Below are 288,358 nucleotides of genomic sequence, written 5' to 3'. Positions count from 1 at the left end.
AGGTACTCTAATCTAGAAATATTTTTAAAGAGCTTCGAGTGGTTGGGAGACTAGAGAGGTGCTTTACAAGTACAAGTCCATTACATCCATCCATTTAATAAGCTTTAGGTTAGAAGTTCAACCTTTCTGATAAATCTAGAAAAGTAGAAAACTTAACTGTGGGAAAACAGGCTCTCTGCCCCAAACAGAGTATTAATTTCCTTATTGGCAAAATATGAAATAAAATCTAAAAATGTAATTTAATCAGGAGGAGGACTGTTGTAGCACTGACAATCACACTATTGAGTATTTTTTGCATTGTACTACTTAAATACAGCCTGATTGTGCTGCTACAAAGGGAGCACTGAACAAGTATATGCTAAATAATCCACTAGAATTATAGAATTATAGCAAATATCGAAAATGAAAAATAAATGAAAGGAAAATAAGGTGTTTGCCTGAGAGTGACAGACCAGGTTCTGTTTTCCATTTGTAACAAATGTGAATCTGCAATCCCAATGAAAAGCACAAGTGTGTGTGTGTGTGTGTGTGTGTGTGTGTGTGTGTGTGTGTGTGTGTGTGTGTGTGTGTGTGTGTGTGTGTGTGTGTGTGTGTGTGTATGGGGTGTGTGCGCGCTGCAGGCATACTAACAGTGTAGCTGCATATACTGATTGCAGCCTGCATGTATGTAAAAATGTGATGCACCAAAAAAAGGAGATACAGCGTAAGAAGGTCGGTTTGATGTGATGAAGAGGAATTGCGGTTTTTTTAGATGCGTTGGGGGTGGGGGGGGCTCCTCCTGCTCCCTACATCCCTCCCACATGTCTTGTATGCTCTCCCTTTATTCTAAAGAGATCGCCAAATAGCAAACCCGGTGTAGGTAGGGGGGGGTGGCAATGAAACTGATCAGGTTCAAGTTCAGCGCTGGATTTTCTGATCGCGGTCTGCCTCCTAGCGACGGCACACGGACACTGTGACTGCGCTGTCACCCAGCCAGGGCCACACACACACACACACACACACACACACACACACACACACACACACATACATACACATACATACATACACTCTCTCTCTCTCTCTCTCTCTCGATCTCTAAACCGAACAACACAGGCGACAGCTATAGTCAACATACCGAAACACAACCAGGCACCGATGCGTAAAGATGCCCAAATATCTTCTTGTTTTATGTTTGCGGGCCACTTAGAGAGGCACTAAACGCCGCGAGGTGGCACACAGTGCGGCACATGGCACCGCGATGAGCCCTGCTTTGCCAATTGCTCCGCAGTTTCGAAACACCTCGGCACATATCACACGTCCAATAAAACTAGAAGAAATAAAGCTTCGGTGATGAAGAAACGCCGTGCGTAAAGACATACTCCAGACTCAACTCAACATTGTTGGCATTTCGTTCGCTTTGCCACACACGCTGAAGCTGCAACACATCAATGAGCTGATATTTATGCCTTACCTTAACTGTACGTGGAGGTTAAGAATCCTAAATTGCCTTTTTTTTTTTTTGTTGGTTCAAATGCAATTTCATAAGAAAAAAAAAAAAATAACCCCGATACGACTAAATAGGCTGTTGTCCTGTTGCTGTTTTTCTTGTCTCTAACTCTATCTGCAACGGCTCTGCTGTTGTTTTTATAAAAGAAAGAAATCTTCTCCTATTGACTAAACGTGGATAAACATTTATATAAGAGGCATAATGTTTTTTTAGAAGTGTGTAAAAAAATATTAAATCGAGCTGCTGAGAGAGGGGAGGCAGACACGAGATTTTTGCCCCCCCTCGATCCAAAAATCCACCTCCAAGTTGTTGTATTTTTTTTCTTTTCATGAAAATAATCCCAAAATAGTACAAGAGAGCAGATGAAAAAATGCTGCCCGCAGAGCTACCGGACAGCGGTATTCCGTGAGGGGATTCATCCACGAAGCTCCGCGGAGGAGACGCGCTCTGCTCCCCGGGAGCCCTGCGCGTCTCCACTGACCGGAGCGACTTTGGGGGGCAACGCTGCCACAAGCGAGTGCACGTTCTCCCCGCGTAACAGAGAAGCAGTAACGGGTGTTTACCGACACACAAGCAAAACTTTTTTCTCTCTTTCGGGTTTTTTTTGTTTTGTGGATCTCCGAGCGGCTTTTTTTTTTTTTTTACGCACACAGGTCTCGCACGTTGTCTCCACGCTGTTAAGTCCAGTTGACCGCTCGGATCCGAGCGGCACGGTCCGGTGTCCACACAGGCTCCTGTTTAGCTGCCCCCATCCCCCCCCCCCCCCCCACCTCCCCTCCCCATCTCTGCTGAATGAAATGAAAGTCAGAAGTGACATTTGTCTTTCTTTTTTCTCTCTCTCATTTCTACTTACGCGAAAAATCCCGTTTGCTTAAGTGCTGGGGTTTGCCTTGCTTGCGGCGAGACATGGTGGCTGGCGGCGGCGTTCAGCGCGGATCACATCGGGGAGAGCCGGGGTTAGAGAGGAGACTCCAGCGGGGCAAAAAATATCTTCATCCAACGCCTTGACATCCACAAGGAGGGGGAGAAAAAAAAAAGAAAATAAATTAGAAATTATACAAAGATGGCGCGGAGGCGAAGATGGATCGCAGGATCGCCGTCATGGCTTTTTTGAGAAAGGAGAGCAGAGGAAAAAAGAGAGAGAGTGAGAGAGAGGTAGATGGAGAGAGAGAGAGAGAGGGGAGAGAGATGGAAAAAATGGCAAAAGCCCCCCCCCCCCCCCCCACCCCCACCCCTCGAACCCCCCCCCCCCCCCCCCCACCCCACCCCCCTCTGAGCCGTGCAAGTTCAAGTGCACGGACGTGACGTTCCCGGCGAACTTGAACGTCAGGCGATGGACGGACACCCGACATACAAAAACATGGGCAGGGCCGACGCACCCGGGTGGGAGTGGGAGTGGGAGGAGGGACGGACGGGACGCGCAATAACAACACCAATGGTCGGTCATTAGAGAGCGAGGGAGAGAGAGAGAGAGAGAGAGAGGGGGACGGAGGAGTGGAGGAGGAAGGGGGAGGGAGGGAGGGAGGGGGGGCAGGACATGAGAAATAGACCCATTGGAAGCCAATGGACACAGAGATCAGGGGGCCGGACAAGAGGCTCTCTCGGATGGAGGGAGGAGTGTGTGTGTGTGTGTGTGTGTGTGTGTGTGTGTGTGTGTGTGTGTGTGTGTGTGTGTGTGTGTGTGTGTGTGTGAGAAAGAGAGAGAGAGAGAGAGAGAGAGATGCAGAGATGTCTAATGAAAGCAATATGCAGAGCGAAGGAGAGAGAGAGAGAGAGAGAGAGAGAGAGAGAGAGAGCGAAAGAGTGGGAGGTGGACGCAAAACAGGGCAAGGGAAGCCGCGGACAGGAGCTCACTGGAGGGGGGCGGATGTGATGCCGCTGCGTCTGTACAGCCCGACCGGAGGAGTGAGAGTGTGCGCGCGTGTTAACAAAAGTCTGTAGCGCGTGGTGGACAGAGAGAAAAGAAGCGCGCGAGGCATGCTTGGCCAAAAGCTCACCTGGACGCACGTCGATTAAAGCGCGTGAACATAAAGGCAGATAGAGAGAGAGAGAGAGAGAGAGAGAGAGAGAGAGAGAGAGAGAGAGATAGAAGGAAAGAGAGAGAAACTATCCAGTTGCGGCGAACGGGACGAACAGGTTGAACAAGCACAGAGAAATACAGACACAGGCTATAACCTGGGTGACTTGCTTTAGATAGAGTCGCTGTTCTATATACACAGATGATAATCACATCCTAGCTCTGTAAAAGAAAGAAAGAATCCTATTCTTAAGTGGCATACACCTGGATCTGCACTACCGCCTCCCTTTAAAATAGAAAGTGTTGAATCTAATGTAAGTGTTAACAATGTTTATTATGATTTATTTGCTCCGATCTGGAGCTACACTATATACATAACAATAGTGCATTTTATTGGCTGGATTATAACCTTTACCTTGGCAGAAACACATTTGCACCATACGCCTCATAAGCACATACATTTTTTTACAAGCAAAAGCAAAAAAAACATATTTTTGAGTTTATTATATTTATTTGAAGTCACTAGAGGAATTCATATCACTTCGTATCACTTATACATATATGTGTGTGTGTCACTCGTTCCATTGTGAAACTGTGTGTGCCAACGGAGTTGTACAGTGTGAGTTGTGGGGGAAGGGGGGGGTCTGCCTGTATGTCTGTCTCTGTCTCTGTCTCTGTCTCTGTATCTGTGCAGACCGTGGGAGTGCGAGCGGGCCAGCTGAGCGGGCACATAAGCGCCCCGTGTAATAACTTTCAGATGTGCCTCAGGTTCGAGCTGCATACGGTACATGGGAGGGGTGTGTGGTGGTGTGTGTGTGTGTGTGTGTGTGTGTGTGTGTGTGTGTGTGTGTGTGTGTGTGTGTGAGGGAAGGGGGGTAAGAGGAGAAGAAGGAGGAGGAAGAAGAAGAAGAGGAGGGGGAGAGAGATTGTAAATACTCTAGTAATAAAGGGGATTTGGTAATATTAGACGCGGGGCTTTAAACGGCAAAAGGCGCAGCGCAGCCCCGACGCGGATCCAGGTTTTTTGGAACACGAATGGAGAGGAGAGGAGACACGGAGCGCAAAATTGGAAAAGAAGAGAGCCGATGGTGTTGTGTGTGGACGAGAGGGACGAGAGGGAAAGGGATGGTACAAGGAGAAGGAGAGGACGGAGAGATTCAGCCGCCCGGGAAAGCGGCACCGGCGGAGGCAGCGGCGGCTCCAGAGTAGAAGCCCGGAACGGGAGCTCCAGCGGCGGCGGCGGCGACTCTAGTGGTGCTTCGAAGACCCGGAGCTCCGCTCACTGACCGAAGAGGACGCGCACTTAATACCGAGGGGGTGTGGGGGGGTGGAGGTGGTGTTGGGAGCCAAGACAGAAAGAGGAGGAGGAGGAGTGAGGTGATGGGAGAGTGACAGAGAAGGAAAGAGAGAGAGAGAGCCGGAGGAGTTGAGAAGGAGGAGGAGGAGGAGGAGGAGGAGGAGGTTCAACGTCAATGGGGAAAAATGCATGACCAGTGAGTGAAAATATTTTGCAGGTTGCAGCTCGCTGCGTGGTTTATTAAAACAGAAAGACCGGTTTGTGTGTGTGTGTGTGTGTGTGTGTGTGTGTGTGTGTGTGTGTGTGTGTGTGTGTGTGTGTGTGTGTGTGTGTGTGTGTGTGTATCCCCAACAGGGTAATCTTCGTTTGAGTCCGTGTGACAAAGTCCAGACAGGTTTTAACATGGCAGAAGAGTTTTGTATTATTTATTTATTTATAATTGCATTTAATGATAATAACAATTCTATTTTAATAAAAAATAATCTAATCTAATGCAAAGGTTGGTTACAGATATCAGCCTATGAATTGTTAGATTGAATACTTTAGTCATTCGTTGTATATTCAGTCCTAAAGCAAATTCTAAATAATAATTCCAATATATTTGTGGATTATTTCTCCTCATCAGTAGATTCTAACGGTTATGTTTTCTTTAGATTTACTTTTGTTATTATTATTATTAAAGCTTTGTCGTTTTCTTTTCAAAGTGGATTGAAACAGGCAAAGACGGTGAACGTTAAGTGGAAGGTTGTTCATTTCCGTCTCTGTATTTGACTCATTTTGTGCACTTCAGAGGTGGGGGAAGAAGTTATGGGGGCAGATTTCAAGAGTTTACAATTTTTTTTTATCAAGTTAAATGTTAACCATCAGTCTCCTGGTTTTACCCTAATTTTACATGAACAGATTGAATAAGCATATACTGCTCCGTCACTGCTGGAGAAGCTACGCGTTAAAGATGCCCATAAACATTACAATAATAACCCGCAGAGAGTAGGCTACAAGGACAAAAGCTACAGTTCCTAATTGTTTTTCTTTGAATAATGAAGCGTCCTTTTAAGGAGTGTAATCGGGGGGATAAATGGGTTGATCCCGGGCGTCGGGTGTCCTGGGTGGCCTGTTGCTCTTGTCTGGACGGCGACAGGCGGCCATCGCACCCATGTGAACCTGACCCGGTAACACGAGGAGCCTTTTACAGGCTGGGCGACACGGCGGAGTGTTACAGAGCCATCCAGGAGGGAGAATAGTGATGATGAACATACGGGCCACGGGAAGCTCATCTATCACGCAAAAACTGGTTCTGCTGTTTTTAATAAGAGTCCCTGCCATTCCCAATTTGTTGTCTCTCCCCACCCCAACACAGACACACACACACACACACACACACACACACACACACACACACACACACACACACACACACACAAACACATCCGAGAGGACTAACCTTGACTCTTCCCTATACTGCGCTCCATCTGTTGGCAACAAATAGTGTTTTTTCTCTCTCTTCCTCCCATCTCCTCCTCTCCTCTCCATCCTCCTCTGACACATACACCACACAACAAAAAACGGACGCACATGCACTGTAAGTCAAGGCTGGACATTGATCAAAGCCAGTATAGAGATATACTCGGACTCAGGGAGCGCGCTGGGGGAAGGGGGGGGGGGGGTATATATATATATATATATATATATATATATATATATATATATATATAAATGGGGAGCGCGTCGCCGCGGTTCCGTCATCCATCAGTCAGGCTGCATGCTTAATGCTGTGGAAGTGCCGCGGCACTATGCGTGCATGCATGCATGGAAGATGAAGCAGGGCCTGGATGAATGTCTGTCTGTACGTGTGCATGGATGTATCTCATCGACTCTTCCTTAATTAAAAAAAAAAGAAAAAAAAGACTGAGGAGGTGCAAGAATCACATGAAATTCATTTGGAAACCAAAGGCCGCATCCAGGTGTGTGTTTGGATCAAACAAAAGTGTTATAGTGGTGTATTTGCTGCACTCTCTTTAACTTAATTTCTCACATTAAGCCCTTTAATTCGCTTGTTAAGGCGGCTGCAACTTTCATCAGCTTTCTCTTTCTCTCTCAGCTTCTCTCTCTCTCTCTCTCTCTATCTATCTATATATATATATATATATATATATATATATAAATGTCGGTATGAGCACTGAGTGAGTGGACAGGGGGTTAGGGTGATGCTGCTTCATAAACCGTGGAGAGGGGGAAGAATTTGGGCTGAGTGATGAGCATGACACCAGCAGAGACTGCGTGGCATCAGACCGGCGGTGGTCATATGCGCGCCTTTCCCTGCACGCTCGCCGGCTCCGGGGGAGATTGAGTGAGTGACGGGGGCGCGCATTCCAACATAAGGAGCTGCGTTAAAGTCAGAATTAAAAGGCAACATCAAATAAAATAGATACAAACTTGAAGACGTGGCGTTTTAAATTTGTTCCAGGTGTTTTTTTACACCGCCGAACCTTCTTGAACCAAAACTTAATTCTTTTTTTTTTGTTACAATTAGCAAATTCTCAGAGGGCTCCACTTGTTTCATTTCCTTTGTGCTCAGTTGATGAGCACCTGTTTATTCTGTTATTTGACATAAACTATGGCTAAGCCAATAGTTTATGTTTTACGATTTAAAAAAAACAAAATAAAGCTACAAAAATACATTTGTGACTCTGGCAGAAAACATGCCCAGTGCCGTGAAAACAACAAAAAAAAAAGTATTTGGCTCTCATGTGTTTATTTCCTGTGGGGGAATTAGCTCCAAATCCCTGTCAAATCTTCTCCCTTGATTCTTTTTGCGGTTGGATTTCCAGTCCAGCTCCCATCCCGAAGGCTTTACAATAATAAAAAACGCCGTTGCGTCGGGCCGGTGGTATATTATGAGGCGGGATTTCGTGGGTGTAGATGAAATAATCAGACCCCTTATCCCCCTAAAATTCTTCCCCCTACCCAACCCCCAACCCCTCCCTATAATGTATGGCACCTTAGTCAAATTAAGTATAAATGAGGGGCATCCAAACTTTGTGCAACCAGATGCACGATCATTTAAAAACACTGTGTGTGTGTGTCTCATCTGGAGATACCACTTTACTGAGCCGCACAGTGCATCACATTGTTTCCTTTAGTGACTGACACAACTGTAAAATATCTCATTCAACCCTTCAAAGGACCCCCCGGAGGGTTTCTAGACCACAACACCCGCCCGCGCAGACCAAACCGGGTCCGGTGTCTTCAGAGAGCCGCGTGCACCGTGCGCGTCTAACGCTCCTCCATCACCACACACTCCACATCTGCCCGTAACTGCACTGACTTGTTTATATGGCCGCCGTAGTTAAGTCGTTGTTAATTTTACACTAAATGGGTTGTTAGAAGATGAATGAGGGAGGCTAAATGGTACATTAGGGACAGCGGGACGGTGTTTTCTGCCCTGAGAGGAGCCTATAGATCCATAAAGGCTGCATATGAGAGAGCAGTGCGGTGGTCGGAAGGGCCTATTTGTGTGTTGCTGATGTTGAGATGCTCTCAAAAACATTATGGTTATATGTTGCTGTGGTTCAAGGTTTGATGCTGAAAGCTGCTGTTTTTGAATCTGTGTTGACCAAAACAAATCTAAAAATAATTGCAACTATGAGGGTTTCTATTTGTTCTTTTAATCAAGATTAAAGGGAAGGTTTTACTGAACATAATGCAACACCAACACTACAATAACGTGTATGGGTGGTGGTCAGTTAACTGTATTTTTAATTATACAATCCACTTGAGTTGTACTCTAAACAGCTGAGATTAGACATGTTTCTCTGGCACTCTCCTTTTCCTTGCTCAAGGGCACATCAGCAGTTGGTGGACTGTGTGTGTGTTTTAAATGAACTCATCTGATAGCCCTGAGGTCTAGTTTGGAATAAAAGATAAAGATCCACCGTCAAAATCTATACGTCCGCTGGCTCCAAGTCGAGGGAACTTTGATGGTTCATATCATCTCACAAAACGTGGACTCTAGCTCCCCCTAGTCTCCAAATGTTAGCAGTGGAAGAGCGCAGAGAAATGTGGCGGTGGGAGGGGGGGGGGGGGCACATGCTTAATCTGCCGCGGAGGGCCTCGGAGCTTCCAAAACTGAGCTTCAGGGTGTATGTAGATGATTTGATTTTTTTTAAATGAATTGAAATCTTATACATTTGGAAATATCCATTACGATTCACCAAATAAGAACTATTAATGTTTTTGTTTTTTTTTGTTAAATGCAGAGAGAAGATGACACGCAGACACTGAAGCCAAATTGGGGTTACATTTCATAAAACAATAATGATAAAGCAGAAAATCTTATAGATATATATTTGAATATATTTGTTTTCGTCAGGATGTATGGTTCGGATTATAGATAACTAATTCTCAAATTCAAAACCTATTGATTGAGTGTTTAAGGTTCAAAATGAAAGCATAACGCGTGTAATCCTGATATGACCAAACAGTCAATGATAGAATAATTTCATGTCCCCCCCCCCAAAAAATATCAAAAGGTTAAAAAAAAATGTGTTTTGAGATGCTTAAAGGTAAAACTTTAAATAAATACACATCATGTTGGAGAATGATGTAAAAACATTTTTGAGCTGATTTTCCACTTCTAATAATTCCTTACAATATTTCACGTCTAATTGTTTTTACTATTATTATCAGTGCTTTTGAATAAAAAATCCCCAATAATGCCAATAAGGGACAGAAACAAATTCCCTATCCCCGATAGCCTGTAATTGGTACGATATTAAATCTCGTCCCGACTGATTGAGGATAGGATTATTAATCCAGTCCCATAATTCCGCGACAGATATCAGCGGCTCTGAATGAAGTTGGATCCGGTAAATCTCTCGGTGTTATTCCTGCAGCGGGCCGCGGTGTGAGCGGGCCGCACCTCACACAGCTTATGTGATAAATCATGTATTTTTAATGAATATCAATAGAAGAACTCCCCCCCCCCCCACCAAAACCAGGAGCCGCCCCGACTATCTAATTAGATTAAGCGGCGGCGAGGGGCGGTGCGTGCCGGACGGGGAATACTGCCGGTAATGACGGCAGCGACTTTCTAATGGGCTCTGCCACACAGCCAAACTGTGTGTGTGTGTGTGTGTGTGTGTGTGTGTGTGTGTGTGTGTGTGTGTGTGTGTGTGTGTGTGTGTGTGTGTGTGTGTGTGTCTAATCTGTTTCACTACACCTTCAAATATAGTTGGCGAAGTCTAACATCATCTGGTTCCGGAACTTCGACCGTGTTTCTGTGGAAAAAACAAAGTGGATCTATGGCTGATATTAGGTATAATATTATTATGATAACAAGTGATCAATAACACGATGAATAAGACTCACGCAGCTTCATCTTTCTCTTCATACAAGACGCTATGATACAGAAACTACACACAGCTGAGATTTCTCATCATATGTTTGCAGCAAAAATATATATGCAGGTTCAGAGTAAAGCACCTATAGGTATACATTCTGACTCTTTTGAAAAAAAAATCATTTTACCGAGTGCTTTACAGGAGAAATATAACAGTAATTGTTTGGGCAAAATAAAGCAGAGAAAAGAAGACAGGTCACAGAAATACACCTTTACCTGAACGATAAAAGGAGAGTATTCCAGCAGGAACTGAGGTGGAGGTCTGTAAAGGAACAAAAGCTCACAAATGTACGATGGCGCCAGACCATGGAGAGCACTGAGTAAAACATTAAAATCAATTAAAAAAAATGCGAGATGCTATATTAAATGATTCCCCTCTTTTTTTTGTAGGAGTTTGTCAGTGAAGACACATTTTCTGTATTTTGTTGATTTTGCTAAAAAAAAAAAGAAGGCCAACAATCATAACTTATTATGGAGCAGGCTACTATGAACCCGCCTAAGGACACTGAAGTGACACATACAATAATATAATAGTAAATAAAAATAACCATGATGTTGAAAACATAGCAGTAAGGCTACATGCAGCCAAGGAAATGTGTATTTAATAAAAAAAGAAACTATGTGGGCATCAGTTCAAATCAACACAATATCCCTTTATTAAATCTAGATGAGATAATACAGGAATTCTGATACTCTCAGTCACTCAGTCCTCCTCTGATCTGTTAACACACCATACATTCTGGAGAAGAGATGATCTCGGTTTGTTGGTGATACATATATATGCATCGCTGAAAATCACAGCTAAGTTTTGAAGAGTTTGTCAGCCATGATAAGGAACTTGTAATGAACCTAAAATGCATCAAAGGAGCCAGCAGGTGTGAACATTTCAACCCTCCCACAGATACAAACCTTGATCTGATATGAGAACGGGGTGCTTTGACAGGAAAAGTATTAATATGTTGGTGGTATATATTTTTGTTATTGTTGATAATAGTTTCTGAGGATCACTTACACCAGCAAATTAACTTCCACATGAAGGAAAAAGGGTTCTGCTATGTTCAGCTATATCATGACATAATGTCTCTGTTAGATGGAAGAAGTGACATTTAGCTTCCTGCATTCTGTGGAGATACCTACAACACAATCATAACATGCATGTAGTGACAAAGCTAGCTGCTTTTTATTAAAAATAATACATTTTACTTCCTATCATGAATCGTTTTAATAGAAAATAACACATGGTGTCCTTTATTGTCTAGGCTTTGCTCTCTTTGAGCTGCTATGTGGTTCATCCTTGAGCCGATGTGCAGTTGTTAAGATTGTTTTTGCCCCCTCATGCCCTGTACGGACCTCACTTACTTCTGAACTTGGAACACATAAAGCCATGCTCCCATTTTTGCTTGTGCGTCAAGCAGTCAAGTGGTGAAGAAGTAAAGAAGATGAAGATGTGTCCGTCCGTCCGTGCATCAGCTGCTGGACTGGCCACATCCTCCCAACAGACTTTTCATCCCGGCTGTTTAAATGCCTCGGTGCTGTCCACCCATCCATCCTTCTCCCCTAAGGCCACTTTCTTCAGCAGTTTTTAACCCATGCCCAACGGAAACACAACGGCCCTTTTCAGAGGCCACCTTAAATCTGCTTATGCTCCCATAAGCATTTTTCCACTTAAAAAAAAAAAGGGTTTGCCATTCCAAACACAAGTCACAGGGCAGCGGGCACAGCACGGACAACTCTTCACACTTTAACGAGTAAATAAATCTTTGTTTAAAGGGTGCATTACTGACCTTAAAGAATTATCAACCAGCTCCCGCCCATTGGGGCAAGTTAGTGGTTATATCGCTGCATGACCGGTGTTAGACTTTTGGACACCTGGCCCTTTGGAGGCATCCATCCCATGGGCTGTAGGGAAGTTGGTTCTGCCGAGTGAAGCCAATGTTGGGCTTACTGTGATTGACAGGTCTCTGCCACTACAAGAGCTGTACACGGCGTCTCTACATACCTCCTCCACATTCCAAATATTGTTTCTTCCATGACGGCAAAAAGCTCATAACGTGGAGTTCCTCATGGCACTACACAAACTAATGGGTGGCGTCATGATGACTACGTCCACTTCTTATAGTCCGTGGTCAGGACAGACAACATGACAGTGTGCACTTGGCCCTTCTGCTGGAAATAGCCAGGAGCCTTCTGCTGTGGTCACAAAGGCACCTATTGTGTACATCCCCGAGGTATAGAACCGGCCCGCAGGCTTGATGTCTCGCGTATGTCCATCCAACAACGAGTTCTGAACCACTAATGTGGCAAAGGTTTGGGAAGGCGAAATGTGGATCTGAATGCTCCCGGTGGTTCTCCATGAACACACAAGATCATCCTCCAAGAGGAGTAGATGCCCGTGTCCCTGAGCTCTCCTTTAAGCATTTCCACCAGTTCATCTGATTCCACGCCTTCTATCTGTCATTCAGGAAGAGTCTCTACCGGTCATTCCGGCTTTGTCAAAAAAGCACGTGAGGTCACCACGCCAGCCTCCACTGCAGCAGGTGTGGAGCCTCGGCAGAGGAAAGACACTGGCAGACATCTGCACAGCTGCATCCTGGGCTTCTCTGGCCCTTTCATCAGTTTTTTTAATCTCCGTCCTTAACCGAATAGCAACAGCTTTTAGTTATGTATTGTAACCTCAGATACTACGGTCACACAGCTGTTACATGTCAAAAGTGCGGATGTAATTGCAGCGTACTGTACATAATCACATAATCTGCATACAATGCCGCATTGAAGGCCAATTTGTTTTGCACAATCTGAACTTTCATAATTCAATGTTCAGATTTTAGACTTTATTGTCTCATTCTCCATTATTTATCTCTATATTTATCATTTCACTCTCTCAAAAAAACGTTGTGTCAACTCAATGTTTTTCTGTCATGCCGATAAAGTAAGCTGAAACTGAGAGGGCTGATGAAAATGATATTAAATGCATTGGTTTTTCCAAATATTTCAGTTCATACAACCAACCACACGGTGGCACTAAAGGGCTTAAAATGTCTCTCACTTGGAGCTTCTCTCCTCTCAACGAACCACGGAGCTGCTGTCACTAATGTACATTAGATTTAATATGAGTGTTTGTGGTGGCTTTTAACATATGGTTTAACAAAAATGTTCATATGTATGTAGTATTTGTATTATCGTGGTTTATGTACCTGATGTTCAAGTCAGGATGATTAGGGACAATAAAGTTAGATAAGATAAGATAAGATAAGATAATCCTTTATTAGTCCCACAGCGGGGAAATTTGCAGGATTACAGCAGCATAGGGTAAAGTGCACACAAGAGACATAGTAGAAGAAAGACAAGATAAAAATAAAAATACAATAAAAAACAACTATTATAAATAAGCAATAAAAAACAGTAAAATCCACAATAATTGAAATATTATATGTACAGACAGAATAACTATTATAACTATAATTGCACATTGAATTTGTATTGCAAAGTGTTAAAGTTAAAGTTAAGAGTTTCGTTTCCACATTTCAATAGTAATAGCCATCTCCCTAAGGAAAATATGCTTTCAAGACTTTCTCACCAAAAACACGTTCTGTCTTTTATTAAATTGAAAATGTTAGACCTGTTAATGTCTTAAAACATTGAGATTCCCTGGATGGCTTAAACATATGCACTTTATTGTCAGTATATATTAATCTGAGTATGATGATGATTAGGTCAGAATTGAAACCTGACTTTCTGAGCTGATAAAGCATAAATGATAAGCTTATCAGCATGATACCAGAAATTGTTATGCCTCACTTGATTGTAATGTAACCCTTCAGTGACTTGTGTGTTGTTTGATTCACATTTATACATCACCCAAACCAACTATCTCCATAAAAAATGCAGAACAATTGAATCCATCACTTTTCCATTCCTGCTTCAGCTTCTGTGAAGCAGTATAGGAGTTGGGAGTATGAAATGAAATATCTATTAACTCTGTTGCCATTCGGGAGCCAGAGGAGTCCTGTTTCATGAATGATATATTGCCCGTTGTATCAGGCTGCATGGGGGGTGTAGTGAACAGCACTGTTCACAGGAGCGAGCCCCCGGGGCCATCCCAGGCTGGCCAGCCCTTCTGGGGAGAGATTGCATGTTAGTGGGTTTTCTCCGGGTTCTCAGGCTTGTCATTGTAACTGTTTTATGGTATACGTATAAAAAATTGAAATTTAAACATATTGGGCTTCTTGGGTTTAGAAGTACCGGTATTTAGTTTGAAATAAACACTATGACAGAAACCATTATAAAGAATGATAGTCAGATAGTCAGAAAATGTGAGCTGATCAAAATAGTATGTGTACTGAACCGTCTGCACTGTCCAGCCGGTATATATTACTTTGTTAAGCACTCTATATACATATTAAATATATTTCAATGTCAGAAAAGAGTGAAAAAATGTCCAATACAATTCCCAAAAGCCCAAGTTGAATCTTGTCTTTGTCAGACAAACAGTCCAAAATATACACATTTGTTCCCTCAGGAGCACTTTACTGTTATCCTTTATTTAGATACAGTGGGACAAGGAAGTAACTATTGGGAATTTTAGAGGAAACAACAAATAAGTAATACAGTCAATTTTAAGTAAGTAATAGATACCTAATGGGTATTTTAGAGGAAGTTACTTATAATGCAAGTATTTTGTAAGTGCTGGGTACTTAACAAGGTACAGTACTGATAAAAGCAAAACGTGAGATCCTGGACTACCTCACTAGTCACATTTGCTTATGGCAGTTGAGACATTTATTTCTTACTGTGTGCATTTGGCACACTGGTATTATAAGGTATACACTGTTTCTTCTTCTTACACTGAAGAATTGTGGGCAGGGGCTGTATTATAGAGCATCCACCATTTCTTCTTTTTATCCTCCGCTGATGAAGATTGTGATGAAGAGGACAAAGAAGAAGCGTCTTTTCTGCTATTGTCCTTAAGAAAAAAAAACAATGCATACATTTTTTCTCAAACACTTCTTCATAGAAAAATGTTTTGCTGCTTCTCAAATAACATTCATTTTTTATAAGGCACAAAAAATTGATCCATGCAATTGGAAATTGCTGATATTTATAACTCGCAAGGTTTGCAGTAAATAATAATTGTCTTTTTCCAGTAACGTTTTCTAAATCTTTAAATGTCCGTTGACAGCTCCTCAACACTTTCCACTGGGCCTAGTAACTGCGGTGCCTCAATTGCTGGTGTGAGGAGGAAAATGAGAGGTAAACAACAACGCCTCCTACGAAATGACCCCCCAGGACATATGGACTTAACAGCCTTTAGATATTGTTTTAAGAATCGATAAGGCACTCAGATTAGTTACTGATAGGATACAAAGACGTGTTATGTCAAATGAACCGACATTTTTATTTAAGGAATAAAAAATAATCAAATATGCAGGGACTGAAGCTTCTGGGGAGGAAAGCATATGAACATTACTGAAACCAATACAGGATTAAATTGAATTCTTTATTACAAGCTAAACTAAAAAGGCCTTACTAACAACTCTAAAACTACATCACAATTTATAATATTCTAAAATGTCCTTTCTAACATAAACTAAGCAGAACTGTGGAGTTTAAGTTGAGGCCACTGGTGGGGAGGCAGACTACTCTGAGGAGAGACCAGGGGTGCTGCAGGTTTACTTGACTCAGGTGCAACCGCGCAATCCTAACAACAGCAAAATGGAAGCTGTAGTTCAAAAAGGTTGGTATGCTTACTGATCATTTCAACTACATATCTGTAACACAGAAAATTACAAGCCACCACAGAGACAAAGTCCAAAAAGATATGTGGCCCTGGTAGTGAATTGGTTGGTGGAGGAGACAGCCTAAGGGCTGTGTTCACCAACACTACACCCTATGCTGCATTCATTACTGGCTAAGCCAAACAAACATGTGCCTAACCTTTTTTAGGGGAGTTTTTCCTGTGCCGATGTGAGGGAAGGACAGAGGATGTCGCATGTGCACAGATTGTAAAGCCCTCTGAGGCAAATTTGTAATTTGTGATTCTGGGCTATACAAAATAAACTGAATTGAATTGAATTGAATTAACCTTTGTATCATGAACACAGGCTGCTTTGTTGTCCAGTCTTTATATTCCATGTTACCCATTGAAATTAGATTGTTTTGGACTATTCTTTAATAAAATGACTGTTAATATCTTTCAGCTCCCCTAGTCTGTCTGCCTTTAGGTGTAATATCTTTGTATGCATAACCACTAGCTGAGTCCCTGTCAAGCCACGGGGTGAAATGGACCAATCACCGACCTCCATGCATTTGACCTTGCAATATTCAACATTATATGCAGACATGGAAGTCAAGCACTCTACTACAGACATCAATCCAGCTTTAAAGCATCATTCCAGCCAAACAAGCCAGCCTGAAGAAGGTTCCTTTCAGAACCTAAACATCACAATGCTACAGCTTGTTCCAACAGAGGTTTGCAAAAAAGCCCAGTGACAGTTTTTACGCATTAATTCTTTGGAACTGTCTAACTAAGGCCAAGTGCTAAAAATGTGTGCGGCTGTTAATAAAGCACCATTTAAGGACATCTTCTTACACTCCAGCTCTTACCGGACTATCTGTGGTGAATGAAAATTACGTCAAGCAACTACCTCTAGGGATTCCTCATTCAATAGGACGTCTTAAGCTTGAGTTTACGTAACAACACCTTCTCTATCACACAACTGTCTAACTAAGGCCGGGTGCTGAAAAGGCTTATCAGCTTCCACCAAGGGACCTAACCCTACAGAAACCACTCTGAGCCATAAGCCAGAATTTTTGGAACACCGGACCCGCTATGGACCAGTAGAGCACCGTATCCTAGAGCCTCAATGTGAGATAAGAGCGCCATATTGTGGAGTGGTGATGGAAAGTGCAGGACTTCTGTCACTGGTTCCCAGCGCCAGAGTCAAAGTCCCCCAATCCCCTAACCCCTAACACTAAACCAAACCATTTACCATTTCCCTAAAGAGGCAACGAAATTAGTTGCAGGATCAAGAAAACAATGATTTTTAGGGAACAATCACTTCGGAGACCCAAGTCCAAAAAACTGTATCTATCCAATTAGATTCTAAACAATGTGTTTTACATTATGTGGGTGAAACCGGCAACACCATACAAGTTAGATTCACTCCGCAAAGGTTTAATATCTTGAAAAGGAGAAATACTCATACTCCATTAGCACAACTTAAAGGTGGATGGAACTCAGTCCAAGCTACAGTTGTACAGACCAATCCAAAATGGAAAATGTCTCAAAGGAAAAAGAGCTGAGAGAAATTGAATATCAAAACTTGATACCATACATCCCAAGGGTATCAATGAGAGATAAGAAGTCTGTGTGGAGTTTGTGGTGTGTGCAGCAGTGATGGACACTGAATCACAGTGCCAATTCAAAGACGATAATACAATAAGACAATTACAATTAGGTGAGTTTAACTGCACACCAGATGTTATTATCTCTCTTACAGCTCTACCAGTCAAGCGGTAAGTGACAGTTGCAGTCTTTGGGTGGAGCTGCTGATATTGTTCCAGTTTCAGTTGTATTTGTGGTTTTCATAAGATTATCTGTCCCAGCAGTCTGTAGTCAAAGGAAGTGGCATAAGAAATGATCAATAAATACTACCTCTGCATTTCATAGTTTGAGGAGAATGTGTCATGGCAGAGCAAGCTGAAAGTAACACTCAACTCTTCATGCAGTTGTGACACCTTCATTTTGTCAATCACACAAACTGTATTTATATGTTACATTTCATCACAGTTTGTGCAGTTCATTTCCTTTGACTGACAAACTAATACAACTGAAAGATGAAAAGCAATGAAACAATATGAGATCGATGCATACAGGGTTTGAGGTAAAAGACTGAATACCGTTAAAAGAACACAGATATTGGAGTTGAGCAAACGTCAGAAAAGTGCAAAAATAACTGAAAACTGAAAGCACGGGGAAACTGCTACCATCAAAAGAGAAAAGAAAACCACTTAACTAATTTACATGTTTCCACCAGTCCATCATGTAGTGAGCTGGGTTAAGTTATCGAACTTTTAAAAAAGCTAGGGTGGTATAGCGCTAGGGTGGTATAGCGCAAGCTTTTATTCTCCTTTAATTGAGCTAGGCTAGCAGGTAAACTCCTGCTTCCACTCCTTGTTTGAGGCTAAGTTTAGGCTAAACATGTCCTATCTCTGCACTGGACGCCCACAGATGAAACTGATAGCCGTCTCATCTGATTCTGGGGACAGAGAACAAGAAGACAGTGTCTCTCCTGTCTCCTCAGGTGTCTTATGTGTGTCATATACTGTATGTGTGGTGTACAAACACTGTGTGTGTGTGTGTGTGTGTGTGTGTGTGTGTGTGTGTGTGTGTGTGTGTGTGTGTGTGTGTGTGTGTGTGTGTGTGTGTGTGTTTCTGTGTGTGTGTGTGCGTGTCTCTTTAAGCAGTTCAAACAGCAGAGCTGTCAGTGTTTGTTCAGTCTGTCAATGAGTAATCCTGCAGAAGGAGCAACTCCTCACATACGCTATCTGAACCTGAACTCACAGCTGTCTGCACCGTGGACACAGGTAGGCTTTATATTCTCTATTTCTACTTTGACGAGTTCAGAACAAGCTCTACTGCAAGGCAACACGGATGTATTTTATAATATTTCTGTTAGATTTACACTCAACTCTCTAACGGTCATAGGTTCAGTAACGCTGTCCCGTACTGAAGTTGCATGCAGCTATTTATACAATGTTAGAATGTTAAGGCTATCAGAGATACCAAAAAAAGAGTTGAGATTAATTGTTATCATGAGCCTTTAGAAAAAACACAATTTATATGTATATGTTAATTATTAAATCATAACATAGGCCAAACATTATATTATGTCGGAGAACACCAGGAATACAATACATAAACAGACATATCAGATAAGGGTCAAATACTGACACGCTGGATTGGGTACAGATGACAACTGGCCAATCTGGTATCGGATACTATTATTTCAATAAATAACAATTCAGATAATTTAAAGGTATGTATTTATTTGTTACATTTTGTTCTACATTGTTTGGAATATAATGTTAAAGTCAAGCCTGATGTTTCCTTAAATATTAAACAATGATCAATGATAGACAGATAGTTAGATAGATATGATATCACACAAGAGAAAATCATACTGCATGTGTTTGGATGTCAAATGTGAATTGTAAGATATAATACAAGAAAAAAGTATGACTGACAAGGTCTTCAGTGTTCTTTAAAGAGTCATTTTATTTGATGGATTTTAACATCATTCTATATTTAGCATCTTAAAGGAATACTTCACCCACCAAAATTACCATTTGTATATCCATTACTCCCTTTGTGTTACACTGAATAAGTAAATGTTGTTTTCCAAGCATGCCTTCTCATGAACTAAGAACCAAAAAACACCTTGTTAATGAATTGAAAAAGAATCTACAGAGTTTAACTGAAAACTACATAAAAACACCCGTTTACAAATTCTCATGAGTCTAAAAGTCTAATTTATCCAGTTGTATGCTCTCTACTTCCAACACATGTGAAAGTATGCAAGATTCGTGCTATTTTTAACACTTCCGCATAAACAGTACTCGCATGGGCGAGTAGCACGCATGAACAAGTGCCAAATATGTCCCCATTTACTTCAATCCATCAAGACTTTTCTCAGTTTTTGGATGCTACATTCACTTAGGAGGCGTGAGATAACAAAAAAGCTATAGCATTTCATTTCAAGTGTAAATCATGTATATATACAGTGGGTACGGAAAGTATTCAGACCCCTTTAAATTTTTCACCCTTTGTTTCATTGCAGCCATTTGCTAAAATCGAAAAAGTTCATTTCATCACTGTATATGTAAGCATTCAAGGATTTAATGAGCAGTTATTGTCATTATATAACACAGCACAATGAAATTCAGTTGTAACCCATTTGTAACACAACAAACAACAAACAAAACAAAAAACAGTAGTAGTTTATTGCATTTATTGAATTTGCATCATAATGAATGGAAACAGCAGCAACCAAAACAATTCTCTGGGCAGATAATATGGCTGACATCTTCACATTAAGAAATCCAACATGAGGTAAACATTGTCCATCATCTTTGACTGTGTTTGAGCACCAAGCATCATGATGTAAACACAGAGTCCATCTCATCTCCAACTGGAGTCCTGCTCTCTGTCCTGCTGTCCGCCCGTCAACTGCAGCTTGATCCAGGATGAATGATGGATCCAGGTCTATGTGAAGATGTGGGCTCAACAGTCATCGACCTCCCGCTGCTTTCATTCTTTTTTTTTTCTGTGTCCAGGCATCAGACATCCAGGAGCATTCTGGGTAGTTGTGTAGCCTCAGGTCCCATAGCTGGGTTAGCTTAGCTTCTATCTCCGCTCTCCTCCCTGGGGCAGTTTAGTGGCTTTCGGTCCGGCAGGTCCGGCTGGTTGGTCAGCTGGTTGGTCGGCCGTGGGCGGTGATTGTCTTAAAGTCCACTGCACTTTATCCCCACACTTGTTTTTCAGATGTTGATGGGTGTATTCTGTCATATAAATAAATAAATGTACTCTAGACTTATCATTATATTTATTTGTGTTTGTTTTTAAACCTTTCCAAGCTTGTTGGTGGTGGTAGGTTTGCTTTTGGTCAGAGTCAGGCTTGCTTTTCTCCCTAGCTGTTTCCAGTCATTATGCTAAGCTAAGCTAACCAGCGGTTATAGAAAAGTGAGATTGATATCAGTCTTGTCATCTAACTCTCTGCCATAAAAGTGAATAGGCTAACTACTCCTTTAAATAATATTTTCATAAATAAATCTGATTTCTGGGAACGTTAGAGTAATATCACACACCTCTCAATGTGAGTCTCAGCATCGGGGTGAGGTAGTTATAAAAGGCCCCAGTCCACGCTTTTATGACGAGCTCTAGTGCACAGTAATTATGAGTTGTGAAGCACACTCACACACACACACCTTTAGGCCTGAATATATTTTACAAACAATATTTGGGATTTTACCATCAGATAGGCCCCCCCACCCACCCATCCTCTTAGGCCCCTGTGATACAGCACTGCCTGCACTGTGTATATTTAAGCCCCTGAGACACAGTGTGATGAGCTTCAGCTGTTTGTTTGCTTTGATAGTCTTGTGTTTGTTTGACAGGAGTCAGTCGGGATGATTAAAGAGCTGCTGCTTCCATTCTCGGTGAGCTGGAACTGAGAGAACAAGGTAAACATCTTCATGTTCTTCATCTAAACAGGGGGTGACATCACACAACACACAAAGCGTATGTTTCCTCATGTTCCTCAAGGCCATCGCATACATGGGCTGTTATTTCTATGGAGTTCAATAGTAAATATGACCTCATATTTAGTCGGTAATGTTAACACCAAAACAGCCATCTGTCATATATATATTTTTTGTTGTTGTTTTATATTTCTAAGTGATCACAGAACCTTTGATCATTGATCAGCTTAATGATCACAGAAACTGTAACTGATTTACATGTAGGGGCCAATAGGCTTCTGCATAAAACACTAAAATGCAAATGTAGTGTGTTGTTATTTCTTGAAATAACACTTAGGTAATAAAAGCTGCTTGCTGTTTAAATATCGTACAGGTCGCACTTCCTCCTGTAGCTGCTCTTCCTCCTCGCTGCCTGAAAGCTCTTTTTGATTTGAGTTGGCATGTTGACATGAAACCAAACAGCCTGCAGTCTGATGATTCTGTACAAATTTGGACTGTTACATTATTCCCTAAGTCCTTCAAATGAAATGGGACAAAAAATATTGTTTTCCTGCCCCTCTAACAACGATACTGTATAGCTGTAGCTGTTATATTATATATATATGTTTTATTATTTGACAACACTACGGTTCAGGTTTGGTTAGGTTTTAGTTCAAAATGTCTTTGTTATAGTTTGGTAAGCTTCAATGACTACAGTAATGCACAGATGGTTAAGGTAAGCGAGTGGTGGTGGTCATGGTTTAAAGAAACCAACTACTGTCTGTAGGAAACAGGAAGTGAACGGCTGCCTCCATTAAGTCAGATGTTACGTTCACAAAGCCGATAGAGTGCTGCTGTCACTTCAAAGTAAGAAAATGTCCTGTTGAAGTTCTGAAACATCTGATTCTGAAGTTTTTTTGGGTCAACCATTAATCCTTATTGAAATTCAATTAAATTTAAATCCGATTTTATATGACTAGCCCAATATCACAAATTTGCCTCAGGTTAAAACATATTCTTAATTTTCTAAATAACACATACAAAGCACAAAGCAGCGGGAACTACGTCGGTCACAGAGAGAAGACACTAGACTATAACTAGCAAACACCTGCCTCACTATGTTAGCAAGAGAAAACTAACCCATGCATCCACCCTGTGATTTAATGGTTTCTTCCTAGGCCCATGCTACACCCTACCACCAAGTTTCATGAAAATTTGAAGTTTTTCCTTAAACTTGCTGACCAAAAGAAACAGCTGAAACAAAAATCATAACAACCTTCTTGGCAGTGGTAATAAAGTTAACATTATTATACAATGACAAAAAAAAGTTGATTACTGCAGACATGAAAACAACACTGACAGTCTAATGCTAGCCGCTCTGTGAAAGTATTGTAAACATTTAAAAGTTGCCCTGATGATTGCACTAGATGAACAGAGGATCGATTCATCTTGGTAAACAACATTTCATCACAATCCTGTCTCTAGTTGTTGAGATAATTGGGCTGACTGATTGAGTTCTGATGGCTATTTTCAGTGTCTATTTAGGAATATGTCTAATGTTGTTCACAATTTCATATTTTTTGTGTACACATTCTGTACACATGACATATATTGCTCTTCTGTCCATCCTGGGAGAGGGATCCCTCCTCTGGTGCTCTGCCTGATGTTTTTTCCATATTTTTCCCTGTTAAAAGTTTTTCCTATTCAGATGCGAGGGTCCTGGGACAGAGTATGCCGTATCAATCGCACAGATTGCAAAGCCCTCTGAGGCAAATATGGGATTTGTGATATTGAGCTGTATAAAAGAAATTGAAATTGAAATGCAATACATTTAATATAGGCTTTTCTATCCATGTAGCTAATTCGTGGCTCTGCGGATGATGATGTAGGTCCACCAGTTTGGTCCAGACTGGAATATATGAAGCTCCTGAGAGACTTCAGAGACTTCACCTCCCTGTGTGTTGTCTGATATATATTCAGTATAAACCCACCAACAGGATGTGTAAAATTAACAAATCAATCAGTTACCTAAAAAATGTAGACGTTTTCCTACAAATCCCTGCAGTCTGTGTAGGTCTAAGGTGTGTTAAATTGAATAAAGTCTGAGCTGTTTGTTTGCAGTCGAGGGAGTAGCCGCGCCATCTGTAAATCTTTAAACAATCGCACATTCCAGGCACAAGGAGGTTTCACTTCTTGTTCTCAGCACACCTTGACACCTCTCTTTCTCTCCCACTCTCTTTCTTTCTCTCTCTCTCTCTTTCTCTCTCTCTCTCTCTCTTTCAGCAGCATCTTCCTTCACATCCATCTCTCTCTGTGGTCATGGCGGCATTCGGCGTGGGAGTCGCCGGGTCGTGGGTCCCGATATCGGGAGTCGTTGGTTTCTTCATCGTCCTCCTCCTCCTCTCCATCTTCCTCACAGCTCTCTGCAGCGAGTGCAGCAGGTCAGCTGGTTCTGTCTACTATATCTCTATTTCCATCAACAAATGCATGTTCAGACCCAAAGTAACAATCCTAAACTAAAAAGCCCTTTAAGGTCAGAAGAAGGTGAGAGCTTTTGTCAGCGGCAAAGTGTTAGGCTATGTCTATTTCCTGGAAACAGTACCTACTACTGCAGAGTATACCGAACTCAATGTAGTCACAGTAGAACAGATATGTTTGTTAATTCTGTTATACCTGCTGTTGAGTGTTAAGGACTCTATATGGTTTTATTAGATCCACTTACTTTGGATGTAAAATGTTCATCTGCAACAAACAACAAGAACTTGTTTGGATGGAGGAGGATCATCAGATATCCCAAAGGTTCATTTGACTGGACATATTTGCACATGTAGATTCGATTCAACTTTTATTATTTAAGTAAAGAACCGAGACAATGTAATGCAGTTTCGCATCTTAGTGCAAACGGCTGTAAAGTGCAAAGTAATGTGCATATGGGTCATTCTCCAAAAACGGTGGAAGTGCTGTCACTTACTTTTGCAGATACCAAGATCGTTTCATTTTGGCAATGTATTTAAAAATATTATTTCTAGGAATTGTCTTGTCACTTTGATCATACATGGAAATGGATCCTTTATTTTTCATTTAAAATCTGTTTTTTGGGATTAATTAAATCTCATTCACATTTACATTCAACATTACATAATATTAAGAGAACAGTGAAATGGTTAAAAAAAAAGTAAAATAGCTAATTATTATTTACAATATCAGATAGCTCAGAGGCGGAGCGGTTGTTGCTTTAAGTGGTTGGAAGACTACAAATGAATCCAATTTACCATCGGTATAGAATAATTAGTAAGGTATACGCTAACATATATAAAGCATGAACAAAAATATATACGGTCCAGGTATAAGTCCAAGTTATGTCAATAGTGAGGCAAAGACATGATAAACAGCTGGAGGTATAGGTTGCTGCTGTCATATAGTGATGATGATTTACAAAGCTGTAAGGGTATTATGAAAGTATAATTAACTATAATGCTGTTTTACAGGTTAAATTACAAACAAATTAAACATACAGAACAAGGACGAAAAATCTAATGCCAGTTCCAGAAGTCTCTGGCTGGACTGCCTGCGTTTTTTTGCACGGTGGTGTGGTGGATAGCACTGTCGCCTCACAGCAAGAGGGGCCGCGGTTCAATTCCCAGGCTAGACGGCCTTCTGTGTGGAGTTTGTATGTTCTCCCCGTGTCGGCGTGGGTTCTCTCCGGGTTCTCCTGTTCTAGGTTGATTAATGACTCTACATTGCCCGTAGGTGTGGATGTGAGTGTGAATGGCTGTCTGTCTCTATATGTCAGCCCTGTGATAGACTGGCAACCTGTCAAGGGTGTACCCTGCCTCCGCCCAATGACAACTGAGATCGGCTCCATCCAACCGCAACCCTTAACTGGATAGGCGGTTACAGAAGATGAATGAATGAATTTATGTCAAAGTAAACCTGATTTGTCTCTTTTTATTTCCTAGACGTTCGTTCGCTGAGAGACTCTGGGGCGGGCAAAGATCCCTCAGCTCTCATCAAAGTGGTAAGAGATCTTGACCTTTCAACTCCATCCTGAGTTTTTCCATCTGTTCATTTCAAACAACGAAACGTTGGATAGGACGGAAAAATACCTTTTCGTGTCATGTTGATTGACAGGCGAAGCTGGAAGAAACCATGGTGGTGACAGATAATCCCATGATCGACGAGAACCTGAAAGATGAAACAGGTGAGTAAAGTTCTGAACGGCAAAAGATGACCAGCATTTTTGTGTCTTTTATTTATCTTTTCCTTGGTTCTGTGTATCTCTCTGTGTGTGTGTGTGTGTGTGTGTGTGTGTGTGTGTGTGTGTGTGTGTGTGTGTGTGTGTGTGTGTGTGTGTGTGTGTGTGCATGCGTGTGTGTTCAGACTTCAATTCCAGTAAAGCAAACACTGTGTCCTTCACTCCATGGAGGAGCCACCTGGGGCCGCCACAGAACCACCACGGTCAGTCTGCCCGATCAGTAAATGTTCAACGGGCATGTCAGATATGAAATGCCTTTATGGTGATCTCACAACATATGGATTGCGGCCGCTGATAGCGCCACTAATTGCACACCGTTCGCAACCACCATTGTGATTATCTTTTTATTGTGTCACAGCTTAAACACCATACAGTATAAAAGCTCTTAAGGCGAATGCAGCGGTTGTGAGAGGGGAGAGTCGGTCCCGTTAGGACCCGGGGTCTTTTTCTCATTTATTTTATTTTATTGATCATCATTTTTTATCAAATTAAAAAAACGGACGCCCCTATATGTACTGTGGTAACTGTGGTTACAACCAACTCTCTAAAGCAGTGGTTCTCAACCATTTTTCAGTGATGTACCCCCTGTGAAATATTTTTTCAGCCAAGTACCCCTTGTACCTGAATACTGACGGAATTTTGCCGGCTCTGGTTTCGCCTTCTTTGGCACTTGTCCCTCCGTGTTTTCAGCAGCATTGCTGCTACGTTTCAACCACGACTCCATTGTTTGAGTTTTTTAGGATAATGAAATTTAATAGCCTACTGAAAATAAAATTCAATTTATGAACTTACACTTATATTTTATTGAATATTTATTAAATAACTATTTTTAAAGGATTTTTGAATGGATGCTAGTTTTAAATATATATTTTTTAAATCTCACGTACCCCCTGGAGTACCTTCACGTACCCCCAGGGCCCATTTGAGAACCACTGCTCTAAAGACCCTAATAATTTAATAATGATATGAGTTGGACGGTTTTAGCAATAATGCCCAATTACCAAAACAACATGTCAGCTGGGTAAAAACCCTCCTCCAAGTGTGTTTTTTTTTACTCTCATTTAACTCTGTTGTTATTATATGTACCAGTAAACAGCTTTAAAAATGTGATGTTAATCTCCTATAAATTGAGAAAAGCTCTTGTGTGTGTGTGTGTGTGTGTGTGTGTGTGTGTGTGTGTGTGTGTGTGTGTGTGTGTGTGTGTGTGTGTGTGTGTGTGTGTGTGTGTGTGTATCCTCAGATGGTCAGACCAATGGCATAGCAGAAGTGAAGAACACAGCAAGTAATGCTGAAGCTGCAGAAGGTACTTTTTTTTTTTTTTTTTTATCATGTTGATACAACTTAACTTAGTTTGTTTGGACTTTTTACGACATATCCCATGATGCTCGATTCCCACTGCTCTGTGTGTGTTCAGAGTGGAATCCTGAAGAGGAAAACCCGGTCCCCATCACTCTGTGGAGGAGCCACCTGAACCAAGGTCTATACTTCATTTTTTTGTGACATAATAACTTCAAACAATCATCAAAGCAACACATTCTCACACCAACGCGTCAAATAATGCAGCTATGTTAGCGTGAGCCTCCACAGCCAAGAGTGACATTAAACGCCTCTATATTCCCACGATGTATGTAAGAATGCTGCTTTTTGCTGTGTTTTTGACCAACAAAACGCAGCTTTTTATGCCGCTCTACTTCAGAACATTACAACAGCGCTTTTGATGCATTGCTTTTACTCTATGCCGATTGGTTACAGAAACTTTGACCTTAGTGGCCAGGCAAAACAGACGGAGGGGCAGAGTGAATGTGGACATTCACCTTTCTCCTTAAAGGGCCCTCAACTCTGGGCCGAACAATTGTGATATATGACAATAATCGTTGATGTAGCCCAACATTTAATTGGTGAGAGCAGAAAGCTTTTGCTTTATATGGAGGAAAAGAAGAGCAGCTTAGGGAGAGGGATTGGTACTTTAATAGAAAACAGTTGGGACACAGGAAAAAGAAAAGGGGAACTGGGAAGAAACCATTGCAAAATAAAAATAGAGTGAAAGAAAGAGAGAGAGAAAACAGACAGAAGAGAAAGAAGAAAGAGTAAATGACATCATGTAAGAAAAATATTTAGCAAAAATATGTTCGTCTTACAGATCTGAACAACTCCACCGCTGATGACCACATCTACCACTCCATCGGGGGAGGAAGGAGCAGCAACGCGGCTGACCTGTCATCACCACTGAGCACTCACGAGCCAGGGGAGGAGCCTGGCGGTCACTCCGCAGCATTGGGGGATTCTGTCGACGTGAATTCGGTGTACGCACGAGTCAGCAAAAAGGAGAGACCGGCCGCGTTCCCCGTTCGTACTCCTGTGGAGGTGCTGGTGGAGGAGGAGGAGGTGTCTTCTCCTCCACTGCCCGACAGGAAGACACAGCTGGAGGCATGATGACGATGATGGAACTTAGGAAAGGACAGGGGATAGTGGATGAAGGATGGCAGCTAAAGGAAGAAACATGAAAGACTTCAGATGAAAAACGATAAAGAATGAACCATGACAAAGTATAGATGTAGGAGAAAAAGAAACAAAAGACAAAATATGATTCAATGTGTAGTTCACATCTCAAGGATTCAAGGATCATTTATTGTCAATATGCAACACAGGGATGCACAACAAAAATTCACTTGTAGTCCATTTGTAACACAACAAACACATGGCAAACATACAAAACAAAAACAGTAGTACGTTCCTGTATTGTATTTTTTGAATTTGCATCATAAGGAATTCAATTCAATTCAATTCAGTTTATTTTGTATAGCCCAGAATCACAAATTACAAATTTGCCTCAGAGGGCTTTACAATCTGTACACATGCGACATCCTCTGTCCCAGAACCCTCACATCGGCACAGGAAAAACTCCCCTAAAAACCCCTTTAACAGAGAGAAAAAAGGAAGAAACCTATGGGAGAACGACAGAGGAGGGATCCTTCTCCCAGGATGGACAGAATGCAATAGATGTCATGAATGTAAACAGCAGCAACATAAACAATTCTCTGGGAGGATAATATGGCCGAATGTGGAGGAGTGACGTATGACACCGTATATGGCTCTGATAGGGGTAGTGACCTGTCCATCACAGTAGCCCCGCCCTAAAGCATACCCTGCTTTATGGTCTATTTGACTTTAAATGGACAAACATCATGCTGTTTCCTTTCTGAGTGAATGTTGTTCGAGTGTTGTGGTCCAACAAGCTTATTTTGAGACATGCATGAAGTGTACTGGTGGTTTGAGGGAGTTTGGAGGTGATTAACTGGTTGGCTCAGATGTATGTTGGTATTGCAGACTGTATGTAGACTTTTGAAAAAGTGTCTCCAGTATTGATCGATGCTTATAAGCAAAAATCAGTTGAGCTAAAAAGGAAACATGTACTCCAAGATGTCAAGGACAGATTTGATGAAGGAAGAGGACTGTCAATTGATTTTGATTCAGAAACTACTTTCTAGCATATACACCTCCACCTTATTGTCTTACCAAAAAGGTCCCAACCCAGAGGAAGATCTGCTAAAGAACCTTGAAAGCTAAGTAGAAGTGGTTTAAAATCTTTGAATAGTATATCAGTGAATGTTAAAATAGGCATAGCATTGGATAATATAGTATGTCAAAAAGTGATAAAGGTCATAGTAGAGTATGTCTAAAAAAGTCATAATATATTAAGTTAAAATGGTGAAAAAAGTCTTAGTATAGTATGTAGTAAAAAGTCTTGGTATAGTATATTTAGAAAAGTGAAACAAAGTTATAATTTGGTATGTCAAAAAAAGTTTAAAAAAAAGGCATGGTATAGTATGTCGACAAAAGTCATAATGTAATGTCGAAAATTATGAAAAAAGTTATAAAAACTTGCAAGAGATGTCAAGTGTACAGGATGAACAACATGATCAAATTACAACACATGTGATGCATATAAGATAATTATTGGTATAATGAGAGTATTGTAAGCAGAATAATGAATTACTAATAATAATTATAGTAGCAGTGGATATATTAGAATGATAATGATCATAAAAGCAGTAATGGTATCAGTAATAGTAATAGTAATAGAAATATGACTAATAATGATAATAATAACAGCAGCAGTGGATGTGAAGCAGGACAACGTCCAGAGGCACGACATTGGTCCAGATAAAACCATGATTCATGGAAACCTGCGAGGATAGAAATAACAAAGACTCCAGGTAGAAGAAGCAAAGTCAGTAATGTGCATAAATGTCATACATTTTTGTCATACAATTTTTTTAACATATGGAACTATGATTGTTTAACTAAGAGGAACAAGTCACTTGATTTCCAAATGCTTTTTTAACATAATCTTTTTAACGTTTTTATTTAAGTCTAATGGTCAACTATTTAATTATGAACCTTTAAAGTTAAAAAAAATACAGCTTTGTGATCAAATCCATACCTCATGGTATATTGAAATTAATGAAAAGCTATGAAAAACAAGGTCCGTTTATCTGTATGAACTATTCTTTTAAATGGTATTGATATTATGAGCAACAGATAGACGTATTAGTAAATGTCCACATGCAATCTTTATGGAACTCTTATTTTAGAGACATTATCTGGTTCAATGCATGACCATGACCTGGTTCAAAACATTGACAGTGTTTGATCATCAAATAGTCTTTAGTCCTCTCGTTTCCTTTTTGAAGATGTGTTTTGATGAACAAATGATGCTTTCAGATTTGCTGCTCTCCCCTCTGATCATGTTAATAATTATGTATTGGTAATAATGTTGAGATTTGGACTGTCGGTTGCACATATAAACCTGGTGAAGGTGCCACTTTGGGCTTTGAGTAATTGTGACGTCATTTCTCACCATTTTCACTATTTTAACTAACCAAACAATCAATCGATTAATGGAGAAAAATAAACCGCAGATTAATCGATAGTGAAAATTGTCATTATACGTTAAAAATACTCCTAAATTTAAAAAGTTGCTTCAGTCAACGTATCGGTAACAGATTATTTTACAGTGTAATTACTCATAGATGTAAATGGTAAAGAAAATGGGAATTCAGAATATCTTTGACAGAAAAAATTAAAACTCTTTACAATATCCGATCAGAAAATTTATTACAAACATCATTTGTGACTCAAACCGTCTCAACCGCAGCATTGCTGCTCTCAACAGTCTTCAATACTTAGCCAACATTTAAAATAAAACTGAAAAGAAATGCAACTTCAACACATGCATTACCTATTGCTGGTAAAAATGTTTTTTTTTGGTTCACTTTACACTTGAGCATGTCTGAAGTTTAGGTTGGCCTTCAAAAGCTGGGAGCGAACACAGGCATGCTTAACAGTTTGTGATATTAAATATAAAACGTTAGAACTGAAACTGTTGGTGATTCTTGCTCTGAAATGTTTGTGTTTCGACAGCAGCAGAGTAACGCAGTCTATTGTACCTCCCAACATCCCATAATGATCAGATAAGCAACAAAAGGTGCTCCAGAGCTAAAATAAGGTAAAAACAAATAACCGTCAGCAGGACAATTTAAACAATTCAAAATATGTCTCCCTCTTAAAACAGGTGAGGCCTCTTCAACAAACACACAAACAGCAGAATCAAACATTCAGTGAACAAATCAGCCTTCTGTCAATCAGACACATTTTCAAGGGATCAATACTTTGTGATCACTCCAGCAGATCTGAATTTTTTTATGTAAAACATGTCCTTAAAATTAAAACAGGGACATAAGACATGATAATACCCCAGGAAAAAAAACAACAACCGCAAAAAACATTATTAATAAAATATTACAGTATCTGTGTGGAGACTGTTGGCCCTCAGTGACGGCTCAGTCTTCACCTCTCACATTCAGTAACAGCGTGTGAACAGTGATCAGTAGCAGGTTCACCTCTCTATGGAAGACCATGACAGTCAGGACGGCAAGCACCCAGGGACAAAATACAAACACTCATGGTAATTCAAAATAATGAAATATTGCGTAAAAATTATGACAGTAATTAGCATAATTAAAGTAATTTGGACTTATCTTGTAGTTACAATTTGTTATCTCATAAATTTGACTTTCACTTAAAAGAAGCAGTACACAACATTCAGAGTATTCATATAATATTAATACAAACAACTATTTAATACCTGAACAGAGATTGAGGTCTCTCTACCTCTGTGTATTTGTTGTAACTCTTTTAGTGCATGTTAGTGCATGTTGGTGCATGTGAGCGTGCATTACCGACAATCTCGTATTATGCACCTAAAAAAAACCAAAACATAGTTTCATTTAAACCTACTGAAGTATTTGAATCTGTCAGAAATGGCCTTCCATACCTTTCACCTGTCATTCTTCTGATGAAAGCAATAATTATCATACACACTCACAGTATCAATTCAAAGCGAGATGAATAAGGCAGGGTGTATTATCTACATTACCTTTTTTAAAACGCGTAATGCAGACGAGAATATTTTACAGTAAGGACTTCAGGGTGAGACGCCAATTTCACAACACAGAGAGGGGACTTACTGGGTAAATAAGTAGGAGAAGTTCCTCTAAGCTCAGGAGTTACTAGCAGTGTCCTGTCCTTCCCCTCACCACAGCAGGTCATTACAAGCCCTCGTATTGACAGAAAATAGAACCGTTTTATGATTGAATCTACTTTCAGCCGCTAACTTAAGTGCAGTCAAGTTTTCTTCAAGTAAAAATCCGCCCTTAGATGTGCTGTTGTTTAGTTCATACATTTCCCCAAATTCCTATTAAATACCCCCAAAGAAGAGATGAAAGTTGTTGTTTTTTTTAACACAGAGGTTGATGATGATCCAGACATCTGGTCAGCTCTGTCGAGGCTACAGCCAGTGAAGAAAAAAAGCATCTCAGAACACCAGACATTTATCCTGGATGTTTTAACATAAACGTTTCTTCTTCTAGCTGTTCTGTAATATCTCAACACGTCATCGCATCTCTACATTAGGCCAGTATTCTTGTCATTCTAAAAAACTGACGGGACATAAAACAATATGGTCCCAAAAAATGCAAAGTCTGGACAGAAGTGGCCGTCTCAACGGTTTGACAGAGTTTTAGGGTACATTGTTCCTGATAGGCTAAGCTAAATGATTCTTCTATCTGTAAAAGGAATCAACCAATCAGCAGGCGGATGTGACTAACGGACTGAAGTTTTGAAACAAAGTAAAAAGATCAGCTTAAAACACAAAAAAACAGGATATACTGGATGCGACAGTAAGCCTCCTCCTCCTGCTCCTCCTCCTCTTACTCCTCTTCCTCCTCTTCGTCGTCGTCCTCATCGTGGCAGTGGGTGATCTCCTGTGGAGCCTGGGGGAAGAAGTGGGGGGGCTGGATCTCGCTGACGGACCGGGTCAGTTGGTGCCGTTTGCACTCCATCTCCTTGAGGTCGAGGTCGTGGCGGTTCCGCGTGGCCAGCGGCGACTCGATGTCGATGACACTGACGTGGGCGTGTTCCACCGTTGACTCGTGGGGCATCTGAGAATTTTTGAATATAAAACCATCAATAAAATCTCATTAAGTGCAGTGACACAAACGTTGGCTCAAAAGGGAACTTTAGAGTGAAGCTCACCTGCACATGTGCCGCTCTGAACAAATAGCTGAAGGGGTAGTACAGCAGGTTGATGAAGGAGGCGGCGTACAGGTCAGCATAGCGCATCACCTGGGAGGCAAACAGCGTCTGTCGGGATCCACTGCGGAACAGACTTCCCATCATGCCGTAGCACATGTCCATGTCGTGTGTCACTTTCTGGAAAAGGACAAGCAGACTTGAGCCTGATATTTTCTCCTCAATCCTGAGGATTTTGGCAGCCGTGATTTGTCTTTATGGCAGCAGACAAAAAAATTCTGTACAGGGGGGAAAATCTATTCTTTTTAACGGGAGTGGAACCTCTTTGAGTGTTGTGCATGGGCATACCGTTGCTCTTGCAGTGATGAAGACAGTTGTATTGAACTGTGGTCACTTACTTCAACCGCTACAGTTAGGCTGAGTATATTTACTGGTTTCTGTTTGACTGTGCACTGTCTGCTGTGTTGGTTAATAAATCATTTAGTCCAAAGGTGTGCCGTTCTTTTAAATTCAGCTGACTGTTATCTGCTTTATTCTCCTTCTCCAGCACATAAAACATACATATATAAACAAAATATATACAAATAAAAACACATATGTGTATACATGTGTACACATATATGTATACAGTACCAGTCAAAAGTTTGGACACACCTTCTCATTCAACTACTTTGAAGAATCTAAAATATTAAACATATTCTGGTTTGTTGAGCATTTGTTTGTTTACCACATAATTCCATATGTGTTCCTTCATAGTTTGGATGTCTTCAATATTAATCTACAATGTAGAAAAAAATAAAAATAAAAATAAAGAAAAACCATTGAATGAGAAGGTGTGTCCAAACTTTTGACTGGTACTGTATATACACATGGCGGCGCAGAAGTGTCTTGAAACTTGCATCGTCTCTACTGACCAGCAGGGGGACATGCAGCTCTCTAAATTGTCCGTAGGTGTGAATGTGAGCGTGAGTGGTTGTCTGTCTAAAATAAAATCAGACTGTATAGAAGTCTATGAGAAAATGATACTACTTCTCTCTTGATTTATTACTAAGGGTGTAACAAAGCATGTATTTGTATCGAAACATTTGGTACGAGGCTTTCAGGTCGGTGTGCATGACAAACCGATCAATTCGTTGTAATAAAACTATTGCATTTAGAAAATAAATATAGCTTAAATTGTGTCAAATAGAATGTTTTTGCTGGAGCCACTGTAGCATGTCGTGGAAATGCAGCAAAAGACATGCGTCTCTTTTTAGTGGGAGGACAAGTGAGATGACAGGTAACTATCTTCTTTTCACTGTGATTATACACCTGCTTTTCGTTACCTGATATATGTACACTTCCCATTCCTGTTTCACTCTTCTTATAGATACTACAGGCAACTCACCTCCATTCATCATCACTGTAACCTCTGGTCTTATCTATCCAAACCCACTCTACACACACATCTATCACCTCCTCACAGAGGGCCTGTGGAACAGCATTTCAGCTTCCTCTAAGATTAGCCTCTTTGTGACTTCTGGACTTTGCTTGGATCACACCAGATAACACTTCTAATGGGCTCTACTTTAGTGGAGCTCTTTTTAAGTGACACACAGGAAGAATAAATGATTGTTAAGGAGAACGTTGTACCTTAATCCGTCTCTGCAGTGAGCTGATGTCCGGCCTCTCATTGCTACTGCTGTCCAGATGCCTGAGGACAAGACACAAGTGGACTGTCACTGGCAGATTAACATTAATTTGATGTTCATCGTCTGTTAATTATTAACTGAAATGCTTTGGATATAGATCGAGTTCCATCTCATTTATGAAGAATTTTCTTTCATGCAGAACCCAAAGGGTGTATTACAACGGCAGCATGTCCACTGCTGTAATACATCTTTACAAATGACTTGTTATCGGTTTACACAGACGTACGCCGATGATTCAACAATGTATTTTGCAGCAAACGCTAGCGGAGACGACAAATTGTGTAATCTTCAGAGTAACGGTCTTTGATTGGATAAAACAAAATAATTTGGTACTAAACCAAATCCATTATTCTAGGATCTAGTCATAAATGGTCATGCATTTGGCCGATAAACCTAGACAACAGATAATGTCAAATTTGATGGCCTTAAGCGCAGTTCTTTAGCAGTAACATTTATTCCACTAAACCTGAGTTTTTTAAAGTCAAACTACCAAATGTTGTGACTATCACAGTCATTTCACTAGAACAACAGGTTATGGCCAAATCATATGACCTCTTCCAAAAGAAGACAGTTATTTATTGTGCCATCCATCATTGAAATAACCGTCCCCGTCACACACTTCAATCCTATAGCAAAGCCATATTCAAATACCATTTAAGAATTGATGGTAGGGTGTTGGTTATGTACAATGTTATAATTCTTGTTCCCTGCTGATGGCCCCTTAAGCTAATTCATAGATGAATTAATGAAGATGTTGTAAGCGAATGTACGAGGAATGACTGATGAACAACTGCTTTGTTGATTAAACGCTATCAACTGTGATGTTGTATATGATGAATATGACGTACTGGACAAAGGACCACAGCAAGTTTTAAAGAAGTGAATAAAACTGTGAATTTAGTTCTATTTCAAATGTCAAAACGCCAGAGCCCGTGCAAACAAAAAGAAATGTGAAGAATCAAAAAGACAACCAGTAGACATGCCGGAGATATGCCCGAGCAACGACATCGTCAGGCTGCGAAGGCCCTAGCCAAGTTAATTGCCTTTTTGAGGGCTTTATCATGCTCAAAGTTTCACCAAATTTGCCATGCATATCAGGACTGGTGAAAATTTTGATATTTTATGGGTCCCAGGCTCAGGCATGAAAAGATTGCTCGCTGGCGCCCCTTAGAAGTTTGAAAAGCAAGCCCCCTAGGCCCGAATGTCCAATCGACTTTTTTTTTTTTTTTTTTTTTTTTTTTTTTTTACACACACATGCAACTCAATGAGCGCCACAAACCAAAATTTCTGCCATTTTGATTTTTTGGAAAAAACGTTTTTGCAAACTCAGTCCGATTTCCACCAAATTTTATATGGATCCTCATCTGATCAATTTCATCAAAATCTATCAAAAGCTTGTTCATATCTCGTTACATTTAGAATATATGGACCAATGAACTTAATAGGGGCGTGGCTTCCTACATCAATACACATAACGTAAATACCATTTGACCTATAACCACGGAATTTGCAGCGTATGTCCACACAGCATCCTGTTACATACTCTTAAATTTCCATTCCATTCTACCACTAGGGGGCAATACAGTAAATGGTAAATTTTCTGCATTTCGCGTTGTTTTTAGGGTGTTGTACTTTAACGACTTCCTCCTACAGAATTTATGCAATCGACTTCAAATTTGGTCAGGATGATCTTGAGACCTTTATGATCAAAAGTTATCAAAATGGTGAGTTTTGATCCAAGGACCTTGACGTGGCGACAATTTTATGGCGATTTGTGCCGGTCGCCATGAAAAAGGAAGTTGTTGTAACTCCAAGGTACATTGTCCAATCTGGCCCAAATCTCTAATGCATGATGCTGGTTCAGGTCTGAACACATTCCCATGCAAAAATGTTCACAAAGTCATAGCGCCACCTACTGGCAAAAGGAAATGACAAGCTTTATACTTTATACTCTTAGCCAGTGAACCAACTCGACTTCAAATCTGGTAAGGAAAGCCTTAAGACCTTTATGCATTTTCTGTGGCTTAGGATACTCAAAAACTCTTGGATCTTCTCACACATGTAAAAGGTGATGTAAATAAATATTTCGTATCAGATTCGTGCTTTGCCGTTTGAAATTGCCTCGGTAGCGGCCCCTACAAATGTTTTAAATAAGTTGCCCCAGCGCTACGTTTGACCTAGATCAGGGGTGGGCAATTATTTTTCCCAGGGGGCCAAATGAGCAACTGAAAATATTTTGGAGGGCCGGGCCAAAATGCCGAACTCAATTATGCATAATATACATTTTATTTCTATATAAAAAGCAGTAAATGGCATTGTTTTGACCGCTGGTAAGAGTGTATGTTATTATTTGGCAATTAAAAGGTGAGGTTAGCTTTCAAAAATATCATTTATTCAAATAGAATTTCCAAAATGATAAACAAAATGTGAAACATTTGACTCATTTTCAGTCACATTAATAACAAAGGGCATTTTGAGTTTCATATACTATTGAAACAAGGATTTTCTTAGCTTTCTAAAGACATCACATCATCTTTGTAGCCAAAATAAACAAGACATGTCACTGAACTGTGTAACTGTGTAAAGAAAAGTGTCCCAGTTTTGTAGCCTCTTTGACTTTACATGCCTATATTAAACATTTAATGTTTTCAGAACATAGTCCATATTTGTTTGAAAGTTCTGCTTTCGGCACCACTTTACTCTTTTTGGCATGAGCCGACATTTTCGCATTTTTCAGGGGGTGACAAGGAAGGTAGACAGGTTGTCAATCACACGCATTTCACGTGCACAGTTGACGTGCACGATTGCGTGCACTGTGAGAATAAATGGGCTTCAAAATAAAAGCAATGCGGTTTTAGTCCACCCATAAGATAATTAGAAAATATGTTTTATTTTCTAATTATCATGTAATCTTTCGCGGGCCGGTCAGAATCATCCCGCGGGCCGTGCAATGCCCAGGTCTGACCTAGATGCATGAAATTTGTTAAGCACATGTATCTCACGTGGAAAAAGTCTAGTGGGACCATGATCCAAACCCAATCGGAAGTCAGCCATTTGATTTTTTTGGCCATTTACAGGCGCTATACTTTAACAAACTCCTCCAAGGGAATTCATCCGATCCACTTCAAATTTGACCAGTACAATCTAAAGACCTTAGTGATTAAAAGTTAGCAAAATCTTTATTTTTTAATGGAATGGCGTAGCTGTGGCGGGGCGGCCATTTAGGTGATTCTCCATTAAATTAGCTGATGTAACTCCACAGGACTTGCTTGAATCTGCCCCAAACTTTACATGCTTGATATAAGGTATAGTCTGAGGATGTCAACAAGCCTATTTTCACTTACTGTCAAAGCGCCACCTTCTGCCGAAAGGAAAACAGCATTATGTGACCAACAGCATCTGATATACATGACATTAACATGATGTTCTACACTTGATATAGAACAGTATTATGCTTCTTTGTGTGGGTTATCTAGCACCACATAGTGAATACAGGAAGTGTATGAATATTTGCAATCCGTGATTTCCAGCATCACACAGCCCAGGCTGGGGAAAAAACCTATAACTCGTGGTTGCGTTGCAACGGTAGCAGACATTCGCGGGCGCGTCGGCCCGCGTCCCGCCGGTAACGCTGTCGTGCGCAGAGTGCGAGGGCCCGACCATCGCTGCTTGCAGCTTTAATTATTATCTGTAACCTATACTTGTCTTTGTACAAGCCCTGTAAGGAGACAGGTCAAGTATTACATATCCTATAAAGAAACAAAGGTTGAATATCATGTAAACTATTTGATTTGGCTGCAAAATATTTACTCAAATGAGGATGTTTATGACCTCCGGTTTCTTAAATATTTACAAGTGAATTGTCCTTCTCTGTATGATCCCTAGACGTAATAGTGTTATAAATGAAATGGTGCTTTTATCAGTGTACCATTTGTGATCATGCGCCGCGCAGTAAGTTACTAAAGTTCAGAGTTGCACAACCAAGTGCCTCTTGCGGATCCATTTTGTGGTGTGCCTGCCTCCTGCGGCTTCACTATGCCGAGTATAAACTTAGCTTTAGACTGGTGTAGATGAAAGAATTGGTGCATGGGTGAGAGCGTCATTCAAATGAGGCAGTGCACAGAGAGTAGTTGTTAATCTTTGTGAAAGTATTAATTACAATGTTTCCCAACCACATCTGTGTTTTGCAAAGTTATTCTGCTGGTTATATGGTCATTGTGTCAGTAGGGGCAAATACTTCATACCTGAAGCAAGAAATGATGCAATAATGCCAAAAAGCATAAATAAAGCAATGAAATACTCTCTAATCAGTAGGTGAATTTAAATCTGCATAAAACATGACAGTTTGTAACAAGAACATTGACAAAGCAGAAATCAATGAAGATGAATTCCCTTTGTGCACCGAACAGACAATCAAAAACAGGTATGCCATAAACATGTATGTGAATAAAACCAGCCATACATTATTTCAACCCACATCTCTCTATAACAGCTTGGACGCAATAAATAACCACTGGAAAAAAACACTGGTAATCCTACCACACTGGTTGACTTATTAACCGAATAAAAATGCAAAGCACAACAGATTCAGTGTTGACCCCAATGAGTATTTACAGGAACCAATTTCTATAAATACTTTATGTACATATATGTATCAGTTGTTTCCCCAGCAGAATGGGAAAAAAGTGTGAGAATAATTGCAAGACACACCGAGCAGCTGACGAAACAAAGAGGAACTCACTTGTAAAGCTCTGCAAGGAAGCACTCCAGAGACTGAAGTTCCTCAAATATGGCTGAAAAACATATTGCATTAGTACATTTATATTGGCTTCAATCTTGAATAACCAGACAGTCCCAAAGTATGACAACCCTTTTCTTTAACTTTTTAACAGACTATCATTTGTGTGCTGAGATCTAATCTGAGCTGCAGTGAAATATTCTATGGTCACAGAGGTTACACCTTGTGAAATAATAAACCTCATGAAAATACATCTACTGTCATACATAGTGATGTTTGTGTATTTTTACTAACACCCTAATGAAATCCATTTTGTACATTGATGATTAAGTAACAGTGAACTACCGCTGATGCTGTTAATGCTACTACTAAAAGTTGATTAACTGGATTTCAAATAAAGCCCAATCATAACAGCTCTCAAGGTTTGTTGCTGCTACAAATCAAAGATTTAAATGTTACTAAAAACAGCAGTTAGAAAACCATATGTGTCTGTATGCATGAGTGAGTATGGGTCTAGTCTCACAGCTCTTGTCGGTCCACACGTGCAACTCCTGGGCCAGCTCCGGTATCACCAGGAACGTCCTCCAGCCCTGACGCTTCTTGGATTTGAGGATGTCACCAAAAATGTGGTCTCCGATGTAGATGATGTCCTTCCCTTTGGCTCCCAGCAAGTCACACACCATGTCTGAAGAACCTGGGATTAAACAAAAATGATTTTAACCATAAAAGATATACAGATACATTGATTAACAATTGATCATTGATTCATTCTCATCTGATAAGATGTTTGGAGTTCAATCAAAAATGTACTGCAATGTACTGCAATGAACCTGTATAAATGACAATCTGCTACTGTGAAGTGAGAAATTATCAGATTCAAGAGCAGATATCCCCTCAAGACACATTAAGTCACACTAAGATGGGTGTTTGTGTGAATATTTAAAATCGTAAAGAAACAAAGGGAGGAAAAAAAACCTGTGTTGAGAAGGTTCCTTATTTACCTCCAGAGTAGACGATACCATGCTGCAGAGGTCCGGTGTACGTGCCAATCTTCAACCGACCTGTGATCTGAAAGAAAACCAGGGCTGTGGTTACGCTTTCTCATCTGATCTTTGTGCCACGGACACATTAACTGTCAAGTCCGTACACTTCGAGATCAGATCTTGACGCCGCTGCTTTGCACACAAAATATATCCGATCATTTTATCAGGCAGGTCGCACTCGGGTGCCAATTTGGACACACACATATGCCGACACAGCTGAGTTTCAATCTGACGCATGCGATCACAAAGGTCACATTAAAAAGTGTAACCACGGCCCAAGACTGAGTCACACAAATTATAAATGTGGTTGGCCCAACTCTTTCTAAATGACTTATTATATTTTAGTAATAGTATGGTATTTTGTCCATGCAGGCTTCTGTAGTACACACTCACAGTGTCCACTTGCCGCAGCACTGTTCCCTCTCCAAAGAACACCGGCTTTCGAGCGTCCACCAAGATCAGGTCAAAGTAGGACTTCCAGGGCCGGTGGGGCATACCCGGCTGCAATAAATAAACACAACCCAGAAGTTCTAAGCAAGGCGGTCGACTATTAAGACCATCTATTAAGATTGCTGACAATTCAAATGTTACAAGTGTTACCTTCGGGCCGTGAGGAAAGTCAAACAGGTATGTCATGATTTTCTGGGAAAAAAACAGGAGAGGTTTTCATTTTATTTTTTTAACATTCTAGCCCAGAACAACACAGAAAAAGAGATACTCTATTCCATCATTAACATCCCCTGCCATTAGTACTTCATAACCATTCATGCAAGTGTAAAAATGAATGGGTACATTATGACAGTGTAAGGCAGCCTTCATAATATATCTTACTGTAGACTCACCTCTGTGTATTTGTAATCACTGTTGGTGGCCAGAAACACTTTGGCTACTTCGTTCATGCGACTGAGGAGGAGAGGAAGCTTTGGCTGGTGGAGGAAAAACAGAACCAACATCAACAACGCAATAAAAACTGAACAAGCTAAAATACATTGTTTTACCACTACAGAGTATTATATTACTTGTTGGCTATAAAGACCAAGCTGGTATATAGTGGGTGTGTATGTGTAAGCAGACCTTCTAATGCTGGTTTACTTACATCCTTTACCACATACTTCTCCAGGTTTTCAACAGTTTTTTCTTTTAAGGACCCCTGTGAAAAGAAATGACAACAGTGGACTGACGGCTGCGACTGGATCTGACTGCAGGAGACAGGTTTCATGTGGAAAAGTAAATGATTGTACCTTGAAATGAACCCAGTCCACGCCGTCTCTGACATCCTGGAACATGCTCTTATAGGACATGAAAAGGTCGCCGTCTTTGAAGCCGGTCTCACAACTACAGAGACAGTTAAATTGTTTCACCATTAGATCCTTCTAACATGGAATTCTGAGAGTCAAAAATGATAAGGGCTGTGGTTACGCTTGTCTTTTCAACGCAACTTTTGAGACCTGCCGTATGAGCACAACATTTCCTTATTTTGAATAAATAAAAGCATTTATTGTGAAAGATTCATAGGAAATTCAATGTGTTCATCCACCATTTTAAAGCCGCTTCTAATATCCATCCGCTATTCAATCACGCAGGTCTCATTAGGTCTGGACTCACACAACAAAAGGTCACAAAAGACAACCACGGCAAAGCAATCTGTGTTTCTTCCAGAACTGTGTTCGAGCATTGACACCATCATGGGATACTGGAAATCCAATCCAATGCAACTCTGAACATGATTGTCATAAAACAGGTTCTTAATCAGAATGTCACACAATGTTTTCAACTGAGTTCACTTCTGACAGTCAGACTGCATTCTGTGTGTAGCCGTGTTTATGCAGTACCTTGAGTATCTGGAGCAGTTACTGAAGAAATCCACCAGGCAAGCAAACAGGTAGGTTTCTGAGGAAGAACAAATGAGACTACAATCATTGAGTCTGATTGTAGGATTGAATATGAACACGTTTTCAATATGAAAATTCAACTCCATTCAGAGTCCTGCCAGTGAAGTCCAGTTTAAGCACTTTTATTTTTCTTTCATTGGTGTACCTATGTTCTTCTACACGTATTCATTTTTATAATCTCCTTCCGTTTATGCACCTCCGCTCCTTCCACAAATCTTTTTAACTTGCTGTCTTTCCAACTCATCATTCATGAATTCAGGTCATAATATAGAGAAAGTTGTGCTCTTTCCTACGTTGTCGCTGTGGAAGCAAACAGGCGCCACCTTTTGGACACACAGTAGGAGCCTGAATGTGAGAATCTCTTCATCTTCATGGCCGTCTGAGTAAGCAAGCTTAGACTTGAACTGTACTGACACCTTACCATACCATACTTGTATGCTATATCCAATAATACTCTTTAAAATCATTTGATAAAACTGAATCATGAGTTTACTATTAACTACTTTTACTCTATTAAATAAATCCTCTGTTGTAGCCTAGAACACAGGTTTTCAACATGAAGATGCCATGTGAGCGGGCTGTCAATGTGGACACCAGGATATATATATGAAGAAACCTGATTTATAGGTACATTGTGAATGTTTACTTGACTATGTTCACTAAATGATTTGGGGTTCAATAACATTTCCTCAGTTTACCTCACAACGTAACGTGGTGAACATAATAACTGTCCACAAAGTGTTTGATTTCAGAGCAGTAAAGTGATGTGTCTCGATCTTAGCGTAGTACGCCAAGTATGGCAGTGGATATAGACATTAATAGTACTAACAATTCAGAAACTTGGTAATACAATTACTACATATTCACATAAACGCAGCATAAACGTTATATTGCTGAACTTTACCTGATGAAGCCGAAGGGACCAATCAAACTACAGAGTACGGACATCATCAGTCAATACCAACGACACCAACGTAGGTTGCACTACCACTGCAGAAAATAACTTGTTGATTTCGGATCTATTCTCTCATAGACTAAACTTTTAGTTGTAGAGTGTTTTATTAATGTATGAAAACATGATGTAGTGGAGCAGAGCACAATAAGGGCTGCCACCAGGCTGATGTGTTGAAGTATTTTCTTACCGGGCAGGTTGAACAGTGTGTTGAGGATGTAGAAGCGCTCTGTGTCTCCACGCTGAATGAACTTGTTGGGGTACATCTCTCTGATGTCGGGTCTATGCAGAGTGAGCAAAGATACAAACACACAGGAGGGTAACGAACCAGGAAACATGAGTTAGACCAGCTCATTATTCAAATTACATTGCATTTAGCTTCATCTGCAGTGGTCAGACATGACTTAACTTTCCACCCTTGTGCTTGTTCTGTAGAACATGATACCAACAACAACACAACACATGGATCTGCTCAAGAAGTCACTGCTCTACAGAGCAAACAGTGGTTAAAAGCTGCTGAATTTATGCATGCACTAAAAGTCATGTGCAGCCCAGCTGAGCAGTGTAAACAAAGCACAGAGAAGCTCTCATTACAACACACACACACACACACACACACACACACACACACACACACACACACACACACACACACACACACACACACACACACACACACACACACACACACACACACACACACACACACACACACAGAGAGAGAGAGAGAGGGAGAACGTCTTCATACTCTGCTCAGGTAAACGGTAGTACATAAAAAAATAGAGAGATGTCCCAGACCACCATGGGATATGATTCTGAAAAAAATATGCACGGTAGTCAATGGTGAGAAACAAATAACTTTTTGATTCCGTTTGAATTGTGACATGTGGTGTCAGTAAATTTAAAAGATAATTATTCACTTTAAAATTAAAATGTTGATGTCAAACTGTGAAAATATGTAAATAGAAAGACTACACCCCCAAGTCTCATAAGTGACGTCTCTCCCTGAAGCTACGACGCCTTTGTGTTGCATACCAGGATGTGCTCATACCAACAACGGGTTTAGCTCGTTCTTTAACGTCCCGGCCGGTAAAAAGAGTCCCTGAACAAAACACGTTATATTTGTGTGTGGAACATAGCTAAGTTAGCCAGCTAGCTAGCAAGCCAAGGTAACGGCCGTGCTGGTGACGCACATAGCGCGAGACGAGGGATGTCTCACTGAACTAAATTATACTACAATAGCACAAATCTATGACAAACTGCGACTTCTTAACATGAAAAATTATCTTTTAAATTGACAAACATCATATTTGTAAATCATGGCACTATTCAAACAGTATAAAAAAATTATTCTTCTTTGTCCGTTGACTGCTGCACAAATATTTTTTTCCTAAATAAGGTCCCATGGGGAAGGATTACGTGTCTCAATAGTTTTTTGCTGTTATATTAATGCTCTGAACATTGAATTTACCAACTTTAAAAACGTATTCAGTAAGTTTAATGAAGTCTATCAAATACTCTGCGGACACTGTGTGTGACCTTGATGTCTTAATGGCTGCTTATGAGCCAGATGTCTAGACAAATCAACAAAGCCACACTCATATGTAGGCCTAAGGGTAGAGAACTATGGCAAGGCAGGAACCAACACCTTTAGACCTACCCTTTAGTCAATTCATGGGATGTTTTGCCATGCTGGTGGCTAAGAATGAATACCTCAACCACTGTTGGGTGGATACCATGAAATCTTGTAAAGTCATTCACGGTGCTCAGAGAATGAATCCCATTGACGATAACGATTGTCTGACTCGTCTTCTAACGCCACCAGTAGGTGGACTATGTGGACAGCCAAGATGTGTTGGACCTCACCCCCTCACGAAGTTGAATCCGTGCACACACACCAGGATGTTCCCGTATGAATCCACTTTGAGCAGGTTTCCATACATTGCGTCGAACACCAGGCCTCTGAGGAGAATGGAGACAGGCGGGTGTCAGAGACAGAGAGCACACATGAGAGTGAGGCTTTGTTCATTGCTCGGGTATTCAAACAGATTAGCAGGGCTATGTGAACCAGCCTGGTGGGGAAGGAGGGGTCGTAGACAAAGTTGTGCAGCTCTTGAGGATATCCAATGGACACCAGGCGCTCCACCGTCAAGTCGAAGCCCAGCGACTCGTACTCAGGAGATTTATACACTGGACAGACAGAGAGGGAGAGATGAAGGCAGTGCACCAAAAACACTGATCGTACAATAACGTTACACAGAGGGTTAGTTTATGTGCATCGTGTAACTTTCAGGTCAGTTTGGAACTGCAGTTCCAACCCGAGGACGCATTAACTGAATATTTCCCTTCATTGACATGAAAAGTGACCGTCTATAATCTATAAGCTTGTTCTGTTTAATAATGATCAGAAAAAACACGACGCGTACTGTGTACGCCTGTGTGTTAGTCGAAAACTCCAATCATATTACAAGACAGATGTAATCATTTCCAAAATTCAAAACTAAAACTGGGCATGAACACAGGACCTCTTACCATGACTCATGCTGAACGGACAGCTAGCGGACCATGAGGAGAGGACTCCGCCTTTAAAAACATCTTTAGCCTCTGTCTAATTATAATAAAAATACTAAAGTGACAGTTAATAATTAATAAATTATGACGGAATTTTTCCAACCCTGACTGTCAAAATGACAGAGAACGAGTATGTTTAACGCAACTACTGCAGACTCTTTAAAGCCTGATGATGCATTCAAATACATTGTGGAGATTGTGGAGAAATTACTTGCTCTTCATTTCTTAGCTCATAAATGCAGCTGACTCTCATGTAACAGATGTGTTGAAGCTGTCCACAAGAACAGGAAACAAAAAAAAAAAAACATATGTGGAGTTACATGTCTTGAAGGCCTCCAGGCCAGGAATATATCCTCACACACGGTCAGACAGGAGCAGCTTGGGTTACAGTGGTGCTGCAGTGAGACTGTGGGGGCTGTGTCCTCGAGGACCCACTATATGTACACGTCTATCCTGCAGACTTGCAATTGTGCAGAAAAAAATACTTTCTAATTGCGCTTCATGGAGTGATCTATGCCATCCGGACAGAGTCAGACAAAGCTGATTTTTATGAGTAGTTGACAGAAATTCCCTCTCTGATCATTAAGACTAACATTTCAACCTAATGAAGGGAATTTATATGAACTTCTTCAAATTTTTATTCCTAATAAAGAGGGAATTGTAAAATGTAATATAATGCAAGTAAGTTAGTAATATTTCTGTTTTATGCTGTGAAAATGTGCTGCCATATTTTTATTGTATATTCTATGCTTATTGGGTTGGCTTCTTTTATATGTATTGGATACTTTTATGAACATCTTCTTGTTCTGTTTTCTCTTTGTCAATGATTCACTGTAGCTGTACATGAATTTCCAAAAGAAAAAACACAACGTAACAATAAATTCATAACAATTGGTAGGCCTTATGGAAATGTCTAAAGGGCTGGATCTGGCCTGAGGGACTGGTGGTTTAAGACCCCTGCTGCAAGGAGACCTTAGTGCTTCCCACAGTGTTGTGAGGGGCTGCTGGAAAACTTCACTACACCAAATGGATGGTAAAACTAACAGATGACAAACCGTTTGGTGTTGGGAACTTTACAAATGCTCATTTTGAGAAGCTTGGTTATATCAACACATAACTATGCATTTATCCAGGTCTACACCACACTGCTCAGAGAATGTTTTGCATTGTACTGACTCTTAACTAGTGCGATGGGGAGAGCTTCTTCCCAGGGTTTCATTGAAAAAGTGCTCCAGACATTTTATTTTATTTTTCTATTACTATATTTTGACAAAATAGTGCCACTCTAACCACAGCTGTATTATCCATCGCCCCTTTACTTTCTATCATCTATTTGGGCTACCATCTATTTGTTTTTTCACCATGAGCCCCGGTGGGGAGATGCTTGCCTTCATACTTGTCCGACAAGGACAACGCGTACCGCGATAAAAACACTCGCCAACAATAATTTGTCTGCCGAGCCGATCTGCTACCACAAATAACCTTTTTGGTCTTTGTTATGATACTGTGTGTCTGACATGAAGCTCAGGACACAAAGACACAGCGTAATATAAATGACATGAACACAAAACCCAGACTGCACTTACCTGCCAGAGTGTAATCCATATCAAAACCAAAACACTTGATCTTCTCCATGGCCAAGCTTCGGTTGACAAACACTCTGGAAAGGGGAGAACAATCAATGGTCAGTCTGTGCATGCCAGCTGGAAGGTCAAATTAAATGCGGCACTGCCACGGCTTCCTACAGGAAATCTTATTCATAATGAATCGGTGACTAATCAGTCCGGTGGAACATTTTAAAGTTACAGTGGGAAAAGAAACACTAAAGAGCAGCAATGATTGAGCAACACTTTCTTAAGGTCAGATTGTGATGGCAGACATAGTGAACTACCATGAGTCACTTAAAAAAAAAAAAACAACCACAACAGACATGCAATCCTACTGGTTATTTATAGTGGCCAATGCATTTGAAATAAAAACCTCTGAGCCCTGCCGATAGCCTTATGTTCCCCTTCAGATGGGGAGCTCGTGTTATTTCTGTTGACAGATTATATTTAAAACACTTTTCCTAAAAGTCTAAATTGTCGTCATTCTTAAGAGCCCAGGAAATGACAACGAACAAAATCCATGATGGTCCATATCTGAACTCAACATCAACTCATTGCCTGCTACACACACAGGCCCCCTTATATCATCCCTGATGTGCAGACTGTATGGGCAGCCCTGTATTCATTGCTATGTGTCAGTTCTTCTAGACAAGCGCTACAATCTTTCTCAAACGTTGCTACCAAAATGCTTTACACGTTATAAAAATCAAACATGATCACTTAAAAATAGAAATATACACTCAGCTGCCACTGTATTAGTTACAGCTAACCATCAGTGACTGGAAGGGCTACATATGAACATGTCTTGAAATCACATATGAGGACATTTATATTGACTTTGTAGTGTCTCTTGGTGGCTTGATGGCTCTGCTATGAGGAACTACAAAAGTACCGAAGCAGACCGGTTAGACCTGACATGTGCACGGTGTGCACACCTTCTCACTGCTACCGTTCCACTGCAAGTCATTTTGCAACAGGACATAAAACATTGGTGCCCGAAGATAACCTAGGTAACAGTCCCCACCTCGCTGGACGAGCAACAGACCGTTCTTGTGTTTCAGAACACACTTGGATCCTTAAAGTGAGAAGGATATCTTCTACGCCCCAACTGTTTGTTTTTAAGATTATTTTTACTGTTGTCACTGTGTACATTACGGGCCGTAACATCCCGTCCGTTGCCGTGTAACATAAATGTTGTGCTTGCTGCTGTTTGTAATAGTGTAGTCCTACACCGCCGGGCTTTGTTTGTGTTTAGATCATCCCACCGCGGGTTAAGTAAACTGTAAACCTTATTTTAGTAGTAAAACACCAGTGTCACGGCTGCTTAACCATAATTCACCAGTCTGGCTTTTTCGTGGTAAAGTTACAGTCACTGTACTTTAATGTGGCAGTTAGGATTCCTATTTGACACACACACACACACACACACACACACACACACACACACACACACACACACACACACACACACACACACACACACACACACACACACACACACACACACACACACACACACAGTTTGTTTATTTGTTGCTTTTAGGTTTACTACTGTAGCTGCTTTTGGTTATTGGTCTCTGATACCAGGTTGGGCCCTGTTATTATTAATCCATATTAATAATCCTATTGATAATAATAATTTATTCATAATTATAACTATTTTGTATACTTGTTAATAACCAAACATGCTCCAACCAGATCCCAACACTAGCTAGTAGCTAGCTATCAGTAAATTGGTGGTTCTTGATTTCATTAATTATCATTACTTTTGAATACCCCATGTTAACCATGCAGTGTGGACCTGTGTCCACTCCTTCTGGCGGCAAGTAGTTACAAAAACACTGTCGACATGTACTTTTTATACCAACTGGCTGATCTCACACAGCTAGAGGCTTCTCACAGCTCCATAAATTCCAAATAAACGTTAGAGTTAGGGTTTGATAAACTGATCAAATATAAAATTTTAACTTAATAACTTTTTAAGAGCTTCAAAACATTGTTATTGGCAAGTAAAATATGACAAAGCTGGAGAGGCTAAGCAAAGTCAGACTTCCACTCTAAAAACAGAAGTAAGATTACAAAATGATGCAAGCATATTAGGATACCTGCACACATGCTAAAATAACAGCTTATGTGCAATTGCTACTCAGCAGTAACTCACATCCACAGTAACACAAAAACCATCCTAGTACACTCCTTGCTCGTCTAACATTTCTGACTGCTTACACAGATATACAGAGTATACAAAATGTATGTGACTCTATTCAGACTGCACACTGTCCTTAAGTTTCCATTCAGATGGTGTGAGAGATGACATCAGGTTGACAGTAACAGATGAGGATTAAAAGGAAAGATGCAGGAGCGAGGGGAAAAGCAACAGAAGGAGCGAACACTGAAATCACAATGACCACCAGCTGCTGTCCCCACAGGGAGACACCGAGTCACGATCAGTGTCAGTATGGAAGGACTTCCATGAGAAGTGGATGAAGGATCAATTCACATCATGGACATCAAAACAGAAGGGTCATTTAGTCAGTAGTCGCTGTTTTTAAAGACACAAAAGGATGGCGTACCTCATTGCAGGATGGTTTTGAGCCAGATCCCTTGGAAAGCTTTGTAATAGAGAATACACGTAGTATTACCACTGATCTCATGCTACATGGCTCTGGTGTACTGTTTTTGTCAGTGAATTGTCTATATTCTATGGGGCCGTTCATATGTTGCGTCTAAGTAACCAAAATCTACGCACTATGATGACAATGATGATGATGGAGATGCATTTATTTAGCTGTAAGCCTCACTGGCTAGACTTAACAAAGATAAATGGATTTCCTGCACCATAAATCCCTCACAGTAGCTTTCATTGATTTGAAGCTCCAGGTAGTCCTGAACTAAAATGATGAACTTCTCCATTGATTTACCGTAGACTATTATTAACGGGAGAAAGAACAGACATCTGCCAGATCTGATTGGTTGTTCCTCGTCACAGGACATGCAGTTGGCGAAGCAGCGTTCCAAAAGTTGAATTATTTTTATCTCTGAAATAGTCGCCAGGAACACTTTCTCACCGTGACCGCGTTGCTCTTGCTTTTGAGCGTGCCTTCCACGCGTCTACATCAACAACAATGGATTTGAGGGCGCAAAAAACGCGACATGTGAACAGCCCCTATTGCAACTCAGTACGCTGTTATATCCCAACATCAGTCATAATATCTGCTTCCTGTACCTGCTATTGATATTATATTAAAATCTTACACATATAGAAAATCAAAGATCCCCCCCCCCCCCCACTCTGCTTTGCGGCAAACCAGCAAGAAATGGCAAAGAGCCAAGCAAACAAGTAGCTGGTGAGTAGTGGAGCATCAATTATGCAGGGCTGGGTATCATTCTAAAGGTTTTAAAACTAGAGTCAATGCAATACCAAAGTTTCACCAAATTGCCATAAAATACCAAATGTATATATTCTTTTTTCCTTTTTAACAAAACCCTTTCATTATTTGACAAAGAGGCCGAAGCTGTTACATGTTGTCAAGACACAAGAAGCTGTAAGAGAACTTTGCCTCAATGCAACACAGTCTAAACAGGCACATTTAGATTTAATCAAAACGTTAAAACCTTTGCAGTATTAGCACACAGCTGACTGTAGTGACTGCCTGAAGATAAAAACCCCTGAGAGCTGTGTATTGTCTTATCAAGCCCCTTCTTCACTATTGACCCTTCGCTAAGTCCTGCCTGCAAATGCACACCAGCCTATCATAGTGTAGCACTGACCAGCTTTAACCAGGGTCTGACAGCTGTCTGTTTCTGCTCATAGACTCTCATCAATAGTTTCAGATGTTCTTCATGATGTTCAGGCTGATTTAGTGGATTTGGAGCTAGTCATGGTTAAACGTTGTGTAATAGTGATACTTGTTAGACGGAGAGATTGGATGGAGATATGCGCTTCTAAATCATTATGTTTCTAAAACTTTATCTTTCCATGTAAAACTTGTGGAGCTAATATTAGTCTAGTACGTTTGCACATCATTACTAGCGTCAGCACATCTATGCTACACCAGCTACTGCTTAAATGTATCTGAATGTGTTCTTTAATCACACATCGTTAATGTGAAGCATTTCTAATGCTCTGTAAAGGCTACTAAAAGCTGAACAAAATACACACCGTAAACTGGTAAGTTGACCATCACACTGGTGTAGCCATAACCTGTGTGTCAGGAACATGCCTGGTCCTGGTTTAAGACTTTAGTAGTACCTTTTTTCTGCAGTCTAAACTAAAACGTACCTGTGGTGAGCTTCACGCCGATACTTCTTCATGGCCACGCCGTCCATGTTGGCTGGTATGTCTGCATATTTCTGCAGACGGTCACTCCACGAAGTGGTCATCTTTAACCGTTAGAAATGTTTCTGTGAAGAAATGAAGCTACTTATCAAACCCAGAACCACACACAGTCTTTTAGCTTGTGAGGCTCTAGTAAAATGGAAGATTATGTAAGTTTATTTAGTTAAACAGTGACACCTAAAATAGATTCATAGATCATTCTACCCAGTCTACTCAGAATATACTGACAAAAACAAACTGTGAAGATTAACACAGTCATGCTAAGAGAGTGATTTATAGGAACAGATGCAATCAGCATTATTTTACCTTTAACCCAATAATATACATTGAGTTATAATAGCGCTAACTAAAGTTAACCACAAATTAAAATTAAGACTGCGGTCAAGCCACCCTCCACTTCGAAAAACAGTCAAGTCAGCCCTCACGTTGTTTTGCGGTTTGCGTATAAACCAGGCATTACGGTAAGCGCGTGTAAGAACTGACTTCAAAATAAGAGCAACGTTCCGGTGAAGATGATAGGACATGTCACATTTAGTCAGTCAGTCAATAAGTCTGTCAATGATAGATTAATTAATTTAAATATAAAAAACAAATAAATGAAACTACATGATTACAAAATTAAAATATATTAATAAAGAGCAAATTTCCAACGACCAATATTATGACTTTAAAATAAAAGTATACTACCTCAAATTCAGAAACTTTAAGGTTACACTGAGCAACTAGTTTCACTAGGGATGATAGCAGACCACCTCAGAGAATATCAGGACATTGTTATGTAGAATTTCAGAATAGGAGCCCTTTAAAATCTAAATTATGAGCTAATTTCCCTCTAAATTCAGATTCAAATTAAATGGTCGATAGTTACAATCCAATTTCACTTCAGATGGATAGCAGACAACCTCAGAGTGTCACTCAGTTAGAATCAGGATATTCTGATGTTGAATTTCAAAATTAAAGCTTTTTAAAATCGCAATCACAAGCTTACTTTTCTCTAATTCAGATTAGAATTAAAAGGAAATGGTCTATAGTTACGAACCAATTTCACTTTAGATTGATAGTAGACAACTTCATAGCTTCACTCTAGAGAGAATCAGGACATTCTGATGTAAGATTTTAAAATTAAAGCCCTTCTGAATCGCATCATGAGCTAACTTCCCTCTAATATCAGATTTGATTTAAAAGGAAATGGTCTGTACCGTACAGACCAATTTCACTTCGGATTTAGAGCAGACAACCCCAGTGTCACTTAGAGAGAATCAAGACATTCTGATGTAGGATTTCAAATTAAAGCCCTTTAAAATATAATTCATGAACTAAGTCTTAAAATCCCATTAATGAGGCATTTATAAAAAATAAGAAATGCACTCAACAATTGCTTCAGTGTGAGTATATAGTGTTTTTGCAAAACACAAAGCCCTAACTTTAAAGAATGCAAGAAAGCAATACAAACATGTAATTCCATCTCAAATGTTTCCGGTTTCCGATATGAAAACCATCACATCGACATTCTCTACCTCCTATCTGTGTCTTTGTAATACTAAACAATATTGTTAGAATATAACAAACAACACAAAGCCAGATATGAAAATAAGTTATCTGTAATTGCATTACAATAAAACTGAAAACCCTCATCTAAATGGTCTGGTATTGGTAATTAGTTTGTGACAATAGGCCGTTTCCTTTTAATTCTAATCTGAGTTAAGAGGGAAGATAGCTCATACATGGAATTTCAAAGGGCTTTAATTTTGAAATTCTATATCAGAATGTCCCGATATTGGAAGGTACCTTACGAGGTGGTCTGCTATCATTATCAGGTGAAATTAGTTTGTGACAGTGGGTTTTTTTTCGAATCTGAAATTAGAAAGAATTTGCTCCATGATTGGGATTTTAAAAAGGGCTTTCATTTTGAAATTCTACATCAGAAAGACCCGATATTGACTGAGCTACACACGAATTGTTCTGAAGTGAAATTAGTTTGTAACTGTAGACCATTTCCTTTCAATTGTAAAGTGAAATTAGAGATGGATTGGCTCACGGATTGGAGTTTGAAGAGCTTTGATTTTTAAATTCTATATCAGAATATCCTGATTCTCTCTGAGTGATACCCTGAGGTGGTCTGGGTAACTATTATATACAGTTGCAATCAGAAATATTCAACCCCTCACCTCAAAATACATTATAGTGATGTGGATGAAAGATAATGACAATAAATGACAAAAAATCTCAAACAAAAAAAAATATTTATTGATACATATTTGAGTTATTTTGACAACAGAAGTTGACCTAACTGAAGTTCAAATGAAAAATGTAACTCTTTTAACACATGTGCATTAGGGTGGAGCTTAAACTAATACATTTTTTTCTTTTTTTTTTTTGTTTAGAGCAAGTTCATCAATGTTCTGCCCCAAGCTTTTGGCAGTTTGTGCTATGATAAAAGCAGCCTTGCGGTCTGACACTTTTGTGCGATCTAGAGCAGCTGCGAGTTCTGGAGTAATGACAGTTTTTCGCCCCCTCTTTCTTTTTGGTGTATGCATTGTGATGTCCATCTCTTCACCATATTCTGCTAAGCTGGTTTCAGAATCAGATGAATTCAGCTCAGCGGTAGATGCTGCTGACTGTTTTATTTGTTCCATTTGATGACGCCTGGCAAGCATTTGCTCCTCTCTTTCGAACTTTTTTTTCTCTTTAGCAGCAAGCTTTTTATCTAATCCAGCCATCGACCCCCTTCTTCCTTTCTCTCGCTGGGCTAACAAGAAATCCTTGTCTTCTTGTAATACTGACGTCTTGGTCAGAGCATCAGCATGAGCGACATCAAAAAGATCTTCGAGCCTGGAAACAAAAGCTGACTCTCTCGCGAGTTGAGTTGGTGACGTTCGCGCTTTGTTCTTTTTCAGAAGTCGCCACTCTTCAAAAGTCAACTCAAGCTTAGTTTGGCAGTTTTGATGATCTCTCATTGGGATTCTAGCTTTGCGCCAAAACTTTGCTATTTCCATGATGGTAACAGCTGATGATTGTCTTATAGTCTCCTTTAGTTCGAGATGGTGATGTAGGAAGAATCCCAGAGCCATACGCAATGACGGCAACTTGCTGCCATTTAACTCGGTCACAGAGTCACCAAGGAGATACAGTTCGGTCTGAGATCTTGTTGGTTTTGCCACAGTTGACATTTTCAATGATGAATGAATCTGAAAGAGATATTTATAAATGGCATTGGTTAGACCACTTGGAATAATGAATTTTAATACTGTTAAAATTTAGTTATTATTTTGTCCCATCTATACAGGTCCTTGCAGCGCTTAAAAAATTAATTGTATACTGTCCTGGCAGATACGTCACTTGTATTGTATTGTGAGACAGAAAGCTAACAGAAAGACTTAGTTGACTTGACTCAAGGTTGAGTATGTCTACTGAAATCTTGTTTTTTTGTAAAACTGCAACTAAACAATATGTTACAGTCAAATAAAATATACAACAACATGGTTTGTATTTCTCTTTCTAATATTTTCTTCTTTACAGGTTATCAACAAAAGGTACTAACTCTGTTTACAGGTTTGTAGTTAAGGTAGGTATCCAAGGTAACCATACAACATATTTCAGTAGTATTAAATTACAGGTAAGTAGAGTAAATTAGGTATTTAAATGCAGCAATGGCAACAAACCCACCAAATAATTCACTATCTAACATAAGTTAGGCTTCACAATGTGCTAACTTAGCCTTTATAATCATAGCTAAACAGTTAGCTTCCCGATTAGCATTTAGCATAGCTAGTTCGTTTTTCACTACTGAACATAAATGCTTTGAACCCTATTTTAATGCACAAAACATTATAAACAACTTAGAACAAGTTATGAACAACCATACTCACTGATAGAGCTTCTCCAAGGATTGGACAAACATCTCTGTGGTGGAGTAAAGAAACAAGAAAAAAAAAAAAAAAAAAAATTAAAAAAGGCGGCTGCAGCTTTTGGGTATGAGAAACTTCACGGTCATTGAGCTACCTCTAAATATTGTTCAATTGTGCTCATATTTTGCCAGATTTATTTTTTTATATATAGGAACAAAATGAGAGGGTAAGAAGATCATATTTCAAGAGTTCATAAATAAGCTCCACCCTAATGTGCATGTGCAGTATTATTCAACCCCCAGCTTCAGTACTTTGTGGCGCATCCTTTAGCTTTTATAACTTCTAACAAACGTTTTCAGTAAGTGCTGACAAGCTTCTTACACCTTCTAAGAATCTTTGCCCATTCTTCACGTGCAAAAGTCCTTTTAAATCTAATGTGAAATAAGAGATAAACTTCCTCATTAATGGGATTTGAGGTTAGTTTATGCAATAGATTTTAAAGGGCTTTAATTGTAAAATCCTACATCAGAATGTGCTGATATTCTCTGAGTGACACTTTGAGGTTGTCTGCTATCATTCTGCGTTGAAATTAGTTTGTAACTATTGACCCTTTCCTTTTAAATCAAATCTGAAATAAGAGGGAAGTTAGCTCATGATAACAATTTTAAAGAGCTCTAATTTTGAAGTTCAACATCAGAATGTCCCTATATTCTCTGAGTGACACTCTGAGGTTGTCTGCTATCAATCTGAGGTGAAATTAATTTGTAACTTTAAACCAATTATTTTAAAATCAAATCTGAAATTTGATGGAAGTTAGCTAATGATTGTGATTTAAAAGGGCTTTTATTCTAAAATTCTATATCAGGCGTTCCTGATAGTTTCTGAGGTGGTCTGCTATCAATCCAAATTAAAACTAGTCACTTGAAGTTGCTGAATTTGATGTAGTATACTTTTATTTAGAAGTCATATTGGTCATTGGAAATTTGCTCCTTATTAATATATTTTAGTTTGTAGTCATGTAGTTTCATTTATTTGTTTTTAATATTTAAACTCATTCATTTATCATTGACAGACATATTGACTGACGCATTCAATGAATGTGACATGTCCTGTCCCGTTAACCGGAACGTTGCTCTTATTTTGAAGTCAGTTCTTACACGATCTAACCGTAATGCCTGGTTTATACGCGACCGCAAAACAACGAGAGGGCTGACTTGACTGTGTTTTTCGAAGTGGAGGGTGGCTTTGAACGCAGTAAATTAAGCTAGTTGATTTAAGAAAACCCTACATTTTTAAATTCGGTTGCCTAATGCATTCGAACTATATTAGTTTAACACCATTAAATTAAATGAAAACATTAAACGATCATTTATATCAATATTGTAAGTGGATTTTTATTGGAATGTTAGCTAAAAACAGTCCGAACCATGAAATAAATCCGTTACTTCTTGGAATACATACTAATCAAACCGATACTGATGGACCCTAACGGTCCTACCAAAGATTCTAAGTAACGTTCGGTTATCCGCTGCACGGCGATAAACCTCATCAAACGGTAACTAGATGTGTACACAGAGTTTGGCATAACGTTAAGGATTCCCCTAAACAAGAGCAGAGACGTAGAGGTTAAGCTAAACTTAGCTCGGTGTCCCGTAACCGGAGCGTAACTTCAGATGTTAACTCAGGTCGGAGGGGCGGATTGTGCTCTGTTATGAGTCCATCTTCTCACGATGCGACAGCGCTCAGACAGCTGGGACCGTTACCGCTATGTTAGCTTAGCCAGCAGGCTAATACAACCGCTAAAGTCAGTGAGCGTAACTTTATCTAACGTTTGGAACATCACGTATCAGGCAGCTGTGCGGCCTGTAGACAGCTTTCCATTTGACTAAAATACACTCTTTACTTGTTGACAAGCGCATGACAACAACGGCAGTACTCACGGTGTCGTTTCTCCTGGTTCTTCTTCTTCTACTATTTTTTTTATCTTCTTCTTCTTCTTCTTCTTCTTCAGATGGTGACTTGCGGCCGGGCGGGGCATTACCGCCTCCAACTGTAGAGTTGCAGAATTATTCTCTCATGAGTCCTGTGCTTCAAGACAATACGCATGCTTCAAAAGCCAATGTTCCATCACTTTTTGGCAAAATAGTTTTAAGGTCCATGTATTACGTTCCAGTTCGTTCCCTAAAAGCCTAACTGTGTGTTACTTAATCAAAACAGGCGACCATATTTTTCATTTATTTAGCAGGGACAGTCCACATTAATCAACATTTCAGTTTCCACCTCAATGTAAATGTGCCGGAGATAGCTAGAGAGCTCCATTTAGTCTGTAGTCCCTGGGCAGGTTATTACAATTTAGTGGCCTAATATTATCAGTACAGTTCAACAGCAACCACTTTAGTACCTCCTGCCTCTTTCTGATAACAATGTCTATCTATGTTGTTTAATTGTTTACTTCTTTCAGTCTTTAATTGATCAGGTCTTATTCAGTGATTCATGTCAAACTATTTGGGATCATTCTTCAGCTGAGATAGCACCGAGTTCAAATATGGAAGAGTTAAAATTACTTTTTAAGTAGCTGGTATTAATTCGATAAAGTAAGGTTCAAGGAAATAATCAAGACAGTTCTTAAGATGGGAGGGGGTAAAACAACCTGGTTTCTCCGAATTACTAAAACCTGAATAACAGAAATAAAAAGAACAATTCTATATATGTGTCTCAGAACAGATACTGGCAGGATTTTAGCTGTACAAAACAAACTCATATGCATTGGAGGACATCCAATCCATCTGCACGCTTGAAGGCCCTGTGAGCAGGAACCTCTCCACAGGCTGAGAGGACCTCCAGCCGATATGAGATGCAAGAACCTGAAGAAGTGCCTTCCTCCACCTGGTTTCTGAAATATTACAAATATGATTGATTCACTTTGAATCCTGCACCACAGATCTCTTCCTCGTGGTTCTGCCGGTTCTGCCTCTTCTCTGGTATTCCGTTCCTGGTCTAACTACGGCCCTCCCATGTCATCTAATGTGCCATGCAGCTCCGACCTGCGATGCACCAACGTGCTTAAGATTAATTCCAGCAACTATTGAAAGCAACAGACTCTTAAACTGGCAAAGATGCCCTAATGACCCCTGCTGCTACAAAGGTGGGTGAAAAGACGACTCATCCTCATGCTGAGAGAGATGAAGACGAGGAAGAACGCTTCAAGCCGAACCTAAACGAAGAAGGCAACCAGGTTACGAAGACATCAGAGAAAGCCGACTCAACTGCCACTGAGCGAGAGATGGAAGAGTGTGATTCAACCAACTACAATCATCCATCCAGATGTAGAGGCCTTCAGAGGAACAGCCGCCATTTCATGCAGCTTTACCTCCAATCTGCCCCTCAGAGCCGTCAGGTGAAACAATACCATTTCCAGATGTAAACGAGTTTGATGCTCCTAGGCCAAGTAAATTTAAGTCACATTTTAAAATACTAGACCAAAAGATCTAAATTAGATTTAACTTAAACTAATATAAAGATGTTTCACAATCTTCACTGGTGCTTCTCGAACTCTCAGCTGCTAAATCATTTGAACTAAACTTAATGTGAAAGTCAGTCGACGAAGTCGATTTATCAGTCAATGATATGAGTCACTGATTCTACCTGGTCACATTTAATCCTTGTCATTTAGTTGTGGTTCATTATTCTGTTTACTCTTCATTCTATTCTTTATTCTTTCCCTTTTTTCTGTTTATTTTATGTTAACTAGTTTAGTAATGTAATTTGACTAATAAATATTTCATTTATAAAGAACTTGATCATTTGATTTGTGTGTATATGAAATAATAGTTCACTGTACACCTTGAGAAGAACTCTGTAGCAACCCTGAGATTAAGATTAGATTGATTAATATTACATTTTGAAGTTTTCCCTATTTTTCCAAAATAGGGTGGCGTCCAACATAAGTCCTATGTCAAATTATTTTAGTTAAACTAATGGTGTTAAGTTCGAGTACCATCGTTCTTTTATACTAATTTAAGGGTTTCTAAATCATAATTTGAACTAGTTACATAACCTGATATTAATTACTTATTATTTATTAAATCTGCTACCAGCAACAGCGCTACACTGTCTACATCTTGGAGCAGTTTGAGACTAAGTAGGCCTATGCTAGAGTCTTGCATATTAGGATTTCCTTATATTCGAGTGTAAATCATTATGGCTCTGCTGGCTTGCCCAATAATTTACCAGTAATTGCTTTTTTCTTGGATAGAAGATGCTTTTCCACGACTTCCACCTGAAGTGCTGACTGCCCCACAACACAAATGTCAATGCTTGAATTCTGTCTATCCTTTTTTAGGGATGTACACGCAACTGATCAAAAGGCAATATAACCATAATATCAAACTGACCTGACTAAAGCAAGATAAATATTCTTAAACCCTTGTGCAGTCTTAACATTCTATAAACTCCCTTGTCCCGAGGGTCAACAATGACCAGCCTTCGCTCAACCCCCAAAATAAAGCAGCTTAATCGAATTTCAAACCACAAATCTATTTTGCGTGAATAAAACAAACCTGTTATTCATCACAAACTTTTTGAATATCTAGGTTTACCCTCTTCACTGACTTGAAAAACAGAAGGGAAACCATCTTGAACTTTTTGTCAACATAGTTATTTATTCTTATATACTGTACCCACAAGATAAACAACATTAATAAATTAGCATAAAACAAAAAATTAAATCAAAACTTAAATCAAAGCACTTTATGCAATACAAACACTAATCGTTTTATAATCTGCTTGTAGCACTGTATAATCACTGTTATAAGCACTAATAATGCACTCTAATAATTCTTAATAACAATAATCACAACAGATTATAAAGCAATCTATAAGGACTGCTAATGTCAAGTATAATAAGACTACATATCTGCTGTTCAATCACTGACTATTTTGCATAACCATGTCTATAATGCATTAAAAACATACTTTAAACTTTTTCCAGCCTTTTGCGTCACTAGATGAGTTATCTGCGAAATGATCGATTTACTCATTTTTGTCAAAACTGCATTAATAACTAAATGAAATGGTTTATCTGTTTAGTCTGTAAATCTCTGCTTCCATTCCTCTGATTTGAGGATTTGGCCCTAGTCTGTCGGCTCCTGCTGATCATGCCTCGGTTCCACACAGATAATCTCTAACAAGGAGCAGTGAAGCTGCTCTGGAGGCTGGTGGAGGAACAGCACCTTCCTCACACACTTCATAGTGGGACCATGCCTGTAGATGAAACACTGTCTCAGCAGATGCTGGAATCAGAAAATGTATAAACTAACATATGAAAGAAAAGCTATTTCCCAGTAGTAAAATGCTTGTGTTATCTGTCTGAGAAGTATTAACATGACCAGTTAGCACAAACACAAGTTTTTAATCTCAATGTCCTGAGGTGAAACCATTTTTCAGAGGCAGAAGAAGTGAGGCGCTCCCTGAAGAGCCGCTGTCCCTGGACCTGTATCCTTGCAATCCTCTGATAAGACCACGTGCTGCTGTAGGAGAGGAACATCATTTAGACTCAAGGTTTAATGAAGGGAGCTGAAAGAAATGGCCTGGCAGCTCACAGGACTTTGACTTTTGAGCCCAGGAGAGATCAGCTGTGTACAAGGATAAATAAAAATAGTGTTTAAAAAAAACTTCTGTTGTTCAAAAAAGACCATAAGACACATGATGAGCGTGGACTACATACAAATTTTAAAGGTTTTAAGATGAAGGGAGAGGTATGCAATATGGCCATAACAGTAATAACTTTATTTAGCTTTTCACTTTTCAAAGATAATCAAAAAGAGGCACACAAAAGACATTAAACTAAGAGGAATCATAAATATAAAAAAGTCAATTTCAAAGATGAAATGAAAAAGCAATGCTGCAAAAAACGGTATAAAACCAATAAAAGAAAATGTAAAAAATGTCAAGCACAGACAGCCTGACTAGCACAAGACAAACATGGTTTCAAATGTTTCACCTTTAATGAGATGTTCCAAAGGAGTGAGTCCATGTGATTCTTAATTAAAGCCGGCCAGGATGATAAGTCCAGTTGAGATTGTTCTCTCAACTGCTGTTTCCAAAAGTCAAGAAGAATTTTGATCCTCATATGTCTGTAATATTATTCCATTTTTTCATATGGACTAATAGGGTTCGATATGGACAGTAGGCAAGATATTCTTAAGAGACACTGAACAAATCAATAGTATTCTGAAGAACCCCGTCTTGTTTTGTATACCATGGCTTTGTTTAATTCATTGATCACAGTAATAAACTATAAAGTACATGGAAAGCTGTCTGTAGGGTTATTGAATACAGTAAAATACCAGCTGGCATGGTCCTTTAAACCTACAATAATTGTTTAATGATATTTCAGTTTCCTTTGCTTCACTCCAAAATCACAGACATGTTCCACTGTTTCTGTCAGATCTGCCTCCCCTCTCAATAATACAGCAGTTTGACTAGCTGGGATTGAAGACCAGTATTTGTCCAGCTTTGGAACATGCCGTACTATGATATAATGATTAGTAAACTAAAAAGATATGGATTCCGCGGTACGGCACTCTCTCGGATGGTCAGTTATCTTTCTGAGAGATCGCAGCAAGTCTTTTATAATGTTAGTTTATCAGATTGAAGATACATCAGCTGTGGGGTTCCACAAGGAAGTTGCTTGGGCCCCTTACTCTTCTCTATTTTCACAAATGATCTTCCTCTAGCAATTCAGAATGCCAACATTGTAATGTATGCAGATGACATGACACTGTATAGCACTGCTTCAAATAAAGATGAACTAGTAACCATCCTGAATCAGGATCTAGAGAGATTGTCTGATTGGGTGACAGTGAACAAACTAGCCATGAACATTTATAAAACTTTTTTAAAGTATTGGGTTTGGCTCTAGGAGTATGCTTATTGGTGACCCTATAAGCTGTGGGTCACCAATAAGGTCAAGAAGAACAAAATTCAATTCAATTCAGTTTATTTTTTATAGCCCAAAATCACAAATTAGCCTCAGAGGGCTTTACAGATTGTAAAGCCCTCTGAGGCAAATTTGTAATTTGTGACCCTTTAACAGGGAGAAAAAAGGAAGAAACCTATGGGAGAGCGACAGAGGAGGGATCCTTCTCCCAGGATGGACAGAATGCAATAGATGTCTTGTGTACAGAATGAACCACATAACAGAGATACAACACATTCAATGTATATAATCAATAAAGTAGAGTAACGAAGGAAAAAATTAAGACTACTTATAAAAGCAGCAATCACTATAGTAGAATTAAAATAATGATATAGGGAATAGTATTAGTAATGTGACTAATAATAATAATTGAAGTAGCAGTGGGTGTCAGCCGGGTCACAGCAGGAGGCACGACCATGGTCCAGGGACCACAACGACTGTCATGGTTCTCAGTTTAAAATTAAACTTCACTATAGCCTTCTCATGTTTTTCAGAAATGTAGTATCTAATCAGACACCTGAATATTTCTTCAACCAAGTACAAAACACATTAACTGTCACAAAAGGAATGTTATCTCAGGTCACTTGATACCTCCAACCCCGAGAACAAACCTCCTCAAACACAGTTATCTACCGATCAATAATAGCTTGGAACTCATTACCTCCTCATATTACTCATACAGGGAACAAACTGTCATTTAACAAACAATCAAAGGCTCACCTTAGTCCACTGACCTAATAACTAGTACTCCATTACCTTTATAGATTCCTAAACTGTAATTGATGGACGTATAATGTATAATGGTAGGTTCTGACATTATACATCCTAGTCTCTGACCGTACTGTTTTAACTGTATTTTTCACATCATGTACTGTATGTATGATGTTTTTCCCTTTCTGTGGACCCCAGGGAGATTAGCGGCTGCCAAAAGCGTCAGCTAACGGGGATCCAGTAAATAAACAATAAACGCCAGCTCGTCATCATCATCAAACTCAATACACGTGTTGTGCGGAACATGTGCAGCGTTAAAAGGTACAAGACTCGGCGGCATGTCCTCAGGGACACTGTCAGGACCTAGCAGCTGTTTGGCCTTCGAGCTGCTGATAACGTCTTCGCTTTGCTCCTTATCTCGAGCCAACGAAAGCCTCATCTTTGTGGGGAAATATTCTCTTAATGTAGACCTTCCAGCACGTTTCATTTTCTGCTTTTCTGCTTGCACATTGCAGACATGTCTTTGTTGTCACAAGCCTAAAATTAAGGGAAGGCACTACGGGTGAATATAAAATATTTAATAGATTATCACCATGAAACCCAGTTGATTATTTAAAGTAATGATTTGTATTACTAACTTTTACTATCACACCGTACATTAGAAAATACTGTCAACAGCCATTAAAAAATATCTATTTTCATAATGTTTTAGTAATAAAATGTTGGATAAATTAGGATATATGAACAAAGACCTCTGTAAAAACCTTCAGAATATAGATAGGAATGAAACTATGAAGACAATGACACTACAGGTCAATAGGGTATTAAACACCAAAATGTGTATTTTAGACGTTTTCTTACCACTAGTCTGAAAGAAGACATGTTATGAAAGCAAAATAGCCTGAATGATTTTGCCTGCAGTGTCAGCTTTCACAAAATGGAAATTGTAAATGGCAGAGAAACAATCCATCTTTTTCGTGAATCATTTTAACCCAAATTAAATGCAAATTGACCTAAATTAGCCAAAAAGAACATATAGATAGCATGTGGTTTAACATGTGTTTGTCTTGAGATGCCCTCCTGCAGTGCACACGGCCAGGATCTGCTCCGTCCTTGAACACAAGGGAAGTGTCCCTGACAAAGCTGTCCCCATTAATCATTTGAAGATTATTAAAGAGCCGTGACATTTCATCTTTTTTTATTTATATAATGGCAAAAATGTATTTACACAGAATGAAATTTCAAACCACACTTCCAACTTAAGTGTTTAGAATGCCAGACACTAAGAAACTTCAGAAAACAACAGGTAACCAAAGCAGGGCACCAAGAATGCATGTGCCATAATCAATTTTAAATAAATAAAGTCAAAATACTCAGACTACTTTCAGGACTACTGCCCTTACATATCCTGATAAAAACATATTATTCAGAGGGGCTTGTATTGCAGAGCATTTCTAAAGGTGTTAAATTCAAAATTCAGAGCAAATCTATGATAAGCCTGGTTTCCATTCACATATTTTCACATTTTGAAATATCGCATTTAAAAAAAAATGAATGGAACCAGCAAAACTTGATAAAACATCCTCAATTGCAGAAATAAAAAAAGTTTTTTCCACTCCCTTGAGGTGGTTTTGGCCTTTGTCGAAAAAGGGTTATGAGATAAATGGATTATAGGAACGCGTGTAACTGGGCATTTGGGAATGATCACATGCACAGAGTAAGCTTGGAGGGAGAGGGACTCAGGTACACATTGCGACGCTATATAGATTCACATAGCAAACAGCTGTTATATTAATGCTCTGAATCCTGTTTACAGCACCGTTAGGTAAAGGAACTGTGTTTGTGTTTGATACACAGTAGTGCATAACTTCCAGTCCCAGATGCATTGGCCAGCAGTGTGTAGGAAAGGTAGAAATATGAAGTCTTATCCGACATTAAACCCTCCCTCTGAGAGAGTCCCGGTTAAAGTTAGGGGGAGCGTCCTCATGCTGCTCCGTCACTTCAGCAAGTGTCTCAGCTGGTCCTGCAGGTTTTTAGAGTGCTCCACGCTGGAGGATGGAAAATAATTCAGTGCACGTTATCGGTTTGTGTTATGGCTTACCCCGAGACAGTGATGTCAGCTGTTTCTCCTAAAGCATAAACGGAGTGTGGTGTTTAGACTCACTTCTTTTGGATGGCCTCCTGCCTTAGCAACGGACGGACAGACAGACAGACAGACAGACAGACAGACAGACAGACAGACAGACATACAGACACAATCTGTTAATATTCACTTCCAATTTGAGAAAAAGTTCATTTTGAAGTTCCACATGGTAGTACTCATAAACAGCTGATTGATACTCACTGGTATTGTAGATGTGTGGTGATAATGGACATTTTTCTCAGACTCTGGAAGACGGATGATTATGATGTTGAATCGTGCCATTTTGGAGCATGCAAACAAGGGAAGATAACTTCTTACTACAGTACTTTATTTTGTTGTATGATGGAATAGAATCATTTCGTTGTGACACTCTTAAGAGGTGTTAATTTACCTCTTTATTTTGTGGTTTACAAATGTCATGTTATATATAATCCGGGGTGTATTCACTGATAACATATATTGATACTTACATCCTCAGAGTGCAGGATGGCGTCCTCCTGAATGACCATATTTCTTGCTGCCTGACCAAGAAGCTGGGAGAGATTAACAACAATGATGGCATATGGGTTGTTTTTTTAATGACCGATAATTATTAAATAATTATTTTCTCCATGATAAGATAGATCGTTTTGTCTGTGAAGTCAGAATAAAACTCAGTCAAAACAGTCAAACAAATATCCTTTATGATGTCCTAAAGCCCCAAGGTGACGTCTTCAAATGGCTGGACTTTGTCATACAACATCTTAGTTTAATAACAAAGACGAGCACAACATTCTCAAAGCCGCACATGCTAGAACTAGGGAATCTTCAAACGATTATTTGATTAACAGAATTGTTTCGGTCGAAGAACAAATTCGAATCGTTTTTGCTCCGACGACGATAGTTGTAACACAAAGTTTAACTTCCGCCTATAGCGCAGTTATGTTAGAGTTGTGAAGATGGTGCTGTCATATTATGTCAACGTTAATGTCAAGTTACATTCATAATACTGTTACCTAACAAAAACAAAGTTATGCCTTTATCGAATTTTAGTTGTATAAAAAAACAAAAATGATAGAACGGTACGTATTTGACTGTGCACAGCTAGCCTGCATTAGCAGTATCAATTCAACGAAAATTAAAAAAATGAAATCCCTACTGATAGAATCAAAGGAGATTATTTTGGATGGGATCTGGCCATGCTCTTATTTTGAAAAATGACGTTTCCGTTTGTTTTCCAGGTATAAGCTAAAATCGAGCAACCCATTTTTCTCGTGATTAAACCACTGGTATCGTTTTACCTCCTGACTGCGAGATCCCTTCAGCACTTGGCGGGTCAGCGCGATCACGTCCCCGCTACAGGAGCCCACTTTATCGGATAAAAGCCCTTTGACAGACTGGCCAAACCGCGGCGGCGACTCAGCTGACGCCATTTTTTGTTTTGGCTTTGGATGGATGGTGCGTGGCCAGGGTCAAAATTCATAGCAACTCGTCCCCCGCGGCCACCACAGATTTCTCACATAATTCAAAATTCTTTGAACGCGATCAAATCTGCGCAAACAGAGAGACAAAACTGAGATGTTGACCAATTAGTAGTCAATGAATGAATTGAAAATGATTATTGCAAATCTTGCATTAGTAAAAACGAATGGGTCAACTTTCCGGTGTATTTCATTATCACATGCATTTGATAAATATCAAATGCATGTCCTTGTAAACTGTCACAGTTCGACTCCTTGTATTCAGAGTAGAAATACCACAGCTGGAGTCAACATTTTACTTTAAGTAGCCTACAAATGCAGAGTTTTATCAGTAAAATGTAATTTGTGTGAAGTGAAGTTTTTATGCTGTTGCATAATGGTACGTCATATTATGTTGTATTTGTATTTTGTGACTTTATAGGCTGTTTAATGTATATCAATGTATGATGACCAGATCTTATTTTCTTATTTATAACATTTTTATATGCAAAATGAGCACTAAAACTGCACTTCAATACAGTAATGTGCTTGGTTACTCTTCAACACTTCAGATTTTCACCATGTCCATTTCATGTGTCGTCGTGGCAAGGACTCAACAATACATCTTATCTTGTTTGAATTGGCCCAGCCTTAAACATGACGAGTCAAGGATTTGGCATTGAAGGAGCTGCATAAATGCATGGCCCTGCAGCCGCTCAGGGCCTTCCTGCAGAGCTCCTCTCTGCTCGGCCTCCTCTGGATCAGACCCCTCTCTATCAAGGGCTCCTCTGCCATGGATATGACTTGGTTTCTGTGTCTGTGTGTGTTTTTGGCCGTGGTCCTGGCTTTGTTGGCGCTGCAGTTGAAGCTCAGGGTGTTGTCGCGTGGCCCCCGGGAGCCCCCCCACCTCCCAGCACTTCCACTCATCGGCAGTCTGCTGAGTTTGAGGAGCCCTCACCCTCCTCATGTGCTCTTCAAAGAACTGCAGGGGAAATACGGACCGACGTACTCTCTGATGTTGGGCTTCCACCGTGTCGTCGTCGTCAACCAGCATGTGCACGCTAAACAAGTCCTGCTGAAGAAGGGAAAGATATTTGCAGGAAGACCCAGAACTGTGGGTGTACTTTTTTTTATCTTCTTCTTCTTCTTCTTCTTCTTCTTCTTCTTCTTCTTCTTCTTCTTCTTCTTCTTCTCAGCAGCAGTAGTCATTTATCTTTCTGTCTTTGTGTGATGAAGGTAACCACAGATGTTTTGACCAGAGATGGGAAAGACATCGCATTTGGAGACTACAGTGCCACATGGAGATTCCACAGGAAAATTGTCCACGGAGCTCTATGCATGTTTGGAGAGGGCTCCACCTCCATTGAGAAGATCAGTGAGTACAATTAGCTCTACACTCCTCTGACATGAGGGTTATAATAGACTGTATACGCACCTGACAATTCTCCCTTGAGATTGCTTTGACAAACACACATTAATGTGGACAGTATTGATGATAAATATTTAAAGTTCTGTCTAAAACAGACACACAGGAGTTGGTTTCAGGGTAGGTTCTCTCTTCCCTCTTCTGGTATCTCACCATGCAGATGCTTTTGGTTTTATTTGTCTAGGTTCTGACTCAGATATCTTTCTCTGAGATGTGTGCCTCCAAACCAACCCAATATAGAGGTGAATGGAATTTAATCCAAACAGCTTAAAGCATTGAAAAAATAAACTCAACAAAAAGGCTGATTTTAAGAAAAAATGCCCCTGTTACTCTGGATAGTCTACTTTTACCCCCCAAAATTGTTCATTGTTACTTGCGTGTACTGACTCTTTGACATTTGACATTGTCATCAGCATTTTAAAGTTGTACATAAACATTTGGAACATGTCAGTGATGATGATGGTCTGTTGCCTGCCTCTTGTCAGTCAATGCAGAGGCCCAGTCTCTGTGCTCCGTCCTGTCTGAGGCCACGGCCGCTGGACTGGCCCTGGATCTGTCTCCGGAGCTGACTCGGGCCGTCACTAACGTCATCTGTTCGCTCTGCTTCAACTCCTCCTACCGCCGGGGGGACCAGGAGTTTGAAGCCATGCTGCGCTACAGCCAGGGCATCGTGGACACCGTGGCAAAGGACAGCCTGGTGGACATCTTCCCCTGGTTACAGGTAGACAACACGAACATTAGAGCAGAGTTTTAATGTGGAAATGATCCAGGAAACAAGGAGCCATAACCATGAGGATTTTGCAACATTTATGTGTTTTTACACTGTTATTAATTACTCATTACATCAACTTTTGCTTTGTAAAAGTATAAGTGAACGCTATAAGCCACATTTCCCATAAATCCCATTTTCTGATACGTCATGCAGCTTTTGTGCTGGAACATCAGTCCTCTCCTGTTGTTGTAGACTAGTGAGTGCATGGCAGTGTGGAAAGAAGTTATACTGGTTCACATTTAGTCTTTATTTATTAATGATAAAAAAAAGTGTTCTTAAAACCTTTAAGGTTGAAGTAAAGGGGGATATTAAACCATGTGACATTTAGAATTGACTGTGTTAAGAGATTCTGCTATTCCGTCATATTTAAATTAAAATGCCTACAGAAAACATATATACTTATATAATATACCACATTGTATATATTGATGTGTCTGTTCTTACTCACAGATTTTTCCTAATGCGGACCTTCAGCTCCTAAAGCAGTGTGTTTCAACCAGAGACAAACTTCTACAGAAGAAATATGATGAACACAAGGTACAGTCGGCCTCTTGCTAATAATACTCCCTGTGCTGTCACTGATGAAGTAAAGACTGTTAGGATTTAAAGAAGCAATGTGTAATTGTGTTGTGTAAATGCCTCCCCCCCCAGGCAGACTACAGTGACCATGTACAGAGGGACCTGCTGGACGCTCTGCTGAGAGCCAAACGCAGCGCTGAGAACCATAACACGGCAGACATCGACGGTGAGTCTGTGGGCCTCAGCGACGACCACCTCCTCATGACTGTAGGGGACGTCTTTGGAGCCGGAGTGGAAACCACCAGCACCGTGCTCAAATGGGCCATCGCCTACCTCATCCATCACCCGCAAGTAAGTCTGCAGCAACAACCAGTGTATGTGCACCACTGTTTGAGGGGGCAGTGTGCGTGACTTACACAGACTTAGTGCAAAGTACAAGATTTAATGGATTCATTCAAGCCAATGTAATTTACTATGCACACCTTGCAGACACATCACTAAGGCTAATATTGTTAACGATAAGGTCACTCACACAACCCAGCAACAACTCTGGCCTACAACAGAAGCAAACAGTACCCTCTAAACCAACACACAGACCTTGGCTCTGCCTCTTCTTGTTGTCGTCCTGGATCAAATTTGTCCAAATTGGGTCCATCAAGGAATTATATGCTTAGCCATAAAGCTATATTCTTCTGTCTCTTTTCCACATGCCTGACAACATCTGAATTCAGTTGGAGTTTGGCCTTGTGTCAGTAAGTTTGGTTTTACATTTGTGACATATTTTGACTTTGCAACCCGTTTAAGAATATTACTTTTTGAGTTGCAGTGTCTTAGGAGTCCACTAGATGCTGCTCTGATCTCATTTTATTACCACACAACAGTCTCTCAACAGTTACTTCACTGCTCCTTTCGTGATTCTCGGTTATGGTTGTGGAGAATGAGTAGATTTAAACTATGTCAGCTTTATTGACATATATCTCCAGCTATCACAGTCATTTCGTGATTCTCGGTTATGGTTGTGGAGAATGAGTAGATTTAAACTATGTCAGCTTTATTGACATATATCTCCAGCTATCACAGTCAGCCGTTGGGGCTGCCTCGCCTTATTGCCACATATGGAACTTTTGCTAAACCTACTCAGGGTCACCGAAGTAGGAAGTAGGATTTCATTTGTTAGTTTGGAACTGAATTACAACAAACTTGTAATAAAAATGTAATATTATGAAATTGAATTCAGTTGCTCTGAAACTGTATATTTACTTCCAGTCAGTTATCACTAATTGAGTTCAGTTCTTGGAATTTAATTTAATTTTGTTAAGACACACATCGAGTCATTCAGATTAAGTTTTCATTGCAATTATCAGTTAAAAAAATACAAATAAAAATGATGCTTTTCTAATGCAATTTTCAAGTTGAGCAAAAAGGTAAATAATTCAAATTCAGTTTCTAGTAAGACATACTTCATTCCATAGTAAAGCCACGAGGCCAAAATGAAATTTGCATGTCATACATCTCCCTCTGTCCACACAGGTCAAAAATGCCCAAAATTATATTTCTAAAACGTGTGTCATACATACAAATCCACGGACTGAGAAAATTCTGTGAACCATGTGAAAATAAATACGGAAATAAGAACCTAAAGAATAACAACACATCTGCATTAAGATAAAGTGTATTCTTGGTGCAGAGCATGGATGATTCTGACTGTTTGTATGTGTGTTTAGGTGCAGAGGCGTATCCAGGAGGAGCTGGACAGCAAGGTGGGGGGGGACAGGTGCCCCCAGCTCAGTGACAGAGGCAGCCTGCCCTACCTGGAGGCCACCATCAGGGAGGTGTTACGAATCCGCCCAGTGGCCCCTCTGCTCATCCCCCATGTGGCCCTTAGTGACACCAGGTACACTCAACACATGACACTCATTTATGGCCATTCACTCTTATCCACCTCTGACATGATAGAAACAATGCAACTGATCACTTACATAACTCGTCTGAAACTTGACTGATTCTGGAGATTTCATGACAAAGATATTTGTTTCATGGACCTTCGTGCAAACTTGCAAACCTTCTTTCTCTGTGCTTCTCTGTAGCATCGGGGATTTCACAGTGAAGAAAGGAACTCGAGTTATCATCAACCTTTGGTCTCTGCACCACGATGAGAAGGAATGGAAAAACCCTGAACTCTTTGACCCTGGTGAGAGGAAACTGCTGTCCAATGTGTGCCATGTTTTATCATGGAAAATCATGTAATGAAATGTAATTTAACTTATGGAGACAATAGGCCTTTTTTATCATGTCTGCTGGGAAAAAAGGCCTTTTGTGGCATTTCTATAAATATGGATTAATGATAATATAAAGGAATAAATCATCTCTGTCGTAGAATGGAATTTAGAAACCATCCATCCATATATGCATTTACTATCTACTAGCTTCTCACCCTACCTTCAAGGCTGAGCCCAGCCACCCTATGAAGGAAGCTCATTTCGGCGACTTGTATTCGCAATCTTTTGGTCACTATCCAAAGTTCATGAATGTCCAAATGTAGATGGACTGGTAAAGCAAGAGATTTGCCATCCAGCTCAGCTCCCTCTTCACCACAACGGTCGGTTACAACTACTGCATTCCTGCTGACGCTGCACCGAACCTCCTGTCCATCTCCTGCTTAGTTTTACCCTCACTCGTGATTGAGACCCCTAAATACTTGAACTCTTTCGCTCAGGGCAGTGACTCAATCCACTATTTTCCTGCAGAGACCCAGGGGCTCAGACTTGAAAGTACTGACTCCATCCGACCGCTTCACACTCAAACTGCCCAAGTGCGTGCTGAAGGTCACGTTCTGAAGGAGCTAACACAGCCACATCATCTGCAAAAATTCTGATGACACAATTCTGATGTTCCCAAACCGGACACTCTCCTCCCCCCAGCTGCACCTTGAAATCTTGTTCATGATAATTCCACTTTGGTTATATAATGGCTAAATGGCTCCTAGCATCCTTATAACATCTAAGAATAGAGAGGCGAAATAAGATAGGAAGTCAGGAATCAGACACACTTTTTCACAGTCACATTATGAAGATTGTGTAAAAATGCTTGCTCACAAAAATCTTTGAAATTTTAAACTTATAATACGTTGTTCATGCTTTGGACACTTTGTGGCCCTCACCACTGCAATTATACAGTGATCGCTATCATAATTGCAAGTACAGCACAGGCTTTGTATTTGTGTGGTCTGTTCATTAAAAACAAGTCAAGGAGCGTTGACTTTTGGGATGTTAGGGGTTGGGTCTTGACGCCAACTCTATAATTTGCATCAGATGTGAGAGATGCAAAATATTTAAACCATCAGAAACAAGAGACAACCAATCTCAATTTAGGTCATCCATAAAAACCATCTCATTGTTATTCAAAATAGATAAATATATTCTGACAGTTAAGACAGTGTATCTTTTGGTGCAGAAGGATGTCTGAAACATCCAGTGGTCGGTTCTAAAGACAAAACTGTGAAAGTACTATTACTTTTCAAAAACAAGTACTCTATAATAAGTGTTTGGGTAAGATAATAAAACTATTTCTGAAAAAAATACCTGGGTAGCAAGCACACTACTGATGGATTGGTCCAGAGATTGACAGCAGCTTAGCTCCGTGACCATCAACGGTTGAAGCCTGTAGTTTTGCTTGTGTGTGTTTATTGGGATTCCATGTTGTTCCTCTGCAGGTCGGTTCCTGAACAGCGAAGGCACAGGTCTGATCATCCCGTCGTCCAGCTACCTGCCATTTGGTGCCGGGGTTAGGGTGTGTCTTGGTGAGGCCTTGGCCAAGATGGAGCTCTTTCTCTTCCTGTCATGCATCCTACAGCGCTTCACCCTCTCAGTCCCACCAGACCACTCTCTGCCCAGTCTGGAGGGCAAGTTTGGTGTGGTCCTCCAGCCGGCCAGGTACAAGGTGAACGCAATGCCTCGACCAGGCTGGGAAAGCAACAAGTGCACGGCGTGTTGAGAATGGCCGCATGTTCTCAGCAACACTGGCTCTCATTTGGGACCTGAGAGTCTGCACGCTGGCAGATGATCAAGCTTGTAGCAGTGAACTGGACATTACATAACATCTCTTTGTATGCATAACATGTATTATTATTTCTTCACAATGTAACACAATCTCAACCAACACTTCCTCCGTACATTATTTATAAATAAAATTTGGTGTCTAATATACCGTATTTGACCAAGTTATTTTTGCTGTAATGGCATACTTCACAGAATAATCGACGTAACTAAAGGGAACACACACTCCCTTTTCACATCGTTGACCCTTTGCTAAGTCCCGCTCCTTGCAGCTACTCTGTCAAGCAATCAGAGCTGCCCTAGACTCACAACTGCACCTCACGCATGAATATAATTTATTTAAAATAATAAAAAAATAGAATAGCAGTTGCAGAGAGGATCAGACAGAAGGGTCTACAATATACTTTGAAAGTCCAGATGTCAAACTGATTCACCAGTGAAAACAGGTTTAAAAGATAAAGAGCGAACCTTAAGCCTAAAGATCACAGTGTTAAAGTCAACCACCACATCTTTAGATTGAGACAGAATAGATTAAGGAAAAACAATATTATGTAAAGACGGGTAGGTCTCTATTCACGGGTACAATCATCAAAATACATTCAGTATACTTTCGGTAGCTAGCAATAGCATAGAAATGCAAACACTAGTTAATGACGTGAAAATGAACTATGCTAATGTCAGCTCCACATGTATTTAACAGTAACCTCCAGTTCTGCTGAGTGAAGCCAATGCTGAAGTATCTTAACACTTGCATTCTCTCTACTGAACAGCAGGGGGGGACTCCTCCGGATGCAAAAATTCTGATTGGATAGAAGTTTATGAGAAAATGACTCTACTTCTCTCTTGATTTATTACCTCAGTAAACATTGTAAACATGAATTTATGGTCTCAATCTCTAGTTTCAAGTCTTTTTCAATACAGCTTGATGCTCATCTCCACTAAATCCACTAAACCAGCCTGAACATGAAGAACATCTGAAACTATTGATGAGAGTCTATGGAGTAGAGCCTGACAGGGGTTGGACCCTGGTCAGACCTGGACGATGCTACGCTATGATTGGCCTGTCTGCGTTCGAGGGGCGGGACTTAACAAAAGGACAATTCCTGTAGTTGCCAAAATTTTGGGTTAAAAACATTTCCCGGTATCCATTGAGGAGCAGCGGGACTCAAAGCACACATACATGACATACTGATATTAGTAACAGGAAGGCAGAATATCTCTACCTTATTTTGAAAAGGTATTATTTAATTTGCCCTTTGACCAGGACATTTTAAGAGTGTATGATAAGAGAGCTTGTTGCACAATGCATGGATGTGGAGAACCATATTGTTTCACCGCATACTCTCGGAGATGAATCTCATCACTACAATAGATCAAGGGGTCACAAAGGTCAAAGATCCAACTCTTTTAAAGTAACATGTTGGTAAAGTGCCCAATACACCTGAGATTTACAGGTATGACTTTATATGGCCTTTGATCTACAAATGAAGTCCCTTTTCTATTTTCAGCTGCAGTTCCTGTATCAAACCCCAATTTCCTGATTTGTTCATATATTCTTTACTCTAAGTTCATGAAAAAAAATATTGATTGTAAGTAATGTACTTTCATAGATATCCTCTGACATATGTGATGATGAATATATCAAAATAACTTGTGTTTGATATTTGAAGTATGACTTTAATTTCCTGTCTTTATATACTGTTTCTATATACTATTGAGTTGTTAAAGGTAGGTTTAGTGAGCTTCAAAAACATTTTTGATATTTTTGTGTGTCTCTTGCTGACAGCAATCATTGAATCAAATGCTCTGACAAAAAAAAGAACGAAATATGGTATATGTGGCTGTCACAGGACTGTAATAAACCCATCCAATCATTTCATTTGGCCCTAACAGAGACAGCATTAAATGAGAGAATGTAAAAGTAATACAGAAGGCCTTTTGAATTGACACCTGGCTTACACATTTTGTGTTTCCCACCATAAATTGTTGCTTAAAAATCCACTATCAAGTTTCCCCGGCCCACCCACTTTTATGTGTCCCTATCAATGTTAAAATCAAACCTGCATTCTTGAATTTTGTTGTTCTTTTCTTCCAAATTAAAAAAATTAATAATAATTATTAGGATTTTGATCTATTAATTGTTCTGTGGCATTTTCACCAATAGACCCTCATCCTACCAACATATTTAACATAAAAGTATTACCAACTGAATAAACACAATAAACTTCTGTAGGAAACAATCATCATAGCTAAATGTTACTCTCAAAACATTAGTACTTCTGTAATGTCATCTGAAAAACAAAACAAATTCTTATAATTTTAGGAAAGGAATGAGTCCCGAAACCCAGAACTGACTTGACATTTTTCCCTTTCGGTTCCCTCGTCTTGAACTCAATATGTTATTATATATATGTTATTAACCCCAAATTGCTCCCATAAGTTGTGCCATGTGTGAATTTTAGATAGTCCTGATGGGCAGGTGGCACCTCGCATGGTACCTCAGCCATCAGTGTATGAATGGGTGTGACTGGGTGAATGATGACATGTAGTGTTAAAGTGCTTTGAATAGAATTATATATATTTTGATGCCAATATTTTTGTAATTTTATTAAAGTAACATTTTGAATTTAAAGCAGAGACTTTAAGACTCACAGAGGGAAACAGGCAGGGGATCAGGCAGACAGAAATCAGAGGAAGCGGAGGTTAAACTCAGGGTCGGGGACAGAAGGCTTGTAAAAGGCAGGTAAGTCCAGACAGGCAGGGTCGGCAGTCCGGGGATAACGCTGGAAGGTCTGGCATTTGTGTGTGAGACTGGTGTTTAAATACTGCAGAGTTGATGAGTGGATTGAAGGCAGCAGGTGAGTATGCTTGTGCTGATGAGGTATTAAACATTTAACAATAAGACACACACACACAGATTAAGCAGAGACATGGCCAATGACAGTACCCCCCTCAAGGGGACGGCTCCTAAGTCCCCAAAAAGTCCAAAGGACATATATCGGGTGGGCGGTGGGGGCCCGGAGGAGGGTTAGAACTCCTCCGAGGCTAGAGTCAGAGTCCTCGATAACCCCTCTGGGGGGACGAACAGGAGGACGACCAAGGCGGATGGGCAGAACCCCTCTGGGGGCGAACTACTAGACCGACGGGGCCTCTCTGGGGGTCGGCCAAGGCAGGCGGATCCTCTCTGGAGGTAAGGCGAGGGTCTCTCTCGAGGTGGGCGGATCCTCCCTGGAGGTCGGGCAAGGATCTATCTCTGGAGGTCTGGCGAGGGTCTCTATTCTCTGGAGGTCGGGCAAGGGTCTCTCGAGGCAGGCGGATCCTCTCTGGAGGTCGGGCGAGGGTCTCTCGAGGCGGGCGTATCCTCTCTGGAGGTCGGGCGAAGGCTCTGGAGACTGGGGCTCTGGAGACCGGGGCTCTGGAGACCGGGGCTCTGGAGACCGGGGCTCTGGAGACTGGGGCTCTGGTGGCATCTCGGACCTTTGGCGGCAAGGCGGGAACAGGAGCAGGGGGACGCTAAGCGGGAACAGGAGCAGGGGACGCTGCGACCCAGCGGAAGCAGGGGAAGGCTTTTGCAGGAGTCGGACAGAGCGGCGACGGGTCAGGAGGTGCAAGAGTTTCAGGAGTCGGCCGGAACGCCGACTGGACAGGAGTTGGACAGGAGTCGGCCGAGGCGCCGACGGGTCAGGAGTCGGCCGGGACGCCGACGGAACAGGAGTCGGCCGGGACGCCGACGGAACAGGAGTCGGCCGGAACGCCGACGGAACAGGAGTCGGCCGGAGTGCCGACGGGTCATGAGTAACGGAACAGGAGTCGGCCGGAAGGCCGGCACAGGCGCAGTTGGAAAGCTAGGGACAGGCTGAGCGAAGGTCTGTGAAATGGCTGCCGTGAAACCTCGTTAGCCAAGGCAGTCCAGTCAAAATAAAAGCAGTGTTGGTGAAACCTGGGTCTTAGGGCCGGGACGCCGACGGAACAGGAGTGGCCGACGGGTCAGGAGTGGCCGGGCGCCGACGGATCAGGAGTCGGCCGGAGTGCCGATGGATCAGGAGTCGGCAGGAACGCCGACGGGTCAGGTCAGGAGTCGGCAGGAGCGCCGACGTCAGGAGTCGGCCGGAACGCCGACGGGTCAGGAGTCGGCCGGAACTTCTGCCGACGGGTCAGGAGTGTCGGCAGGAAGGCCGGTGGGACTGGCGCAGTCTTTAGGGACAGGCTGAGCGAAGGTCTGTGAAATGGCTGCCGTGAGCTTCTGAACCTTGTTAGCCAAGGCAGTCCAGTCAAAGTTGCTGCTCGTCAGGGTGTGGCGAACGTCAGCAGTGTTGGTGACAACCTGGGTCTTAGTCGGCCGGGACGCCGCTTGATGAACCCGAACCGGGCCTGTGATGAGGTGTCGACCGCTGGGTCCATGTCTTGGCCAGATCGTTCTGTTAAGGAACGTGGTGTGGACCCAAAATGCAGGACGACCAGGAGACGGATACAGTTCTGGCGCTTTATTTAAAGCAGAGAACTCAGCATACAGACAGGCAGGATAAGACTCACAGAGGGAAACAGGCAGGGGATCAGGCAGACAGAAATCAGAGGAAGCGGAGGTTAAACTCAGGGTCGGGGACAGAAGGCTGAGTCGTTGACCGGGTCACAGGCAAGGCAGGTAAGTCCAGACAGGCAGGGTCGGCAACGGGAAATCAGTCCGGGGATAACGCTGGAAGGTCTGGCATAATGCGAAGTACGATCTGGCCGTGAGTGTGTGTGAGACTGGTGTTTAAATACTGCAGAGTTGATGAGTGGATTGAAGGCAGGTTTGTGTGGCTTGGAGCAGGTGAGTATGCTTGTGCTGATGAGGTGATTAGGTGAGTGAGGGAAGAGTGTGGTGAGAGAGTGGGAGGGGTGACACACCCACCTCACAGACACACACACACACAGATAACCAAACAAGGGAGCACAGGAGACACAAGGGCAAGGGAAAACACATGAAACACAAGGAATAAGCAGAGACATGGCCATGGTCATGACACTTTCACTTGTAAAAGAGTAATTTTTCAAACTTCTATAGTAAAACATTTAACAATAAACACATTTTAATCATACCCTCTTACGTAATATATATATATATATATATATATACAAATATATGTGTATATATATTTTTAAAAATATATTTATAATTATTTTTATATAATATATTTTAATAACACTTTTTTTTCTGTAAAAGGAAGGTATTTATGTTTTTTTTTTTTTTAAACGTACAGCACTTTGAACTACGTAGTCTGTATGAAATGTGCTATATAAATAAAACATAAACAGGAGCTGGGTGGGGAGGTGGGGGTCCTTAAGCCCCTCCAGCCTCCAGCAGTGTGAAGTGTTTCCGTGCTTCCATAGTGAGCTGCCGTTACCATTCATACACCTGTTTTGTTGGGGTATGCTGATTGACACACAGAGCCCCACCCCCTGCACTTGTCCTTTCATTGTAATTGGCTCGACACTGGCGTGTATGGAAATTCCCCCGCGACCCCTTGGCTCACACCTTGACTAGCGGGAGAATGCGCGAGGCCGCAGGCGGGCGGACACACACACACACACACACACACACACACACACACACACACACACACACACACACGCAAACACAAAACCACAGACATACACACTCACACGCACACACACAGAGGCGCCCGCCGCCGTGAATCACGGACCGGCTCTCTCTCACTCGCAACCACCGCCGGCCGTCACTCCACGCCAAAGTCCCGCGGAGAGGGAGACAACATGCCGCGGTCTTTCTTGGTGAAGAAACATCACAGCGCCAAGAGAGCAAACTATGGGAGACTGAACTCAAACCCTGGAGGTAGGAACTGTTGGAGAAAGAACTGATGGTCAGAGGAGGGAGAGTAACAAGTGCACTGTATACTTCTTTATACTTCTTTTTTGGCTTTTTGATACAAAATAGAAATATTATTGGTACTGCTTTGTAGATTGAGATGTAACGTTCATAACAGGATGAGCCTGGAGTTATCTAAGCTAATATTTGTCACTTATGAACATTAGACCTCTGTTTCCATGTTCAAGCATCACTTAAAACAGAATACTTTATTTTTTAACAGCACTTTGTCAGTGTGCCACAACCCTTTTTAAATTACCTTTGATGAAATTAAACACTTTTATGTCTAAACCTTTTTTTTTTAATTATTGAATAATAATAATTATTTTGTTGTCATTTTAAATATACAATGTCTTCCAGTTTTTATTCATCTGTTGACATTTTTTAATTACATTTAAAAGCTATACGCGCAAAACGTATGCTGTCTTCCTACCACTTTTATTTATTTTATCTGTAAAAGGAAGGTTTTTTTTTTTATTTTTTTTTTTTAAATGTACAGCACTTTGAACTACATAGTCTGTATGGAATATATGCTATTTAAATAAATAACATTAACATTGAAACTGATATAGGCTATGACACAACACCTGCTACCCAAAGAGACTGTTTTCACATTAGTACATCAGTAATTGAACATGCTCAGCTTAGGAATTTGATATTTCATTTTTACATTTAAGTAACTTTTACTGCTTGGAAGTGTGAAAGCAGGACTTTTACTTAACATGTTTGAAGAGGAGCACTTTAATGTTTCCCTCCCCTATCCCCTTTAACCTTTAGCGCTATATGGAGTAACACGTTGTTGTTGTCCTAGTTGTATCACATTCATCAAAGATCAAAAAAACATCCTACTTTTTTACCAAACTGTTTTTAGGTTAGAAGTTTATGTTTTAACGCATTTACAATGCTTTTGATTTATCATATCCTTCTGTTCTAAATGTTTTAAAACCGGGACACCCTTTCTGTTTTAGCTCTTTATAAAATGATTTAAGGAAAATAATGATGAATAAAGGGACGTAGCAGTTTTGTCTGGCCACAAACAAAATGTAGTTTTGTGTTTAGCAGGTGCAAAATCTGAGGTCCTTAAGAAGAGCAGAAGGGCCCCATTAAGCAGCCTCAAGAGCCCATGTAGCAGCCTTCCAGGCTCCTCCTGACAAATCCCTCCTTCAACCTTTGTATTTGTTCCAATACAGCCCTTAAAGCGAGCTTGAGCCCCCCTCCCCCCCTCCCCATCCCACTATACTGATGGACTCCCAGTACTGCCATCAGAGCAGTGCCAAGGAAGAAGAGCTGGTAATGGGACTGAAATCATATCTCATTTAAATATAGATATACAGTGATGTGAGCTGTAGAAACTTGGTGAATTTTAAAGACTTTTTTTGAGGACCACAGATGGTGATTTCTTGAAGTTTTTTTTGTATCACAGTCATTTTGCGTGTGTGCGTTTTTGAACTCCTATCCGTATGAAAAACAGTTTGAGTTTTGGATCTCTGAAGTGAACTTTAGGATTACAATGTTGTTTTCAAATCAACTTTAGAAACGTTTCTCTTATCTCTTGAACATTAAATATTCATGAATAAATATGCAACAGTCAATGGTAAAATTTGGAAAAGAAGTAGGGGGGGGCAGATTGATAACTAAGGTAAGATAAGATAAGTTAATCCTTTATTAGTCTAACAGCGGGGGAATTTGCAGGATAACAGCAGCAGAGTGGATAGTGCAAAGAAACAAATAAGAGACATCTAACATAAAATGGAGACCCTATCGATACTCTTGTTTTGAGTATAGATACTAGCATCAATAGGATGCATACTGGATCAATCTCACGTTAAATCATGTTCTGGCGATATAGACACTGTATGCATGCATGCAGCGATGACCTCACTGGTTCACAGAATCAATGCAGCATTTTTAGCATCCCGATTATAAGACCCCTATGTTTTAACATGCATGCGAAAATATTTTTTAATGATGGCTATTGTTTGGCCTATTATTTGGTGGCAATGGAAATATATTTAGATGTAGATTTTTAATGAAGCATTCCCTTCATAAGTGACTCTTTGTGTACATGATTGCGAAATAGACCCTTTTTATTGTTATTTTAAAAAGTATCACCATTGATACCTGGCCTTGGTGTACCCGAGGAGTGGATTGAAATTTGGTGTTATCTAGTAAGAATTCTATACTCACGGACTCAGCTAATCAGACAAAGTGTGTTTTATTAGCCTGTGGCGGCTTTTTGTCAATGTTTAAAATAATAGTGAAGCATTTTGTTTGCTTCTTTTGCTCTGCTGAGCACCTCACATCTTCCACTCTATGTGCCTCGTGTTTTTACAGGAGCACCCTGAACCCCTTGAGTTGAAAAAAATAAATCAACTCAGGGTTGAAAAGTACCGGTGTCATTCGTGTTTTTTCTAATTGTGGTGACTTTAGCTGGATCCTGGAGCTACATGACTTTACCCACGAGTTACCTTTATCTGAACAGAGAACAGTGGGCCTGCAGGCAATGAGAGTTATTTGGTTATTTAGTTATTTTCATTCATTTAAAATATACTAATAAATATGAGGTAGCGTACTGTTCATGGTTCCTGTTAAAATAACATTAGTATTTATTTGGTAGTTGCCTAGCAACAATTTTATAAAAGACGCAGCATTCTGCAAAAAATCGCTCTGTTTGGGCAGTGAAGTGTGCCTCCAGATTTCCACCTACATAACACTGTCTGATTAGCACTTTACACTTAAAGTTAAATAGCATTAAAAAACCTGACACTTATAGAATCGACAGCAAAATATAAGATCACCAAAGTGGACAACACAAAGCTATGTTGCTAAGCAACGGTGGTTATTGACGTTGTCTTATGGAGAGTGAGTTGCAACATTATTAAGTTTGCTGTAGGACAATCTTTGAGTGTTGTGTCCCACTGTAACCAGTCCACTGTGTCCCACTGTAACCAGTCCACTGTGCCTCTCTGTCCCACTATAACCAGTCCATTCTGCCTCTCTGTCCCACTATAACCAGTACACTCTACCTCTCTGTCCCACTATAACCAGTCCATTCAGCCTCTCTGTCCCACTATAACCAGTCCACTCTGCCTCTCTGTCCCACTATAACCAGTCCACTCTGCCTTTCTGTCCCACTATAACCGGTCCATTCAGCCTCTCTGTCCCACTATAACCAGTCCATTCAGCCTCTCTGTCCCACTATAACCAGTCCACTCTGCCTCTCTGTCCCACTATAACCAGTCCACTCTGCCTCTCTGTCCCACTATAACCAGTCCATTCAGCCTCTCTGTCCCACTATAACCAGTCCATTCAGCCTCTCTGTCCCACTATAACCAGTCCACTCTGCCTCTCTGTCCCACTATAACCAGTCCACTCTGCCTCTCTGTCCCACTATAACCAGTCCATTCAGCCTCTCTGTCCCACTATAACCAGTCCACTCTGCCTCTCTGTCCCACTATAACCAGTCCATTCAGCCTCTCTGTCCCACTATAACCAGTCCACTCTGCCTCTCTGTCCCACTATAACCAGTCCATTCAACCAGTACACTCAGCCTCTCTGTCCCACTATAACCAGTACACTCAGCCTCTCTGTCCCACTGGGACAAGTTACAATAAGTTGAATGAAAGCATCAGGAGGTCGGTGACTGTTGGCTCCACTTCTTCACATAGGCCTGGATCCATCGTTCATCCCGGATCAAGCTGCAAATGAAGGGTGGACAGCAGGACAGAGAGCAGGACTCCGATTGGACGAGAGGAGGTGGACTGTGTGTTTACATCATGATGCTTGGTGCTCAAACACAGTCAAAGGGAATGGTGTTTATGATCTCATGTTTAATGAGAATATGTCAGCCATATTATCTGCCCAGAGAATTGTTTTTGTTGCTGCTGTTTCCATTCCTTATGATCCCCATTCCTTCCTTACTGGAAACTACTACTGTATTTGTTTTGTATGTTTGTCAAGTGCTCGTTCTGTTACAAATGGGCTACAACTGATTTGGTTGGGCATCACTGAGTTGCATAATGACAATAACTGATCCTTGAATATTTTTGCCCCCCCGGAGAAAAATGCAGCAGTCGCCACTGCATGTGAGCATCAGAAAGGAACAAATCTGAACCTACCCTTTAAAAGTTGAAACATCACCTAGGCATTCTGTGGCTAATTTAATATGTTTGATAATAAGCTGTGTATGTTTTTCTATTCTACAGAGGCCCACTGCAGCATGCACAAAGACTCTCAGCTGCACAATGACGTCCCCCCTCATCATCATTGTCCTGCCCAAAGCCCATGGTTAAAGCAGGGAGCCCAGTCTCTCTCCTCCTCCTCCTCCTCCTCCTCCTCCTCATGTCCTCTTTCTCTCGGAGCATCTTCTCCACACTCCTCCCCTCTTCACCTTTTGGGCCACTCCTCAGAAGCTTACAGCAGAAGCACTGCAGATGCATACAAACCAGCCGAATCCTGTTCCAAATTGAACCTGGACATCCAGTGTGTCATAGGAGACCACAGGAGGACTGAGAGCCTCGTCCCTTCATCCCTCCCTCTCATGGCCTTCTTTCCAACCATTCCTCCCGGCGGCAGCAGCCACGAGTGCTTTGAGTGTTTGGACTGTCAGAAAGAGTACTTAAGCTTCTCCAGCCTGACCAAACACAAGCAGCTCCAGTGTAAGTGGAGCAGTAAGAAGTACTTCAGCTGCAAGTACTGTGAGAAGGAGTACGTCAGCCTGGGAGCACTCAAGATGCACATCAGGACACACACACTGCCCTGTGTGTGCAAACTCTGTGGCAAGGCGTTCTCCAGACCCTGGCTGCTTCAGGGACATATACGAACACACACAGGTCAGTGAAACACACACATTCGAACCTTAAAGGTGCAATGCGCACATGCTCCAAACAAGTAGGGTGCACCACTTCACCGCAAGAACACTCCAAAATCGACAAAACTGCTGAATCTCTGAGAGAAGGTCAACATAACACTGCTGTTATAATCTTCACGTGGGGCATTGGCCTGTGGTTTACGTGAGCCCTCTGTTTGTTCACTGTGCCACTAACCGGGCGCTTTACCGTCCATGTCTTTTTTGGTAGTTTTTTTATTTTTATTAAATAAATTAAAATTTTGTTTCTCCAGGCGTGTGCATTTCTTCTAAGACCTTCAGTTATTAGCTGTACCAACTCAAATTCAGCCAGTTCAAACCCCAGCTTTGGTCGTCACAGCCAAGCCCCCCTAATTTTTGTTTAAGGTAAATTATCTTCCCAGTAGGAAATTAAGTTATGATAACTAAGGTTCAGGAACAAGACCACGCATCATCCCAACAAACACGACCTTCACCCTATCATCCGACCCAACTCAACCCTTAACCGACCTTCCCGCATTCTCATGCCACTCTAAATAAAACTTATGTTGTTCCTCACTAGTGGCATGGTCTTGGTGAGCGTGAACCCTTATACAGCTCTTATTAAAATCATTGGGTCCTAAAAGTCATAAAAGTGGGCCTCATGCTGCTTCACATGAACGGAGGAAGGAAAATAAACTCTGGATTCAGCGCACTGAGATCAAGCGGCTGGTAGGCAGGGATAAAGAAAACGCTAGAGCACTAGCTCTGTTGGCACCATGAATGCAGCAGTGCTGAAGATCCACATACTATATCTCTGATGTCTAACTTTTTTGGCTTCATGTACTTGAAAGGCATGTGCATTTATCAGGAAATGCTAAAGTCAGAAGATAAATCATTGTTTCTAATCAGTCACACACCAATCACTGCCCATTCTCACAACATGGCGGTCCATTTAAACACGACTTCCTCCTCACTGATCCCCTGCTCACCTAATTCTGCTGCAAACCGTTGCTGGCAAAGCTTTGCCCCCTCCACCACAACCTCCACCTTTCTAGTTCAGAGTTCTTCATGCATAGCACAAAGGTGAAATGGTATTCCATGTCTTGCTTTGGGCCCCATTCATGTATACCCATGGGGGTTTCTGCATTGTGCTCCCTTTTTTGGCTTGGTATGCAGCTTGGCTAATCCTGGGAGCATTTTAAGAGTAGAGCTACCACCGCCAGGCATAACTGTATTTCCATTTGTTGCAATAAATGGATAAATCTATGATGAATGGGTTCCTGAATGACATTAGAAAAAAAGATGAGGCCCCTTGCTTTATAGAATCTTGGGAGGGATGTTTGAACCCTACTTACTTTTTCACCCAAACACAACTTGCTAGTCACTATGTATGGTGGGCTCAATTGTTGGAGTGTCTATTTTGGAGAGTTTCAAAAATGTCGAATGCAGCCAGAATTTGATATGCTGTATGTTTAATAAACAGTACCTTACCTTTTAGGATCAAGTTATCTACCCCTGTCAGACTGCATATTCAGTGAGCGTTCAACCCATGCTGGACCACGTTCATATTTGAGACAGCTGTCACCCCACTTCAGACTATTAGCAAGGTCTGCTGTGTGGTTCATAAACTTCACTGAGAAACCACAGAAATAAGTTTTAGTTTCATAATGCGACTCCCTGTCTCATGATCAGCCACTCGCATGCTCTCTCTCTCTCTCTCTCTCTCTCTCTGTGTTGGTTCTTTGTTGCAACACCAGTTCACCAAAGTAGGGCAGCATCCAATCTGCAACCGACCCTGGTCGGGATGAGGGTCGACTGACAGGCATTAACCCATTCATATAGACCTGTTTTCTGTTAGTCAACATGATGATGTATTTTTGTGGGCGGAGTGTAGGTGGAGTCAGAACTATTCTTTGAACGAGTTATTTAATGCTGGCCACTAAGTTATTATTATTATTATTTTTAATGGCTGAAGAAAGCACTTGTTTCTATGGCTGGCTAATTTCCTAGCTAGCTTGTCTGTCTCCAGAGCTGGTTAGTTAGTTATGCTGTAATCAATTGTACTCAGAAAAAAACAAGCCTAACACTGCCAAGACCAAAGGATTGGTCATAAAAGTTGGAAGTACAAGTTGTAAATCTGGTCCGAGTTTGCCGACATAAACACACCTGACGTTACAGCCACATGGCGGCTGACACAGTGAACTATATCATTTTTTACTTAATGTTGTGCTTGATGGAGTGTCTGTGTAAACTTGCATGTACGCATTGAGATTTGAGGTCGGGAATACCTACCAAGAATTATCGACTTCCGATTTGCAATGGATTGCAGCTCTAGTCTCCGGGACTCCAGACAGCAAGGTGATCTCCTGGCAGTGAGGCGTGAGGCAGTGGGACCGTAGACCCAGGTCTGCTGTTGGGCTCGTTTTCTATGGTCTTTCTAAAGCTTTGTTTATACTCGCGCTTGGCACCGTAGCGTGAGCCTCCGCAGATGGAGCACAAACTCCAAGCATGTACAAAGACGTTAATACTCAATGCGCTGTTCATTGCATTATCCTCCAAAACGCCAGAGGAAAACACCGTGACCCAACCTCCCAAATTCCCAGGATGGATTATAATAAACACTTAACTCATATGTCTTATTCATTGACTACTTTATTGCCTTTTTACATTTCCTGTAAAGAAAAAAGTTGAGCCGTTGCACACCGCCCTCAGGCTGTGATTGCATTATTTTATGGCATTTTATAGTACAAACTAAGCCTAATGATGGAATGAAGGCATAGTTAGGTGGCTGACTACCTAGCCAGTCCCTAAATAAGTGGTAGTGCACTGGTTGGACTGGTTGCAGAGGATGACCCAACAGTGGGTCATCTCTCTAATAGTTAAGCCTTCTGCGTAGTCGGTGATCTCAGCTCAGCAGTGACAACTGAGGAGGTTAGCAGTAAGCTAAGCTAAACTATTAGCAACATTACTTTTAATTTCTGAAACGCTTCACCGATATTGTAGATTTCTAGAGCCTTGTACTACAGTTTATCATCTCAAATTAATGCCATTCTAGCACCCAACAACACAGCGAGATTACATTTTAGATGTGAAACTTTAACCCACTACTACAAGGTGATCGCATTTAACTCCAGTCTTTCCTTTGTTTGGCCTCCATCTAACGCTATCTCTATAGACCCAATGTGTCTGTCCGAAAGAGCTATTGTTCTGGTTCTGATTGGTTAGAGGGTTCATGGATTACCAGAAACAGGAAATATCAACCCTGTCATCACCCACATAAATTCTCTGTGTTCCTTCTGCAGGAGAGAAACCATTTTCATGCCTCCACTGCAGCAGAGCTTTTGCTGACCGATCCAACCTGCGAGCTCACCTCCAAACCCACTCTGAAGTGAAAAAGTACCAGTGTGCAAGCTGCTTCAAGACCTTCTCCAGGATCTCACTGTTAGCCAAGCACCAAGAGGCCGGCTGCCCGCTGTCCTGACAGCCTGTTGACTTACACCTGCTCCAAGATACTGTTCTGGAGAGTCTCACTGGTCCAGAACAACAATGTCTTTGGAACTGGATCTGTAACTTCCTATCAGAAACCATTAAAGTACTTAAGTGAATAGGTGTACAAACTAACTAAATATATTTTTAAAGTGTTCAAAATCTTCCACAGATTGAGTCAGCATAAATGGAACAGCCTCAAATGTATGTTGATGTTTTTTTGCTCTTATTGCAAGGTAACATTGATGTTGGAACTCACTAACTGACTAGAACTAGTGCTGAAGTAGCAATTAGCCAACTGAGTATTCAGGTATATAAAGTATTGAATCACATCAAGATTTTTATGTAATAAAGTTGTATTGTTTCTGCATAAAACTGCTTATTGTTTGAAGTTATTTTAAAATGAGTGACTCAAACTTTAGAAGAAGAAAATCTCATGCTCTGTAAAAATGTGAGGATTGGAAGAGATTTTAATGGGTCAGTTATATAAAAAAGTATCCCCCACACAGTTTTCATAAACGGGAAAATTAGTTATAGAGACTGAAATAAATGTTTTGTACCAGGCTGTAAACATGTTTAATTGGTCTGTAAAGTTGGGCATTGTAACATGGGGGTCTGTGAAGATTGACTCGCTTTTGGAGCCAGTCTCCATCCCTGTGAGTGCGTTAGAACGAAGGTTACGATATGGTAACCCTTATTCTATACGCACAGGCTGAGCCCTTCCAAGGGGCCCTGCTGCTCCTACGCCGCTTGCAGAAAGGGGGGGCTAGATATACTGCTGGGTCTGCACATATTCAGGTAGGCACGCCCTGATTGGCCGGCTACACGTTTTGGAACATTACTCATAGAGTCCAGTAGAGGACTCTGCCTGTGCTTATAGAACTAGGGTTACAATATTCGTAACCTTCAATACATCATGACACATACTGTAAGTCATGGGGAGTAGGCTACTACTCTAGCCTTTGATCTGTGTAAGGTGTTTGTTTATGTACCTTTCATATCCTTTTTTATGTGACAATAACTTTTTTATGTCTTGTGTTGCTCAATGATGTCATACTATTGTCATCATGGTTATCTCAGCTTGGTAAATTGCTGTTCTCCACTGTTCTTCTCCAGTCTCTTCCTTGGGTTACCAGACACTGTCCTCCCTTGTAGATCATTTGATTTGGTTTGGACGACAAAAACATTGTGAGGAAACATCACTAGATTTTCCTGGGACTTTCCGACGTTCCCCATTAGGGTTCATGGTCTTCAACAGTGGATGGTGTTTTCTCAGTTGTCATCGACATGACTTCATTATTTAAGCTTCAGCTGCTCTATGAGAACGGATAAAGGTCACATGTACAAGTAGAACAAGGGGGTCCCTAGGAAGGCCCCCAAAATCTATACGTAAATTGTCAGTCAATTATCAATTCATCATCAGTCAGTACAGTCTATGCATATCTATTTTCTTGGGCGACAATGTGCAGTTATATAAAGACATGATCCACGTTTTCCCACCAGCGGAAAAGATACTTGACTTGATGTCACAATGCTGCTAACACTATCCCTGCCCTGCACCTGTAGTATGAGTGAGCACCTGTTGTTTGCCCACCAAAATAGCTCTGTTATGATGTAATGGAATGCTATGAACAGTAACCGTCTGTGGAACAAGATCTAAATATTCCTAACCAGTCAGTCAGTCAGGTTCATTTTCAATACACACAGATGCTATTCTGACTCCCTGCAGGCCTATAAATACATGGAAAGCTGTTATATTAGGCATGAGGGCAGCTCTCCATCTCCCAGTGTGTCAGTAATACAAGACAGCGCTGCCGCATTTAGCTGCTGTCAAGGCCTATTTTTAGGCTACATTATTAGGCCAACGGATACAGTAAGAAATGTGTGTGATTATGTTGGTATTTTCCACAGTGAATGTGAGTGTTTGGAAAAAATTCCCTAATCACAGGCCTCTGAGGCCCTGCACATGACACCGTGCTACACTTGTTACCAAGACATCTGCCAATGTGTGGAATAGGGTGTGTACAAGTTAGTACACTTCAGGATGAAGGTCAGAGGCTCAAGAGAAGTCAGATGAGGGGAGGAGGAGGGAACATTCAAGGTTGTGTTTAAGGCTTTATGTGTCAAAGTGACATAAATGCTACCCATTAAAATATAATTTGAACATTTGCTTTTAATGCATAGGCATATTTTCGATATTCAAGGTGTGTAGCCATGTAAGGCCTGAATAACATTCTTTTTTATTCATTTTTATAATTAATAATAATAATTTAGGGATTTTATACCAGGTCAAAAAATGGAACTTGTTTTTGTTATCATACTTTAAGTTTTTATGGAGTCAGGTATCACTTGAATAGTCCCAACTCTACCGCTCTGCCGGACACCTATATGCTCTCGAATAAGAAGTCCCTAAACAAAAGGGAAAATACAGAATATGTTTTTTATTAACATCAACGAATCCCTTAAAAAGATCCAAACCAACAATGTGTGAGTCCATCTGTCAATACTTTCCCACCTCCCTACTCTGTCTGAGTCCCTCAGCTCCAAGCTCATTGGTTTCTATTGAATACGTAAATCTTAAAAACAATTTGCAAACATATAATTTTATTTCACTTTAAAGGCCCAGTAATTTCCTGAAACAGATGGTCACTGTAGTTTTTTATCAAAGAAACAGGAGGAAATAGTGTGTGGACTGTTTTCAGTGCGTGGTTTAGAGCTCCATAGCACAGAAAAAGAAGATCTATCCGGCCTTCATAAACACCCTCAGGCTTTCTGTCATAACTTTGTAGTCCTCAAGCCAAATCTCTGCTCTCTCAAGTGGTATTTCCCATGACGAATAAACAAACCTTCATGTGTAAACTTAGCAGTGCTCATGGCGTCGTCGTGGAAGCACAGCGCCCACCCTCCAGTCCTCCTCAGGTAAACACTGTCCTCTGTCAGCACCGTTAGCTGGCTCCAGCACCGGCTCAGCCGTCGCCATGTTCAGGACCATGACGCAATAGATAAGCTCTGAATTTCAAATTGAGCACTTTTAACTTAGTGAACTAAGTTGCCTAAACATAACCATAAGAATGTTTATCATAGTTTTAACTGCTACAAGCAGTTATTGTGGAAAGAAAATGCTGAAATGTGATGTCAGTGGAGATGCACTCAGTATGAACATTTTGAAACATTGTTGCTTTTTTGAGTGAGTGATGAGTGAGAACAGAATGTGTGTTTAATTATGGTGGTGTAGAGACAGACAGAGAGGGAGCTGGATATATCTGTGCAGTGGCTGTGGAAAAGCAGATCAGTGAGGTGCTAACATTCCCAACTATGCCAAGTCATTACACCCCCTCCTCTTTTTCCACCACGTCTGGAACTGTGTTTGTGTGTGCGCGTATCTTTCCGGTCATTTTTCAGCAAATGTTTTGAGACCTTTCTACTGTAAAATGAATCTACTAAAGGGCCACCAGAATGCAAAATAAATATTTCCTTACTTCCTCTCCATGTAGATAGTTTTGTTTAAGAGATACAATGAGAGAATAAAATGGAATTTCATGTGTGGTGCTCACTATAAATAATTCACAAATGATATAATCGGAGACAGAAATCACAGACATATAGCCCAAATCTTAACCATAAGATACTGAGAGATACTGCCAGATGGGTAAAACATTAATATTTGATTGTTAGCAACTTGATGGAAGCTGAACAAGCTGAAAACACAACTTCCTTATAAAATAATTATGACAAACGGAAAAGTATTGTACAGTACATTAATACCAAACTAGCCATTAGCAATAATGGCTAATTATAAAAAGTTCTACTCACGATTTTATTCCCATTCAGAAATCTTACTTTGACTCATCTTTGTTTCCATCACAATTACTCCACAGCCACAATTTCAACCAAAGTACTTGACAAAGCAACACACACTCACTTCCAATTTGTCAAAAACCATCAGTTTGGACGTGTCAGAGTTGGTGTGTCCAGTTTCAGCTTGTTACATGCAAACAGTTTATTTTCAAAATAAACTTCTAACGTAGGTTTACTCAGTTTCTAAGGTTTAGTTACGCAACAAAACTACTTGGATGGCTAGGGGTATTCTAGTATAGGCTGCAAGAGGTAAATAAATGCTGGAGCCTCTGTGAACTGACTTTTAATTTTACAATTTACGTGAAGCCTTTGGTTTTATCCCACTTTATTTTAAACATTCTTTCCACCACATTAAGCTTGCAAAATGTCTAAAAAGACAAGCATAGTCATTTTACTTAACAAACATACTTATTTAAACCCAAACCATGATATTTTCACAGAAGCCTCACCAAGTAGTTGTGTTGCTTAAGTAAACCTAAAAACTAAGTTAACCTTTGTTGGAAGTTTATTTTAAAAGAGACTGTATGCAAGTAACGAGTGGAAACTGCATGTTTGCTGTGAACACAGAGCTTTATTTTGAAAAGAAACTAGCATGTATCAAGTAGACACTTACAAGCCGTGCCTGACTGATGCTAGAGGTTTGCCTACAGCATAGTTTGAAGTGTAGGGACAATGGCCAAGTTAGGAGTGAGAATGTGTTGCCACACACTGTGATCTAAAGAGCTAGTGTAATCTGTATGGCTTATCAGTAATGAGCAGTAGCAGTAATACAAAATATGAAAGGCAACAACACAAAAACACGGATTAAAAAAAAGATTATAAACAATTATTGGGGAAATGTGTTCAAGTGAAGAGTTGAGAAAGGAACAGATAAACATGTACATAAAATGATAACAAAATAAAATTCCTCAAGGTAACGTTCATTTATGAAGGTCTGCTATTAGAACATGAATATAAAACACAACAAAACAGAAGAAACAATTGTGTTTGGGGTTGAAATCTACTCAAATATAAAAGTAACAACTATTTGAAAGATTTCCATTTTAATATTTCAAGCGAGATATGTAATTATATTATTATATTATTATATATTATTATATTATATGAATACTGACACAAGAAAAATGATTTACGTCATTTACATTTCTAATCATACTTTGCATAGTTAGGTGGATGGATGGGTCAAACAAACACAGGACTTCCTCCTCGGAGATCGCTTTCCGGCGCTTGTGTACAACTACAAGTCGACGTTGACTTATTTTAACCTATGTCCATAACTTAAATGTTTCAACAAACATACTTATTTTAGGCCATAACATGAATTTTTACTAAACCTAACCAAGTAGTTTTGTATCCAAAACATAACCACATTTGTTTAAAACTGCGTCCATAATCCATTTGGAATGCACTTAAGTTGTATGGGAATTCATTTTGTAGGAGACAGGGAGACAAGTCAAGTGTAAAAGTAATAAATATGCACATTTATTTAAAGAATAACATTAACTAAATAAACACGGGGAATCAGTAATCAGTGATGTCAGCATGTGAAGAAATGTCTGAAACAAACTAAAGAAAACATGCATGGAGATCCAAGGACAGATAGTGAACACACTGGAATTACCACAGTTACCAGCTACAAAAACGCTCACAACTAAATAAGCATAAGCGCTTATCCAAGGGAGCATCCGAAAGGTTCCTCTAACACAAAAGCTCGGTCTACAAAACATGCTGTTAGCAGAAAACACCAGAAACTATTGTCTCCCTCAGTAAAGCCAGGCACATCAACTTTTCAGACCTTAGACCAACAGCATCCACCAAACAGCGCTCCAATAACTCCCCTGATGGAGCTCTTAAGAATTCCTCCACAGAAGTCATAATGGAGGAAACAAATTGACTGACTGAACACACACAAAACCCAAACTGATCCGTACAGAATTAAACTATTACACTAACGGCAAGAGCAGCCCATACACAGATACATCACTGCAGCCCCGTCCCTCCAGCTGCCTAACCAGACACTAACTAACCCCCCCTGGTCTTCAGGTACAACTTGTGGTGGGTATTTACACACTAAGACCTGCAGGCCCAGTAAAGCAGCCATGAACTGGTAACCCACCTGCAGCCTCTGATGTGTTCCGAGACAACTGCTCGAACCATTTTCATCACCACACTACCAAACCCTCAACGAACTCCAGAGGAATCCACTCCTAAACCTGACGGGGACAGAACAGCAGAACTTAACTCACATTGTGTACAGGACCACCAGAACTCTGTTAAACAAAAATCATCAGCATGACACACACACACACACACACACACACACACACACACAAAAATCATCACACACACACACACACACACACACACACACACACACACACACACACACACACACACACACACACACACACACACACACTCCTCAGGACAACTAATCAGTACAGCTGCTCACATTAACCAACAACAGGAAAACAGCTCACATCTCACTCACCAAACGAGGTGAACCTGTCTACTAGGCTACTACTGATCCTGAAATCAGTCTCTGCACATCAAGCCAAATACAACCAGTCAAACCAACTTCACTTTTTTTTCAAACTAGGTCATCAAGTTAGGATGAGCTCAAAGGCTGCAACATAAATGGGAGACAAGATGAGTGTAAAAGTAATAAATAACCAAATTTATTGAAAGAATAACATTAACTAAGCATGCAAATGCCCACATATCTGACATGTCACTTAAAAATATGAAAAAACAAACTTGGAACAAACATGGACCCCTCATGTTGTTCAAAGTCATTAAACCCAGTTTAAAAGAGTGGAAATGTGTTTTTAACGCTCACACAACCAACTTTATCAGCTGATGTGAATAAACAAGTCTGTCTTTCCCACCATTCATCACACAAATTATTTTTCTTCTCATGGCCTTAGTCTTTTGAACTGATCCTTTACACTTGACCTGTTTTTTGGGGTCAGTGCACGTCAGCTCTGGTGTTGCATAAAGAGCATTCACAGTCAAATCAAACAAATTTGACCCAAAAAACATTATTGATAGGAAAAAAAAAATGGCACATGATGCCCACTTTGATCAAGTACTTAGTCAACAAATATTTGAACATTTTTTGTAACATTACACAAGTTCTCTCCTCTAATTTCTCCACGACCTGCAGTTTTCCATGTGTGTATGTGTGTTGGTTTCAGTATGGCTCTCTATGCTCTGCCTGTCTGGAGAAGGACTGCCATCTATTGGCTACACTATAGCAAACACCTATGTTATCTAGTTCCATTGTCTCTAGTCCTGTACATGTCCTGTGTGTGTATGTGTATTTATAGCATAGACTATATGTTAGAAGTGGACGCAGTCATTGTGACGTCACCCATTGGTTTGTGGTCTGATGTTTTGAAGCCTTGAGTTTGGCGATTTGGACATTTACCATCTTGGATACGGCCGTCAGCGCGTTGTGGTTTTTGCAACAATCACACTTTGTAATGTTTTGGTGTAATTTATTATCACACAAATAAACACACACACGCCACACAGAGAGGCTGCAGTGGAGACACTGAAGTGAACCAGGTGAAGTGAAGATTACTCGAGTTGACGACAACTAAACTTCTTATTTTCAAATAAAAAGGTCACAAATAAAAAGCCAAAACTTTATCAATCAGGCATTAACATGTAAACAAAAGAAAAACCTAAATTAATCTGCTCTGTCCTCAGTCTCTCATCCACCATTGCTATGTTTACACAAAGACAGCACGCTAGCTCTGCTAATAGAACTTTGTTAGCAACAAGCTAAAACAGAAGCTGTCTGTAGTTTAACAGTTTATTTTAGTTTGTTCTGGTAGACTTCTCTGCTGGTTGAGACAAAGCGGAGGACAGAGGGAGGAGGACAGAGGACAGAGGGAGGATAGAGGAATGAGGGAGGAACACAGATGACAGATACTGACTAATGTCTGTGTTATTCATTCATCATAAACTTCACTGAGAAATGCTTATTTCTTGAACATCTGAGATTGGTTTCAAGTTAGATATAATTGAGTTTATATAGTGACTTTGCTGTTGTAAACATTAGTGTTGCTGCTCTAGAAACAATAATTTGTTATATTTATAATATAACTAAATTCTAATCCTGTTCTGACTTTATTCGTTTTTAAAATTCTATATATGTATTTTCTAACTACTTCTGGTAGTAATAAAATCCTAAAGATCTATCCCTACCTGAACCGTCCGTAGTTCTCTGACATCCTTGGAAAGGATATAAATAACAGTTATGTAACAAACATAACTTAATGCCATTATATCAAGAGCACTAATTAATTATTTTGTGATCTGGAGAAAACAATCTTTGTTAAAACAAAATATAATAAGTATAATAAAAAGAGACTGAATATAAAACGTCTCCAGTGTTTCCCACAGCATCCAGTGAGACTCCTGAAGTAAATGGAGTTCATTAGAGAGTGAAACACATCAATGTGGTTCACTCTGAGAGCAGCATTAAGATGCTGGATCTATGAAGACCTTTGTGATCTTCTTCAAGCAGTGCTGGAATGTAACTAAGTACATTTACTCAACTACTGTACTTAAGTACAAGTTTGAGGTACTTGTATTTTTCTTGAGAGTTACAGTTGTATGTATCTTTATACTTCTACTTCACTAGATCTGGAGATAAAAGTGTTGTGTTAAACTTAACTACATTTGTAGATCTTTATAGATATATAACATCCTGTGTATTTGAACCTTTAAATGACCAAACACATTATTACTGGTTCAGATTGTGAGCTAACAATCGTGTCTTATCTTTGGTTCAATTAATTGTTCATAAATCTTCAACTATATTTTTTATCTCCAGTTGGCCCGTGTTTTTCCCCGTTAGATTAAAAATGAACACATATATTTAAGAAGTAATTCAGACCTTACAGCAGATTCCAGCCCTTTATCATAGTCAGGTAAATACTGAATAAAACCTCATTGTGTTAACTTATTGACACTTCCCCTACTCTAACTCAGGCTCTTGTTAAAAGATGCATGTGAAGAGTCCACATTGAAGGATGTCCCACTCTACCAAAGAGAAGAAAAGAGCAAGCATGTGAGGCAGACAGCAGAGAGTCAGAGGCCTTTAGTTTCACAGTGGTGTGGTGCAGTGATGTCTCAGCTGGCAGTCACAGGATTGAAAAAGGTGGAGCTCATTAAAAACAGTGAGCTGGGTGGGTTACTCCTCCACCAGCCGTCACAGCTGGTTAAGAGATCAGTTCACCAATAAGACAAACTCGTACTTCCAGCTGTCATTTCAGTCCATCATCAGAAAGATACAGATTTTGGTTTCTGAAGTGGTTTATTTAACAAATTCCATTTTTGTGTGCATACAAAATAACAATAAAACAGAACAAGATAAAATAAATTGAAATATAAAATCTCTAGTTTATAGGAATTCAAAATCCTGCATAATATATTCCTATTCATACTGTATATGGTAGGGTTTAGTAAATGAACAGTGATTACCGATGTATAATATTTCAAAGTACTGCTAAGATCTTTCTGTGAGTATATATATATATATATATATCCCTCATGACTTTCTCCTTTTTATCAACACTCTTTTTATGACATTTTTATCAATATCTTAGAGGGACAGCTGTCACTCTGTGTGTCCTGTCCAGAGTCTCTTTAAATAATGGAGGATGTCGGAGCAGCACAAACAGGTTACCGCAGTGAAACTAGAAGGCCAGATGATGGGAGGACTAATGTTACACTGAATTCCGATAGCTTCCCACTGCAGAGCTCCAGGCTCAGGGACCTCCGGCGCAGGGACCCACCTCCATCTCCAACACAGACCCATGATAGAACGTGGCATATTGTTCGTGTTAAGGTGGAATTACACGTTTATGACATGTCCTTATCAATAAAGGTTTAAATGACACGATGTTGCTCAGTGAATTAACGCTTATCGTTAATAAATAAAGAAGCCTACTGAGCATGTATTTAATACATCGTAGCACGCCCACGCCAGACGACCCCCACCAACAACACCTAGCTAAACACTGCAACCTAAATATTTCAATATCACTACAACTTATAAAGTCAGGTAATGTCACGTTAAACAGCAAATACATTGTACTAACTATTTAAGTTTAGCTAGCTACCAACAAACTGAAGTTAACGTTAGCACAACAACAGGGGGAAAAAAGCAAAACCTTTATGTAACGCTAATCATTTCAGCAAACTTTAATGCTAGTTTGCTAACAACCTTAGCATGGCTGGCTAACGTTAATATTCATATAGTCATAAGGTTAATTCAAGTTAACTGCTGCTTAACGCTACATTAGCAATATTAAGCTAAAGTTCTATCTAATTCAATTCGATTTATTTAGTTTAGCCCAAAATCACAAATCACAATTTTGCCTCAGAGGGCTTTACAATCTGTGCACTTATCACAGTACTTAGGGTTTATTGTTTACCTTGGTGTTATTGGTGGAGGACGTGTTGATCATTCAATCTAATCAACGTGTGCTATCATATCCCGATTCAGACATCACTGCCTTCTCCAAGCTCGGGGGCCAAAGGGTCCGTAGGAGGATGTGGGCCCGAGCCTGGTGCTCTGCAGCTAGACCCTTCTGTTGAAGTTGAGCCTCTCCAGCACGATCTCCTGAGGGGGTCCTAACATCTCACCTACTGACCACGACCGTTAGGAGACATCATGGCCAGTACCATTGCAGGTGTTACCAAACTACCAGACTTCAAGCAGCTCAGTGGACAACTCATCTTGACCTTCCTACAGAGCTGGGCAACGGGATGAACTCTTCGGTTGTGTATATGGTCAAAAGCCTGCGTTTTAAATTCATATGATTCTGTTTTGTCGAGGAAGTGCAAAATACGACACATCAACTCTGGAGTGGTTAGATCCAGAAGTGGAGATGAAAACATTGGCGAGTGATTCATTGTATTCTATACTTTCTTTTAATTTTTTCTGTTTATCTTTACAAAAAACGTCCTTATTAGCTCTTGCGTGCTAGTTACAGCTACCATTAACTTATCAAAGAAAGTGAATTTGCCCATTCAAACTTGTTCACCGCAGACCTACCTACACAATAAGTTACTTAAAGTGACTACCAGCATTCATTTCTTTGTAGCCAGTGACTGATGAGGGTTTTAGAGTCAACAGGCTTCAGGCTATTCCCGCTCACACACAAGTCATGTTTCCCTGGAGGTGGCCCCTCATGCTGTGGTGGTCCAGACGGCAGCTGTCAGGTGAACTGAAGCTGTGAGCGGTTGGTGTTTTTTTTACTGTAGCCTGACCTGTTACAGTCACTGGATCCATTCCAAGCCCACCGGATGTTTTTGTCTTCAAAGCATGAAATCAAACAAGCAGGGAAGACGAAAATCCAAACTGCTTTCTTTTTGCAGCGTAACAAACTGGCTGTCCTGCTACACCAGGAAAAAAATAATAATAAAAGGAAGTAAGTTTATCACCAAATCCAAAGCTGGTTTGGACATCTTTGTGACGTGAACCTGGCTGGGTCAGGTGCTTCTGTTGTTCAGTTGATACCTTCTGGAGTAACAGCAGCGGTGCAGAGGGACGAGGGGACGGCCGTCACGGTAGAGTTGTTGCTATTGGTGACGGGATGGTTGTAGTGGGACTGCCGTCAGTTTTCAGCCAGAGACAGTGCCAGAGCCGCCTGCAGTGCTGCTTCTTCATCGATGCTGTAGTCCTGACAAAACACAAAAAAACAACAGCGTTAGTGACTGCAAACCACGCAATGCAGCTCTAGTCTAATACAAACAGACAGTATCCGACCAGGCTGATCCCTGGGAAATCTATATTTGGTTGTATGAAATAAATGTAGTTTTATGGGACTACATGTACACATAAACCATGTGAACACTTTTTACTTAAGCCCAACACATTAAAGACCTTTATGATGGAGCTCTCTTCTCTGCCTCTCTCTCTCAAACAGGACTGGATAATGGAAGAGTAATAAAATCCTTCTCTCAGTTTGGAAATTAAAAAATGAAATTTCAGATATTTGCAAGTACACAGTTATATTAACTCAGATCTTGACAATAAAGTCAAAGTGGAAAGTGGTCTTTCAGAAGAATTGTTACTTAAATTCATATCAGTTAAACAAAATATACTGAGTTACATTTATAGTGAAAGTGTCAACTGGGAGAAATGGACTAATGCAGGCAGGAACCATAACGTTAGACATGAGGCTGTCCTTTGGTCAGTTAGTTAGTCGCTCTCTGTCTTATGATCCGCGATAGTTTGGATAGCGCTCCAAGGGTTGTTTGAATGGTTTATTGGAAGTTGCCGGGTTGATTATAAAGGGCTTTGGCTGACTCTATCATAGTCATAAAATAAATCCAAACCAAGACGGCCAAACATCAGCACTGGACTTACAACAAAGGTGTCATAAGAGAACTTGTGTCTGTGGAGAAGATGCTGGAGGAAGTTGGAGCTCTTATAGCTGGGGTCTCCCCACGGCATGGCGGAACACACTGGACATACCTGGAGACACACACACACACACACACACACACACACACACACACACACACACACACACACACACACACACACACACACACACACACACAGCTTGGTTTAAGTCCTTCACTGCCAGAACTCAAAAGACCAACACGAGCATGAGTATCAGACACTGAACAGAACCAAACAGCAGGGTTTACTGCTGTTGAAGGATAAAAACAACACCATCATAGCTGTGTCTGCCATGTGGGCAGCTGTGGCTCAGTGGGGAGCAGGGTCGTCCCCCAATCAGAGGATCGGCAGTTCGATCCCTGGCTCCGGCAGTCCATGTCGATGTGTCCTTGGGCAAGACACTTAACCCCAAATTGCTCCCGCAGGCTGTTCCTGCGGTGTATGTATGTGTATGAATGTTAGTTAGGGTCCTGATGGTCAGGTGGCACCTTGCATGGTAGCTCCTGTCATCAGTGTATGAATGGGTGTGATTGGGTGAATGATTAGTAATGTAAAAGCGCTTTGAGTGGTTGGAAGACTAGAAAAGCGCTATACAAGTACAGTCCATTTACCATTTTACCATGTGGGCCTCATTAGGTACGGCACCTTATGGATCCATATCGTTTTTTTCAAATTTCAGGTTTTCCGTTTGAATTTCTCTGAATTCTGTGTTTGACGATTTAACCAGATTTGGTCCTTGGAAAGAGTGTCTAATCGTGTGTAGGATGAAATTTCAACAATTCAACAAGTAAATATTCAAAATTCAATAAATATCAATGATTTTGATGTAACACCACACTGCACTATTCTTCATCAAAGAGAGTGTTTCTACAGCAATAGTTTTGGATATTGCTCTGCTCTAAATTTTGTTGTTAGGGTCGAATTGGCAAAGTTGATTCTAATTTAATTATTAAATTCCATCCATGTTTTCTACATCGTGGAAATCATGGGGCCCTAAACAAAGTTCCTTGGCCAGACTAGAATTGGTGGTCAGCACATTCAACCAGACGCCACCAGGGTAGCCCTCTTTTCTTAGATAAGTGGGAAGTCAGCCACATATTATTTATTGTTGTTTAATAACATTAGATTATAATGTTAAAGTTCCTGAGAAGCTCTAATGGTTCATGGGTTTATTAAAAAGATTCATGCAGGGAATAGTGTTTGTGTCACAGTCGGACTGAATCACTTCTTGTGTGAGTTAGTCCAGACATGTGATCCAGTCTCTTACCACTCTATTAGGGTCATTACGGTGGTTGTCCATACAGTGCTTCACCAGCTCCTGCTGGTCCAGGTTTCTGGCTCCACAGAATGGACACGCAAACGTTGACCGGTTTGGAATATTGCTGCATACACAGAGAGAAATGCATGTAGAGACAGGAGACCTGGATTATCACAGGCTTGTACATGCTACTTCAATCCTTTTAACTGTTTCTAGGCATTTTACAGGTGCTGGCCTCTAAATGACCCACAATGCACACTGTGTGTATAATTAGAATATATCAAATATTTTATGATTTGCAGGTGGTGGATGAGTCAGAAAGTATATGGAATGGGTTGCATCAAGTCTGTTCTAGCTGTAGACAGCATAGGTTATAGAGTTATAGTGAGACATCTGGTATCTACTCCTGCACTGAGCTTCCGAATATGTCATTTTAACCAAGAACAAACAATAATCATTTTGTTGAAATACAACGACTTGCCACTCATATAGAGTGTTGTAGGGATGACATATTTCTGTAGGCCGACCCGGAAGTTAGCATTCCACTGGTTCAAGTTTATGATACTTACACGGTTTGTTTAGCAAGATGATCTTCATAAAACCCCACTTTTATGATTTTTGTGTAAATGTAATCACCAGAAGTAAAAAGCTAACATGAGTCTGAAACGGCCTGATGACCAGTGGACAAATTTAGACTCGAGAGTCACTAGTTATGAAGCACACACACGCACACACATATATTAACACACATTTACTTTTTTATTTATTAAAACAAAACGTTAAGATGTCTGGAGATTATGTCTACCAGCCTTTAACCAGAAAAACATTGTGGGGACAGAACCAGAAGGGCAACAATGCTGAGTCATTCCCAGGTTTTAGGACTAGTCCCTGCAGCCCTCGAGAGGACTGTGATGATGCCCCTATGGATGGGAATCATGTGAGCTGTAGATGTTGGCTGCACAAAACGAGATTTTGGTTGTTCTCAATTGTCTAGGCTTTACACTGTGGCTTAAAATGTTGAACGCACATAGTTTTTGCATGGAGACTGCATTTTTGGGATTGAGGCTGCTGAGCATGGAGTGTGCGTACCTTGGTATAGGTTGGGAGGTGGGCACCACGGGGACAAATTTAGGACAGTTAGCTATCTGCTCCTGTACTTTAGAACAGGAAGCGATGTGGGACCTCATCTTCAACAGAGCCACCTGAGAACACACACAAACACACGAGGATTGTAGATCAATAACAATAATGCAAAGACAACATTGTTCATTTTGGCACAACAGACTCATTAGTGTTACTTGTTGCCGTCTTTGAGGATCTAACGGACCAGCTTTTCTGTCCAACACACATACATAACTATCATGAACTGAAATATATGGCTTACATGCAAAGTGATGCCACAATATGATGATATAATTACATACACTCATGATGGAGAGTTGCTCCTTTGAGTTCCTAACATGAGTAGTGAATGTTCAGTATCTACCTTCTTGTTACAGCCCCTGCAGGGTGCTTTGTAGGAGGCCAGCTGCTTCTCCACGCTGGAGGAGCGCTCCACTTTCTTGGGGTCAAAGGGCACGCGACAGAGTGGGCAGAGGGGCGAGGTCACCTGAAGACATGGCTGTAGACACTCCCCACAGAACCTGGAACAGCAGAGGACAGACAGCAGGGGAGGAAGGGTTAAGTTTTCACTCAATATATATATATATATATACATATATATATAGGAAACTTGTGTTATATCATGTAGAAACCTATGTAAGGTCACTGACATCCCTAGGGTAATTTCTTACTGTTACACAACTCTTCTCTATTAATATACACTTGCCACTTTAATAACCTACTTATATTTAATCTACTGTATTTGTTTACCATATTTACATTTTTAAGTTCCATATTTTCTATTTTCATATTATGTCTCATACTACTGCACTGTATTTATTGTTATGCACCAATCCCCACCAAGCCAATCCTCTTTTGTGTACAGTAGTTGTCAATAAACTGATTCTGAATCTGATTTGGTTTGAAAACTTTTTTAGAAGTGCCGGTGAAGATAGCATTTTGATGTAGAAACATATATATTTTGACTTAAATTTGAAGGTTTGGATTTGAATACATAAGGAACACCACTAGAAACTACAGAATGAAAACATAAATAGATAATGGACCCATTATTATAATAATAGCGCTACAAAACTAACCATTATTTATCCATTCATGTATCAGTTTATTGAATGCTAAAGGAAAAATTTCCATCATAAAGATATCAGAGCGTAAACTGAAGTCTTCAAATTGCTTTTCCAGTCTGACCAACAATAATAAAATGCTGAGACATTCAATTTACAAAGAAATTAAAAAACTAAATCACACTTGAGAAGCTGTCATTCGCATATGTTTTGTTTTGTTAATAAGTTACCATCATTTTTATTGACTTTCTTACAGTTGAATTATGATTTAATGCTAGAATTTTACAAAGCTGTAAAATTACAAATCTACAATATTCCAGATTCTTCATTCAAGAAATCAGAGACAACACTGGACTATAGCTCTTCTTTTATTTAATAGCACATAAAAGGAACTTTGTTACAAAACAATCAAAATATATATTAACACCATACTGAATCATCCAAAATGGTGAAGTCATTTTTTCAATACACGGTACAACACACAGAACCTGTGTCACTGTAAGTAACGTTTGGGTTGTGAATGAAACGGAGTGTTCTAGGCACAGACATGAATTTTGCAGATGAAAGCTTTAACTGAAGACACTGGGAGTGAGACATCTTTAACACACAGGTGAGTCTGTTTCCCTGTACAGATGTGTGTGTATCTATGGGCCTGGAAGAAGCAAGCATTCATCCATCCGGCACGTTTAATCCATCCCATCAGCAGCAGAGGAGTAAAAATAGCTGCATTCTTCCTTTAACTAGAAATAGAACTGAGGCGGCCTGAGGTGTGGTCTTCTCTTTGTTCTTTTCTCCAGCTCCAGTTTGAGAAGATTACAAATACTCCTCTCTAGTTTATCAGAAGCCTTTGATGGTTAGAGCAAATACCGTCTCTATCCCACCAGCTACTTCACTGCATATGATTAGTTTGGTCTTTCGCTGCCTGTTTACTCCTCAGAAACCAATAATTCAGGTATAAATCTTCATATATGAGCACATTAGAATACAAGAACAATTACAGGAGCTTTAAAGCTCTTTTTTTTTTTTAATCTGTGCTATAACTGACAGCTTTAGTTAATTTCCTTTGTGGCAGAATTGTGGCCGTGTTTTTTCCCTGTGCACTGCAGTCATCCCGAGGGAGATCTGTGGAGGGCTGCAGACCCAATAATAGACTGTTTATAAGAAGTGGACATAGAAATCGTGATGTCATCCATTGGTTTGTGGACTGACGTCTTGAAGATTAGAGTTTGTCAATTTTGACGTTGGCATTTGGATTACGGCCTTTGCCATCTTGGCTTTTTGAGACCAATGAACAGAAGTTATCATATTTGGAATGCGGAGGAGTGTCATAGAGACTCCATATACGACTATAGTAGGGGTAGTGACCTGTCAATCACAGTAAGCCCGCCCTAAAGCATACTGTGCTTTATGGTCTGTTTGACTCTAAATTGACCATCATTTACTAAATGAACATCATGCTGTATTGAAGAAGACATGAAACTAGAGATTGAGACCATAAACTCATGTTTACAATGTTTACTGAGGGAATAAATCAAGAGAGAAGTAGGATCATTTTCTCATAGACTTCTATACAACCAGAGGAGTCGCCCCCTGATGGTCAGTAGAGAGAACGCAAGTTTTAAGACACTTCGCATTGGCTTCACTCTGCAGAACCGGAGGCTGCTCCCTCCATGATGTCACCTATCAGTGAAGAGTGTCCCACTAGCGTTCACTTGAACACAATACCAAGCCTTAGGTAACCACCACGAGGAGTTGAGCTCAGGTCTCTGCAGAGGTTGGTGGATTTAAGGTCCAGTGTGTAGGTTTTGGCAGCATCTATAGCCAGTGTTTGGTTTGTCTGTTCTAGGCTACCGTAGAAACATGGCGACCAGCTCCCTGAAGAGGACCGGCTCCCTAATGTAGATATAAATGGTATATTCTAAGGCAACAAACACACAACAATTCTTATTTTCAGGTGATTAAACAATAAAGAAAACACACTTCTGCATATCATATTCACTTCCTGCCATTAGATCCCCCTAAATGCTACACACTGGACCTTACACTTAACTCCTGCAACCTGCCAGAGCATAAGCAAACAAATACATTTCAGCTGTCTCTCTCATACCCAGGTCATAACACAATGTTTTGAGACCTGTCTATTTTGAGTTGGTTGTAATAAAATAATGAATTATTGCACTGGTATTTATAGGTTAAGCTGTGTTTTACGTTGATTTTTCTTATATGTAACTTGGTAAGAAATGCTGTACAAGTTGTATTTCAGCTCACTATCTGTAGTCTTTTGTGACATAACAACTGGAAACAGGGCTCCCACTGTACACAGGAACATAGGTTATGTTTGTTTCATTATAACAATACATGCAAAGAATAACAGTCACATTTGTGTATCAATAATTATATTTTCTTCTGAACAAGCCAAACAAATAATTGACTGATATTTATCATCTGCCACGGTTTTAACACACAGAATCATAAATAATGAAATTTCAATTTCTCAACTATAAATCAGTCCAAGAAAGCTGCAGTGGTTGCTGCACTTATAAAGAAACAGTGCTGAAAGATTATTGTCAGAAGGAATGAAAATAAACAAATGTGGAAAAAATCCAATACATGACTCTATACACAAGTGATTATGTAAAGCTAAAAAAAAACATACAAGTGTATAAAATGTGTATAAAAAAGAATAACGACACATCATCCAATATGATAGAGGAACCATGAAATGGGACGCTGTTTTTTAAACTCCTGTTTCTAAAGTCCTGTCTGCTTCTCCAAACTGGGAACATGCGGACCACCATCTGAGCAAACGTATTCTATACACTGACTATGGATATGGAGATATGGAGATATAAATAAAGCAGAATGGTCACGTTGGAAACATTTTTTAGAAGGGCTTGGGAAAAAATAATTTTGATGTTGAAACATATGTACTTCAAACCAAAATGTTTATGTTTGGATTTGAATACATAAGGAAAACCACTAGAGACTATAGAATCATATGAAATAAATAATGGATCCGTCCTTTAATAATAATAATAATAATAATAATAATAATAATAATAATAATAATAATCGCGCTTAAACGCTAAACAATTATTTATCAATTCATCAGTTTATTGAATGTCCAATGTAGAACATTTCCATCACAAAGGTACCAGACCCTAAAATGAAATCTTCAAAATTGTTCTCCAGTCCGACCAACAATAACAAAGTGCAAAAAATGACAATTCACAAAGAATTAAAAAACAAACCATGGGAACATTTGAGAAGCTGTCACTCAAACTCTTTGTTTTCCTCAGTGAAGGACGGAGGCAGTCAGATGTGTTTGACAGAATCATAGTCTGGAGAGGCTGCTGTCAGATATGTTCAATATTTTAAATTGCCAAACAGCATTAACACGATATTAAAAACCAATCTGTCTGCTCCGTGTAAACAAAGCTGTGCATCACCGTAACGCACCGTTACTGTACACGTCCACACACACACACACACACACACACACACACACACACACACACACACACACACACACACACACACACACACACACACACACACACACACAATAACACGCATCCAAACAAGAAGTGGCTACTTTACGTGTGAGCGCAGCTGGCGATGCCCACGGGTTTATGGTAGACCTCCAGGCAGATGGGACATGAGAACTGGCTCTCGACGCCCTCGGCCGGCGCTGTCAACGAGCCCGAGCCGCTGCCGGGCTGCTGACGGAGCTGGGTGCTCGCCGAGACAAAGCTCCGAAACATCGCCATCATGGAGCAGGAGAGGAGAGGAGAGGAGAGGAGAGGAGAGGATACCCGCTTAGTGTCGACGACCAGAGAAAGCTGTGCCTCTAACTATCTAACCTGACGTTAGCTAGTGCATTAGACGTGCAGCACTTTGGATGTCTGCGGTACGAACATAGCGGCTTTGCCTATCTGCTAATCATAAAACACATCGTCAATAAACCGAAGCATTACTTTTCCATAGCTGGAGGAGACACGCCGGAGAGGTAAACATCAGGAGCAGTGCCCGTTGGTGAGCGTTAGCACTGTGCGGCGGGGATGACCTGGATAGGAAACGGAGATCCATATAGTCATGGAGGACGCGTTTCACTGCATCCACTTGGTTGTCAGATTAGCGCTTTTGGAGAGAACAGCCAGTGAACGCTCGCGAACAACACGAGAGGCTACATCACAGACCCCTCCGCGCGCTTTGCTTTGTGGAGGCTGAAGTCCTAACTTTCCTTGACTCACAGCTTTCATAGTCTCTTAAAAACTGCAAATCCCAGAGGCCAGTTCAGAGGTGTACGTTAAGCGAACCGGGCCAAAAGTGCTTAATAAGAAACATTAACCCCGGTTTATGACGAATATAGAATATATATATATATATATATATATATATATATATAAAATATATATATATAAAAAACAGTTGGGATAAACGTGTATGAGTCATGTAATGTTGGTAAAGTAAAAACTTTCATTCAAGACCAAATAGACATAACAAATGATGTATGTATTCAAATATATAACGCCCCCCTTTCGTCTGTTTTTGTCTTCCTTGGTTTCTCCCTAAACATGGAATATATTAAGTGCTTTAACAGTCATTTAGTAATGCTCTTCCATGAAGTTGGGGGATTTGCAGCCAGGGCCTGGCAATGGTTTGGAAATGAGTGAGGTCCACTTTTTTTCCTCTTTTATTTGATGATATTATGTTGAACGTCAAGACACTTCATTCCCTGCATTCTGAGGATGTTTTGGTGGAAATGTGTTTATTAATGTTAAGGAAAACACAAAATTCAAAGACGGGTGACAATTCAAAATTTAAAACAACGTCCATTTCAGATAACGACATTACTGAATTACAATTATTGAAGCATCCCTTTGTTTTATCTAAAATTAGATAAGACTTCAGAAGAATCCAGTACCGGGAGATCTGTGACTGCCCTCATCTTTAGACCTGAGGCCTGTACTACGAAGTAGGATATGGGGTTAGCGAGGTAACTTCAGGGTTGAAACCTGAGGTTGATTTCTTACCACGATATATCGCCATGGTGACTTGAGCTGAACACCTAACCTGCTCCAGAGCAAAAATGAATGAATGAATGAATGAACAAATGTGGAGGACTGCATGGAAAGCAGTAAAATAGAAACTTTATTATGTTTGGTTTCTGGAATGCAGTAACAGTAAATAATCTAATAGAATGTGTGCTGGGTTTCAATTCACCAGATTGAGTGTTTATTTGAAATAGGCCATCTTAGAAGAAATGCGGCCTACAGGACATATAGATCAATATATTTGTTAAGCATTGATATCTCCCAGGCCTCCACCAGCTGCAGGTTGAATTGAGTATAGTTGTGTTGTACTTTTCTTCAGAGAGGACTGTTGTAGCTTCATTTCTTCTAATCGCCTTCGTCACCTTCATCCAGCAGGAACTCACTAATCTCCTCTCTCATGTGAGACCTGCAGGACACAACACAACAGATGTACTGTGGTATTTCTCTACTGTCTTATTTCCCATGTATAAATTTGTGATTATGTTAAATGTGGTTTATCCAGCACAACAGTTTGTTTGGCACATGGAGACTACGAATTGATTCTAGGCTGACATGACATGGGAAGGTCTGAGAAATGCATTAGAATAAATGTTTCATTACTGATCAGCAGTAAAGCTGGGCCGACACCGTTCACTTTTAGAAATGTTCTTTATTTCCAACTCACACTGAACCAGTAAATCATGAGACAAAGCTCTTGATTTTTGTGCTCACACTGAACGGACTGATCGTTGAGCAGCGACCTGAGAAATTAAACAGACAACTAAATGGCTGATCAGCTCATGCGCACCCTTCTGGCTATTGACAATTGTCAATAAAGATATGTTTGAAAGCTTAGAGGCAGGTAGAGGTGTGCTCGCTGGCAGAGGTCTGTCATGTCAACAGTACAGTTCACAATAATGCCATGAACGCTACATCCTCACCAAGCAGAAATTTGGACTCTAAAGCGAGTCGTGCAGCTCAGAGAACGGGTCAGACACGGACTCACATGGTACAGAGTGTGTCCAACTTAATGTAAAGTAGATGTGATCGAATCTCCTCACCTCCTCTGCCTCCTGTGAGCCTCAGACAGGATGTAGTGGGGGAGACTTTCCATCGATGACTAGGAGGACAACAGATAAAGAAAGAGGGACACGCCCCGGAGGACAGGATGTCAGAAGCACTAAAACAAATTAAATGCTGCTTATTTGACACCGTAATATAGGACACAAAGCTGTTTATTCTTCTACAAAAACAACGTTTAAATTGTATTTTTAAATCTATTCCATTGAGTGTGTTCCTACACTCACCATGTCTTTGATGGTCAGCTGACAGCTGTAACACAACAGGCTCCTCAGGTCGGGGCTGTCTGGTGACCTGTAACACATGGAGGTCAAACTGGTTTTAGCTCATGGGCCACTTACAACACATTAATAACAACCCTTTCTTTTTGTGTAAAGAAGTAGATGAAGTACATACATTAATCATTGGACAACCCTACACTGTTCGCTGGCTACTTTATGTTTACTGCTAATTGCTAGCATGCTAAACTAAGATGGTGAACGCTGTGAAAATGATAACCGCTAAACCTCAGCATGTTAGCGTGCTGATGTTAGCAGACCCAGAGGTCCAGAGCCCAGTGGTCCTGATCAATAACCAATGAAGACCACCTGATCATACAACATGCAGAGGTGAGTTCTCTAACTGTTGTCCTTACAAGACTTCTTAGCCTTTAATGTCGTGAATAAAGACAGACAACCTCAAAATGCGGTTTAGGAAGTTTGGAATTTGCTTGTTGTAACCCTTTGCATGTTTAAGGACAACTTTTTTTTTTATTAAAAAAAGAAACGTTACTGTTTTTCAAATGTATTTCTTGGGAGCTTTGGGCAACACAAAGCGAGTGCCATCTAGTCACATTATATTGGAGAGAAGGCAGACATCTCTACAGCTGATACCTCAAACAATTGGCGACTCATATCAGAACTATATAGAATGAGAAATAGCTCTACAGGTTCCTTTTAAGTGTCCGTGTGATCCATAATTAGATTAGATCAATAAATCCCTGAACACTTACTTGGCAGATGAACAGCAGCTTTCACCGCTTGCTGCTTTCCCACAATCCTCTCCTCCACCAGAGGAGCAGCACTGTCCAGTGGCAGCAGTTGATTCTGGCTCGGTCGGAGCTTTCATGAAAACACAGGAAAACTGATTTAATGCCTAAGAAATATGTAAACTCAGCTGTTGACTTTTACGGTACTGCAGGGTTCCAAAGGCAGGTTTGTCATGTGACCTGATGTTTCTGGCTGGTGCCACAAAACCAAAGTTTTAGCTGTGCCATTGGGTCTAAACCATAGACTGTAGTGACCTGTCAATCACAGTAAGCCTGCCCTAAAGCATACTCTGCTTTATGGTCTATTTGACTCTAAATAGACCATAATTTACTAAATGAACATCATGCTGTATTGAAGAAGACTTGAAACTAGAGATTGAGACCATAAACTCATGTTTACAATGTTTACTGAGGGAATAAATCAAGAGAGAAGTAGAGTCATTTTCTCATAGACTTCTATACAACCAGAGGAGTCGCCCCCTGATGGTCAGTAGAGAGAATGCAGGTTTAAGACACTTCCACATCGGCTTCCCTTTTCAGAACTGGAGGTTTCCTCCTGGTATAACATTTATTTTCTGACAGGCCCAAGCTTTAATGCTCATCTTTCTGATCTCTCAACATCCTGCAAGAAATCTCGCAGACATGAGTGGAGGTAATGTGTATGCATTGACTGCCAGTATACTGTACCTGAGTTTTGTCTTGGGATTACAGCACTGGTTTCTCCTGGAGATTTAGTCTGGGAGAGCTGCTCTGAGATCAGCGTGGCCTTGAAGGCTGAAGCATTCTCTAAAAAAATAACAATAATAAAAGGAGGTGGACAAAAGGCAAAGAGGAAGAAGGAAAATGTCGTTAATATCTTCTGTCATGTGGGGTACAAAATGCTTATACCTGCTGTATACTTCAAGAGGGAAATCCTATTGTTGTCCATGTGCCGGCCGTAATAACGCCATTTTCTGGCACGTGTGCCTTGCGCCGGCTTCACTATTACGAGTATAAACTAAGCTAAACTGTGACTAAAGAGATCGCAACACCAAAGATAAACAGTGCACCGTTTTATTTTTATCCCAGAACGCATCCAAAACCAGTTCCCCCTGTTTTCCCCTCAGGGGCTTATAGATAGCGGTGTTTTTGTTCACAGTCACTGTACTTATAACATTGTGTAATACAGTAAACTCAACTCCCTTTTGTACCAGTCTATAAGCTAACCGTTCGATGCAACACTCACCACCAGCCGTGTCCAGGGCGCACATACAGAGCAGACATCTGTCACAGGGGTCGGCTGTGGAGGAGCTCCTACATGCTGTCTGCAGCTTCTCACTGGTCCTACAGCAGACACAGCAGTTTTAATGACCTCATGGGGACTTCCACAGCTGGTTTGTGTGTTTGTGGAAAACGCTGGATAAATTGTATCTTGCTAATCATTTGAAAAAGCAGGCGGTGGAATGTACCGTTTACAAAATGTCCCCATCCATTATCCCATGATAATGTACCAAAGCCCTCACATTGAGTACTTCCTGCAGACTCTATGCTCATGTACGTGATGGTTGTGGTTCTGTGCTGACCTGTAGATGGTGCTGACAGTAGAGGGGAAGTCTGCCTGCAGTTTGGTGACGAAGCTCTCTGTCAAACGCTGGATGCTGGACTTGTCTGTTGTCTGTGGGAATGGACACAAACACACTGTATGCACCAGTTGGACAAGCCAAACACCAACATTTCCATATTTTTAAAAAAAAAAAAAACAATTGTTCAGTGCAAAGTTTCAAAATATCAAGATGGGAGCAAATGTGAAGATTTGAGGCAGCCTTGGATCTCTGAACCCATCGGCTATCTGTGTGACTACAGATCAGCCTCTTGGGTCAAGGGGCTATATTTCAGGAGGTCTGCTTTATCCGGCAGATAGCCAAGATTCTCATCCATGTGCCGGTCAACCTACTCGATTGTGATTGGCCAATAATACTCAGACCACAGAGGGGAAGCCAGAACACTTCAGATAACAAGATCTTGTCCTGTTGCCTACAGAATTCTGTTTTCATAAGCGGAATCTGTTGATAGAGATCAGGCAGCTACAGCTACAGAAAGATGAGCAGAGTTAGGGCCTGTGTCCACATAGCACCTTCTTCTGGCAGGCGCTTTTTTCTAATGTTTCTATGACAAAAGTATCTTGGCAAGATGTCACCACTCTAACCACCGTGGTATGCTAGACTAGTGTCACTCCTGTGCATTGTATTATCTATTTGGGCTACCATCTTTTTGTCTTACTTTCAAAATAAGCACCAAGGAACCAGGAACATTTAGTGTCAGCCCGGCCGATCTGCTACTTAATGGGCTTTTCGGGTTGTTATGATCGTGTGTGTCCCAAATATAAGCTTAGGATAGACAGACAAAACTGGCTACTGCTCCGTTTATTACAGTGACATCACCAAAGCTTCAGAGATCTTCAACTTGAAGCGCTCAGAGCCGCACAAAAAGGCGGAGAGCTCTCTATGAGCTTTCTATGTGGGCACAGGCCCTTAGAGAGTTAGCCAGTTCACCTTGGGATTTACTCTGGCTTTTAGGTCTACAGACATGCGGCCCTTTACATTAATCTGATGGCACCCTGGTCACTTTTAAGCAGTCACGACAATCTCCCATTTCTGTAACACAAAAAGTGTAACTTCCTAAACTAAAGTCCACCCACTGCATCAATTTGAAAAATTGGGCCACGGGCTGAGATATGACAGCTACAGTAGCTTGAAAATAGCGCTATGGGGCACTGAATTTGATGGAATTACTGGTTATCAGACCAACATATCTGACATAAATTGAAACCCTAGCGCCTCCGTTTCCGGAGCGGCAGTCCACACTGTGAGAGGGGACCCAGGTTTCGTATCGAAATCATAATCTTGTGTCATTGTGACATCCCTGTCTGGTTGCCTCTGCAGTGTGTTGCTGTCAAAACTACTGCTGCTGCTGCTCCATCTTACCTTAGTGTCCAGGCCTGGTATGAAAACAGAGGGCACGGCGAACATGCGGTTGTAGTAAGCTATTTCTTTAGCCGAGTAGTCCCTCATTGGCCTCACTAATATGATGTCCCCATACCTGGAGTCTGAGAAGCCCTGTTAACACAAACACACATGAATACAATACTTTTGAGTCAGATTTCACATCTTATATAACTGGAAACAGTAGAAGAAAGCAGCTTAGGGGAAACACAACCCTCTGGATTAGAAGGCTCGCCATCTATCATCGCCTACGCACCGTGTCCTGAGCCAGCTGGGCTCCTCTGCCCAGTGATATGCTGGTGAGCAGTTTGACGGCCAGTCTGGTGCAGTTGTCCCCCAACATCACTTTACTGTAGCCTTCAGTGCGAGCCGTGTGCACCAGCAGATGCTGCCTGTGAGGAGAACACACCAAAATGACAGATTGTCAACGCAAGTTTGAGTTTGAATCATCCCTTGGCCCTCTCGTTTGTAACCAACATTGGTTTTATTTCAGGAAGGGGCAAATACAAGCACCGTTGGAAGAACAAACCATTTGGGAAATTAAGTTGAGTAAGAACAAAAATGAAAGAGAGTCAGTGTTATTATTCCAGATGAACTTTAAAACTAATTACTAAAGCGGCATGAAGACAGAGGGGAGTCAGCTACTGTAGAATGAATCTGACCTTAACGTGTTGAGCAGGTCTTCTCTGGCCGTCTGCGTCTTAGCAGAGCCAATCAGCTGCTGCAGTAAATGCGTGCGGGACTCCTGAACGTCAGGTAGAGCGGTTTCCTCATGTTCCCGTGGTGTCGGACTGCCTGTGCCGTCACTCTGAATGAAGTTTCCCACCGCTGCTTTGTAGGCGCCGGCTGATGGCTCAGAAGGCGACGGGGCCGTCGCCACGACTGAACTGGGAAGGTCCAGGACCTGAGAGGAGGTTGGAGGACTCGTTCAATAACACATTTGATCCTTTGTAGGCTTTTTGGCAGTGTAGTGAAGGGTTACAGGTTCAACCTAATCAGACTGCCGTTAAGACTTTTAGCTAAAAGCAGCACAGGTGTTAACTGTGAGTATTATAGTACTCTTTAATAATAAAAGGTCATGCTTGATACTTTAGATCTTCGTCTATATACTCAGACAATTTTGTCGAGGTTGCAGGTCCTGCTCTATCTCTATTACACTCACATCAAATTGACTTTATAATGAACACTTACAAATCAAAGTTTACAAGATTAAGGGTTTAAATAAATTTGGTCAACACTCGCACACTCTCTCACTTGTTTCTTCGGTTTCCTTGTTGTCTCTGCCGGTTGGCTGAAGTCCCTGTCAGACTGGAGAGCATTAATGCTTTTGTTCTTTTACAGTTTCTTTGTGGACTTCACAATCGTTGTGCAGACACCAAATAACCATAGATTAAAAAAGGATAGTCCTTGGTTTTGTGTCCATCACCCTCCCCAAAGTGGTAAACCTTGACTTCAGACTTCCGCTCTGTAGGACTGATAACGCCGCTGATAACGCCGCTGGACACGCCGCTTGCTAATCGCTCCAATAACAGCTGCTTTTTTTTGTTTCCTTCACGCCATGGCTGCTAAGACCCAATCAGGAAGTAAACGCAGGTGTCTACATCATAGTTTTCAAAAGGTCTAGGTTCCTGCCCTTCCACACTACGAGTCAACCCCGGCATCTGTAAGGTTTCTAAACCCCTTCTATTTTTTGGTGTTTAAAACTCCAGAGTAGTATAGACGCGAGGCGTAAACGTAGTAAAAGATACGCGTTTCAAAATGTAATTTGGGAATTACTACATTTCAAAATGTAGTAGTGTGGATGCAGCCCTAGCAGGCCACGCTGACCTGTTCCAGAGGCACCATGAGGAAGGGGAAACCAGTAGCTTTGAACACAGCCTGCAGCTCAGCTGCCGTCCTCCGTCTGTCCTCCACAGACTGACCTACAGCACCACCCTCTGCAGGGAAACAACACACACACGGTAAATCACTGGCCGAGTCATCTCAGAATGACATACATGAATGTAATACACTCAATGGTAAGTGACAGCAGTCACTGTCTCATTTACCGTCAATGAAGACGATGCCAGGTAAGAATCTCAGCTTCTTGTGAGCATTCTGATTCAAACCCTGGGGAGGAAGAAAAGTTTTTCAGTTGGATTGGAAACATCAAAACAGAGACAAAACAGAATCTCTATAGATAAGGAATATACAGGGGGATTCTGAAAAACATTTAATTCATTGAAGGTTAGGAGAACGGGGCCAGGATGTAGGTAGTTATTAATAAATTAGTGAAAATCATCCATTTATTCACATAGAGTGCTGCAGGAATGAGTCTGCATTTTTCCACATCCTGTTCCCTCATCTGAAAGTCAATGTGTTTATGGTTAAGTGTCTGAAATAAGGTCTGTGTTTAACACAAGCTGAAGATATTTGAACGTTTTGTTCTCCGATATAAAATATGTCACTAAATGCCCCTCTCGTGAGTTTAGAAGCTTTAAGTTGTCTACAAGAAAGTTTCTGAACGAGACAACTAAACATCTTCACTAGAACACTAGTCCTTCTTTAGTTTAGTGGTGGAGACGTGAAATCATGGGACCATGGTGTAGGACCTTTAAAGCGTTAGCTTTTTACTTTACAATCCAAAAATCATAAAAGGTGGTGTTAATTTGGGAAGATTATCTTACTGAACAAAACGTGTAAGAATCATGAATGTTTGTTAAACACAGTCGAATCGAAAACTGAGAATGCTTTAAATTGAGACGCATTGAGAATTGTTGACAGGTGATTTTCGTAATGGAATCGTGAGGCCGGTGAAGATTCACAGCTCTAGATGAGAGTAGCAGTCGTTTAAAAGAAGCTTTGGTTGTGTTTCGTTTGTGGAAACAGTTGACTGAAAGTCAAAGTTTACCTCCTGGACTTGACTGAGCATTGAGCAGGAAGAAGGACCTCCAGATACAGCCACCAGCACCTAGAACAGGACAAGTCAAATATAAATAATAATAATAAAAATAAATAAATATGTTTTTTGTTTTTTTTCTGTGAACAGGAAGCACAGAGCTTACCTTCTCTCCAGGGAAAATGACTCGGTTTTTACCCAGCATGGCTCTGAACTTATGGATGAAGTATTCCTTGAAACAGCCCCTAACACAGAGACATGACAACAATGTGAGCAAAGCCACGCCCCCAGCTCCAACAACATATATATATATATGATTACCTCATATTTTGAGTAATGAAGATACTATGCAGTGCTTAGTAATTAAATGAGTCATAAAATAATAAAAGCTGTATTAAAGTAACCACACTGAATTCTTTGTAGTTAGTGTTTTATCTGACACTTTACAGAATTTGAATCTGAAGTGTTTTCTTGGATTGTGGTTCTCTCATGTGAGCCCAGCATCAGCTTGTCCATCATCTCTACTTTCAGAGATGACTTCCAGTCTGTGTGGATTCTGCTGACACAGCTGAATCCCCTCCCACATACAGCTCAACAGAGTCTTTATAAAATGCTTCATAATGTAATAGGAATATTGATCCAAATCATTATGAATATTTGAGTTTCTATAACTGCAACTATACAGTGCTAGAAGCAGATTATAACACATTATAAGTCTGTTTATAATAAAACGCAACTCTAGTAAGACTACTACCATTTTCACAAGGATTATCTACATTGTCTATTAATGCCATCTGAATAATTTGAATGGTGCTTTTATCACAGACCATCTCTAGATATATTGATGCTCAATGCTTTGGGCGGCTTGCAGTGACTTTCTTATGGTGTTCTCCCACCATGAATAACCTCATCTAGTGGTTGTACGGTAGATGGCAGTGAACGGTGTCTCACCTGCAGAACGTATCTCCTGCTCGGATGACCACGGCTGCAGTCGCCTCTTTGCATTTCACACATTTCTTGGAAACACTAATAAACGGAGGAACAACACACATCTTAAATTAAAAAACAACACTCTTTCTTTACTTTCTGACACTATTATGTGCAGTCATACACTGCCAACATCTAGTCTAACTATACTGTGGAATTTAAACCACCAACCAATTATTTCAATGAAAATACAATCGTTTATTTCCTATCCACCTTCTGCAAATGATGTTTATAGATGACAACAAAGTAACAAGAGAACATTAGAAAATGTATGACAGATGACATTGACTTCAGGATGGTGAAATGATGCCATGCAGTTGTGATACCGGAGCTCTGCCCCTTCAGGACACTGGGTGTCATAGAAGATAAAGCTGCTGTGAGCATCTCTTGATACTATACTAAAAAAAGATTCCCACAGTTTCAACATGTTGGCGATCGAGTGAAAGTGACTGTTTCTGGATCAGATTGGCTGATGGAACACAATGTTTGAAGGGGATAGTGGGAAGGATAGGAAGACTCAATGAATGGTTTCATTTTCAGGGGAACTTCAGCAATGTCAAATGTCACTCGTTGGTCATACATTCGTTGGTAAACAGACGGAACAAAACAGCCATATTGGCAGCACGTGCTCCCCTACGACTCTTTGGAATGTGATGACATGAGATGAAGCACCAACTGGGACTGACTTAAAGATGGCAGTCACTGGCAACAAGCCAGCACTATTTACAATGTAGCACAGAATGTACACACACACACACACACACACTGATGCGATTACCTACCTGGGCACCTCCGCGCGCTGCAGCGGCTCGTGGTAGTCTTCCTCCACCTGGCACATCGTTACGACGGCTGAACGGGCTCGAACAGCGGTCGGACGTTAGTTACTACTGAATCCAGAGACAGCTTTGAGTTGAGCAGAACCAAAAACCTGCGTCTAACTTTGAGCTAATAGAAGAGTCAGGTCTGTCCACTAACAGCAGGACCCACTAGCTCCTTTAAGCAGCGTTCAGATAGAGAACATAGACATATTTAACGCTTTAATGCCGTTAAATAGTCACTCTGCTAACTTTATTTATGTTACAGCAGTGCGCCGCTGTCTCGTGTGTAAATCATGGCTCATTTTGATGACGTAGAAAATCTTTTTTATGTTTTGGGCGCGTTGCCGCCACCTGCTGGAATGGAGCGGTCAGGATTGACAATTCAAGATTACAAACAGTGATGTTGAACACCAACTTTTCTCCACATACAGCTGAAGATGTTTGTACAGCCAGTATTCACGGAGTCTAGGGCCCAACCCCAATATCCCCCATAAGGCCTTACACCCCGAACAGAGGCCTTTGGTTGAGAGAAATTAAGGGCTTTAAATGGTGTAAATACAAATGGGACAGCACTGTGCTGCAACAAATTACGTCACCATGACGTCAAACAATATTATGTACAATTGTGGTTAGTTTATACTTTTTAGTCCCTGATTTGAAGGTCTTCCAGGCTTTCCTCACAAAGAGGTAGATTCAAATAATATTTTTTACTTGTTTTGTCAAAACAGTTTAAATGACAAAATGAAATGTTTGATGAGTAAATCTGTGTAGTATAATCTTATCTCAGATGTACGTGTATGTGCCATCCTTTTTGTTTAGCTTTTTTTTTTTATACATCTCCATGCTTCCACTGGTAACCCATTGTTTAATGTCACATTGCTATGAATTGTGGGTAAATCCCTTGGGGAAAAAAGTCAGATGCAGACTTACAGAAAGTGCTCATAAAGGGCTGAAATGTCTGCAAGAGAGCCCCCAACACTCAACGATTTGACGGTGGGACAGAACTGAACCGTCATGGACTTTACGGGACTCGCCTCAAAGTGTGTAAGTCTGTGTGTGGAGACTTGGATTGAACCTAGTTCTGGCCTGAATGGAGAGGCTACATTGGGCCATGGACCCATCTTCCAATACAGTGTCCTGGATCATCAAAAAGCCAAACAAAAAAATTCAAAGCACGCCATTTAACAAATGCCGACACTTGAGCTTCAACCTTTACTGTATATACTTTCGGGCAAATGTTAAGAAAAATTGGAATTTTTTTTAGAGATTCACAGAAAGTGCAGTTTTATTGAAAAGACATTTTTGAAAGACAAAACTTTACTAAAAAAAAAGGTCTACAACAACTATCACACAAAAGTATTTACAGAATGAAAATTCACAATGGGTATTAACGGGTTTGTATGCGAGCCCTGTATGTGTTTTAGATTTTGTTGATGCTGGCAGCAGGCAGGGTGGATTTGTCCAAGTCGTCAAAGTAGCAGTGAGTCATGGCCTCGCGTGCCGAGATCCTCTTGGGAGGATTGTAGGTCAACATTTTCTATATCAGAGAAAGAAGACGGGGAAGAAAAAAAAAAAAAAAAAAAAAGACAGTGTCACTCAGGATATTACGTGGCAACGGATCACAAAACTCAAGCTTCATATTATGGAGCGGATCAGCAAAAGAGAAAAATAGGTCATACGTAACTTCTAGAGATCCCCGAACACGTTATTTTTGTAGCCAATAAGAAATGCTGCTGACCGATGATCCATATTGGTACATTCAGGTTGGTTGTGTTTTAGCAGCTGGTCTACAAGGTTCCAGACTTTTTTTTCCCCGAGCACACATCATAGTGAGAGGATAAGACGCCTCACTGAATGTGAGAGGAAGAGGTGGACACAGAGACGGCCCTGGAAGTCCTGGACTCAGACAGGCCAATCCTGGCGGCTCTGTGTTGAGGGCACTAATGGGATGCCACCTTCTGAAATGCGTTGTCCCTGCACCTTTTTGGATTGGTTCCGCTGTGTTGGTCTTTTTGAAACTCCATGACCGTTTCCACTCAGTTTTAGCAACAAAACCAGGGCGATGTCTTCAGTCTGGAGTTGAGTGAAGCGTCAACAGACTGACTGGTAAGTCTAGTGACACCACTGAGCACTGCAGCCCATTGTAAAAGATAGGTCTGTAGAACCTTGAAAAGGACACTGGACTATTTTTTAGAGGAATACAGTAGCGAAATATTGAAACTTATGTCCCTCGTCCATGTACCGTTTCACATAAGCGCGCTTTGTTCAGTGTAATCTGAATCAACATTTGATATTTATTATAGCTATAATTTATAAATACTTCATTTTCTAACAATAGCATAGCCAACAGAAAAACAGCAACAAATGTTTAAATCGTTCGTCGAAACAAACTGTTCCCTTAAAGTCGTACAGTGGATTTGGAGAACGGTTACCCTCTTGGAGGACCAATGTTATTCTCAGAACTGCACCCTTTACTCTGGTTCTTGTCACGCTAGCTGTTTGATTGGATGCAAACAACCAGTATAAACCTGGAGTTTGAGATATAGCAAATCATTTTAATTAATCTCCTAATACTAATCAGAAAAGTCTGCACTGAGTTGTTCAGCCCTTGTGCTTACCGCCAGTAGGTCCAGGCCATTCTTATCCAGGTTTTTCACCATCGATGACAGGTTGCCAGACTTCCACTTAGGGAAGGTGTTTTTGTAGTCAGGTAGGCTCTCGACTTCGGGCCACACTTCATTGTTTGGGGTTCCCAGAGTCCTAGAAAGAGCAGAAACAGACAGAAGGATCAAAGAGGGAAGTGCCTCAGGGGACCAGGACCCTCAGGAACTAAACTGGGAGAACTTGTGTATGGTTCATGAGGGTCCTGCAGTGATAAATATTGCTGTTGGACAAACACAACTTGTATATTCACAAAATAAGGAAGTAGCTGACTGGGCAGTGAAGCACTAAAGCAAATATAACCAACCATCAAACTCTCAGCCAATTGGTATTGTAGAGATGAGTTCTATTCAGTTTTTTTTACTCACATCCATCTTTTAATTCATTCATTATGTCCCGTCATCATGTCATTCAACCACCACCACTGCTTCAGATGGCACAGGAACATTTAGCTGAATACTAAATTCAAAAAGGTGGTGCTGGCTTAAATTGCAAGTCACCGTTACCAACCTGGAGCTGTATGTCGTTGGTGTCAAACTCGTTTTAGCTCACATGCCACAAACAGCCCAGTTTGATCTCAATTGGGCCAGACTAGTAAAACCATTGCATAATAACCCATAAATAACAACTCTTTCCTTTCGTGTGAAGTACAACTACATTCTGAAAAAGTATCATTCAATTATATAATTAAAATGAATGAACAGCCTGAGATGTCTTGTTGAGCGGTCGGTTACCACCTGCTGATTAAAGTGAAGGACGTTAGCCCTGAAGTTAGCCACACCTTTGGCTCAAGCTCTTTAGGCAGGCTGAATTTTAAGGTGGACCAGCTATTCTCATTACAGGGACAAGCAAAATGTAAGGAAGGTTTGAAAAAATAGATAACATCGAAGGCTAATGTGATAACTTAAGAGTGTTACTTAATTGGATTGCTACCAAGTCTGACTGCAACATCACATAAATAAGATAATGTATGTGGTGGTTATGAATAGTGCCACCCGTGTCAGAGAAAGGATGGTAACACGGCATTAGGGTTTCTTACTATAGACAAAGAGCCAGAATCATTCCTGTTTGGCCAGGTTTTTATCAGTACCGGATGAACAAATAACTGATGTGGGTTTACCTGAAGATCCTAAAGAGCTGGTCTATCTCAGAGTCTCCATGGAACAGAGGCTTCTTAGTGGCAAGCTCAGCAAAGATGGTCCCAGTGCTCCAAACGTCAACAGGGGTAGAGTATCGAGGTGAACCCAGGAGGACCTCTGGAGCTCGGTACCAAAGAGTTACGACCTGGAAAGACACAGTGGGTTTGTTCAGCTCAGTGCTCATTTCAGAGGTCTGAGGTTCGTGGATGCTAATTGAATGTGCCCATTAACGTTGTTCGAACAGTGTTGGTGATGCTCTTCCTCTGACCGATGTGACAGGGCAGTTTAAGTCGGAAAAAAATCCCAGTGGTGTGTGTGACTTCTCACCTCATGGGTGTAGACCCTGACAGGAACACCAAAGGCCCGAGCAAGGCCAAAGTCGGCCAGTTTGATAACTCCTTTGTTGTCGATCAGTAGGTTCTGGGGTTTCAAGTCTCGGTGGAGAACTCGACGACAGTGACAGAAGTAAATGCCCTCCAGGATCTGGTAAAGGTAGCTCTAAAAGGGGGTGAAGGGTTAGGGGGGGCAGAATGAACATGACATGGACACATGTTTAGAGTTGAGAAACTGAGTGGGAAAAACAAGGCAAATGGCACCGCCCTTTTACTAAAGGTGACTCATAGAGATGATCTTACAGAAGCAGTTTTTGGTTAATCCTTTCATCTCTACTTCAAATGATATGATGTTTTTTTGAAAAGTCCCAAAAGTACCAATATTAGTTAAAAAGTAGGATTTTAGACATAAAAAAGCATAAGAAATAAAATACCTGTGGCCCGACACTATAATTCATCTCCCATGATGAAAGTTCCCTCACATTTCAAAAAGGAAAGAAATGGTACATCCTTTTTAAAATGGGTGATTATAGGTAGGGACTTTATACAGAAAGAGTCACAATGGATTTACACGTCACAAACTGAGAGCTCAAAGGGTTTGAATGAACTAAGAGCTTTTGTTGGGTTTCTTAAAATAGGGCAAAGTACACAGCTTGTCAAGATATGCAAGGACATTAACCACCAAAGATGACAAATGCAACTCAAACAAAGTGACATTCTATATTTACAGATCATTTAACTTGTTTTGTTGTTAATCAGCTGGTCTACAAGGCTCCAGACTATTTTTCACCACCATCATCTCAACCGTTCTGAAGTCATTCCAAAGATATTAAATGTTATCCTTTTACTTTGTTACAGTCATGTAAAGTGATGCATAAGTCAAATGATGAGGAAATAAAAGATTTAAAATTAGTTTTGTCATTAATAGTTTTAATGATTTATTAAAAGCTGCTTAGAGTTAATGTTAGCAGTCAAACAGCTCAGAACTCATGTCTAATATCTATTTATGTTGCTTTGTAAACATCTTCTCACGACTATAATTAACCTTTGCCCAATACATGTTACTGAATAGAGCCTGAAGGCATCATAGTGTAACTAAATGGAACCTCCGTATTTTAGCCGTTAGCACTGGTGCTAACCCATTCAGCTGAAAGTCACCAGTTAATACGCTCACTGGAACACCTGTCGGGATTCTGCAGTCTGCTGACTGAATATTGACTCTGATAACAACATGCAACAACCAGACGTTTTGATGCTGGTAATCGTTTTAATCATTGTCTTAAGTTTGCTAACTCGTCCAAATGGATGGGGGAAAACACTTTTGTTGCTGTAAAAGGGGTAATTAATTTATACTTAGAATCTATAATAACCCCACTAACTTCAGATTGAATTACTCTCGACATTCTGTCTACGATATTTATTGGTTCTATTGTAAGGATTCAAGCTAGGAGCTTTTATTAGATCCCTTCTCAAGCTATTCACCCTAAAGGGTTCCAACCAAAGACCGTTTATATAGATGGACGACGCGTCTCCACTTCTTCCCACTGAACAGAATGTAAATTAAAATATTACAGATACGGGAGCTGCCATCTTGCGATTTTGACGTCATATGGAGCCAGAGTCTGTGCAGTGACTGTTACACATAAGGATTGTGTGTAGTGTAGTTCTTCACCATGACACTTTCCAAATAAAACATGTATTTCTATTAAAAGAGAAAAAAAGAAAAGTTGATTTCATACAGACTTCTACAGGATCATATACCATCATCTCACAATCACATGGCTTGTGATTAGTCAACCTTGGGTGGTTATGATATTATAGCTAATTGATTCAGAACATGACATGAATGGGATTATAGCCTCCTGAACCTCACTTACCTCATCTATTATGATCCAACTGACACACCTAAACAGACATTTGATCCCTCAGGCGAGCTGCTGGGATTTTATTAATCACAAACACAGTTACCTTGACCAGCATAGGGTCCATGTACTGGCCAGAGGGGATGGAGTCCAGGTACTTCTTCAGGTCCATGGACAGGAATTCAAAGATGAGATAGAGACGAGACTCCTGCATCAGCACATCCAGGAGTCTTGGATACACAAAACACAAATAGCGGCTAATTCCATACTCTGTGCGTGCGTGTGTATGCATGTATGTATGTATGTATGTATGTATGTATGTATGTATGTATGTATGTATGTATGTATGTATGTATGTATGTATGTATGTATGTTGATTGCAAACATCACTGAGATCTAATGCAACTGTTCACTACAAGTGTCTGCACATTATTTTATTTTTTAAACTTTTGAGCAAATGAGCGTACCGTACAACGTTGGGGTGCTTCAGCTCTTGAAGCAGAGAGACCTCTCTGACAGCAGTGCTGGGAACCCCCTCCTCCTCACTCTCCAGGCGGATCTTCTTCATAGCCACAATCTGCCCTGTAGCCTTGTGCCTGCCCTTATACACCACCCCATAGGTACCTACAGAGCGACGGAGGAATCGTAATGGTGTGAATCACAGTCATAATGACACTGAATCCACTTTAGTCATGACCTTGTTGATTAAAATACAACAGAAGTGTGCCGAGAACTATTTGACGATGTAACTTTACCCCATAAAGCCTGGGTTCGCCAAACTACGGCTCGTTACTGGGGTTTTTTTAGGGCCAGCTGTGAACTTTTTTTTTTAATAAATAAACTGGAATATGGCTTGAGCATATTTCTAGTAAATTGTACTTTGCATATCCTAGTTTAAGCTCTAGAGGTCAACTAAATTTGGTCATTTTATTTCCGTCTTTACTTCTTGGCACAGAAACCAATATTGTACCATTTCTGCACGTTGTTTGTTACATCTTAATAGTAGACTTACAGATTTACAACTTACATTTACATCTTAAGGGCCCCAAGGACATGAACAGAAACCAATTCCTGCTCGTTTTAACATTACTTATGTACATCACAATATTTGACGTTATGTTATGATGTTAAGTGGACACTGAGACAGTGCACTGAGACTCAAGAGAAAAATATTTAATTAAATATAATGGCAGCTGATACAGAAATACTTTTTGTGATAAGTGGGCACATTGCTACTGTAATGTTAAACTTGAAACCATACAGAGGTATCGCGTAGTTATTTTTGATAGATGATTTGAGGATTTATTTTGCATAGTTACCATTGTTTGACCCGTGACCCCTTATATCTTTCTGCAGAGCTCACAATCCCAAAAGTCTGGCCACCCCTTAAATAAGCCCAGACCTGCACTCATTTAGGAAGCACAACATTTGTAGCCGGTTGTTTGAACAATTGAGAGGAAAACAATAGGACCAACCTTCTCCAATCTTCTCTATCTTCAAGTAGTCTTCCATTATTGCCTGTAAAAAAACAACAAAAAAAACATGTAATGTCAAGAGTGCTTTTTCCATCAGTACTAACTATGAACCTAAGTTAATGCTTACCTTTTCATTTCAGACTTAGATGTGATAAACCTACTGCTACATTTCAGCTGATGTTCGTGACATTAAGTTAAAGTTATTTTACTTACAGTGTTAAATATATTACCTAAAGACTAACAAGGCTGTGACAGGCTACCAGCTAGATAACTGTTCATTCAGCCATTTATAGCTTTTAAACTTAGAGATACTAAGTTGGTATTTCAAACTCCAACGTTAAGGCCAAAGTAACGTTTCAATAATGGAGGCTCGTGTCTCTGTAGCATCAGCTTTTAACTGTTCACGAGAGTTTTCGTCTCGCTTATCGTTACGACAGTAAACCTAGAGAGATTAAACGATATAACCTCGTTACACAACCGATAAAGTTGGCCGTTTTCTTCAAGCTAAGCGAGCGAGTTAAGGTCACCAGCGTTGGCTAAGCTAATGCTAGACAGTCAAGGCTAACGTTGCCTTCTATCGTTTTTCTACTGGCAGGTGACCCACTTTCTGTTCAGATTTAATGGTCCGGCTTTTCAACTAACCCGACAAATCGTTTATTTCATATTTCAAACTGTACAACATGTACCAATAATTACCTTGACAGCGCCTTGTTTCGTAGGGTAAGTACTCTCCGTGCACAGACTGCCGCTGGAATGCTGACAGACTCTTTTGAATCGACCGCAGTAAAGCAGCGGTTCAAAACAGCCCAATGAGCTCACGCGGTACGGTTCAAAACTGGCCAATCAGCGACCGGGAAGCTGACACGTGAGCTGAGCGGGAGAGAAAGCGGCGACGTTGGAGGAAATATGTAGTCCCCGAGTTTCATCTCCCAGGCAGGAAGCAGCCCTCGATCTTAAAGCGTTGATTGTAGTGTTTTAACTGGTAGAATGTGTTGCGGAGGGATGACATTGAAGTATGTATACAATACACACATCATTGTGCATCTAGCTTAATTAAAGAGGTGCCATAATTCAGGGTTAGCCTACATTGCCTGAGCTGTTATTGGATTGCCCAGAAGCCCACTTCTCTCATCACATTGTCTGAAAAGAGCATAACACTGTCAAAAATACATTTGTCCTATATTTCGTATAACAAAGACATATTTAAGGGTGTTAACCAACAAATTATATATTTGTACCTACTGTACTACAAAATGTGGAGCCCTCGTCATTATTTTACTGTATGATGTATGTTTTTTTGTTGAATGCCAACAAAATAATTGTTTTTTTTGTCTCGCAGTGCAGTGCTCAAATTGAACTAATGGCCATTACAGTAAGAAAGATCACAAGCAGTATTTAAAATAAGAAATTTTGTCCCACTTTTACCAGCTGTAAAAAACACGTCAATGCATTAATATTTATTATCCAATAATATAATATATATTATTGTGAAATGGGCCATTCTGCACAATGATTACATTTACGATTGGTATTGTAAGGGTGTTTTTAATCCATTACTTAAGTATTTATGCTTAAGTAAAATTTTGAATACAGGACTTTTACTTCTATTTCCATACTGTGGTATTGTTACTTTATACAGCACTGCTGGTCCACCACAGTGGGTTACGAATGTATTGGTACTGATCCACCATAATGGTTAATAGACTTGCCTTTATAAAGCACAATGCGCTGTGCTTGTCAACATTCAGTCACGCACATTCATACACTGATTGCAAAGTGACACCATCAGGATCTAAACCAATTTAAACACACTCACACAGAGCCTTCAGAAGCAATTTGGGGTTCAGTATCTTGCTAAAAGACACTTCCAACATGTGGACTGGAGGAGCAGGGGATCGATAGTGAAGGACCCGCTCTACCTCTGTGCCACAGCCGTTCCTGTGCATGTGTGCATGTACTGGTGGGAAGGGAAAAGCACACCGTTCAACACCTGAATGCTGGCTGTCAAATATGGAGTCTGTCGCTGGAATAATTGTAGACTATTGCAGTGTTTAATTAAATACAAGTAAAATCATTGTAGTGGTGCAAGTAAAATACAGCTATTAAAAAGATAATTAAATCAGCTAGTTAAGGTTTCTATTTCCTTATTCTGTCTTTAAATGATTCATTTATTGACTTGTAAAACATTAAAAAAAACAAATTTTGTACATGGAATTAGAGTTCAAATGATATCAAATATTTAATTGAAGTATTTTACTTAGAGCTAATTAATGCATAATTTAAAGCCAAATTCAAGAAGCCATTCAGAATATCTTTTCAACTCATTCATTGATTATATGAGCATAGAAGTCTGTAATTAAACTTAATTTAACTCTGTTTAACCTCTGCATTTAACCACCCTAAGTATTGAGGAACAACTTCCAGTGTCTTGCTCAAGGACACTTCCACATGCAGACAGCAGAAAGCAGAACGACCACTGTACACACTGAACTACAGCCATGACAACGGTGCTGGTCATTTCTAAACAGCGTTAATAATGAAAAGTGCCATTTTGACATTACAGTATCACTCTGTTGGTGAGCATCAAAAAATCTCAGCAACCTCGAATGTGGTTAAAAGAAATGAACAGACATTTTTGGTGTAAATGAACACAAATGAGAGACAGCTGAGATGAGCTGTTTGTAGCTGACATTACAACTGCAAACTTGAATTTATTACATTTGGACATGTACATATAAATTACAACCACAGATATTCTTAAATGAATGGAATAGTTCTATGTATTTTGTAAGTCATTACAGACTACTAACAACATTAAACCTTTACAGCCTCAAAATCATGAGAAACATGTGGATTTGTCTCATACTGTCAGTCCTGTGATGAAAAACTCACATCAGGTTCAGAGTAACAACAGCCCTCATGTATCAAACCCCCTTAAAGGCTTAAAAAACGTTAAAAGGAATAAATAAAACCTTAGAAATACAGTAAGATTCAAGTGCCGCAAGAGACATACAAACAACATCTAAATGAGCAATAATTTAACTGCAGACTAACTGGGATTCATCTGTCAAAACGTTTCACACCTTTTCCTTATTTACATACTATGTACAAACGCATGTATTAATTCACAATTCAAGTGTGATTTTATTGGAGCAATAAAATCGGCATGTCCTACATCAGACACAGGATGGAACAGAGACTGTGCTTCACCAAACCACTGTCCTCCAAGACGTCCAGTGTGTCCAATCATCCGCTCTGATTTTAGGTAGCCTATTTATTCACGTTATGCAAAATACACCAACAAAAAAAAAAATCTTGTATGAGCATTACATTATAAAAATAAGACACTTTAATATTATGTTATTCCAGTAGTTTTCCATGCGCAGTGCAAATAGGTATACATTTATTTTTTAAATGAACATAAGCATTATCTCCAGAGGTGATATTAAGGTACAACTATGATGGAATTGATAGAGGGTTGTAAGGTAAGATCAGCTCATTCTTAAGAAAGGTGAGCATTAGATTAATACCAAAGTGCTACTTCCTGGTTCGATTTTGACATACAGATATTGCATTACCTGTGCACTCCATTTTAAAAAGCAGTGTATACGAGTAATATATATTTCAGGTGCATTTAAAAAGGTTATGCTGTACCAAGGCCAGTCCAAACTAATACGATTTCCTTTTAAAATGTGTTTTTACAACATAAAACGATCTCCGTCCACACTGTTTTAGAAATGATTTCCGTCCATACTAACAAGCTTGAAAACGAATATCTCATGACTATTTAGTTACACTGGGCATGTGGGTGCCGGTGTAAATAGGAAGTAGATTGTTTGTTTTGTAACAGAAAACACAAGAGAGTTTTATTGTACTTTTGAATCATAAAGGTTGCTGGATTCTTAAGATTTTCCTGTATAATATTCCTTTACTCAAATTTTGGTCAACCCACGTCTCGTTTCCTCACATTTGTTGTTGTCTGTTTTTATATTCTAGCTCTGTCGCACTGGAAAGCACTTATGCTTTTGTTTGTTTACAGTTTCTTTTTGAACTTCACAATAGTTGTGCAGAACGAAATAAGCATTAATAAGAAAACAGAGTCCTACATTTAGTGTCCATTGCCCTCCTTAAAGCAAACCGGGACTTAAAACGTCCACTCCGTAGGGCTGATAACACCGCTGGACACGCCGGTGGCAGAGCACTCCAATAACAGCTTGCTTCTTCCTTATGTCGGCAGCATTAGCATTATTAAATGCAGAATTTAAGCGCACAACAGCTGCTAGTATAGAAAACAAAGTCAGCAACGCCTGTAATCTGTTCTCCATACTGAGTTAACCTGGTAAGCGATCGTTAATCAAGGCAGTTGTTCTTCCACCTCAATACAAATCAGGGTTGGACACATGGTGATTAATAAGACCCAATCAGGAAATGAACGTGGGTGTCTGCAAAATCATTTTCAAAAGGTGCCCGTTTCCTCCAATCCACACAACGACGCATCCCTGGAGTTTTCAAATTAAAACTGCCTTAGCAGTATTTTCAGTCCTCTCCATTTTAGGGGTTCTAAAAAGCTGAAGTGGTATGGACCCGAAACGTAGCAAACGATAAACATTTTGAAACGGAAACATAGTAGTGTGGATGTAGCGTTAAAACCTGACCTGTGTTGGGTCGCACCATGTACTCAACTGTAATGCTGAGCAGTACTGAAGAAAGGGTTCCAGAAAGGTTGTTCCTGAAGGACTGAGGTTCCACCCAGAACCATTTGCATTTGAAAGACTATTTTTTGAAGAAAGGGTTTTTCAAAACTAAGTAAGACTTAGGGTTTCATGAAGAACCCTTTTCATCCAAAGAAGCCTTTTCCGAAGAAAGACCTCTTTAAGGATTGTTGACAGAATGGGTGGTTAAAGATTCTACAAGCATTCATATTACCAAAAACTGTGATTGTGAACCCTGATGGTTGTGGGTTGAGCTGCATCAGCCTTGGCCCTTCAGGAGCCTCATGAGGAACCCTGGATGGGTTCTAGATGAAACCCTTGGAATATAATAGAGTTCCCCATAGAATAAAACCCAACATCTAGCGTGGACAACCCAGAGAGCAGAGCAGTGTGGAGTGGACCGCCACACTATTGTAATTCTAGCCCGCTCTACCAAATAATTTACCTTCCATCATCAGAATCAAGACTAGGGTTGCTGGTCTGACTGCAGTAATACCATACGTCACCACTGATGTGTTATTCTGCTTAACTAACGCATAAATGTATAGACCCATAGGCAAAATCAGATTCAAACAGTCCTTCTAATGTTATACTGATACCATGTCAGAAAAACACTTTTCTACAACGCAACAAAGATGGTATATACACATGACAGAGAGCTATCACATGTTTTAGACCTATGACAACCTTTGAATGGTTCTCAATACAACATTCAGAGCTAACAGTGTCTACAGGAGGGGGAATCAGAGGGAGGCGCTAAGCTTCCATGACGACAGTCTTAGCGGCTGTAACTGCCGCATGAGAGCAGTGCAGAGCAGTGCAGAGCGGCGGCCGTGAGCTAACCAGTGGGGCACTAACATGCACTAAAAGTCACGCAGCCAGCCGGCTATGTGAACAAAGAGAGGGGAAGCTCTGATAACAACACACAGAGATAGAGAGACTTCATTCTCTGCTCAGGTAGACATTACTCCTCTATATCTTTACATAGATGGTAGTTTTGGATGACATATTAACCTGTAAATAAATTCTATTTAGGTTAAGGTCACAGTAAAGTCAGAGGACCCTACCAGATACACTTCACTATTTGACAGTTTATTGTGTGCTACAACATTCCATTATTTAATAAAGGGAATTTGATAATGGAAGACATACTACTGAAATACTAAGGTTAATATGAAACCTTTTGTCTAGAAGCTTAAACTTAACTTTTCTGAAATAGTATCAGGTTTAGCTGAGATGAACGTTCACGGTAACAGTAGTTGAGATAATGCATGGACCACCAGTGCTGCTCATTATTTCTGCTTAGCTCTACCTCCTCAAGTGCAGTTACTGTCACTTGGCATGGCTTTATTTTGGTGCTGTCAAACTAGAAGCCCCAAAGTCTTAATCCCTGCTCGCACCTCGAGGCTGTCATCATTACACCCCACTGTTAAAAAGACAGACCAAAAAACACAATAGCTTTACTGTTCTTAGAGCGTCACCAGAAGTATGGCTGAGACTAAAAATTACAGATATTTCCTACACAGAGTTGATATTTTGGCCTGAGGTGGAAGATCATTGAGTGCCCATAATGTTAAGAAGATATCCTCAGAGAAGAATGAAAGTTCTCAGTAATTATCATGACAATCTGCCCATTACAGTTTGACATAATATGTTAGAATTAGGTTAATGCATCTGGTGATGGTGGGACAGATGATGGTATAGGGCTTAAAGAAAAAACTGTTTTAAAAGTGTTTGAATCCATCCTCTTGGAAACGTGAATATTCAGGGGAAATTTCTTGGAAACCCTTTCATTCATTTTCCAGGTACCGTGTCGTAGATCAAAGTGTTGGCTGAAAAGTTAGACCTCATGCTGGCAATAGGGGAAGAGTCAGGTCAGAGGGTCACCAAAGCCATTACTCTTCCTCTGGGGACCATGAATATCAGCAGCAAACATAACAACTAATCAGTAGTTAGGATATCTCACTCTGGGCTAAGCAGTACAGTGGCACCTCTGTCCTCTAGCCTTGCTGCCTCCAGGTCAAAGGTCATGTGGCACTAATGAGCCCTGCATGTGGACTTGTCTTAAAACCGTAACCCACATTTACTGTATATATTCAATGACACTTAAAATCAACACGCTGTATTCATCCATTTCTTAAAAATTAAACATTATTTTAGTCACCATGTGCACAAATTAGAATTTTAGAGATTTTTGACCGTCAATGAAGTGGACTCAGATTTATACAGTAGATTCAACAGAGCAGGTCCCTGTCTGTCTGTCTGTCTGTCTGTCTGTCTGTCATTATTAGAGTATGTACATCTTGCTGAGTTGTGATTGGATGGTGGGCTGATGGGGGTGCGTGTTGTTTGGAGACCATGACAGTGTCTTTGCTCTCCTTAACACATTTTCATCTTCATCTCCTTTAAAGGCCACACCTGTCTCTCTCTCATTCTCATCTTCTTTCATATCTTTTCTCTACTTGTCTGTGAGTCTGTCTCTCATGGCCCGTCTCCCTCCCCCGGGTCAGAGGTCGGCCATCATTAGGCTCTTCTTGTGCTCTGCAACTTCTTATAGATGAGACGAGGTGGAGAAACACAGCTTCAGGGTGTATGGGTTGGACCCATCTGAAACCACACAAACACACACATTTCAACAATTGATTTATGTCGGCATGAAGACGACAGGAGGACACAAATATTTAAGGTGCCATAGAGTACATTCAGAAAATCATGGACCAGTGACATAGGTCTTTGAAACAGACAACACAGTAGGCCTGCTCAGTTCTCAATGACAGAAGTAGCAACGGCTCTGCCAATGAAAGCAGAGACAGTTTGGTACTTTGTAAGCCCTTTAGTCCTTTTTTGGGCAACCCAAGTCTCCAAAGCCCTCTCAAGACCAACCTGTGAATGTGTCCTAGGCCACACACACACACACACACACACACACACACACACACACACACACACACACACACACACACACACACACACACACACACACACACACACACACACACACACACACACACACACACACACACACACACACACACACACTTAGAGGCTGTATTTGAAACCTTAAACACAACTGATTGATTTTAAAGTCAAGTATAGCTTATTACACTTCTTAAACTTATTCTAATACTAGTTTATTATATTCTGTATATATGGGGAGATCATGCATATGGTCCTGTGTGTGCGCCTGTGTATCTGTCTGTCTGTCCACAGCTAGTCTGGCACTCTGCTGGACCCATGAGCCTATTAGTTTTTAAAAAGTATAAATAAATAAAAAATCTATATAAAAAATAAAGTATATTCATTGATTTCTAAATGGTTGAAGGGGCATGATACAAATTTGTACTTTTTTTCCCCAACGTATGCCATTATCGTGGCTCAAAAACTGACATCTATAAAAAGTTTGGTCTCATTTTGAACTGAAGCATCTGCAGATGAATTCCATACACCAGGGGTCTTCAACGTTTTTCAGGCCAAGGACCCCCAAACTGATAGAGAGATGGAGCAGGGACCCCCTACTATATATATTGTATAAAATTGTGTTTTATATTAAACTGGGCAGAGTGCCATGTATAAACATACCTTGTTATTGTGCATTCAATACTAAGCTATTCAAATAATACACAGGTTCATATATTCATGTTTTTATTTTAAACATGTGCGAGGTACAGTGAGTAGGGTGGCTGTGCCACTGCCATTTATAAACACACCTTGTCAACTGATACCAATGCTAATATCAACATTGTCTGTCAATTGCATGATAATCATGCATACAAGCTATTTAAATTGACGTTTTTATTTTAAACATAAATGTGGAAACGAAAATGAGTGATGGCCTATTAGGGCCACTGCCATGCATAAACATACCTGTTATCTTGCATACAATACTGAACTATTAAAATAATGGACAGATTCATGTTTGTTTGTTTTTTTTAAACATACATGTAGGGGGACAGTTTTTTTAGCCAGGAATATCTTGCAAACATGATTGCAAAAGGATTTTGGTGAAGTAAATGTCGTATTTTTTTTTTACAACGGTATCTTCTTTTCAAATAATATTGCAGCGTGCGTCCTTGTGCCTGGGATCTTAGTCAGCTGGGGACTGAATAGACTCTCGGTCAATCAAAGGGAACCTGACTGAGCCAGCATGTGACATGCGGCCTCGTGATTGGCTCAGCAGCGATAGGGGCGGGGCCTCCTCTTTGAGGGACAGGTCCAGGCTAGTCTCACTGTGAGTGAACCGATGCCCAGCTGGAGAGAGCTGCTGTGTCTGAATGTGTGCATTTCTGACTGAAAGATAACATATTCTGCCTCCATTTACCCATTCGCTACAATATGTTGGATTCATGTTAATGTGTATTTAAAGAATTGAAATTTGGGGAAAAATATTTGAAAAATTGTCTCATCAACCAAACATTTCACGACCCCCCTGCAGTACCTCGGCGGACCCCCTAGGGGTCGCGGACCCCCTGTTGAAGACCTCTGCCATACACAATATGTTATGATCCGCTAAATTTAGACATGATACTAAATGAGATAAACAGACCACATTTTTTGTTATGTTGGGCGCCATCTTGACTGTAAGGGAGGCTTTAGGGAGATTCCCCTCGTCTTTGTTTGAGGGGGGCGGTGACCTACACTCTACTGAGAGCACCTAGTTCTAGTTTGTAGTTTTATATTGATACCAAGTGAAGTTTACTCTTTAAGATTAACTGTCATATTTGTTGTTTGTGTAATCTATTTGAAACATTAATTTTTCCACTCTAGAGTGTATATTTATGGGATACTTTTCAAAACCGTTCATATATGTTATGTGTTTATGTAAAAATGATAATCAAAAAAAGTATATCTAATAGCACACACACACACACACACACACACACACACACACACACACACACACACACTTGTGCGGTAGCTGAAATATACCGTATGATGAAATGTTTAGTGGTATTGTAGAATATCTATTTTACCCTGACAATATAAATGTGATAAATAAAAAATTCCTTGTGCCCTGGCAAGGGCAATTATGGAAAGGGAATTATAAAGCGTTTTATATATTGGCTACACCTAGATTATGATTATCAAGATGTATGAGGTATTGCCAGAGTGGACATTAAGTATATTATTGCTGTCTTTCAGAAGGACTTACTGGGTATCCTGATCTGGTAGTGGTTGAGAACAGTAAGAACCTCCACTGCCTCCGTCTTACTGTCAAACTCCAACAAGCCGGAGATGGTCTTAGAGGAGGCTAAGGGAGAGAGAAGCACAGTGTCAGATTAAAAGAGCCAAATCAACAGGACTCATGTACAGGCTCAGCAGGGCTTACGTCCTGGTCCCCGAGTACCAGGGGCCTCATGGGACATGAGTTTTAAAAAATGTAGTACTGCCATGAACACTTTTAGGCCATAGAAGTTACAGATGATTCTGGTGCCCAGCTGTGATGATCAGTGCACTAAGTCCTGACATTCAAAGTCATTTTCATATTAAATAGTTCAACATTATGTAGGTTTATATGTTAAGACTACCATGACATGATATTCCTATTTACTGTATATTTGAATGATCTGTTAAACCTCACTACTCATACACAAACAGTCGGAGGCTAAGTGGGTTACAAAGTCAGTAAAACGTCTGTCATGATGACGCTTCGTCGCTGCCAGCACCATGATCAGCACCACGGACAGCTCCACACAACAAACAAGAAGGACGAGGACAGCTGCAGCTCAGGGGACATTTTATTCTACCCGTCTCACATGACTCAATACTGGCAAACATAAATACCCAGTGTTTTTGAACCACCTAAAAGCTGGAGGGCAACTCAGGAAAACCACTTACACTAAGAATATTGTTGCAAAAATTGTGTTTTCAGCTTTTTAATGAAAAGACTGATCTTCTGTGGTGTTGATGCTGTGCACACAGGCTGAAAACCCAGCTCTGTCCTAACTTATTCACATAGTGTCTTCTATTGGTGAGTTTCATATTATGTTTAATAATAACAATAATAAAACTCAAAGACCCTTAAAACACAATATTTCTCACCTAAAATAGTGAGAAATATTTAAAGACATACATCAAAGAAATAAACAATTAAGCAGTACAAGTAAAAGGGTTAGGGATTAAAAGCAGCATGTTTTAAGTCCTTTTTTGAAGTGAGGGAGTGAATCTGAGGTCCTGGTGTGAGTGGGAGAGTGTGAGAGCAGCAGGAAAGTGTGAGAGCAGCAGGAAAGGCCCTGTCACCCGAGGTTTGATGCTCGGCCCTAGTTGTGGGTGTGAGGAGGTTAACGGTTGCCGACCTGAGGGTATGTGAAGGAGTGTGCCATTGAAGCAGTGTGGACAGACTCCATGTTATGGAGAGCTTTGCAAGTGATGTGGAGAAGACTGAAATGGATGTGTTGTTTTGTAGGGAGCAACTGGAGGTTTTGGAGGAAAGGGGTGATGCTGACTTTTGAACGTAATTAAGCTTTTTTAGAGTTTGGAGTGAAGACCAAAAGGATATTGCAGTAGAACGATTGGATGGAGGGTTTCAGCAGCAGAAAAGGAGAGCGATGGGCGGAGGAGGGCCATGCTTTTGAGATGAAAAAAAGGCTGTTTTGACGATGTGATTGATGTGGGATTTGGAAGAAAGCGTTGAGTTGAAAATTACACCAAGGTTTTTGCAGATGTTGGAGGATTGGGCGACAGTGGAGCCATCGACGGGGAGGGAGAAGCTGTTGGGGTGTTTGGTGAGGGACTTTGGGCCGATGATGATGACTTCAGATTTATTGCAGTCTATCTTTAGGAAATTGGTATATTTGTAATATTTTTGTTCATATGGTGAAGGTAGGAAATAAGGGCTTCCAAAACATCCGTAGAGTAATATTAATAGTAATATTAAGGCGCTTCTGGGGTAGGAGGAAGGATATATTCCTCAGTTCACACACAGAGAAGTCAAATTCACAGACTACAGAAGTCCTATATGACCTTTTACAAGAACCTAATGAAACATCTCACATTGAAGTTCTACTTACGTTTGGCATCAAACATCTTGAATTTGACGAAGCCAGGCACGTCATGCTCCGTACACAGCTGCCAAAACACACACAGCAGCTGATATATGAGAAAGCTCCATCAGATGTGACACCTCCGTCATCATCTGGCCTTACCACACAGACAAGCCTTCACACATTAAAGACATTTAGACTTTCATCTGCATAGGAAATATTAGCATGCTCATTTGGCTTGATGATGAACCTGCATTGACAATAATATGTGTAAACCTGATAAGTGGCCATGTCCTGGATGTGTCATGATTTTGGTGTTCATTCATTCGGTCTTCTTTTTCCTTGTTCTAACTCTGCTGAGTTTTCAAAACCCAGCTCCTCCTTCCAGCCAGTCCATGGGGAGAACATGCAGACTCCAAACAGAAGGGCCATCAAACCCGGGCCCTGTTCTGTCAGGTGACAGTGCTACCACCGTGAAGCCCTAATATATATATATCTGTTGTATCGTATCTATATATACTTTTTGTGAACTGTGACATTATGAACATTTGACGAATAATGGACCACATATATAAGCCGTATAACATCTTTTAATCCAATATCTGCATTCCACATATATTAAAAACTATATGTGTTAGCAGAAATACTAGGTTTGTATGTAATAAGATAACATTTATGGAGGCATGGATGCATTTCTAAAACAATTTTCAATAAACTAAGTAAGGAAAAAGCCATATTCTTCATATTTAATGGAAGTAACAATGCATTCATACTTTATATATCAGTATTTATAATCATAAAATATTCATGAAAATGGCCATCTTTGCTATATGTACCTTATATGTACATATAAGTGATTTATGTGTTTTGGGCATTGGTGGCAGACGCACATTGACATTAATATTACATAATTAATTTAATTATATATCCATGTTGTATATCTGATTTTTGGTAGAATAAAAACTATATATATATATATATTTATTTTTGGAGAATTGAGGACTTATTAATACATTCTTAACTAAACTATAGTTTTGCTTAAGAGATCAGCAAATTTGTCAACAGTAATTATTCCATAATGTAAAGAGGGCAACTTAATATCGTAAAGCCTCAGAACATTGACTATTACCAGAGAAGGGGAGAGGGACAGGGAAGTACTTTTTTCTCTCTTTTTTCACACAACTTCAAACTATAACTTCATAGAAAACAACAGATAGGTCGTACCCTCAGTAGATGTTCCTGTGAGATGCATGGAGGAACGTTGTAATAGTGCAGCACTGCAGATGGAGGCTGGATGATGTTTTTGGAGGCCTGTCCGGCGCTGCTGAAGCGGTTGTTCCTCGTCATGGCAAAGTCCTTGTAGCTGCTGCTGCCGTCCTCTAACTCAAACACCTGGCTGGGGATGACCGCGTGCTGCTTGGACACACTGCACACAACACAGCACCACGTCACCTGATCAGATCATGCACGTCTATGTGTTCTACAGAACAGAGCCCGAATAGCATCAAAACATTGACAACATGCCACACATCAGGTTTGTATGCAGTGGTGACATCATTCCACATCTAGGGCAGTTGAAAAGAATCAGATGTTGAGACCCTGGGCTTTAGGAGCGCCACCCAGAGGCCATAGGCAGGGACCTTAACTACTACTTAAGCATTCCAACTAGGGCTGCACGATGATGGCCATCATTTTGAGGGTTGTGGTGTCACTGCTAAGATGGCGACAGCCGGAGATGACCATTTTGAGCCTTACAACGGCTTTCAGAAACCTTTGAGTGAAGTCACGCAGACTACGTCCGTGTAAGAAACATTGATGATCATGTTCATCTAAAAATCACGATCATGATATTATCTGATTTATTCTGCAGACCTAATTCCAACATAAGTTTATTAGCCGACCCTGCTGTGCATCTCTGATATTAGCTTTATAGATTCATATAAAGTTGTTAAAATGATTTTTTCATTAAAAGATACATTGATTAACATCAAAGTGATCAATTACAATTTGATAGTCTCATTGTGTTATTTACCTCATTTAATTTTACTTATTAATTGTATTATTACACTGTGACATCACCCGTTGGTTTGAGGACTGCTTTATAGCCTCGAGTTCGGTATTTTGGCCGTTGCCATCTTGTTTGTTCCCAACCAGAAGTGACTGAGCAATTTTAACAATTTTAGCAAAACTCATGTTTACAATGTTTACTGAGGGAATAAATCAAGAGAGAAGTAGAGTCATTTTCTCATAGACTTCTATATAACCAGAGGAGTCGCCCCCTGATGGACATTAGAGAGAATGCAAGTTTAAGACATGAAACATTCCATTCACTTTGCAGAACCGGAGGTTTTCACTTGAGCCACATATTAACATGTCAAAGTAACAATTGTTTTCATTGTGCTTCCATTTTTTTCTAAATGTCTCTGTTTTCTAACAGTCAATTAAAAATCTTTGGCTTTTGGAGATGAAAAAACCTATAAACCACAGGTCCACATATGCTAATATTAAGACTATTTCTAACACTGCTTGAGATAGATAGCTCTTGGATGTATCATTTAAGACATTAACATTTGATACAAATGATAGGCAACTTGTAAATGAATAAATAATGAAAATAAAATAATAAAGTATGTGTGTGTGTGTGTGTGTGTGTGTGTGTGTGTGTGTGTGTGTGTGTGTGTGTGTGTGTGTGTGTGTGTGTGTTGATCTACTTCTCACCAGACATTGAGTCTCTTGCCAAACACCTTGATGCTGTTGAGGTGAGTGATGGCTCTGTCCACAGCATACTCATCTCCCATCTCAACCAACGCTGTGCCAGGAACGCTCTTCATAAACTTTACCTACAAGTAAACACACACACACACACACACACACACACACACCAGCTCAACTTTTCAGATGTAACACTATAAGGTTCACAACTTTTCAAATGTATCTTAAAACAATAGTCTGGTGTATCACTCTTTCGGTTGGATATTAACAAGATTACAATGTTAGTGATATGGACAAAATCCTCAGTCCTCATCCATTCCCCAAAGTTGGTCTAGTTTTATGAAATGACCATGTTCTATGGTGCAGTTCAGCGTTTCTAACTATACTAGGCCGAGCCTGTACCAAAACGTCACATAAAGCTCTACTGTGGAGTTGACAGCTGTGCAGTCGTACGGATTCTTCTGATGATGATGTAGCGAGGTCTGGAGACCATTAAAGTAATGATCACAAGTTATTCATGTGTAATTCCTGCACCCTAGTCATCCAAACAACAGTGACTGGTGTGAAACCATAGTTACAACAGTTTCCTTTGTTTCTATTATAGACATGAAACTGCGAGCTGTCAAAGACCCACTTCAAGAAATCCAAACACTCCTACCTTCTCAATGTTGCCGTAGAGGCAGAAGAGGTTGAAGATGCGGGTGCAGTTCATCTTGGATGAATGGAGGCCGCTCACCATGGCAACGGAGCTGGGGGCGTGGGCAGAGTATGAGGAGGAGGACTGGGGCAGCGGGTAGGACACCATGTCTGGAACATCTGCTGAGGTGAGCTTGTACCTGCTGTTGCCAGGCAGAGGCAGCAGGGGGCAGGGTGGACCTGAGGAGGCAAAGACGGCAGGAGACGAGATTCTAAAAGCCGACTAAGCTAGGTAGAGCAGTGTAAATATATTAAAGACTGGTACTCTTTAAATTATATTGATATTTTTGGTGGGCATTTCTTTTAGTGGTCTAAAGTCTGCTGCTGCCCCCGTCTACAGGTTGCGTTTTGACCTTCATAGGCAACAGAACGACTATGGGCTGCGTTTTGACCTTCAAAGGCAACAGAACGACTATGGATAAGAACCTCATACACGCCGACTTCAAAACATATAAACTATGTCTTTGCATCAATGAGCGTTATTGGCACGTATCAGTTTCCAAATTCAGGTGAAGGTAAACCCACTGCTACACCTCTGACCATTACACAGCCGGCAGCCTACACTGATGCTAGGTGAATGTGTGTGTAGGTGAGGCAGTGTCAAATTTCACCTGAGAGGTATGAGGATCTGTCGATTAAGTAGCAGCCTTGTTTTCGGCAGCAGATTTAGTTACCAGTTCCATTCTAAGTGTCTTACCGTAGCCGTTATCACTGTAGGACGATGGGTGCTCTCCTAAAATGGCCTGCCTCTGCCTTCCCTTTCCACGGTCTGAAACACACACACACACACACACACACACAAATATACAAGCGTTATTCGATTGTCTTCAGTGCCCACAATAATTTACTTAAAAACAACATATTTTATCAAGAAAAAGGCCACTTCATTGTCTCCTGTGTGACACTGCCTCTTCAATGTCTCCTTGTGCAGAGTGAACTCTAGGAGATGGATAACTACAGGACAGTTTGGGTGGTAATGTTAATGTTCACCTTGGTTTTTAAAGTTTGACTAAGCTGGGCTTTTGTTTAAAACCTGTCTGATGGTCTGACTCATAGGTTAAATATGTAAAGATGGACGACATGACGTTCCCCCCAAAGTGAAGCCAAAACATCGCTCCTGGTGGCAATTGTAATATTCTTTGCTTTTAATTAGTTATTTGTTGCTGTTAAAAGGGGATGTGACCTCATGATTGACAGGTGCTCTGAGTGCTTGTGAATTGTACGTAGAGTAGGACATGGAGTAGAAGATGTAACTTTAACTTTCTATAACTGTGATGGTCTGTTTCACACATAGACTGTACATAAAGATCTTCATATAAATCTATGGTTCATACAGTCACTGACTGCGTTGCTTACTAGCTTAGCATTGTTTCCACTGACAGTAAGGTTAGACTGCTCTTTGGGCTGACGTGTGTGTGTTCACATCAGTGTCACCAGATAGTAGATGACGTTTCATGAATCAGGAGTGTGTGTGTAACAGAACATGTCAGTTTGTTCATACATGTGTTTATAGAGATATTATTATTAGCTGTTGTGTCTTTATAGCCAAATAGCTACCCTGGTGCTAACATCAGTTAAGGAAACAAGCTGTGGCTCGAGATTGGCTTGCGTGGTTGAGCCGCTGGGATCTCCAGACTCTGGCTCCAAATAACGTCAAAAGCTCAAGATGGCCATGCCAATATCTGGAATATTTCAGCTTCACTTTTGTACAGGAGGAGGAAGTCTATATACAGTCCATGTTTCTTGACCCATTGGACTAAGTTTTACAGATGTTTCTATGTTCCCAGGTCTCAACAATTAGCTTGGTTATTACAATATTCACGTTATTAAAGAAATAACCCACAAAACAACAAGAATAAGATCGAGGTTGTAAAAATGTCTTTCGGTATATCCTGTAATATACATCGTCATAGGGTTACACACAGCAGCACAACGCAACAAGATCATGTTTGAGGGGGAATCTGGAGGGTAAACTGATGTTGTAGAAGTTATTAGTCGGGCATGGAAAAGGATTCTAATAGACCGTTCCTTGAAACCATCTTATTGACAGTAATTTGATTATTGTATAAACCCTGCTGGGTTTTTAGCGTACAACACAGTTGGTGCACTTGTGGCCCTAGGTACGTTGTACATCAGAAACTGGGCATTTCTTTGCTGTTATGCATCACTCAAATATACACGGAAACTTCATGGTGAATTCTAGCTTTACACCACTTTGGTCACATTGTCATGGTTTGGTCTATCATTTCTAGCCATCCACCCATCCATTTTCGACATTGGCGAAGGCCTCAGCAACAAGTTAAGCAAGGTAGTCCATACGTCTTTTTCCCCAGTGTTTACTCCAGCTCCTACTGGCAAGATGGGAAATATAATTCCTCCAGCATGTTCTGTGACGGCCCTGGGGTCTCCTCACAATTGGACATGAGAACCTATAAAGAAAGTCTTCCAGGAGTAATCTTAATCAGATTCCCAAACCATTTCAACAGGCTTCTTCTGAATAATGGGTCAGCAGTTCTACTCCTAGGTCCTTCCAGATGTCTGAACCCCTAACCGAGCCGCCCCGCCAAGGGCACTGATCTCTTCTGCTTATATCCACGATGTCCTTCATTTGGTCACTTACTCAAAGCTTGCGACCATGAGGGTTGGACTGTAGATTAAGTGAGATATTTGCCTTCAGGCTCCACTCAACAGCCCAGTACAATAGCCACATTAAAGCTGAAGCCACAGCAATCCATCTGTTGACCTTGTGTTCCATCTTACTCCCATTTTTGAACGTGAAGACCTTTTGCTCATTGCTCAGCAACTGAGAACCCCCTTTTGCAGCAGAATAATTATAATAAAACTCTGTATTTGTGAGGTGCTTAAAAGGTACTTAAAGGCACTTAAGATTGTAAAACCAGCAACAGAAACAGTAAAAGCAAAAACAAAACAAATAACATTATTAGGGCCTGTGTCTACATTACAAGTCAATGTCATGATCAACTCGACAGACCGTATCAAGCAAAGGGAGAACCTTTTTTTACTAGGGCTGCAGCTAGCGCCTACTCGGTTCATTTGGTAATTTCTTAGATTATTTCCCAGATTAAAAAATAATAATTCCCAGTGCTTTATTTGATAAAAAAAGCATTATTTGCTTTATAAATAAACCCTTTTATTCTCATATTTGATCAGATAATGCTCAGGTTTCAATTGTGAAGTTTTAAAGGATTCGCTTTAGACTGTCTCTGAACAATGGCATGAATTATTCCAAAAACAACATAATGTTGAGTTACAGACTGTTTCTTGGGTCCATGTTTACCTCCTGTTATCTGATTTAATTCCCATACACTGGAACTTGTACACATTTGGAATGTTTATGTTACAATTGGTTTATTACTTCCTGTGTCTGTCAGACCTTAATTCAGCTAACTGTACCGTTAGTGTCTGCCTCAAACACATTTTAATAGATAAATTGTTGCAGCCGCATTTTTTTTTACAAAAAAAAAAAGAAAGAGCAACAATAAATGTCACTTGGAAGCCAGTAAGGTCAATGGTGTAAGAAGATGTGAAAAGAAAAAAACAAAAGAACCAAACAAAGCCATGGGGAGAGTCTCCCAGGGTACCAGGTTTCTCAGGATCATGGGTACCAGGTGCTCTCAGGAGCATGGGTACCAGGTTTCTCAGGAGCATGGGTACCAGGTGCTGTCAGCCCAAGTGAACGGCCCTTCAAGTTACCATAGTCCAAGAGAAGTGCAAATAAGGCACAAGCAAACAGGCCAGAGAGCCATCAAGTGTGGTGGACTTCGAGGTCCTGTCACTTCAAACTTGGCTGCAAACCGCTCCTGTACGTTGAGGCCACAGTTCAATGAACGCAGCACCATTTGCAGAAAGCAATGCTATGCCTCCATAAAACAGAAGGCAAGACAAAATCCTGGCAGAGCCCTGTGGCTTCTGCAAACGTTGCTCTCCCCTTGCTATTAGCTGAGATCTGAGACACAATAACTTGCCACTTCTTTTGCCATAAATCTCTGCCACACTAGCCGTGATTCCCGCTTGTTGCAGCCTGCATTCTCCATGATTTTAAATTAAATGAATTTCTATAAACCACATTAATGAGTAATGATTCCGCACCCCAGAAATGTAAAATATTCAATAGACTTCATGGTAATGAATGTAATGATGGAGGGGATTAAAAAATAAATAAACAGCTTCAAGGTGGATTTATTCAAAGAGGGTCATGTTAAGGGATACAGAGAAGGTCATGTGAACAGAGATATTAAAGAGACAGTACCTGTGATGCATCAAGTTTTCTCTTTTTTCTCCCTCAGCCCGAATGAACATCACCTGCATTACATTATCGTCATAATGATAAAAACATCACCATCATGACTGTGGCTTTCAAACACATTGAATCACTGTGTCTCATCCACAACATATTGAAAGCATCACATACTACAGTATTTACAGTAGAATACATACAAGCTACACACTACATTGGAGGCACATTGAAATGACAACAACCTTCTGTGCAATATTCCATAGTGTGTGCATTTATTCCTAGTGTGCGTACTATTTATATTTCTGTATTTATTTAACTTTTTTATTTTTATAAAGTGGGTATTTATTTGCATTTAGTATGCATCTTTTTCAAACCTTTCCTTTGAAGAAGTTAGGAACGGGCAACATTTCTTCACTTTCCAAAAATCTCAACACTGTTTTGGTATAAAGAGAGAGAGAGAGAGAGAGAGAGAGAGAGAGAGAGAGAGAGAGAGAGAGAGAGAGCGAGAGAGAGTGAGAAGGCTAGGAGATAATCCATACAGCAAGATGGCCACCTACACTGACCTTCACACCACAGTACGGTTAGAGAGACGCAGACAGCTGACCAGACAGCACACCGTCATTAAATGTTTCACCCCTTCAGTTATACATTATGATGTTTTATAGAAAGATTTACTTTGTGGTGATCGACTGATGTAACCGGGTAAAGCACAACAGTGCAAGAGTCCAAACAGAAGCTGTTCGTCATATTAGTGTCATATTTTTAAGCATGCAAAAAAAGACAATCAACTATATTTACCACAGAATGATCCGACACAAATCACTGAATATAAAAGTGTTGCCATCTCTCACTGATCCAGGACCTGGTATTCTCAGAATAGGCTAATTCTAGGAATGCTAAGGGAGTATAGGAGGAAGTAGGAAATAAATTACAAAAAAAAAAACTCACTCGTACAAGCAGAATGCAGACCCATGTTGTTGTTCAGTCCACCAACTATCCCAAACACAAACACAAACAGCTACAGCTATGGCTTGTTGACAGAAGCATGGCCTTCAGATACGATGACCTCTACCTCTTTCACTTTGATATCTTGGTTAAATGAATGGCTGATTCCTACCGCCACTCATTCCCGAGTGCAGTGACTCCTTGATTTTCTGTACCTGTAGTCAGCAGCAGCATTTTAAAATGCATCAGCAGTCTCTAATTTCCACAGAGCTAACACAGCATGGGTGCCTTAATGCATTACTGAAGTCTTCCGACAGGGCGAGGATCTGACAGTAATTGAGCTTCTCTACTTGACACTGGTGAGCTGTTCTACACTGATACCTGTGACAGTCCCATGGCTTCATTATTTGTAGATTTGTTTGTCAGTTTAATGCAACAGGTACCTGGAGGAGTTGGTCCCCCTCATGTGAGGCACCAGCTTTCCTGCTATAAAGATTTACCTCTCTGGTCGCCGGACTCTTTTCACTTCCGTTCATTATGGCTCTGTTCTCATCCGGCCGCAACCTCCGGTTCCATGAGCAAAGCCAATAAGAAGGGCCTTAAAACTTGCATTCTCTCTACTGACCAAGTCTATTTGGAAATTACTCTACTTCTCTCTTGATTTATTCCCTCAGTAAACATAATAAACATGAGTTTATGGTCTCAATCTCTAGTTTCAACTCTTCTTCAATACAGCATGATGTTAATTTGGTCCATTTAGAGTTACATAGACCATAAAGCAGGGTATGCTTTGGGGCGGGACTACACTGTGATTGACAGGTCGCTGCCGCTACACCAGAGGCATATACGGCGTCTCTACGTCACTCCTCCACATTCCAAGTAACTTCTGTTCATTGGTGACAAAAAACAATGACATGGGAATGGCCGTAATCCAAGATGGCGACGGCCAAATCGCCAAACTCTAGGCTTCAAAACATCAGTCCACAAACCAGTGAGCGACGTCAATCAATTTGTATATTCTTCTATACAGTCCATGGTTCACATCCATGCAACATCCTTTTCTCAAAGCACAGTTAGCACTCATGCAAACACAAACCTAGGCCGCTGATTTAACCGATAGTCAGATCCAATCGTTTTCTTAGTCGTTACTTATTATTGGTCCTAGCCTGCTTCTCCCTCTCTTTTTGTAATGGCCTGAGAGCCAGGGCAGGACCTGCCACATTAATACATTCAGATCATTTGGAGTACAGCTGGTTCTTAGTATGCTCCATCAAAGACCTGCCCTCTGATGGCCTCTTGGGTTTGGCTCAGCACTGGTGTCGACAAAAGGCTAGGACTAAAATAATCAGTCTTGACTGATCACAGATTACAACTTTATCAAGACAAGCTAAATAGTAACATTCCTGCAACTTGCGCTCTCAGTCTACTGGTTAATCAAGGAATTTACGTCCCTTTGAATAGTCATAGGTTAGTGTCTAATGATGAGGTCAACGGCCATTTTTGCCAGAGGGTCAACCTGCACTTCTTCACAACGCTCTAATTATCCCAGCTGTGTGACTGTCTTCATATTCCAGTACAACTGTCCTGAACTCTTCTTCCCTTACACTACAAGAAAGGTGACAAGTTTGCATGCCTGTAAAAAGAAACGCAGCCAGTCAGCTATGTGAACAAAGAGAGGAGATCTCTGATAACAACACACACACAGAGACTTCATTCTCTGCTCAGATAGACATTACTCTTCTAGATTATTACATAGATGATAGTTGTTGATGAGATAATGATCTGAATGTCATGCTAAGAACAACATATTTTGTCTGTTTCATTCCACTCATTCTTCGCCACAAGCCCAAAGCATCCACTACCCACAATTCAACACGCCTGCTGACAGTTTGCACAGAGATTCAGGTGTGTTAGGGTTAATGTAGCCTGCAGCAGACATGAGCTGAGGGCTACAGGAGGTCTGCTAAGATCAGAATTTTATAATTCCAAAACTCCAGATCCTGAACCAGCCTGGTGTTGTGGTGTGTGTGACCAGTGATTTCCACTGGGAGACAACGTTAGGTGACAGCTTGCCCCTGGCTGTGTCCTTGCAATGTGCCCCCATTGAAACAATGTAACACTGCAGATGTGCATTTATTCAGTGAATATTTCATCTAGAAAAGAGTTGGGACCAGTTCACAATAATATCAATCATTTCATGAATCATTTGAAAGGGCTGCGTTAGTGATCCCTACAGGCTCCAATGTTCATTTTACACCCTATGGTAGCTCACCCTTAAAGACTCCCAGTGGAGTTTTAGACCTAATCGTAACACGCCAACACATGCTGCCGTGTGTCAACAAAGGTGAGTAACACTGAATTGAAAAATAACTGTTTGTTCACAAGAAAAATCGAAAGGTCACCTTTAAAGCTAAATATGTAATGTTTGTTCCGAGGGTGGTGCAAGAAAGGGTTAAACTATTAAAGCCATAAAACAAGCCAAATTTTCATGAAAATCTGCTGATTAAAGGAATGCTTTACCCACTAAAGAAAATGCTGTTTATCTGTCGAGCCTTCGCAGGGAACAGAGAATCAAAAAACACAGAAAAGTCTGAAAAAAGTCAATTGTGAAGTAAATTGAAATCACTAATCAGTCTCAGGCTTGTGCAGGCGCACTACTCGTTTGTGTGAGTCCAAAGTTTTTTACATGGAATTTGGAACATAGTGAAATGCTATTTTATTATGCGGAAAGGTTTTTTAAAAAATCAGGGTTTACAGCTTGTGGAGCAGTGATAAATGACACGTGGTTTATACTTGACGAGTTGTCTGAGAGTTTTAAAAATGGGCTTCATATCTTGTCTCAATCCTTGGCCGTACTACTGGTGGAACATAAAAGAGGAAAAAAACAAACAGGGCATTCGTTCTTCAGTTTTGAGTAGTTTGATCATTATGAAGCATGTCACAGATATTCTCATTCATGTCGAATGAAAGTCAATCTAATTTCCTGAATTGATTGAATTAAGAATGAACTGAGCCCAACATTCATCTCATCACAGTTTAAGACTTTCCAGAAAGAACTCTCAGCTAAACACCACATACAGTAGACAGAATGCGGCTATATAGAGAACCGTGCACAGATTACATTGCTTATATTACAGTAGGAGTGTTGGTTTACCTTGTTTTAAACAAGGCAATGATACTTTATATTAAGAATTTAACAACCAACATTATGTGATAACACATCCATGCACCTGTCTGAATGTACAGCTACTGTAATCCGGGGATTCTGATTAGAGGTATCACGATACACTGGTTTTGTCGAGGGGAGTAAAAAAATATGGATAAACTTGAGTGTGGTGACATAATGTTTTGTGATACTGTATTGATTCTATGGAACATTACATTGATTTTTAATTAAGCGTGTACATGCAGAGATCTGTGGCACACAGTGGCTCATATTGAACACAAATAAGTGCTCAGATGTTGGAAGTCACAGAGACTGTGATGAATACCAATGCAGATCCCACTGTTCTGACTGCATACAAAAATCTTATGCATACAGTAGTGTGTTCTTTATACTAGTTTAATAGTTAGTTTAATTAGATCTAATAAATGTAATATATCTCCTTCCTTATAGTACACACACACACACACACACACACACACACACACACACACACACACACACACACACACACACACACACACAAACACACACACACACACACACACACACACACACACACAAAGAAAAGCGAAATGACATGTTGAGTATTAATTCAAAATCATATTTTTAAAGATGGCTCTTAATGTTACAATGTTATTTACAGTATTGAGATGTTATTATTATTGTGATATTTTGTGCCACAGTAAAGGTCTAATGAAAACTTGATATCGTGACATCCCTAGCTGAAGTAAAGTGAGAGCAGAGATTAGACCAGACCTTTATATTGTAGACTCGCACAGCCAACACGTCTGGTCCACAATCCTGAGCTTATAGCCAGAAAGATCACATAAATCTGATCTTGTAGTGAAAACAAATCAAAAAGGCCATTTAGGGCATAGCGTGAGTTTTCATTTGTGTGCTGGAACACCTGCATGATGGTCACAAAAGAACCACTGAGAGTAAAATCTAGGGAAGGTCTTTGTTCACCAGACATCTGGCCATGCGAGACTACTTCTCCAGACAGAGGAGTGTGGAGCAGATAGATGGAAGGAGGAGCTACTGGAGTCCTGCAGAGAGAGCTGGGGCTGAGGCCTCCTGGGCATGTTGAAGCAGCAGCTGCATGGCGGTCAGCAGGAGTGAGATCCACCTCTGTCTTTTGTTGCTGGGTTGCAGAAGTGAAGATTGGAAGAAAGCTGCAGTGCATGGTCAGCCTGACGTCCATCCCTTTTTCTCTGTTCTCTCTCTCCCTCAATGTTTCTCTCTCTCTCTCTCCTCATGGTAAGCGGAGGTGAAGGCTTGTGAGAAGCCGGTGATTGGCTGGTGTAAGAGTGTTGAGATTGGAGATGGAAGAGACAGGAGTCGGAGGAGTCTTGGTGTGATGGAGGTCTACGGGTCCAAACTGTTTATGACTACACTCTTAATCCATAATGACTGACCATTTTCAGCTATTGGTTAACGCTAATCAAGAATGGCTGCAGTGGAGGGATATGTAGCACTACAGAGAAAGTCCTACCTTCCACATCACAGGATCTCCCATATTGTGAAAAAGAAGGGTCACCCCACAAGGTCCAGTGGTCACAGTCTGAAATAAGTGTAAGTAAGAAGTAAAGACGAAAGAGTCTTACCTCGTCTGACCAGGTATGGTTTAGTGTAGTCCCAGCTCTCGTTGTCGTTCTTAATCACGTTCAGACGTGTTGGCTGTTGGCACAAAGATGGAAGAATGAATCAGGATCCAGTTAAATATATCACAGATATACAGGAGCTGCATTCTTGGTCCACTTTTATTCATTGTATCCATAAATAATATTATCTGTGCCAAGCCGCATTGTAAGATACTATTTTATGCAGATAACACAATTCTCTCTATGTATTAACTTGTTTTAAATTTGAAAAAGAAATGCATGCTATTATTAAGAACACAGAGAAGAATGCAACCCAGTGCTTGTATCTAAACCTTCCAGAGTTCTCAAAATGAAATCTTTGAATGCTTAAAATATGTAAGTATGTGGCAAGATAACAGACATGTGTTACTTCCTCTATGGTTCATTCTACCATCTGTCTATGTTTCATTGTTGTGATATTGTACATACAGAAATTACTATTTCTTTGGCAGTAAAGTACCAATTGTCTGATTTCTATCGTAAAAACATAATTTCAGTCAAAAATAATAATAATAATAATAATAATCAGCATTTACAATATAGATAGACAGAGACACAGAGAGAGGTAGAGACAGATATAGAGCAGAATGATAGGCAGTGATAGAGAGAGTCAGAGAGAGAGAGAGAGAGACCTTTTTAATGCATTGCAGATTGTTTTTAGACGAAACGTTTGGTGAAACGTGGTCTCAGACTACCTTCATTTTGGGAGTCTGTTATAAAAACAGTGTAGGCGATGCTAAACTGTCTATCTAGAGCAGCAGAAATATCTTTTTAAAGATTATTGAAAAATTGGTGCTATGATGATGGTGTGGCTGGAAAACTTAATATTCAACAATTCTTTTAGACAGAGTTTGAAGAGTCTGTGTTTGTTGTATTGTTCTATTAATTGTCATTGAAACAATGTTTAGTTTTTCATGCTTTTTAAATAAAGGTTGTTTTTTTGTTTTTTTAAATCTTTCTCTCACTGTCTTTCTGTATGTCTGTCTGTCTCTCTGCCTCTCCCTTCCTCTCCCTCTCTCTTTCAACCCAACCGGTTGAGGCAGATGGCTGCCCACCCAGAGCCCGGTTCTGACAAGGTTTCTACCCATTAAACGGGAGTATTTTCTTGCCACTGTCACCCCAGTGCTCTATCATGGGGAATGTTGCTTTTTCTGAAAATTGTAGAGAACATTTTAGACTGCTCTATATGAAAAGTGTCTCGTGATAACTTCTGTTGTGTTATTTTGAAAAACTGTGAATAAAAAAGTAAAAAATATTCATGCTGTTTACTTGTCTTAAATACTCTAATGCACTTTTAATTGGCTGTGTTTTCTGTGACTTACTGAAGGTAAGCACATCCATGCTTCTATCAACCTTAGAGAACGACACCAGGCTTGTGGCTGATGATGCGTTTGGCGTCTCTTACCCGAGCATATTCGATCTTGAGCGTACAGCAGCCAGCGTAGATGTCAGCGCCGTTCAAAGCAGCTTTGGCCTTCTGGGCACACTGAACCGACTCAAACCTGAGGGAAGGGGGTTAAGGAGAACACACGGCACATTCTGACAAAAAGATACACACTGCATGTGAAGGCACACATGTTCACACACGCAGTGAGGATACTCCACCATGGCCTGGATTCCATTTCGTTTGAAGATGACGATCCTCAGCACGCTGCCGATGGGGTTACACACTGTGTACAGAACATCCTGGAACCAAAAGGAGAAAAAAAAGAAAGGAATTCAATACATTCTGTACATTTTAATGCTGCAGTGTGTCTTAACCTGCATGCAGCACAGGCTTCAGCATTTCATAAATACCATAAAGATACTGTAGTTTCTAAGAGAAATAGAAATTCATGCTTCATGGTTGCAGCTGTTGGTTTGACACTCAGTTAATTAATTGTCACATAATACAAACCGACATCGCTATAGTGCTGCGACCATTATCCGTCACTGGCTGCAGAGAGGTTGAACATTTCAATCAGCAAAAACTTTATCACCAAACAAGTGACCTTGTACTTTGGTCAATACCTTCTGATGGATTGACAGAGAAGCACTATTTTCCTCTCCCAAACATTATTGTGCTATTGACCACATTGATTGTGCTTTGACAAGCACATTTCACACTTAGCAACGGGGAAAAAGACCTTGGCGTTCATTTGGACACGAAATCTAGAGTCCACTCTGTTATGAGCCTGACTGTAAGCCCCACACTCGGTGAAAACGAGAGCAGAGGATATTAATGATCGTGATGCTGCGCTGCAGAATGAATACAGTGGAGACACTGATTACTGAAGCCTGATCTTTATCTGAAATAGCTGCACAGCCTTCAAATGATGATTTAGAATTCCAAATCCTTGAAGTCTATCTCTCGTTGGACGATGATAGCAAAGTAAAGCACAATATAACTATGGTCTATATATACCTGCCTCAGTTGAATTATTTGTATCCCCAGTGGTGACAAAATGTATCCCCCCCCCCTTCATAGTGATTAATGCTACTTCACCAATAGACCATATCAAAATAATAATATGTTTAGAATATATCTGAGTAAAGTGCTGCCACGTGAGAACAGTCTAAAATGCATTTATTACTGAAAATAAATCACAAACCACAGTGAGACTATATAGACTACAGAAGTCTGTACCCAGTAACCACCCAGGACACCTGTTCACCCTGCTGCCATCTGGAGAGAGATACAGAACCAACTGACCTCAGAACAGCTTCTGGCTGTGATACTACTTCACTCATCCTCCACCCTCCACCATATAATATAGTTGTCACTATTGTGACACGAGCGTGACTGGTTCGTGAATGGTTCGTTTCTGATTTTATTGTTATTGTTCTTCTGGTCCGCCATCTTGAAGGCCTATTTTCTCCTTCTTACAATGTCTGATGGATAGAGGGCAGTCTCATGCCACTGTCAAAGTGTATGCAACAGCCGCCTCTTCATGCCACAAGCTTCCTGCTGCTCCGTGGTGATCACAGCAGGTCCATTTTATTGTTATAACTCACACTGGCTCCGCCCTCTACTGAACTCTATGGGTAATGCTCTCCTTCAATCACAAGCACATATTCACCCGCTTAAGATTTGCATTATCACACACGTACTTGTAGCTTGTCCTCCGTGTCCCTTTCAACCTCTCATGGTGTGTGTGTGTGTCTGTGTGAGTTAGTGTGCGGGTGGAGGGAAGTGAGCAAAATATTTCCAGACCTGGACAGGCTCTTATTGAGAACGATCACAGCTGATGGAATAAAGTATGTCTTGTTATTGGTCTTCTTGCTGATTGGGACTTTTAGTGTGCGGCCTGATAGCAGCCAATGAAATGCTGGGTGAAGAGGATGGGTGGGGTCACTGTAGGTCTGGATTGCCTTTTTGGTTAGCGGATTGAGAGGATAGGTTCGGGAGGTGTAGTTGTTTGTCTACAATGACCCTGCTGGCCTGATTGACGGCTTGTTCTTTTGTTTTGCAGGGTGGATTCCATAACATGAAACAATGTTAAACATGAGAACACTCTCAGTTAGTGATTTGTGATTTGTACTGTGTTCCTTAGTTTCCTGAGATGAGAAAGGTCCTGTCTTGCTTTCTTGTAGATAGTGGTGCAAGGGATTACAAACTCATGGTTCAGATCGACAACGGATCAGAGTCACTGATCAGATCACAGACAAAATAAGAAAGGTTGCACATATTAGTTTTAGAGATCACTGCTCACGTTTCTTTGCCGCCGATACTAACAGCTGATCATTGATGATCCATATCAGCAGATACAGATCCCTTTGTTGTTTGATTATAGCAGCTGGTCTACAAAGATCGGTGTAAACCAACAACAATTCTAAATATTATCCTTTTACTTTGTTAAAGTAATCTGTAGTGGGGGTTTTTTCTTCATAAAAACACAATTAAAATGATAAGGAAATAAAATATTGTATTTCTATGGATTAAAACAAATCGTGTCATCAGTTTTAATTTTTGTTTTAATTATGTATTATTAGAGCTATTGTAAACAGGTCATAATTCATCTCTAATATCTATTAATGTTGTTGTGAAAACATCCCCTTCAAACAACTGGATTTATACCATTTTTTTTACGAGACTACAGGTGAACACATCATGATAACGTTATAATTTACCTTCGCCTAATACTCATTTTCACGTCTATTCGTCTATTCCTAGATATTTGGGTTGGTGACCTGCTCCACGTCCTGGACCATCAGACGGCAGCACAGATGCTTCCTACAAGCCAGTCTGGCTTGTAGGAAGCATCTGTGCTGCCTGCTCTCCCTTTGTCTTCTACACACAACACCTTGGTCTAGGTGATATTAAGATCTAAGAAGCAGCTGTCAAACAGTCTATGACCTAAAATTCGACACATGAAAAAGTATATTATACATGCAGCTTATCTTAAAGGTAAGCTACAATTGTATTCACAATGAGTTTTAGAACAAATCCACTAATGATATGATAGAAATAAAGCCACACAGAGGCTAATTTGTGTGTGTGTGTGTGTGTGTGTGTGTGTGTGTGTGTGTGTGTGTGTGTGTGTGTGTGTGTGTGTGTGTGTGTGTACCGTGGTTATAGGGTAGAGGGGATTCTGTATGGACAGCAGGAGGACCTTGTTGCCACTGTTGGGGTTGTCAGCGTTGGTTGGCCTGGTGATTCTCTTGGATGTGGAGTAATTGAAGTACGCCTGTTGGCCTGATGAACAGACGGATGAAAATATAAATACATACGGCATGCTAGATACAAGCACGTGTAATCAATCAGTGACATCGGCCTTTAGAGTGATACACTGGGAATCAAACCTGCAATGTATACAGGCTCCTTGGCTCCACAGGTCACACAGCGGTCGGCGCTCTCCACCGCGGAGAACTCCACAAGGGCCTGACGCTTGAATGGCATCATCATCACATAACTGAGGACACATTGAGATAAGAAACACACACATGCTGTTCAGTCAGGTCTTCAGCTGTACTACATGTCCTCCACCCTTGGCAACGTCTTATCGCAGCTGGTGGTGTCTCAATCCTCAGCACTCACATCCTTAAAGATCTGTATAGGAATCGTTTTTTATTGCTGCTGTCAACTTGGAACCGTTGATGGAAGTCTTCCCAACCCCAGATAGGAAGTGAAGGACTTCACTGCCTTTTTTTTCATTAAAAACAAAAGTAATGAAAGACGAAGAAATGTCAGCGTGAATACCTTTAAAAAAATCTGCCAAAGTCCAATAAGATTATATCTGTGTGTGTGTGTGTGTGTGTGTGTGTGTGTGTGTGTGTGTGTGTGTGTGTGTGTGTGTGTGTGTGTGTGTGTGTGTGTGTGCGTGCATCTCACAGTTTGCTTTTCAGGTAAATGAGAGGTTAATAAATACTGCAACATGCTGGGAGTGTAAATAATGGAGAAGGAGTCGTTTAGAGTGGAAACTGCAGTATCACAAAATGTTTCCTTCAATTATTCAGAATCTGTCATTATTTTTACACTCAAATTGCTGAACCTCACTGCAGTAGTTTATTACGCCACGTTGCTAATGACAACAGAGACTGAGAATACTGAAATGTGATTAACATAATGATGATAAAGAATCTTTGCCAAAATATTTGAACTGAAAGGCTTCTTTCAGAAACTGACTGTCTCATGACCTCCAGGGCACTACCCATCCTGACCCTTTTCAGCTAGTTCATTAAATGATGTCTCTTTTACAGGTCAGAGGCTTTATACTTGGTTTATTTCAACAGGACTTCGCTTTTGAAATGTACGTTAATTAAGATGACAAGTTGAATATGCCTTTCTACCTGTAAAGTACTACAGTTAGATTAACTCAAACTGGAAAAACATTACTGAACTAAAGACTAGTAGGGGTTTTACGTCTCCAGTTGTTATGACCCACACACACACACACGCACGCACACACGCTCCCAACTGTGAATGAAAGAATAAAAGACACTGATGTTCCTACAAACTAAAATGTGCTTGAATGGAATTTGTGCTGAGCACCTTGGATTGGACCCAAGAGTGATTCTTTGAGATGAAATCCACATCTGTAATGAAGTCTACTATTCAGGTCAATTTACATTTTTAATAATGCAATGTCTTAGTTTATCCTTGTAATTTGGATAAATAATTTTGAATCTACTTTGTTAAAACCTTTTGCATTTATTCTGTCTGTCAAATATGCTAGGACTAAAGATCTTTGATCCAGCATTTCACTGAGAGAGAGAGAGAGAGAGAGAGAGAGAGAGACACACACAAAGAGAAATGTTCAAGACAAACAGCCATGAAAAAGAAGACCCGGACCAAACACACTGTCACCAGAGCGAGAGATGGAAGAATCCGAACCAAACAAACACTAAGTGTCATTCAACCACATGCTGAGATGCCTGGAGAGAAACTGTGGCCCCTTCGTACAGATTAACCTCCCCTCTGCCAATCAGAACTGTCAGCTGAAAACAATGCATTTTAAGATGTGAATGAGTTTGATGTTACCAGACGGAAAATAATTTGATGACAGTTTATAAGAAATGGTTGTGAATAATCTAACTTCAGATACTAGATGCAAGACTAATCGATAAATAAATAAGCAGATCAACAAGCTTTAAATTATTATAATTCCCTGGTGCTCCTAACTCTCAACTGCTGAACTGTGCATTAGTAGACAAATGTAATTGATAAACATTAATCAATGATGAGTCACTGATACTACCTCAAATGTGATCCTTTTCATTCATACATGGTTCACCATTGTTTGGTGTACTCATGTATCCATGCTTTATTCACAATATTCTGTTTAGTGGTTTAGTTATGTAGTAAATCCAATCAATTAATAAAGAACTTGATCATTTGATTTGTGCGTATATGAAATGGTAAGTACACCAAGGCAAGAACTCATTGAACAACCCTGAGATTATGAAACTTTTTAAAAAATTGGGTGGAAATCAAATGTTGAATTTAGTTGCTTCAACTAATTGTCTTATAGCTAAAGCTGAGTGTCATCACTCAGGTCCTTCACCTTTTGACACAAATAAATGGGTTTACAATTCATGATTGAGTTATTTATTATCTTTATATATTTTGATATTAATTACGATAACAATAACACTACCATCCAATCACTTGGTAACTGTGACTTCAAGCAGTTTCATTATTTACTTAATGAGTCCCCATTAATATTCATGTTCAAATATCTGTGTTGTTGTGTGTTAGCTAAAACCAAACAAGAAATACAATGTTTAAGTATTGGTAATGGTGATGAGTTCAGTGTTACTGGGAAACTTGGAATCGTATCATCCAAGTTGATAATTGTCTTGAAGTATTTTTATTGATAATGGTAGTATGATGTCACCTTCACACCTGGACTCCTACATTTTTGCTATCTCTACGTCAAGGACCATTGAGGAAATAAGGCTTGGAATTTATTTTACCCTCCTTGATATTTTTGTGGAATTATTAAGTTGATTAAGTTTCACACATATCATATAATGTGCAATTGATGTAATGGGTAATTTCAGTTTAACTCTAAAATCAACCGCTGATTATTTCTCCAGAGATAACTCAACAAAACCCTCAGTCCAGTCCAGACCGCACAGATATAATCTTGCATCTTGCAAACAACTCGCGGAGGCATCCAGTCAAGTTACAGATGCATCAACCTTAATAAGCTACAGCTGATATCATTTGTCATGTTAAGCCCTGCCAGTATTCTTCTGTTCCCTCTGGTGCTGATGTGGGCTTGAGAGGTTCACACAGATCACATTGTCTGTCTGAATGTCTATCAATGTCTTATAGGGGTCTGCAGATTGAACTGGGGAGGCAGGCCGTATGTGTGCTCTGACAAGACTAACAGATTTTAGGTAATAACTGGCTCAGCTGTTAGCCACGTTAGCTGTATTGGCAGCTCTAAACTGTCCCGTTGGTGGGGATGGGTCCTCTCTCTCTTTCATTAGGAAATAATCATCAGACCAACACAATGTCAATATTGTATTCTAGTTGTTGATTGGCAAACACATGGGTCATCATTTTGAGAGTTTTGACCAATCAAACATTAGCAAGACAATAAGGATCACATTAGATTCATAAAAGAGGTCCACACACACACACACACACACACACACACACACACACACACACACACACACACACACACACACACACACACACACACACACACACACACACACACACACACACACACACACACACACACACACACACACACAAAGTTGCTGTCTCACCATATGGACCCAAACTTCTCCAAGGCGTCTATCAGGTCTGCTTCCACCACAGCCTCACACAGACCCCTGACGTGGACCACAGGGCTGGGAGAGATACGATGGGAGTCCTCGCCGTTATCCTGCAACACAAAAAGTCAACCAGAGTTACACACAGCTTGCTTCATTTACATACCAGAGGTCTCAACACAGGTCTCCAGCCCTAAAAATGCTGGGTCATGCAGCAGAAAAGTTTAACCTGAGCTGCTTTGGCCACAATGAAATGCAATGTCTTACAGCAAGGCACCGTGTTGCCTTTAAAATGCATACAGTTAAACATGTAAATTATGAATTATGAACAACATCACACTACTGTTCCTGAGGGATACCCCTAAAACCAGGTTCTAAACGGAAACAGGATCTAAATTAAGCACACCCGGAGTATTGATAAGGTCCGGAGTTAACGTTTCTGCAATCGGTACTTTAGAAGTTACGGAGTGAGATCTCCTTGTCTCAAACTACCTCTCTCTGTCTCTGTGTCTTCGTGCTTTACTCTGACAAACACATCATGGCTGAGAGAACATAAAGATCCAAAGTGAGGCTACATTTCACTCCAGTAGATGCTGAGAACTCTCGTGGTCTCAAATTTAATAAAACCCTTACAAATAAGGGAGGAAACGCAGCAATTTACGAAAACATTTGGCCAACAAGCAGAACATCAATCTGCAGAAATGCTCAGTTTTCTACTGTTTGGAGATCAGCCGTCGATCCTCGTCCACTGCGGGTAACGTTAGCAATGATATATGGAGTTCAATTATAAGAAACTGCTAATAGATGAAAGCTAATCACTTAGATAATTGTTTAGCTGAGAATATTTTAATATATAAGATTTTGAAACTTCTTGTATTGCTGCTCAAGAAAGACTGTTTGTTTACATACAAGAATAATAAAGCAATGTTGATTATTTTCTTAATTAATTGTCTTTTTTCTCACAAAATAATCAAAAAAGAACCAATAGGAATGTGGATAAGGAACCGAACCCATAAGCACTACTGATAAGAGTACTAATATTGATAAAATCCTAACGATACCCATCCTTACTGTTCCCATATATAATATTCTCCAATCCTGTTGTCTACACGGAAGATAGGATTCCTGTCACAAGGATGCATTTCCAGATGTTTTGGGATCGGTTATCTAATAATGCTAACAATCAGTTCTTCTGTCTGTCACCGCAATTTGATTTCACCACCTAGGTCTTGATGATGTAGGACTTCTCCACTTGGTCAGGACCAATGTGAGTGGTTCAGGCTAGACGTATTTCTGTAGATCGTGGTGGAACAGTGTAGAAAATAAGCTCTGTGGTAAAAAAAATGTTTATGATACTAAGTTTTGTTCAACAGGATTAATTATTATTATAGCGTAAATCAGTTCAGCATAAACTAACTACATCACGGTCGCATGACTTCACGTCACCAGCTTTAAGCTAAAGGCAGCCTAGTGCCCAATGTGATGACATTTAATAGTCTTATTCAGCCACTTGTTAGCAACCGCCTTTACTGAGACGCGTAAAAGCTTCAAAATTCACGCAAGGTATTTAATAACATTATAATCTCCTTATGCCATGGTCTTGGGAATTGTCCGTTGCCTGTTTTATTTTGTAAGTTCACTCTTCCCTTGTGTGATCTCTGGTTTTACTTCCGGTGTGTTTTCACGCCTCTTTTTGCCACACTTGTGTTTCATTAGTTTATCAGTTCTTCGTGTATTAAGTCTTTGTGCTTGCCTCTCCTTGTGTCAATTCTTTGTTTCCTTTGTTTCCTTTGTACGTGCCTTGCTCCTTTTTTTCATGATTCAGCCTCTCTTTTGTTTTTGGATTTATTTGCCTGCCTGTTACTGGGTTCACTGTTGTAAGTTCTTTGTTAATAAATCATTAAACTTTCCCTGCTGCCTCCTCATCCTTATCTGTGTTTGGGTCCAAACCTGTTTTTCCCCGAGACTGTGACAGAATGAGGCTGACCAAACATGGACCCAGCAGAATTGTTTGAGCAGAAACTTAATGAACTTGCGTTTTCCCTCTTCTGCTTCTATAGAAGAGATCTCCTTGTAGGCACACTGAGACTGCTTTAGAGCTGGCATGCCAAAAAGCTCTATCGAAGCCACAGCTGAGGAGCTCTTCACCTGACAGGCTAAAGGGAACCCCCGATTCCCAGTCTGTTAGCTCCCAGCTTGCTTCCCTGTCAGCTAACCTCTAGCCTGCCCCTAAGCCTGCTAGCATCCAGCCCGCTAGCTTCCAGCTAGCACCCCAGTCTGCTACCCTAGGGTAGCAGGTACAAGGGTCAGGGTCCTGACCCTGAGCCAGCTAGCATCCGGTCTGATCCTGGTGACTTTGAGTAATTCACTTTCTCTGTATCTATTGGATGGAACATGGTTCTTGGAAGTGTAACTTTTCCAATCTCCAAAGTCTCTGCAGCCCAGCACCACGATCAACCCCGGTAAGATCCGGAGTTCCCAGCCGACGTCAAGCCAGTTCCTGCATCAGGGGTACCGGTTGAAGTGCCTAACTAGCTGCCCAGCTGCAATATAACTGATGCATAAATCCATTATTTATCACCCCTTCTAGCGTATGCACAAAACAGGCAACCTAGTCCCGAGCTAACCTGTTCAGGAGAGTTAGCATTCACCATGTTACATTTATTGTTTTAGACACATGCACTTTCCCAGTACATCTCCGTTGCATCAATGATCTGAAAGTCTGTGAAAGCATCTTGACACATCTCTGCTAAAACCATAATACCTTGTTTTTGATAGTCGTGTTGAGTTTGTTTTAAGAAGCCTGTAATTTCTTTTGTGACTACTTTTTTCCTATTTTATGTCTAGGGAGTAAAGCATTGTCTTTTTAGTAAAAAAAATAAATAAATGGTATTTTCATTTTAGTGTGGGTCCTTTTGTTTATTGTTTTGGCCTTGGAGACCATAACGCCTCATGTGCTTCTGCTTGTTGTTTTCTTCGTTAATAATTTTTATGTTAATAAATGTCTCTCATTGTTGCACTTTAAGTGCTTGGGTAGCTTCCTCTACTGTCTTGGTCCCATCTTTTTTTTTTTTTTTTCAAAGGTTGGGTAAATGTTTTATATTACTCCCTTTGCTCCCCTACACGTCAAGCAAAAGTCGTAACAGACGTCACAGGTTACGAAAATACGTCCATTTGCATATTGTGCGTCGGCTGCGTCCGGTAAAACCATGTATTCACCCAGCCCAGAGAACAAGCTGCAGCTAGGAAACCTCTCCCAGTGTCCTCTTAAATATTGAAGTATTTTAGATAGAGCCCCAAAAAAGAGTTGCTCTCTAAGCTCTGCAAATTGGAAATGGATTATCACAGCAGTACAAGTGTTATGCACAAACACTTCCGAAAGTGAAAGCACTTTTGTCATGACAGCAGCGGCATCAAGACAGCACCGACTGTTAGCTTTTTGTCCCCATCAAAGCTTGCTATATTAGTATTGTCAACACGTAAAACGTGTTTCTGTTAATAGTAGTCTATTAAAATTGAAAATTCTCAATGTTTCTTCATTGTCTCCATGTTAAAAGTGGACCATCCGGCTGGGGCCAAAGGGAAAGGGATACAACTTATTTTCCCAAGGAGCTGAGAATGCTTAGCAGAACAATGAACTTCTGTCTGTAAGAAAATTAATCAGTGGAAGTCTGAAGAAGCTCTAAATCTACCAGTGTTCTGCGCGAGTAAATATAACACATTGGTGACAAGTTGGAAATAAGTGGTCACTAAAGAGCAGCGTTGCTGGCAAACGTCAACGTTGCAAAACAATAGGGCTTTTTTGGACAGTCAGTTATGAATATGGAGTATATGCGAGGAAGTGAAGACAGGAGAGAGAGAGTGTACAAGTGAAAGAGAATTTGGGTCTAATCCTCCACATGTGGTTCATCTATCTCTCTTTTCAACTTTGATCTTTCTTATTCTCTTGTCCCTTCCCACAGCTTCCTTTTCTTTCGTCCTTCTAATTCACATTGGCATTCCTTTTAGTCTATTTATAGAATGCAGATGGCTCATCTGAGTGTTTGGAGAAGGAAATGGCATGAGACTAACTTTTGTCTCTGTAGAACAGGCCGCTGGCTACTCTTTCAGAAGTATTAGCATTATTTCCATAAGCACATGGCGTGTACTTTGATACACGGCCTGATGCAGATTTGTAAAGATCTGATCAAATGAATGTGACAAAAAAACGATGTTTCGTATACAATATATCATAGTTTTTTTTATTCAATGAGTTTTATTGATACAGCTCTATTGTTGATGCAAACCTTTATATACAACCATCCAAGTGTTCCTACAGTAGCTGTGCTGTATTCATTTAATCAATGACACAAGGACACTCTTGGTGAGTGTGGACCCTGGATGTATCATAAACGTTAGTAAAAAAAGAATGCTTTCACTGGATGGAAAAGTCAAGTATCATCCAAATATGGAAGGGGGATTTTGACGCTAAATTCAAATTATTAATATTAATAACTTGGAGAAACATGTGCAATAATCCACCTTCTTGACCCCTCCGTACTCTAACACACAAGCAATGGGGTGCTCCGCCGTCTCTGTAACTTTCTCAGTCGTGAGTCGAAAAGTCAAAATTTCAAAAATATTTTCAGCTAACAAAATATTCTTCTTCAATCCATATTTGTCTGTAGTCAAAAAACACAAATAGTGGCACGGTCTGTATTAACAGGCAGTCAAGCAGCAATCTCACAGCACCATCAATTATATTTATGTAACAACAATACCACAAATTAATATTTCCCCCATGCGTTTAGGATAGAGACATCATAAAACTTCATTCCTAAGCCTTAATAGAAGCTTTAGAAGCCCCTATAATTTTATTTTGCTCTAAGTTAAAATCCAGTAACACTAATGTTCCAAATGATTGGTCTCCTTGGTGATGGCAGCAGTTTCACAGCTGGAGGGTAGAACTTGAACAGTACTGTGATGTTGTTCCCATTTTCTGCTTTACTTACAAATTAATGGTGACATTCCAGCATTTCTCTTTTCTCTTGTCTCTTTTTTTGTCTTCATAATTGGCTTTAATTGATGAAGCTGTCATTTGCAATTTGCATGTCATTCAGATTAACCTGCCAAAGTGTACGAAGGATGGACATACGATGTCGACATGCTGCCGATCACAACCGGCAGGTTTACAGCTGATCATGAGCGGCTGATCAGTTTCATATTTAAAATTTTTGCCAACTTACAAGGAACAACATTAACTATCTTAATCGGACACTTGTTGTATTGTAGTTTATTCCATCATGCTGCTCCCAGTGATCCCAGTAACCAGCTCCTCTGCCGGCAGCACGGAGATAGAGCGTTAATGGAGGTTGCGTTGACTTGCATGCTGCGTTCAAGCTTTGCTCAGTAAAAAGTAAGTATTGGAAAGGTAAATTATAACCCTATCATGATGTGTTCAAAAGTAATCTTGGAAAATGTAGTTTTGGTGACAAATTTGAATAAATCCAGTTGTTTGAAGGAGATGATTTTAGAGCCATGAAAAAAAACATATTGGAGATGAATTATGACCGGTTTACCTTCGCAACACTAGCTCTAAGCAGCTTATAATAAATATTTTAAAAAGATGCAAAGATTTTGTATTAATCAAAGCAAGTATTAAAATTAAAATACAACGATTTATTTCCTACTCATTTGAACTGCGGGTTTTCTGCAAATCACCACTAAATATGACAACAAAGTAAAAAGAGAATATAAAGAATTTATGACGGATTACATTGACTTCAGCATGGTTGAAATGATCCCATGCAGTTGCCATACCGGAGTTCTGCCCCTTCAGGATTTATATTGACATTTAATGAAAAACGTATGAAGCTAAGTGTAAGTTCAGTCATAAAGACTCTTTCCTCTCTCATCCATTCACAAATCTCTCCGTCTCTCTCTAATCTATCAGCTGATTGTTGGTGTTAACTTTTATGTTAACCAACAAGATTCTACCATGATCTCCCTAAACCAGTCACATGTTTGCTGTCAAAACTCTTTTCCTCTCTGCTGCTGTCAGTTGTTACCGCAGCACAAACCGATCTGACCCTTCTCCACCCCCCCCATCTCCATCATACCCAGTGTCCGGTCCTGCTCCTCATCCCATCGTAGGAATTGAAGACACCACCAGTGTCTACACTCCAGGGAAGATTTCTGAGCTAACCACAGCATCACTACCCCTTTTAACCCTCTGCATTTTTCTGGGCATTCTGCACCTCTATGGAAACAGCACCATCATTGTTAGAAGTAGAGTGAACTCAGACTGTCATAAATCACAAAAAAAAAAGAAATAAAAGCAAGTTGAATTTCTTTGATAAGTTCTTTTACAAAAATTGGAAAACAATATAATCTATAAATACAACATTTCTCCAAGTGTCCACAAGTGTTCCAATGTTGGAAAAAATGAAGGCTTTACGTGCTATTAACATTGAGCTATTCACATTTTTACAACCTCTACTTACAGCCTCTGCTGTCCTCTCCTCTCTGCTCTGTGTAAACAGCCTGCAGGTCAGTCCAAGTTTCACCACATTTGCATCACGTGACTGCTGGTCTCAGCCGAGTCAATCATGGCTTCTAGTTGCTGAGGACAGTGTTAGGCCAAACAGTTTATTTGTGGTGAGATTTTATATGAGACATGTAGGCATGAGCCACAGGTAGAGCGCTTGTCCCACAACCACAAGGTTGGTGGTCCACATGCCAAGGTGTCTTTGAGCAAGACACCTAACCCCAAGGTGTTCCCTGGGCACTTCTTAGCAGCCCACTGCTCCTCAGGGATGGGTTAAATGCAGAAGGGAAATTTCATGTATATATGTATGTATGTATGTATGTATGTACGTACATGACCAATAAAGCCGACAATAATTATTATTATAAAAAAATTATTATTAGAATTAAATGTTTTTCTTGAACTATCAAAAATGTAGGCTTAGTTTCGATGGTGTTTTCTGATGGAACTGTTCATCAGCATGATGTGTTCAAGGACTGTCGGAATAATTAAATGGTCTATGATAAACGGAGCAGTTTTGGCGATTGTTTATAAAAACATGCTTTTCCATTTTAATATACTACAGTGGGTACGGAAAGTATTCAGACCCCTTTAAATTTTTCATTTGTTTCATTTTTTTTCCCGCATTAATGTACACTCAGCAACCCATCTTGACAGAAAAAAACAGAAATGTAGAAATTTTTGCAAATTTATTAAAAAAGAAAAACTGAAATATCACATGGTCATAAGTATTCAGACCCTTTGCTCAGTATTGAGTAGAAGCACCCTTTTGAGCTAGTACAGCCATGAGTCTTCTTGGGAATGATGCAACAAGTTTCTCACACCTGGATTTGGGGATCCTCAGGTTGGATGGTGAACGTTGGTGGACAGCCATTTTCAGGTCTCTCCAGAGATGCTCAATTGGGTTTAGGTCAGGGCTCTGGCTGGGCCAGTCAAGAATGGTCACAGACTTGTTCCGAAGCCACTCCTTTGTTATTTTAGCTGTGTGCTTCGGGTCATTGTCTTGTTGGAAGGTGAACCTTCGGCCCAGTCTGAGGTCCTGAGCACTCTGGAGGTTTTCTTCCAGGATATCTCTGTACTTGGCCGCATTCATCTTTCCTTCAATTGCAACCAGTCGTCCTGTCCCTGCAGTTGAAAAACACCCCCATAGCATGATGCTGCCACCACCATGTTTCACTGTTGGGATTGTATTGGGCAGGTGATGAGCAGTGCCTGGTTTTCTCCACACATACCGCTTAGAATTAACGCCAAAAAGTTCAATCTTGGTCTCATCAGACCAGAGAATCTTATTTCTCATAGTTTGGGAGTCCTCCATGTGTTTTTTGGCAAACTCTATGCGGGCTTTCATATGTCTTGCACTGAGGAGAGGCTTCCGTCGGGCCACTCTGCCATAAAGCCCCGACTGGTGGAGGGCTGCAGTGATAGTTGACTTTGTGGAACTTTCTCCCATCTCCCTACTGCATCTCTGGAGCTCAGCCACAGTGATCTTTGGGTTCTTCTTTACCTCTCTCACCAAGGCTCTTCTCCCACGATTGCTCAGTTTGGCTGGACGGCCAGGTCTAGGAAGAGTTCTGGTCATCCCATACTTCTTCCATTTAAGGATTATGGAGGCCACTGTGCTCTTAGGAACCTTGAGTGCTGCAGAAATTCTTTTGTAACCTTGGCCAGATCTGTGCCTTGCCACAATTCTGTCTCTGAGCTCCTTGGGCAGTTCCTTCGACCTCATGATTCTCATTTGTTCTGACATGCACTGTGAGCTGTAAGGTCTTATATAGACAGGTGTGTGCCTTTCCTAATCAAGTCCAATCAGTTTAATTAAACACAGCTGGACTCCAATGAAGGAGTAGAACCATCTCAAGGAGGATCAGAAGAAATGGACAGCATGTGAGTTAAATATGAGTGTCACAGCAAAGGGTCTGAATACTTATGACCATGTGATATTTCAGTTTTTCTTTTTTAATAAATTTGCAAAACTTTCTACATTTCTGTTTTTTTCTGTCAAGATGGGTTGCTGAGTGTACATTAATGCGAAAAAAAATGAACTTTTTCGATTTTAGCAAATGGCTGCAATGAAACAAAGTGAAAAATTTAAAGGGGTCTGAATACTTTCCGTACCCACTGTACGTCACAATGAAGTCTAATCCAAAGCCAAAGACTCTTCACTATTCATCTTATAATACATGTGTAATAAATTATTGATTCACTCCAAATTGAAATAGCATGATGTATACCGTTACCGACCAGTGCTTCAAAATTATACCATGATATACATTTTAGGCCATATTGCCAAACCCTATGATGCCATAAAAACTATGTTACTTCAAATATTCATTTTCTATTGATGTGTAATAACTCTCACCAACAGCTCCAACAGATATCAATGAGTTCTCAATCCTTCATACTAACATGGAATCGTACACTTCGCTATTGGTGCATCTAAGGAAAGTTGAATCCTCCGGGTCTTTGTCAGGGTCCAGTTGACTATAGGCAGCACTTCTGCACTATAGGACTTGTTGAGTTTGAACTCCCTTAAGGAACAGTCAAATCAAGCTTACTCTCCACATATGAAGCTCAGGGCCCAGTCAACCTGACCTTGTATTAAGGGAATAAGGTAAATGTACATAGCAGCTACAGTTTCAACACTGACATAAGTCATATATATATATATATGTATATATATATATATATATATATATATATATATATATATATATATATATATATAAAAAAAAAAAAAAAATATATATATATAAATATATATATATATAAACTCTACAAATATATATATATGTATATATATATATACTCCTGCCTTTTGTGAAAAAAGGTGAGTTTGTTTTTTAATATGACAATGTGGAATTTGAATTGCTTACATTCGACTGAGTGACACTGTATTTTGGAAACAAGGCTTTTTTTTCATGACACATTTGTTTCTTGTTTGTGCTCTATATCGATGTATAATGCATTAATCTACTTAGTGCCTTTATGCTTAAGATACTGTTCAAAAAACATTTATAAATATTAATTACCACAAAGGCTTTAGTCATCACTGAACGTCTGCAAATGTTAACCTCAAACTCGTATTCAATCGATTCTTGGTTTATCACTTCTGAGTGTCGTTTAAAATAACCCCCATAAAACTGTGCCTTTGAAAAATGCCGTTTTATCCACCTTGCGGCAAACTGTGCATTATATAGTTGGAGCTTCACCCACCTCCTCTACGTCACCCAACTAAACCCCTGTTTCTATAATGATTGAAGGGATGCAACGGATCATGAAAGTCATGGTCCTCCAAAAAAATAATTTCAACCTCTCCGAAGTCAGTGTAAACCATCAGAAATTCTAAAACCCAAATTTCAAATTATTAGGAAATTAAAGATTGTATTTGATTATAGAAAATGTGAAACAAAATCTTGTCATTAGTAGTTTTAATGATGTATTCTAAGCTGCTAAGAGATAGTAAGTGATCCTACATTTTCATTGAGTATGTTCCTGATCGTCAATAAAACTTTATTTCACAGTGTGATGGTTAACGTTAATCTATATAAATAATCAGCGTTTCACACGCGTACCGAACCCAGAGGGGGATACAGATCACGGATCGACAACGGTCCATTACACCACAAAGTTGACAGGCAAATCCTTAGGGCCATCCTATAATAATAATAATAATAATAATAATAATAATAACAACTTTATTTATATAGCACCATTAAAAACAGAGTTTACAAAGTGCTTTGACAGTTAGAGCAGAAAAAGCGAGGCAAAAAAACAACAGAAAGCTCAACAATGAGGCCCACACCCACATAACACAGTGCAATATTTACCATAGTAAAACCAACCAATACGATAGAAATGAACAAACAAAAAAAAATAAAAAAAATAAGAAATTGTTGAGCACTACAACTTACACATAACAAATCAGCTTTTTATAAATCCAGTAAAATCGATTTTAAATAGTGTACAATTTGTTATCAACAGATTGTAATGTAAAATTATCTGTAAAGTAAATGGACTTGCATTTGGAGTCTGGCAACTTGTCCAGGGTGGACCCTGCCATTGCCCAATCTGTCCCAGGAATGACAGCCGATTGTGACCTTTCACAGTGGGTTTACTTGGTTTTGGTCCAGTGGGACAGAGTCTTCAGTCATCATAGGTATGAATGGCTACAGAGGGAAACCTACAGAGGGATTTTTTTTTTCAACAACTTTAATCTGAACCAACCAAGTTTAACAAAGCGCTGTAGTCAGTCCCAGCTGCAGAGGGGTCCGATGTAGGTGTGAATAACTCATAGCTACTGAAGAGATATTTCGCTAGTTCCTATATCTTCTGTGTTTTTTTTTTTTAATTGTCCAAGAGCACTGCCCCCTGTCAAAGTATCTGTCCTAGTGTAAATAACTGGTTGAGGGGATGAACAACCCTAAGTAACCTTCTTATCTTCTTAATCACCCTCTAGTGATCAGACAATGTGTGTGTGTGTAACTGTGTATGTGCATGCATACCTGAGCGTGTGTGGAAACTAGACTACACGCATGTCATGCTGATTACACAGCAAGGTGATACCACCTTCACTCAGGAGTCACACACACACACACACACACACACACACACACACACACACACACACACACACACACACACACACACACACACACACACACACACACACACACACACACACACACACACACACACACACACACACACACACACACACACACACACACACACACACACACACACACACACACACTTTGTCTTTCTGTATTTGTGGGGACCCTGTTGACATAATGCATTTCCTTACACTAACCTTAACCATTACAACAGGACACACTTATAACAAGTGCGTCTCTTTTAATCTGACCAACACCAAGTCTGGACCGGCCAAATGTCCTCACAATGCAGAAATAAATATCCTTGAAACGGTAGCAATTGTGTGTGTGTGCGTGTGTGCGTGTGAGAATGTGCCAATCTAGCGGCCCTGCATCCTGTAATGGTGAGACAGTGAGAGAGGAAACACAGTGAACTAACACAGTGTGGTTGACAGTGATAGCTACACGTATACATTACAGCACATCCTTCCTTCACTGAAACTCAAATAAAATGCTCACTTGTCTCCTTACTCTGTTGGTTCAGAACATTTGTACCGTGGTTCATACCGCCTGAGCCCACAGGAAGAGAGCTTGGCTTTTTTAGTTATTTTGACATAGTGACCAAACGGTGGAAGTACAACTTCAGGTGTCCATCACATGATGCCACGGGGCCCAAAAATGTTCTCAAAGACTTTCATTGGGTAACAGATGTCTGTCAATCAACGGATAATTTGTTTTTGTGGAGGCAAATCAACTTCCCAATATGAGCAGTGGCCGTTCTAGTAATTCTTAACTGTGGTGGTAAATGGATGTCTAGAGGTGGACACTAGGGATGAGAATGTGCTTGCACAGACCACAGACCTTTGTAAATGCATTAACATTGTACATAAATCAAGAGGCTACATGCACACACAATAATAAAGAAAATGTTTTTGAATTCTTTACTTGTCAGTAAAGCACTGGAAGGGTTTGAAGCATCAGCTGGAAAGAAGCAATGACAGCAGTGGAAATGAACGTTAATCAACGCGCTGCAGGCTCAGCTGAAATGAAGATGCTGAAAGTGTCATGTAAAGACAATGGGAGGAAAGCAGCTGAAATGCCAGTTCATGTGTAATTTATTCAAGTAGTTAGAATGGCAGTTGAAGAGAATGAGATGAATGTAAATGTAAAAGAACCCACCTCCCTGTGAGATGAATGGAGTGAACTGGATGACATAATGTTGTGAAAGGCTGGATTTTTAGCCATTAACCGCATAACAAATGTTTCTAGAACAGAAACAGGACGTTCTGGTTTCACTTTGGATATCTTGGTTGCTACACAGTTAGTGACGAAAGCCAACATTTTCAGCACAGCATCAGTTGAGGTGTTGCTGCATTTCCGTAGACCGTAAGCCTTAACCCTGGTACTGTGTTTTTAGGAGAGATGCTACATGACAAATCAAATCCCAATCTTTCACCCAATCAGCTTTAAGTGTATATAGTAACAATGTATTCATCTTCTAAGTTCACAAGAGATTTAATCGTCGTGATTGACGATAAAAATCAAATTGAATTAAATCATCACTGTATTTATTCTATCAGTCAAAAATACATATGCATTTGTGTGACTTCCTTTTCTCACAGAGCTTCCCCTATCTGCACGGGCCTATTTTTAACGCTGACCTCAGACCAGAAGCTGAGCAGCAACAGAATGATGTCCACACAGTGTTTCTCTGATGAAATGGGGGGAGAAAATGAGTTTGCTAACTGCTGATTTTCAAACAGGCAAACCACCAGAGTCACGTCACCTGCTGTTGTCAAAGCAACCCTTTTCATAAATGCATTGGTGCCATTTATTGACCTGCACCAACATTCTTTTACTGCACCGTTTGGTGTATTCGTTCTCTTTCTGTGCACTTCCACCACGGCCGCAGCGAAATCCAACCCAAAGAAAAATTATCTTCACCTCTGGTTATGTTTTGGTTCAATTTTAACAAAGCACATAAAAATTGTTTTTACAACCCAAACAGACATGGTAGAGTTCTCTACGATGTATGTATGTCGAGTCAATTTCAAAATATTAAAGTCTGCATTTTTAGTGAAATGCAACAATCTGGTGCACTTTGAGAGGAAAATTTAAAAGCTAGATATAATAATAATAATAACTTTATTTATATAGCACCTTTTAAAAACAAGGTTTACAGTGCTTTGACAGACCAGCCAGCAAGACAGTGCATAAGAAACAAAATGAAATAACAAGTGACAATCAAATAAACAAACAAAATAAATAAAATAATAAAATAAATAAAATAAATAAAATAAATAAAATAAATAAAATAAATAAAATAAATAAAATAAATAAAATAAATAAAATCAAGTGATAATGGTAAAATATAGTAAACAAATATAAGATAAAATACCAAGACCAAATGAAAATGAACCAATAAAACGACGACATCACATAAAAGCCAATCTATAAAAATGTGTTTTAAGAAGTGATTTAAAAGAGATTACTGATTCTGCAAGCCTTATCTCCTCCGGTAGGTCATTCCAAAGCCGAGGGGCCCTTATGGCAAAAGCACAGTCGCCTTTGGTTTTCAGTTTCGACTTTGGAACAACCAGAAGGGCCCCACCTGAGGATCTAAGGCTGCGAGCTGGCTCATACGGGGTCAACATTTCTCCTATGTATGTCGGGGCCAGACCCAGACGTGCTTTAAAAGTGATCAGCAAAATCTTAAAATCAATTCTAAAATGAACAGGGAGCCAGTGAAGAGAAGCCAGGATTGGGGTGATGTGATGTCGTCTGTTACAACCAGTAAGAAGCCTAGCTGCGGAGTTCTGAACCAGTTGGAGGCGAGAGAGTGACTTGTGGTTAATGCCAGAGAGGAGGGAGTTACAGTAGTCCAGTCTTGAAAACACAAATGCATGTATGATTTTTTCCAGGTCTGGGGGAGTGAGGATAGGTTTTATTTTGGAAATGGTTCTGATTTGGAGGAAACAGGACTGGACTACTTTTGTGATGTGGGGTCTGAAAGTGAAGTCGGAATCAAATAGAACTCCTAAGTTCCTTGCCGTGGATTTTATATTTAAAGACAGAGGACCAAGTGCATTTACAATAGGAGTGATGGGGTTTGATATGATGACGATGATGAAACAGCAAAAGAGTCAAAGCCACAGTTAACGGTAAACAATAAAGGAGCCTGATTAGTTGCGGTTGCCCTGAGCCAATCTTTAAAATCTAAATCAGATCCCAGTCAAGGAATGGATTATTATTAGATACATAAAACGGTAAATGGACTTGTACTTGTATAGCGCCTCTCTAGTCCACTCAAAGCGCTTTAACACCACATAACAGGACTTACTAACCACATTCACACACTGTGGGAGCAATTTGGGGTTAAGTGTCTTGCCCACGGACACATCAACATGGACTGGAGGAGCGGGGAACAAACCGCCAATCCTCTGATTGGAGGACGCCACAGCCGCCCTATACTATTGCATACATAAAACCTGATATGGTTTTATGTATAAAATGGCAACAGCGACTTAATTTAATGTTTTTTTTTGTGTTTATCAAACACCCTCTAAGACTTTCCAGACCAAATGCCACCAAACTGCTCCCGGAGGACAGGGAGGAGGAGAGCCATGATGGAAGCTAAGCTAACCCAGCTATGACCTAAGTTTGTCATGTTTTTACATGTGTAGTAAATGGGCTACAACGGTGTTTTCTTATGCATCCCTGTGGTTCATACTGACAATAGATGATCCTTGAATATCTCCAGGTGCCAAACCTGTCAGACCAATTTAAAAGCAGCCCTTGAACTTTATTAACGTTCAGGAATTGGCTCCTAGTGGCCCAATGCTTCGAGTGCACAGTAGCAGAAAATAAATGAAGAGCAGCCAGATTCAAGTACTGATACGTCAGCAAGTATCTGCAAGCCATGAAAATATGCAATATGGTTGCATATAGTGTTTACTTGTAGTAAATAAACGTGTGCTCAGTTATTGACTAATAACAGTACCTGTGCTTGTGCCACGTCGTCTCTCCAGCATCACAGATAATGCCAGACGGCTGACGTGCTATTTTTAGGCACCAGCTCCCCTCTGGCATTCACACTTTCATCTCGTCACACTTTCCTCCTTAAACACCAGTCTGATAAACCTCACTCCTATATGTGCAGATTCCAACCAATCAGACAATGCCTAGCTGCGAGGTCTCTGTCTGATTGTCCAGAGAGTTAACAGCATGGCGAGTGTGAGACCAAACAGCGCCTACAGACAGAATATATTTCAATACGGTGTTGGTGTATTCAAAGCGTAGTACTGCAGACTTTAACGTTGGGTTTCTGCTTCCTCACTCCACAGACTGACCTGAACATCCGCTCTTAGAGAGAAACTCCTCCACGTCCCTAAACATCAACCAAACCCTAAAGCAGGGGTCTCAAACTGCCGGCCACCAGGCCATTTCCGGCCCCCCTCCCCCTTCCCTACGGCCCTACATGATGCCAAAAATATTATTTTTTTATTTTTTTTCGAGTAATTTAATATAAATTTAAACCAGCATACCTAAATACATACTTAAAATAAAGCAAAATGATATTAAAAATGTATTTAGTTTGGCGCAAAGGTCAAAGGTGACCTCGGGCAGTTTTGGACAAGAAAAGAGCAGTTGTCGCGGGGCTTTTTATCAGTTGTTTACCGCGAACAACAAATGACGACGATGAACACAGACAGTTTCAAGAAAGATGGACATTGCAGTATTTTTCTGTTTAATGGAAATGCTACTTGCCTGATATGCAAGGAAAGAAATCTCTGTTTTAAAGGAATACAATCTCAAGCGTCATTACTCATGTCGCTGATATTCTATGTCCAGAATGTTCAGGAGCTGTGCGACGTGATTGAGCGCGCTGGTTTACCGTGGAACAGACTGGTGGGCATTACCACGGATGGAGCCCCATCTATGACAGGCAAAAAAAAACAGACTGGTAGCGCTGGTTCAAAGAAAGTAAGAGGAGGAAAATGCAGATCCAGCAGTCGTTCTGCACTGCATCATACACCAACAGGCACTGTGCAGCAAATGCTTGAAATATGAACATGTCATGTCTTTTGTCCTGAGATGTATCAATTACATCAGGTCCAGGAGTTTACAGCACCGCAAGTTCAGGGCCTTTTTAGAAGAAATTGAGTCAACATATGGTGATGTACTTTACTTTACTGAGGTGCGCTGGCTTAGCAGGGGTAATGTCCTGAAGAGATTTTTTGACTGAAGAAATTCATGGAAGATGGCAGAATGGATGTTCCTGAACTTGATGATCCAGGAGGGGTTATGGACATTGCATTCCTAGTGGACATAACACAGGAGCTGAACATCCTCAACCTGAAGCTCCAGGGCCCTGCTCAGCTTATCACTGCAGCTTATGAAAAATGTGAACGCCTTCTCCACAAAACTGAAATTGTGGAAAACTCAGCTTTCTTTCAAAAAAAAAAAATCCCAGCCATTTCACAACATGCAGATCTCTTGTGGAGGAGGGCACAGTGATGATGAATATGCCTGTGCTATTGCAAAACTACTGCGGGAGCTTGATCAGCGTTTTTTGCTGACTTCAAGGCACGCCGTGACACTTGCCAGCTGTTTGCTGACCCCTTCTCAGCTGATGTGGAGAGTGTCCCAAGTATGTTGCAAATGGAACTTATTGACTTGCAGTGCAACAGTGATCTAAAAGCTTAATTCAGAGAGGCACAGGGAAAAGCAGACATGACTGGACAATTCATGAGGGAATTATTTCCATCCTTCCCTGAGCTTTCAAAAGTGTTCAGTCGGGTAATGTACCTTTTTGGAAGCACATATCTGTGTGAGAATTTTTTTTTCTCGACTATGAACTACAGTACAGATCCAGGCTTAGTGATGCCCATCTTGAAGCTGTACTCAGGGTTTCTACTGTAACCTCAATCAGGGCAAATGTTGCTCAGCTGTGTGAGCGGAAGCGCTGCCAGGTCTCTGGCAAGAAATAGAATAAAGCACAAATGTATTCAGGGATTGTATTTGTTGGTTCAGCGCAATGTTTCAATAAGTTATTAAAAACAATGTAAGGAAAAAATATTTCCACTGTTAAAAACTAATATAAAAATGTATAAAAATTGCTTGGTCGATTTTCTTGTTAAGTATTACAAAGATATGTTTAAATGGAAATTAAAAAGTTAATTTTCAAAAATATTGCGCTTTCTTGTAGTGCTTGAACGTTGAAGTGGCCCTCCTATGAGACAACAATACCAGCAGCAGTGGTCCTCCTATGAGACAACAATACCAGCAGCAGTGGCCCTCCTATGAGACAACAATACCAGCAGCAGTGGCCCCATGCCAAATTGAGTTTGAGACCCCTGCCCTAAAGGAACACTTTATGATTTTCTTACAGTACCCACAAATACTGTCCACTGCCCTTTCAGTTCACCATTGGTGTTCATGGCCACATTATGAGAGTCCGGCACAGACACATTCTGATAAACACTAGTTGTATCTTCTCCTGTTGCATTTTTGACAGAGAAGCTGTGTTTGTTGTGTCATTAGGACTTCCATCCATCCGTTATCGGGTTTTCTTATTCAGGGTCCTTGGACGGGCTGGAGCTGATCCAAGCTGATTTTTGTCACTTGACCGACTATCACAAGGCTGAAAGACACACAACCATTTAACCTCACAATCACACCTTCAGGCAATTTAGAGTCAACCATGAACCTACTGAAGCTAACCTGCATGTGTTTGGACCAGGCTGCAACCTCCGGTTCTGCCGAGTGAAGCAGATGAGGAAGTGTCTTTAAACTTGCATTCTCTCTACTGACCATCAGGGGGCGACTCCTCTGGTTGTATAGAAGTCTATGAGAAAATGAATCTACTTCTCTCTTGATTTATTCCCTCAGTAAACATTGTAAACATGAGTTTATGGTCTCTCTCTAGTCTCAAGTCTTCTTCAATACAGCATGATGTTCATTTCGTAAACTATGGTCCATTTAGAGTCAAATAGACCATAAAGCAGGGTATGCTTTAGGGCGGGGCTAAACTGTGATTGACAGGTCGCCGCTGCTACCAGAGTCGTAAATGGCGTCACTCCTTCACATTCCAAATATGGTAACTTCTGTTCATTGGTTGCAAAAAAAAACCAACATGGTGACGGCCATAATCCAAGATGGCCACAGCAAAATTACCGAACTCGTGTCTTTCTAACATCAGTCCACAAACCAATGTCTGACGTCCCGATGACTATGTCTACTTCTTATATACAGTCTATGGTCTGGGCCGATTCAGTTTTTCTCTGAGCTTGAATTTCATAAACCATTTTGATAGTCAAAGCTCATGGAATGTCTCAGATGAAAGTTTGTACATTTTATTAACGATGTCTAAAAAAACTGCCAACTGGTATTTTTGTCTATTTTTTGAAAGTGTTAATTCAACTCTGTAGAGAGTGTAGAGATCCATAAACCCTGAAATAGTGTCCAGTCAGCACTGGACTTTTTGCTGTGAGGAACTTTAACCCTAAATGATTGAGCCAAAGCTTGACTAAATGGACGTTATAGTTTTATATATATATATATATATGAGGAAAGTAATAAAGCAGGACAGAAGACATGGGACAACCATCCCTACTGTCCATGCATCAGGCTATACACGATCCTCTCAGTCAGTCTTTGATGTCTGCATGCATAAACGGACGCACTTTAGCCCACGTGTTCGTGTAAAAGAACGCGCTGACATGAAGTCACCTGTAGTGCGTCAGGTGGATGCTCACCGACTGACACAATGACAGCATCAGCAGCAAATACGCGGGCGCGCGCACGCACGCACGCGCGCGGACGTCTGCGATGCTGCGCTGCAGGACTGATGTTAGATAATATTTGTTGCTCTCTTACCTTCCGTCCTGCTCCGTATTGGCTCGCGCTCCACCGGGCCCGGTTGTCCCCCGCCGACTCTGCGTTACCGGGCAGCGAGCCGGAGTCCGAATCCTCCCCCTCCTCCAGCTCCTCTTCCCCCTCCTCCCCCTCCTCCCTCTCCTCCGTCTCCCTCTCCCTCTCCTCCGTTTTCAGCCGCTTCGCCGCCCTTCCGTACTCCTCCTCCTCCTCCTCGAGCTGGTCGGCTCCTTCTGCCGTCGACATGCTCGCGGCTGCGGTGGACCTGTTGGAGAGATCTGCTCAGACGGACACCTCCATGTCGGCAGTTATCCCGTAGCGTGTCCCCGTTAAGCAGCCTCCGCGCGTCCGTCTCCGTGTCCTCGTATACCGCGCACGTCCTCCTCTCCCGGTCTTGCGTCTGTCTCTCTGCTCCTCTCAGGCAGCGCCAGTGATTTTTTTAATATGTGTGGAGGTGTGAGTGGACCGGACGCGTTCCGCCCCCTGCTCTTCTCTTATTGGCCACTCCGGTCCTGCGCCTCGAAGACACGGCGCGTGATTGGCCGGGGCTGATGCGTCAACAGCTCTCCGTGCTCTGCAGAGGAGTGCGCAAAGAAGGAGCAGAGAGGAATGGTGGGCTAGATAAAAACGGAGAGGGGACTGACTCCAAATTGCAGAGCGTAGGAAAAAGAGAGAGACATGGAGAGAGAGAGAGAGAGAGACAGAGAGACAGAACAGGTGGATGTTTGCTGCATCATTTAACAAGTTGTGGAGGGGCCTCACTGTAGACACAAACCTTTCTGAAGGTTCTTTGGACATTGTTCAGGTTGCAATGTCCACGACAAAGGTCAAACTGAGTTAGTGAGGGACAACTGGGGCTCTGGCTTTAGGATTGGTTGCATTGGTTGATCACACACATCCATCTCTATAAAATGTGTGTGTGTGTTTGTGTGTGTGGTGGGGGGTATTTGGCTGAAGGTATGATGATTTATATTCATTTCCGAGAGCGCTCTTATGTCGTGTGACAACGTTTCCTTAGCTTCCTCAACAGCTCGTGTATCTTACCAAAAGTTACTGCGTTTTCCTACAAAAGTCAGCAACTCGTGTTCCGCTCGTTATATTCATACAGTCTTTTCAAATTGTATGCATCAAAACTACTTGGTAAGGTTTAGGAATATATTGTCATTTGGGTTAAAACAACTATAAAAGTGACAAAAACATCAACTTCTTTGTTTCACACGGGGAATGAACGGCGTCCTCCCGTCTGACAGATCGCTGGTTGTTGGACCCTGTTATTGCTTTAGCTGTCTTTATACTTCCTGGTTCATGATCACGTGGTTAACGAACAACATTTTGTATCCAGCCCTTAACTGGTTGATGACTTTTGTATCCAATCACCTTTCTTACAACATTTTCCCTGGGGAATAACACAATGAAGATAAAAATATATCAATAAAGATTTCACCTTGAACATTTTGTTCATCGAGATCCCATGTGTGATTTAAGTGTTCCCTTAAGATTTTTGAAGAGTGTAGCTTCCAATGCTGGATGAGACCAGCCTTACCGTACATTTACAGTCAACTACTGACAGCAGGGCAAGAATATGCTAGAGAAGGCAGTCAAATAATACTATGTGATATCTTCACGGGTGGCATCATATAGTTTAGGTCAACACCCTCTGTGTTTACTGTGACACTCAGCGGTCCGCATACGTTTTCATAGTTTGCTCATTGGATTAAATCAACTGTCCAATCACAGCCTGGGCTAGGACCCATATTTTCTTTTTACTTTGGGCACATTGCTATCGACTGTCAATGTAATGACAATCTGTGACTGACTGTCTTGCAGACTGGAATACACCTCTTCATATTGTTTTCTAGGCTGCACGGTGGTGTAGTGGTTAGCACTGTCGCCTCACAGCAAGAGGGGCCTGAGTTCAATTTGCATGTTCTCTCCGGGTTCTCCGGCTTCCTCCCACAGTCCAAAGACATGCAGGTTAGGTTCATTGAAGACTCTAAATTGCCCGTAGGTGTGGATGTGAGTGTGAATGGTTGTTTGTTTCTATATGTCTGCCCTGCGACAGACTGGCGACCTATCCAGGGTGTACCCTGCCTTCACCCATTGACAGCTGAGATTGGCTCCAGCACCCCTGCGACCCTTAACTGGAGAAGCAGGTTACGGAAAATGGATGGATGGATGGATATTGTTTTCTGTGTTGTGATTTGATTGTACTGTGCCATTAAAAATGAATGCCCTAATGAAACATATGCTTTTCATTTATTACAACGCAGTAAATGCAAACTTAGAAAAAGGAATGCGTGTACAATATGTACTGTATTTCACTTAATTGTTTCAAATAAAAAATCTTCAGCAGTCCTGCAACAGTACAATCAAAATTAAAAACAGCTGTGTGGGTTTGTTTTGTTTGTTTGTTTATTTGACAGGGACAGTGCATATTAATAGACAAACGTGCGGGACCCTAAAATTCCCCAAAATGCAGCTCAATAGCATATGTATATTAGAACCTGCCTGACTGGTACAGTAAAGAATAATAAGAGGAAGCCATTCATTTTACCCCTTTTGGTTAATAATATTTTTTCATTCTTGTTATTTTTCTTTAACACACACACATTGGTCCAAAATACGCACCCACAGGATTTAATATGCATTTTTATGGCGAAATGTCAGAGTTATTATATACTATACTGTATGTTTCAAACTTAATACCCCAGCTTGTGACTTTGTAACAACAACTCATTTAAAAACATATCCTACTTTTTAACTTCTCCTCTGCATCTTATTATGAGCACATTTGTAGTTTTTATGGTTATTTGACAGACTTAAATGATGTATCTCATTGTTGTCTCATGAGGGTATAACAAGCAGTACAAATCCTACATTTTTCAGGGTTCAGTTCCCCAAAGCAACAAAAAAGTATTCTCACTTCCCTCCAGAGATCTCTCACCATGCAGATACTTTTGGTTTTTTAAGTCTAGGTTTTAAGATGTCTGTCACTACCCAAAACTCAGTGGAGTTGAATGGAATTTAATTTGTTTCTCTCACTGTACTGAAAGCAACATCTCTTTTGATCATCTATTATAGGACAAGACACTCTCAACAAGACACAAACAATTTTCTATGGAGGCAAACCAGAGCCAGCCATTATTTCTCACTGGTTAAACAGGGATCTGTACGTCCCTGGGTCCTGGAGGTCAGGGGCCCCCATTGGCCGAATGGCTTGGGGTTGGGATGGCAGTTCTTCTGTCTACATGTGAAAGCACCAGCTTTCTCACAGTTATACATTTTGGTTTTAAAGAGATTTAAGTAGATTAAGAAACAAAACTGAACCTGCTGATGGTTTAGTTTTGTCATTGTGGTCAGTAGCTTCCTTCCTCTAGCTACATGGGAATGTACAAGTCAGCAGCAGTTGCATGTATAATGTCAAATTTTTATGTTATTGTAGTTACTGTGTATTTAGCAGACTGTTTGCCTGTTAACGTTAGCACGCTGAGCTGCTAATGCGGCTAGCTTAGACTGTAGGTCCCCAGGCTGGAGTAATGTAGTAACGTTAGTGTGGCAGTGGGCGTGGTCTGCGCTCAGCTGCAGGGGAGAGAGGTGTGGGAGTGGTTCATGGGAACAGTGCCGTGGTGAGTTCAATCAACACAGCTGTAATGTGGTGCTAATTATGCTGAATCTACTTAAGCAGTAGCAGACGGGAGTTCGAGAGAGGAACAGTCAGACGAGGACTGAGACGAGAGCGTGAAGCCATCAGAGTGGTGGCGTTCCGGGAACGTTGGACCGAGTGCGCCCGAGAAGCCGGGCAGCGAAACGGAGCGCACGACGGTCCGCATTTTGTGTTGTATTTTGAATGAAATAAATATACCTTTGCTAAACTTACCCGCTGAAGCCGTATCTGTGTTGGGGAGAACCTACGGTAGTCGAGAGTCGGCTACACTGGCGCCTGAAGAGGGACCTCAACACGGGGATGACGGAGCAGCAGACACAGCCGGTGGCGGCGTTGGCCCAGATGCTGGGGGAGATCGCGGCCATGCACCAGCAACAGGCAGAGGTGAACGGGCGGCAGATGGAGGCACTCCACAGCCAGGCGGAGATGCAGACCCGGGTCCTGGAGAGCCTGCTGTCCCGGTCGGGGGCGGCGGCTCCGCCCCCTCCGTCACCGCTCACGGGCATCGCGCTCCACAAGATGTCCGCGGAAGACGACCCGCAGACCTTCCTGGAGATGTTCGAGGGGACGGCGGCAGCGTGCGGGTGGCCTGCCAGCGTCCTCGCGGGGAAATTTTCAGGACATAAAAAAAGCCGTCCTTGATAGGATGGGTTTCTCCCCCGAGGACCACCGTCGCCGGTTCCGGGGCACGAAATGGACACCCACCGACCGTCCTTTCGTGTATGCCCAGAAGCTGAGGGACGCGGCTAACAGGTGGCTACAGCCAGGGGAGTCTGATGGTGAGCAGAAGATGCTGGAGAGGATCACGATTGAACAGTTTGTGGAGGGGCAAAACGCATAGAATTAGGGCTGCGGTTAGCTCCCGCCTTGCACACCCACTGATTTTAGGCACGGATTGGTCTGGGTTCCATACGTTAGTGGGGCAATGTGTGGGTGTGCGATCGCGACCGGCAGGGACATGTGGGATGTGTGCTGTGCTCAGTGGTGATGCAAGGTTGTCCGATGCTGCTGAAGGGGAGGGGGAACCGGTGGTGCCCTCACAAGGGGCCCCGCAGGTTCCCGAAATACACTCCATGGAAGATTTTCCACTGGAGCAGTCTCGTGACAATACTCTACGCTTTGCCTTCGACCAAGTGATACAAATTGATGGTCACATGGTACACCCTGACACACCACCGACATACCCACACTTTTCATTGGTTAGGGATAGACTGTATAGAGTGAGTCGTGACACTCAGACTGGTGAAGATATTACCCAATTGTTGGTGCCGGAAAGCCGTCGGGAAATGGTTTTTCGGTGCAACACAGTGCCGCTGCGCACTATCTCTGCAAAGAGTGTTGCGCAGGCACTATTTCAGGTCATCTCCCGAGTTGGAATCCCGAAAGAGATTCTGACCGACCAGGGCACCTCGTTTATGTCACGCACATTAAGGGAACTATGCGGTTTATTGGGCATCAAGGCAATTCGGACTAGCGTTTACCACCCACAGGCCGATGGCCTTGTTGAGCGCCTGAATAAAACCTTGAAGTCCATGATCCGTAAGTTCATACACGATGATGTCGGAAATTGGGATAAGTGGCTTGACCCTCTGTTGTTTGCAGTGTGGGAGGTGCCCCAGGCCTCCACATGATTTTCTCCCTTTGAGCTGCTGTTTGGCAGAAAACCACGTGGGGTTCTGGACCTAGTTAAGGAAAACTGGGAGGAGGGTCCGAGCCCAAGCAAAAACGAGATTCAATACGTCCTGGACCTGAGAGCAAAACTCCACACACTGGGGCAATGTTCACGGGAGAATTTGCTCAGGGCCCAGGAGCGTCAACAACGCCTGTACAACAGAGGGGCTAGGCTGAGACAATTTGCACCGGGAGATAAAGTACTTGTATTACTTCCCTCTTCCAGCTCCAAACTGCTCGCTAAGTGGCAAGGGCCCTTTGTGGTCACACAGCGAGTGGGCGATATAGACTATGAGGTTGTGCGTTCTGACAGGGGAGGGGCAACACAAATTTACCACCTCAACCTCCTCAAAGCATGGAGAGAGGCAGAGCCTGTTTCTCTGGTGACTACCGTGAAAGAGAGGGATGAGTTGGGGCCTGAGGTGCCAAATTCCACCAATCCAGCCTCGCTCCGTTGTGAAGACCATCTCACTCAGTCCCAGAGAGCAGATGTGGCTGCGTTGCAGCAGCGCTTTGCTGATGTGTTCTCCCCTCTGCCAGGACGCACCAACCTTATACAACGCCATGTTGAAACTCGCCCAGGCGTGACAGTACGATCACGGCCTTATCGGTTGCCTGAACACAAAAGAAAGGTAGTTCAGAAAGAATTGAAAGCTATGCTGGAGATGGGGGTAATAGAAGAGTCCAATAGTGCCTGGTGTAGCCCCATTGTTCTGGTTGTCAAGAAGGATGGGTCTATACGGTTCTGTGTGGACTACCGCAAGGTGAATGACGAGTCACGGTTTGATGCCTATCCAATGCCCCGGGTCGACGAGCTCCTGGACCGGCTCGGCACGGCTCGTTTTTTCACGACACTGGATCTGACCAAGGGCTACTGGCAGATTCCCTTATCTCCAGAGTCCAGGGAAAAGACAGCTTTCTCCACTCCGTACGGATTGTACCACCGTCACACTTCCTTTCGGGCTGTTCGGTGCCCCAGCCACATTCCAACGTCTCATGGACCGGGTACTGCATCCACACGCTGCTTATGCTGCCGCCTACCTGGATGATGTGATCATCCACAGCAACAGCTGGGCGGAGCACATGCAGCGGGTGTCCGCGGTGCTTGAGTCTATGAGACAGGCTGGGCTCACCGCCAACCCGAAGAAGTGTGCGGTTGGACGGAGGGAGGTACGGTATCTGGGGTACCACTTGGGTGGAGGGCAGGTTCGTCCCCAGGTCGACAAGACAGCAGCGATTGCAGCCTGCCCGAGGCCCAAGACCAAAAAAGAGGTGAGGCGGTTCTTGGGGCTGGCAGGGTATTACCGGCGGTTCATCCCCAACTTCGCCGACCTAACCAGCCCCCTGACTGACCTGACTCGAAAGGGTGCCTCAGATCCGGTCCAGTGGACGGAGCAGTGCCAGCTGGCGCTTGAGAGAGTAAAACAGGCCCTCTGTGGGGAACCTCTTCTCCACACACCTAACTTCTCTCTCCCTTTTATCCTGCAGACTGATGCCTCGAATAGGGGGCTGGGGGCCGTTTTGTCCCAGGAGGTGCAGGGGATCGACCGCCCAGTGCTTTACATCAGCCGGAAGCTGTCTGAGAGGGAGTCTCGCTACAGCACAGTGGAGAAGGAAGGCCTGGCGATCCGGTGGGTGGTCGATGCCCTGCGTTACTACCTCCTGGGACGCCCATTCACCCTCTATTCGGACCATGCCCCTCTACAGTGGCTCCACCGCATGAAGGATGCCAACGCCCGGATCACTCGGTGGTATCTGGCGTTGCAGCCTTTTAAATTCAAAGTGGTCCATAGGCCGGGGTGCAGATGGCTGTGGCAGACTTCCTTTCCCGCTCACAGGTGGGGGGAGTAGGCTAGGCCGGACGGCTCCCCGGCCTAAGTCGGGCGGTGGAGGTGTGTGGCAGTGGGCGTGGTCTGCGCTCAGCTGCAGGGGAGAGAGGTGTGGGAGTGGTTCATGGGAACAGTGCCGTGGTGAGTTCAATCAACACAGCTGTAATGTGGTGCTAATTATGCTGAATCTACTTAAGCAGTAGCAGACGGGAGTTCGAGAGAGGAACAGTCAGACACGCGGAACGAGGACTGAGACGAGAGCGTGAAGCCATCAGAGTGGTGGCGTTCCGGGAACGTTGGACCGAGTGCGCCCGAGAAGCCGGGCAGCGAAACGGAGCGCACGACGGTCCGCATTTTGTGTTGTATTTTGAATGAAATAAATATACCTTTGCTAAACTTACCCGCTGAAGCCGTATCTGTGTTGGGGAGAACCTACGGTGGTCGAGAGTCGGCTACAGTTAGGTAATACAAAGAGTGACTGTGTGGAAATTAACGCAGCTAGACAGGAAGGTAAACAGATAGGTAGACAGATTTGTTGGTAGACAGGTAGGCAGACAGGTTGGACTTGAGGAAGGTAGACGGACAGGTATATAGACAGGTAGGTAGGCAGGTAGTTAGACAGCCACAGACATCCACTCATCATCTTTAACCACTTATCCTGTTCAGGGTCTGGGGAGCTGGAGCCGATCCTAGCTCTCATTGGGTAAAGGCAGGGTTCACCTGGACAGGTCTCCAGACTATCACAGGGCTGACACATAGAGACAGGCAAACATGAACACTCACATTCACACCTATTCATTTCGAATCAAGCCACATATAACTGCTTTTTATTTTTTTGTCAGAGTATTTGATTAATTGATTGCTGGATGTCATGAGAGTTTATGACAAGAGTATTTAACATGTTGTCGAATATGAATACCAACACTACCTTTAATGTGACTGATCACACTATTTAGATTTCAGTTTTCCTTTTCCAGGTGTCTGCTGTGAAAAGGTTCGCAATACTTAATTTGCAATCAAAAACTGTTCAAAACTTAATCTCCCTGTTAAAACTTTTCAGTTCATTATTTGACATATATATACTTAAAGAATGTAAGGAATTATTTGAGGGTGTTTTTAAAGCAACAAAACCTGATGTACCAAAGGGTCAACTAGATTGATCACTCCTGGGTTAAGTCATGAATGAATGAACAACATTAATATGATCTGAAATAAATGACATGTGAGGATGGATATTCATTTATCACCACTAATTATAAGCATACATACAAATCTGCTTTTACATCAGACAGAAGGAATGGCACATGTTCCTAGTTACTTTAACAACGGCTCTGTTCTATTTAAGTGTCCCAGTAAGCCATGACAGTGAGCCAGCAAGCACAATTCCTGACCCTCAAGCTGAAGCAGCTAAATGGAATCCAGCCATCCTTCATTTCATTGTTCACATCGGTGCTTTTCCTGCTGTGACATGTCAAAATGTTGCATTTTTACATCTTTGATTGAACACAAAGTATTTTACTGGGAAATAGTGTACACTACATTACTGGTCACAAACACAGTAAATTACTGTGGATTTCACAGGACTTTTTTTTACAGGACTATGCTGTGAAAAAAGGCCAATGATATACAGAATGTAGAATTCACTTTCACCTTTTAATGCAGTTTTTGCACTTTGTATATAATTGATATATTACATATTTACTAACAGGAATTGAAACAGCATGCAACGTCAAATTATAATCAAACTGCATCTGTAGAACACAGTTTAACTTCATAAAAGTGTTTCTGAAGATGGAAGACTTGTTTTTCTTCTTTTATGTGGGCTCTCTGCTTCTGTCTAACCACTGTTTAGCATGACCACTCTAAACTAAGAAAAGGATCGCATAGTCGCTCCTCCTCCGTTATACTATTGGCTGGTTCATTTAGGGACCTGCAGCCAATCAGTCCATCTGTGGGTATATAAAGGATTAGGGGCTGCACTTCCAGTGTTGACAGCTTGGCGAGTTTCTCACTAGATTTAGCGACTTTTCAGATCCGCTTAGGGTGTTTAGACTAGCGACAACTTTAGGAATGTATGAATTCATTACCATGCACGCTGCTCACTTTAAATCACAGTCAACAGCTGTTCTGTCAACAGCTTGGGGTCTCTACCAGAACTTTTTGGAGCATGCACTAAAAGCACCAGAGCTCTCATGCCAATTAAATATTTAGTTGAGAAGTTTTCCATTAGACCTAATTCAGCAAACTTGTAAAATGTATAATAAGGAGTATAAGAGCAATCCATCACTCAAGATTTATTTTTATAGCACTGTTTACAAAATTGCATTGTCACAGAACTCTTCACAGATCACATAGAAACCCACATTTTGTGTCACTGGCATTCCCACCCTGCTTTCAGATCTACCACCCACGTTACTGCTGTCTCTCTGCACAGCCTGACACTGTGCATTGTTCTTGTTGTTCTTCGTTTTAAACTTCAACTGCAGTGACCTAATTTATAACTTCATTTTATAAAAGCTAATCACGCATCCAGTCTTCTCTCACTCAGCTATGTCACAACTATTTTTGCTTTTCTACTGTGTCGCTCCTCAGGCTCTTTGAGTTTATTTTGACTCAGTCCCACATTCAGAGCACCAAATGTGGATTAACCCACCGCTGAAAATAAACATGCAACAAACGAAGGATTTCATCCTATCTGAGTAAGGTTAATGAAAAACTACAGTGCATAAAAATGACACTACATATTTCTGTGAGGGATTTTAAAGATCTTTGTGTTCAGTTCGAATCAGTGGGCTTGGAGCTCAGAACCACGGCCATGGTGTGGAAGTCAGAAATAATGAGAGACGAACTAACACATTGCTGGGTGGGTCTGTTGACAATAAGAGCATCTTGAATACTGAAAGCCTAATTCTTAAAATCTACTAACTGACATACAATAATATATGAGATTGTTTTTCACCTATGGCAGGCTGAGTGGTTCTGATTATGGAAAGTGATCTGATCTTGATGTGTAAAATTGAAGCGAAGCCCCTTTAAAAAAAAAAAAAAATTCCATTCATTCCATTGAAAGTTGTTCGGTGGATCTTGAAGCAAAAAAAGTTTTTCATTTTGAGTTTAAAATTCAGATGTAACTACCCGGATCTTCCGGCAGTAGCCCCCTTCATTTCCTTCACCCCGCCTCCCAGCCCTCGGGCCAGCCTCAGTCTCGGGCAGTGTGCGAAATACCCGGTGGCAATCGGGGTGTCCTGTCCATCCCCCGTCCTCAAGTGCCGATCAAGGGGTCTCGGACCCCCCCTGTATTTCGCACCCTGGTCTTGGGCCAAGCTGCAACCTCCGTGATTGAAAAATTAAGCCAAAGCAGAAGTGGCTAAAAACAGCGGTTCATCACATGTCCACTTGAGGCTCCAACAGCGAGTCATTCCCATAGACCTCAATGTTAAAATGCCCAACTTTAAAACAGAAATTAACATGTTTAGAGCCTGGTACAAAAAACGGGTTTGGTCTTAAATATCCCCGTTTATGACAACTGTACGAGGTGAATTTTTGTAAAACTCAGCTGTTTGGATTATATTAAGGCTTAAAGTTATGCATAATTAAGGGCATCATCGCTTTGATTGACAGGTGGGTGCTATCACGGTCGCTAACTGTCTGTTCTTCTGCATCATCTAGGCTCACTCCAGATCCACCTCTTTGCCCATTTTGAGAGTAAAGCTCACTGCCAAGGAGGTGAAATCTGGAACCTCTCACCTTGAGCTTCACAACGGCTCTTCAGAAACCTCTGGGTGATGTTTCATACATGCAGTCTATGTCTCATGAACGGACACAACCCTTGCAGAATTCTTGCAGGGTTATTGCTAGAAAGGATCCGTCTCGTGTAAAGGAAGTTTGTGTTTGTGTCTGACAGGCGGCCTCTTGCTCGTCGTCTTGTATCTCTACACAGGTTGTGTTTGTAGTTCTATGTGACATGTTTACATGCTAATTTAAAATTCTGTGTATTATTTGCTTAAGATAGAGGCTCTAGTGATGTAAGGAAGTCATGAATCAAGTTCAAGGTGATGGTTTATTTCTTGCGGCAGGGTCTGACAGTCTGCCCCCCTTAGTTCTGGTTCCCCTGTGCAACCCTTCCCTCCAGCAGGGTCCAGCAATACGGGCGGAGGAGAAGTGAGATGGGTAGAAGCTGCTGCCGGCGCGAGGCTCTCCTCCTCAAGCTGGAGTCTGAGCTGAAGGAGTTTCTGGTGAACCTGAATGATTTAATTTGATTTCACCAGAATTCCAACCCGGTGGCACAGATGAAGAGTATTAAGAATGACTTTATAAAAATAGACAATTCGATGGTCTTGTTTATATGAAGGCCACATAGAAACACCAAGATTACATTAAAACTGTTTTAGGACCAGCTTAAAGTCAGTGAAAAGTCATTAACAGTCGCCTTTCCCCGCTTTGAATCCCTATCAAGTTTGTTATTCTCCCGAGTTACCACTATTATCCAAGAACCTCATGTCATTTAAAAATGAAAGACTCTTTCGAGCCTTACCCATCTTGCCGGCTTAAAATGTTTCAGTGGAATGTTTCAACATGCTATAAGTAAGTCTGTGGTTCAAATATCACATTTGTGTGTCCAGCGTGTTTCTACATGAGTGTATGCAGTCTATCTGTGTCTGTGTGGCCGGGCTTGTGTGTTCTGGGAGTTAAGTCACAAACGGAATAATGCAATTGCATAAAAGAGCCGTTTTCTGTTCCTCCCTGTCTGAGCCTGCAAACTTAATCTTGATCTGGCCTTTTCCCACGCAGCCTGTTTTCACGCTGACAGTGCGGTTCAGATCAGCTTTCAGCAGCTTGGCCTGTTGGACAAGACTGCAGCTGAAACATGAGACGTTCAGATGATCCTCTCACTTAATACTTTCAAAAGGGTGTGATTCACAGACACAAACAATGGGTTTATGGGGAGTGGAGTCAGTAATTAAATTACTCACACCCAGCTCAGAAGTTTTCATTATTGTTAGTGAGTCCATTTTTAATCACCATTGTGGACTAAGGGTGCTGGCTTTAGGCCTTGATGAGATATGGTGTATTTTAGCAGCCTGGGGCAGGTGAAGCTGATGTGGAAGTGTCTTAAAAATTGCATTCTCTCTAATGACCATCAGGGGGCAACTCCTCTGGTTGCAAATAGAAGTCAGATTGTATAGAATTCATCCATTATTATTATTAGTCACATTACTATTACTATTCTCTGTACCATTACGCTTATTGGCTTTGCTCCTACCCTTAAACCCTTTTCGCTTTCTCTCCTCTTAGATTTCCATGCATCGTTGTGGTACCTGAACTGTGGTGGTGCCTCCTGCTGTGACCCAGCTGACACCCACTGCTACTTCAATTATTATTATTATTATTAGTCACGTTATTATTATTATTCCATATATCATTATTTTAATTCTACTATAGTCATTGCTGCTTTTATTATAAGCAGTCTTCATTTTCTCCTTCGTTACCCTGCTTACTACTCTTATTATATGAATAATTTATGTCATATACATTGAATGTGTTGTATCTCTGTTATGCTGTTCATTCTGTACACGACATCTATTGCATTCTGTCCATCCTGGGAGAAGGATCCCTCCTCTGTCGTTCTCCAATAGGTTTCTTTCTTTTTTCTCCCTGTTAAAGGGGTTTTTAGGGGAGTTTTTCCTGTTCCGATGTGAGGGTTCCGGGACAGAGGATGTCGCATGTGTACAGATTGTAAAGCCCTCCGAGGCAAATTTGTAATTTGTGATTTTGGCCTTTACAAAATAGACTGAATTGAATTAAATTGAATAGAAGTCTATGAGAAAATGACTCTACTTCTCTCTTGATTTATACCCTCAGTAAACATTGTAAACATAAGTTTATGTTCTCAATCTCTAGTTTCAAGTCTTCTTCAATATAGCATGATGTTCATTTAGTAAATTATGGTCCATTTAGAGTCAAATAGACCATAAAGCAGAGTATGCTTTAGGGCGGGGCTTACTGTGATTGATAGGTCACTGTCGCTACCAGAGCTGTATACGGCGTCTCTACGTCACTCCTCCACATTCCAGATATGGTAACTTCTGTTCATTGGTTGCAAAAAACAACAACATTGTGACGAAGTAATCCAAGATGAGGACGGCGAAGTAGCTGAACTAGAGGCTTCAAAATGGCAGTCTACAAACCAAAGGGTGATGTTACGATGACTACGTCCACTTCTTATATTCAGTCTATGTTTTTTTGTCATTGTGGTTACTTTGGTTGGATACCTGTCACTACATGACTTTACCCATGGTGACCGTGACGCCTACATGGAATTTGACTCCGTTACTCACGCTCACTGGTACACAGAAACAGACAAATAAACAAAAAATAAAAAAGGATAAACGTTAACTATTTTGTACACAAAATATTAAAAGCAAGAGTATATATACTGTATATATGAACATAAAAACACAACGACAATGAAGAGTAGATAAAAGTGCAAATATGCAGTGCAAGGCTGCTTGAATAAATATGTAAACAATTTTATTTTAAAGTTACCGGGTTATTGCACATGGATTTGTACCATACAGAAGATGAATGATTAATTGTTCATGAGAGTTACGGCCATGGGAAAAAAGTTGTTCTGGTGTCTGTTAGTTTTGGCGTACAGTACTCTGTAGCGCCTACCAGAGGGGAGGAGTTGGAACTGGTAGTGCCAGGGGTGTGATGGGTCTGCAGAGATGTTTCTTGCCCATTTCCTGACTCTGGAGATGTACAAGTCCAGGATGAAGGGCAGGCTGGCACCAATGATTCTTTTTGCAGACCTGACAGTCCGTTGTAGTCTGTTCCTGTCCTGTTTGGTGGCCAATCCAAACCAGACAGTGAGGGAACAGCAGAGAACAGACTGGATGATAGCAGAGTAAAACTGAGTCAGCAGCTCCTGAGGCAGGTTGTACTTCCTGAGCTGGCACAGGAAGTGTTGGGGGGCTTCTCCTGAAGTCCACTGTCATCTCCACAGTTTTGAGATTATTCAGCTCCAGGTTGTTCTGACTACACCAGAGGGCCAGCTGATCAACCTCCCATCTGTACGCAGACTCATCACTGTCCCGGATGAGGCCGATAACAGTTGTGTCGTCTGCGAACTTCAGGAGTTTAAAAGATGGTTCACCTGAGGTGCAGTCATTAGTGTAGAGGGAGAAGAGCAGTGGGGAGAGCACACATCCCTGGGGGGGGCGCCGGTGCTGATAGTCCGGGTGCTGGTTGTGATTTTTCCCAGCCTCACCTACTGTGTCCTGTCTGTCAGGAAGTTAGTGATCCACTAACAGATGGAGGCTGGCACAGTGAGCTGGGAGAGTTTGTATTTCAGTGTTTCCGGGATGATGGTGTTGAACGCTGAGCTGAAGTCCACAAACAGAACCCTTGTGTATGTCCCTGGGAAGTCCAGGTGTTGCAGCAAGTAGTGCAGTGCCACGTTTACTGCATCATCCACCGACCTGTTTGCCCGGTAGGCAAACAGCAGGGGGTCCAGCAGGGGGCCTGTGATGGCCTGAGACGGAGGATTTCTTGGGGACTGGGATGATGGTGGTCCAGTTGAAGCAAGAGGGGACTTCACACAGCTCCAGTGAACGGTTGAAGATCTGCGTGAAGATGGGGGCCAGCTGGTCAGCACAGACTTTCAGGCAGAAGGGTGACACACCATCTGGGCCAGGTGCCTTCCTGATCTTCTGTCTGTGAAAGAGCCGACTCACATCCTCTTCACAGAACCTCAGTTCCGTCTGTTGGGAGAGGTGAGGAGGTGGCAGGGGGAGTAGGTGAGTGATTGATGTCAGAGCAGTTGTGGGCTGTGTAGGTGGGCTTGTCGAACCTGCAGTAGAACACATTCAGGTCGTTGACGATTCTCCACAGGCCTCTCCACACTGACGCAGCGTCGTTGGCTGAAAACCTGTTTTCCAACTTTTCAGTGTAGCACCTCTTTGCTACTTGATCTCCTTTGTCAGTGTGTTTCTGGCCTGGTTGTACAGGATCCTGTCCCCACTACTGTAGGCCTCCTCCTTGGCCCGACGAAGCTGCCTGAGTTTGGCAGTAAACCAGGGTTTTTGTTGTTGTATGTGCAGAAGGTTTTAGTCGGCACACACATGTCCTCACAAAAACTGATGTACGATGTCACAGTGTCAGTGAACTCATCCAGGTTCGTAGCAGCAGCCTCAAAAACACTCCAATCAGTGCAGACAAAGCAGTCCTGTAACTCCAGCTTTGCCTTGTCGGTCCATCTCCACACAGCCTTGACCACAGGCTTTGCAGATTTAAATTTATGCCTGTAGGTCGGGAGAAGATGCACCAGACAATGATCAGAGAGTCCCAAGGCTGCACAGGGAACAGAGCGATAGGCATCCTTTATTATAGTGTAGCAGTGGTCCAGTGTGTTTTTGTCCCTGGTGGGACACTTGATATATGTTGTTTGTATTTTGAGAGTTCTGTGCTGAGGTTTGCTCTTCATCACACTAAACAACAAAGTTATCCACCACAAGCCCATGATCTGTACTCTTGAATATGAATACAACACTTCTCAGGCTGGCAAACCCCAAAAAGATGAAAAACCACATGATGGGGTGTCTGGGTCCACCAGAAACCTTCAGCCAATTGTCCAATTACTTTTGGTCCCTTCAAAACGGAGGGACCACGTATAAAATGTCTTGTAATTCCTACACCATTCACCTGATTTGGATGTAAATACCCTCAAATTAAAGCTGAAAGTCTGCACTCAAAGCACATCTTGATTGTGTCATTTCAAATCCATTGTGGTTGTGTACAGAGCCAAAATTATGAAAATTGTGTCAATGTCCAAATATTTATGGACCTGACTGTATATCCACATGGGAATATTATGTAAGCAGCATCACAACCAGGACTAGTGATCTATTGTGCCAGCAGGATGGAATAACTCAATGGATCCCTCATTAGGAACAAGTTAGCGTTGTGTTAAACTTAAGTCCAGTGTGATCTCCATTCATGGTTCTCTCAGCTCTACTTTGCTTTGTAATAAATAAACAGCTGAGTGAACATAGAGATCTTGCTCCCGGTGCAGAGACCCATGATTCATGCACAGCCCCACTCCTTCTCTCTCTGTCCAGCTAAGAGCCAGGTTTCCCTCCCACTCACCAGCATCAGCTCTCTGTTCTCCTGCAGCAGGCCCCAATCTCTCTCTCTCTCTTCACATCCCTCCTTTTTATCAGAAGTCTTTTTGAGGGCACATGTCGTCTTTGGATAGATTTACACCTACATGTTTGGCACTGATTGGTGTAGATGCTCACATTATTCTAGAGCCGCTTACAGTGGAGCAGCACTGTAAATTAATAATCATATATCATTAAGACTGTCAGCAGCCGTACAGTGAGGAATATTATTAAAAAGAAAGACTCTTATAGTTATTTGATTTTAAGTTAGAATGAACACTGAGATAGTAGCCGGCCAGAACTAGTTTAAATATTCTAAACTAAGGTACATCCTGGTAGAATTGATTTCAGGGTTTCAAGGTATCATAAGCAACAGTTTCCTTAAAAACAAAGTATAGACTGATACAAAGATAATCCTTCAATCATCACTTGGTGGCGTCTGGATCTACAGAGACTCTGCCCTCTGCCTGGATTTCCTCTTCTCTTCTTATTTCTGTGTTCGGGATGTTTCTGGGCTTCAGCGTTTGGACCTTTTATTTATTTTATCGTTTATTTATATTTTATCAATTGTTTTTATGTTTCATATGTTGTACTGTTTTCTCAGTGTTTACCTCTTTCCTCAGTTTGTCTTGCTTTGTTGGGCCTCACTGCTGAGCTTTCTGTTGTATTATTGCCTTGCTTTTGCTGCTCTGACTTTCAAAGCATTTTTTTAACTCTGTTTTTAAAGGTGCTATATAACCGCACTGCTTTGACTTTATGTTATGCCTTCAAGAAATGAAAGAAAGAGGAGGAAACAGCTGAACTGAAGTATTCTAGAGGTTCCCTCTGTGTGTATGTGAGCCCCCCCCGTTCAACAGTTTCATGATGCTGACTGTGAAGCTGTCTCACACAGCGGGCGCTTGATGGAGATCACTTTTCTGTCCTCTTCTCCAGCTCTGGGGGCAGCGAGGCTGACAACTCACATCACGTTTTGGTTAAACCTCACTGGTTTAATAAGCCTCTTCGAGTGACGGATTAGAGGTTGCCATAGCAACACAACATGTCTGTTGTGAAGGGTAGTAGGATGCCCTCTCATCCAAACCCGCCTCCTCACCTAATGTTCTAGGAATAGTGCAGCAATGTTGAACACACAGGTGAAGACTAAATTACGTAAGATGTAGATGGTGTTCAGCCTCATTCCGACTGCTCTCTAATTCTTAATACGGGATAAATAGGACAGGTGGACTACAACCAACCTGATGCTAGAAAAGAACAAATGAACATGATCAGCTTGAGTGAGTCAGCGCCTTCTTTATTTTCTGTTTAATTTAAAACAGTTTGGTCAGGTTGGAGTATGAACATCGCGTCACTGCCCCAAACCAACATGCACAGGCTGTAATAACTACTGTTATTACAAAAGCCATCACATATAAAACACCTGCAACAAATCACACGGTTACACAGAGGGGAAGTGAAAAAGGCACTGGCTGCTGAACAGAATGGTACATGATTATACTGATTACTGTGACAAATGAAACGTCCCATCAATAAGTAGACATCCTGCTCTCTGTCCTACTGTTGGTCTCTCCTGCTTTTGGTCTGTCCTACTGTTGGTCTGTCCTACTGTTGATCACATCAGACAGTGGTGAAGGTGAAGCGAGTGACATGTTGGTAGTCCTCACCAGGACGCAGAAGACAGTCAGGAAATGAAGCCTGAAGACAGATAGAGACAGAGACACACACACCAAGTGTCTGTAATTGTGTGTCACAGCTACAGAGTTGTAGAACACTTTGCTAGGTTGAGTAACATTGACTGAAATCAAACAGGGTTGCAGTTACGTTAACAGATTGGGAAATTATATCGAAAAAATAATGTTATTTCAGCATAAAAACTCAAAGGTTCTCGATACAAAATTTAGAGCAAATGTATTGCCTCCACATGGCTCTCAACATGAAGATAGCTGAGCCGGCTGCTAGCAGCTAATGGTTCATCATTACAGAGACCTGACTCCATCATGACATACACTTGACGGATGGACACAGGACAAAACTGGACCATGTCATGACAGGAGGAGCTGGACTTTGTTTACATCAGAGTATATTTGACCAAACCAAGGTTCGGAATAAGGCAAGGCACCTTTTATGAAGCTATAACTAATGGTTTCAATAATGATCAATACATTATGTACAAAGGCTTTCAGTTTATACAGTAATTGAGTTGAAGCCAACAAAGCATTGGTTTCAACAACAGTTTCTATCATCATCATCTTCATCATACCTGGTTGACAGCATCAGGCCAATTCTGTGTCTCCAGACAGAAGGAGCTGTGCTTCCCGTACCTAGCCCCGCCCTTTCCTGTCATAGAGCCATCCAGGAAGTTAGCAGTGTAGAACTGGACGCCTGGTTGGCTGGTAGAGACCTCCAGGACCCGCCCACTGGCCGGGTGACACACTCTGAGATGAAGAAGATGACGTTTTGCTGTGCGTTGTGTATGACAGTGTATTGTGTGTATGACAGCGTATGACAGTGTATTGTGTGTATGACAGTGTATTGTGTGTATGACAGTGTATCGTGTGTGTATGACAGTGTATTGTGTGTGCAACAGTGTATTGTGTGTGCGACAGGGTATTGTGTGTATGACAGTGTATTGTGTGTATGACAGTGTATTGTGTGTGCGACATTGTAGTGTGTGTCAGAGTGTGCATCCGATTCAAACCTGGCAGCGTGTCTCTCTGTCCAGGTGTCCCCAGGTGAAGACAGACAGAAATTATGGTCAAACCCAGGACCCGAAACTTGCTTCAGCCGAGGGCCAATCAGAACAGGCTCCCTGAGGTCAAAGGGCATGCCATCCACTCGTCTGATCTCTCCTGCAAATAGATAAGGTTATTGATTGGTGATTGTGTAGCACTGAACAAAGGTTTAGGTGTCGAGACACTGGGGGGATGTGCCGAGCGGCAGCTGTGAGCTAACCAGAGGGGCACGCTCACATTCACTAACATGCATGCATGCTCACATGCACTAACATGCACTAAAAGGCATGCGGCCGGTAAGCTATGGGAACAATATGAGGAGAAGCTCTGATAACAACACAGACAGAGAGAGAGAGAGAGAGAGAGAGAGAGAGAGAGAGAGAGAGAGAGAGAGAGAGAGAGAGAGAGAGAGAGACTTCATTCTCTGCTCAGGTAGACATTACTCCTCTATATCTATACATATATGATAGTCAATGATGAGATATTAATGATCTGTTAAATAGTGCTCCTTTAAAAGGAAGGCATCTTGAGTCTTTAAGAAATGTGATGCAGCATGTAATTGTCCTAACAAAAAGCACAAACTGATACCGTATAATATCTTGTTTATAGACTGCAAACAAGCCAGCCAGTACAATTCCTCTTTGATTGTTTAAGCACAAGTTCTATCTCAAAATAATTCTACCAGCCTGAACGTTATCCTCACATAGAAATAATATAAAAATATTTCATTAAAAAACGCCTTGCAAGCATAGTAGAATTCCACCATTATTTAATGCTAAACTGGTTACAATAAACAGGCTGATCAAAGTCCTCACTCATCTGTTGATATCAATGATCTTTCCTACGCTGGGACAAGAGTGTGTGGACAAAGCATTAAGATGTTAATTTTTACTCATCTGCTCTCTACACTGTCTAACGTTACATAATGGTTTTGGTCCTAACTGCAAAACCTCCCCTCAGAGTCTGTGACATGCCATGAGTCTGTTTAGTCAATACGGATCTTAGCCAGCTGCAATGGTCACAATGGCAGCGGTATGCATTAAAATGGCCACTGCTCTGACCGCCTTGATACATAGATTTTTAATGTCAAAAAGTCTCTAAAGTTAAAGATTACAGGAAGCTGTGTTGTGAACTTCCTCCTGAACAGCCTCTTACACTTCCAAACAGCGGCCTCCTGCTCTCTGTGATGTTTGGCACTGGAGAGCGCCTCAGTGATAAACCATTGTTTTATCAATACTGTGTCGTCTGATAAAAACCAACATTAGTCCAGGTAACTGCTCTGCTGTGCATTTCAGCTGCATTGACATTTAAAACTAGAAAGGTGCAGATCTCCACCAGGTGTGTCTGCAACGACCACTGATCAACTGTGTGAATGAATGAACACAACCCACAACTGGCTGACTATCAAGCGTCTACCAAGCTATCTGCTAGCATGGCAGCGGCTGCAGTGTGTGTACTGATAGTTCTGTTAGCGGTTAGCGGTTAGCCAAACACACCGTCCAAACCCTAAAAGTGAGCACCCTGTGTGTCTCTGGTCTCAGAGAAGCAGCTTGGGGTCGGCGATGCACTCAGCTGTGTGATCACTGGCAGAATAAGAGAGCTAATAAAAGACATTCTGAGAAAGTGTGAGTCAGGGCAACCACGAGAGGTTCTTGAGCAGCAGCCTGAACCAGACCACCCAAAATATAATGCAGTTTACTACAGCGGTGTGAGAGAATAGCTGTGGATAGATACACTCACTAGGGTACGCACCGACACATGCACACACACGACCAATCAGATGCTTCTCCTGGCAGAGATGATGAGCGATCATAGAGAGTAGAGTAAAGGTGGCCTTGTTAACTTCCCCGTCCACACAGTGGGCAGCTTACGTCATCATTTTGACAAAGTTCTGTTTTACATAACAAACTACAATACCAAGACAGCATTTTCTGATTTGTACTGCTTCAGAGAAGCTCCATTTTTGGGTGAGTAAAAACAAAACTGTCCATTCTCTCACCTCAAACTATGCTCTAATTGAGTGCATGTATTGTTCATATTCGGCCCTTGAGGTGGATTTCCATTCTGAAACTCTGTGATTTAAATAAGCAGCCATTAGCTCTTCTGTCTCCTGGGAAACCAAAGCTAATTGCAGAGTAATGAGACTGTTTGTCTGACGGAGCATGAAGGAACACACTACCACACAAAAGCACAATAGTTCATGCTCCCACACTTCTGTGTTGACAGTGGTGAAAAACACCATAATTAAACCACACAGCGAAGACGGAGTCAACATACAGGCAGAGGAAACGAGGAGTAAACCAACAGTTATCTAGAACAACAGGACCTGACCTCTTGAAATAGAAACAGGGACAAAATAAGGCAGAGGCAGAACCAGAAAGACTGCAGCTCTTTGTGCTGTCGAGTTGAAACAAGCGCTTGCTGTTAGATGGAACTGACTGTCCACTTTGCTGTTTCAGCTTGCCGTAGCTGGTCACCAGCTGACAGCTGTATGTGTCACAAATCAAGTTCTTGCTGTAAAGCATCTATACTAGATGAAGCTGTTCTTTGGCAGGACAGCAGCTAGTAAAATTTCAGGGAAAATGTTGAATATATCTTAAAGTATGAAAGGTATGAATGAGAAAAAGGAATTGCGGGCATGTCCTGATTGAGATCAAACAAAATCAGAATCCAAATAAATATAAAAGTTTTGCAAAAGACCAAGAGTTGTGAAAGCTGGACTCTTCTCAATGTCAAAATGTAGCCCCACTCCCTGTTATTTACGTGCAAGATGATAAAGATCGTTTTTGTCCTTCCTGCCCTTTGCAGTTTATGCATTTATAAAAATGTACTACTATACACATGCAAATTCAATAAATCCTTTTGTCATTGCCGGGTTCATTCTGTTATGACAGAACTTTTACCTGTAGGAATCGATGTGTCATCCACAGGCAGGTAGGATTGAGCACTGATGGACACTTGATGGTCGTAGATATCTGCTGCACCCTACACACACACATTTTTTATTTTTTACTTTAACATAGCCTATTAGAGTTATTCAATTCTTAACTAGTACGAGGTATATTCACTCCCATTTTAGCCTCGCTGCTTTTGATGCTATTTTACATACAATTATGCATTTTAATGGTATTTTTGACTATCATTACCATATTTGTGAAAGAAGAACAGCATGACAGTTGACATGTACAGTAGGGGAAGAACTGAGCACTCTGAATACAATGGAATTCATTTTGAGTCATTTATTTGCTGCACCACTGATTCTTAAATTGGAAATAAACTCTTCCATGAAAAAATAGCAATTATAATCAGTGGAGAGAAAAAAATCTCAGCAAAAACAAAAACGCCATCAGAATACAAAATGGCCATATATGATTTCTCATCATTTAAGTAGAACTTAATATATGAAAGAATGGCAAATATATATATAATATAACGTTGCCGACTGAGTCAAGCTTCCTTTTGCAACCTTTCAATCACTGGTCCTTGCTCAACTCTTCTCACCAAAAGCCCAACGCCGAGCCTTCTCATGTGCAAAATCACTTATCAGGTCTTTGAAGTCCAGCTTTCTAGCCAACTGACTCTCAATTGACAGCATGGCAAGACTGCAAAGTCTTTCCTGAGACATTGTGGACCTCAAATAGTTTTTTATCATTTTTAGTTTACTGAACGCTCTCTCACCACCAGCAACAGTAACTGGCAGGGTGCAAAATATGCGCAAGGCGATGCACACTTCTCCAAAGATGCTTTGCAGCTGCAGCTTACAAAGTTCAAGAGGGGACAGGTTAGGGGGGAAGTTGGCTGCATATACACTGTTTAGGTGTCTTACTTGATTTTCAAAATCAGGAGTAAGATCACTAGAATACTTTGTGATCAGTGGTTGGCACACAGAAGAGATTTTGCCCTCACTAATCTGCCCAACTTTCAGAACAGCAGAAAACTCATTGACAATATGTGCAATGCCCCGGAACCTAGTGTCCAAGTCACTGATGATACTGTCCATGGCTGTATAAAACACAGTGTTCCAAAACACTGTTTCTGAACTCTCCTGAGTTGTCTCCTCTTCAGCGGTTTCATCATGGAATCTCCGCCTTTTCTTCTGGCGGCTGGACTCCTTGCTTAACTGAGGTGTAACATTAATTTCCCCAGCTATCAACTTTGCCTCAGCTAGGAGAGTGTCCCATGCATCTCTTAGAGACTGCATCTCTTCTGTCAAGTCTCTGATATTGGCTGCTTCTATGTCAAGTGATATTTTTTTTTATAATTTCATCATCATTAGGGGCCTCTCTGGGCCCCCCTCCATCATGGGCCCCTAGAATCCGTCTCCTTTACCCCCCTTTTCGGCGCCCCTGGCTGCCTTCATCTCTGAGCCTGTGATCCCTTACACCTCAGTCTTGGAAACAAAACCTGTTGACTAGATCTTGAGCAAACCTAAAACCAAAGGCAACTGCTCTTTTGCTGTCCCAGACTTTGGAACAATGTCCCCTCTCACATTAGATCTGCTGAGTCTGCTGAATGTTTAAAAAAAGATCTAAAACCAACTTCCTTTACGTTGGCATTTCTATAGAATGAAAATGTTTCTATAATCATTTTCTACAATTTTAAAGGTAGGTAAGTGGTTGCTGTATGCCTTCTGTCTCTGTAGGTGTGTTTCATTTGTAAGTATTCTTGATTATTGTTATTCATGTGTGTGCTTTGTGCTTGGCATTTCTTTTACTGATGTTAGTGTAAAGCACTTTGTCACCGTTGTTAAAAAAGTGCTTTATGAATAAAGTTGTACTTACTAACTAACTTACCTACTAGAGTTACTTCATTGTGAATAAAAATTAATCTGGAAATGTTCTAAATCAATTTCCAGGCATAAACCTTTTACTTGCATACTTTCTAACTTTATATCTTTTAATCATTTATTTCTGTCTTTACCTGTCAGTAAGGCTGCTGTTGCTGGTGATTTAGCTGTGATTCAGCCTTGCCGCATTCATGCAACAGATAAACACTGTGCACAGACCCAGAGGGGACCAGTCATTATGAAAAGCATCTGTAATTCAGCTTTATGAACTCAGGGTGCACTTGCAACTTAAAAACGTTCAGAGGGTCATTTTAATTGTCTGTTTGATATATTGCATATTCTCTAATGCCTACTAGATCGACAGAGTGAAGTCGAGCCAAAGAGGTTAGAAAACAATGTTACATCCACCAGATGAAGGTCAATGACCAAAACATCGGACTGCATCAGATCACCGGAGAGTTTGACTTTAAAAAGCCCCCATACCAACTCTGATAAGCTGGTAATAGTGTGTAAATGAATAGACTTATAATATCACTGCTTCATCAAGAGCACTATAGAGCTGACATAATGTTGTATCATTCCACTCCAAAGTGTTGTAAAGTCAAAAAGATAACATTCATTGAAGAATGATTTATTAGTCATCTCCAAAATTAAAGACATGTTTTGAAGTAACGGAATGTTCTGCTCTTACCTGTCCATTCAGGTTGAAGTAGGAGTGGTTGGTGAGGTTGATGGGGGTGGTTTTGTTAGACCGGGCTTGGTATTCAGCAGTTAGTGTTTCCCCCTGAACACACAATTCAAACTGTTACTGAACTGGTCTCTGCAAACTTGATTGACATGCAAAATCCACCAATGTCGGGGCTGAAATATGTGGGTTTTTTAAAGCTAATACGAAGAACCTTCATTTTGTGCTGATTTTGGCAAAGCCTGTGGCACCAGAGTCCCTTTAGAGAACCTCTCTTTTTACTGCAGCAGGGTCTGACAGTGTCTAAGCTCAGTCCTGGTTCTGGGTCTCCTGTGCCTCCCTTCTCTAAAGCGGGCCCAGCAATACGGCCTGGGTCTCCAGCAGCGTGGTGTCGGTGTTGGCTCCAAACGTGTAGGAGCAGCGAGGAGAAGCTCTCCTCCTGGTTGAGGAGGAGACGCTGCTGCTGGGCGTGGAGCGTTCCTCATACAGGGCTTTCTGCCAGAAATCTCCAGAGGCGTAGGCAACAGACATACTTGGTTAGGTTCAGGAAACCCACGGGTTTTGTTCAAATAAACCCTTTCTGGCATAAAGCATGTGTGCCTCGTAGGAATTCAGACTGCAGGTCAGGGGCAGCAGTGGAGCCGATATGGGTCTGTCCATGGTGGGCTGGTCGCGGCCAGAGGCCCTGCTGGATTTTGAACTGAAGGAGTTTCTGTAAATAATTTCTTCTGATGTTGCGGGCAAACCGGACCAGATGACAGGCACTAAGAATGACTCTATAGAAACAAATAATCTTCTCTCTGATGGTCTCGTTTACTGATGTAGGTCACTTTTTTTTTTTTTTTTTTTTTTTTTTTTTTTTTTTTTAACTAATGAGGCACCTGAAGGCTATTTAATTTAGACTGTTTCACAACCAGTTAAAAAATCTTCACTGTAACTCTAAGTATAAGGTCTGACAATGTTTTCTAAATTCAGTAGAACATCTGACAAAACAGTCAATATGGGATTTTACAATGTATAACACAGATGTCTTGAGGGAAATAAGAGGTCCTCCTCCTAATTTTATTCAATGTTGTTGAATTTTTTCAAAACATTTTGGTATGGTTTTCAGCATTCATGGAAAAATGTTTGGGATGCATTAGCTGCAGAGCTGTGAAGTTATGAAGCAGGTGTTCTTACCTGTAGGGTGTAGGAGACAGAGACCTGAACCTCTCCAGGATAACCCTGGTCTCCATCTGGACTGGTGAGACTCAGCTGTACTCCACCTTCCACTGCTGTAGCAAGCCAGATCGCCTGAAGGGACAACGCCATACATACAGTATAATGAAGCATGTACATGTATAGGATTATCAAGTTGAGGTAGTCATTGTTACAATAGATCAATAAGATCTGCTGTAAAATAAAACACTACTCAGTGTGATTTATTTCTGTATAAATATGAGGTCTGACAGAAAAATCAAATGGACATTTTCAACACTTGCAGTGTATTTAATGCAGTGTTTCCTTGCTGAGCTGCAGTAAAGTGATGCTAATAAAAAGAACTTTAGCTGAACTTAAGAAAGCATTTACCCACGGAGATATGGGACTGTGGATAGATTAGAATAGTATTAAAACTGGAGTGCAGTATGCTGGATTTAAGTCAAAGAAAGAAAGCAAGGGGACAAAGGTTCGGCTTTGTGAGGACAAAGACTCTGGGGGGAGCATAAATCGACAGTATGTCTGTGTAATTAATCTCACTGCCACGGGAGGGAGACAAAAGTTCTTCCCCCTGTCTTTAAAAGGACAGGAGGACAGATCACAAAGACCAAGAACAGTTTGAATGCACTGATGAGCATGTCAGTATGGTTTGAAGATAAACTGTATCTTCTCTCCTGAAAGTAACTGCACCCAGAATATTAGCAATAACTCCCCAAAGCTCATTTAATGTGTTTGTGTTGTTTTTTATGGTTGTTGATACTATTTGAAGTTTCCTCTTTAGAATATAATGTTGTGTGTATTTGTTGACAAAGTTTATTAACTTTAACAGTTTAACCTCAATCCATAACTTTGACACAAATCTTTAATCGTAGAAATCTTTCTTTCTATTATCTGTTTAATAAAGCCAGCATATAACGTAATTTGATTACAAACTCTGAAATATCAAAACTGACATCCGTCTCAAACATTCTGTTCACGTTGGTGTTTGTTTGAATGTAGCCAAAGATCGATCAATCAATGAAATCTGATTTGTATCGCACTTTTGATACCGGTCAGAGCGGTTCAAAGGGCTTCATCAAAGACTGACTAAAATTAAATAGAAAAAGTGCAGACCGTGAAAATAAAAGGAAAGACAAAAGCAATTCAGCAATTTAACAGTTTGAGACCAATACACACTAAAAAAATAAAATGATACAAAAATGTAATACAATTTAATGAAAAGCTATAACAGCAATAGTAGTGAAGCAGCTTAAAAAAAAAAATAGAGTAAAAATAGAATACAATAATAAAACTTTACTACATTTAAATGAATAAATAATGTCTTGAGATCATCCTTAATCAAAGACCTTGCTGAAAAGGTAGGAATTAAGTTTATGTTTCAAGATTTCAACACTTCCATGGACACTACTGCATGTCTGCTGTCACATCATTACCATTGATGTGCACTAAATCCTGAAGCCACAGGACAGAATCACGCACTTTACTTTGGATCAATTAAGAGCATTAGAATTTACAGTAGGCATATTGATTTTGCAAAAGACACACATATTCAAAACAAGTAAAACCACAGGAATGACTTAGCCTTCTACAGAAACTCATTCAGACACGGTGCACTCAGTCTCACCTTGTTGAAGCCCCGCAGTCCTCCATGCAGTGCATTGGGTCCATTATTGATATCAAGTCGGTACTCCTTTCCCTCCACCACAAAGCGGCCCAGTGCAATCCTATTGGCCACGCGGCCCACCACAGCTCCCAGGTACCGCTTATCTGACACGTAACCTGGCAACACAACACACCACATTCTTCTGCACCCTCGCCAGAGTAATGCCTGGCGCCTTTTCTCCTCACTTACACTCTCTTTCTGAGCTCTTTCCGGAAACATCTCCCACTATTGTTTTATATTAGTTCTGTAAGCAAAATTATTTTTACTGACATTTAAAGCTACAAAACAAACACTGTCGCTCCTACATGGCATAATGCTGCAGTGCAGAACACGCCAATGTCACACTCTTTAATAAGTTTCAGGGGTGAAAAGAGGCCGGTATGGTCCGGTACTCCTATCACTAAAAGATTCACTGACGCTGGTTTTCTTATAATAATTTCTTCTAAATTGTTCTAGTGTCGGTTTGTTTGTTTTCAGTACAGATCTGCAGGTTTTTAACAGTCCTTGATGCCTCTCTAAAACGTAACACGTAAAATTCTGCTGCAGCTGACTGACTGATATTGAGTGCTGTGTGTTTGTTGCAAAAATCCCCAAAGTAGAATGACAAATAAGTCATAATGTTTCATGATGTTCAGTTTTATTCCATCAACATGGACAGCAGGTCAGACAGATGCGACTTCTGTAACTCTGATGGCATAATGTACAGTGTGCGTGTGTATTTTAACTTCCTAACACACAGTGCTTGTAAACTGTTCTCGATGAATTTAGTTGTACTTTTCTTCTGATTTAAATCTTAACAAATTGTTATCATGCCCTGCGACAGACTGGCCACCTGTCCAGGGTGTACCCTGCCTTCGCCCATTGACAGCTGAGATCGGCTCCAGCACCCCTGCGACCCTTAACTGGATAAGCAGGTTACGGAAAATGAATGAATGAATGAAATTGTTATCATTTTGATTTTTTTTTTAACAAATGAAGCTTAGCAGAAGTTCAGTCAGGAAGACTATCTTTACACTCATAATCTCAGTCACTCTCTCCATGTGACTACTCTATCAGCTGATTGTGGGTTTCACTTTAAGTTAACCAACCAGAGTCTGCCACGGTTTCCTTAAGCCAATCACATCGTTGCTGTCAAACTTTAAAAATGTTCCCCTTTCTGCTTCTGTCAGTTATTAATTTCTTATGTGTTACAAATTATTGTTAAATATTATTGAAGTCTTTCCTGTTTTATTATTCTGTGGCACTTACTACTGAAACTACTGAAAGAATAAACTACTGTAAGAAACAACCGTCAAAGTAAGACATAACCTTGTTTTTTGTCAACTGTCAATGTCAACTTAAGAAAAAAAAAAGATTACCAAAAGATCAAACCATTTCAGGAAAGTAAGTTAATTTGCTTATTGTTTAAAACAAAAAAAGACAGAGCACACGAGGAAACCTGTGTCTGCTGCATCTGTGTCTGTCTCCTTCAAAATGACTGACAGAGCATTCTTACCCCCGGATAGTGTGACAGCAAACATTTGATCTGTTTTATCTGTTAAATATATTAAAACATCAGCTGAGTCTGGGAGGAGAACAACAGGAAGCAGTGAAGGGTTGGCTACTAGTACCGACAAGAACTTCAACAAAGCAATAGGCCTACCTTAATTCTGTGATTTGATTGTGATCATCAAAGCAAAATAAACGCAAATATGAGAAAGAACCTGGGGGATGAACAAAACTGGTAGCTAGCTACCTCCTTCTCATAATATATTATACATATGTCATCTTACAAACACCATTAAAGTCACATGAAGGAGGATCATTTTAATACACTGTTGACTTTATTTTTCCTACGATCAGAGAGTGGTCCCTCTAATGTTTGAATGTGTGGGTAGCCCAGCAGACTCTGTTTAGAATGTCTGACCAGAGAAATACGAGTGCTTCAACAAACATCATTTACAGTTATTATCTCATTGGGAAATCTCATTCCAGTCTGTATTCGGAGGAAGATAAATAGTTTCCCTCCTACCTTCCAGGTCATCATAGCCCAGGACTACATCTTCCATCTGTCCGTCCCTCCTTCTGCTGCACACAGACCTGATGATGGCGCCCAGGGTGAGGACCTCCACGCGCACCCTGGAGGACTGGAGGACCCACAGGTCCACCCGGCCCAGGCCGGCCACCTCTCCCCACTGCTGATGGCTCACCTGAGTCATCCTGGACCCTACAACAACAACAACCACGATATCACCTTCACATCACTTTTCCTCAAATCTCATCTTTCAGCTAAAATTATATCTGGACTTTTCTGATCATGCAGTTGTGATCAAGTGACTGTCACAAATAATTCATTGATTTAAGCAATAGTTACATGTCTAAGGATTTAAAAAAGAAGAGCAATTCCCTTTTAAGTGCTTTAGAAACAGCAGGTCTTCAAAATCCTCATTTGAGTAAATATTTTGCAGCCAAATCAAATAGTTTCCAGGATATTCAACCTTTATTTCCTTATCGTACATGTAATACTTAACTTGTTTCGTTACAGTAATGCGTGTATAAAGACAATAAAGCAGACCATGAATATGGATATGAGTTTACAGATAATAACAATCCCTCCTCGTCATTGTGGAGGTTGGTTTATGGTTTTTAGTCAGTTACTCTCTGAGTTACACTCCTTTAGATTTTTCACTGGTAAAAGAACTGCGCAGACTTTATAAACGCTCCTGTAATGCTCGGAGCTCGAGCGCCGCCTGCAGAGTCTTGCGCTCCGGCGGCAAGCGCAAGCATAACCCAAGCTTTCCTATTATCGGGATCATTTCAGGCTACCGTTTAGTTCAGTGACTCTGCGGAGGCTTTCACGCTATGAACGCGCGTGTGTGTGTCTGTGCATGTACAGTATATTTACAGGCCTATACACTAACAATATTTTAAAGCATCCAAATGTCTCCTTAAAGCCTTTAACAGGAAACAGTTACACCAACACACCAGACTTTGTGAAGAACAGCGGTATGTGAGCTGTTTGTTATATGACAAACGGTTTTCAGCTAAAGTTCCACCTGTCGCTCACCTCCAGACAGTTTAGTAGACGGAGTCACGTGAGCATGGATGGACAACAGGAACGATATACGTCCGGCTTTCTTCTTCTTTCTGTTATTGGCAAACCAACGTGAAAGCTGAATACCGCCCACTACTGTCCCGGATGTGAAGAATCACAGCTCTGTTTAGTGGAGTCTTCTTCTGCTACTGAAATGGAGTGTGGAGCAGTAGATTGACAGGAAACAACAAACAAAAATAAAATGTCCTATATTATTCTGTTGCTCTTAGGTAATTATTTAGGATTTTCTGTACTTTTTTAAATACCTTTCCAAACAGATTCCCCAATGTAATATTATGTTTCCCATTGATCAGTTCTAATGTTAATTCCCTTCTTTCTTCCTCATACCTATGTCAATCTAGTAGTACATGTATGACAGTTTCTGGTTTATGAAAGTGTGCTAATTGTCCAGTTGGGTGCTTGCCTATTATTATTATAGAGTGTTTGGTTTATGACAGGTAATGACCTTCTCCTTTCTTGGACTCCCGTTCCATATTCCAGCAACACCTACATGTTTTTGAATACTGTACAGATGTCTCCCTGTGCCACTAAAGAGTTCAGTAGAGTCTGATTGATTGCACTGCTTTGATTGGCCCGTGGGGTACACCAATTAACTCCCACCCTTTTCTTCTTCTCTACTTAGAAAGTAGAGAAGAAGAAAAGGGTGGGAGTTAATAGTTCTTTCTAAGTAGAGAAGAACTTCTCCCAGTAGATCGCACAAACGATTACATGACATTCATTCACATGCATTATTAATTCAACTGTTCAATATTAATATTTCCTATGTGCAATAATTTGTTTTCACCTGTTCAGTTATATTTAGCTTTTTTACTGTTTAACTATTTAATAAAGGCCTATCTTGCTTTTATTTGTAAACTGATGCTTCTTCTTCTACAGCTCTGTCCCCTTTGACTGCTTATGTCTTGTCAAATGTGGACACCCTGTGGTAAAAATATAACTTAAATAAACCAAGGTTTGGATTGAAATAAAAAGGATAAAGAATGAAAGTCAATAATGTGCATTAATGGGACCTGAATTAATACAGACGGAGAGGAAGAGGAGAGAGATCTGTGTGTAGTGTTGGTTAGATAAGGTCTTCATCATTAATGTGTGGATTAGTGGTTGTTTTATTTTAAGGGAGCCTAGTCAATCATGATCAGCTGTGACAAATAATCATAAATAATCATCCATGGGTCACTCTCACCCATTCATAAATGTCCATATATTGATGAGAATAAAACATATTTCATATTCCATTATTTCATTAAAAATAGACCAATAGACACCTTTTTCGGGGAAGACATTGCGTAACTTTATTATTTTCTCTCTAGAACAAACCTCAGAAAGTTTCAAAAATGCCCTCCCTGAAAAATATACAGATTTGTTCACAATTTAAAGTGATATCTAGTTATGTAGACTGAATATGTCAATACAGATGTTACATAAAACATTTTAGCAGAACTGTTGCCTCATTTCCATTGCCACATTATTCACTTTATGTTGTGCAGAGCACAGATGCTCATCATTTCATTTGGTTACTCAACTATAAATGCAAACTGAATTGCTTAGAGCACTGTTACACTGTACACTTATGTAGACTGTATATACAAATGTTTAATGGCTGCATTTCAATAATGTTGTGTATGTGGCTTCTTCACATTGTGCTTCTATTTTCTTTCTTTAGAGAGGTGTTAGCCATGGATATTACTGCTATGCTGGAGCTGCATGGTCGGGCAATTTAATAACTGGTCAATTGTGTAGACTGCAGCAAAATAATTACAGCAAGATGAGTTAAAAGTTTCTAAAAAAACCTTAACTATCCAAAGCCAATGCCTAACCTTAACCATTCTAGGCCAACACCTAACCTCAACCATTGTAGGTCAGTGCCTAACCTCACCCATTGTAGGTCAGTGCCTGAAATTCAAATCATGATGTTTCACTACTAACCTAAGACCATGCAGATGTATTGCTTGTTATTGTGGCTCCATTAATAGTTCTGTTTGAATTTATTCAGAGTGACAGTGGTGATTTGGCTCCTGGACAATGTGGTTTAAAGTGCTTTGATGGTGGTTGAGCTGTCTATGTAGTAGATTCTGGTGATGAAAGTATTTCAGCATGTTAAAAATACCTCTATCTTAAAGTCAATCCTTTGTGTTGGTCATGTGATGACAACAGAGCCATCTCCATGACAACAGATACAAAGAGAGAGAGAGACTCAGAACTTCATGTGATGTACTTGCAGCTGAGCTTGTACTAAAAGAATAGACTTTAGCATTGAAAGTTTAGTAGCAAAATCCAGTGATTACCAAATGGTAAACATAGGCTTGCATCCCATCCCATCAGATGAAATCTTTTTCCCAAATATTTTGGGGATATAATTTCTACCAGTAGAGCCCAAAAAAAGTGATGTCAGTCCATCGGTCCATCCAACCAACCACTTGTGTCCAGAGCAAGATACCACAACAACTACAGGACAGATTACAGTGACATATGGTTTTCACATTTTGATGTAAAAACAATATTTTGGTTTCCTCCTTGAACTTTCCTTTTAATGCCATTGTCAAACAGAAAAAAATGTCAATGTCATAATTTTCCTTTGATCAACTTTTTGTTTGACAAGTTATTTTGATAACTTCAAACTGGATTTTCAATAAGAATTTCTTTGGATATTCAAAAGCCTCTGAAGAAGAAGTTTTGCAGAACCCCTGACTTTTTCCCTGTAATGACCAGCTAACAGCCTTTACACACAGGGGGGATCAGCATATTAAGTTTGTCATGAGTACCTTCGGACAGAGTAAAAATATTACTAGCCAAAAAAATGCCGTAATTCTTTTCTGTAACGAGGCAGCTGTGTCAGCGCTAAAGAGAGGTCTGGCTCCTCACATTATCATTCTGGCATAGGGGATAAAACGCTCTGGCTTGTTTACACTTCTTTATACCAATCAAAAATCTTTTTTGAACATGTTTAGTGAATGGTATGCCGGTATGAAGAGTTTTGATATGAAATATTTGCATATTGTCATGTCGGTTATTCATCACTTCCCCACTGTGTAAAGGCATTAACACTACATTTATTGTTCATTTATATAGAAGAAATGTCAAAATCTTTATAGACAAGTTACCATGAATGTACCAAGTACATTCATGCTGCCCAGATACAAACCCTTTCCATTTTGGCCCCTGTGAACTTTCCTCTAACTCTACCCTTAGTCCAAAATATCAACTTTGCACATAGGATGCCTCATAATCTATCTGGTAGATATTAATGGAAAATGTTGAGCACATTCATGCTCCTGAATGTATGAACCCCTTAGGTTTAAGACTTGCTTGTCCTTAATTAGTAATTATTGACGCACAACATTATTATTAGAAGCCATTGCAATATTTAGCAGTATCTGTGTAGTAAGATTATTTGAATTAAAGTTTGCCTTTGAATATACCTGGTCTCACTCCTAACGCGTCAAATACCAACGGTTGGTCAGGAGTCTGATATCGACCCACAAGGCACCCTTTAATTACTGTGTGAGGCAAACCGGGCCTTCAACTGACTCCAATTTAAACCCGATCCGCGTCATTATCAGAGGGTCAGAACAACTGATGTATTATAAAGGGAAGGATGGTCCATACGATGCAGGCAGGAGGTGAGTGGGTCAAACAAACAGGACTTTTGTCCAGGAGACAGCTGTTTGTGTCCCTTGCCTAGCTAAACGTTAATGTGGATATTTTGTCATGCGGTGTAAATCATGTGAGTCATTAGTGTTGTTAGTCACATGACTGGTTAGTAACTCGCTAGTCTCTGCCAGTGTATGAATATGGGTAAATGGGTGTTACATGTAGTGTAGAAGCGCTTTGAGTGGTCGGAAGACTAAAAAGGTGCTATACATTTGCAAGTCCATTAACCATTTAGTCACTTAGTAGTGATGTGTTGTTATTTAGTTAACTAAGGGGTTTTGTTGCCTAAACTGAACTTCCTGTGAAGGCAGAAGTTTATTTTGAAAGGACAAGATACATATATATATATAAATATAAGGACTTGAACCTGACACGCCGTCCCTGTCACGTACAAAAATAATGCTGAGGGGAACCTAGACCGTCGTAGTTTGAAGCTCAGGACCACTGACCAATCGCCAGTATCTAACAGGTTGGTTGTGAGAATGAGTTGTCAAATAAGCCGGTTAATCCATTCAGCAGATGAGATCCATTGTTTCTGCAGTGTGATGGTTTAGCTGGTGTCGCTGAGAGTGGCCAGTATGGAGCTGGCCTGCGAGGCAAGTTTACTGCTGCTGTGATCTGTCAGCTTACTGAGGCTCTCCTTCATGTTCACAGAGTTCAACTCCACCTTCATCACACCTGGAGCAGACATGACGGAGAGAAGAAGGGAGAGAAGTGTGAGATGGATTGCAAGTAGTAGTGGTAAAAAACATGTGATATTATTGTACTCAAGCTGTTCTCCTACAGCCTATGATTGGACCACACCTGAAGATCCATTTTAGAATCAGTCTAAGAGAAGATTAATAATACTGTCACACCCAAAGTGCTTTCAGGTCACACTGTTTGTAGCTATAGCTACAAAAAGTAACCGCATACAACCCAGAGAATCAATTTGTATGTAATCCATGTAATCATGAGCCTTTGGTTATTTAAACCCTGGACTGTTCCTGACCCAACAAGTTTCTAAAATGAAACTCCTGTGTGTCATTTCTGTTATGCATCATGAAAATATTTTTATAAACAATTCAAAATCTCTCTCTCTCTCTCTGTGTCTTTCTCTCTTTGAATTTAATTCAATTCAATTGAATTTAATTGGTTGTATTGGCTGTACATATCGACCAAGCATATTTAAATGTTTAAAAGTATTAAAATCAATAAAATAAAATAAAACATCAAGTCCTCTTGGAGCAATACCAACAGGAAACAGAGCAAAACTAACAAACAACCAGCAACAAAAATAAAGTGCAGGAGACTATCACCAGGCCTTTCTCATTTTCCAATTGTGTGCTTCCTCGATTCCTTTCCTCGAGTTCTCGCCTCATGCCTTAATGCTGCCCATGGGTGACGCGACAGGAGGAGGTAAGGAAGAGACACGAGGAGAGAGGAGTCGAGTAAACAGTAACAAATGAGACATTGTTGCCTCTGAGCATCATTTCACAGAGACTTCAGTTAAATATGACGTTTGTCGCAGCTTTCCAATTTTTTGGATCTACTGCTGTTTTTTATGATCTCTGACATTTTACATATTTACCAATCATTCAATTCACAATGTATCATGATGTGACAAGAATGATTAGGTGTGTGTGTATATATATAAAAAATTATATAAATATATATGTATATTATTGTGTGAAGTACTACATGTTTGTTTGAAAATACGATACATATGAAGAGTGATATATTATATACAGTCTATATGATTGAGTAATATTATATACATACAAACAGACTCCTGTCTCTCTATATGACAACATGAAATACTGCAAATTAGTGCTGAAAGCAAGAAATTGTTTATGATTTTTTTTATTTGATGTCAGCAGCTGTTTACGTCATCTATCAGTATTATATCAGTTGAATTGGATAAAGCCAACATTAAATATAAAGACATAATTCTTATTAAGGTGAATGTCATTAAGAGATGCGGTTAGAAAAAGCCTTATGACTGTGGAGGGCAGAAAGTTTGTTCATGCATCTGAGTTCCGATCATCTTTAATACCTACAAGTTATGAATACAAAAGGAACAGTTACATTTTTGGAGTCCTGCCATGAGATTATTTATTTATTATGTCAGATCATTACAGCTATGTGTCATGCCTCTTTCATTTGTTTACTTCTGCAAAGGATGCCTTGTAGGAATTGGCAAAATAGACTGCTGCCGGCTCACAGCTCTGATGACTTGTCTTCATCTGAGACCTGTGGAAAACCTTTGGCCTTGCTATGAAAATAGATATTTTTTTTATTCATTGCCTTTTTTGTCACATTTGGCGAGGAAGTGTAGCTCTGTTTGAGGCTCTCTGAGGGTGCAGTGAGAGAACAGCCTCTGCTCTACTTTGTCACGGTTCTTTTTAATTGTACCTCAGCATGCTCCAATAATGGTGTACTGTCAGCTTAGAGCCGGACAGCAATGCATTTAGCTCTGTGCTCTTGTTTTTGTTTGCCAATAGGCTATGTAGTTTAGTTTTAACTGTGTTGTAATTTGGTAGAGTCTAATTGCTGGTGCGTTCTGTTTCTCAGGCCCTGATGTGTTGGTGGAGTAGGTTTTTGAGCTCAGCCTCAGCACCATCTGCAGAAGTGGGTTCTCTTGGCACTGCAGGGCTTGGTAATGATAGGAGAGGGGGTCGCTATGCTTTAGATGTGTCCAAAATGTAATGGCGCTTCTTTGCATTTTTATTGTTAGTGGATATTGGCCTAAATCTGCTCTGCATGCATTAATTGTAGTTTTCCTCTAGATATGCAGGAGAATCTTTCAGAACTTTGCATGTTTATCCCATTGAGTGTGATATTGTTTTGTAGGGGGGGCCAACACATCACTGTCATAGAGGGAAAAGGGTTCAATAACACACTCAATTAGTTTTGGACACATTACGTTTTTTAATAGCATCGAAGCAGGCTTTCTCTCTCAGCTCGTGAACTTCCTCATTAAAGGAACTTATTTTTAAACCTTGGTCATTGTAGTGTGTGTTCTCCCCTACCAACTTTGGTAGAACATCCTGAGATCTGGTACTTTTTTCTGTCAGACCGACAGTACTACTCTAAAAGGTCAAGCTCTGCTGTAGGATGTAAGCAGATTTCCCTGTCTCTGTCTTGCTCTCTTTTCATTGAGTCTGTAGATTGCTACAATGAGAGGGAAATGGAATTAGGGAGGAAAGTTCTATTCACAACCACGAAAAGCAGGCTAACAAACCGTGTCTGTCTGTCTTTGCTCCGTTTCAGAACTAAGAACAGCACCGCAACTGGCTCCGAAATAGCTAAGCGATGTATGTGTCACATGGATCTGTGGCAATGATTTTGCTTTTGTTATTTCTATATAGATACATAAAGCTTTCATGATGTATAATCACCTTTAACTCAGATTCCTTGTGTTTTTGTTAGCTTAGAATGAGCCCTTCATATCTACACAGGGAGCAGTTCCACAGAGTCTGTCACGTTGCGTTCCTGTGTTTCTACAGTAGCCCAGAACGGACGAAACAAACATTACGACATTTGCAACCTCACCACTGCCTGCCGCTAAAACCTACACACTGCTTCCTTAATGTGCTATTGAAACACTGCAGATTGCGCAGATGTCACTGAAAAAACATGCTTCAACATCTCAAATGTTGTGGTGGAATCTTTTGAATGTGTTAGTAACCGTGCTGGTTGAGTTTTTGTTTTTCCAGCAACATGTGCTTTTTGTTTACACTTTGATCATGTGGTGTTGTCATGTGTTTTCTGTTTTTGTTTTGATAAGTCATGTGGCCCTGACTCCACCCTGTCTTTGTTTGTTTTCCCACCATTTTGTGTGCACACCTGATTTCTGTTTGTGGTGATTGGTTTGTGGGTATTTAAGTCCGGTGTGCCTTGGAGTCTCTGCCAGATCGTGCCAGTTAATACTTGAGCCTTTCCAGCGTTCCGTTAATCTTGTTATATTCTGTCTGCCTGTGATTTTTGACCTTTGCCTGATTTTGACCTGCCCTGTTTGGATTTTGGATTTTGGATACCTTTGCCTTGGACTCTGTTCTGACTTTTTGGATTTTTGACCTCTGCCTGCCTATTGACTACGAGACTGTTTTTGCCCTTAGGATTGTTGCTTGAGAACTAAATTAAATATACTCTGAACCAAGAGCTGTGTGTCTGCTAGTGGGTCCTTTTCTACTGAATCCTTAACAGTACGATCTGGCCAACATGGACCCAGCGGAACCAGCTCAGTTCAAGACAGTACTCGAGCAACATGGAGTCGTGCTGGGGAGACAACAAGAGCTACTAGAGGGGATTGGAAGAACGGTAGGGGCCATGTCAGCTGGTTTCACAGACCTCGCAGCCCAGGTACAACAACTTCAGCTGTCTCAAACCCCACCGCCACCACCTCCTCAGCAGCCTGTTCCACCACGGCCCACTCTGCCTGTCTCAGAGCCCCACCTGCCCCCCAGAACACTATTCAGGGGAACCCGGAACCTGTCGTTCGTTCTTGTCTCAATGTGACCTGATCTTTCAGTTACAACCATCTGCTTTCCCTACAGAGCAAGCAAGGGTGGCTTACATCATCACCCAGCTGTCCAGGCGGGCGAGAGAGTGGGGCACAGCAGTCTGGGATGCCAGAGCGACGTTCTGTAACTCTTTCACCACATTCTCAGAGGAGATGAGGAAAGTTTTTGACCATTCCAAACATGGCAGAGAGGCAGCACGGGAGATGCTGCATATTCGGCAAGGTAATCGCTCTGTGTCTGACTATGCCATAGAGTTTCGGACTCTTGCTGCCTCTAGTGGATGGAATACTGAGGCCCTTTTTGATGTGTTTTTCAATGGCCTCTCTGAAAATCTAAAGGATGAGTTAATTGCCCAAGAGTCTCCCATCAACTTTGATGCCCTTGTGGACCTGGCTATCCGTGTGGACTCCCGGCTGCAGCTGCGCCGCAGGTGGAGAGCTTCCAGTGGCCCGGTTAGAGCACCCAGTGAGGGGACAACTCCTCAACCTGCCTTGCCTACTCTACGGGCTCTGCCTTCCACTGCACGTCCAACCCCGGATCCTGAGCCTATGCAGATTAACCGCTACCACATCTCTGCTGCTGAGAAACAGCGAAGACGCAGCTCCAACTGCTGTTTGTACTGTGGGGAGACTGGTCACTACGTTTCCTCCTGCCCAGTAAAAGACGAAGCTCATCAGTAGGACGAGGAGTACTGGTGAGCGCTGCCTCTTTCAAGTCCTCCTCGGTCCTTCTCCCAGCCTCTTTAGAGTGGCGAGGCCAGCAACAACAGCTCACTGTCCTCATTGACTCTGGGGCTGATGAGAACTTTATTGACGCTTCCCTGGCTGCTCAATGGAAACTGCCTCTCCTTCCTTTACACTCTCCCCTTGTGGCCAACGCCCTCAATGGTAAGAAGCTGGCTGATGTTACCCATGTTTCTGCTCCTGTGTCCCTGCTTGTTTCTGGCAATCATCATGAATCGATCCAGCTCCACATCATTGAGTCTCCTCATGCTCCTGTAGTCCTCGGTCGTCCCTGGCTGAGGAAACATAATCCTCACCTTGACTGGGTTAACAACAAGATTCTGGGCTGGAGCCCATCCTGCCTATCTCTCTGCCTCCGCCGAGCCTACATTCCAATTCCCCCAGTAGGGGACCCCCCAGGAGAATTCCCTGACCTGTCTGCTGTCCCTCCTGTCTATATGGACCTGAAGACCGTTTTTAGTAAGTCCCGAGCCACTGCTTTGCCACCTCATCGCCCGTATGACTGTGGCATTGACCTCCTACCTGGCACGACGCCACCTAGGGGCCGACTCTACTCCCTTGCCCGACCCGAGACGGAGGCCATGGAGAAGTATATTCGAGATTTGTTGGCTGCTGGCATAATTCGTCCCTCGTCCTCTCCTGCAGGGGCAGGATTCTTTTTTGTGGGCAAGAAAGACGGCTCTCTTCGCCCTTGCATTGATTATCGGGGTCTCAATGACATCACGGTCAAGGATAGATACCCTCTTCCCCTCATGTCCTCCGCGTTCGAGCTTCTCCACGGATCCTCCATCTTCTCCAAACTGGACCTCCGAAACGCTTACCACCTCGTTCGGATCAGAGAGGGCGATGAATGGAAGACGGCGCTTAATACTCCTACTGGCCACTATGAGTACCTGGTGGTTCCTTTCGGTTTGACCAATGCTCCAGCTGTCTTTCAAGCTCTGATTAATGATGTCTTGAGAGATATGATTAATGAATTTGTGTTTGTTTATTTAGATGACATTCTAATTTTTTCTCGCTCCCTTTCTGACCATGTCCACCATGTCCGCCAGGTCCTCCAACGCCTCCTTGAGAATCAGCTCTATGTCAAGGCAGAGAAGTGCGAGTTTCACCGCACCACAGTTTCCTTCCTGGGGTATGTTGTCTCTGCCGGAACCATAGAGATGGACCAACAGGAAGTCAGGACAGTTGTGGAATGGGTCCAGCCGACGACCCGCCGGGAGCTGCAACGCTTCCTGGGGTTCGCTAATTTCTATCGCCGTTTTATTAGAAACTACAGTGCCCTGGCTGCCCCTCTCACTGCCCTTACCTCGACGTTGGTTCAATTCACCTGGTCACCTGCTGCGGAGAAGGCCTTCCAAGAGCTGAAGAGGCGATTTACCTCTGCCCCGATCCTGATACAGCCTGACCCAGACCGCCAGTTCATCATGGAAGTGGATGCCTCGGATGTAGGCATTGGCGCCATCCTTTCTCAGCGTTCTGTCAAGGATGAGAAGGTCCACCCTTGCGCCTTTTACTCCCATCGCCTCTCCCCACCAGAGCGCAACTATGATGTGGGCAATAGAGAATTGCTGGCCGTCAAGTTAGCTCTGGAGGAGTGGCGGCACTGGCTTGAGGGGTCAAAAGTGCCGTTCCTGGTATGGACTGACCACAAAAACCTTGAGTACATTCGTACTGCCAAACGTCTGAGTTCCCGTCAAGCCCGCTGGTCTCTCTACTTTTCCCGATTTAATTTCACCCTGTCCTTTCGCCCCGGATCAAAGAACGGCAAAGCAGATGCCCTCTCCCGCATTTTCCCAACTCCTGATAGCCCTGACGAACCCGTGAACATCCTCCCAGACCACCGTTTTGTTGGGGCAGTTCAGTGGGAGATCGAGACCTTGGTGCGCGCCGCCCAACAGGACAATGCAGCCCCCAGTCACTGCCCTGTTAACCGCCTGTTTGTCCCTATGTCCCTCCGTTCCCAGGTCCTGCAGTGGGGTCATTCCTCCCGGCTTTCCTGCCATCCTGGAGCAAGGCGCACCAAAGCCTTCATTTGCAGGAGGTTTTGGTGGCCAACCATAGGGGAGGATGTCCGTGCCTTTGTCTCTGCCTGCTCTGTCTGTGCTCGGAGTAAGACCTCCACACAACCTCCGTCTGGTCTCCTGCAGCCCCTGTCCATACCCAAGAGGCCCTGGTCCCACATTGCACTGGATTTTGTTACTGGCCTCCCTCCATCAGACGGTAACACAACCATTCTCACGATTGTTGATCGATTTTCTAAATCCGTGCACCTCATCCCATTGCCTAAACTCCCCGCTTCATCGGCCCTTTCCCCATTTTGAAAGTCATTGGCTCTGCTGCTGTCCGACTCAAACTCCCCCCCACCCTCCGCCGCATCCACCCCACCTTCCACATGTCCAGGGTAAAGCCCTTCATCTGCAACCAGCTCTGCCCTGTTCCCAAGCCACCTCCTCCACCACGGGTCATTGATGGCTCAGAGACTTTCACAGTTCATCAACTCCTGGACGTTCGTCGTCGGGGTCGTGGCCTCCAGTTCTTAGTGGACTGGGAGGGTTATGGCCCCGAGGAGAGATGCTGGGTTCCATCTGGGTACATTTTGGACCGTACCCTTGTTAGAGACTTTCTAAAGACTCATCCCATTCCCCCAGTTAAGACGCCAGGAGGCGTCCGTAAGAGGGGGGGTACTGTTAGTAACCGTGCTGGTTGAGTTTTTGTTTTTCCAGCAACATGTGCTTTTTGTTTACACTTTGATCATGTGGTGTTGTCATGTGTTTTCTGTTTTTGTTTTGATAAGTCATGTGGCCCTGACTCCACCCTGTCTTTGTTTGTTTTCCCACCATTTTGTGTGCACACCTGATTTCTGTTTGTGGTGATTGGTTTGTGGGTATTTAAGTCCGGTGTGCCTTGGAGTCTCTGCCAGATCGTGCCAGTTAATACTTGAGCCTTTCCAGCGTTCCGTTAATCTTGTTATATTCTGTCTGCCTGTGATTTTTGACCTTTGCCTGATTTTGACCTGCCCTGTTTGGATTTTGGATTTTGGATACCTTTGCCTTGGACTCTGTTCTGACTTTTTGGATTTTTGACCTCTGCCTGCCTATTGACTACGAGACTGTTTTTGCCCTTAGGATTGTTGCTTGAGAACTAAATTAGATATACTCTGAACCAAGAACTGTGTGTCTGCTAGTGGGTCCTTTTCTACTGAATCCTTAACAGAATGTGTGTTTTAAAAAAATCAAAACACGTACTGGAGTTAGCAAGGCTGCAGATGAGACCTAAAGCACTGAACTTGACTTCAACTGCCCCAACTGGATCCTCCAACATCTTCTTCAGCATGGGCAACAGCTCGGCCTCCTGAAACAGATCCTTCACAGACTCTGTAGTCACACATACACACACAAACATATAGGGAAAAACACATGTAAATGCATGACTAAATAAAAAATAAAAAGTTGTCATGTATCTTTACTAAATTATTAATATAGCTCCTTTCATTCATGCAGCCCAAAATGACACCAAATAAATAAATGATAGACAAATATTTCGCCAATAAGGTTACTAAAATAGGCCCAAGAGATAGAAATAGCAGTTATAAAAAATAACTTCTCAACCTTAAACAAAATAAAAATAACTAATACTAATTTTTCTGTCATGCTTTTCAAATTTGGGCCGAGAACCTTAGTCTTTGAAATAGCTTTACCAATGTCAATGGCAGATGCTATCGCCAGGGCAACCAGGGCCTCATTCTGCATGATGACATGTTCACTTGTTGCCATGGAGATAAGGTGCCGAACCCCATCTGCTTTGGCTACAGCATGGATAACTTCCTGCCAGAGAGAGGAAATCAACTCATTAAAGTTGTTCAGTTAATGAGTGTGTTTGTGTGTGTGTGTGTGTGTGTGTGTGTGTGTGTATATATATATATAGATATATAGATATATATATATATATATATATATAAAAAGATATATATACCCACTGCCATTACTTTAAACTTAAACACACTGGGTATGATTACCAAGAAGAAAGAAATGAATAAATTGTTCTCATGCTAGCTTGCATTCAGAAGAGAATACTTGGGCTCACAGGGCTGCGGCTGTGTCTGATGAGGGCAGCCAGGAGGCGACTGGCTTCTCCTCTCACTCCTGCGTGGTCTTTGGCTTCACACCACTCCATGACCCGAGCCAGCAGCACAGCGTCCCTCCCCAGCACCAGAGCTGCCTCCTCTGACACACACAGCACAGCAGAGAAAAGGGCAAATACATTTAGACACATTCACAGTACAGGGGAGAAACACCCTATTCTTACCACTCACTGGGTGGTAAAATGTTAAATTTATGATGAGGATGGTGCTAGATGAACCATATATAATGTAATGGATTCATCCCCCTGGAAACATGAATGTGCTACACAAACTGTTGGGATGGACCAAACTAGACAGCTAAAGACGTCACCTCGGCCTCTTGGAAACTGTGATGGGAATGTTTCACTATTTCCTGTGTTACAGACCAAATGAGTAATCGATTTATCAAGAAAAAACAGACTTGTTGTCCCAGCTGACAAGGGAGGATGTAAATAGAGTTGGGAAAAACAAACCCTGTCTGACTTTTTGTTGTTGTTAGTTGTGTGATTGTAAATGTCTCACTGTTTGTATGCTGTGTTAACCTCTGTTTGGCTATTGAGTTAAATCTGCCTGTTAGATACCCACAGGCACATGGGGTGTCTAAGGGTTATTACAGTCATGGCAATGTGCCCATTCAATTTCAACGATTCCTGTGTCAAAATGGAAAATTTGGCCTTGTTGTAGCACGAGAGGAATTCATCTCGGGCTACTCTTAAAGGAGCAGTACAAGATATTATGATCATTAATATCTCATCATCAGCTATCATCTATGTAAATATAGAGAGGAGTAATGTCTACCTAAGCAAAGAATGAAGTCTCTCTCTCTCTGTGTGTGTTGTTATCAGAGCTTCTCCTCTCTTTGCTCACATAGCCGACCGGCCACATGCCTTATAGTGCATGTGAGTGCATGTGAGCGTGCCCGACTGGTTAGCTCACATCCACCAAAACGCACAACCCACCTTCTGGTTCCCCCACAGGTAAACACTGTTAGCTCTGTCAGCACTATTTAATCTGTAGTTTGTACTGTTAGCATTTTTAGCAGCATTAGCATTGCATTTTACACCTTTGAGTACTGAATGCTCAACGTGCTCACCTTGTCCGTCCACCATCATGCGTAGGGTGCCCAGCAGTTTGAACTGAACTGGCGGCATGTCGGAGCGCAGCAGGCTCTTTATCCTTTCGGTCACCCCGTCCTCCAGCATTCGCACTTTGTTGGTGGCTGAAAGACACAAAGCATCCATGCCATCTGAATATAATTGAAATGATAGAATTAAACACAATAAAAAAAAAATTCAAGAATCTTTTTAAGAATGTGGACAGTTTTGGTGGTTGATGTATCTTTTCTGACTTTTGCATACCTGACTTGTTTCAGTTTTTTTAAAATGACTCAGTGAGTGTTTTTCTCGGTGTGAACATGTATCTAGTCCTTAAAAGGACAAATTCCATTTACACAAAAAAATCTCTACTGTTAGTTTTGATCCGTACCAGGGATGGCCAGGTTTCTGAGCGCGCTCAGACCAGCATGTTGAACGGACACGTCTCCTTCGTCGACATGCTGCTCCAACAAGGTCAGGATGTGAGGAACCACACCGAGGTCCAGCATCTTCACACAGTTACTGTCTGACAGAAACACAGCAGGCCAACAAAGACACCTTCAACACCTGATACTGTATTACATCACATACACATCTGCACACTATTGCATCACATATTCTTCTATATACTATTATATAACAGAGTACTAATGTGATTTTGCTTGTTATAGCCACATTAAAAGAGAACTACAGTATATTTTGGGGTGTGTTTGCTTGATTGACAAATGTCTCAGTGGAATGTCCCTTCCATAAACTGTATATAATAATAATGTATTTGTTGACTGATGATATGAAGCCTCAAATTCAATTTAGTAGTATTCAGTTCCATCTTAGATCATGGCCGTCGTCAAGTTGTTTTTTCGCAACCAATGAACAGTAGTTACCATATTTAGAATGTGGAGGAGTGACTCTAAATGGACCATCATTTACTAAATGAACATCATGCTGTCAAACTAGAGATTGAGACCATAAACTCATGTTTACAATGTTTACTGAGGGAATAAATCAAGAGAGAAATAGAGTCATTTTCTCATAGACTTCAATACAATCATACTTCTTTTTGCAACTGGAGGAATCACCCCCTGCTGGTCAGTAGAGAAAATTCAAGTTTCTGCCTGGTCCCGTCACAAACCTGTGATTGAAGTCTTTGATCTGTATTCTTGTCTGAAAAAATATCTCACCGTTCCTGGCGAAGTTGGCGATGGCCAGGGCTCCGGACAGCTGCAGCTGGGTGTTGTGGCTCTGCAGCCAGGACAGAACGTCCTGATACACCAGACCTGATCCCTCACCAAAACACCTCTGCATGGACTCATCTGACACACGGACACACACATCTGTGTTTTGTACAATATAATTATAACACTCTCAAACAGCACATGATTTCTTCCAACAAGTAGCGCTGACATTACCTTCCCTGTATAATCATACCTTGTTTTATAAGGGGGATTTGCTGATTGTTAATGAAGTAATCGAATCACTTAAAAATCAACACTGGTGCACAGACATCAGAGATTTTTACTATTAACAGACACATAATGGTGTGCCCTCTGCCTGGGACACCCAGAAAGGTCCCCCTGTCTAGATTAATAAAGCTGAAAGAGTCATAACAGTGCAAACAACCTGCTTGGCTAGTTTGTTACGTCATGTCCAGCCCCTGCTCTCTCCATTGCCCATCGGGCTGCTGCTGTGGCCTTGTCCCATCTTTTGTTTTATTTTTAAATTAATTTAGTCAAATTGATTAAAATGGATAAAAAAAGGTGGTGCACTGGATCAGCAAAGCAAAAAGCTAAGAAATGAGAAATGAGAAAAATGTAGCTACTTGGGAGCCCCTACTGCGACTCCATCAGGGGGTCGGAGCTACGTTACCATGGAGCCCACACTGTCACTAACTGCATCATTAAGAAATATTATCTAATTTCTGGAAACGAAAAAGTGATTTCAGGGAAAAGCAGACAAACGGGTCTACAATATGTGTTTGTATTATATATCCATTATGTTAAACAGATCACAGTGTAACAGCGAACCACCACATCACCTGGTGATGGTGAAAGAAGACAATGTAATTAAGGAACAACCATATTAGTTTTTGTTCAGTTACAATCATTAAAAGAAATACGTAGCTTTGCTATTATTGGCCAGTCTGCTTTCCTATGGTGAGATTTAGAAAAAGGGTCAATTCTCATTAACTAGGCTCCAGTGTGAGCTATTTGGTCCATGCAAACAAAAAGGATGATGTGATGTGTTAAAATTGGAAAACATATGTTTTTGTTTTGTTCTTCTCTATCTCCTATTCTATCTCTTTTTTTAAGATGACAGCTAATGACAGTTAGTCGACACCACATTTTTACTGCGTACTGTCTGAAGGCATGATGGAGGATGATAGAGCTTGCCAATCACAGCGGAATATGCACAGTTAATTACATGCACTAAGTTGTTTGCTTTGGTAGATCAGATGTATGAGGCAAAAGACAAACAGAAAGGAAGCCAAATAAGGAAATGGTTACCAACATCCAGAGCTGTCTTTGAGTTCCAACTCCTCTTAATTTGTTTTTGTCTTTTTCTTCTTTTCCACTGATCTCCTGTTGTTTCAGGTCCTGCCACTTTCTCAGAGCATCAACTCATTCACCTCAGCTGGTCTTCCTCACCCATCTCCTCACCTGCTGCTCATTCTCTCATTACTCCCTAAGTGTGCCAGATTTACATTTTGTTTACTTGCTCGTGTTAACTGATCTGACTGGTCTGACCCATTACGCGTATTCAATGAATTTTCTGCTTGCTACCATTTTGGATTTGTTACCCTGAGTGACTGAACTCCTGGTTTTACCTTTGACTGCATCCTTGCAACTCAGACAGTCTCGTGCTGTGGTGCTTTTGGGTACAAGTGGGCACCAGTGAACGTTACAGTTGCACCCGGTCACTCACCTCCCAAAAGCAGGGACACGATGAGGTTGGAGGCGATCTTGATGCTGCAGAGGTCGTGTGGGTCAGAACCTCCCTGCAGACCATGAATCATCTCTGATAAAGCCTCTGGTACTCCAGACTCTGCAAACTGCAGCTTCAGCGTATCTGATGGTCAAACACAATTTATTGCATCAATATTATCAGCGAACATAATCTTTCCAATACATATACAACTAAATTAATTAAAATACCTTATTTTATCATTTAGTTTAATAGGTGGCCCATGCACATAAAGAGGAGGGAAGATTAACTCTTGCTTACATGTGTGTAGACACAGCACAGGAAATACAGGAGAATAAATATTTAAAAGCAGTATTGAATGCCCGAGAGCCTTATTGCATTATATTCCATTACATTTTTATATTTTTAATTGCCCCCTTTCACATTGCCATACCTTGGCTTTTGCATAAACAAAGCTCCTGGTTTAAAAATGGGTCAAACAGAAATATCAGTCATACTTGTTCAATCTATAAGTCTTCCCATTTCTTACTGAAGCCTCCCTTCTGTCTTACCGCTCTCGCCCAGTGAGCCCAGTATCTCCAGGATGATGTGCCGGCGTTCTGCATCAGGCGCCCGCTTCAGCTGAAAGGTCAGTATCCCAGCCACGTCCAGCTCAGTCAGGGCATCCCTTGCAGAGTCTGCAAACATAGGGCTCTGTAAGTATAGACGCTGTGGAGGTGGCTAATTACCCTGACTACCAGTTTAAGTGATCATATATCTAAGATACACAGCTAATCTAACACAGCAGCTCTTTGAAAATGTAAATATCCCGCTCTCTGCTTAATGAGGAGTTTTGTTAATGATGAACACACCGGGCAAATACTTTGTTTTTTATGCACAATCGATTTTGAGATTTTAGGCTATTTTGCCTTCTTTCAGGCGCGTGGAAAGAAAATATCAAAGATTCACATTTAGGTGTTTATTTTACTAATATTTGCATCTGTTGATTTCTTCAAAATTCACCGAAAGTTGGCATTACATAACACATATTCAAAATATTGCTATTATGTCACAAAACTGGAAATACAAAAAAAGCGAACTTCAATGGTGATGTTTATTGTTTTTTTTAACATAAAGAAACTCGCTTTAAAACCTTGACAACAGTCCCCCCCCCCATTCTTTTGTGACAAGCTTTGCTTCCTGGTGACATCACTGTATGAGATCAGGCTCATTGTTTTTTCTCTTCCATTATAAAACCAGTTGTTGTAGCACTGAAGAACAACTCAAGTCAGATCTGTGTGTGTTTCTTCATTCTCCCCACTGATTTCTCTTGGCACTGTACACAAACAGTGTATGTTTGTGACCTGTGAGCAGTTTAGTTTCAAACAGCTGACAATAGAAAGCCAGAAGAGGATGAGGAGAACAACCCAGAGATGACTCTATAGTCGGGAGGGACGTGTCTACATACTGAGACGGTGCATTACAAATTACAGCTAATAAATTATGAATTACTAAAGCAAATAATGAAATAATCACCCATGTCAGCCAAGTTACAAAGGGCCAGCAGGCAGACATTGACCAGGGGCTCGTTCTCTGGATACTCCCTTATAATGGACACCAGCCTGGGGATTACACCGCTCTGGACTAACTGGTCCTGTTGGTAGGCTGGGAGGGAGGTCAGATAGAGAGAGAGAGAGAGAGAGAGAGAGAGAGAGAGAGAGAGAGAGAGGGGAAGTGGTTAAAGTCACAGATACAGACAAGTTGTTTTCATTATTTCGATTTTTAACCTTAAAGTCATTATTTCATGTCATGGTTTCAAAGGTTTTGCTGAAATTATAATCAGGTAACTGACGTGGTATTGATAACTGATAACCCAGTTGCCAGTAAAAAGTTGGTCTTGCTTGTTTCTGCGATAAGGTTCGCTCATTCTACTGTGTCGCTTGCTCTGACGGAATACAAACATGTTGTCATTCAACGTGTCCGTGGTTTGCAGAAAAGTAAAATGCCAACATTTTGTCCTGGCGACTGGTCTGATTTCCGAATAAAAATCATTAAATTCAATTGAGTCTTAACTACACATTATGTTACATTTAATAACCTTAATAACATAAGCCAAATACATTTAGACCTGAAGAGTGACACACTGCACACTTCTCATCAGTACACCCTGCTGACAGAGTCAGCGACGTCGGACCAACTCACAGCTGTCGAAGCAGATGCGTCCGATGGCCCGGCCGGTGTTTAGCAGCATCTCCTGGTTATTGCTGCTCAGATGGGGAACCAGCACCTTCACCAGGCCTGCCTCGATGCAAGGCTCCCTGACTGCAGCTACAACACACACAAGGACCCAGCTGTGATGTAGCATGGTACTAGAGCCATGCTTGATGAAATCAAAACCCAAATATGGATGCACATTAACATATATGTATAATATTCAATAATAATCCCTCTCAATCATCAGCTCTGACATACTACTAGTGTGTGGTGGTGTTCTGTACATCTGCCCTCTGTCTGGATTTTCTCTTCCCTTCCTAATTTGCTGTGGAGTATTGAATTGTCTGGGTGTCAGCAAAGAGCCTTTGGCCCCACATGGGAATGTAACAGCCAATGACAGCAGCAGCGTGTGCAGCCCGCTCAGGTCGTCTAATAACCAACTTTGTCACATCCTTCGGCACAAGCATTGCCTCCATGGGCACGAGTCCCACTTTAGCTCTGTCAGACATAAAGCGGCCATATTTGATGGATGAGAACGGGTTGTTATATCATACACCGCTTCGCTCTCTCTCAGCTGCTGTGTGTTTACAGAGGCACACACACTCTGCATTCATTCAGGTTAAATAGAGGTGTGGGTGTAAAATAAGATTTTACTCCTCTGATTCATTGCTTTGTTCTCAACATACACTGTATATTAGAAGTAGACGTAGTCACGTGACGTCACCCGTTGTTTTGTGGAAAGCCGTTTTGAAGCCTCAAGTTTGGTGATTTTGTTCGTCGCCATCTTGTTTGTTTGCTACCAGAAGGGACACGAGAGGGTGGAGCTACCAAACGCTGAATATTTTATGCGACAAAAATGTTACAATTAACTTTTCATGAGGTGAAAACACACTGTGAAAGTGTTAAAGTTCTAAGACGAAAACAAGGAAAAATCCTAGACCGGACAACGCTGTAGTAGTGACCTGTCAATCACAGTGTAGCCCCGCCCTAAAGCATACTCTGCTTTATGGTCTATTCGACTCTAAATGGACTATGATTTACTAAATGAACATCATGCTGTATTGAAGAAGAGACTTTCACACTAACAGTAGCAGTATCCTACCTTCTCTGGCCATCTCTGCCACCACCAGAGCCACCTGGCAGCTCAGGCAGCTTTTGCTCCTTAAGGCTTGAGCCAGTATGGGCAGAATCCCACTTCTGGCGATCTCAACAGCAGCATCCTTCTCTGTGGACACACAAATTCATTTGTTCAGAAAAACAACAATGACCAAATCCCATGATACTGAAAATATGCAGAGTTAGTTTTGGTTAATGGCTTTTAGTCCAGATGGGACTCAGACTTTGACGACTTTGACGACCATCAGAACCTGCTTTCTCTCCATATATGTGACAGACTGACGGACACTGAAAAGTGTGCAACCCTTACACCAATATTCAGAATGCTGGGGCACTTTAACAGAGAGATAAAGCCAGCAATGTAAGATATTAGGTATCTGGAAAGTGCTTACTGTGGGCCAGATTTCATGACCCCGCCCTTCTCTGCCTCTCATTGGCTAAGTCTAGTTGACTTTGTTGGTTGGGATGGTTAAGTTAAAAAAATAATAGGCTATTAGTAAAGCACTTGTCAACGAACGTGTTTATTCTGGCATGCTCTCTATTCCTGTTGTGGCCATCCATGTGAGGCGTGAACCAAACACAACATCATTACCTGCTCAATGCGTTGGCATTTTTATTGTTCCTCAGCACAAAGCGTTTTTAAAAATCATTGCAGCCGTGTATATTGTATGAATTGTATAATGTATATTGTTGCACGTAGGTGGGCACATTCGTGTATGCGGTGGAGATATGTACAGTACAGTAACCTCCCACCCTGCTGGGCTACACAACTCAACCACACAAGCAGGGCATACACATCTACTGTGCCAGCAGGATGGAACAGATATTAGAACTGCAGGAACTAGAATGTGACTGGCCAGTGTGCAACCTGCAGTCATACAGAACGGGTTAGCACCGTGACATTCCCAGAAGACTCAGCGATAGCCGCTAGGAACGTGTGTTTGTGTGTGGGTGTGTGTGTACAGGTGAGTAGCATGACTTACTCTTTTCAAGAAGAGCGGCCAGCATTGTGTCCAAATGAGGCTTGAGCTCCTCTTCAATCAGCTCTGTACTCACACTGATGGCCTTTAGGGCCTCGCTCAGAGAGTCTGCAACACAGACACAACGATACACCATCACCAACAACAAGAACAAAAGTTAAGAATGTACCAGATTCAAAAGACTTCCTTATACTTACATAATCAATTAATACTTTACATTTTTACATGTATAAGGGGATACACCAGGCCAATACTGTTTTTCTTCTTGCACTGATCAATTTTTAAAATTTTGGGTAGTTTTGCTTCCACAACATGTTTCTCCTGGATTCACCAAAAGTTTGCAATACATAATGCCTCATTTGCATATGAAAACATACATTTTCAGAAAATATGTAAAAAATAAATGTTGCCTATTGACCTGTGGTGTCTCGCCTAAAAGTCACTGTGTGTTGGGCCGAAATGTACAGTTCTGCATGATGTTAATGTCTTTTTTCAAAATGCAAGATCTTTATCAGGGCAATCGAACCATTTTTAACAGATTGTAACAGGCTACACAAAGCCTGATCTATTTCCATCAGAAAATGTAATCCATTTGATGTATTGGCACAGCGCTGCTTCATAGTGTATGTCATATAGGGGGTCATAAAGAGGGTGGGTGGGGTGTCTTACACTGGTGTATGATTTTTAATTTTTATTCTGTTTTTCATTTAATCTGGAACGCACTTTGTGTTTAAGCTTAAAAAGTGATAAATAAATACATTTATAGTTACCACTACACTAGTCGGCTACTTATCTCTCGTCTTTTAAAAAAATCAGTAAAAACAATACCTTTAAAGATTTCTTAAAACAATCACTGCAGAGAAATGAGATGAGAATGAGAATGAACCTTGTGAGTGTAACGTGTCACTAGAAGCCTGTCTGTAAAGATGTCAAGTGTTGTGCCAAGGCTTTGGAGGCACGAGTCACGTAATCCTAGCAGTTTTCTGTAAAGGGGCATATGGAGGCACGTATCGTTTGAGACCAATGGCGTCATTGATGACGAAGCCAAAACAAGTTGAAAAATGATTGTTCCTGAATAAAAACGAATTACCTATTCATCACTTTCGTAATAACTCAAGCACATTCACTGCCCTCTGCCCGTTAAACCACTGACACTTTATGGTTAGCAAATACTAAAATTGCCCCTCCTGCCATTATTTTATTGTGATACAATTATTGACAAATGGATTGATATAGACACATTTGATGCATAACTCACAAGACAACCAGCCTTCTGGTGCAAAATACAGCAGTCTATACCACAGATCACATGGTTGAGATCATCCATGTAGTTTTGTGAGCAGATGAAGACTCCTGAAATGAACCCTTTTGCGAACCAATTAGCTGATAAGCTTCAATGGTTCATGAAGCTTCACCTTGTCTTCACTAGTTAATGCTATCATTTATCCTTGGAAATCATCATTGGACCAACACGATGTCAAATTGATAGAAGTCCACCCAAACCAATTACTCTTTTTAAATATTTTACTTTGGATTTTTTCTTTCCACTATCATCTCTTTCAAGACAATTGCCCCACTAGTTGCCTGTAGATGAGTTACAGACTTTAAATATTGTTGCTGATGTACTCAGTTAAATATGATCCCATCTTGGTATCCAGGTATTACATTCACATTGATCAATTCTTCACTTCACCATATATGTCCAGTGTCAACATTCAGCATCAATACAGGAAATGACCAAAATCTCTCAACCGTATTACGTGCTGCCATCATGGAAACAAATTAGGTTTCTGAACAAAACTACCTTGATAGGTTTAGGAGAGAAACGATTATGGTCTGGGTTAGAATAATTTAAGAAAGTCTACGTTGACTTTTGGTATCACACGAGACACAAACAGCGACCTCTTTGGTAAAAGGCCCTTGTTTGACCTGTCCACCACCGCCACCGATCCTTACTTAGAGTTTGATGAAAAAACTATTTATTTTGATCCTGGGAATTATTGTGTCCACCACGTCTGTTAAGAGGTCATGGACATTTCACATATTTTTGTGAGATCAGGGTGAAGATAAGGGTGTGGAGGTCGTGGGGTGGATGAGCATGAAGCACACTCAAATCTCATTATGGTGTTTGCCTATTATTATTATTATATTCCTTTATTGATCCCCATGGGGGAAATTCAAGTGTTGCAGCAGCTCAACTACACAGACAGACAATAAATACACATACTATACAACTACACAGACACAGACAATAAATACACATACTACACAACTACACAGACACAGACAATAAATACACATACTATACAACAAAATAAAGATAGATGTGTAGTTAACATTTGCCCTTTCATTTACAAAATCCAAATTCTTTAGCCAACCATAGCCAAGTGTTTAGTTGCGTTACCTTAACCTCACTGTAATCACCATCATTAAGTTGCCGTTTCCCATAACCTTTGTCTTTCCCTAACTCTAACCATCCCTTAATTTCCATTGGAAGACATTCAGGTTTTTATGGAATACTCCAATGTTGATGTTCTTGCGTGGTGGGGGCTGAGCTACTCAGTTACTTAACCCCATTAGATATCTACTATATTTATTCCAATCCTGACATGGAATAAAGAACTAAACATTCATAAACAAACCTTGAGCTACTTAAACAAATGCACATACAACACAAGGCTTGACATACAGTATGAGTAAACACACACACAAACACAGTGAGGAGAGACCTGCAGATGGTAATCACCTAAGCTAATCCCTTGTAAGTCGAATGAAAATAGCCTGAGTTGGGGGGGCTGATACGCAGCCTGCTATACGTCAGGATCTAACCCCCATGTCCTTCTGCATGTGTGTGTGTGTGTGTGTGTGTGTGTGTGTGTGTGTGTGTCTGTGACTGCGTGTCCATGTGCTTCCATGTGTGTTTGACAAGAGAGCAGCCCAGCAATTTACAAATCAGTCCCACAGAGTACTGAGGGGGAGTCCCCAGAGTGCTTATTTCAGATGCCTCCACCACACTGTATGTTTCCACGTGTACAAACATACATGCACGTGTGCTTACATTTACATGCATATTGCATTTATGTATTTTAACAGTTGACGCGATATGAGGGACCCCTGCACATCTAATCATACAATAGTACAGAAATAAATCTCAACACTTATTATGCTTATTAAGTTGAGTGGTGTTCAGAGAGCTGGTGATCCACCTCTATGACCAGATTTCAAAGACTCAGATCAGCAGTGAGCAAAACAAAACACCTCACATTAAAATGCATTTTGGGTGATCGGATAGCAACCAGATTGTGTTTGACAACCTAGTAGAGGTGTAACTGCACCAAAAAAAAAACGCACTTAGAACGGATTGTGATCCGATCAGCCGAACCCCCTCCATGAACGTTTTAATACCACTGCGTTTTAATTCAAATACAACAACTACGTGGGTGATAAAACGTTATCACTCGCCACTGTTCCAAACCAGAGCGGGATCAGCTTTCAGCTAGTTAGTAAGTTAAGTAACTAGCAAGAAAGCAGCACGGAAGCTTGTCAAAATTGCTAGTACAAACGAGAGGAGGATGTGACCTACGGTTGTTTGAGCTGGACAGAGCGATCGTATCTCAAAAAATCTCAAGTTATTTTAATGTGGTCAATGGATAGAGAGAGAATAGTTGCAGTTTGCATAAACTGGTTGAGAGTCATATGGATTTTTTTAAGCGCTAGAAAATCCAATCATCCCTAGAGCGTGTCATGCAATAGAGCACAAAACAAAACAAATGGAAAGGTCAAGATTTCATATTTACATTTAAGGTGTTGATCATCAACTCATGCATTGATTAACATTGAATGAATGATTTTTGACCAATGTTTAAAAGAAAGCAGCATGTTCAGTGGTCCAAAGCTTTAAACCATAGTACTTTAGTTCAATATATGGTCATATATGCTTGAAATCCTTTCAAAATGAACTTCCCTCTTCAGAGGAAGTTAGGTGTAGGCAACAAACCACTCTTAGTTAGGTTAGGGAAAAGAGTGTGGTTGAAGTTAACTTGTTTATGTCCAGCACGTGAATCACGTGACTATTGACACTAACCCTTCGCGTAACTGACAATTGACAGGAAACAATGTCAACGTTTCGTACAGGACATGAACTGCGGTCTCCCTGATTAAAGTCCTGTGCTTTTTTCACCCATTCCCCTTCCTCTTCTGCCCGTCATGTGTGGACTATTTCAGCAAGGAAACAATAGTTCAGTTTGCTCAGTAAAGAAAAATTAAATTAAATCTATGCATGTATGCAGATCAGCATAGTCTATTTATTTGGCAATGTCTTGGTAGGCAGATTTTTTTATAGCACAAATCTGATACAGTTTCTTGTTGTCTTGAAAGTTTGTCTAAAATTTCAATCATTAGGAAAAAAAATAGGGGTCTCATTTTTATTCTCATTGGCATCAGCAAATATCAGGCTTCCACTTGCAATACAAGCAAGTCATGTTTTACATTATACTGGGCAATCTGGTGATGTTTGCTAGGTGAGCAGCTAACTACAACATTTGCATACAATTTGTTGCATGGGGCTGCTCTGAAATGTCGCTTTAGTCGGTTATGCTAGTAAAATCATATATGTCATTTTATATGTTTGTGTTTGTATGCTTACCTAAAAGATAAAGGTGGATTATTGTCTATATAAATTATTTATTAAGGTAGTGTTAGTTCAGGTCATTTAGAGAAACAGATTTCTCTGAAAGACATCCTCTCGTTGAAAGGGAAGGGCTCATTTTCAGAATTCACATGAACAGCATCTACAATTAAAGCTGTGTGCTGACACCTCCATTGACACTGCTGATGGATTCATACATAGCATCTGACTAGGTTAGCAATGGTGAAAGTGAAATGAATTTGAAGTGAAAATAAATTATTTCGTATTTTGGATAGCTGTTTAATTAGCTGTTTAACTGCTAACAAAGAAAATACATTTTATTTTGTCTAAATATTTTTGGATGAAATGTCAGAAGCGGGCCATCTTCTTTCAACTACTGAACTGGCTGCATCATTGACTGTTAAATGTGGCCATCTTGGATGTTTGGAACCTGACTTCTTTTGGCAAACAGAGCAAAACTAAAAACTATGGATAACATTAATTTAAATCCCCTTTTAGCCCCATTAAGGTGAATTATGAGATACTTATGTTTGGGTGTGTTTAATCTGGTCTTTGATACGTTATGAAGAGGAACATAATTTATACTGTTTAAAATTTTTAGCAATAAATGTTGACACCTGAACACCTGAATTGTGACTGTATTCAGAGACCTGAATGATGGGCCGTGTGTTGACCATCAAAACACTGAACAGTGTTCTCTGATTTCTTGTTTTGAATACTGATTACACTGCCCTAGCATTTAAGGTTTTTCAAAATGTTAGAAAACAAATTTATGTTCTACGTTCTTTCCTTAAGTTTGCTGGATTTACTATAGTAGTGCAATATCATTTTTTAAGTTGAGATCTGTTATGTCTTCTGCACTCATCTTTAATTAGTTTTTATTTTTTGCTTTTTTTTATTTTGCCCTACACAAAAAGATATTGCAGCTGACCCTTCACCAATTTAGAGAAGAAGTGCACTGGAATGAGAGACTGAATTAAAATAAATTAATAGTTCAGCAAATTAAATGACAACAGATAAATCCGTATGGTTGCAAATCGTAAATTCATTCAACAATAAAATAATATGGTTTCAATATCAGGCTTCAATTTAGATACTTCTTACCTTTATTATTTCACTGTTTCACTGTACAATTATATTTATCATCATCAGAAAATATATCTTCATAGATATCATATCTGTCTGTCTATCTATTAATCGATCTATCTATCTCTTTCTTTCTCTCTCTCTCTATATATATATATATGTATCTATCTGCGTGTCTGTCTGTCTGTCTGTCGGCCTGCCTGTCTGTCTGTCTGTCAATCTATCTGTACATCTCTCTATCTGTTTATCTATCTGATACCAAAAACCACATAACTCTAGCTGGTATAATACATTATCACTCATATGAAACCATGCACACACGCACACGCACGCACGCACACACACACACACACACACACACACACACACACACACACACACACACACTAGGGGATGTTATGTAGCTACTCACCGGTGTCTGTCATGGCTGCTGGTCGACACGCTCTCTGCTGGCTGCCTCACTGCCTCTGCCTGTTAGCACTGTGTGTGTGTGTGTGTGTGTGTGTGTGTGTGTGTGTGTGTGTGTGTGTGTGTGTGTGTGTGTGTGTGAGCCTGTGTGTATGTGTGTGTGTGTAAGTGTGGGTATATGGCTAGCAGAGGAGCTACCCTCCCTTCTTAAGGTCAGGTGTACCCCAACTCTGTCTCTCGCTTTCTGTCTATCTGTTTCTCTCTTCTCCTCCTTCTCGCTCTCTCAATCCCATTATCCGTCACTCTCTATCTCCCCCCTCCTCCCTGCAGCCACTGCGCTTGCGTTGTCTCTCTCTGCTCATTTGCTCCCACCATGGATGCTTTTTTCACCCTGCTCTCTCTCTCTTTTCATATTAGATGTGTGATAACCAACAAATAATGATAAAAAATAATACATATTTGTAAATCATTTATAACACATAGAAAATATATTCTACTGGGTGGCAAATTTTTCTCACTTGTTTTCAAGGAAACCCTTTTTCAATTATTGGAAAGAAAGTCAGAAGATAACAACAAAAAACAAAGCAACTCAGTGACATTTATATAACATTTATGAAACCCTAAAAAGATTTGTGAAAGAGCTGGTGCTCCATGGGTAGAAATAGTTGTCATCTGTATGTAACTCCAGTTGTGATGATTAAAAATGTAATATTGATAATAATAATAATAATAATAATAATAATAATAATAATAATAATAATAATAATAATAATACATATATGATATTATAATGTAAATAATCCAGTGGCTTTTAAATAATTTTATAAATAAAGTTCTGGTCCAGACTCTCTTTCCAATTCCCTACACTTGTAATTAAAAATTGCCAAAAAAGAGAAAAAACGCATAATAAACAAAGTTAATAATGAGTTGGACTGATAGCATTATATTTATTTTCAAAATTTCTATAGATATGATAATAATATTGTTATCCTGAATTATTTTGGCTGCACAATTTTGTAGTGAAAATAATCTATCATGACAGCCTTACTGTTAGCCTTCTCCTAATATGACTATTATTACATCGCATGCAAAGTCCTCTAACAGACTTTACTAGTGGTTTACCCCATTTAGGCTTTTCCGCTGCATTCTTAGTTATTTGCACTCACCGCCCAATCAGGTGGTAACACCAGGCAGCAGCCTCCGGTTCTGCCGAGAGAAGCCGATGCCAAAGTGTCTTTAAACTTGCATTCTCTCTAATGTCCATCAGGGGGCGACTCCTCTGGTTGAATAGAAGTTTATGAGAAAATGACTCTACTTCTCTCTTGATTTATCCCCAGTAAACATTGTAAACATGAGTTTATGATCTCAATCTCTAGTTTCATGTCTTCTTCAATACAGCTTGACGTCCATCTAGGTTAGGCAGTCAGATAGCGGGGAAACCCTGTGTGGAGGCTTTGTTTGCCTCCGGTGCACACTGGTGAGTTTCACAAATTGCATTCTTTAGTTTTACTGTGTAGTTGAGTAGGTTTGTAGATGGATGAAATTGTAAAAGCATTTCTGTACGAACCATCTGAAAGGGTTTTAGATCAGTGCAGAAAGGATCAGTTGGTTTGAATAGCTGACTTTTATGACATCGATGTTAGGGATATGAGAGCCAAAGAGACAGTGAAGGCGTCGTCTCTGCCTTTAATGTTTGGTCCCATTGCTAGCTTAAGTTTTGAGCAGAAGAAAGAGTTGCTTTTGTTGCGTATGCAATTAGAAAATGAGAGGCTAGCAAGGCGGTTGCATACTAATGATGCAATGTGTCTTAACCAGCAAGGCTCAAGTGGCTTATTCTTGTCTTTATTGTGAGAAATACAATTCAATTCAATTCAGTTGATTTTGTATAGCCCAGAATCACAAATTACAAATTTGACTCAGAGGGCTTTACAATCTGTACACATGCGACATCCTCTGTCCTGGGACCCTCACAGGAAAAACTCCCCTAAAAAAAACCTTTACAATACAGTTTGGACTGGAGCAAAAGAATGATTGCGATGCCCGTGAGTCGACAAACTATTGTAATTATTGTCATAAAAAGGGGGCACTGGATAAGAGACTGTTATGCTTTCAAAGCTAAAACTAAGCAGACTGGAGCTGCTAACCCTAAGCCGGCTATGATTGTTGTGCCAGTCTCTGAGCATGTGTCTGAGGTGGTAGGTTGTGAATTGAAACCACAGGTGTCCAGTCGGAGCTGAAGTCTTACTTACCTTTCATCACTGAAGGTTTTGTTTCTCAGGTAGGTAGTGATGATAGAGTTTGCATAACAATATTTCATGACACTGGTGCTTTTGATTAATTCAATGAGGGATGGTAACTTTGTCAAAACTTAAGTTCCGGATGGATCTAGAACAGCTGTGTGTGACTCAATTTCAAACTGAGAGTTTTGCCATTTTATGTTATTGTAGTTACTGTGTATTTAGCAGACTGTTTGCCTGTTAACGTTAGCATGCTGCACTGCTAATGCGGCTAGCTTAGATTGTAGGTCCACAGGCTGGAGTAATGTAGTAACGTTCGGTAATACAAAGAGAGACTGTGTGGACATTAAGCCTCATATGAAGCTAGTTAAATAACAACAGTAGTAGGTTGGATGTGGGTAACTGTTTTTCCATGTTGTCTTTTGTGAAACTGTACTGTAATGCAGCTAAGCTGCTTCGTTAGCATGAAGACCCGTGTGCTCCTTGATCCGCACCGGCCTCTGTGTGTGTGTGTGTGTGTGTGTGTGTGTGTGTGTGTGTGTGTGTGCGTACGTGACACTCGACACACCCGCTGAGAAACCAACTCTGGTGATCGGCAGCTCCATTCTGAGAAACGTGAAGTTAGCGAAGACAGGGGCCATAGTTAACTGCATCCCCGGGGCCAGAGCGGGCGACATAGAATCCCATTTGAAACTGCTGGCTAAGGCTAAACGTAAATACCGTACGATTGTTATTCACGTCGGCGGTAATGACACCCGATTACGTCGCTCGGAGGTCACTAAATTGAACGTGGAATCGGTGTGTTCGTACGCAAAGACGATGTCGGACTCCGTAGTATTCTCTGGCCCTCTCCCTAATCTGGTCAATGATGAGATGTATAGCCGCATGTCATCATTCCGCCGCTGGCTGTCGAGGTGGTGTCCTGCAAACAATGTGGGCTTCGTAGACAATTGGCATACTTTCTGGGGAAAACCTGGTCTGATTAGGAGAGACGGCATCCATCCTACTTTGGATGGAGCGGATCTCATCTCTAGAAATCTGACCCAGTTCATTAGTGGACCTAATCCATGACCCAGAGTTCAGACCAGGAAGCAGAAGCAGAGTCGCAGTCTTTCACACCTCTCTGCGCTTCCTTTGGAGCAGTTACCCACCCAGTTACCCACCCAAAACCCTATAGAGACTGTGTCTGCCCCACGGCCACTTCAATTATTTAAAGTCAACAGAAGAGGAGTTATACAAAATAACTTAATAAAAGTTAAGGCAACCGATGCAACAGTGCATCAAAACAGGACAGTTAAATGTGGACTCTTAAATATTAGATCTCTGTCATCTAAGGGTGTACTTGTAAATGATTTAATATCAGATAATCATATTGATTTATTTTGTCTTACTGAAACCTGGCTGTGTCATGAAGAGTACGTTAGCCTTAATGAATCAACTCCTCCAAGTTATATTAATACTCATATTCCTCGAGGCACAGGCCGAGGAGGTGGAGTAGCAGCTATCTTTGACTCAAGCCTATTAATAAACCCTAAACCTAAATTAAATTACAACTCATTTGAAAGCCTTGTTCTTAGTCTTTCAAACCCGAGCGGGAAAGCATTAAAGTCAATTTTATTTGTTATAGTGTATCGTGCACCAGGTGCGTATTCTGAATTCCTATCTGAATTCTCAGAGTTTCTATCTAGTTTAGTCCTTAAGACAGATAAAGTTATTATTGTAGGGGATTTTAATATTCATGTGGATGTGTATAATGATAGCCTTAGTACTGCGTTTGGTTCATTACTAGATTCTATTGGCTTCTGTCAGTGTGTACATAAACCGACTCACTCTTTTAACCATACCCTTGACCTTGTTCTGGTTTATGGTATTGAAGTAGAAAATGTAATTGTCTCTCAACAGAACTCTCTTTTATCGGACCATTTTCTAATAACCTTTGAATTTGTTCTACCAGAGTGTACGCCATTAGGCAAAAGTTTCTACACTAGATGTCTATCTGATAATGCTGTAGCTAAATTTAAAGAAGCGATTTCTTCAGGGTTTTATTCAGTACCATTGCTCAATATAACAGAGGACTCCTACGCTAGCTTTAGTCCGTCTCAGATTAACCATCTTGTTGATAGTGCTGCATGCTCACTGCGAATGACACTGGACTCTATAGCTCCTCTAAAAAAGAAGCTAATAAAAGAAAGGAGGTTTGCTCCATGGTATAATCCTCAAACCCGCGATTTAAAGCAAATATCGCGAAAACTTGAAAGGATATGGCGTTCCACCAATGTGGATGAAGCGCGGTTAGTCTGGCGAGACAGTCTTAAAATATATAAGAAGGCACTCCGTAATGCTAGAGCAGCCTATTATCCAGCATTAATAGAGAAAAATAAGAACAACCCTAGGGTTCTCTTCAGCACTGTAGCCAGGCTGACAGAGAGTCACAGCTCTGTTGAGCCGTGTATTCCTATAAACCTCAGTAGTAGTGACTTCATGAACTTCTTTAATGATAAGATTCTAACTATTAGAGAAAATTTTTATAATCTACTGCCCTCAACCAGTACCGATCGATCCATAGCTGTAGAACCTGAAATATATTTAGATGGCTTTTCTCCCATCGACCTTCAACAATTGACTTTAACTATTTCTAAGTCTAAACCTTCCACCTGTCTCTTAGACCCGATTCCGACTAGGCTGCTTAAGGAAGTTTTACCTTTAATTAGCAACTCCTTATTAGAAATTATCAATCTGTCTTTACTGACGGGCCATGTACCACAGGCCTTCAAACTAGCTGTAATTAAACCTCTTCTTAAGAAACCTACTCTAGATCCAGAGGTGTTGGCTAACTATAGACCTATATCTAACCTTCCGTTCCTCTCTAAGATCCTTGAGAAAGCAGTAGCAAATCAGCTCTGTGACTTTATGCATAACAATAGTTTATTTGAGGATTTTCAGTCAGGATTTAGAGTGAATCATAGCACAGAGACGGCACTGGTGAAAATTACCAATGACCTTCTAATAGCTTCAGACAAAGGACTTGTCTCTGTACTTGTATTGCTAGACCTTAGTGCTGCATTTGATACCATTGATCACCAAATCCTATTACAGAGATTGGAGCATCTTATAGGCATTAAAGGAACCGCACTTAGCTGGTTTAAGTCGTATTTATCAGACCGATCTCAGTTTGTATATGTAAACAATGAAAGCCAGGGTTAGTCACGGAGTTCCACAGGGGTCTGTTCTTGGACCTATTTTATTTACCTTATATATGCTTCCCTTGGGGAATATTATCAGAAAACACTCAGTAAACTTTCATTGTTATGCAGATGATACCCAGTTATATCTATCAATTAAGCCAGACGAAACTAACCAGTTCTCTAAACTTCAAGCATGTCTTACGGACATAAAAACCTGGATGACCTGTAACTTTTTAATGTTAAACTCTGAAAAAACAGAAGTTATCCTACTAGGCCCAGATCACCTTCGAATTCAATTATCTAACGATATAGTTTCTCTAGATGGCATTGCTCTAGCATCCAGCACTACCGTTAAGAACCTTGGAGTTATCTTTGACCAGGATCTGTCTTTTAACTCTTATATAAAACAGATCTCAAGGACAGCCTTTTTTCATTTACGTAACATTGCGAAAATCAGGCAAATCCTGTCTCAAAGTGATGCAGAAAAACTAGTTCATGCATTTGTTACCTCTAGACTAGATTACTGTAACTCCTTATTATCAGGCTGCTCTAATAGGTCTCTTAGATCTTTACAGTTGATCCAGAATGCTGCAGCACGTGTTCTAACAAAAACTAAGAAAAGAGATCATATTACTCCAGTATTAGCTTCTCTGCACTGGCTCCCTGTTAAATCAAGAATAGAATTTAAAATTCTACTTACCTACAAAGCTCTAACTGGTCAGGCACCGTCTTATCTTAAGGAACTTATAGTTCCATATTACCCAACTAGAGAGCTGCGCTCAATCAATGCAGGGTTACTTGTGGTTCCTAGAGTATATAAAAGTAGGATGGGAGCCAGAGCCTTCAGTTATCAGGCTCCTCTTCTGTGGAACCAGGTTCCAGTTTCAGTCCGGGGGGCAGACACACTCACCACTTTCAAGAGCAGGCTTAAGACCTTCCTTTTTGATAGCGCTTATAGTTAGGGCTGGTTCAGGTTCGCCTTGGTCCAGCCCCTAGATATGCTGCTATGACAGCCGGGGGACTACCTAGGATACGCTGAGCTCCTCTCTCCTCTTCTCTCCCTCCTTCTTTATGTATTAATCTCCTACACTGCAAAAATACCCTCTAAAAAATAAGAAAAAAATACAGTGTTTTAGGTGAAAAATTGCTTATTTTGAGCAAAATAATCTGCCAGTGCAGCAAGCAAATGGGACTTGGTAAGATTTCTTAAAACAAGACAATAATATCCAAGTAGTAAGCATGCAAAAAAACTTAAATCAAGTATAAAAATCAATTTTTTCTTTTACTTGTTAAGATTTTTTCTCTTATTTTAAGCAATGTATTCTCATTTATTAGCCATTATTGCTTAGAATTAAATGTCCTCTAAGCAATTATTGCTCAAAACAAGCATACAACAGGCTTAAAAACAAGGCAAATGTACTTGATACTAGCTAATTTAAAGGCTTAAAACTAGTCTGATTTTCTTATCTAGAATACTTATTTTCTTATCTAGAATTAATTTCTTGTTTAGGTGTAGTGAATGTATGGGAAAAATACACTTGACAAGAACTTCAAAAAAAAGTTTTTTATTACGATTTTAGCAGTGGCCGTCTTCTCAGATACATTTCTGGGGCCTCTGTGGGCTGAACATCAACACAAGATTACATTACACTTAGCTGACGCTTTTCTATCCAACTTGCAGTTACAGTACAGTTACAGTACGACTTACAGTTAGGCCTATTTACAGGGTATTGGTTACAGTCCCTGGAGCAATGTGGGGATTGGTGCCTTGCTCAAGGGCACCTCAGCCATGGAGGGAGGAAGAGACTATTAAGGATGGGGATTGAACCGGCAACTCTGTGATCTACCGTCCAACGCCCTAACCATTACACCATGGCTGCCCAAAGATAAAGCTAAAGATAAAGCAAGACTTTATGCTCAAATGCTCAAGGACACTTTAATGGTGAAGTCAGAGTGAGGCTCAAACCTGTCAAATGTTAAATGATAATAAGGATGGATACATAGGCTACATAAATATTTTATCTTGCATAAGGTTATGTAATTAAGTTGGTTCACCCGCAGAACATGAATGAGTGCCTCTGATGGAGATGACAACTTCTTTGGTGCGGGGTAACCAGAAGGGAACATATCTGGCAGGGAGATGATCAGGTCAATGGCTTGCTCATCTACACACACAGAGAGAGAGAGAGAGAGAGAGAGAGAGAGAGAGAGAGAGAGACTGAGTTACTTAGAGACAGAGTAATTGGAGCTACTCAGTGAAACAACAAATAGTGCAATTGTAATTTCAGAAGGATTGCAAAACCTTACCAGCAGGTAGTCCCATCGGTGGCTTCAGGACCTTCTTATAGACACCATAAAAGGAGAGTTTGGTTCTGTAGTCTGCCCAGCGCTCCTTCAGCTCTTTCACATAATGCACGTTGTCCTTCGCCACTATTCGTCTCAGCTCCTCAAGAACCTTGGCATCATATTGCAAAAAAGGGATTAATACAACATGTTTTTCTTAAAATACAAGGATACAGGCTGACCGGTACATTCTTCCTTTAATTCTGAGTAGTGAGTGTACTTACATGGTCTATGTTCTTGAAGCACGAGTAGGCCTCAAGGATTTTGCCAGGTCTGTCGGCTTCCTTGAGGGTCTCCGAATCGATGAACTGCCTTCTTCCCTCAAATTCAAGTTCAAGGAGCTGTGAGACATCGTCTTGGTTTTGCTTATTCTTCCGGCACATCTCTTGGAGATGTCTGTAGTGCCTAGCCTGAGACATCCTACTGTCGTGTCCTAAGTTTAAATAGGGATAAAAACATCACATCATTACATTTTTAATCTCAATCTCAATCAATGACTTGTCAGAACTGAAACGTATCGGTTTTTGTTCGGTGTTTCTTGCACGGTAGGCTAGAAAGATAACCCATTGGGGCAACCTACCAACAGAGTCCCCCTTTTATAAACCATAGCCATCATGAGACAATTTGTATAAGAGGAGACAGAGCGCTGAAGACATAAATAATTGAGGACAGTTCGTAACAGCAGTATGGCCGTTATCCCGACTGTTCTGCTGACAACAGACGAATCATTATGCATTCCAAACATATTGCATGCTGCACTGTTCTTCTTGTGCCGTTACGGAAGTACTGTATCTGTGCAGTGTCAAAATAAGCCATGAGAAAAGTGGCTCTAAAAGCTTTATTTTGACTCACAATAAAAACATTAGTATAATCAACTTCTCGCAACTGATAATTATCTATAAGTCTATTAGTCACGTTTCCCCATTCTTTTCGAGAGGGTCTGGTTTTACTAATCTGAAATAGAGTAAATATAATTTTGCGTGTAAGGCTAAATGAAAATGTGAAATCCAATACACTTACCAACAGCTGCATATTTCACTGGAGTGCTTGTTGATGGGGTGTGGACCTCAGGGAGAGTGGAGGGCGGAGTGTGGACCTCAGGGGTGCTAGGGGTGCTGCTGGGGCTTGCCGTATAGAGAATGGTAGATGTGGTGGAATCATCAGTGTCATCGGCATCCGTATATTTCAGTTTTCGTTTTCTCTCCCCCTTGCAGGAGTGCCACCCTGGCTTTTCTTCGGTGATCGAACATTGTGGATTCTCTTTTGCAGTCGTTTGTAGACTTCAATCTAGGCAGAAAATACAAAGACCAAGAGCAAGACATTGTCAAATATCCACATTTGCTAAGGAAAAAAAAAATAAAATAAATTAATCAGAATAATAAAGCTTTTTTTATCATACCCTTCTACAACTTGTATCATTAAATAATAATAATAGCAATAATAATATTGGGTTTAGGTATGTTACCTTACAAGTATGTTACCTAATGTAATGGGTGCATGTATGGGAGACAGTGGAATGAACAACCAAAGGCCTCTGTAAACAAGTGTGCGATTTGAGGTACTTTATTACATTGAAAGCAATACTTACCCATGGACGCTGTATGTCGAGCTTATCAGAGAGCATGGGATAGTAGATCACCAGGCGTTTGGCCATGGCTACGAGGTCCTCCTTCGATGGATACTGCTTCTCTTCACAGTGCAATGCCCTCACCGCTGACACCATGTTGGTAATTGTATTCCGGATCAGTCTACATGTTAGCTCTTTGGACAGCTCACACTCTCCTGCTCTACCAAGTCTTTTCAATTGAAAAAAGTAAGATTTCACATTCTCCAATTCACTATCAGTGTATATCACGTATTGGGGGCTTGGCAGTGTAAGTGTTCTGTATGTAGTCCCCCAACTCTTCTCCTCCTCTTTGCTGTCACTTCCCCCACTACTGGTTCCAGTGGCCGCACACTCTGTTCCGTTGCTGACCTCAATGGAGGCGGCAGAAGAGCTGCATGAGGCCTTCTCCTGTAAAGGAATCAGCAAAAACTAGTCAGAAAACCCATGCTTAATTAATTAATTTAACAAATAAAAGTTCAGAACATACCAACACAGAGGACAATTGGTTGAACACATAAGACGAGGCAACTTGGTAGGAGAGAGAGAGAGATGGGACAAGAGTGACAATACCATACCCCATGATATTGAATAGCCTATTTATAGGCTTATAATAAACCTAGTATAACTCTTAGCAAAAACGAAGACAATAAACCACCAACATGACATCACAGTAACACCACTAAATACAAAATAAACATGGGACTAGATACTAAATAATAGCAGACTATTTTAGTGACAGGTGAGTGACAGGATGCACTAGAGTTTTGATGACAGTCATAGGTGTGCACAGATAGGGACGAGGTGGTGCTAAAGCACCTGCCTCTTTGCCCTACTTCTTTTTTTTTTTTTTTAAACCTTTTTTTGTCACAATGTACTCTGGTCCATGTTGACATGATAATCTCCATGCTTCACGATCAAAAGCATGTGACAATAATGCCCCGATATAATATAGCCTCTCTTCTATAACCTAGTAAGGTAGCGGGAAGTTCCACATGCCCCCAACCCCCCCTTCAGCACCTGCCCCCCAAAATGTCTGTGCACGCCACTGATGACAGTGAAGTGGTGAGTGTTTTGGCCAAAAGCGAAGGATTGTAGATGGATTATAGTGTGTTTGTATAATGGGACATGGTTAGTGGGTGGCACACTAGATATGAGCATGAACAAAACTGAATCCAATCGCCTAAATACAAAACTTTGCCTCAAACTCCCCAACAGACATTTACCCCAACAGACATTTAACAAAACCCCAGTCCAGTCAAGTACTTTTCCACCGTAGTCTCTGTGCATGTAGGCTAGTGTGTATGCAAACTGTGTTCCTCTATCCACTGCCATCAATGGATATGACACAAAAGCGTGTTGCATTGTGCTACACAGCATTCTGGCATGAATGAGTTAACCACTGATTGTAAATGAGGTTTAAAAAACTTTGCTTACCACAGGGTGACACAGATCCCATATAGATTTTCTTCGCAAAAAATGGTCAGGCCCTGGGAAGAGGTCGCGAAGCTCTTCTCTCGAAAGCATCTTCAGTGCCTCCATATCGACATTGGCAGCTGTGTCACAAACGAGAGACAAAAGGTACAGAACATCAGCTGAATCAGATTAATCAACAGATGAGGTTCACTGATGCCCCAGTGACTGTCATTTAACATTATTTTAGTGTGTGGGAGATTCTATTAAAGAGTAAGTGAAAAGTATCTCAGGAAGTATTAGCAGGAATTTATTGTGGCTCAAGTCTGCTGTATGAGCTTGCTGAATGCCTTAGACAGGAGGGCGAACAAAACTGTATAGTGAATGCACAGCTGACACCAAGATTGACCCATAAGGTCACTTTCACTTTTGTTACTCACAGCAACATTCACATTATCTTCTGATCTGATCCAGTATTTGTTGATCCAAATATTTTTGGTCCCATTTGTCTAAAAATCCCACTCAGCAAGCTCATACAAGCCTATTGTAATGAACTAATGATATTAGCAGATACACAAATGAGAAAAAATCGACACATTCACTTAATTTACATTCACACATGAGCACCATCATCACTGTATCACGTTATCATGATTACCTGTTAAGATGTCTTTGGCCACACGGTCTAACTTATCCATATTGCCGTCCATATGCCCGTTGTGAGCAAAGCAGCTGGAAACAACTCACTCGTTAACTGTGAATAAAAACAAAATACTGTCAAAACAAGCTATACATTAGACAGAAAATCGTGCAGAGCCAGCCTTTAAAACCAGGCAGAATTGTTTAGGTAAAGTATAATCATTAACACTTCACATTATTTACGGCGGAGTATAGCCGCATTAGTCAAAGTAATCAACAGCATGTTTGAGACCAAAAATGGCCAATGCGAGGACGATGTCGCTATGCTCATGCGTCCCCACGTGTTAACATGCAGACTAAAGGGAAACCTTATACTTGGGGATTCACGATGTCATTCATGCCAACCATTGCCAACAAAAGACAGCGTGTGAATGTATAACATATAATTAGCCGAGTAAAATATATCATGCGAGGTTACTACATATCATGCGAGGTTACTACATAAGGCAAACTGCACCAAAGGTATCATAGTTAGCATTAGCCATCTGGAGATTGTGCAAGGTGCACGAAGCTTTAGCCCCTTTTCCAATAGGTTTATTTTTTTAATTTACCGGAACCTCGACTCCGTTAAAAATGTACTCAAATGATCTTTGACTGAAATAATCTCCAACCCTCTATGGTCTGAAAGTTTCATACACACCTGATAGCGTATCTGTATCTTCTGATATCTCCTCTTCTCACGTCCTGCAGCAGCAGCAGCCAGGGTAAAAAGAACGCGCATATATTTTTAAACGGAGAAGTCGTTAGGCGAATCCAAGTCAGCCCGAATTGGGAGTGCATGGAATTGTGAAATAAAATCGAAGAGTTATGAAGTAGTCAACTATAGCAGTCAATAAAAGTTTCGTCTCCAGTTTTGAAAAAGAAATTGACTATTTGGGTAAAAGAGGCTGGGTGCAATCACACAATTCACATTAGGTCAGTCACCCCAACCCCCCGGTTTTGTATGGAATTGTCCATCGCGAGAAAGCGGGAAAGCGAAAACGCGGGATCTCAATCAATCAATGCATAGTTAGGAACACTTTGTGAAGATGGCTGGTTGGCGATGTGTGATTTGCTTTGCATTTATTGCACTGACTTTAAAAGTGTTTTTAAGCCACATTAACACGGCGCATGGACGTAGTCGAAACTTCCGTGTGATTTGTGGAATCGATGGGTGCAAAGAAGAATACCGGGTATTCAATTCATTCTATTATCACATCAAGCGTAGGCATGCAGCGTACCTCGCCAATGGTCGTCCGCCCAGGGATTTGATTCCAGTTAGCTCAAGGTGCCATGGGGGTGAACGATTCGACATGGGCCTACCTATTTTTTCCAACTGTATCACTCCAGCTACCCACCAAGTTCAAGATTCTACTCCAACTACCAATATGAGGCAGAACACAACGCAGGTTGACTTTAGGGAAGAAATGATCCCGGAGGAGCAGTGGGCTGCAATGAAGCGCCCGGGGAGCAACTTGGGGTTAGGTGTCTCGCTCAAGGACACCTCGCTTGCCAGGAGAGGGGGTGGTTGAACAACTGCACCTCAACAGCCGCCCCATGGCTGTGGCACATGACGCTTGCCAGGAGAGCGGGGGGATTGAACAACTGCAATCTAACAAGGAAAAGGTAGGCACACAAACATTGATCGAATTTCTTCAACCATTTGTAATGAATGAATGCAAATCAATTGGTGTTGATAGCTAAGGCCTAGAAAAAAATGTTTTGGTTCCGGTTGAGTTTGCATCGTAGACTATCGCATCGGGCAATACACACACACGCCAGTGTCTCCATCTCCGCGTAGAATATTAGGAAAGCCCAACTATGTCACCGCAGAGTTACGCACCTATTCTGTAGATGCACCTATTCTGTCACGTTATTATGCTACAACATGCAAGTTAGCGTTGTAGCTCTTTCTTTTTAAACCAACTTGCCTCGCAGCATTCTTGCAAACTAATACGATGTAGGTTCTTCTTACATAGCGAACCTCTCCCTGAAAAGGCCTGTCAAATGATAACTTTATCATTGTTGGCCACAGCCTACATCTGCACCGACACCGACACACACAGTAGTAGCCTACAGATGACCACCCGACTCGAAATGCAATAGACAACATTATGAGTATTCGCGATTTTTAATGAACATTATTATCGTCTCGTCATGTTGGAAGAAGGCTTCCATTCAGTCAGTAGGATAGAAGGGAAATGTTTTTGCCGAGGTTTTCCTTTACTCTTTCATTTACACTAGAATATTTCCCCTCTGCTCTGATCCACAAGTCAAGTAACGTGGAAAGCCCCTCCCCTCCTTTGATATGTTTTGTGTATCTGCCGCACGCACGCTGTCTGCGAGTTGGTACACACACGATAGAGAAGTAGACGAGATGTATAGTTGTTATAAGTAAGTTATGCTACAGTTACAAAAAAATCAGCGTATAAATAAATAAATAGATGAATAAATAAATAAATACCCTACCGACCCATGACCTAACCTGACAACCAACCGGAACCAAACTTCTTTTTTTTCTTAGGCCCAATGAGATGTGCTCAAAGCATTCACCTAGAAATGTTTATGTCTTGACATAATAGTCTAAATATGTTACTGGGGTAGGTCATGTGAGAAGGGCAGGTGAGTCCTGATGGCATTGTGTCAATTATGATAGGGCCTACTGTAATGGCCAATTATGTGGACTGCGTAACCCATTCTTAGGTCCTAGAACATTTTTGGGAACCACTTGCATAACCCATACACCGGTGTAAACTTAGTTGTGAATTTGAGCAAACCCAGAATGCATCATTGTCTGTAATGCAAGTGGCACTGGCAAAAACAACTTTGACAACAGTCATTTAACAAGCTGAATCTGCTACTTTAACAGGAATTGTCCAGACATGCAGCCGCCTTTACCGTGGATGTTCGTGAAACATGCTGTCTTTCTCGGGTAGGATATGCTTTTTTGTGATTTTATGGGTTTCACTGAGGACAGATCACATTTTTACTTAAATTGTATTTGCAATAAAAGATGTGAATACTACTTAAAATTCTTCTGAGTGACACATTTTATGTTTTCACCCATATCCTGTCATTCATAGTCTTTGTAATGCCATAATAGTGTGCTTTTCTGCCTCTTCTCACTACAGGGTAATACCAACAGGATTATAGGGAAAACCCAGCAGTTACAAATGGCTGTTGTAGGAACCTTGCAGGACAGAGTGATGGATGTCTTTGATAGACATGACCCTTCAGTCAGCATTGACCAGCTCCGAAATGAGATTTTGGCAACGTTTGAGGGTTTTCCAGATCCATTTTCCAACTTGACTACAACTTACATGCAGGACCAAACCATTGAGGAACTATTTAAACCAGTGGAACCAGAGGAGGTTATAATTTCACAAACACTGTGTAGAGTTAAGCGAGGCTCTTCAAGGGTTCTTACCATTAGAAACAAAGTTTTTTTCTATGTTCCTCTCATCAAGAGTCTACAGCAACTGCTATCCAACCCTAGAATTTTTAGCATGGTCAGTAATCCACCAGAAAATTGTAACAAAAATGGATATCTCCGTGACATTGTGAATGGCAGCCTTTTCAGAACTCATCCATTGTTTTCTGTTAAGCCAACTGCTTTACAGTTAATTTTGTATTCCGATGAAATAGAGATTTGCAACCCTCTTGGACCCCATGCCTCTATGAACAAGTTACTCATGTTTTATTATACTGTAGGAAACATAAACCCCAAGTTTAGGTCTAAGCTTGCTGCCATAAGACTTCTTGCCATTGCAAAAGCTAAGGATATCTCAGAGGCTGGTGCTGATGTTATATTAACAAGAATTGAACAGGATTTGAAGGAACTGTACAATGGTGTCAACATTCAAGTTGGAAATAGTGAGACTATATTATATGGTGCAGTAATATCAATATGTGGTGATACCCCTGCTCAGCATGACCTGGCCGGGTTTAAATCTGGAGTTGGGTTTGCTTTCAGTAAGTGTAGGCATTGTGAGTGTGACTTTGAGACAATGCAAAACCAATTTGATGAAAATAGTTTTACCCCAAGAACATTACAAAGTCACATCAGGCAGTGCAGAGAAATAGAGAGGGCCAGTACAGACTCTCTTAAAATGCCCTCATGACTACCTATGGTATAAAAAGAAGGAGTAAACTTTTAGATTTTCCAGGCTATGATCTCATTCAACAAACCCCTCAAGATATAATGCACATCATGCTTGAGGGTGTTGTGCAACAGGAAATAAAATGTGCATTAAAGCACATTATTTTGTCAGGGCATATTGATCTAGACTCTATAAATTCAGTTATACAAGGTTTTCCATATTCAAACAGGGATATAAAAGACAAGCCATGTCCAATCAGTGTGAGTACAATGGCTTCTGATGATAACAAACTAAAACAGTCTTCTGGACAGATGCTGATATTTCTGAAGATATTCCCTTTTATTATGAATAGCATCAAGGACAATGTCTATGTACAGTTTATCATCGAATTAATTCAAATAACTCACATTCTTTTTGCTCCTATTGTGATGACGGAAACCTTACAAAAACTGAGAGTATTGATAGAGCAGCATCTGAAACAATTTAGGCAACTTTTCCCAGACAACAACATAACCCCTAAGCAACATTATATGCTACATTTACCCTCACAAATTGAAGCACTGGGTCCTTTGACGAGACACATGTGCATGAGGTTTGAGTCTAAGCATTGTTTTTTTAAACAGTGGTCCTCTAAATTAAATTATAAAAATGTCTGCAAATCTCTTGTAAATCATAGCAAAATTGTCGAAAGTACCTATCAAACAAACAATATATTTGCTCATGAAAAAGAATTAGGCCCCACATCAGCGGTATCAGAGGCCTCAGAGGCATATGTCGGTTCAAAGATTAGAGATTTTTTGAATATTGACAGTTTCCATCATGTAATCTCTGTGAAATGGATGTCTCTTAATGGCAACAAGTACATTAGTGGAAAGACTTTAATAATCACAGACTCAAATGATGGGCTCCCTATTTTTGGACTAATAAGTAATATTTATGTTATTGATTCATCTTTATTTTGCTGTGAATATCAAGTGTTTGACACATTGAAATGGGATACAGATTTACAATCATATGAAATTGCTGTGCCAAATGCTGCACAGGCAACAGAGTTTATAGATTTAGAAAAACTACCTGATTACACTGCATACCACCCTGTACCATTCAATAGTAAAACATATGTTTTGAGAAAATATGACCTAACTGACGTTTTGTTGTATGAGAAGGTATGATGTATTAAAATAAATGAGTGAATCAGCACAGAAGAAATAGTTTGCTTTATTTACTGTATGTTAATCCTTAAGGCAGAGCTTCTATTATAATAAGCTTATATGTATGATGTACTGTAGTTATGATGTATTGTAGTTTACTTTGTTCTGCAACGTGAACGGGCCACCGGTGAGGTTCAGAATCTCAAAGCTAAATCATGAATGACAATCTCAATGACCCTATCAATTTGAATGCAATCACAGTTGATTAGCTGGAATATCTTAATGAGATGGGGTCAGTTCTTAAAATAGGTTAATATGGATTGTCTTGAAACAAGTAAAAATGTACTCACAGTCTAAATGTTAACGCGACTCAGTCCGTAATGTGTGCTATTTTAAGAAAAAAGCTGCTCAGAATTAGTTTTATTATCTAGGTAGGATGAAAAAGATGAATTTTCTTGAAACAAGTCAAATAATCTTAACAATATTCAGTCTTACTAAGAAAATACATTGAAAAACAAGTGTAATAAGACCAAAATGCTAAATTCAAGTTTATTACACTTGTATAGATTTTCATTTTTTGCAGTGTTTATGCACATTACTGATTTTGCTTCTTCCCCGGAGTTCTTGTGCTTTCTCGCCTCGCAGGTTCCCAGGAATCGGGGTTATATTTGGACTGTCATCGTGCCACCTACTGAGGCCCTGCTGACACCCACTACTACTACCACTATCATTATTAGTCACATTACTATTATTATTGCCTGTACTATTACGCTTATTGACTTGCTTTTTTTTTGATTTCTATAAGATGACTGCCTTTCACGCTCTGTACCCAAAGGCCCCTCCCTTGAAAGAAATTTGAGTGGGTGATTCCAATTCATCAGATAATAGTGTTACAACAGAGGCATCCGCTGCACAGTTATTTTCCTCCAATACTTTCTCTATAATTTTCTTAATATTTTGACGAGCAAATTCTCCAATATCAATTACTTCCTGCACTGCTGAATTTGAAACATGTAAAATTGTTTGCATGCGGAGAAATGCCAACTGATGTTTAATGGGCTCTCCATTTTCAAGAGCGGGTTCAGCCACAGGTACAGAATCATATGAAGGTGAAACCTCAGTATCAGACACAGAATCCTCTTCTATTGCATTTGTAAGCATATGATGTACAAAAATCTCTGGTCTTAAACTATTTAGGGTGAAAAACTTATGATACCAACTTCTAAGACCAGTAAATGTTGAAAGTACACTAGACTTAAAAAGGCAACCTTCAAAAGGACATTTAACCGTTTCCCTGTTCCTCAAATGAGTCTTCAGATGAGCAACATACGTGTTGATGTTACTGGGCTCTGAGAATGTACACAAATCACAACATAACTTAGTCACAATTTTATGACCTTCTTTCAAATGTTCTTTCAAATGTTTTTTAAGTTCAGCTTGGGTTTTAAATGTGTTCAAACTGTCTGATAAACTCTAGACCAAATAGATAAAGTCCAGTTGCTTTAAACGAAGGACTCCACTCTCTATGACCTTCAGAAAAAAAGTTATTCAAGGGCCCATGAGCATGTGGTTATCATCCCTTATCCTAACCCTAACCCTATGTTTTTTCATTTATTTTAAAACCATCGTATTTTACATTTCTTTAAGTGTTTTTAAATATTTTTTATTGGTTTATATATTTTAAATTTTTTAATCTCTTAATTCTATTTTAATTAAATTTATCCGGTTTTAAGAAAGAACATTTTAAACTATTTAAATAGATGCTCCCTGTGTGCCCGTGCCGCCCGTGGTATTCAATCCGAATGCCACATTTTAAACCCAAAACCTAACCCTCGACGGACGACACGGGGAGATCTATGGGAATAAGATTTTACCCTATGTACCGAATGTATACACATGAGCAATAACGACAGTATTAAGCACAAAAAACTGCTTGCTGATACTCAGTCTGACAGGCCTTGTACAGTTAGGTGCACAAACATCACAATACATCAATGCAAAAGTAGCCTACCTGTACTTCATCTGTGCCACGCACATCATTAGTCATTAACCAGGACAGACCAACAGAAACAGGACATTTCATGTCTATAATACAGTAATCATGTAGGCTACTGTAACTTTTTGACTCAGAATCTGGGAAGATAGGTGTGCTCTTACACTGCCTATCAAGCAATGAAATAAATAGATTACATTAATAACAGTAAACACCAGATCAAACATGTCAGAGTGGTAGAATTCAACAATTGATAGACAATTCATATTTAGAAAACAGTTTAATAAATATTAAATAGTAAAAACATAAATAAGTAATAAATATAATACATAATAAAAATAACAATTAATAAACAATGTAAAGAAATTCCAAAAATATATATATTTTTTTTTTACAGGACCAAAGTCCCTTACAAAGGTATGCACAAGTGCATCCGGAGCTGACTTGAAACCAGCCTTCAGGCTATCCAGGAACAGCATCAACATGCTGGTCCAGATGCTGCCCCGGCAAAAAGCCCATGGATGGAGCCATGAAATGGAGGTGCTGATCACGGTGTACTGGCTTACCTGTGGAGCTTCCTACAGGGTAACTGCAGACATCTTTGCCATGCCACTAGCCACCGTTTGCAGGACCATCCACAACGTCGTGGAGGAAATGATGACCATCCTCCACAGAATAATTAATTTCCCCAAAACAGAGGAGATGGAGGAGGTGGGGGCTGGCCATGAGGCATTCCGCTGTGCTGCCGGTGCCATCGACGGGTGCCACATCAGGATTCTTCCTCCTGCAGAGCCACAGAAGAAATGCTACATAAACAGAAAACTTTTCTCCTCAGTGCTACTGCAGGGCATCTGCCAAGGGCGCATTTCTGGATGTGTACATTGGCAATACAGGATCTGTACATGACGCGCTAGTACTTAGAAGATCTCCGATGTACAAGCAGGCCCTGTATCCACCAGCTGGGTACATGCTATTAGGAGATGGAGGATACCCGTGCCTGCAGCGTCCTGTTGCCATCATGACACCATACCGCCAGCCTGTAGCAAGTAAGAACACTTACACACACATACACACACACAGCAAATTTTTACTTTGGTGACTTTGAAACACAGCATACATTTTCTATGTGAATTTTTATTAACAGGCCAAGTTGAAGCCCGGTACAACAGGCACCATGCAAAAGCAAGGAACATTATTGAGCGCACCTTTGGCATCCTGAAAACGCGCTGGCGCTCCATCTTCCTGAGGGCCCTGGAGATCCGGCCTCTGTTCGCCCCGAAGGTGATTGGTGCCTGCTGCATCCTCCACAACATGTGCGTGGCAGCAGGTGATATCCTGGAGGAGGAGGAGGAGGAGGAGGAGGAGGGTCCGGGACCAGATGACAGCGAGGATGTTGCAGAAGTCGTTCAGAGGGAGCTGTCGGGGAACGGTGTCCGAGGAAGGCTTGCTGCCCAGCTTTCTGCTCCTGGAGAACTGCCTGTGTGTCTGCGTGAACATGACTACATCTAGACAGTAAACCTCTCCAGATGTAGTCATGCTCACTAGAGGATGGATGGATGGATGGATGGATATTAGGGGTGGATCAGAATAATCCATTATTCGTTCATGATCGAATCGATTTAGTTTCTTCTGGGGAAAACGACTTGTTTGTGGGTAGTTTATATGTTGTATATGTTCTTTTTGTTCTGGCTAATTTAAATTTCACTGCATGGCTGTAAATAATTGTATATAACTTTTAAATATAGGACCTTGTGATTCTTTCCCTTTTGTTGTAAATACATACAATACACTATTGCCTTCAAGAATGAATTGCCTGGGTTGAAACTGAACAATATTTAATTCAATTTATTTACAATTAAAATAATCACAAGATTCTCGAACAGATTAAGATAATGCTCTGCTCTAGCTGCTGGCTCCCTTTCACTCTTCTCCTCTCTCTCTACGGCCTTTCTCTCCTCTCCTCTTCCTTCTCTGCCTGCTCTCTCAAGAACTCCAGGAGGTTGTTCCTGGGCCTCTTTGTTGGAGGCTGGCCTGCTTCCTCTGCAGAAGAGGTAGAGGCCGTTGGTGTGACCACGCCACCTGTAGTGGCAGTCAGGTTTGCTGCAACTACCAGGGGCAGACTTATGGAGTGCTGCCCCCGGAGTGCAGCATCCATATCACTGTACCACTGCCAGGTGGCAGCAGTCACACCACCGGCCTCTACCCCTTTGCCTGTGGGGGGATCCCTAAGGTCCTGAAAAGAGGGTATTAATCACTACACTGTGAAACGGAAGGCTCTCTCAGTAATACAAAGCAGAGCAACAGGCAGCTTACCTTGTATTTATCCTTAAGGTTGTTCCACTTCTTTTTGGCCTGTTTGGCTGTTATTGCCAGGCCAGAAGTGGTAACAAAGTCACTGGAAAAAACAAAAACATAAACAAAGAGTGACACAGAGTGACACACTGCCTCTTCAATAAGATATGAATCATTATGGATGGAGACAGCACAAATCTGGCACCATCGCTTACCCAGTCATACAGGCAATGATACAAGCAGTCAAAATCAATACTCACTCCCATCCATTTTTGGAGGAATTCCTCCTGCCTGTAAATAGGCTTTCGTTGGCCACCCACCAGGCAATGAGGGCCCGGGTTTCCTCAGTTGTCCCTTGAATAAAATATTGCAAAAAAAATCGGTCAAAGGTACAAAGGCAGGGCTCTAACTTGGTGCAAAGTTAAAGTTGAAAAATATGTGTATGTATATATGTAAAGTGATGAAACTTAACTTTGCCCTCTGCCAAACCAATTTGCATGGGAACTAATAATAGATGTAAACTCAGAGAGCAAAGATTGCTCGTTAGATATCCCCCAAACGAGTTATATCTCATGTTTAACCACTACGGAGACACCAGAGCCAGTGGCAAATTTGGAAAGGCCTTGCCGAGATAAGGCTGTTGTCAACGGGGTACATGAGCACTCACCTTAGCATCTATCTTAGCAGGACATGCTAGCGGGACCTCTCATATCTCCGAAAAACGTCGGGAGTTATTTTCAAACAGGCTCTATCTTGATAAATTGACCACATATTTTAAGTCTTAACTACATTCTCGCTTAAAAAAATCTTAAAACTAAATTCCGTTACACAACAACAGCATCCATCCATCCATTTCCTTCCGCTTATCCGGGGCCGGGTCGCGGGGGCAGCAAGCTAAGGAGGGTCCTCCAGACGTCCTTCTCCCCAGCAACACTTTCCAGCTCCTCCTGGGGAACCCCGAGGCGTTCCCAGGCCAGACGAGATATATAATCTCTCCAGCGTGTTCTGGGTCTACCCCGGGGCCTCTTACCAGTTGGACGTGCCTGGAAAACCTCTAAAGGGAGGCGTCCAGGAGGCATCCTGATCAGATGCCCGAGCCACCTCAGCTGGCCCCTTTCGACGCGAAGGAGCAGCGGCTCTACTCCGAGCTCCCTCCGGATGTCTGAGCTCCTCACCCTATTTCTAAGGCTGAGCCCAGCCACCCTACGAAGGAAGCTCATTTCGGCCGCTTGTATTCGCGATCTCATTCTTTCGGTCACTATAGTCCGGGGGCAGACACACTCACCACTTTCAAGAGCAGGCTTAAGACCTTCCTTTTTGATAGCGCTTATAGTTAGGGCTGGTTCAGGTTCGCCTTGGTCCAGCCCCTAGATATGCTGCTATATGCCTAGACAGCCGGGGACTACCTAGGATACGCTGAGCTCCTCTCTCCTCTTCTCTCCCTCCTTCTTTATGTATTAATCTCCTATTTATGCACATTACTGATTTTGCTTCTTCCCCGGAGTTCTTGTGCTTTCTCGCCTCGCAGGTTCCCAGGAGTCGGGGTTATATTTGGACTGTCATCGTGCCACCGACTGAGGCCCTGCTGACACCCACTACTACTACCACTATCATTATTAGTCACATTACTATTATTATTGCCTGTACTATTACGCTTATTGACTTGCTTCTACCCTGGAGTCTTTGTGCTTTCTCGCTTCGCAGGCTTCTATAAATCGTGGCTGTACCTGGACCGTGGATGTGCATCCTGCTACGGCCCTGCTGACACCGACTGCTACCACCATTATTATTATTACTAGTCACATTACTATTAATATTACCTGTACCATTAAGCATTTTAGCTTTACTTCCACCCTGAAGCCCTTTTGCTTTCTCGCTCTGCAGGTTTCCATGAATCGTTGTGGTACCTGGACCGTAGTCGTGCCTCCTGCTGTGAGCCGACTGACACCCACTGCTACTTCGATTATTATTATTAGTCACATTACTATCCCTATTTTCATGGCTATAATTCTACTGTAATAATTGCTGCTGTTATTATATGTAGTCTTATTATATGAATCATTTATGTCATATACATTGAATGTGTTGTATCTAAGAACTGTTATGCTGCTCATTCTGTACACATGACATCTATTGCATTCTGTCCATCCTGGGAGAAGGATCCCTCCTCTGTCGTTCTCCCATAGGTTTCTTCCTTTTTTTCTCCCTGTTAAAGGGGTTTTTTAGGGGAGTTTTTCCTGTGCCGATGTGAGGGAAGGACAGAGGATGTCGCATGTGCACAGATTGTAAAGCCCTCTGAGGCAAATTCGTAATTTGTGATTCTGGGCTATACAAAATAAACTGAATTGAATTGAATTGAATTGAATAGGTGAGGGTTGGAACGTAGATGGACTGGTAAATCGAGAGCTTTGCCTTACGGCTCAGCTCCTTCTTCACCAAAACGGTCCGGTACAACGCCCGCATCACTGCTGACGCTGCACCGAACCGCCTGTCCATCTCCCGCTCCATTTTACCCTCACTCGTGAATAAGATCCCGAGATACTTGAACTCCCTCGCTTGGGGCAGTGACTCCCAACCCAGAGGGTGCAATCCACCGTTTTCCGGAAGAGAACCATGGCCTCAGACTTGGAGGTACTGACTCTCATCCCGACCGCTTCACACTCGGCTGTGAACCGCCCCAGTGCGTGCTGAAGGTCACGTTCTGAAGAAGCCAACAGAACCACATCATCTGCAAAAAGCAGGGATGTGATTCTGAGGTCCCCAAACCGGAAACTCTCCTCCCCCCGTCTGCGCCTTGAAATCCTGTCCATGAAAATCACAAACAGGATTGGTGACAATGGCCAGCCCTGGCGGAGGCCAACACGCACTGGGAACAAGCTCGACTTTGTGCCGAGTATCCGGACACAGCTCTCACTTTGGTCATACAAGGACCGAATGGCTCGTAGTAACAAACCAGATACCCCATATTCCCGCAGTACCCCCACAGGACTCCCCGAGGGACACGGTCGAAGGCCTTCTCCAAGTCCACAAAACACATGTAGACTGGATGAGCAAACTCCCATGCACCCTCCAACAGACCTGCAAGGGTAAAGAGTTGGTCCGCTACACAGCAGTATTTCGAAAATTATAACTTACAGTTGTGAGTTTTCTCCGTTGTCCCCGCCATTTGTTTTCAGCAGTTGGTGCGAAATGCATTCTGGGATACTTGGTTGTCCAAAGTCCACACAAGTCTCCTCCGATGCATCCCCGATATGATGGGGGGAGCAAGAACATTTCCGGGCATTTGGACTGTACTTGTGTTTTGGAACAGTACTTGGGCTGCGCTAGATGACGTTTCACAAGTTCAGGAGGACACAAGTACAGAGAAGTTCACTGATTGAGAAACAGCCCATGTGTAGGCTTAGCTGTGGATGAGTCCACTGACGTGTGACAATGCTCAGCTGTTAGTGTATGTCAGGTTTTTCAACACAGACCAGAAAGCATTCTGTGAAGACCTGTTAGATGTCACTCCCCTTCAGACCAGTACAAGAGGAGAAGACATCTACCTGGCCATTAAGGAGATGTTCACAAAGAGAGTAATAGAGCCAAAACAAGTGGTTTCAATAACCACAGATGGAGCCCCTGCTATGATAGGGAGAGAGAAAGGAGCTGTAGCAAGACTGAAAGAGGACAATCCTGAGCTCATAGCTTACCATTGCATCATTCATCAATCTGTCCTCTGCGCCTCCCTGTCAGATGATCATACTGAGGTGATGAATACAATGATGAAAATGATCAATTTTCTCGGGGCATCCTGTTCCTACCAGCATCGCATGCTTAGGGAATTCTTCAGAGAAGTTGATGCCAATGCTGATGATCTTTTGCTGCACAACAATGTGAGATGGCTCAGCAAAGGCAGGGTGTTAGCGCACTTTTGGTCCATCAGGAGGGAAGTAGCATCTTTTTGGCAGAGCTAAGAAGTTAGAAGGCAACACAGTTTTCTCTCTTTTTAGAAAATGAGAAACGCTCAGGATGGATAATGTCCTTTTTGGTTGATATCACTTCACATCTGAATGAACTGAATTTGAGGCTACAGGGCAAGGACAATTCAATTTGTGAACTGATGACAGCTGTCCGCTCCTCTCAGAGGAAACTTGAGGTGTTCAAGGAAGACCTGCAGGGAGACTGTGCACACTTCCCAGCAGTGCAGGAACAGGTTCAGGGACAGAGAGACAGTTTTGACAGCTTCAGCTTTAGACAGCAGCTCACCATGTTCATTCAGAACCCATTTCTCATCACAGATGTCAGGGGGTTCTCAAGGGAAGTCACACAGCACTTTAAATGGGTAAATGCTGGGCCTCTCCAGATGCAATTGGTTGATCTCCAAGCAGATGTGGCCCTGAAAGAGCAGTTTGTAAGAACTGACCCTTCCACTTTCTGGCTCAAAATGGTCCCTGAGACAGCTTTCCTAGGTCTGAGGAAAGTAGCCCTATACATCTTGACCATGTTTGGCTCCACATACAACTGCGAGGCAGCTTTCTCCACAATGAACATAATCAAAACTAAATATCGTTCCAGGCTCACCAATGAGCACCTCAACATGTGTATGAGAAGGGCCCTGACTCTATTCAAGCCCAGGTTTAAAATCCTGGCAAGACAAGCTAGAGCTCAATTCTCTCACTGAGCAAAAAAGTGGGGGAGTGGGATATAAGAGGGGAAGAAAGTGATACTCTAAAACCGTTCAATTGTTAAGATGTGTTGAGATTTATTATCTGTAAAATTGGTTGAGACTGTTGAGTCAAGGGAAAGTCAAGCTTTTCCTCCTTTTATTTTATTTTTCTTAAGTTAAGCACTTTATTTGAACATTTCTCTTATTTTGAAAACAGCCCTACTTTTATTTAGCTAATGAGAGAACATTATACATATCTGCAGTCATACAAATATGTTCAGTTCTATGTTACGTGATAATAAATATATATCACACTAAATAGTTAGACATTATGATCTTCTGAACCTTTGCTTCAAGAAATTTTCTCTAACTGGACCTCTTTAAATTTTAGTTGAATACCCCTGCTCTACTGTGATCCCTACATCTTCTGGTGGATCAGAGGCATCTGCACCCTCATGTTTGATGACATAGATGCCAATAACAGTCTTTTCTATTGCTCTGGGTTTCGTCAGTGTTCACATCCTAAAGCACAGACAAAAAATGACAAAAGGAAAGGCATTTCAGTGGGCCATAGGGACAGGGTGATCAGCTTTCCACCTTCTGTTTGAATCCCCCAGGGTTTTATTACTTGGTTTTCCTTTTTTTACTTACTCTAGCTAGTGCATTTAATTGCTGCATACTTAATCAACAGTGGTACAGGGTGCAGATTTAGCTTAGTAGGGATTTGTGTTTCCATTACAAGTGGGCTACTTGCTTGAAGGTGTGTCTTAAAGTGGCCCTATTATGCTTTTCCACTTTTTGCCTCTTCTTTAGTGTGTTATATATAATTTGTACATGTAAAAGGTCTGTAGAGTGTAAAACCTGAAGTCCACGGCTAAAAGGAGTTACCCTCCCAGTCAGAATCACTGCTCCTGAGCTGCCTGAAACAGCTCGATTGAATTCTCTATTTTAATGAATAAGAAGACAAATTGAACACAATTTTACAATGAGTAATGACAGCTACCACTACTGCTGATAACCCACAATACCTACTACTACTGATGCCACTATTACCAGAACTACAGCTGGTTCTAGCCTTCTTCTTAAACTACTGCTACAAATATTAGTTACTTCTACTCTTAACATTACAAATGCTACAATTAATACTGTACCTGCTGTTTTAGTACTTCTGCCTCTATCTCTCCACTACTACAACTTTAAAATTAGTAATCAGAGAAACCTCCCTTGGAGATGGATCCAATTGGAAGGCCCTGTAGTGTTCCCTGTACCAAGAGCTTAATTTTTTCACTATGGATGCTAATTTATCTTTCAAAACACACATCTGCACAATTTCTGCAAACTGTGGCTGGCCACCAACTGATCCATGTGCTATTAACATGCTATTTCTGTAGTTTATGCTATCAACAGAGACATTCTGGGTAAGATTAACAGTAGCATCAGGGTACTTCTGAGTGAGGCTAAGTGCTACATCTTCTTTGAGGACTTCAACAGAGGCTGTTGAGACTCGTGCAACCTCCAGAGAGGGGTTTTCACAGCTTGATGAATGCATATAATGGCCAATCATGAGCTGATGTTTATTGGCCAAAGATAGGGTTATGTATTTGAAACAGTTTGTGTGCCTAACAACTTGTTTAAAAAAGGTATGTTTGGCCTCAAATCTCATTGTCCACAATAAAACAAGTGGACCAAAGTGGCGAATCATTGATGGCTAATGTTCCAGAAAGGGATGTTTTGGCAGCAGTCTCCTTTCTGGGAAAAGATCTTGGTACCTATAACGGTGCTCTGATATCTTGCTCTCCAAGTATGCAATTGACTCATTGGTATGGATAGGGACCAGATCAACAATATCCTTCAAGTCTAGTATGATCATCCTCAGGTATCAATTTTCCAACAATTAGGGGTATCAATCTTAATAAACAGCAATTTTCGTGTGTGTTGCCACCAACAGTTTTTTTACTTTGAAGGGTACGTGGCAATAAGTGAGGGCGATTAGTCTTGTCTCCCCATTTGTATGGAAATTACTGAATCATCTGATTTAGACTGTCAAAAGTGAAATACTTCTTGGCCATTAGTAATCGAAAGCATTCAGCTAGCTCAACGGGTACTATGCCCTCGAAAAGATCGTGAGCAAGATCAGGGGGAAAGCCTGCAGTAACTTTAAAATAAGAAAGGCTCTTAGCTAAGACACATGTATTTTTCAAACCATAACAGGCTATTCTTCCCTCACGTGCGCTTTCTATATGTACACGATGCAGCTCTCCAGTTCTGAGTGCAAATTCACCAGTTTTTACCTCCTTTGACTGAATCTATGAGCGCGTGGCAGTACAAAATCTACAGAAGTACTCTCCAGAGAAACTCTCCACAAAACCAGCCAATGAGTGAGCGCCAATGCTATCGGCCATGACACACTGGACTGTGCCTTTAATAAATGTTCCTAGATGATCGATGAACAACCCCTGCTGCTCTAAAGTGAAAAGGTCATGTAAAAGAGGCTCAAATATTTTCTGATACCCTAAGGTCTTCACATCATCACTTTTACATAACAATGCAAGATAAATTGAGGAGAGTGATGAATGACAACCGGGTGGCAAATTTCCCAGAATCCAATAAACTGAGCATAGTTTATGCTTTTTGCGCGATGTCCCTAACGGATTGCAGATTTCGAAATCATCCACATACAGGCACACAGAAATTCTAAGTTCGTCACCTGATAGAAACTCATTGTTTAGAAAGTGATGACCATCTTGATAAGATCTATACTGCTCATTTACGGAGTGCTGCCCTAAACGACTATCAACAACTTTATTGAGTATATCCTTCTGTTTCAGTAACTGCTGTAATGATTTCAACAAGGGAACATACTGAAAAGCTTGTTTTGTTTGAAAATCGAGTACATATTCAACTGGTTCAACCAAGTCAAAGTGTTCCCTATAATACTGTCTAGGTTTGAAAGCAGTAGCTAGTGGGCCTTCCTTTGCTACAGCTTTTAACAAAGGGTTAAATGAAGAGAATGCACTGGTCAGTTCTTTAATGACCAGCTGGTCTACACAGAGGCTGTGATTCTTAAAGGTATCTAGAATGACTTGGTTTGGTACAGGCACAAATGCACTTCCTATCAAATAATGTAATTCTGAAAGCAGTTCATTAATTGCTGTGCTTGGAACATGAAAATAGTTTTCTAATTTTAGTAAAAGAGATGCAAATTTCAGCTCTATGGTTTTTGACACACCTTGTGCTTCTGTGTCAATACCAATACCATCAGAATCTGCATTACTGTTACCATCTTCTGAGAATCTGTCATCTATACTGCTATTAGCTGAATTGTTAGTTTCACTTGTTTTTACAATGCCTAATTTAAAAACTTTAAGAGTATATGGATTGGGCTTCCTATTTTTATGTGACTTAAAAGTACCATAAATATTTGTCTGAAACAAACAGCCTTCAAACATACACTGCACTGTCTCGTTACTCTTAAGATGGTTGTTGATGTGACAAAAATACTCATATGCGGAAGCTATGTCACTGCATGTACACAAATGGCAGTTAAAGGTAGCCAAACTCACAGATTTTTGCACATTTTGATTGGCATGTGATCTGCTTAAATGGCTATGAAGAGCATTCCATGTTTTGAAAACAAAGGGGCAATCAGAATATGCACATGGATAAGCGTGTCTGCGGCCAAAATGGCCATGAGCTAATCTGTAGTGCTTCAATAACTGATATCTTGATGACACTGCTGTCCTGCACTCTCTGCACCGCCACGGCTGCATTAATAGCTCTGTGGGAAAAAAGAAAGGGGGAAATTTGTCTTTGGCCCACATGGCATGACATAAAATTAACACAAGATGATCATAAAAAAACAACAAAAGTGCACAATGTGTGCAAGAGTAGGGTATCATATGTAGTTGTACGGCAGATATAAAAATATCAATGCAACAATGCACGCTGCATTCAGTGGCTCCACGTCTGCCTCATCATTCTCTTGTGTCCTTTAAACCTCTTACCACTCCGACGCCCCGTGGAGCACAGCTCCCCCAACATTGAGTAGTAGGAAGAAGCTTTATTCCAGACAGTAAACACAACAGGAAACCAGTCTTGGATCGACTCACATAGAGAAATCCAATCGGTGGAACGCCAAGCCGTCAGGAGAGCAGGCAGACAGAAACCAGAGGAACCAGGGGCTAATCTCGTGGTCAGGGACAGAAGGCTATGCTGATTTACCGGGGTAGAGGCAAGGCAAGAATCTAGTGGTCGGGGACGGAAGGCTGAGTTGTTTACTGGGGCAGGGGCAAGGCGGAGAAGTCCAAACAGGCAGGGTCGGCAACGTGAAGTCAGTCGGAGAGTAAACGCTGGAAAGTCAGGCATGAATGTGGAGAACGATCTGGCAACGGGTGAGTGAGTGACTGGGGTTTAAATACTGAGGTGAGTAGGTGCAGCAGAGTGGGCAGGTGAGAGTGATTGAACTGATGAGGTGGGTGTGGCAGACAGGTGCGCTGAATGAACTGATTAAGTGAGTGAGAGATAGAGTGGCAGGAGAGAAGGGGCAGAGCTGTGACAGGCTGGTGAGGTGGGAGTGGCTGAGAGGTGAGTGTGAGAGCAGAACTGTGACAATAGGTCTATAGTTAGCCAACACCTCTGGATCAAGAGTGGGTTTCTAAAGAAGAGGTTTAATTACAGCTAGTTTGAAGGCCTGTGGTACATGGCCCGTTAGTAAAGACAGATTGATTATTTCTAATAAAGAATTGCTAACTAAAGGTCAAACTTCCTTAAGCAGCCTAGTCGGAATCGGGTCTAAGAGACAGGTAAATACTGACCATGAGCAACACACATTTATCTGTTTGATTCAAACTTTATTTGAGTAAACAGATAACAATATGGATTTAACAATATTCTCCACAGTACTGTGAAATTGATAACAGACATAGTTTGCAGCTTTGAAGCTATGGAGCCAAATCCAGGCCAAAAGTTTTGATCATTTACAAAAAAGATTTGAAAATAAAAGTTTTGGTCTTGAACTTTGAAAAATACAACAATGTATTCAAACTAAAATAAAACAATGTATTCAAACAAAAAATAAGTGTAGAAAATTGTTTGGGGGGTTGATTGTAACTGATTCAATTAAAAAAATATATTTTTCATTTTTCACTTTCAAATTTTATATTTTTTATTTATATCTTATAGTTTTCAGTTGCAGATTTTGTATTATCAGATTGAGATCTTATTTTTTTACAGTTTTTAATCTTGTTTTTTTCGGTTTCAAATCTGTTTTCAGTTTCATATCTTTTTTCACTTTCAGATCATACTTTTTTCACTTTCAAACTTGTGGCCTTGATCTGGCGTGGGGGGCGTGGCATCAACTGAGAGGGGCGGGTAATCATGAGTGACAGCTTAACAAAGAAGGCTGAGAACCTTCCTCAACTCTGTTGCCTTCAGGAAATGTACAGTGGGTACGGAAAGTATTCAGACCCCTTTAAATTTTTCACTCTTTGTTTCATTGCAGCCATTTGCTAAAATCGAAAAAGTTATATCGCATTAATGTACACTCAGCAACCCATCTTGACAGAAAAAAACAGAAATGTAGACATTTTTGCAAATTTATTAAAAAAGAAAAACTGAAATATCACATGGTCATAAGTATTCAGACCCTTTGCTGTGACACTCATATTTAACTCACATGCTGTTGTAACCAATAAACAGAATTTACTCGGGTTGTGATAGCAGTTTACTATCGATCCAGTTTTATTTAACATTTGCTGAACTGAAATGCATCTTACTTGATCACAATGTAGGTCAGGAACAACATAAAACAGTAAACCTTAAATCACATGGAAATGTGATTATATTTTTTGGTAACCCTCAATTAGAATAAGAAAAAAATAGAAAAATATATATTTCCCCTTTTTAGGCAGTTAACCAAATACTTAAATGTCTGAACAACACCCTGTTATTCAGTACAAAAATACCTGAAGGAATGTTACTCGTCCTCTTTAATTAAATGTCTCTTTCTCAGTCCATGAAAACAAAATGGATACCGAACGGTCTTCTTATAGAATAATAATAATAATAATGAATTTTATTTGTAATGCACTTTATATTGAGCAAACAATCTCAAAGTGCTACATAAGAAAAAAAAAAAAAAAAAAAAAAAAAAAGAAAAGAAAAGTAAAAGTTAAAATAGAACATAGAACAAATCTTGAAGTGTCCTTATATTGTCTTTAGCAACAAAAAAATAACAAAATAAAGTAAAGTGCTGGCCAGCAATAATATTATAGAGCTCTATATGTGTGTGGTGGTTTAGTAGTTTTGCCTGCAATCCTCAGGATATTCAGAAGATGACGACGGCTCCTCACGAGCTCACGAGCCACAGGAAAGCACTCAGGAAACAGCGGCAGCGTCTCGTCAATGTTCATTCACTCGGCGGAGTTCCTTGCAAACGGTCTTCTTGTGGATAAACGTTGCCGACGGACTTCCGGATATTATCCAAAGAAAACCGAGTACTTTGTACGGTAAATATTTCACTTAAAAATACTTTTAACAAGTTAAACTCCAAAATTAAACAGCAGGAGAATCACAGCTTGACCACACGTTGCTTGCAGGCATTGAAAAAAAATCTACCCGCGAAACTTCGTCTCCAAGGTAACAATAACACACACCGTAAAACAGCAGTCGTAAAGCTGCCGCAACATAAAGTGGTCGTAACCCTTAAAGAGACACACACCAAAAACAGTGATAATACAGAAAAGCATTAGCTGACTGAAAATATATCTGGGTTACACTGTCCATTTCTTCTGATCCTCCTTGAGATGGTTCTACTCCTTCATTGGAGTCCAGCTGTGTTTAATTAAACTGATTGGACTTGATTAGGAAAGGCACACACCTGTCTATATAAGACCTTACAGCTCACAGTGCATGTCAGAACAAATGAGAATCATGAGGTCGAAGGAACTGCCCAAGGAGCTCAGAGACAGAATTGTGGCAAGGCACAGATCTGGCCAAGGTTACAAAAGAATTTCTGCAGCACTCAAGGTTCCTAAGAGCACAGTGGCCTCCATAATCCTTAAATGGAAGAAGTATGGGATGACCAGAACTCTTCCTAGACCTGGCCGTCCAGCCAAACTGAGCAATCGTGGGAGAAGAGCCTTGGTGAAAGAGGTAAAGAAGAACCCAAAGATCACTGTGGCTGAGCTCCAGAGATGCAGTAGGGAGATGGGAGAAAGTTCCACAAAGTCAACTATCACTGCAGCCCTCCACCAGTCGGGGCTTTATGGCAGAGTGGCCCGACGGAAGCCTCTCCTCAGTGCAAGACATATGAAAGCCTGCATAGAGTTTGCCAAAAAACACATGGAGGACTCCCAAACTATGAGAAATAAGATTCTCTGGTCTGATGAGACCAAGATTGAACTTTTTGGCGTTAATTCTAAGCGGTATGTGTGGAGAAAACCAGGCACTGCTCATCACCTGCCCAATACAATCCCAACAGTGAAACATGGTGGTGGCAGCATCATGCTATGGGGGTGTTTTTCAGCTGCAGGGACAGGACGACTGGTTGCAATTGAAGGAAAGATGAATGCGGCCAAGTACAGAGATATCCTGGAAGAAAACCTCCTCCAGAGTGCTCAGGACCTCAGACTGGGCCGAAGGTTCACCTTCCAACAAGACAATGACCCGAAGCACACAGCTAAAATAACAAAGGAGTGGCTTCGGAACAAGTCTGTGACCATTCTTGACTGGCCCAGCCAGAGCCCTGACCTAAACCCAATTGAGCATCTCTGGAGAGACCTGAAAATGGCTGTCCACCAACGTTCACCATCCAACCTGACAGAACTGGAGAGGATCTGCAAGGAAGAATGGCAGAGGATCCCCAAATCCAGGTGTGAGAAACTTGTTGCATCATTCCCAAGAAGACTCACGGCTGTACTAGCTCAAAGGGGTGCTTCTACTCAATACTGAGCAAAGGGTCTGAATACTTATGACCATGTGATATTTCAGTTTTTCTTTTTTAATACATTTGCAAAAATTTCTACATTTCTGTTTTTTTCTGTCAAGATGGGTTGCTGAGTGTACATTAATGCGAAAAAAAAATGAACTTTTTCGATTTTAGCAAATGGCTGCAATGAAACAAAGAGTGAAAAATTTAAAGGGGTCTGAATACTTTCCGTACCCACTGTAGGTACTGCGTAGGTACTTGGCACGAATCGCAGTACAAGAGCTATAAACTATGCCAGATTGTGCCATTCAACAGCCACACTTTAATATCTAACAATACACTGAAAAAAAGGGAAATAGCAGGTCTTTGAATTTACATGATGAAGTTAGTATATGCGACACAATTAATTTATATTCCGTTTGTGAACATGGTTTAATCAAGTAGACTTCAGGTGTTTATGGAGAATGTTAAATGTACTTGTTTCTCTTGCGTTGATTGAAATTGAAATTGATTGAATTGAAATCAATGTAATTGCATTTGGTCACCACCGGAAATGGAATATATTCAAAAGGCGCCAGGAAGTGTCGAGACACAAGAAGTGTCCGTTGACCGCCAAAATTGTGGAAGATTCTGCAGCACGTCACCTCCGACAGAGACCGAATTACTGAAAAAGTAAGTTCATCAAATTGATTTATGTTTGTGTTGAAGTAGGCGACATTTTCACAAGATTGCTGTTTTCTTTCAGTATGTAACCTAACAATTACAACAGTCTGTTGACTTGTTTGTGTAAATTTTGCTTTTTAGCTAGCTAAAAAAAAAAGAAGCTGTTATTATTATTGTTAGTGTTGTGAACTGTTGTGAACTTCTCTGTACTTGTGTCCTCCTGAACTTGTGAAACGTCATCTAGCGTGGCCCAAGTTAAACACAAAACACAAGTTCGCATTCAGCCAAGTACAGTCCAAATGCCCGGAAGTGTGCTTGCTCCGCCCATCATATTGGGGATGCATCGGAGGTGACTTGTGTGGACTTTGGACAGCCAAGTATCCCAGAATGCATTTCGCACCAACTGATGAAACAAATGGACAACTCACAACTGTAAGTTATAATTTTCGAAATACTGCTGTTGTTGTGTAACGGAATTTAGTTTTAACATTTCTTTAAGCGAGAATGTAGTTGTTAACCCTCTATGGCATACTGTTGCCCTCAGGCAACAAACTCCCTTTTTGGACCTTACACTGCCCCTTTAATTTTTTTTTATAAAAAGAATGTATAGAACAAAAACTCCCGCACACTGGCTTCTTCACTTGCGTATAAATGTATTTTAGTCACGACGTTTCGGTGCGTAGACCTTCATCAGGTTATTTTACCTAAAATAACCTGATATTGTCTACTTAAGGTATTCTCCTACGCACCTGTCGTCCTACTGGAGTGCAAAAGTTTTGCTCTTTTTATAAAAAGAATGTATAGAATATCACCAGATATGTCTATGTCCAATCAAATGAGGCCCCAAAGTGGGTGTGACCTTATCTCTTGGGGTGAAGCATCCTTTTCAGCCTGCAAAGCTGCATGGGACACAGTGCCACAAATCGGTAAGATAAATCTAACTTTTTAACCTGTTTAAATTGAAATAACTTCATAAAAAAAATGTTTGCATGAGTATGTAAGGAAGTATGTTTGATAGTTTAAATACTTATTTTGTTTATATTTCTATACTAAAATTGTGTTTTTTTGTTCGTTGCCTCAAGGCAACATTGTGCAGTTGGACCATTTTTGTTCAGGCTATCACGCTATAGTGTGGAGATGTGCTCAGATGCATAATTATGACCATAGTCAATGACCACAGTCAATGTTTTTGCTTAACTAACTACTGATATTTCCAGGAAATGGACACAAGAACATTTTATGGGCGAAAGGTTCAGGATCGAGCAGTTAGGGTCGTTCCCTCTGACAGTGAGGACAGTGAGCTTGATGAGAGTGACAAAGAGGACAGTGAGCTTGAAAAGAGTCAGGAAGATTGGATCCCTGAATCAGGTTTGCCAGACAGTTAGGAGATTAGGGATCAGTCAGGGGTCAGTCAGCAGAATAAAATGTGTCATTCATTCATAATCATTCATTTTGAATATGACACATTAAAATTTGTGCTTTCTTATTTCTTTTAGGAGAATGCTTGTCTGTTGACAGTGACAGTGAGTCTGTGGATCAGGATGAGGATGAGGATGAAGATATAGTTGATAATCCACGCCTACCCCGGTGGAGAACACCCCACAATGCATTCTATGCTCGCCCAGAATGGCAGGGCCGTAGCATTTGTCATGAAATCATGTCCCCCCTTCAATATTTTAAACAGTTTTTCTCTGAAGACATTCTTCAGGATATTGTAGGGCAGTCTAATTTATATGCCGTACAATGCGATACAAACAAGCCAATTAACCTCAGTACAAAAGAACTGGAGCAGTTCCTGGGTACTGTGATGTACATATCATTGTTTACCAGGCACCCGCATGTTTTGGAACAAAGCCTGCCGAGTGTCCCAGGTAGCTGATACAATGACACTGAATAGATGGGAGGCCATCAAAAAATCCCTGCACTTCAATAACAATGAAGAGAGGCAGGAGGAAAATGATGATCCACTCCACAAAATCCGACCACTGGTCACTCATCTAACCTCCAAACTGACGTCCATCCCAATGGGCGAAAATCTGGCTGTTGATGAGCAGATGGTTCCATTCAAGCGAAGAAACAGACTCAAGCAATACCTGCCATCAAAACCAAAGAAATGGGGGTATAAGATACTCGTCTTGGCTGGCTCTGACAGTGTCCCCCATAATTTTGAAATTTACACAGGAAGAGTTGTGCAACCCCCTGAGCTAGCAGATATAGGAGCAAGTGGCAATGTTGTCCTCCGCCTGGCCCAGCCTATACCTAAGCAAGAGAACTACAAGCTCTTCTTCGATAATTGGTTCACAAGTGTCCCTCTTGTGCTCACACTGGCGCAGCAGGGAATTCGCTGCACTGGTACAGTCCGTTGCAACCGACTACCAGGGGTCAGCTTGATAAGCGATGCTGAGCTGAAGAGAGCAGGACGTGGATCCTTTGAGCAGAAGATGGCCATGGTTGGAGAAACCACCTTGCATGTTGTGAAATGGTATGATAACCGCTCAGTCACTATGCTGAGTGACTACACTGGAGCCCACCCAATCACAGAGGTTGACAGGTGGGATCGCAAGAAGATGCTCCTCAAAGTCCCCTGCCCTGCTGTGGTGAAGACTTCCAATAAGAATATGGGTGGAGTGGATCTTCTTGACTCCCTCATTGCACTGTACCGCACAAAAATCCGTTCAAAGAAATGGTACCACCGTCTGGTGTTCCACTTCTTGGATTTAACTGTTGTGACCGCCTGGCTGCTCTATCGAAGAGATTGTCAAGGGAACGGAATGACGAAAAAGGAACAAATGAAGCTGTACACCTTCAAATCCTACATTGCTGAAGGCCTATGCAGAAGTGGAAAGAGTCTGAAGCACAGGAAAGGTCGTCCCAGTTCCAGAATTGCTGGTGAGTATGAGGAGAAGAGGAGAAAAGGACCTGCTGCTCCAATTCCAGTCCCTGATGTGCGCCTTGATGCCACAGCTCACTGGATGATAATGGCTGAAAAGAAGGGGAGATGCAAAGTACCAGGGTGCACAGGTACACCAAAGGCCAAGTGTAGGAAATGTGATGACCACCTCTGCTTCACATCCACCAACAACTGCTTCTTGAGGTTCCACACCGAATAGGAAATGTGTTCTTTGTCACTGATTCAAACCCTAACCCACAAAAACACGAACTCAAACACACTGCACAAGCACACACACACACACCCTTGGGTCAATTGGATGTTGGTTTACATGAATTTACATGTTTTGTAGGTGGATTTTATACATAGTGTTAGTAATTTATATTACTTTGTTTGATATTTTCTAATTGTCATTGTTTGGATCCATTTGTGGTTAATGTTGTCAAAATGAACTCTTTGAGGAAGATTCATAAAGCCTCCCAAAACACATTTCTGCAGTATAGTTAATAATACACAGTTTTTGTGGCACATTACTGCCTCAAGCTGCTATTTATCACTTTAAGCCCAAAAAGCAGGATATAGTCTCGAAACTCGATAATGTTCATTAATTCACAGTTTACGCCATATTTCTGCCAAAAGCTGGTATTTATCACTTTAAGGCTCCGAAAAGACATTTCTGCAGGATATTGTCTCGAAACTCGTTAATGTTCACAAATACAGTTTTTGTGGCACATTACTGCCTCAAGCTGCTATTTATCACTTTAAGCCCAAAACGCGATAATGTTCATTAAGCCTCCCAAAAGACATTTCTGCAGTATAGTTACTGAAATAACGCAGTTATGTGGCGTAAACTGTATGTCGAAAATAAGTCATGAAAAGTAATAGTTTATCAAGTCGAAAAAGTTGTAAAAAAAATCATAATTCAGCATTTCGAAATAAGTCGTAATATAGCATGTCGAAAAATGTCATAAAAAATCATAGTTTAGTATGTGGGTAATGTTCAATAATACACAGTTTACCTGCAGTTTACGCAACATTCATGCCAAAGGCTGCTATTTGTCACTTTAAGCCCAAAACGCGATAATGTTCATTAAGCCTCCCAAAAGACATTTCTGCAGTATAGTTACTGAAATAACGCAGTTATGTGGCGTAAACAGCAGGTAAACTGTGTATTATTGAACATTACCCAAATTTCAGTTAATGTCCAGCAGAAATGTGTTTTGGGAGGCTTATAGTGGTAAACAGTTTTTGACGGTAATATGGCGTAAACTGTGTATTAATGAACATTATCGAGTTTCGAGACTATATCCTTCGTTTTGGGCTTAAAGTGACAAATAGCAGCTTTTGGCAGTAATGTCGCGTAAACTGGAGGTAAACTGTGTATTAATGAACATTATCGAGTTTCGAGACTATATCCTGCAGAAATGTGTTTTAGGAGGCTTAAAGTGATAAATAGCAGCTTTTGGCAGTTAATGTCGCGTAAATATCTGGGAGGCTTAAAGTGATAAATAAGCTGTCGCGTAAACTAAACTGTAATGAACATTATCGAGTTTCGAGACTATATCCTGCAGAAATGTATTTTGAGAGCCTTAAAGTGATAAATACCAGCTTTTGGCAGCAATGTCGCGTTAACTTCAGGTAAACTGATAATGTTCATTAATGAACATTAATGAACAGCTGCTATTTATCACTTTATCCCAAAAAGCAGGATATAGTCTCGAAACTCGATAATGTTCAATAATACACAGTTTTTACTGAAATTTGGGTAATGTTCAATAATACACAGTTTACCTGCAGTTTACGCAACATTCATGCCAAAGGCTGCTATTTGTCACTTTAAGCCCAAAACGCGATAATGTTCATTAAGCCTCCCAAAAGACATTTCTGCAGTATAATTACTGAAATAACGCAGTTATGTGGCGTAAACTGTATGTCGAAAAAAGTCATTAAAAGTAATAGTTTATCAAGTCGAAAAAGTTATTAAAAAAAATCATAATTCAGCATTTCGAAATAAGTCGTAATATAGCATGTCGAAAAATGTCATGAAAAATCATAGTTTAGTATGTGGGTAATGTTCAATAATACACAGTTTACCTGCAGTTTACGCAACATTCATGCCAAAGGCTGCTATTTGTCACTTTAAGCCCAAAACGCGATAATGTTCATTAAGCCTCTTCTGCTGGACATTTACTGAAATTTGGGTAATGTTCAATAATACACAGTTTACCTGCAGTTTACGCAACATTCATGCCAAAGGCTGCTATTTGTCACTTTAAGCCCAAAACGCGATAATGTTCATTAAGCCTCCCAAAAGACATTTCTGCACTATAGTTACTGGAATAACGCAGTTATATGGCGTAAACTGTATGTCGAAAAAAGTCATGAAAAGTAATAGTTTATCAAGTCGAAAAAGTTATTAAAAAAAATCATAATTCAGCATTTCGAAATAAGTCGTAATATAGCATGTCGAAAAATGTCATAAAAAATCATAGTTTAGTATGTGGGTAATGTTCAATAATACACAGTTTACCTGCAGTTTACGCAACATTCATGCCAAAGGCTGCTATTTGTCACTTTAAGCCCAAAACGCGATAATGTTCATTAAGCCTCTTCTGCTGGACATTTACTGAAATTTGAGTAATGTTCAATAATACACAGTTTACCTGCAGTTTACGTAAACATTCATTAAAGAACATGCTTTTGTCACTTTATCCTGCAGATAATGTTCATTTAGGAGGCTTAAGTGATCCCAAAAGACATTTCTGCAGTATAGTTACTGAAATAATGCAGTTATGTGGCGTAAACTGCAGTTAAACTGTGTATTATTGAACATTATCAATTTCGAGACTATTAATCCATTATCGATTTCGAGACTATATGGGAAATGCTTAAAGTGAAAGTGAAAAGCAGCTTTTGGCAGTAATGTCGCGTAAACTGGAGGTAAACTATGTATAAATGAACATTATCGAGTTTCGAGACTATATCCTGCAGAAATGTCTTTTGCGAGCCTTAAAGTGATAAATACCAGCTTTTGGCAGTAATGTCGCGTTAACTTCAGGTAAACTGATAATGTTCATTAATACAAGCTGCTATTTATCACTTTATCCCAAAAAGCAGGATATAGTCTCGAAACTCGATAATGTTCAATAATACACAGTTTTTACTGAAATTTGGGTAATGTTCAATAATACACAGTTTACCTGCAGTTTACGCAACATTCATGCCAAAGGCTGCTATTTGTCACTTTAAGCCTAAAACGTGATAATGTTCATTAAGCCTCCCAAAAGACATTTCTGCAGTATAGTTACTGAAATAACGCAGTTATGTGGCGTAAACTGCAGGTAAACTGTGTATTATTGAACATTACCCAAATTTCAGTAAATGTCCAGCAGAAATGTGTTTTGGGAGGCTTATAGTGGTAAACAGTTTTTGACGGTAATATGGCGTAAACTGTGTATTAATGAACATTATCGAGTTTCGAGACTATATCCTTTGTTTTGGGCAGAAATTGTTTTGGGCTTAAAGTGACAAATAGCAGCTTTTGGCAGTAATGTCGCGTAAACTGGAGGTAAACTGTGTATTAATGAACATTATCGAGTTTCGAGACTATATCCTGCAGAAATGTGTTTTAGGAGGCTTAAAGTGATAAATAGCAGCTTTTGGCAGTAATGTCGCGTAAACTGGAGGTAAACTGTGTATTAATGAACATTATCGAGTTTCGAGACTATATCCTGCAGAAATGTGTTTTAGGAGGCTTAAAGTGATAAATAGCAGCTTTTGGCAGTAATGTAGCGTTAACTACAGGTAAACTGTAATGTTCATTAATGAACATTATCGATTTTCGAGACTTATCCTGCAAAAATGTCAGGAGCTTAAAGTGAAATTTTGATAAATTTCGATTTGTCAGCAAAAGTAATGAAAAACTGGTTTATTTATCAAACGATAAAAAAATATTTATTTAACTGAAAAAAAATGTCATAATTCAGCATTTATTAAAAATAATAATTCAGTAAATAAATGTCGTTTTAGCATGTCGAAAAATGTCATAAAATCATCATAGTTTAGTAAGTGGGTAATGTTCAATAATACACAGTTTACCTGCAGTTTACGCAACATTCATGCCAAAGGCTGCTATTTGTCACTTTAAGCCCAAAACGCGATAATGTTCATTAAGCCTCTTCTGTTCAATGGACATTTACTGAAATTTGGGTAATGTTCAATAATACACAGTTTACCTGCAGTTTACGCAACATTCATGCCAAAGGCTGCTATTTGTCACTTTAAGCCCAAAACGCGATAATGTTCATTAAGCCTCCCAAAAGACATTTCTGCAGTATAGTTACTGAAATAACGCAGTTATGTGGCGTAAACTGTATGTCGAAAAAAGTCATGAAAAGTAATAGTTTATCAAGTCGAAAAAGTTATTAAAAAAAATCATAATTCAGCATTTCGAAATAAGTCGGAGGCTTAAAGTGATAAATAGCATTTTGTCGAAAAAAACTGTCATAAAAAATCATAGTTTAGTATGTGAAATGTTCAATAATACACAGTTTACCTGCAGTTTACGCTGCAGTATTCATGCCAAAGGCTGCTATTTGTCACTTTAAGCCCAAAACGCGATAATGTTCATTAAGCCTCTTCTGCTGGACATTTACTGAAATTTGGGTAATGTTCAATAATACACAGTTTACCTGCAGTTTACGCAACATTCATGCCAAAGGCTGCTATTTGTCACTTTAAGCCCAAAACGCGATAATGTTCATTAAGCCTCCCAAAAGACATTTCTGCAGTATAGTTACTGAAATAACGCAGTTATGTGGCGTAAACTGCAGGTAAACTGTGTATTATTGAACATTACCCAAATTTCAGTAAATGTCCAGCAGAAATGTGTTCTGGGAGGCTTATAGTGGTAAACAGTTTTTGACGGTAATATGGCGTAAACTGTGTATTAATGAACATTATCGAGTTTCGAGACTATATCCTTCGTTTTGGGCTTAAAGTGACAAATAGCAGCTTTTGGCAGTAATGTCGCGTAAACTGGAGGTAAATTAATGAACATTATGTGTATTAATGCTTTTGGCACATTATTAATGAACATTATCGATTTCGAGACTATATCCTGCAGAAATGTGTTTTAGGAGGCTTAAAGTGATAAATAGCAGCTTTTGGCAGTAATGTCGCGTAAACTGGAGGTAAACTATGTATAAATGAACATTATCGAGTTTCGAGACTATATCCTGCAGAAATGTCTTTTGCGAGCCTTAAAGTGATAAATACCAGCTTTTGGCAGTAATGTCGCGTTAACTTCAGGTAAACTGATAATGTTCATTAATACAAGCTGCTATTTATCACTTTATCCCAAAAAGCAGGATATAGTCTCGAAACTCGATAATGTTCAATAATACACAGTTTTTACTGAAATTTGGGTAATGTTCAATAATACACAGTTTACCTGCAGTTTACGCAACATTCATGCCAAAGGCTGCTATTTGTCACTTTAAGCCCAAAACGCGATAATGTTCATTAAGCCTCCCAAAAGACATTTCTGCAGTATAGTTACTGGAATAACGCAGTTATGTGGCGTAAACTGTAGTTATGTCGTAAAAAAACTGTCGAAAAATCAGTTTGGCAGAAATGTGAAAAGTAATAGTTTATCAAAAAAAGTAATAAAAATTATTTCAATTTATCCAAAAAAGTCGAAATTTATCATGGAAAAATGTCTTAAAAAAATAAATTCAGCATTTCAAATAAGTCGTAAATGCATGTGCTAAAAAAAAATAATGTCATAAAAAATCATAGTTTAGTATATTTGGGTAATGTTCAATAATACACAGTTTACCTGCAGTTTACGCAACATTCATGCCAAAGGCTGCTATTTGTCACTTTAAGCCCAAAACGCGATAATGTTCATTAAGCCTCCCAAAAGACATTTCTGCAGTATAGTTACTGATATAACGCAGTTATGTGGCGTAAACTGCAGTTAAACTTTGTATTATTGAACATTACCCAAATTTCAGTTAATGTCCAGCAGAAATGTGTTTTGGGAGGCTTATAGTGGTAAACAGTTTTTGACGGTAATATGGCGTAAACTGTGTATTAATGAACATTATCGAGTTTCGAGACTATATCCTTCGTTTTGGGCTTAAAGTGACAAATAGCAGCTTTTGGCAGTAATGTCGCGCGTAAAGAGGTAAACTGTGTATTAATGAACATTATCGAGTTTCGAGACTATATCCTGCAGAAATGTGTTTTAGGAGGCTTAAAGTGATAAATAGCAGCTTTTGGCAGTAATGTCGCGTAAACTGCAGGTGAACTGTGTATTAATGAACATAATCGAGTTTCGAGACTATATCCTGCAGAAATGTGTTTTAGGAGGCTTAAAGTGATAAATACCAGCTTTTGGCAGTAATGTCGCATGAACTGGAGGTAAACTGTGTATTAATGAACATTATCAAGTTTCGAGACTATATCCTTTGTTTTGGGCTTAAAGTGACAAATAGCAGCTTTTGGCAGTAATGTCGCGTAAACTGGAGGTAAACTGTGTATTAATGAACATTATCGAGTTTCGAGACTATATCCTGCAGAAATGTGTTTTAGGAGCCTTAAAGTGATAAATACCAGCTTTTGGCAGTAATGTCGCGTAAACTGGAGGTAAACTGTGTATTAATGAACATTATCGAGTTTCGAGACTATATCCTGCAGAAATGTGTTTTAGGAGGCTTAAAGTGATAAATAGCAGCTTTTGGCAGTAATGTCGCGTAAACTGGAGGTAAACTATGTATAAATGAACATTATCGAGTTTCGAGACTATATCCTGCAGAAATGTCTTTTGCGAGCCTTAAAGTGATAAATACCAGCTTTTGGCAGTAATGTCGCGTTAACTTCAGGTAAACTGATAATGTTCATTAATACAAGCTGCTATTTATCACTTTATCCCAAAAAGCAGGATATAGTCTCGAAACTCGATAATGTTCAATAATACACAGTTTTTACTGAAATTTGGGTAATGTTCAATAATACACAGTTTACCTGCAGTTTACGCAACATTCATGCCAAAGGCTGCTATTTGTCACTTTAAGCCCAAAACGCGATAATGTTCATTAAGCCTCCCAAAAGACATTTCTGCAGTATAGTTACTGAAATAACGCAGTTATGTGGCGTAAACTGTATGTAAAAAAGTCATGAAAAGTAATAGTTTATCAAGTCGAAAAAGTTATTAAAAAAAATCATAATTCAGCATTTCGAAATAAGTCGTAATATAGCATGTCGAAAAATGTCATAAAAAATCATAGTTTAGTATGTGGGTAATGTTCAATAATACACAGTTTACCTGCAGTTTACGCAACATTCATGCCAAAGGCTGCTATTTGTCACTTTAAGCCCAAAAGTGATAATGTTCATTAAGCTTTCTGCTGGACATTTACTGAAATTTGGGTAATGTTCAATAATACACAGTTTACCTGCAGTTTACGCAACATTCAATCCAAAGGCTGCTATTTGTCACTTTAAGCCCAAAACGCGATAATGTTCATTAAGCAAAAGACATTTCTGCAGTATAGTTACTGAAATAACGCAGTTATGTGAACATTAACTGTATGTAAAAAAGTCATTAAAAGAAAGTTAAATAGCAAGTTGGAGTAAATTATAACTGCAAAATGTGTATTAATTAACATTATCAGCATTTCGAAAGTTAATATAGCAAATTCGAAAAATGTCATAAAAAATCATAGTTTATATGTGAAATTTTTTAGTAATGTTCAATAATACACAGTTTACCTGTAGTTTACGCAACATTATGCCAAAACATTGCTATTTGTCACTTTAAGCCCAAAACAGAAATGTTTTAAGGCTCTAAAGTGGACAGCAGCTGAAATTTGGGTAATGTTCAATAATACACAGTTTACCTGCAGTTTAACTGTGTATTCATGCCAAAGGCTGCTATTTGTCACTTTAAGCCTAAAACCTGCAGAAATAATGTTTTAAGCTCCCAAAAGACATTTCTGCAGTATAGTTACTGAAATAACGCAGTTATGTGGCGTAAACTGCAGGTAAACTGTGTATTATTGAACATTACCCAAATTTCAGTAAATATCCTGCAGAAATGTGTTTTGGGAGGCTTATAGTGATAAATACAGCTTTTGACAGTAATATGGCGTAAACTGTAAACTGTATTAATGAACATTATCGAGTTTCGAGACTATATCCTTCAGAAATTTTTTAGGGCTTAAAGTGATAAATAGCAGCTTTTGGCAGTAATGTCGCGTAAACTGGAGGTAAACTGTGTATTAATGAACATTATCGAGTTTCGAGACTATATCCTGCAGAAATGTGTTTTAGGAGGCTTAAAGTGATAAATAGCAGCTTTTGGCAGTAATGTCGCGTAAACTGGAGGTAAACTGTGTATAAATGAACATTATCGAGTTTCGAGACTATATCCTGCAGAAATGTCTTTTGCGAGCCTTAAAGTGATAAATACCAGCTTTTGGCAGTAATGTCGCGTTAACTTCAGGTAAACTGATAATGTTCATTAATACAAGCTGCTATTTATCACTTTATCCCAAAAAGCAGGATATAGTCTCGAAACTCGATAATGTTCAATAATACACAGTTTTTACTGAAATTTGGGTAATGTTCAATAATACACAGTTTACCTGCAGTTTACGCAACATTCATGCCAAAGGCTGCTATTTGTCACTTTAAGCCTCCCAAAAGACATTTCTGCAGTATAGTTACGATAATGTTCATTAAGCCTCCCAAAAGACATTTCTGCAGTATAGTTACTGAAATAACGCAGTTATGTGGCGTAAACTGCAGGTAAACTGTGTATTATTGAACATTACCCAAATTTCAGTAAATGTCCAGCAGAAATGTGTTTTGGGAGGCTTATAGTGGTAAACAGTTTTTGACGGTAATATGGCGTAAACTGTGTATTAATGAACATTATCGAAATAGCTCGAGACTATATCCTTAATGTTTTTAGGGCTTAAAGTGACAAATAGCAGCTTTTGGCAGTAATGTCGCGTAAACTGGAGGTAAACTGTGTATTAATGAACATTATCGAGTTTCGAGACTATATCCTGCAGAAATGTGTTTTAGGAGGCTTAAAGTGATAAATAGCAGCTTTTGGCAGTAATGTCGCGTAAACTGGAGGTAAACTGTGTATTAATGAACATTATCGAGTTTCGAGACTATATCCTGCAGAAATGTGTTTTAGGAGGCTTAAAGTGATAAATAGCTTTTGGCAGTAATGTCGCATTAAACTGGAGGTAAACTGTGTATTAATGAACATTATCGAGTTTCGAGACTATATCCTGCAGAAATGTGTTTTGGAGCTTAAAGTGATAAATAGCAGCTTTTGGCAGTAATGTCGCGTAAACTGGAGGTAAACTGTGTATTAATGAACATTATCGAGTTTCGAGACTATATCCTGCAGAAATGTCTTTTAGGAGGCTTAAAGTGATAAATACCAGCTTTTGGCAGTAATGTCGCGTAAACTGGAGGTAAACTGTGTATTAATGAACATTATCGAGTTTCGAGACTATATCCTGCAGAAATGTGTTTTAGGAGGCTTAAAGTGATAAATAGCAGCTTTTGGCAGTAATGTCGCGTAAACTGGAGGTAAACTGTGTATTAATGAACATTATCGAGTTTCGGGACTATATCCTGCAGAAATGTCTTTTCGGAGCCTTAAAGTGATAAATACCAGCTTTTGGCAGTAATGTCGCGTTAACTTCAGGTAAACTTTAATGTTCATTAATACAATGAACATAATGTTCATTAAAACAAGCTGCTATTTATCACTTTATCCCAAAAAGCAGGATATAGTCTCGAAACTCGATAATGTTCAATAATACACAGTTTTTACTGAAATTTGGGTAATGTTCAATAATACACAGTTTACCTGCAGTTTACGCAACATTCATGCCAAAGGCTGCTATTTGTCACTTTAAGCCCAAAACGCGATAATGTTCATTAAGCCTCAATAATAAAACAGTTTTTACTGAAATTTGGGTAATGTTCAATAATACACAGTTTACCTGCAGTTTACGCAACATTCATGCCAAAGGCTGCTATTTGTCACTTTAAGCCCAAAACGCGATAATGTTCATTAAGCCTCCCAAAAGACATTTCTGCAGTATAGTTACTGAAATAACGCAGTTATGTGGCGTAAACTGCAGGTAAACTGTGTATTATTGAACATTACCCAAATTTCAGTAAATGTCCAGCAGAAATGTGTTTTGGGAGGCTTATAGTGGTAAACAGTTTTTGACGGTAATATGGCGTAAACTGTGTATTAATGAACATTATCGAGTTTCGAGACTATATCCTTCGTTTTGGGCTTAAAGTGACAAATAGCAGCTTTTGGCAGTAATGTCGCGTAAACTGGAGGTAAACTGTGTATTAATGAACATTATCGAGTTTCGAGACTATATCCTGCAGAAATGTGTTTTAGGAGGCTTAAAGTGATAAATAGCAGCTTTTGGCAGTAATGTCGCGTAAACTGGAGGTAAACTGTGTATTAATGAACATTATCGAGTTTCGAGACTATATCCTGCAGAAATGTCTTTTAGGAGCTTAAAGTGACAAATAGCAGCTTTTGGCAGTAATGTCGCGTTAACTTCAGGTAAACTGATAATGTTCATTAATACAAGCTGCTATTTATCACTTTATCCCAAAAAGCAGGATATAGTCTCGAAACTTTTTGGCGATAATGTTCAATAATACACAGTTTTTACTGAAATTTGGGTAATGTTCAATAATACAAATTTGGGTAATGTTCAATAATACACAGTTTACCTGCAGTTTACGCAACATTCATGCCAAAGGCTGCTATTTGTCACTTTAAGCCCAAAACGCGATAATGTTCATTAAGCCTCCCAAAAGACATTTCTGCAGTATAGTTACTGGAATAACGCAGTTATGTGGCGTAAACTGTATGTCGAAAAAAGTCATGAAAAGTAATAGTTTATCAAGTTTCATTCAAGTTATTAAAAAAATTTATCATAATTCAGCATTTCACTAAAACGTTTATAGCATGTCGAAAAATGTTCATAAAAAATCATAGTTTTTGGGGTAAATGTTCAATAATACACAGTTTACCTGCAGTTTACGCAACATTCATGCCAAAGGCTGCTATTTGTCACTTTAAGCCCAAAACGCGATAATGTTCATTAAGCCTCCCAAAATACATTTCTGCAGTATAGTTACTGATATAACGCAGTTATGTGGCGTAAACTGCAGTTAAACTTTGTATTATTGAACATTACCCAAATTTCAGTAAATGTCCAGCAGAAATGTATTGAACATTACCCAAATTTCAGTAAATATCCAGCAGAAATGTTTGGGAGGCTTATAGTGGTAAACAGTTTTTGACAGTAATATGGCGTAAACTGTGTATTAATGAACATTATCGAGTTTCGAGACTATATCCTTCAGTTTTTTAGGGCTTAAAGTGACAAATAGCAGCTTTTGGCAGTAATGTCGCGTAAACTGGAGGTAAACTGTGTATTAATGAACATTATCGAGTTTCGAGACTATATCCTGCAGAAATGTGTTTTAGGAGGCTTAAAGTGATAAATAGCAGCTTTTGGCAGTAATGTCGCGTAAACTGTAGGTAAACTGTGTATTAATGAACATTATCGAGTTTCGAGACTATATCCTGCAGAAATGTGTTTTAGGAGGCTTAAAGTGATAAATAGCAGCTTTTGGCAGTAATGTCGCGTAAACTGGAGGTAAACTGTGTATTAATGAACATTATCGAGTTTCGAGACTATATCCTGCAGAAATGTTTTTAGGGCTTAAAGTGATAAATAGCAGCTTTTGGCAGTAATGTCGCGTAAACTGGAGGTAAACTGTGTATTAATGAACATTATCGAGTTTCGAGACTATATCCTGCAGAAATGTGTTTTAGGAGGCTTAAAGTGATAAATAGCAGCTTTTGGCAGTAATGTCGCGTAAACTGGAGGTAAACTGTGTATAAATGAACATTATCGAGTTTCGAGACTATATCCTGCAGAAATGTCTTAAAGTGATAAATAGCAGCTTTTGGCAGTAATGTCCTTAAAGTGAACATAAATACCAGCTTTTGGCAAAGTGATAAATACAGCTTTTGGCAGTAATGTCGCGTTAACTTCAGGTAAACTGATAATGTTCATTAATACAAGCTGCTATTTATCACTTTATCCCAAAAAGCAGGATATAGTCTCGAAACTCGATAATGTTCAATAATACACAGTTTTTACTGAAATTTGGGTAATGTTCAATAATACACAGTTTACCTGCAGTTTACGCAACATTCATGCCAAAGGCTGCTATTTGTCACTTTAAGCCCAAAACAGGATAATGTCTCAAACTTAAGCCTGTTCAATAATACACAGTTTTTACTGAAATTTGGGTAATGTTCAATAATTTTTTATTTGTTTACCTGCATTTTACGCAACATTCATGCCAAAGGCTGCTATTTGTCACTTTAAGCCCAAAACGCGATAATGTTCATTAAGCCTCCCAAAAGACATTTCTGCAGTATAGTTACTGAAATAACGCAGTTATGTGGCGTAAACTGCAGGTAAACTGTGTATTATTGAACATTACCCAAATTTCAGTAAATGTCCAGCAGAAATGTGTTTTGGGAGGCTTATAGTGGTAAACAGTTTTTGACGGTAATATGGCGTAAACTGTGTATTAATGAACATTATCGAGTTTCGAGACTATATCCTTCGTTTTGGGCTTAAAGTGACAAATAGCAGCTTTTGGCAGTAATGTCGCGTAAACTGGAGGTAAACTGTGTATTAATGAACATTATCGAGTTTCGAGACTATATCCTGCAGAAATGTGTTTTAGGAGGCTTAAAGTGATAAATAGCAGCTTTTGGCAGTAATGTCGCGTAAACTGGAGGTAAACTGTATAAATGAAATGAACATTACGAGTTTCGAGACTATATCCTGCAGAAATGTGTTTTAGGAGCCTTAAAGTGATAAATAGCAGCTTTTGGCAGTAATGTCGCGTAAACTGGAGGTAAACTGTGTATTAATGAACATTATCGAGTTTCGAGACTATATCCTGCAGAAATGTGTTTTAGGAGGCTTAAAGTGATAAATAGCAGCTTTTGGCAGTAATGTCGCGTAAACTGGAGGTAAACTGTGTATAAATGAACATTATCGAGTTTCGAGACTATATCCTGCAGAAATGTCTTTTGCGAGCCTTAAAGTGATAAATACCAGCTTTTGGCAGTAATGTCGCGTTAACTTCAGGTAAACTGATAATGTTCATTAATACAAGCTGCTATTTATCACTTTATCCCAAAAATGCAGGATATAGTCTCTAAACTCGATAATGTTCAATAATACACAGTTTTTACTGAAATTTGGGTAATGTTCAATAATACACAGTTTACCTGCAGTTTACGCAACATTCATCATGCGCTGCTATTTGTGACTTTAAGCCCAAAACGCGATAATGTTCATTAAGCCTCTTCTGCTGGACATTTACTGAAATTTGGGTAATGTTCAATAATACACAGTTTACCTGCAGTTTACGCAACATTCAATCCAAAGGCTGCTATTTGTCACTTTAAGCCCAAAACGCGATAATGTTCATTCAGCCTCCCAAAAGACATTTCTGCAGTATAGTTACTGGAATAACGCAGTTATGTGGCGTAAACTGTCAGAAATGTGTTTTGGGAGGCTTTAAACTGTGTATTATTGAACATTACCCAAATTTCAGTAAATGTCCAAACTGCAAAATGTATATCCTGCAGAAATGTGTTTTAGGAGGCTTAAAGTGTAAACAGTTTTTGACGGTAATATGGCGTAAACTGTGTATTAATGAACATTATCGAGTTTCGAGACTATATCCTTCGTTTTGGGCTTAAAGTGACAAATAGCAGCTTTTGGCAGTAATGTCGCGTAAACTGGAGGTAAACTGTGTATTAATGAACATTATCGAGTTTCGAGACTATATCCTGCAGAAATGTGTTTTAGGAGGCTTAAAGTGATAAATAGCAGCTTTTGGCAGTAATGTCGCGTAAACTGGAGGTAAACTATGTATAAATGAACATTATCGAGTTTCGAGACTATATCCTGCAGAAATGTCTTTTGGAGCCTTAAAGTGATAAATACCAGCTTTTGGCAGTAATGTCGCGTTAACTTCAGGTAAACTGATAATGTTCATTAATACAAGCTGCTATTTATCACTTTATCCCAAAAAGCAGGATATAGTCTCGAAACTCGATAATGTTCAATAATACACAGTTTTTACTGAAATTTGGGTAATGTTCAATAATACACAGTTTACCTGCAGTTTACGCAACATTCATGCCAAAGGCTGCTATTTGTCACTTTAAGCCCAAAACGCGATAATGTTCATTAAGCCTCCCAAAAGACATTTCTGCAGTATAGTTACTGGAATAACGCAGTTATGTGGCGTAAACTGTATGTAAAAAAAGCTCATGAAAAGTAATTTTTTATCAAGTCGAAAAAGTTATTAAAAAAAATCATAATTCAGCATTTATAGTGAAATAAGTCGTAATATAGCATAATAAAAATGTCATAAAAAATCATTTTAGTATGTAATGTTCAATTTACAGTAATGTTCAATAATACACAGTTTACCTGCAGTTTACGCAACATTCATGCCAAAGGCTGCTATTTGTCACTTTAAGCCCAAAACGCGATAATGTTCATTAAGCCTCCCAAAAGACATTTCTGCAGTATAGTTACTGAAATAACGCAGTTATGTGGCGTAAACTGCAGGTAAACTGTGTATTATTGAACAT

General features: G+C 40.7%; 12 protein-coding genes across 15 annotated transcripts in view; 3 read left to right on the top strand and 9 right to left on the bottom strand.

The window, feature by feature from the left end:
* Positions 1-2,401, bottom strand: part of bcl11aa (BCL11 transcription factor A a) — a 50,491-nt gene extending 48,090 nt beyond the window's left edge. The window contains 1 exon segment of the mRNA XM_054600418.1: positions 2,343-2,401. Within this exon segment, the coding sequence (XP_054456393.1) occupies positions 2,343-2,397 (55 nt within the window). The 5' untranslated portion in view covers positions 2,398-2,401.
* Positions 2,402-30,797: 28,396 nt separating this feature from the next.
* On the bottom strand, positions 30,798-57,993 carry nt5c2a (5'-nucleotidase, cytosolic IIa). Its single transcript, XM_054600843.1, has 18 exons — positions 57,909-57,993; positions 52,064-52,185; positions 47,761-47,834; positions 45,676-45,793; positions 45,470-45,565; positions 43,794-43,885; positions 42,592-42,649; positions 42,001-42,094; positions 41,856-41,909; positions 41,602-41,685; positions 41,360-41,401; positions 41,153-41,260; positions 40,718-40,784; positions 40,240-40,410; positions 39,720-39,771; positions 34,920-34,980; positions 33,291-33,467; positions 30,798-33,196 (listed from the first exon to the last, which is right to left on the bottom strand). The coding sequence occupies exons 2-18, from the start codon at positions 52,162-52,164 to the stop codon at positions 32,966-32,968; spliced, it is 1,680 nt and encodes a 559-aa protein (XP_054456818.1). The 5' UTR covers positions 52,165-52,185; positions 57,909-57,993; the 3' UTR covers positions 30,798-32,965.
* Positions 57,994-64,845: 6,852 nt separating this feature from the next.
* On the bottom strand, positions 64,846-67,253 carry borcs7 (BLOC-1 related complex subunit 7). 3 transcript variants are annotated; one of them, XM_054600535.1, is made up of 5 exons: positions 67,082-67,253; positions 66,272-66,322; positions 66,003-66,046; positions 65,823-65,843; positions 64,846-65,706 (listed from the first exon to the last, which is right to left on the bottom strand). In XM_054600535.1, exons 1-5 carry the CDS (start codon positions 67,211-67,213, stop codon positions 65,655-65,657), a joined length of 300 nt encoding a protein of 99 aa, XP_054456510.1. In that variant the 5' UTR covers positions 67,214-67,253; the 3' UTR covers positions 64,846-65,654. The 3 variants fall into 3 exon arrangements, with proteins under 3 accessions (XP_054456510.1, XP_054456509.1, XP_054456511.1); XM_054600534.1 differs by having other exon boundaries at positions 66,272-66,334; positions 67,082-67,244; XM_054600536.1 differs by having other exon boundaries at positions 65,642-65,706; positions 65,823-65,839; positions 66,272-66,334; positions 67,082-67,249.
* A 641-nt stretch (positions 67,254-67,894) lies between these two features.
* Positions 67,895-74,149, top strand: LOC129091901 (steroid 17-alpha-hydroxylase/17,20 lyase). The gene is made up of 8 exons (XM_054599584.1): positions 67,895-68,354; positions 68,477-68,615; positions 69,152-69,387; positions 69,889-69,975; positions 70,090-70,308; positions 71,682-71,851; positions 72,045-72,148; positions 73,670-74,149. The coding sequence occupies exons 1-8, from the start codon at positions 67,941-67,943 to the stop codon at positions 73,948-73,950; spliced, it is 1,650 nt and encodes a 549-aa protein (XP_054455559.1). The 5' UTR covers positions 67,895-67,940; the 3' UTR covers positions 73,951-74,149.
* Positions 74,150-79,642: 5,493 nt separating this feature from the next.
* On the top strand, positions 79,643-88,247 carry LOC129091900 (protein snail homolog Sna-like). Its single transcript, XM_054599583.1, has 3 exons — positions 79,643-79,845; positions 84,084-84,710; positions 88,009-88,247. The coding sequence occupies exons 1-3, from the start codon at positions 79,767-79,769 to the stop codon at positions 88,185-88,187; spliced, it is 885 nt and encodes a 294-aa protein (XP_054455558.1). The 5' UTR covers positions 79,643-79,766; the 3' UTR covers positions 88,188-88,247.
* Positions 88,248-97,618: 9,371 nt separating this feature from the next.
* On the bottom strand, positions 97,619-107,944 carry LOC129092437 (E3 ubiquitin-protein ligase RNF166). Its single transcript, XM_054600390.1, has 6 exons — positions 107,526-107,944; positions 103,226-103,382; positions 102,829-102,941; positions 101,749-101,863; positions 100,443-100,550; positions 97,619-99,753 (listed from the first exon to the last, which is right to left on the bottom strand). The coding sequence occupies exons 1-6, from the start codon at positions 107,696-107,698 to the stop codon at positions 99,688-99,690; spliced, it is 732 nt and encodes a 243-aa protein (XP_054456365.1). The 5' UTR covers positions 107,699-107,944; the 3' UTR covers positions 97,619-99,687.
* Positions 107,945-108,690: 746 nt separating this feature from the next.
* ctu2 (cytosolic thiouridylase subunit 2 homolog (S. pombe)) lies at positions 108,691-119,022 on the bottom strand. The gene is made up of 16 exons (XM_054600175.1): positions 118,697-119,022; positions 117,879-117,953; positions 117,094-117,172; positions 116,940-116,999; positions 116,098-116,158; positions 115,877-115,986; positions 114,712-114,953; positions 114,306-114,441; positions 114,032-114,163; positions 112,631-112,722; positions 112,294-112,391; positions 111,756-111,854; positions 111,033-111,141; positions 110,269-110,335; positions 110,023-110,081; positions 108,691-109,388 (listed from the first exon to the last, which is right to left on the bottom strand). Exons 1-16 carry the CDS (start codon positions 118,750-118,752, stop codon positions 109,328-109,330), a joined length of 1,536 nt encoding a protein of 511 aa, XP_054456150.1. The 5' UTR covers positions 118,753-119,022; the 3' UTR covers positions 108,691-109,327.
* Positions 119,023-119,980: 958 nt separating this feature from the next.
* On the bottom strand, positions 119,981-126,999 carry cdk1 (cyclin-dependent kinase 1). The gene is made up of 8 exons (XM_054599679.1): positions 126,898-126,999; positions 126,202-126,244; positions 125,194-125,350; positions 124,833-124,956; positions 122,860-123,030; positions 122,514-122,677; positions 121,351-121,492; positions 119,981-120,269 (listed from the first exon to the last, which is right to left on the bottom strand). The coding sequence occupies exons 2-8, from the start codon at positions 126,236-126,238 to the stop codon at positions 120,153-120,155; spliced, it is 912 nt and encodes a 303-aa protein (XP_054455654.1). The 5' UTR covers positions 126,239-126,244; positions 126,898-126,999; the 3' UTR covers positions 119,981-120,152.
* A 1,875-nt stretch (positions 127,000-128,874) lies between these two features.
* Positions 128,875-178,952, bottom strand: LOC129092322 (heterogeneous nuclear ribonucleoprotein L-like). The gene is made up of 14 exons (XM_054600233.1): positions 178,518-178,952; positions 159,516-159,634; positions 156,093-156,202; positions 155,858-155,985; positions 152,911-152,996; positions 152,716-152,812; positions 151,275-151,347; positions 141,999-142,070; positions 141,264-141,481; positions 140,612-140,733; positions 139,118-139,319; positions 137,921-137,978; positions 136,063-136,161; positions 128,875-133,520 (listed from the first exon to the last, which is right to left on the bottom strand). The coding sequence occupies exons 1-14, from the start codon at positions 178,758-178,760 to the stop codon at positions 133,465-133,467; spliced, it is 1,683 nt and encodes a 560-aa protein (XP_054456208.1). The 5' UTR covers positions 178,761-178,952; the 3' UTR covers positions 128,875-133,464.
* A 17,159-nt stretch (positions 178,953-196,111) lies between these two features.
* Positions 196,112-209,047, bottom strand: galm (galactose mutarotase). 2 transcript variants are annotated; one of them, XM_054600107.1, is made up of 9 exons: positions 208,946-209,047; positions 207,911-208,105; positions 205,861-206,015; positions 204,219-204,332; positions 203,046-203,138; positions 200,472-200,553; positions 197,535-197,685; positions 197,097-197,271; positions 196,112-196,531 (listed from the first exon to the last, which is right to left on the bottom strand). In XM_054600107.1, exons 2-9 carry the CDS (start codon positions 208,095-208,097, stop codon positions 196,454-196,456), a joined length of 1,035 nt encoding a protein of 344 aa, XP_054456082.1. In that variant the 5' UTR covers positions 208,098-208,105; positions 208,946-209,047; the 3' UTR covers positions 196,112-196,453. The 2 variants fall into 2 exon arrangements, with proteins under 2 accessions (XP_054456082.1, XP_054456083.1); XM_054600108.1 differs by having other exon boundaries at positions 196,118-196,531; positions 208,864-208,953.
* Positions 209,048-213,027: 3,980 nt separating this feature from the next.
* si:dkey-191g9.5 (rap1 GTPase-GDP dissociation stimulator 1) lies at positions 213,028-230,456 on the bottom strand. The gene is made up of 13 exons (XM_054600777.1): positions 230,324-230,456; positions 229,327-229,449; positions 228,213-228,338; positions 227,547-227,675; positions 226,583-226,708; positions 226,032-226,175; positions 224,291-224,422; positions 223,501-223,635; positions 223,109-223,234; positions 221,979-222,118; positions 221,593-221,719; positions 221,141-221,269; positions 213,028-213,322 (listed from the first exon to the last, which is right to left on the bottom strand). The coding sequence occupies exons 1-13, from the start codon at positions 230,454-230,456 to the stop codon at positions 213,195-213,197; spliced, it is 1,698 nt and encodes a 565-aa protein (XP_054456752.1). The 3' UTR covers positions 213,028-213,194.
* Positions 230,457-255,648: 25,192 nt separating this feature from the next.
* LOC129092760 (putative nuclease HARBI1) lies at positions 255,649-256,674 on the top strand. The gene is made up of 3 exons (XM_054600776.1): positions 255,649-255,926; positions 256,012-256,211; positions 256,310-256,674. The coding sequence occupies exons 1-3, from the start codon at positions 255,649-255,651 to the stop codon at positions 256,672-256,674; spliced, it is 843 nt and encodes a 280-aa protein (XP_054456751.1).
* Positions 256,675-288,358: the final 31,684 nt, after the last annotated feature.

Source organism: Anoplopoma fimbria, chromosome 6 (genome assembly GCF_027596085.1).
Source record: "Anoplopoma fimbria isolate UVic2021 breed Golden Eagle Sablefish chromosome 6, Afim_UVic_2022, whole genome shotgun sequence".
Lineage (NCBI taxonomy): Eukaryota > Metazoa > Chordata > Actinopteri > Perciformes > Anoplopomatidae > Anoplopoma > Anoplopoma fimbria.
Note: the sequence above shows the minus strand (reverse complement) of the source record. Positions and strands in the feature narration are given on the sequence as shown.

Bases quoted from the DNA above. Each gene is read 5' to 3' on its own strand.
- si:dkey-191g9.5 (XM_054600777.1), bottom strand. From the start codon at position 230,456: ATGGTGTATCGTTGTGTCTGTGTTGCAGACTCTCTGAGCGAGGCCCTA. The intron at 229,450-230,323 runs GTAAGTCATGCT...GTGTGTCCACAG, and splicing joins GGCCGCTCTTCTTGAAAAGA to AGAAGGATGCTGCTGTTGAG. The intron at 226,709-227,546 runs GTGATTATTTCA...CTATGTTTGCAG, and splicing joins TTGTAACTTGGCTGACATGG to ACTCTGCAAGGGATGCCCTG.
- LOC129091900 (XM_054599583.1), top strand. From the start codon at position 79,767: ATGCCGCGGTCTTTCTTGGTGAAGAAACATCACAGCGCCAAGAGAGCA. The intron at 79,846-84,083 runs GTAGGAACTGTT...TCTATTCTACAG, and splicing joins ACTGAACTCAAACCCTGGAG to AGGCCCACTGCAGCATGCAC. The intron at 84,711-88,008 runs GTCAGTGAAACA...TTCCTTCTGCAG, and splicing joins ACATATACGAACACACACAG to GAGAGAAACCATTTTCATGC.
- LOC129091901 (XM_054599584.1), top strand. From the start codon at position 67,941: ATGGCCCTGCAGCCGCTCAGGGCCTTCCTGCAGAGCTCCTCTCTGCTC. The intron at 68,355-68,476 runs GTGGGTGTACTT...TGTGTGATGAAG, and splicing joins TTGCAGGAAGACCCAGAACT to GTAACCACAGATGTTTTGAC. The intron at 72,149-73,669 runs GTGAGAGGAAAC...GTTCCTCTGCAG, and splicing joins CCCTGAACTCTTTGACCCTG to GTCGGTTCCTGAACAGCGAA.
- ctu2 (XM_054600175.1), bottom strand. From the start codon at position 118,752: ATGTGCCAGGTGGAGGAAGACTACCACGAGCCGCTGCAGCGCGCGGAG. The intron at 117,954-118,696 runs GTAGGTAATCGC...TCCGTTTATTAG, and splicing joins CAGCGCGCGGAGGTGCCCAG to TGTTTCCAAGAAATGTGTGA. The intron at 111,855-112,293 runs GTGAGTGTTGCA...TTATTTTTTTAG, and splicing joins CGCCCTGGACACGGCTGGTG to AGAATGCTTCAGCCTTCAAG.
- galm (XM_054600107.1), bottom strand. From the start codon at position 208,097: ATGACTCAGGTGAGCCATCAGCAGTGGGGAGAGGTGGCCGGCCTGGGC. The intron at 206,016-207,910 runs GTAGGAGGGAAA...TTGTGTTGCCAG, and splicing joins GGGCTATGATGACCTGGAAG to GTTACGTGTCAGATAAGCGG. The intron at 197,686-200,471 runs GTAAAAGTTCTG...ATCTATTTGCAG, and splicing joins TGACACATCGATTCCTACAG to GAGAGATCAGACGAGTGGAT.
- LOC129092760 (XM_054600776.1), top strand. From the start codon at position 255,649: ATGCTGGTCCAGATGCTGCCCCGGCAAAAAGCCCATGGATGGAGCCAT. The intron at 255,927-256,011 runs GTGCCACATCAG...GTGCTACTGCAG, and splicing joins GCTGCCGGTGCCATCGACGG to GGCATCTGCCAAGGGCGCAT. The intron at 256,212-256,309 runs GTAAGAACACTT...TTTTATTAACAG, and splicing joins ATACCGCCAGCCTGTAGCAA to GCCAAGTTGAAGCCCGGTAC.
- nt5c2a (XM_054600843.1), bottom strand. From the start codon at position 52,164: ATGACCACTTCGTGGAGTGACCGTCTGCAGAAATATGCAGACATACCA. The intron at 42,095-42,591 runs GTACTGCATAAA...CTGTCTCTGTAG, and splicing joins AACTGCTCCAGATACTCAAG to TTGTGAGACCGGCTTCAAAG. The intron at 40,785-41,152 runs GTGAGTGTGTAC...GTTTTCTTTCAG, and splicing joins TGCTGCGGCAAGTGGACACT to ATCACAGGTCGGTTGAAGAT.
- borcs7 (XM_054600534.1), bottom strand. From the start codon at position 67,213: ATGGCGTCAGCTGAGTCGCCGCCGCGGTTTGGCCAGTCTGTCAAAGGG. The intron at 66,335-67,081 runs GTAAAACGATAC...AATCTCTCCCAG, and splicing joins AGGGATCTCGCAGTCAGGAG to CTTCTTGGTCAGGCAGCAAG. The intron at 66,047-66,271 runs GTAAGTATCAAT...TCCGTCTTCCAG, and splicing joins CCATCCTGCACTCTGAGGAT to AGTCTGAGAAAAATGTCCAT.
- LOC129092322 (XM_054600233.1), bottom strand. From the start codon at position 178,760: ATGTCGACGGCAGAAGGAGCCGACCAGCTCGAGGAGGAGGAGGAGGAG. The intron at 151,348-152,715 runs GTAAGAGACGCC...TTGTGCCAACAG, and splicing joins TCAAGATCGAATATGCTCGG to CCAACACGTCTGAACGTGAT. The intron at 142,071-151,274 runs GTAAGACTCTTT...TGTGTGTTTCAG, and splicing joins ACCATACCTGGTCAGACGAG to ACCGTGGAAAGGGAAGGCAG.
- LOC129092437 (XM_054600390.1), bottom strand. From the start codon at position 107,698: ATGATGGCGATGTTTCGGAGCTTTGTCTCGGCGAGCACCCAGCTCCGT. The intron at 100,551-101,748 runs GTAAGAGACTGG...GTGTGTCTCCAG, and splicing joins GTAATGACCCTAATAGAGTG to GTATGTCCAGTGTGTTCCGC. The intron at 99,754-100,442 runs GTAAGTCCAGTG...GTGTTTTGTCAG, and splicing joins TCTCTTATGACACCTTTGTT to GACTACAGCATCGATGAAGA.
- cdk1 (XM_054599679.1), bottom strand. From the start codon at position 126,238: ATGGAAGACTACTTGAAGATAGAGAAGATTGGAGAAG. The intron at 124,957-125,193 runs GTACGCTCATTT...TGTGTATCCAAG, and splicing joins AAGCACCCCAACGTTGTACG to ACTCCTGGATGTGCTGATGC. The intron at 121,493-122,513 runs GTAAACCCACAT...TGCTCTTTCTAG, and splicing joins CAGCTCTTTAGGATCTTCAG to GACTCTGGGAACCCCAAACA.